Source organism: Dendrobates tinctorius, unplaced genomic scaffold (assembly GCF_039654945.1).
Source record: "Dendrobates tinctorius isolate UK_male_01 unplaced genomic scaffold, ASM3965494v1 ptg000119l, whole genome shotgun sequence".
Taxonomy (NCBI): Eukaryota; Metazoa; Chordata; class Amphibia; order Anura; family Dendrobatidae; genus Dendrobates; species Dendrobates tinctorius.
The window spans coordinates 1,853,292-2,141,649 of NW_027361787.1; the positions used below are offsets into that span (position 1 = coordinate 1,853,292).

Sequence of the window (288,358 nt, forward strand, 5' to 3'; positions counted from 1 at the left end):
GGGGAAAGGGTTTCCCCTGAAGCAGGGAGGAACTGGTTATCCAACACTCGAGTGACTGTCTGACCTGAGAGGACAACCGGCACCGATGATCGAGCGAGAATGGGTTCTTGTCCCAGGATGACAAGAGGGCGTGCTGCAGGGGGCGAAGATGGAACTGGGTGAACGATATTGCTTCCATCATTTTTCCTAGAATCCTCATCCCGAAACGGATGGTATGAGGGACTGGTTGGCGAAATGTCCGGACTCCCTGCCGGAGAGCTAGGGCCTTGTCCTGATTGAGAATTACCAACCCTCGAAAGGTGTCGAAGATCATCCTAAAAGGAAATCCTCTGAGCTGGAACAAGAGATGATTTCTTCACGTTGACCAACCACCCTAAGCGGGAAAGAGTAACTAGCGTGATGTTGACACTTTCCTTGCATGCCCAAATAGAAGGGCCCTTGACCAAGAGGTCATCTAAGTAAGGCAAGACGACTATGCCCTGGGAGTGCAGGATGGTCATGACGACTGCCATGACCTTTGTGAACACTCTGGGAGCGGTGGCTAGCCCGAAGGGAAGTGCTGCGAACTGAAAATGTAGACTGTTGATGGCGAAGCGTAGAAATCTTTGATGCGGAGGAAAAATGGGGATATGTAGGTAAGCATCTTGGATATCGATAGAGGCCAAGTATTCTCCCTGCCCCATGGCCGATATGACTGAACGGAGTGCCTCCATTTGGAAATGTCTGACCCTGATGAATTTGATCAGGAGCTTCAGGTCCAAAACAGACAGTCCCGTCCCTCTCGGGGACCGTGAATAGGTTGGAATAGAAGTCATGAGCCTTTTCGTGTTCTGGCACGGGAATAATGACTCCATTGCGGTAGAGCGATTCGATGGCTCCTAGCAAAGCCCTTGCCTGGGTATCCACCTTGGGAAGATAGGAAAGAAAAAACCGTCTTGGGGGGGTACCTGACAAACTCTATCTTGTACCCTGAGGACACCAGCTCTCTTACCCATGTGTCGTGTGCGATGGTGAGCCAGACATGGCGAAACCAGAGTAGGTAGCTCAGTGGATAGCACTGCAGCCTTGCAGCGCTGGATTCCTGGGTTCGAATCCCACCAAGGACAACATCTGCAAGGAGTTTGTATGTTCTCCTCGTGTTTGTGTGGGTTTCCTCCGGATACTCCGGTTTCCTCCCACATTCCAAAGACATACTGATAGGGAATCTAGAATTGTGGGCTTCATCGGCGACAGTGATGATAATGTGTGCAAACTGTAAAGCGCTGCGGAATATGTTAGCGCTATATAAAAAAAATAAAGAGAAGATCTTTGGGACCTGGATCCCCTCGACCTGGGCTGGTGAGTATGCATTTTCCCCAAGGGGTTGGCTCTATATGAGACCTGTCGATCTCTATCCTGGTTGGGGCAACCTGAAGCGGCGGAATTGGCCGCTGTAGTCCACCCAGATCAGACGCTCAGAGATGAGCTGATCTAACTTCTCTCCGAAAAGGCTGCACTGATAAGGTAGAGAAGTCAAGGACTTCTTGGAGGCTGAATCGGCCCGCCATGTCCTTAATCATAGAGCTCTCCTAATGGAAATTGTGCTTGCGTCAGCAAGTGCCGCGCAATTGGCCGCATCCAAAGATGCATTGATTAAGTAGTCCCCAGCCATAGCGATCTGACTCGCGATCTCTGATAGTTCTGCAGGTAGGGCCCTATCCTGCAAGGCTTTGTATAATGATTCTGACTAAGAAATCATGGCCTTGGCCACCCACGTTGCCGCGAACGAGGGAGAGAGTGAGTGCTGACCCTGATGCCTCAAATACTGAGTGAGCCAAGCTCTCTATGAGACGATCTGTGGGATCCTTCATAGAAGAACCACTAGGTACGGATAACAGGGTTTTAGAGGCCAAGCGTGACATGGGTGAGTCCACCGTTGTGGATTCCGTCCATCTTTTACAGAGGTCCGGGGCAAACGGATACCTCGCTTCGAGCGCCTTCTGGCCCGAGAAGCGTCTGTCCGGCCGTTCCCTGTGTCGTTGCACTATGTCCTCGAATTCTGGGTGAGTGCAAAATACTCTATGCGGCTGCTTAACTCGCTTAAATGACACCTTATGGCCAGAAGCCAAGGTGCAATCATCCTCAATCCCCAAAGTCTGGTTGACGGCTTCAATGAGGCTGTCCACTGTTTCTCAACACCCCGGAGTATCTAGGTCAAGGGGCTCGTCTGAGCATTGCTCGCTATCGACTACTGGTGAAGGAGAGCGAGAAGCAGAACTCACGGATGCCGAGGCACCGGATGAACCGGGAGACGCCGTGTGGGTTCGTTTCCCCCGCGTCTGCCTGGAGTGAGGGCGGCCCCTGCAGGCCGGATGCTCTTGTGAGGTAAAGGACCCCTCTAACACAGGCGAGCCACTGTCCCTGCCCCTATCTGGGGCACGAAGGGACTCGATTGCTCTCGTAAGCGACGCCATGGACTGCGACAGTGATAGGGCCCACTCGGGGGACTTGCACTGGGCTCAGTCGCAGGGTAAGGCTCCTGGGCGCGTTTGGAATCACAGGCTTCGCATAATCGCTTGCTCTGTGCCCGCGGAAATGCGGCCCGACAAGAGATGCATGCAGCGTATAGAAACGTGTGCGTCTTCGCTTTTTCAGACATGCTGTATCTACCCGGCATCAGCACTGCAGACCGCTGGGGGGGGCACTCCTCATTTTCCCGCAGCGTGGCCTCTCGGGTTGGGGGGCAGCACTTACCCCAGTCCTGTGCCCCCACGTGTCCTGGAAGTGCCGGGCATTGCTCCAGCTCAAAGAAGCGCGCGCCACAGCTGCGGGAGGGCCGTCAGAAGAAGAGGCATCCTTGGGACAGTCTTTCCAGTTTTGCGGCCTAGCGCTGGTCCGAAACCGGGGCCTCAATTTCTTCGGCGCCCGCCCAGGCCACAGGAGGCAGGCTGCCGGAAGTGACGCGAAGGAGGGACTTCTGCCTGCGGCCTAACGCCAACCGAAACCGCGGGCTAGATTTACATCGCCTGCCCGTGACGGGGGGTGGGCGGACCCGTCTCCCACGGAGTTCCAGGCCGAGGATACATGGCTGGACATCAGGACCCGCCACCGTGCGCGACGGGGGTGCTATCTTCGGATGCTGCCGCTCTGACCCCCGAGGAAAAGGCTAAGGGCTCCATCCCTGTGGACGCTGCTGCAGGAGCCCTCCCCGGCCATCCCCCTCCGTGACCATGCTTCAGCTTCCCAGCTCAGGTAGAGGGGAGGGGGGCCACATATAGGACAGTGCAGGCACCCTAGCTCCATCTTTCCCTCCAGGGATGAGGAGAGGGACCGTCCGCTGCCTTGCAGCACCGCAGTCTAGCATTGGTGGAGCAGTGGGAGCCGCACGGACTATGCTTGTGCCTCTGTACAGCCTAGGGTTTCAATACCTTAGGGAGGTCAGGGCTAAGTCCGGCATCATGTCCCACGTTGCGGGACAGGATACATGGAGGCGACACTCGCACGTGCTCGCCCGTTGATGGTTTGGGGAAATCGGACCCTTTCAATAGGATCCATTGCCCCTATCTCATCTTCATGGAAAAAATAAAAAAGTCTGGGAAAAAAGGACCAGATGTGTCCCACGTTGCGGGAGAGGATACGTGGAGGCGACACTCGCACGTGCTCGCCCGTTGTTGGTTTGGGGAGATCGGACCCTTTCAATAGGGTCCGTCGCCCCGGTCTCATCTTCATAGAAAAAGGGAAAAAGAAAAAAAAATAAGTCTGGAGAAAAAACAGGCATGTGCCTCCAACGGACACAAAACATGAACTGGTTTCTGCCCGCAATCAGGGTGAGGGTGTTTACGGCGGAGGAGGAGCTAACCTCTTTTTTTCACTCTTAGTGTCAGCCTCCAGGCGGCAGTAGCATACACCCACAGTACCTGTGTCCCCCAATGAGGCGAAGGAGAAAATCTTGTTTTTGAAAATTTTGTCCCCGCCAATCCTTTAGAATGTGAAGATGTCAGAAGACTCACCAAGTGACATTTTATTGCACTCATCCCAGTAACTGAAACAAGAAAGAACCCCCAGAGAAGATGTCGTGTATGTTCCTAGAGAGGAATGAGGCATGATCCCCGCTATTATTACCCACAATGCCCATCATTGCCAGCCTTATGCCTCCATGACGGCTTTACAATCTTCCACACAGAACCACGTTTTTTAACTGTTTTGACATTCAAGCATTTGGATTATTTAGTGACAGACACATTTGAGTAGAGCGGACTTAACAACTTCCGGGGGTAGGTGGGGGGAGGTCTCCAGAGACACAAGCTGGGCACAATATATTGGGCACTACAATGACTTTTTTTTGCAATTTTTGCTCTGAAACTTCCACTACGTGTTTCTGGAAATCATCCTTGTAGTGAAAATGGTCACTATATCCATAGATGAATTCCCAGAGGGGTGTCATTTCCAAAATGGGGTCACTTCAGGGGGGATTTGAGGGGGAAAATTTTTGTGAAAGAAAAGTAAATGTTTATATTTTCATTCCACATTCCATTCATTCCTGTGAAGCATCTGAAGGGTTAATAAACTTCTTGAATGTGGTTTTGAGCACCTTGAGAGGTGCAGTTTTTAGAATGGTGTCATTTTTGGGTATTTTCTGTAATTTTGACCCCCTAAACTCACTTCAAATGTGAGGTGGTTCCTAAAAAAAATGGTTTTGTAAATTTTTTTGCAAAAATGAGAAATCGCTGTTTAACTTTTAATCCTTATAACTTCCTAACAATAAAAAGTTGATATAGATGCTACTGTGCAGGCGCCGCCATCGCCGCTGACATTTTGCTGGATGTAATTTTTTTTCTAAGCCTCACAATAGCCACAATATTATAGGCATTATCACCAATAATATCAATGCTATTATATGCATTATGTAATAATGGGGGCAGGTCAGTGAGGGATCAGCGACCTGTCATAAGCCAATACAGATGAATATGTAATCAGAGCACCACATAAAGCCCCGCCCACAGCCCCACCCACAGCCCCGCCCCAGAGCACGAGAATCTCATTACCTGAAAGCTACAAATACAGATTAAACAACAGTAAACCAGAGTTGCCCTCATTTATGGTGGACCATTGGAGCTACTATGGATCCTGAGCAGAAGATTAGAGAAAATAATATTGCTCCCCATTTCAGGAGAGATTGTGCAGTAATCTGAATTCCTTAGGATCAAAAAAAAATGTAATTGGTTGTAAGTTCTATAGAAAAGGGCTTTCAATGCCCAAAGTCATTTGAACAGTTTTGGGTGTAGGAGAATGTTGTGGTCTAGAGGCAAAATGGGGATCATGGTAATGTGGCACCCCTGAGGGTTCAGTCGCCACAGAGGTACTGCACCTCCTCCTGAGGTGTGGTACCCCACCATCCAGGTAAGGTGAAGACACCTGACCACACTCCAACACCTACAACCCCACGCCACAAAGTAGTGTAGCAAAGCACCTTCGGCGGCTCCCTGCTTGGAGTGTAGCATAGCACCCCTTGATGGCTCCCTGCTTGGAACATGAAACGTGCTGGGACGTGGGTGGGGTTAGTTCACATAAAAGAGCGGAAAGAGTTGAGTCAGTCATTCAGTCAGTCTTTCATTCAGTCAGTGAGTGAGGATGTAGAAGGACAGAGTATGAGACACAGAAGATCCCTGGGAGAGGGATGGAAGAAGGAAGTGCTGCAGCAGGCCACAGTGATCTGGGTCTGCTGGCACAGGAAAGAGACAGAGAAAGGAAGCTTGATTCTCCATTGGGAAGAAGGATTAGCACGGAACGTGAGGAGAATAAGACCAGGGTTAGAGGAGAACCCTTTTCAAGTTCTAAGCGCAAGGCCGGGGTCCGGTCCCCGAGGTTGTACGGATACTAATGGTCCTGCAGCAGACACCGGAGGAATAGAAGTAGTGACCACTTTATTCCCACTCAAGACTTGGGGGCACAACAGCAACATATTAGTGAGCCGGGACTTAGTAGCAAGGAGTCCCCGAAGCAGGCTACAGCTGTCTGCCGTAAAAAAATAAAAATAAAAACAAATCTGAACTGAGAAAGTAAGTTAATGTGTATGCACAATGTAAGTGCATATTAACACATGACCATTAACCATAGAAAACAAAAAGCAAAAAACACAAATATCCTGAACTAAAAAGTAAAAAATATACTGCCAATAATGCATAAAGGTAGTAATAATAATAAGGGTATTTAGTAAACATAATTTTGATCAAAATAATGTACAAGCCATCCCGCCACGTCACGGCAACCCTTGTGGGACAGTCCCTACTCTAGTATTTAAAACCTTTTCACTTGCCAAGTGACGTGAATGTTAACAAGGATCGAGCAGCTGAACCACTAGTAACAGCTTAGGCCAGACTGGATGGCTTTCCCAGCTCAGAAGCTGCCGTACAAGAAGAGTTCATAGGAACATCTGTCAGGAGGAACTCCAGTGTAATTCAGTACTGAGAGTACTTCACTCAAAGGCGCTATAAGAGGAGACGTTCAGGAAAGGCACATATGTTGGCGGAGTGTTGGAAAGGAGTACTTCATCTTGCCTGGAAGTTGGCTGAGCTCCTGGCCCGGAGGACACGGCACAGATGCGGGCACCTGTACCTGCAACAGACTGTGAGTAAAGCTTTGGAACTACATGCCCTGGTGTCCTTATTCCTGCGCCAACCTGCCCAGCACTGCTACATCTCTTGCGCCTGACACTACACCATCTAAGTGTCACTTCACCTACACTGCCCGGGGACTACAGCCCTGCCTGTGGAGGGCTATAACATCATTGCTGCACCACACCATCTGTCCCAGAGGATCTGTCTGCAGCGTCAGCTTACATCTCTATTGCCAAACACCACAGGTGGCATCACGAATCACTCATCATAAGCACACTGAACATTTCCCTTTACAATGGGCACCCAGGGCCACGGGCCAGGTCCCAGCTGCTGTGACATCTGCCATTGAAGCTTATCGGGCCCGGTACCCCACAGCCCTGGGAGGGCGTCCCAGTAACACGGCCGGACTACACCACCGATAAAGCAGCCACAGCCGGTGACTGAGAGGAATCTGTGACTTCTCTGCATTCAGTGGTTACTACTTACCTGGGTAGTCATATGTGGGAATCTCCTCTTTACACCACTCATCACCCCTCACATATGTCTCTGTAGTGTTAATATGGGTCAGATCTTCACCCTGAAACAAATATTGTAAAAGTCACAGACAGATGGAGAAGTCCCATCTATGATCAGCTCTAATCCTGCCATCTCCACCGTTCTCATTACACAAGTATAAAACATATAATACTGGTGGATAAAACAAGACTGAGCACAAGACCTTCACAGCCGTCTACACATCATAGGGGAGATCTCCTGACACCTTCTCTCCATCTACCTGATGATCCTGAGGAGCACTGGTATCTTCTTGTTTACAGTCCTCACAGACAAAAGGCAAATACAGTCAAAAGGTCAAACACCAAGTAAAAACAATTTTATTGGTATGTATAAAAATATGTATACACATATATACAGACAAACATGCATGGAAAAGGGCTGAAGGATGGAAAAAGGCTATATCAACCACATACAAAAGAGCCCAGGTAGGTGTGTCACAGGGGAGTAGCAATAAACAACAGGGTACTGTGAATACATCAATCACTCATAATGTTATGCCAACAGGTAATAAATACCGGGTACCCATGCAGGCAAATATGCCATATCAAGAACAGATTCACATGTTCATACAAGAGATGAATGCCACCAATATTAAGCAAAGTATAGAAATATACAGGTACCTTGTAGGCAAAAGGCAACCCTCCCGGACCAACCTACCAACCCCAACGCGCGTTTCGGTGTGCCTTCATCAGGGGGAATAAGGCTTAAGGTACTGGATCTGAATTTAAATACAATCCATACCGGAACCATCATCGCGGCCGCGCGGCCCCCCGGTGACGTCACGTCCGCCGGATCGCGCTCGCACGGGCAGCCGAGAGCCGGAAACACGTGGGGCCCCACGTGATCCGGAAGTCGGCGCACCACAGAGACACGAGCCGGCCGACACAACGAAAGCAGGGCGCACGTGCACCGTAATGAATAAGATAGGGCGCGCCATGGCATATGTGGGCAAGGAAATGGGCGGCTGGAAAGAATGATAGTCAAAGTATGTCACAAAGACAAAACCTAGCAGAGAATTATATACAATTTACATCACATAACAAATAATAAGAAAAAGAATTGGCTTTGTAGAAATGACATCATACAGTGGACCAATAGCATAAATCCATATAGTGAAAACCCATGCCTAGACGAACATAATTGCCATAGAATCGCAGATGAACATAACAATATATACAAAAGCGTTAACATTATACAGGTATATGTTTATATAGAGTATCAACAAAGAAAATGAAAATGCACATACAAATATAACAAAAGTGATCCCATATGGATGCATAAAGACAGATACGTCACAAATATAATGGCCATGTCATTAATTATAGCACACATATTATCCCATACATTGAGAGTATAAATACAACATGACAGATACAACATCAATCTGTCTCACCAAAAATACGGACCCCAAAAATTATTTATATATATACATGTGCATATACCTGCAAGAAAAAACATTCAAGATGACAAAAAACGACACCAACGCATATAATATATATGTATAACGACGATTGTGGAATAAATCCAAAGATGAATACGCGTCCATATCAGTAACCGGATACAGATAGCCGTCAACAATAACACAAAACACTAGAAAAAAAAAGGAAAACAAAAACATAATTAAAATCAGTTAAAAACAATGTATGCGGAAGCATAACCAAGCACAGTAGACCAATGGTTAGAGAAATGGCGAAAAGCTGAGATTCTCATTTAATCCCTATGGCTGAACTGTATTAAGGGTCCAAATCCATCTACACTCCAATTGACCTAAACGTTTGGACAAATCACCACCCCTGATATTAATCTCCAACACATCAATGCCGCAAACTCTCAAAAGAGAGCTGTTGCATTGATGGAATAACTTAAAGTGTTTGGGGATAGTTTTGAGGGTGGTTGTCTCATCATGCCCGTCGGCAGCTTGAATGCCCAAAACGTGTTCTCTAATCCGGACCTTAAGCTGTCTTGTCGTCATCCCCACGTAAGTTAAACCACAAGGACAAGTGGCGAAATACACCACATACCTTGTGGTACACGTGATACGTTTCCTAATACTATAGGTTTTTGTACCAGCCGAATTAGAGAAGTCATTGCACCTGTCCACATTAGGGCATGCCACACAGCGGCCACAAGGAGAACAACCACCCACAATTGAGCCAGCGCCCAAAAACGTCTGTGACTGTAAACCCACATGGTGGCTTTTAGTTAAGAGGTCACGTAAATTTCTAGCACGTCTAAACGTGATTAAAGGTCGTTTAGGTAGAAACTTATTAATTATAGGATCCACTTGTAGAATAGGCCATGCCTTAATTAGTGCTGACCTAACACGATCCGAATGAGGATGGAACGTAGTAATGAACCTACAATGATTCATATTATCAGGTTCCCTGACCCGTTTATTGTATAATAGAGAATTCCGTTTAGAGTGCTTGGCCCTATGATAGGCCTTCTTAACAATCCGCCTACTATGTTGAATCTTTTTTATTGAAGAAGTTAAAAGATTTTAACATACAACAAACAAGACATAAGGTACAAGATACAGTATTAGACATGGTTATACACCAATCCGTACCGGATTCGCCAACATTTTACCCATAACCTGTGAGGGTGTATTACAAGTATCAAAGAGATAGGGTAAGGAAACAGAAAGAAAAGGATAACTCACAGGGAGGGGAGGGGGGGACTGAGGGATGGGTTACGGATCTCCGAGCCGGTCTCTAAGAAACATTTTCAGTTAACCGAAGTAGTCCAGGCATCTCCCTGAACACCATCCAGGGCTGCCATGTTCGAATCAAGCGAGAATTATCTCCCTCCAATTCAGCCATCAACTCCTCCATACGAAAAATGTCTATAAACTCTGATAACCACTCTGCTATAGTTGGCTTTGTCGTTGTACGCCAGTAGCGCGGGATCACCATCCTTGCTGCAGTAATACAAAACCGGAGAAGGCTCTTCTTTTGTGTTGATATGGAACCCGGAAGAATTGATAAAATGGCAATTTGTGGGGAGGGAAGGACACATTTCCCAGAGATCTCCTGGTATGCCCGAAAAACCCCCTCCCAAAAGGGTCGTATAGCAGGGCATTGCCACCATATATGGTATAGCGTGCCTCTCTCCATTGCACATCGCCAGCATGTATCATCCAATGTCGGGAAGATGGACTTCAATCTAACGGGGGACAGATACCACCTAGTCAGTGTCTTGTAATTTTTCTCTTGAGCGCCCCCGGCCGGAGACATTTTATGTGTATAAAGAAAAGCTTTATCAAGGTCCTCCTTCGAGAACTTGCATCCCATCTCTTCCTCCCATGCGCGGATGTAACTTGGAACCCCTTCCGAATCCCCTGAGTGAAGTTCCTTATATAAAAAGGAAATCAAATGTGAGGGAGGGTCTTGCATTTGTAAGAGAGCTTCCAACCGCGTCATGGGAGGGCGAGAAGTACAGTCGGCCAAACGTCCCCGTATAAACGATCGCAACTGGTTATACTCCAACCAGGAGAGTGTCCTACCTGGGAACTTTTCCCGTAAGGCGTCCCATGTCAGAAATTTTCCGTCCATTAGTGTCTGTCCCAATCGTAAGTCAGAACTCCTGTGCCAACCCAAAAATTGGTCTCTGTGACACCCTGGGGGAAAGCCCGGATTACCAAATATCGGTGACAATGGGTTCAAATTACTGATCAGTTTCTGTTTATGTTTAACCCGATTCCAGACCCGTAGAACTTCTCGAGTCAAGAAACCTGTTGGTCCCTTATAGTCATTTGCAACCTGTTCAGTTCGTCTGATCCACGGGAGATGACGCAATGGGACGCCGAAAGATACCTGTTCCAATTGTACCCATTGTTTAGAATGATGACCGAACTGCCAGTCAAACAGACGTGCAAGTAGGGAAGCTCTGTGATAGAGTTCCAAGTCAGGGAGGCCCGCTCCACCTCTGGGTTTCGGGGCGGTTAGAATAGAATATTTAAGACGAGGTTTAGATGTCTGCCAGACAAAGTGTATTAACGCAGATCTAATGGTCTGAAAGAATGTCTTCGGCGGCACTATCGGGACCGCCTGGAATAGATATAAGAACCTTGGAAGAATGTCCATTTTAAATGAATTCATCCTACCAAACCATGAGATGGTCTTCCGTCCGTATTCCCTCAACCGTTTCAGAGTCGACTCCAACAAAGGCACATAATTTAACTTATATAAGTCGGTCGTGTCAGTAGGGATTTGAATGCCTAAATATTGAATGGCCCCAGTCTTCCACCGGAAGGGGAAATTTCCCATAAGTCTTATAAGTTCAGCCTGTCCTAGGGATATATTTAGGGCTTCAGTTTTCTGAAAGCTAATCTTGAAGTTACTGACCTCTCCGTATTTTTGAAACTCCTCCATCAATGATGGAAGGGTTATGTGTGGCTGGGATATGTACACTAAGAGGTCATCCGCATAAAGAGAGACTTTATACTGAATATCGTCCACCCATAGACCGTGTACACTAGGATTCTTCCTGATCGCCACTGCTAAGTGCTCCATAACTATCGCATAGAGAAGGGGCGACAAAGGGCATCCCTGCCTGGTCCCGTTCCCAATGGTCATAGAGCCCGACATTGCTCCATTTACCTTGACTCTGGCCGACGGGCCAGAGTATAGGGCTGCGACCCTATGCAGAAAGCGGTTCCCTAGGCCCAGCTGTCGCAGGGCCGAAAACATGAAGCCCCAGTGCACACGGTCAAAGGCTTTCTCCGCATCCATCGACAGTACAGCCAACGGTTTACATTTCGATTTAGCATAGGCAGTCAAGTTGAGAGTCTTACTTATGCCGTCCCTCGCCTCCCTTCCTCGCACAAACCCCACCTGATCTGAATGTATTACCGAGGGCAAGAGGGGAGCCAGACGATTAGCCAGTATTTTGGCGTATAATTTTACATCAACATTGATGAGAGATATTGGGCGATAATTTGTTACTAATTTAGGGTCCCTGCCCGGCTTTGGCAACACCGTAATAAAAGCCTGTAAAGACTGTGGGGCAAACGGGGACTCAGCTGTGATGGAGTTAAATACCCCCGTCATAATAGGGCTAAGTTGTTCCTGAAACATCTTATAGAAATGAGGGGAAAACCCATCCGGTCCCGGGCTTTTACCAGCCGGAGTGTTTTGGATGACTTCAACAATCTCCTCTGTCGTAAAGTCCGAATCCAACGTGATGGTTAAATCCGTGGACAGTGTGGGAAGAGCGGTGTCGTGAATATACGATTCTATGCTTGGTTGAGGATCCAAAGGTGACTGAGGGGAACAATCTCCACCAATATTATATAATGTATGATAGTAATGCCTCATTATGTCCAAAATTTCTGTCGGGTTCGACGTCGCTCGACCCCCCTTTTGCTGAAGAGAAGAGATATATGTAGTCTGGTTACGCGGATGTAAGAACCTGGCCAGTAGACGTCCGCATTTGTTAGCCTGACCGTATAATATACTTTTAAAGCGATTTCTGTGGTGTTGGTATTTCTCATTCAGTAGGGACTTCAGATCGTCTCTGTATTTGATCAAGTCAATCAGCGTTTCCGTGTCCTTGTCCGTTTTATGCTTCGTCTCTAACGTCAATATCTTTTCTGTCAAGTCTGTAATCTCTTTACTTTTTATTCGTTTCAAGCGAGATCCATGCTTAATGAGGACCCCTCTGAGAACACATTTAAGGGCCTCCCATTTAACAGGGATGGCAGTAGTGTCGTGTGCATGGTCTTGTAAGAAGTCCGCTATGGTAGACTTGATGTCGGCCGCACAAGTATTATCTTTTAAAAGATTATCGTTCAATCTCCATGTCCAATGCCGCTGCCCCGAGTCAGGATGGCTAATGTCCAGAAACACTGGAGCATGATCCGACCATAGAAAACTCATGATAGAAGGTCTCGGGTTCCAGGCCAATGCACAGTGGCTAAGGAGAAAGAAATCAATCCTCCCATAAGAGTTGTGCAGTGTGGAAAAGAACGTGTAGTCTCTTTCAGTGGGATAACAAAGTCTCCAGACATCAGTGAGTCGCAAATCCTGGAGATCCCTTTTCAGTGAGGATAGCTGGCGATATGAAAGATATGACCTCGCTGCCGTGGAGTCTAGAGTCGGGTTAAGAGTCATGTTAAAGTCACCTCCCAGTATGACCACCCCCTCGGCAAACTCAGCCACGATCTTCAGGAAAGATCTAGCAGCTCGTATTTGGTCCCGGCCGGGAGCGTACCAACCCGCTATAGTATATGTGGTTGAAAAAATTTAAATTTTCAAAAGCACGTATCTGCCCTCCGCATCAACCAATGTGTCCAATATGGTATGCTGGAGGGATTTATGGAGCGCTATGGAGACCCCGCGGGAGCGTGAATCCGGGTTAGCACTATGAAACCAGGTCGTGTAATGTCTGTCGTGAATATTAGGGATGTGTCCGACTTTAAAATGTGTCTCTTGTAGGATTACTATATTTACTCTTTTCTTATGCATGCCATATAAAATATGTGACCGCTTCTGCGGAGTATTAAAGCCTCTAGTATTCAAAGAGCCCAGTGTTATCTTTTGTACAGTGGTCTTACCCGACATTGTATCTGCAGCGTGAGGCCAAGGATGCAGGCTACGGCTAACAAGATGGATCGGCTCCGGAGTCCTACGCCCATTGTTGATGAGGGAAGGAGAGCTAGGGAAGGGAGTGGGTATTAACAAAGAAAGTAGACGAGAGGTTAGAAAAAGGAAAAAGAGAAAGGAGACAAAGAAATAGGATTTTTAACTATACGAGTGTAAGTAAGCACACTCCAGGAATACCTGTTGGAGGTAAAATATAACAGCTGCGTGCCTCGATGGCAACCCAGCGCCTCCGGGGGTTAAGTGTATAGCAAAAAGAGGAGTTGGAGACACCTACTCCCCCAGTTCCCGACCCTGCAATGATTTAACCATCGTATTCCCTTTATAACGGGAACTAAACAGATAGAGAATATACGTGTAACAGCTAATTATAGGCTAGTGAAACATGCCCCAATTCTCAACTATTTTCAATATCGACAGCACTGATAGTATTATAAATACTTCGCTTTTAAACAACAAACCAGTATAACCTACTAGACTGTAAGTTAACTCTCAAAACATAACACCGCAGAGCCACCTGCAATTTAGGACAAGGCATACTATCCAGCCTCGTCGTCTACAGGATGCATGTGCCCTGGACCGTTGGGCCGACCCCTGCGACGACGTTGCTGCTGAGGGATCTGGCCTCTTTGGAGACCTTGAAGTCCATAGTATGAAGGCAGGGGTGGCCAGTCAGGTATATCCACCTCCGTTAGATCCAAGGCACCTGAGAACGCCGGAACTCCGCCAGGATGACTCAAACAATGCACTCTACCTCCCTTCCGAACCCGAAGGCAGAATGGAAATCCCCAAGTATAGGGAAGGCCTCGTCGTTGTAGTTCGTCTAAGAGGGGGCGGAGAGCTCTGCGTCTCTGTAGTGTCCATCTGGACAAATCTGCGAAGAGCTGTATACGAGATCCCAAGTGGTTCATAGATTTTGCATTCCTGGCTGCTCCCATGATCGCATCTTTAAGTTGGTACTTGTGAACCCGGCATATCACATCTCTTGGTGGATCTTGCTCGCCGGGACGCGGGCCCAGGGACCTGTGGGCACGATCCAGTTCCAGTTGGGCATCCTGAGGCCTATCTAGTACCGAGTTAAAGATATCTCTAAAAGTGGTGTTCAACTCTTGGGGGGATATAGTCTCAGGCAATCCCCTTATTCTTATATTGTTTCTGCGTCCCCTATTCTCGGAATCGTCCAGCATTTCAGCTAGAGTTTGCAACTGTCTTGCTTGTGCGGCTGTGGCAGTTTCCTGAGCCTCCATTCTTTCGGTTAGGGAGGCTATAAGCTGGTCATGAGATTCCACTTTCTCACCACATTGCTGGATATCATCTCTTAATACGGAAAGTTCAGCCTTATAGGAGCATTCCAGACGAGCAATGTACTGCTCCATATCCTGCTTCGTCGGGATATCTTTTATCTTATTGTATAATAGGCTGAAATCAGCTCCCATGGGTGTCACGGAGCACCCTGTCGTGGAGGAGAATGATCTCCCGTGTTGCGGTGTCAGGAGTGCGTCTGGTCGGCGGGTTACATTATTTTGTATATCTGATGCTGCGGTGTCCATCATCATAGAGTCTGCAGGGACAGCTGTAGTGGCCATGTCGACGTCTGGGGGGACACTGCCGCCTCTCTGTGACACGGGGGGTTCTGCACTCATCCCCCCGGGGTTCTTATCTGATCCGCCGGCCTGTATCTGCGCGGGACCGTCCGCGTGGTGCCCCTGTGATTGACGGATCTCCTGGGCCCCAGAGGATTTATTAGGAGGAGATAGCCTCGCTGCCTGCTGGGCCCCCGTGGATGTGCCCCCTTTCCCTCCACGGGGTCCCCCTCCGGCTGCCGTCTCACCAGTTTTCTCTCCTCCCGCCTGCGCCTTACTTCCTGGTGGCGGCGGGGCCTGCTGCGCTCCGGTCTCCACACCTGTCATGGCGCCCGCGGCCTTCCTTCTTCCCGCTCCTACAAGGTAGCGGGAAATGCCTCCGGGAGTGCTGTCGGGTGCTGAGGGGCCCGCGGACGTATTCCCCCTGGTCCTCCTAGCCAACATCAGAAGGTGGGGTAAGTATTCTGGGCTCTGTTCGGGTCGGTCACCGGTGCTGGAGCGGGAGCTCTCTTACATGCGTCCTCACTCCTCGCTCGCCATGCCACGCCCCCTTGCTTTTACTTTTTACAACTGAAGAAGAGGAGGCGATAGAGCTGGAGGCTGAGTCAGCAATGTAAGACAAAACTTTTTCCTGATGCTCTGCCTTTAAAAGCGGTTTGCCAACTCCTAGAAAACTAAGCGTTCGAGGCCTTAGGCTGGTTTCACATTTGCGTTTTTTTCGCGGTAATTTAGCGCTAAATAGCGCATGCGTTTTTTTTCCCTATACTTTGCATGGGATGCGCTTATGTGCGCATACACATGCGTTTGTACGCGTTTTACCGCGCATGCGTTTTTTTTGCGGTATGCGCTCGGGCGCACAAAATGCAACTTGTTGCATTTTTTGTGCGTCCGATTTGCCTTAAAAAAACGCATGCGCGCGCAATGCGTTTTTTTACAGCAAGACACCCAATATAAGTCTATGGGTGCGCATATGTGCGCATTGGCATGCTTATGTATGCGTTTTTTTGCACATGCGTTTTTTTTGTTAACCATGGAATTTAGGGGTTTGGGTTAGAGTTAGGGTTAGTTAAGGGGGTTTAGGGTTATTGTTAGGGTCAGGGTTAGGGTTAGGGTCAGGGTTAGGGTTAAGTATGGTTTGGTTAAGGGTTAGGGTCAGGGTTAGGGTTAGGGTTAAGTATGGTTTGGTTAAGGGTTAGGGTTAGGGTCAGGGTTAGGGTTAAGTATGGTTTGGTTAAGGGTTAGGGTCAGGGTTAGGGTTAAGTATGGTTTGGTTAAGGGTTAGGGTCAGGGTTAGGGTTAAGTATGGTTTGGTTAAGGGTTAGGGTCAGGGTTAGGGTTAGGGTTAAGTATGGTTTGGTTAAGGGTTAGGGTCAGGGTTAGGGTTAGGGTTAGGGTCAGGGTTAGGGTTAAGTATGGTTTGGTTAAGGGTTAGGGTCAGGGTTAGGGTCAGGGTTAGGGTTAAGTATGGTTTGGTTAAGGGTTAGGGTCAGGGTTAGGGTCAGGGTTAGGGTTAAGTATGGTTTGGTTAAGGGTTAGGGTCAGGGTTAGGGTTAGGGTTAGGGTCAGGGTTAGTAAAGTCATGGTTTGGGTTAGTGTGAGGGGCCACCTAATGTTGGAAAAAAAAAGCAAACGCGGTAAAAACGCACTAAAAACGCATACAAACGCATAAAAACGCTGCTTTTTTTCATGCATGCTCATAAAAATGCTTGAAAAAAACGCAGCAGTTGTATGCTTTTGTATGCGTTTTTCAATGCGTTTTTTTGCGGGAAAAACGCGCTGCAAAAAAAAGCAAGTGTGAAACAGGCCTTATGTAGCCAGACGATGACGCAGGGTCAGCACCTCCCGCATTCGGTCCTATTTTGCTCTTGCCACTACCATCAGATCCACCACCAACACCATCATTACCAGCTGCCAACCCCCGCCCAATTCCACGGCCTCTTCCACCAGCCTTCCTCATTTTTGGTAGAAATGTAGACAAAATCCAACAAACTATATAGTAATGTAAAACAAGGTACAAGGTGTCTATAGGACAGGGGAGATTTAGAATTTCTGCACACACTTGTGGACAGTGGACACTTTTGGATTGTGTGAAGCCCACTGATATCTGAGCGCTATGTGACAGGCTCGATGGCACAGCTGCCTGTGACCAAAGTGACGAGAGGATAATGGAGATTTTGAATCTCTGCACACACTTTTGGACACTGGACACTTGTGGATTGTGTGAGGCCCACTGATATCTGAGCGCTATGTGACACGCTCGATGGCACAGCTGCCTGTGACCAAAGTGACGAGAGCATAATGGAGATTTTGAATCTCTGCGCACACTTTTGGACACTGGACACTTGTGGATTGTGTGAGGCCCACTGATATCTGAGCGCTATGTGACACGCTCGATGGCACAGCTGCCTGTGACCAAAGTGACGAGAGGATAATGGAGATTTTGAATCTCTGCGCACACTTTTGGACACTGGACACTTGTGGATTGTGTGAGGCCCACTGATATCTGAGCGCTATGTGACACGCTCGATGGCACAGCTGTGACCAAAGTGACGAGAGGATAATGGAGATTTTGAATCTCTGCGCACACTTTTGGACACTGGACACTTGTGGATTGTGAGGCCCACTGATATCTGAGCGCTATGTGACACGCTCGATGGCACAGCTGCCTGTGACCAAAGTGACGAGAGGATAATGGAGATTTTGAATCTCTGCGCACACTTTTGGACACTGGACACTTGTGGATTGTGTGAGGCCCACTGATATCTGAGCGCTATGTGACAGGCTCGATGGCACAGCTGTGACAAAAGTGACTAGAGGATAAGGGAGATTGGATTGCTTTTAAAAAAGCAGTTTGCGGAGCAGTGGGTAAACAGCAATGCCAGCGTGTCAGGAAGCCTTAAAAGGCAGCCCAACAACCAACTCCACTGATACACCACAATATAGCCTCCCCTTGCACTGCACACACAGTGACTTGTGTGTTGTGCAGGCCAAATCGCTAGCAGCAGAAGCAGTTTTTTTGTCTTCTTCCCTGCCTAACGCTCTCCCTACAGAATCAGCAGCAACCTCTCCCTATACTAAGATCGGCAGAAGTAAGATGGCGGTCGGCGTGCACGCCCTTTTATACCCCCTGTGACGCCCACCAAAGCAAGCCAATCACTTGCATGCCCTTCTGAAAGATGGTGGTGACCCGTGCCTAGGTCATCACGTTGCCCAGTGTCCGTGGATCCTGATTGGCTGAAAAAGAGCGCAAAACAAACTTTTGAAACGCGACTTTGGCGCGTAAGTCGCCGACCTCGTGGCCGACCTCATCCTAGGGTCGGGTTTCGTTTCATGAAACCCGACTTTGCCAAAGGTCGGCGACTTTTGAATTTTTTCGACCCGTTTCGCTCAACTCTAGTCAGGCCAGTAGATAACAGGCTCCAATTAAGACGCCAGACGTACATTACAATAGCCGTGGGATTTACAAAGGTGGGGGGAGGTCAGAAGTGGCATATCTTGCTTACTTCTGCCCAGGGGGTGGCAGCAGGTCGGTTGCTGCATTAAGGGCATACATCTCCTATTCGGTGTGCTGGGGGGGTTCTGTAACAATGACTCTACATTATAAACTTCTGTGAAGCACTTAGGGGTTCAAAGTTCTCACCACACATCTAGATAAGTTCCTTGGAGGGTCTAGTTTCCAAAATGGTGTCACTTGTGGGGGGGTTCCACTGTTTAGGCACATCAAGGGCTCTGCAAACATGACATGAGGTATCGGTGTACTGATGAGAAATTGCCCAACAAATTTTAGGATCCATTATATCCTGTTACCCATGTGAAAATGAAAAAATTGATGCTAAAAGAAAATGTCATGATCCCAGTGCAGGTTTTTGAGCTGCACACCAGGGGTTAATGTCTGGAGCTCTGTGCAGGTTTTGACCTGCACACTTGGGGTTAATGATTGTGGCCTCTTTCTGGTTCTGGGAGAGCTTCATAAACCCCTGGGTAGCTTCAATCCCTGCCAGTTATACTTTTGCCTTTGGCCGAGTGTACTGACACTGTGTGCCTGTTTGTTGCTATAGCTTGTTTATATGGTTCTGACCCGATTCTGTTTCCCGTTGTGAGTTTGCCTGTTGATGTTGATTTTGTACTGCGTTATTATCTGTGTATGACTCATTGCCTGTGACTTGACTACTCTCTGCTCGCCCCTCTTGTACCTTGCAACTATCTGTGTATGACTCATTGCCTGTGACCTGACTACTCTCTGCTCGCTCCTCTGGTACCTTGCAGCTATATCTGTGTGTGACTCATTGGCTACGTCCTGACTATTCTCACTGTCTATGCCCCTTGGTAACTTTGTCTCGCAGTTACTCTGCTAGGAATTGTCTTGCAGCTCCTAGCTCTGTGGAGTTTAGGCCACGCCCCTAGCAGTCACGTGCTTCAGGTCCTGCGGGTGTGAAGTACACATCTACTCGGTTGCTGCCCGCTCCACAGGTATCTTTGAGCACTGTTTGCTTTACTCAGGACACGCGCACTGGCTCAGTGAGCAAGTTCAGTGCGGTGTCTCTGACATTATAACTGGCCTACAATTTTTTTTTCTCTCCTCACTTCTGCAGCATGGACCCAATGTGTGCTTTATCTGAGCAGGTGAAAAGCTTGACTCAGTCACTGCAGAAGCTTAGTTTGGAACACCAAGCTCTGGCCCAGTCCCAACGGCGGGTTGAGGACTCAGTTCAGGGGGTACTTTCCGCAGGCTTCCAGCAGGTGGGGAATAGAGATGTCATTTTAGTCCCACCTGAATCCCCGGTTAAATTGCCAGATATATTTTCTGGTAACAAGGATGAGTTCAGGGCATTTAAGGAGGGCTGTAAGCTTTTTTTTTCTTTGAGACCCCGCTCCTCTGGGGATGAGAAACAGAGGGTGGGGATGGTGATGTCCATGCTTAGGGGGTCACCACAAGCCTGGGCATTCTCACTTTCCTCTTCTGCCCCTGAGAGAATGTCTGTGGATGCATTTTTTGAAGCCTTAGGGCTTATTTATGATGAGCCTGATAGAGTGCGGTTGGCTGAGGACAAAGTAATGAGTGTCTGTCAGGGGGAGCACTCGGCCGAATGGTTCTGTACTGAATTCAGACGTTGGGCAGCGGAGATTTCCTGGAGTGATGCCGCCCTTCGGGGGCTGTTCCACAGAGGCCTGTGTGAACGTCTGAAGGATGCTTTGGCACTCCATCCTCCGCCTGACTCCCTGGAGGATGCCATGGTCCAAGCGGTTCGCATGGATCGCAGGCTGCGGGCTAGAGGCATTATGCAATGGGAATCGCCCTTATTCTTCAGTGGAGATGAGACCCAGGCTCTTCCTATGGCTATGGAGGTGAGCACTGTCACCTGTGAGGGAAAGGAAAGAAGACGCCGCCGGGAAAAGCAGTTGTGCTTCTATTATGGGAAATCTGGACATTGGAAGAAGGACTGCCCCTCCTGTCCGTCATCCTCCAAGATGGCGGGAAACGACTAGGTCTGGGTAGTAATCGAGGAGGCTACCCAGACCTTCAGGTACAATTTTCCTCATGTGCAAAGATGGTGCTGCAGGTGGAACTGGAACTTGGTTATGGTCCTGTTCAGACTACTGCTTTTATTGACTGCGGATCGGCTGTGAACCTGATTGATACCAAGGTTATGACACTTAATAAGATAGGGACAGTCAGGCTTCATGATCCTGTTAAACTTGTGGCAATTGACTCATCTCCTCTTACCCAAGATGGTATCTGTTGCAGGTCTGATCTTTTTTCTCTAAAAGTGGGTTCCACTCATGTGGAGAAACTAAGTTGTCTGGTGCTAGATAACTTGCCTGCAGGACTGGTACTGGGGATGCCTTGGCTTCAACGCCATAATCCTACCATTGATTGGGTTACAGGGGAAATCACTCAATGGGGATGCAATAATAAATGTGGTAACCGGGGACATCTTGTTAACGCTGTTAAATCCGTGTCTGTGTCGTCTGTCGATCTGGAAGGTATTCCGGAGTACCTGAAAGATTTCGAAGACGTTTTTTCCGAAAGTGAGGCTGAGGCGCTGCCACCACATAGACCCTATGATTGTGCCATTGATTTAGTACCTGGAGCCAAGTTACCTAAGGCTCGATTGTTCAATTTGTCTGGGCCAGAGCGCCAAGCCATGAAGGAGTACATAGCTGAGAGTCTCCGCAAAGGGCATATCAGGCCTTCTGTGTCACCTGTGGCAGCAGGGTTCTTCTTTGTGAAGAAAAAAGATGGTGGTTTGCGGCCGTGCCTCGACTTTCGGGAACTGAACAAGATAACGGTTAGGAACTCTTACCCGCTTCCCCTCATCCCAGACTTATGTAATCAGTTAGCTGGGGCCCAATGGTTCTCCAAGTTAGATCTGCGGGGGGCCTACAATCTGATAAGGGTTCGGGAAGGGGACGAGTGGAAAACGGAATTCCTCACATCAGAAGGACTCTTTGAGAACCTGGTAATGCCATTTGGGTTAACTAATGCACCCGCTATTTTCCAAAATTTCATCAACGTTGTGTTTTCTGATCTGATAGGCCGTTTTGTTATTATTTATTTGGATGATATTTTGGTGTATTCCCCGGACAGTCAATCTCACTTGCAACATCTAAAGACAGTTCTCCAGAGACTCAGGGAGAACCAATTGTTCGCCAAATTGGAAAAATGTTCGTTTTTTGTACAGGAGCTGTCTTTTTTGGGGTTGATTGTGTCCTCTGAGGGGTTTCATATGGATCCTAAGAAGGTGCTGGCGATCGCTGACTGGGTTCAGCCTCGAGATCTCAGGGGGCTCCAGCGCTTCTTAGGATTTGCGAACTATTATCGGAGATTCATTAAAGGTTTCTCACAAGTGGTGAAACCACTCACAGATCTTACCCAGAAGGGAGCTGATGTAAAAAATTGGTCTGTACTCGCTAAGGAATCCTTCTCAGCGATTAAGAAATGTTTCATGTCTGCCCCGGTGTTGGTGCAACCTGACCCGTCCAAACCATTCATTGTGGAGGTGGATGCTTCTGAAGTGGGGGTGGGGGCTGTGCTGTCCCTGGGTCCGGCCACCCTTACCAATCTCAAACCCTGTGCCTTCTTCTCCAAGAAGTTCTCTTCAGCTGAGAAAAACTATGATGTAGGCAATAGAGAACTTCTTGCGGTCAAGCTGGCGTTTGAGGAATGGAGGCACTTTTTGGAAGGGGCAGCTCACCCTATCACGGTTGTCATGGATCACAAAAATTTGGCATACCTTGAATCTGCTAAGAGGCTTACTCCTAGACAGGCCCGTTGGTCACTTTTTTTTTCACGATTTCAGTTCTCAATTACTTTTTGACCGGGGTCCAAAAATGTTAAAGCGGATGCCCTGTCCAGAAGTTTTGATCCAGTGTCTCCCCCTGAGCCGCCGTCCTCCATTCTTCCCCCAGGGGTGGTAGTGGCGGGGGTCTCAACTGAGTTGGAACAAGAAATCCTAAGGGCTCAAGCCCTAGCTCCGGCAACCAGGCCAAGCGATAAACTGTTTGTTCCAGATTCATTGCGGCCTAGACTTCTGCAGGAGTTTCATGATTCTAGGCTGAGTGCTCATCCAGGTATCAAGTCTTCATTAAGGTCCGATGTCAAGGAATTTGTTTCTGCTTGTGACATATGTGCCCGTTCCAAAAGCTCGCATAACCGACCGGCTGGGGAACTCATACCTTTACCGGTTCCTGATAGGCCATGGACTCATCTTTCCATGGATTTTATTACCGGCCTTCCACCTTCCAGGGGCAATACCGTGATCTGGGTGGTGGTGGATAGGTTTCCTAAACAGGCCCATTTCATTCCCTTGGCAGCATTACCTTCAGCAGAAACGTTGTCAAGATTGTTTGTGCAGCATGTGGTCCGATTGCATGGGGTACCCCTGAATGTTGTGTCTGACAGAGGTGTGCAGTTTGTGGCCAAATTTTGGAGGGCGTTCTGTATGAAATTGGGCATCTCACTCTCCTTCTCGTCGGCATATCACCCGGAGAGTAATGGTCAGACAGAACGCACCAATCAATCCCTGGAACAAATTCTCAGGTGTCTGACCTCCGCCAGACAGGAGGATTGGTGTGATGCGTTACCGTTGGCTGAATTCGCTTTTAACAACCGGGTGAGTCAGTCCACCAACATGTCCCCATTCCTGATTAACTATGGCTTTAATCCGCATTTTGGGGAGTTTTCTCGGGTGGATTCCGGTTGCCCAGGAGCAGAGGGGTCCGTTCAATGGTTAAAAAACCTCTGGGCTGAAGTCCGGCGTAATATCTCTCGAGCCCAGGGGAGATACAAATATTTTGCGGACAAAAAGAGAGCCTCGGGAGACATGTTTCAGGTGGGAGAGAAGGTTTGGCTCTCCACGCGTAACATCAACTTAAAGGTACCATCAGTTAAGTTGGGACCAAAGTTCATTGGTCCGTACGAGATTATGGAGATAGTCAACCCTGTGGCATATAGGTTGCGTCTCCCCGCCTCCTTAAAAATATCTAATGTGTTCCATAAGTCTCTGTTGAAACCAGCAGGATCTGTCAAAGAGAACTATGAGACTGTTGTTCCTCCAGTGCTGGTGGAGGGTCAATTGGAGTATGAGGTCGGACATATTGTGGACTCTCGGCGGGTGCGCCGCTCTTTGCAGTACCTGGTCCACTGGAAGGGATATGGACCAGAAGAGCGCTCATGGGTCCCTGCTCGCTCGGTACATGCAGATCGCCTGGTTCAGGCGTTCCATGCCAAGTACCCGGGGAAGCCTGGGGGTCCAGAGGCCCCCCGTTGAGAGGGGGGTACTGTCATGATCCCAGTGCAGGTTTTTGAGCTGCACACCGGGGGGTTAATGTCTGGAGCTCTGTGCAGGTTTTGACCTGCACACTTGGGGTTAATGATTGTGGCCTCTTTCTGGTTCTGGGAGAGCTTCATAAACCCCTGGGTAGCTTCAATCCCTGCCAGTTATACTTTTGCCTTTGGCCGAGTGTACTGACCCCCGTGTGCCTGTTTGTTGCTATAGCTTGTTTATATGGTTCTGTCCCGATTCTGTTTCCCATTGTGAGTTTGCCTGTTGATTTTGTACTGCGTTATTATCTGTGTATGACTCATTGCCTGTGACTTGACTACTCTCTGCTCGCCCCTCTTGTACCTTGCAACTATCTGTGTATGACTCATTGCCTGTGACCTGACTACTCTCTGCTCGCCCCTCTGGTACCTTGCAGCTATATCTGTGTGTGACTCATTGGCTACGTCCTGACTATTCTCACTGTCTATGCCCCTTGGTAACTTTGTCTCGCAGTTACTCTGCTAGGAATTGTCTTGCATCTCCTAGCTCTGTGGAGTTTAGGCCACGCCCCTAGCAGTCACGTGCTTCAGGTCCTGCGGGTGTGAAGTGCACATCTACTCGGTTGCTGCCCGCTCCACAGGTATCTTTGAGCACTGTTCGCTTTACTCAGGACACGCGCACTGGCTCAGTGAGCAAGTTCAGTGCGGTGTCTCTGACAGAAAATTTTTGTGAAAAAAAAGTACTTTTTCATTTTTATGGATCAATTTGTGAAGCACCTGGGGGTTCAAAGTGCTCATATGCATCTAGATAAGTTCCTTGGGGGTCTAGTTTCCAAAATGGGGTCACTTGAGGGGGAGCTCCAATGTTTAGGTACACAGGGGCTCTCCAAACGCGACATGGCAACCGCTAAATATTCCAGCATATTTTCCATTCAAAAAGTCAAATAGCGCTCCTTCCCTTCCGAGCCCTGCCGTGCACCCAAACAGTGGTTTATGACCACATATGAGGTATCGGTTTACTCAGGAGAAATTGCTCAACAAATTTTGCGAACCATTTTATCCTGTTGCCCATGTGAAAATGAAAAAATTGATGCTAAAAGAACATTTTTGTTGGAAAAATTAAAGTGTCCATTTTTCCTTCCACGTTGCTTTAGTTCCTGTGAAGCACCTGAAGGGTTAATAATCTTCTTGAATGTAGTTTAGAGCACCTTGAGGGGTGCAGTTTTTAGAATGGTGTCACTTTTGGGTATTTTCTGCCATAGAAACCCCTCAAAGGGAAATCAGAGGGACAGGTGGTCGCTAAAAAAAAATGGTTTTGTAAATTTTGTTGTAAAGATGAGAAATCACTGTCAACTTTTCCATGATTCCAATTTCACATGGTTGAGCGCACTTGGGATCTGCCCCCAAGGCCCTGCCCATGCCCAATGTTTGGTCCGTAGACCGCGGCTAGGAGTTAGTCCCGCTTTTGTGCCCAGCAGTGATGGTGGATCTGCTGGGCTTCAGGGCGCTGGATGCTTAGGTTTCCTGTCTTTCAGATGGTTCTAGGGCAACAGTGACAACAAGCAAATACTCGAGCAGCCCTGGATAATCCATGCCGGCAGGATGATAAGATCCGGCGGAAGATGGAGCCTATGAGAAGAGAAGTGAATATAATGTAAGTGATGGGACGCCATCGGACATGATACTACTGTGCGGTCACTGTGGCCGGACGGCAGAGGAATATTATCACACAGAGGTCAGGGGTCATTGTCAGCCATCATACATGTGATAATCCCATCACTGACAGATGACATCTGCTCCACATGAGTGATTCTCACTGACATCACACAGCATGGGGCTGATTCTCACACTTACCTCGTCTCTTTTTCCCCTTTTTTCCTTTTTCTGATTTTTCTTCTTTATTACTCAGATTTGTTGCAGATATTCTTTCTGTCTGAGCTGGAAAATCTGATCAGAAAGTAAAAAACAAAACCTCAGTAACGCCATATCCTAATGGGATCTGCTTTGTCTCCTGTATATAATAGGATTGTTCTAGTCCTGTCTCCTATAGTCCTGATAATCTGGTATTATATCATAATAGGGCAGAATAAGTCCTATATAATGTACATAATCCCATCTGAGGGGCATTAGATGTGTCACTGATATAGAGCAGTAAGCGTCCTGTGTGCCGCCATGTGGTGCATCACTGATGAGCGATATTCTACTATAGGAGACAATGTCGCCTTATGATGATGTAGGTTATTGGATCCCACAACGCATCTCACAGAATCCATGAAAAAGCTCCTGTGCAAAATTAGTGAAATAGAGATGCAGTATGGGCCCATGGGCAACATAAATAACAAAGGAGACCTATTACAGAAAAACCATGTGGAGATATTGGAGCCTTGAAGTCAACATTCATATTGTTTTTGCTGTAGACATGGACATACCTGATAGTGGGGACGAGGATGGTAAGATGGTAATAGCGTCGTCGTCTCCATCAGATACGGGGACAGATCCTTTCTGCCTGTTAGGAAGAAAAAAACTCATAAATCACAAGTAAACACATTATAAAAGGGGTTGTCTATAAGAACACCAACTATAAGGCCTAATGGGAGATATGACTGCCATAGTAGGGAAGGTCTTCTGCTCAACGCTACCTTCTACTAAGAATGTGTGGCATGTAATACTACATCTCTCCTACAGTGTAGGCAGCACGAAAAATGCACGACCGGCGGCAGATATTGGCTGTTATCACCAATGGTTTCTGAAGCCAAATGCACAATGACCGCTAACCATGGGATGGTGGGTGCTGCATGTGATATTCTGGTATTTATGTCCTATATTTGGTGATGAGCTCCCAGTAATGACCCCATAATCTACTTACTTTTCTGAAACGTTTGTGTTGGATTTTGGTGCACACTCTGGAGGGGACTCGGGATCCTCCTCATCCTCTGAGTCCAGATGTTTCTTTATCTCAGAATGATCTACAAGACATAGGTAATGAAGTGTTATTAGAGGTTGTCAGTATAACGTAGTCACCATTTATACATGAAACATGGAAAACATAAAAACCATGTGGAGATATTTGAGCCTTGAAGTCAACATTCACATTGTTGGTGCTGTAGACATAGACATACCTGATAGATGGGACAAGGATGGCAAGAGAAAAGCAGAATCGTCACTATCAAATATGAGGACAGATTCTTTCTGCCTGTATGGAAGAAGAAAAACAAGTAAATCATAAGTAAACGCATTATAAAAGGGGTTGTCTCACTATAAGAACACCGACTATAAGGCCTAATAGGACATATGACTGCCATAGTGGGGAAGGTCTTCTGCTCAAAACTAACTTTTATAGAGCAGAGCAGAAAACAACTACCATGAATATCTGGCATATTATATGACATCTTTCCTATAGTGTTGGGGGGCAGCACTAAAAATGCATAACCATCCACAATTATGGGCTGTTATCACCAGAAGTTACTAATGCCAAATGCACAATGACCGCTAACCAAGGGATGGTGGATGCTGCATGTGATATTATGGTATTTATGGCCTATATTTGGTGATGAGCTCCCAGTAATGACCCCATAATCTACTTACTTTTCTGAAACGTTTGTGCTGGATTTTGGTGCACACTCTGGAGGGGACTCGGGATCCTCCTCATCCTCTGAGTCCAGATGTTTCTTTATCTCAGAATGATCTACAAGACATAGGTAATGAAGTGTTATTAGAGGTTGTCAGTATAACATAGTCACCATTTATACATGAAACATGGAAAACATAAAAACCATGTATGGATATTTGAGCCTTGAAGTCAACATTCACATTGTTGGTGCTGTAGACATGGACATACCTGATAGATGGGACAAGGATGGCAAGCGAAAAGCAGAATCATCACTATCAAATATGAGGACAGATTCTTTCTGCCTGTATGGAATAAGAAAAACAAGTAAATCACAAGTAAACGCATTATAAAAGGGGTTGTCTCACTATAAGAACACCGACTATAAGGCCTAATAGGACATATGACTGCCATAGTGGGGAAGGTCTTCTGCTCAAAACTAACTTTTATGGAGTGGAGCAGAAAACAAGTACCAAGAATATCTGGCATATTATACGACATCTCTCCTACAGTGTTGGGGGCAGCACTAAAAATGCATAACCATCCACAATTATGGGCTGTTATCAGAAGAAGTTACTAAGACCAAATGCACAATGACCGCTAATCATGGGATGGTGGATGCTGCATGTGATATTATGGTATTTATATCCTATATTTGGTGATGAGCTCCCAGTAATGACCCCATAAGCTACTTACTTTTCTGAGACATTTGTGCTAGATTTTGGTGCACACTCTGGAGGGGACTCGGGATCCTCCTCATCCTCTGAGTCCAGATGTTTCTTCATCTCAGAATGATCTAGAAGACATAGGTAATGAAGTGTTATTAGAGGTTGTCAGTATAACATGGTCACCATTTATACATGAAACATGGAAAACTTAAGAGACCTATTACAGAAAAACCATGTGGAAATATTGGAGCCTTGAAGTCAACATTCCCATTGTAGGTGCTGTAGACATGGACATACCTGACAGTTGGAACAAGAATGGCAAGAAATAAATAGCGTTGTCGCTATCAGATAAGGGAACAGATTCTTTCTGCCTGTTTGGAAGAAGAAAAACATGTAAATCACAAGTAAACGCATTATAAAAGGGGTTGTCTCACTATAAGAACACCGACAATAAGGCCTAATAGGACATATGACTGCCATAGCGGGGAAGGTCTTCTGCTCAAAACTAACTTTTATCGAGTAGAGTGGAAAACAACTACCATGAATATCTGGCATATAATAATACATCTCTCCTTCAGAGTGGGCAGTTCTAAAAATGCATGACTGGCCTCGATCATAGGCTGTTATCACCAGCAATTACTAAGGCCAAAAGCACATTGACTGCTAACCATGGGATGGTGGATGTTGCATTTGATATTATGATATTTATGTCCCATATTTGGTGTGCACATAATCAGCCTAGAGATCCCAGTAATAGCCCCATAATCTACTCACATTTCTGAGATATTTGTGCTGGATTCTAGGGTACAATCTGGAGAAGACTTGGGATTCTCATTAATCTTCATTCTGTTAGCGGTGGTAAGGAGCTACATGCGGAAGCAATAAGATATGAAATAATTGTATGTCTACCTTCATAGGTCTTTTTATACATATTTTTGATTTATTAATCACATACTTACTTTAAAAAGCCTTTCAGAAGATGATGTAAAATTTTTAAAGTCAAGGCTCTCATTGTCCTCACTTGTGGCCTTCTCATCCTCTGAGACCAGATGTTTCTTCATATCCCAAAGGTCTGCAAGACATAGGTAATGAAGTGTTATTAGAGATTGTCAGTATAATAGAGTCACCATTTATTAATGGGAACCAATTGTCACAAAATAAGGAAGACGAGACAAACAGACACTTAGTCTAGATGATGGCTCCTTCTACTTACTGGTAAATAAGCTGGTGTCCACAAGCTGAGGAACGTACACTAGCTTTTGACTTAGAAGGGAATCAAAGTCTAAGTCAACAAGAAATGGATGACCCCTGATCTCAAAAGCTCCTCCTGGATAAAGGAAAACAAAAGTGATTCGGACATTGTCAGAGACAGCTTCATATCTGAACAGTTTATCTTAATTAGAACTAATTACACAACTGAGCAGACATGTAGGAAATAGAATGAAAATCTTAGTAGGGAGAACTATAAATGATGAAGCTGATAGAGAAGTAATGATCCTCATGGACATGAGTGATACGTCATCGGTGTAACAAGGGAATATTGATATTATTGTATCTGTTACCTGTCCCAAGTCTATCCACAGGATTTGCTCTGAGCAGCTGACTGATGAGGTCCTGCAGAAGGCTATCCACAGGATTTATACTGAGCAGCTGAGTGATGAGGTCCTGCAGCTGAGTGATGGGGTCCTGATCATCGGATAGAGTAGCTTGATAAGTATCCCAAATTATATCTCCTGTTATATAGAAAGTTACAGAAAATAAATCCTCTGTATTGGACTATAAGGTAAAGCAAAGGAAATAACTAAAGCCATGTAACCAGGCAAAGCAATGATGGGATTATTCTACTTACCACCGACAATATTTTTATTCAGCCCAGTTTGGAAATCCCCATCAAATGGTGTATAGCCATGGACAAATTCATATAATATGATGCCCATTGACCACCAGTCAATAGGTCTTCCGTAGCCTTTCTTCAGGATGACCTCAGGGGCTGTGTACCACGGGGTGCCGCACACCTGGAAACCAACAGAAGATAGAGATGAGAATCGATGAAACGATTATTATGACAAGTTCTTGACATAATAACAGAATTAGAGAAGATAAAATATCAGTGGAAAAGCTGTCTAAAAATGAAGAATGTGGGGAAGAGAAAATAGAGTTATGAGATTTGTACAGAACAAGCTAAGTTCCTGTGTGTAATGCTGACCTCCTCATCCTGGAACTCTCTGGAGATGTCCTCTGCTGATTGCTTGTAGATGTTGGTGTGTGGTATCATGACACCAACTTTTGAAAGTCCAAAGTCGCTAATTTTAATATGTCCAGCAGATGTTATCAGGAAGCTGTGAAAGAGAAGATGATTTTAGCTTTATTGTCCGTGAGATGATAAGGGATAACTTCCCCCCTTTGTTATACTACAGGTATGCACTTACTTCTCCGGCTTCAGGTCTCTGTGCACCACACCGTAACTATGCAGGTATTCCACACCAAGGACCGCTTCTGCAAAGTACAAGCGGGCCAACAAGACAGGGAAATGACCCATCATGTTTAGAAGGGTCCGACAGTCTCCACCTATAGAAGAAAGGAAATATGACCGGTGAGGGGTTTATACAGCAGAACACCATGATCTATAAAGAGAAGTGAGCAGAAACATTGGGGCAGGAGAATATAAGCACAGAATGTACAGAATATTAGTCTGAGGTCATGATGAAATTGTTGTCCAAGTAACTAATGACATAAAGTGATGTCACATCTCGTCTACAGCTGGAGATATTGACGTGCTCAGTGCGGACCGACAGGGAGATCCCACACATCAATGACTTTCCGGGCACCATGGTAAGAGATAACCTATAGTAAATGCTCTGTGGGGATGTAACCGTCCATGGGGATAAGTCTTAATGATGTGAGAGGTGATAAGATGTCAGCAGACATGGGCTGAATATAACACAAGGTGTGGGTCCTACCTCCTACATACTCCATGACCATACAAAGGTCAGATCTCGTAGGGAAAGAGCAGAGCATGGAGGCCACAAAGGGACAATCTGCGAATGTTAGGATGTCCCGCTCCAGAAAGGCCATGTCCACTCTAATAGGAGTTTTCAGGCTCCTCTTGGTCACTTTCTTCATGGCAAAGGTCTGTTGTGATTCTTTGTGGCGCACTAGGTAGACGGCCCTGAAGAGAAGGAGAATCCATGGTTTATAATAAAGCCTTATTAACAGTCTATATACACAAGTCATTCCATGATCTTTTATACTAATGTTTAATACCAGCTAGAAATCCACATCTAGAACCCATGAAATAACACTCCATAGATGATGGGAGGTCTGCACCACGCCACGTCTGCCCTCACCAGGTCACATTGTAGATGAGAGAATCTACCGAAATTCATCTTGGGCAGATTCCCTATAACCCACCAATAGATAGGATTCAGTAAAAATAAAAATTGGATAAAATTGAAAATGCTCCAATAGTCGTAAGAAGTTGGTTTCTGGCTTTCTCCACAGCCCGTGGCAGAATAAATGGAGGGGCAGGAAGAGGTTAAAATTTAATTAAACACATTAGACCCACTTGTCCTCGTCCCTGCCCATCCATCATTGCAGTGCTCCGTCCTCTGTGCCGGTCTTTGGCTGTTCTTCCTCCTGCTGCTGGGGCCGGTGATCAGACTCACATGGTTATGGTGGAGGGTGGGGGTGCAGATGTCATTACCGTCAGTATCGTGTCACCCCTCACGTGACCGTGTGCAACCAATTACTCTTATCAGCTCCATAATGGGGCCCCAAAAAACCTAAGATCGATGCGGAGGACAGGGAAACTGGTGTAGGCGGAAGCAGAAGAGCAGAGGAGGTCTAGGACCGGGGAGTGTCGTCTATTATATCATCCCTTTCCTTACAGACTGATTGGTTACAGAACAGTTCGCTCAGCTGTATATAACTGAGCTGAATAGTGACCTGGAGATGTGGACTCCAATCGTTTCCCTATGACAACACTGACTGGCAGAGCACAGAGGCCGAAGCATTGTCATAGGGAACCCTGAGAAATGGGGATTATGGGAATAGAAATCTCACCCAAAACCTCCTCTGCCGATCAGTTTAGATGTTTCATAGTCGCGCATACGCGGTTCTCCTGCCGGGATCAATGATTTCATCAAGTCCTAAAAAAGAATAAGAAATAATACTAAGATCTAGAAGCTGCAGGAAAACATCTCAGGATGAATCTGTCAGCAGCATAAACCTGGTGACAGATTCCATTTACTATAAATACTATTCTCTAACACCATAGAGTCATCTACGCTTAGAACAGAGCCGTCCCATGGTTATATGGGGATAATACTGGATGGGTCACTCACACCCCATGATCTGGTGATACACAGACACCCCCTATGGCTCTATAATACTTACACCGGCAGATTCTTGGATCTCCGGGATCCCACAGATTCCACTGTTGGGATTCGCCAGCGCTGATGGTACTAAAATAGTGATAAAGTGATGAAGAAATAAAATATATTAGTCGATATCAATCCTACATACATAATACTGCAACATAAGGGAGAAATAACAAGACGTCTGTAAACGGGAATAATACGGACGTATGGTGCATCCATAGATTAATGTAAGGTAAGTGGTGGCGGACCCCCAATCATCACATGAATGAGGACCCCCACCCTTGCTGCACACTCCTATATGTAACATGTGCTGACAGGTTCCATTACATGGAGTAGAGAGTGATCTGCCATTATTCCCTGTTGTGTAATATCTGTATATAATAGGGGAACATCCTACACCGTCATCCCACCACTCCTATATGTAATATGTGCTGACAGGTTCCATTACATGGAGTAGAGAGTGATCTGCCATTATTCCCTGTTGTGTAATATCTGTATATAATAGGGGAACATCCTACACCGTCATCCCACCACTCCTATATGTAATATGTGCTGACAGGTTCCATTACATGGAGTAGAGAGTGATCTGCCATTATTCCCTGTTGTGTAATATCTGTATATAATAGGGGAACATCCTACACCGTCATCCCACCACTCCTATATGTAACATGTGCTGACAGGTCCATTACATGGAGTAGGGAGTGATCTGCCATTATTCCCTCCTGTGTAATATCTGGATATAATAGGGGAACGTCCTACACCGTCATCCCACCACTCCTATATGTAATATGTGCTGACAGGTTCCATTACATGGAGTAGAGAGTGATCTGCCATTATTCCCTGCTGTGTAATATCTGTATATAATAGGGGAACGTCCTACACCGTCATCCCACCACTCCTATATGTAATATGTGCTGACAGGTTCCATTACATGGAGTAGGGAGTGATCTGTCATTATTCCCTGCTGTGTAATATCTGTATATAATAGGGGAACGTCCTACACCGTCATCCCACCACTCCTATATGTAATATGTGCTGACAGGTTCCATTACATGGAGTAGAGAGTGATCTGCCATTATTCCCTGCTGTGTAATATCTGTATATAATAGGGGAACATCCTACACCGTCATCCCACCACTCCTATATGTAACATGTGCTGACAGGTCCATTACATGGAGTAGAGAGTGATCTGCCATTATTCCCTGCTGTGTAATATCTGGATATAATAGGGGAACGTCCTACACCGTCATCCCACCACTCCTATATGTAACATGTGCTGACAGGTCCCATTACATGGAGTAGGGAGTGATCTGTCATTATTCCCTGCTGTGTAATATCTGTATATAATAGGGGAACATCCTACACCGTCATCCCACCACTCCTATATGTAACATGTGCTGACAGGTCCCATTCCATGGAGTAGAGAGTGATCTGCCATTATTCCCTGCTGTGTAATATCTGGATATAATAGGGGAACATCCTACACCGTCATCCCACCACTCCTATATGTAATATGTGCTGACAGGTTCCATTACATGGAGTAGAGAGTGATCTGCCATTATTCCCTGCTGTGTAATATCTGGATATAATAGGGGAACGTCCTACACCGTCATCCCACCACTCCTATATGTAATATGTGCTGACAGGTCCATTACATGGAGTAGAGAGTGATCTGCCATTATTCCCTGCTGTGTAATATCTGTATATAATAGGGGAACGTCCTACACCGTCATCCCACCACTCCTATATGTAACATGTGCTGACAGGTCCCATTACATGGAGTAGGGAGTGATCTGTCATTATTCCCTGCTGTGTAATATCTGTATATAATAGGGGAACATCCTACACCGTCATCCCACCACTCCTATATGTAACATGTGCTGACAGGTCCCATTCCATGGAGTAGAGAGTGATCTGCCATTATTCCCTGCTGTGTAATATCTGGATATAATAGGGGAACATCCTACACCATCATCCCACCACTCCTATATGTAATATGTGCTGACAGGTTCCATTACATGGAGTAGAGAGTGATCTGCCATTATTCCCTGCTGTGTAATATCTGGATATAATAGGGGAACGTCCTACACCGTCATCCCACCACTCCTATATGTAATATGTGCTGACAGGTCCATTACATGGAGTAGAGAGTGATCTGCCATTATTCCCTGCTGTGTAATATCTGGATATAATAGGGGGAACGTCCTACACCATCATCCCACCACTCCTATATGTAACATGTGCTGACAGGTCCCATTACATGGAGTAGAGAGTGATCTGCCATTATTCCCTGCTGTGTAATATCTGGATATAATAGGGGAACGTCCTACACCGTCATCCCACCACTCCTATATGTAATATGTGCTGACAGGTCCATTACATGGAGTAGAGAGTGATCTGCCATTATTCCCTGCTGTGTAATATCTGGATATAATAGGGGGAACGTCCTACACCATCATCCCACCACTCCTATATGTAACATGTGCTGACAGGTCCCATTACATGGAGTAGAGAGTGATCTGCCATTATTCCCTGCTGTGTAATATCTGGATATAATAGGGGAACGTCCTACACCGTCATCCCACCACTCCTATATGTAATATGTGCTGACAGGTTCCATTACATGGAGTAGAGAGTGATCTGCCATTATTCCCTGCTGTGTAATATCTGGATATAATAGGGGAACGTCCTACACCGTCATCCCACCACTCCTATATGTAATATGTGCTGACAGGTCCATTACATGGAGTAGAGAGTGATCTGCCATTATTCCCTGCTGTGTAATATCTGGATATAATAGGGGGAACGTCCTACACCATCATCCCACCACTCCTATATGTAACATGTGCTGACAGGTCCCATTACATGGAGTAGAGAGTGATCTACCATTATTCCCTGCTGTGTAATATCTGTATATAATAGGGGAACGTCCTACACCGTCATCCCACCACTCCTATATGTAACATGTGCTGACAGGTCCTATTCCATGGAGTAGAGAGTGATCTGCCATTATTCCCTGCTGTGTAATATCTGGATATAATAGGGGAACGTCCTACACCGTCATCCCACCACTCCTATATGTAATATGTGCTGACAGGTTCCATTACATGTAGTAGAGAGTGATCTGCCATTATTCCCTGCTGTGTAATATCTGGATATAATAGGGGAACGTCCTACACCGTCATCCCACCACTCCTATATGTAATATGTGCTGACAGGTCCATTACATGGAGTAGAGAGTGATCTGCCATTATTCCCTGCTGTGTAATATCTGGATATAATAGGGGGAACGTCCTACACCATCATCCCACCACTCCTATATGTAACATGTGCTGACAGGTCCCATTACATGGAGTAGAGAGTGATCTACCATTATTCCCTGCTGTGTAATATCTGTATATAATAGGGGAACATCCTACACCGTCATCCCACCACTCCTATATGTAATATGTGCTGACAGGTTCCATTACATGGAGTAGAGAGTGATCTGCCATTATTCCCTGTTGTGTAATATCTGTATATAATAGGGGAACATCCTACACCGTCATCCCACCACTCCTATATGTAATATGTGCTGACAGGTTCCATTACATGGAGTAGAGAGTGATCTGCCATTATTCCCTGTTGTGTAATATCTGTATATAATAGGGGAACATCCTACACCGTCATCCCACCACTCCTATATGTAATATGTGCTGACAGGTTCCATTACATGGAGTAGAGAGTGATCTGCCATTATTCCCTGTTGTGTAATATCTGTATATAATAGGGGAACATCCTACACCGTCATCCCACCACTCCTATATGTAACATGTGCTGACAGGTCCATTACATGGAGTAGGGAGTGATCTGCCATTATTCCCTCCTGTGTAATATCTGGATATAATAGGGGAACGTCCTACACCGTCATCCCACCACTCCTATATGTAATATGTGCTGACAGGTTCCATTACATGGAGTAGAGAGTGATCTGCCATTATTCCCTGCTGTGTAATATCTGTATATAATAGGGGAACGTCCTACACCGTCATCCCACCACTCCTATATGTAATATGTGCTGACAGGTTCCATTACATGGAGTAGGGAGTGATCTGTCATTATTCCCTGCTGTGTAATATCTGTATATAATAGGGGAACGTCCTACACCGTCATCCCACCACTCCTATATGTAATATGTGCTGACAGGTTCCATTACATGGAGTAGAGAGTGATCTGCCATTATTCCCTGCTGTGTAATATCTGGATATAATAGGGGAACGTCCTACACCGTCATCCCACCACTCCTATATGTAATATGTGCTGACAGGTTCCATTACATGGAGTAGAGAGTGATCTGCCATTATTCCCTGCTGTGTAATATCTGGATATAATAGGGGAACGTCCTACACCGTCATCCCACCACTCCTATATGTAATATGTGCTGACAGGTTCCATTACATGGAGTAGAGAGTGATCTGCCATTATTCCCTGCTGTGTAATATCTGTATATAATAGGGGAACGTCCTACACCGTCATCCCACCACTCCTATATGTAACATGTGCTGACAGGTCCCATTACATGGAGTAGGGAGTGATCTGTCATTATTCCCTGCTGTGTAATATCTGTATATAATAGGGGAACATCCTACACCGTCATCCCACCACTCCTATATGTAACATGTGCTGACAGGTCCCATTCCATGGAGTAGAGAGTGATCTGCCATTATTCCCTGCTGTGTAATATCTGGATATAATAGGGGAACGTCCTACACCGTCATCCCACCACTCCTATATGTAATATGTGCTGACAGGTTCCATTACATGGAGTAGAGAGTGATCTGCCATTATTCCCTGCTGTGTAATATCTGGATATAATAGGGGAACGTCCTACACCGTCATCCCACCACTCCTATATGTAATATGTGCTGACAGGTCCATTACATGGAGTAGAGAGTGATCTGCCATTATTCCCTGCTGTGTAATATCTGGATATAATAGGGGGAACGTCCTACACCATCATCCCACCACTCCTATATGTAACATGTGCTGACAGGTCCCATTACATGGAGTAGAGAGTGATCTGCCATTATTCCCTGCTGTGTAATATCTGGATATAATAGGGGAACGTCCTACACCGTCATCCCACCACTCCTATATGTAATATGTGCTGACAGGTCCATTACATGGAGTAGAGAGTGATCTGCCATTATTCCCTGCTGTGTAATATCTGGATATAATAGGGGGAACGTCCTACACCATCATCCCACCACTCCTATATGTAACATGTGCTGACAGGTCCCATTACATGGAGTAGAGAGTGATCTGCCATTATTCCCTGCTGTGTAATATCTGGATATAATAGGGGAACGTCCTACACCGTCATCCCACCACTCCTATATGTAACATGTGCTGACAGGTCCCATTACATGGAGTAGAGAGTGATCTACCATTATTCCCTGCTGTGTAATATCTGTATATAATAGGGGAACGTCCTACACCGTCATCCCACCACTCCTATATGTAACATGTGCTGACAGGTCCTATTCCATGGAGTAGAGAGTGATCTGCCATTATTCCCTGCTGTGTAATATCTGGATATAATAGGGGAACGTCCTACACCGTCATCCCACCACTCCTATATGTAATATGTGCTGACAGGTTCCATTACATGTAGTAGAGAGTGATCTGCCATTATTCCCTGCTGTGTAATATCTGGATATAATAGGGGAACGTCCTACACCGTCATCCCACCACTCCTATATGTAATATGTGCTGACAGGTCCATTACATGGAGTAGAGAGTGATCTGCCATTATTCCCTGCTGTGTAATATCTGGATATAATAGGGGGAACGTCCTACACCATCATCCCACCACTCCTATATGTAACATGTGCTGACAGGTCCCATTACATGGAGTAGAGAGTGATCTACCATTATTCCCTGCTGTGTAATATCTGTATATAATAGGGGAACGTCCTACACCGTCATCCCACCACTCCTATATATAACATGTGCTGACAGGTCCCATTCCATGGAGTAGAGAGTGATCTGCCATTATTCCCTGCTGTGTAATATCTGGAGATTCATTGTAGGAGGTTATGTGATCGGTTCACCTGTGATCAGATCGCTGCTCAGCTCCGGCTGACTCCTATTAGAGTCAGGGGTTTCCTGGGTCACAGTCGCCCCATATTCGTCGTCGCCTTCTGGTGTTTCCTGATAGATATAATACAGTTAATTAATATGTGGAAGATTTCACTAAATCACCAAATACATGAATCAGGAAGGAGTAAACCAACATTTACTGATGCACCAACTGTAACTCTACAAATCACGCGCCATCATGAGAACTTTTCTTAGAAACGTCTCTCACTTATGTGGATTATGTGACACCAGATCTTCTGATATCTGATTGGTGATCTGGAGAAGATCAGAAAACAAGGACGTGTGATAGAGAAGATGATGGCTCCTTACCGGGCGTTCCGGCGAGCAGGCCGGACCTTCTAATACACGCAGGACTTCTTCGGCCAGTTCCTTAACAAAAGCCAAATCTCCATATTGAGATCTATTTTCAGCCTATAAAGAAGAAAAGACACAAAAAGAAAAATTCAGAGATAAGAAAGGAAACAATGGAGGCGGCCATTGTATGTGTCCTCTGCTCCTCTCTGCAGATACAACGACTCCATATCTAGGGACTCGTTGTGTTTTATATGGAAGGAAAGAAGCTTCTCTCCCACCATTATTATCTATGACTATGGAGAAGATTTGTGCCGAGTGTCCGCCACTTACCTGCTGTAGTAATGTTCTGATGTTGTGACGTAAATCCGTCAGATACTCTGATGTTAGTTTATCTTCATTGTTTTTGGTCAGGCAGTCATTGACTAGCTCCACCACCAGCCGGTGAGTGAAGCAGAGGACGCCATCGGGTGGTAGAAGCTCAGTGTTAGGGAGATTGTTGGTAAGAGTCTCCAACAGAGCATCTACCTGAAAATCGCTCAGACATAATCCAGACATAGTGAAAAATTGCAAACGCTCTCAGTCACTATAGAACCATAAATGGCACCGGTGACCCTGTGAACATTCTATAAGTAGGGACTGAGCTGTGATGTCACAATGGCCAAGAATCACCTGTGATGTCATAATGGGCTAGCTTCACCAGTGATGTCATAATGGGCTAGCATCACCAGTGATGTCATAATGGGCTAGCATCACCAGTGATATCATAATGGGCTAGCATCACCAGTGATGTCATAATGGGCTAGCATCACCAGTGATGTCACAATGGGCTAGCATCACCAGTGATGTCACAATGGGCTAGCATCACCAGTGATGTCATAATGGGCTAGCATCGCCAGTGATGTCACAATGGGCTAGCATCACTCTGTCACTCTGATGGTCCGTATGGCATGTGACTGTTTTCTGGCTCTGTCTGGTTTTTTCCCGTGCTGAATACAAGTATTTGCTGTGCTTTTACATGCATTTTTTAATTCACTTGAATAAGTAAAATTTGCTGCAAAACTCCTGAAACACTTGACAAACCACTGATTTAAAAAAACGCTGAGATTTCAGAATCCTTGTTTTCTAGGTCAGTACTATAAAATGAGTCTACATATTAGTCCATAAGAAATTGACCAGGTCACACTCCGTACATTAGATTCCTAAACAAGAGCCCCGATCATGGAAAAAAGGAGAGTCTCTATACAGGAGCCTCTCACATCATTAGAAGATCATCAAAAGGGAATTGATTTCAGTTCTTCAATACAAAAAGTGAGAGTCACCTATTCTATAGAGTCATTACACACAGACATCTCCATCTGTGATACTCACACTGACAGACTCATGGATCTCCGGGGGCTACGATTTTCCATTATCAGGATTTGCCAGCACATTTGTTCCTAAAATCTGAATAAAAAAATCTGAATAAATATAATATATTAGATTGTACCAATCCTAAATATGTAATGCAATGATATCATTAGGAAATGACAAATCTCCATGTTACACTGGGCAACACATTTTTTCCAAAGTTTTGCTTCCTTGAAAATGTGACGTGATTATAATAAACCCATTAGAGCCCAGCAGAAATATAATTTCAGATCGTCTGCATCACTTTACTGAACTTGAAAGGATTCAAAGGCGGGCTACTAAAATGATAAATGGGGTTGGTTCACTACAATACCCAGAAAGGTTATCAAAATTAGGTCTATTTACTCTAGAAAAGAGAAGACTTAGGGGAGACCTAATATATATGTGCAAATATATCAGAGGGCAATACAGAGATCTCTCCAATGAACTGTTTGTACCAAGGACTGTGACAAGAACAAGGGGGCATTCTCTTCGTTTGGAGGAAAGACAATTTCTGCACCAGCATAGAAGAGGGTTCTTCACAGTAAGAGCAGTGAGGCTCTGGAATTCTCTTCCTGAGGAAGTGGTGATGGCCAACTCACTGAATGAATTTAAGAAAGGAATGGAGGCTTTTTTTGTGAGTAACAGTATAGAAGGTTACGAATAACAGAATATTATAGGTAGATGGTTGACCCAGCTTAGGGGAAGGAATTTTTTTCCCTATGGAGAAAATTGGCTTCTACTCTGTGAGTTTTTTGCCTTCCCCTGGATCAACAATGCAGAACAGCTGCACTAAAAATAGGCTGAACTAGATGGACATAAGGTCTTCCTTCAGCCTTCAAAACTATGTTACTATGTTACTTAGAAACGTTGTGAATAGAGTTGAGCGATACCGTCCGATACTTCAAAGTATCGTATCGGATGGTATCGGCCGATCTTTAAAAAAAGTATCGGTATCGCCGATTCCGATAACGGAAGTCCCATTCAAGTCTATGGGACTTCCGGTATCGGAATAAGAAAAACCCTTTCCTGCCCTTGTACAGCCTCTCTGGGGTCTGTACGGGCCTTTCGGGGGGCTGTGCCGGCCTGCCAGGGGGTCTGTGCAGGCTCCGGTGGTCTGTGCCGGCCTGCCGGTGGTCTGTGCAGGCTCCGGGGGGCTGTGCCGGCCTGCCGGGGGGCTGTGCCGGCCTGCCGGGGGGCTGTGCAGGCTCCGGGGGGCTGTGCCGGCCTGCCGGGGGGCTGTGCAGGCTCCGGGGGGCTGTGCCGGCCTGCTGGGGGGCTGTGCCGGCCTGCCGGTGGTCTGTGCAGGCTCCGGGGGTCTGTGCAGGCATCGTCCGATGGGACTACAAGTCCCATCGGGCGATGCCTGCTACCATGACAGTGATTGACACATTAGCCAATGATGGGACAGTAGTAGTCCCATCATCCGGCTAATGTGTTAAATGTAAAAAAAAAAAAAAAAAAAAAAAAATTACATGCTACATACATACAACATGCATACTACATACATGCTACATTCATACTACATACTACATACATGCTACATTCATACTACATAAATACTACATGCAACATACATACTACATATATACTACATGCATGCTACATACATACTGCATGCTACATACATACCACATATATACTACATACATACTACATGCATGCTACATGCTACATACATAACACATATATACTACATGCATGCTACATACATACTACATGCTACATACTACATATATACTACATGCATGCTACATACTACATGCTACATACATACTACATACATACTACATATATACTACATGCATGCTACATACATACTACATGCTACATACTACATGCATGCTACATACATACTACATGCTACATACTACATATATACTACATGCATGCTACATACATACTACATACATACTACATATATACTACATGCATGCTACATACTACATGCTACATACATACTACATATATACTACATTCATACTACATACTACATATATACTACATACATACTACATACATACTACATACATACTACATGCATGCTACATACATACTACATGCATGCTACATACATACCACATACATACTACATGCTACATACATACCACATATATACTACATACATACAATACATTCATACAATACATACATAGACATACAGTACATATAACATAGAGTAACATACTTACCAATACTTGTCACATTGTTCCCCGAAGCCATTGTCTATTCCGGGATAAATATTAACATAACAAACCACAAAAATACTCACCCACGATCCGAAGCAGTCCACGAGTGTGTCCCACGACGATCTTGGGTAGAGAACTGCAGCATCAGATGATGCTGCCGTTCTCTACGGGCTGCAGGAATCCAATGACGGAAGGTAGGTATCCTTCCGCACTGTATTCCTCCGCCACTTAAAAAAAAAAAAGTCCCTAGTCTCACTTTATGCCATTGCTGTGTGGGAAATTCCCACACAGCAATGGCATAAAGTGAGACTAGGGATTTTTTTTTTAAGTGGCGGAGGAATACAGTGCGGAAGGATACCTACCTTCCGTCATTGGATTCCTACAGCCCGTAGAGAACGGCAGCATCATCTGATGCTGCAGTTCTCTACCCAAGATCGTCGTGGGACACACTCGTGGACTGCTTCGGATCGTGGGTGAGTATTTTTGTGGTTTGTTATGTTAATATTTATCCCGGAATAGACAATGGCTTCGGGGAACAATGTGACAAGTATTGGTAAGTATGTTACTCTATGTTATATGTACTGTATGTCTATGTATGTATTGTATGAATGTATTGTATGTATGTAGTATATATGTGGTATGTATGTAGCATGTAGTATGTATGTGGTATGTATGTAGCATGCATGTAGCATGCATGTAGCATGCATGTAGCATGCATGTAGCATGCATGTAGTATGTATGTAGTATGTATGTAGTATGTATGTAGCATGTATGTAGCATGCAGTATGTATGTAGTATATATGTAGTATGTATGTAGTATATATGTAGTATGTAGTATGTATGTAGCATGCATGTAGTATATATGTAGTATGTATGTAGCATGCATGTAGTATATATGTAGCATGCAGCATGTATGTAGTATGTATGTAGTATATATGTAGTATGCATGTAGTATGTATGTAGTATGTATGTAGCATGCAGTATGTATGTAGCATGTATGTAGTATGTATGTAGCATGTATGTAGTATGAATGTAGCATGTATGTAGTATGCATGTTGTATGTATGTAGCATGTAATTTTTTTTTTTTTTTTTTTTTTACATTTAACACATTAGCCGGATGATGGGACTACTACTGTCCCATCATTGGCTAATGTGTCAATCACTGTCATGGTAGCAGGCATCGCCCGATGGGACTTGTAGTCCCATCGGACGATGCTTGCACAGACCCCCGGACATCAGCACAGCCCCCCGGCAGGCCGGCACAGCCCCCCGGCAGGCCGGTACAGACCCCCACAGGGTGCACAGACCACCGGCAGGCCGGCACAGCCCCCCGGCAGGCCGGTACAGACCCCGGGCAGTCCACACAGCCCCCCGGCAGGCCGGCACAGCCCCCCGGCAGGCCGGCAGAGACCCCCGGAAGGCCCGAAATGACGGCGCATCATGATGCGCACACACCGCGCATCATGATGACGTCAGGCCGTCAATCAACTGAACTTCCGATTCCGATGCCGAATTCCGATATTGAAAAAATATCGGAAGTCGGTATCGGAATTCCGATACAGCAAGTATCGGCCGATACCCGATACTTGCGGTATCGGAATGCTCAACACTAGTTGTGAAACATGAGATGACGTTTTACGGATTATGAAGCATTAGGTCATTTGTAGTCACCGTCTGGTGCGTCCCGTACTAGTGTCCGGCAATAGTCAGCCAGCATTGATGGAGTCCAGGACACTTAATAACGCTTTTTCATAGTAGCAATATCTTTGGGAAACCATTCGCCATGGTCATTACTAATGGCACCAAGATTTACAGGGAAGAATTCCAAATGTGAATGCAAGAAATGAATGTTCAATGACATGTTGCACTTCATCGCTTTGTAAGCTTCCAGAAGGTTGATGACAGTTTGATGTAATTTGGGGTTGGGTTGTTGCGAAAAAAATTCTGGGAATCATCCTTGAATGATTTCCAAGCAATTTTCTCATTCCCCGCCAGCAGCTCCTTGAATTGCTTGTCATTCATGATGTGTTAGATTTGTGGACCAACAAAAATGCCTTCCTTAATCTCAGCGTCGGTTATTCTTGGGAACATTTGAATATTGAATTATTGATTAGTATTGGTATTGGACGGTGAACATTACCATTGTGTAACAAGACAGCCTGGAGTCTTTACACTGATGAGTCAATTAGGAGACACCACTGTCTTAACTCATGCGAGCAATCCAAAGCTGCAAACAACCCACCAATGTCGGTGCAAAAGCTCAGGTTGTCAACCAGTTCTAAAAACTGTGTTATGACATCTTAGCGGCTTCGAAAGACAGAAACTTTTGTAGCGGGTGACAGCAAATGCCATCCTTGAAGTCTTGAAGCCAGTAACTGCATTTGGTTTTGGCAAACATAAGTTCTGGAACAAGTCATTAAGTTCTGGCTGTGATATAAGATGAGGCTCACCAGACATACATGGCTCAATGTCTGAATCAGCATTGTTCCCCATCGCTGACCCATGGACAGCAACATCTTCATTGGATGCCTCCACTAGGCTCCTTGTCTCTAGAGGCTTTGCTACTGGACGAGGGTCATCATGTGGCACTGGTCTCATAACTGAAGGCAGATTAGGATATTCCATGGACTTCTTGTTCTTTTGTAGGAAAACCTGGGACATTGGTTAGACAGATGTAACAGTCACGTGATCCTTCTGTTCCTGGCACTGACTTATGAGAACCTCTCATCCAACCTGTAAGATCAACAGATGTGAGGAGCCCAGGATTTGTCTTGATCAAGCTCATAGGCTTTCATGATGAGAGCTGTCATGGTGCATCTTTGAGGCTTCAACATGTAAGAGGAAATCCCCTGTGACGTCACATAACCTCACCGTATCATATGAATGATGCCGTCAGCAATGTTTCTAGTCTCACTGCACATCAGGCATGCGCACTAACCTGTTACCATGTTTATTGTGGGCTAATGAAAGGGCAGGAATACAGTCACCAAATACTGCTTTACATAGCAGCCAATAAGACCTATATTGCATAAATAAGAATGATTAAATATGAATTCTGAAGCGGAACCTGTATAAAGTGCTATGTGCAAGTTAAAGTGACAGTGTACCTATTTATCAATTCAATAAAAACATGAAAAAGGAACTAGATGAGAGATAAACCCGATAATGTCTAGATATAATAAGTAAATGTGAATTAATAGCTGCCCCTAAAAGTGCTAATCAGTAGTGACAGAGTTCCGTTTCAATCCTAATGCACTGAGTCTACAAGTGGAAAACATTTTTTATTATTATGATCAAATATAGTGACTAATAAGATCATAATGTGCGGGTAAAGGGAACGCTACCCCACAACAAGCAAATGTTTCATAGTTTATTCCCACATTTGAAAAGTAAGTCCAAGAAGAAAATTGTATTGCAAATACCAACTATAGATTGTCATCTCGGTAGCACAAGGTTGTGGATGGAGGATCCTATCCACCAAAAGGATCATTTTCTGATGCGATCATTGATATAATGATGCCATATATGATGTAATATATCACCAAGGGATTCAGGAATCATCAGGGGTTAGAAACAAATAACATTTAATGGAAATAAACACACAAATTAAAATCTAAATAAGAGACAACATATTTAGAAATATGGGACAAAACTCAAATGTTCATTTAAACCTGATAGTGTCATGGTATCAAGGACTAAATCAATATCGTCTTTGAAGACAATGGAGTCTACGAGACAAGGGTGAGAGGGTGATGAAGGCTAAATTTATGTATAGCCGAAACGCGTTGTATGTCTAACAATAAACTGGATATTCCTTGAAATATTCGGAGTAATTAATGAATCAGCTGGAAGCGCTCCTTGACAAACTGGAAATCCTTTTCTGCATGGTTTCAAGGACTGCAATCCACCTAAATTCCCTATGAAGCACTGTAATCCACCTACATTCTCTTTGATGAACTGTGATTCACTTACATTCCCTATGAAGGACTGTAATCCACCTACATTCCCTTTGAAGGACTGTAATCCACCTACATTCCCTATGAAGGACTGTAATCCACCTATATTCCATATGAAGGACTGTAATTCACCTACGTACCCTATGAAGGACTGTAGTCCACCTACATTACCTTTGATGGACTGTGATTCACTTACATTCCCTTTGAAGGACTGTAATCCACCTGCATTCCCTATGAAGGACTGTAATCCACCTATATTCTCTATGAAGGACTGTAATCCACCTATATTCCATATGAAGGACTGTAATCCACCTACGTACCCTATGAAGGACTGTAGTCCACCTACATTACCTTTGAATGACTGTATTCCACCTACATTCCTTTGGAAGGACTGTAACTCGCCTACATTGCATTCCCTTTGAAGGACTCTAATCCACCTACATTCCCTTTGAAGGACTGTAATCCACCTACATTCCCTCTGAAGGACTGTAATCCACCTACGTTCCCTTTGAAGGACTGTATTCCACCTACGTTCTGTTGGAAGGACTGTAATCCACCTGCAGTACATTCCCTTTAAAGGACTGTAATCCATGTACATTACCTTGGAAGGACTGTAATCTACCTACAGTACATTTCCTTTGAAGGACTGTAATCCATCTACATTCCCTTTGAAGGACTGCAATCCACCTACATTCTATTTGAAGGACTGAAATCCACCTACATTCCCTATGAAGGACTTTGAAGGACTGTAATCCATCCACAATCCTTTTGAAGAAACGTAATCCACCTACATTCCCTTTGAAGGACTGTAATCCACCTATATTCCCTTTGAAGGAATGTAAACCACCTATATTCCCTTTGAAGGTCTGTAATCCACCTACATTCCCTTTGATGGACTGTAAACCACCTATATTCCCTTTGAAGGTCTGTAATCCACCTACATTCCCTTTGAAGGACTGTAATCCACCTACATTCCTTTTGAAGGACTGTAATGCACCTATATTCCCTTTGAAGGACTGCAATCCACCTACATTCCCTTTGAAGGACTGAAATCCACCTACATTCCCTATGAAGGACTGTAAACCACCTATATTCCCTTTGAAGGACTGTAATCCACCTACATTCCCTTTGAAGGACTGTAATCCACCTATATTCCCTTTGAAGGACTGTAAACCACCTATATTCCCTTTGAAGGACTGTAATCCACCTACATTCCCTTTGAAGGACAGTAATCCACCTACATTCCCATTGAAGGACTGAAATCCATCTACATTCCCTATGAAGGACTGTAATCCACCTACGTTCCCTTTGAAGGACTGTAATCCACCTACATTCCCTTTGAAGGACAGTAATCCACCTATATTCCCTTTGAAGGACAGTAATCCACCTACATTCCCTTTGAAGGACTGAAATCCACCTACATTCCCTATGAAGGACTGTAATCCACCTACGTTCCCTATGAAGGACTGTAATCCACCTACATTCCCTATGAAGGACTTTGAAGGACTGTAATCCACCTACATTCCCTTTGTATGACTGTAATCCACCTACATTCCCTTTAAAGGACTGTAATCCACCTACGTTCTTTTTGAAGGACTATAATCCCCCTGCATTCCCTTTGAAGCAATGGGATGAAATTGAATGGGAGGAGACACAGATTAGATATTAGAAAAAACTTTTTGACAGTTAGAGTGATCAATGAGTGGAACAGACTGCCACGAGAGGTGGTGAGTTCTCTTTCAATAAAAGTCTTCAAACCGAGGCTGGACAGACATCTGTCTGGGATGATTTAGCGAATCCTGCTTTGAGCAGGGGGTTGGACCAGATGGCCCAGGAGATCGCTTCCAACTCTACGATTCTATGATTCTTTGATAGCCTGTAATCCACCTACATTCCCTATGATGGACTGTAATCCACCTATATTCCCTCTGAAGGACTGTAATCCACCTATATTCCCTTTGAAGGACTGAAATCCACCTACATTCCCTATGAAGGACTGTAATCCACCTACATTCCCTTTGAAGGACTGAAATCCACCTATATTCCCTTTGAAGGACTGAAATACACCTACATTCCCTATGAAGGACTTTGAAGGACTGTAATCCATCCACAATCCTTTTGAAGGACTGTAATCCACCTACATTCCCTTTGAAGGACTGTAATCCACCTACATTCCCTTTGTAAGACTGTAATCCACCTACATTCCCTTTAAAGGACTGTAATCCACCTACATTCCCTTTGAAGAAATGGGATGAAACTGAATGGGAGGAGACACAGATTAGATATAAAAAACTTTTTGACAGTTAGAGTGATCAATGAGTGGAACAGACTGCCACGAGAGGTGGTGAGTTCTCCTTCAATAGAAGTCTTCAAACAGAGGCTGGACAGACATCTGTCTGGGATGATTTAGCGAATCCTGCTTTGAGCAGGGGGTTGGACCAGATGGCTCAGGAAATCCCTTCCAACTCTACGATTCTATGAAAGACTGTAATCCACCTACTTTCCCTTTGAAGGACTGTAAGCCACCTACATTCCCTTTGAAGGACTGTAATCCCCCTACATTCCCTTTGAAGGTCTGTAATCCCCCTACATTTCCTTTGAAGGACTGTAATCCACCTACATTCCCTTTGCGCCAACTGGTGACTGATATCTCCACCCCTTATTCTGGTATAAACTCTGTCAATACCCTTGACCTTCATTGTACATTTATGGTACAATTTGAAGTGCATGAGGATTGTTTAGAGTACCTGTATCCTCGGCATTTTGCGTGGACATGATGTCCCTCACATGTTCTCGAGTCCTGACACGCAGTTCGTGAGATGTGAATCCAATATAGACCATCTTACATGATATACTACGTGCGTCGTGTGACACGTGATATAATCTTTTATCTGTAACCCCTTCTCATGTACAGCACTGTGGAATCAATGGTGCTATATAAATAATAATAATATTAATATTTTGTACTCTCTAAGGCCATCTGATGGTGTAAAGGATGAGGCGCGCAGTACGTTCTTACAGGCGTCGCAGTCACAGCAAGGGTTACCTCCACATTTTTTTCTCCCCGCCTTAAAAAGTTCATGGGATTTCGGCACACAATGGATATTAACTAGAAAATCTTTCAGGGTTTTATTTCTTCTAGCTGTCATCAGGGCTGCCATCAGGGCATTACTGCCCTGACTGGCGTATGGGGCCCGGTGGGCAGAGGGTGCCCACATCGGGCCCCGTCTCATCTGTTCACCGGGCCTTACCGGCAGGCTAAACCAGGCCCGCACGTCAATAGTTCACAGTCGCCAGCCAATTGGAGACTGCCAGCTGACGTCAGCCGCAGCGCGCATGGTGAGTGCCTGCTTCAGCTGCGTGGAGGGGGCTTTGCCGCAGGAGTGCGGGCAGGTAAGAAGGACTTTTTATTTTTTAATTGAAAGCGGCAATCTGGGGGGGCCCAGGGCAGACTGTGAGACACGGGGGCAGAATGTGAGACATGGGGGCAGAATGTGAGACACGGGGGCAGAATGCAAGACATGGGGGCAGAATGCAAGACATGGAAGCAGAATGGACATGGGGCAGAATGTGAGACATGGGGGCAGAATGCAAGACATGGGGCAGAATGTGAGACATGGGGGCAGAATGCAAGACATGGGGCAGAGTGTGAGACATGGGGCAGAATGCGAGATACAGGGGCAGAATGGACATGGGGCAGAATGTGAGACGCGGGACAGAATTCGAGACAAGAGGGCAGTATGTGAGACATGGGGGCAGAATGCAAGACATGGGGGCAGAATGGACACGGGGCAGATTGTGAGACATGGGGGCAGATTATGACAGTGAGACACAGGAGGGGGGCAGAATGGATACGGGGCAGAATGTGACATTGAGACAAAGGAGGGGCAGAATGGACATGGGGAAGAATGTGACAGTGAGACACAGGAGGGGGCAGAATGTGAGACATGGGGGCAGAATGTGAGACATGGGGGCAGAATGTGACAGTGAGACACAGGAGGGGGCAGAATGTGACAGTGAGACAAAGGAGGAGGCAGAATGGACGCGGGGGAAGAATGTGACTGTGAGACACAGGATGGGGCAGAATGGATACGGGGCAGAATGTGACAGTGAGACAAAGTAGGGGGCAGAATGTGAGGCACAGGGGCAGAATGTGACAGTAAGACACAGGAGGGGGCAGAATGTGACTGAGACACAGGAGGGGGCAGAATGGACATGGGGCAGAATGTGACAGTGAGACACAGGAGGGGGCAGAATATGAGGCACAGGGGCAGAATGTGACAGTAAGACACAGGAGGGGGTAGAATGTGACAGTGAGACACAGGAGGGGGCAGAATGGACAAGGGGGCAGAATGTGACAGTGAGACACAGGAGGGGGCAGAATGTGAGGCATGAGGCAGAATGTGACATTGAGACACAGGAATCCAGAAGAATCCAGGATATCTATAAGCAGAAAGATAGTGAGGAAACACTTAGCTAACCTAAATGAATTCAAGTCTCCAGGTCCAGATGAATTACACCCCAGAGTACTGAAGGGGATAGCAGAAGAAATTTTTGAACCCCTCTCCATAATCTTTGAAAATTCTTGGAGAACAGGAGAAGTGCCAGAAGACTGGAGAAGAGCAAATGTTGCTCCTATCTTCAAAAAGGGGAAGAAGGTGGACCCAGGCAACTATAGGCCGGTGAGTCTGACTTCTATACCAGGAAAGATCTTTGAACAAATTATTAAACATGTATGTCAGTACCTGGATAAGAATGTGGTGATTAAACAGAGTCAGCATGGGTTTGTAACTAATAAGTCATGTCAGACTAACTTAATTTCCTTCTATGACGGAATCACTGATTGGGTGGATCAAGGAAATGCTGTAGATATAGTATATCTTGACTTCAGCAAAGCATTTGACAAAGTCTCTCATACAATCCTTATTGAAAAAATGACTAAGTATGGAATGGACAAGGCAACTGTTAGGTGGATTCATAACTGGCTTAGTGATCGGACCCAAAGAGTGGTCGTAAATGGCTGCACATCCAGTTGGAAGAATGTCTCAAGTGGGGTACCACAGGGCTCTGTCCTGGGCCCTGTATTGTTCAACATCTTTATCAACCATTTAGATGAAGGAATTGAGGGTAAACTGATTAAATTTGCTGATGACACAAAGCTAGGAGGGATAGCTAACACTAGAGAAGAGAGAGGATTCAAAAAGATATAAACTGGAGAAGTGGGCAGCAACTAACAGAATGGTTTTTAACAGGGAGAAATGCAAAGTACTACATCTGGGCAATAAAAATGAAAAAAGCATATACAGAATGGGAGGAATAGCGCTAAGTGACAGCACATGTGAAAAAGACTTGGGTATACTAATAGATCACAGACTGAATATGAGTCAACAGTGTGATGCAGCAGCAAAAAAGGCAAATGCAATTCTAGGATGTATTAACAGAAGCATACAGTCTAGATCACGTGAAGTCATTATTTCCCTCTACTCCTCTTTGGTCAGACCTCATCTGGAATATTGTGTCCAGTTTTGGGCACCACATTTTAAAAAAAGACATCAACAAACTGGAGCAAGTTCAGAAAAGAGCGACCAGAATGGTGACCGGTCTGCAAACCCTGTCTTATGAGGAAAGGTTGCAGGATTTGGGAATGTTTAGTTTGCAAAAGAGAAGACTGAGAGGAGACTTAACAGCTGTCTATAAATATCTAAAGGGCTGTCACACTGTAGAAGGATCAACTTTATTCTCATTTGCACAAGGAAAGACTAGAAGCAATGGGATGAAACTGAATGGGAGGAGACGCAGATTAGATATTAGAAAAAACTTTTTAACAGTTAGAGTGATCAATGAGTGGAACAGGCTGCCACGAGAAGTGGTGAGTTCTCCTTCAATGGAAGTCTTCAAACAGAGGCTGGACAGACATCTGACTGGGATGATTTAGCGAATCCTGCTTTGAGCAGGGGGTTGGACCAGATGGCCCAGGAGGTCCCTTCCAACTCTCCGATTCTATGATTCTAGGAGGGGGCAGAATGTGAGACACAGAAAGGGGCAGGATGCGAGACACATGGCATGAAGGGAGACACATGGTGCAAGATCATGGGGCAGGATGGATACAATGTAGACAGATGGGACAGAATGGGGAGATCATATGGGGGTAGAATGGATACTCATGAGGGCAGGATGAGGGAAAATATCGCTGGAGCCAGGAATGAGACACACGGGGGACAGGATGGGGGATATTATTACCATAGGGCCTAATTAAGGGATATTATTACTGCAGTGATGTATTTTATTTTTTTGAGGACACTGTTTTAAATGGGGGAAGGTCCTGTTACTGTGCAGAGCGACACTATGTTGCCTTTTTTTTCTTGATCTGGTGTAGTGTAAAAGTTGGGAAAAAAATTAAGTAATATGTTCTGCAAGTGGAGCTCTAGATAACTGTGTTATTTCCTGCAGAGACAAGTCCTGGCTGGAAGACATGATGGCGGTCTGTGCTGGATGAAAGACTTAACCTAGAGACATCACTGGTGAGTCAGTGTGTTACCTGTACACTGACACTATACACTATATACAGAGTGCCTTTGTACAATGTCACCAGTGATCACTGTATTATCTGTGCATTGACACTATACACTATATACAGAGTTCCTGTGAACAATGTCACCAGTGATCACTGTATTACCTGTACACTGGCACTATATACAGAGGTCCTGTGCATAAGGTCACCGGTGATCACTGTATTACCTGTACACTGGCACTATATAAAAAGCTCCTGTGTGTAATGTTACTGGTGATCACTGTATTACCTGTACACAGACACTGCATACTAAGTACAGATCTCCTGTGCATAATGACACTTATGGTGATAGTATTTTTTTTTATTAATGATCAATATTGTAGTATTAAGTTAACATGTGGTGGTAATATGTGGTTTGGGCATGGTGCGGTGGTAGTTGTCCCTTGTATGTGCTATTATTCTGTCACTGTGGTGGTAATATGTGGTCTGGTCATGGTGTGGCTGTATTTGTTCCTTGTATGTGGTATTATAGGTCACTGTGTGATGGTAATATGTAGTCTGGACATGGTGTGGTGGTATTTGTCAGTTTGGATATGATATTATTGGTCATTTTAAAAACTGAAAAATAAATATACCAAAATTGTATTTGAATATTTTAACAAATATTTAATAGGTTAGAGTACAGTAGGGCCAGGCCAAAAGAGTCCACCTTGTTGTGGTGGTAAATTTAAAAAAATCTTTTAGCCAAAACAAGAGCTGCTGGCTGTGTGTGTGATCTGGAGATGGGAACTGTTAATGTGTGATTGGTGAGAAGTCGAGTTTTTCCAAGAGAGAGCAGTGGGACTGTGGACAGTTTGAGGGGTGGAGCCTGGGTGGAGTCTCAAGGGGGCCCCGAAAATTTTGCCTGTATGGGGCCCCGAAATTCCTAGTGGCAGCCCTGGCTGTCATTAATGGCGATTGAGAGAGATGTTTGGATAATGTGGCCTTAGTCCTGAGCACTGGCCAGTGTTTCTGAAAAATCCTGCTCCTAGCATCCCATTGATGATTGTACATGGATATATACCGTATCTACTTATCACCACATATCTTTTTGTGGGATGAGAGTAGATTATTCCTAGTGCTCTCCTTGGCTCTTACATAGCCTTTTTTGATTTTTCTATGATCCATGCTGCCTGCGGACTGGGCAGCATGAGTAAGAGGACTGGTTCCCTTTAAGAAGGGGTCTGGCAGCAGCATCGGGGTGTATTAGAAGGGGTAGAAATCTTAGGGCTTTATGTGGCAATTATAAGAAACTCAAAACTGTAAAGCTATTTTGTGAGCCTACATCAATGGCATTTTAGCATCATGGGTCATTATTATAAATATGACCAGATTGGTGAAAGGTTAGATGCAATTGTTGCACAACAAACCTTCCAAGAACACTCGACAGAAAGCTCTATGGTGGGTTTAATCACTCTTGCTGAAAAATCTTACAATTAGTGGATGCAAAACTTAAAGGTTATAGATTATTTTCTTGCTAAATGCAAAGTGAAGCAACTTTTTAAACTGTTTTTCATTAGAAATATTCTACCATTTTGCTTCTGTCTGTAAGCCCTTCATCTGGCTGACTGATCTGCAACAATTATAGTCCGTCAGAAATCCTACTCAGCACTGATGGCTTTCTCTGCTGTCAGCCTCCTTTCTCTCATTGGTAGAGAAAGCAGCATAGAAGGGGTTGTACATAGAGATGGCCGAATCCGAACGCTAAAGTTCGGGATCCATACCAGACATCTAGAGTGTGGGCATGGACCCCGAACAAGGACTTCTCAAGGAAGTCCATGTTACTGTTTGGGTCTGGGAGTGCAGCCAGTCAACAAGCTTTTTCTGTCTGAGCACTTCCAGCCCCATCACAGCACCATATGAAAAAAAGACAAGGGGTCCTCACTGTTTTCGATAACCGGCATTATGTTCTCGTTAGTGTAGGGATAGGACGCATCTGGAATGAGGGACAGATTGTAACTGCGCACTCTACAAACACAAAGCTGTGTGTACTCTGTAAGCCATATCTGTGCTAGTACTGTGCTATAAGTTGGTGTGTGTACTCTGTAAGCCATATCTGTGCTAGTACTGTGCTATAAGTTGCTGTGTGTACTCTGTAAGTCATATCTGTGTTAGTACTGTGCTAAAAGCTGCTGTGTGTACTCTGTAAGCCATATCTGTGCTAGTACTGTGCTATAAGTTGCTGTGTGTACTCTGCAAGTCATATCTGTGCTAGTACTGTGCTAAAAGCTGCTGTGTGTACTCTGTAAGCCATATCTGTGCTAATACTGTGCTAAAAGCCATTGTGTGTACTCTATAAGTCATATCTGTGCTAGTACTGTGCTATAAGACGCTGTGTTTTCTATTAGTCTGAGAAATACATATTGGCATCAGTTGTCTCTTTGCTATTAGTAGAAAAAAGTGGAATTGCAAATTTTTGCAATTTCACCACACATGGAATGGTGTCATTCAAAAGTATAACTCGTCCCCACCAAAAAAAAGCCATACTTATATGAATGCGGTACACTATTATCTTTTGAACAATTACAAGCTAAGTGCAATGTCCCGAGGTCACAATTCTTCCGATATTTGCAAATAAGATCAGCCTTTCAATCGCACATGAGACATGTCAGTATGAATAATGCTATTTCGTTTCTACCCTTGATAGGCATTCTCAAATCACAGGGTCCCCAGGGTCTCATCTCCTCTCTGTACACACACATGCTATCGGTGGGGACGGAATCTGCCGTATGCTTGGTTAGGGGGAAATGGGAAAGGCTCATCCCTGATACTCAGGGAGAGGAGTGGGAGGAAATTCTGGAGTCACCAACTAAGGAGTCTCCGTCAATTAACAATAGAATGATACAACTTTATATCATAAACCAATCATGTTTGAATCCGACTCGACTTTTTAAGATGGGCCGTTTCCAATCTTCGGAGTGTCTGAGATGCCATGCATCCGATGCAGATTTTGTGCACATGATTTGGCAATGTCCGATTATAGTACACTACTGGAAAGAGGTGACGTTATTATTAACCTCCCTGGCACAGATTCCTGTTCCCCTTGAGCCATTGGTTTGTCTGTTTGGGGTGTGGGATGATGAGACATGGGGACACTATACGGGGATTTTCTTACGGGAGACATTGTTCATGGCACGGAAGGTGTTGGCACTGCGGTGGATGGGGGGTTCGGATTCCTCCCTTAGGGCCTGGAAAGAATTGGTGAACTCGATTATCCCATATGAGCGTACGCTTTACCAAAACAGAGGGTGCCCGGGTAAATTTGAGAAGATATGGGAGAGGTGGAACTCCTCTCACCTCAGGTTGTAGGACGGAGATATCGCATGATAAAGAGCTAAACATATAGACATAGGCTGCAAATAGTTGTTTTGTAGTAGTAGTAATGTTTTAGAAGTAGGCAGGCTTTATTATTTGAATAATAATACAGACTAATGTAAGGCAATTGACAGTATGTTTTATTCAATGCACAGTTGGTGTACACACGCTGTTTGACATTGATCCTCTGTGATATGTATGTGTGTTACATGATATTGTCATTGCTGTCAGTTTGCATACTGTATACCCTGCCTTTGGTTCAATAAACGAATTTAAAAGAAAAAAAGCCATACTGATGGAAAAATAAAAAAGTTGTGGAACAAAGGCAAAATCGGAAAATTGTCCAGGGGTGACGGGGTTAAGATAAAACGAGGGAGGGTGGATTTAAATTATAGCCTGACTCCGGTTTTCTGCCTAATTTGATACCCAAAATGGCAATTTTAATATCAAGGAGTGTTTACTTTGTAATATACAACGCCTGGATAAAATCTTCATACCCTCAAAACATTTTTTACATTACACCCACAAACATAAATGTTTCTTTAATGGGATTTTCAGTGATAAATCAACACAGTAGCAAGTTTGTGACATGTAAAAGGAAATGATACATGGTTTTCTAAATATCATAAAATATATACAGTGGGGAAAAAAAGTATTTAGTCAGTCAGCAATAGTGCAAGTTCCACCACTTAAAAAGATGAGAGGCGTCTGTAATTTACATCATAGGTAGACCTCAACTATGGGAGACAAACTGAGAAAAAAAAAATCCAGAAAATCACATTGTTTTTTTTTTCATTTTATTTGCATATTATGGTGGAAAATAAGTATTTGGTCAGAAACAAGCAATCAAGATTTCTGGCTCACACAGACTTGTAACTTCTTCTTTAAGAGTCTCCTCTTTCCTCCACTCATTACCTGTAGTAATGGCACCTGTTTAAACTTGTTATCAGTATAAAAAGACACCTGTGCACATCCTCAAACAGTCTGACTCCAAACTCCACTATGGTGAAGACCAAAGAGCTGTCAAAGGACACCAGAAACAAAATTGTAGCCCTGCACCAGGCTGGGAAGACTGAATCTGCAATAGCCAACCAGCATGGAGTGAAGAAATCAACTGTGGGAGCAATAATTAGAAAATGGAAGACATACAAGACCACTGATAATCTCCCTCGATCTGGTGCTCCACGCAAAATCCCACCCCGTGGGGTCAGAATGATCACAAGAACGGTGAGCAAAAATCCCAGAACCACGCGGGGGGACCTAGTGAATGAACTGCAGAGAGCTGAGACCAATGTAACAAGGCCTACCATAAGTAACACACTACGCCACCATGGACTCAGATCCTGTAGTGCCAGACATGTCCCACTGCTTAAGCCTGTACATGTCCGGGCCCGTCTGAAGTTTGCTAGAGAGCATTTGGATGATCCAGAGGAGTTTTGGGAGAATGTCCTATGGTCTGATGAAACCAAACTGGAACTGTTTGGTAGAAACACAACTTGTCGTGTTTGGAGGAAAAAGAATACTGAGTTGCATCCATCAAACACCATACCTACTGTAAAGCATGGTGGTGGAAACATCATGCTTTGGGGCTGTTTCTCTGAAAAGGGGCCAGGACGACTGATCCGGGTACATGAAAGAATGAATTGGGCCATGTATCGTGAGATTTTGAGTGCAAACCTCCTTCCATCAGCAAGGGCATTGAAGATGAAACGTGGTTGGGTCTTTCAACATGACAATGATCCAAAGCACACCGCCAGGGCAACGGAGTGGCTTCGTAAGAAGCATTTCAAGGTCCTGGAGTGGCCTAGCCAGTCTCCAGATCTCAACCCTATAGAAAACCTTTGGAGGGAGTTGAAAGTCCGTGTTGCCAAGCGAAAAGCCAAAAACATCACTGCTCTAGAGTAGATCTGCATGGAAGAATGGGCCAACATACCAACAACAGTGTGTGGCAACCTTGTGAAGACTTACAGAAAACGTTTGACCTCTGTCATTGCCAACAAAGGATATATCACAAAGTATTGAGATGAAATTTCGTTTCTGACCAAATACTTATTTTCCACCATAATATGCAAATAAAATGAAAAAAAAACAGACAATGTGATTTTCTGGATTTTTTTTTCTCAGTTTGTCTCCCATAGTTGAGGTCTACCTATGATGTAAATTACAGACGCCTCTCATCTTTTTAAGTGGTGGAACTTGCACTATTGCTGACTGACTAAATACTTTTTTTCCCCACTGTAAATTGTAGCGTGCAATTGTGTTCAGCCCGAGTCAATACTTTTTAGGGCCACATTTCATTGTAATTACTGCTGCAGGTCTTTTGGGGTCGGTGTCTACACATGGCTTTGCTCATCTAGAGGTGACAGTTGTGCCTTTTCTTCTTTGCACACTTGCTTAGTGAGATTGCATGGAGATGCCTGAGAACAATTTTCATATCTTGTCATGGATGCTCACTGGGATTTGGGTCTGGACAGTGACTGGGCCAATGATGCTGAAATATTCTTTGATCTAAACCATCCATTGTAGCTTTGACAGGATGTTTAGGGTCATTGTCCTGTCGGAAGGTGAATCTATGCCCCAGTCTCAAGTCTTCTGCAGTCTGTAACAGGTTTTCCACCAGGATTGTCCTGTATTTAGCTCCATCCATCTTACCATCATCTCTGACCAGTTTCCCTGCCCCTGCTGAAGAAAAACCTCCCCAGTAGAGTTGAGTGAAATGGGTTGGTCAAATTCAAAAGTCGCCCACTTTCGACAAAGTCGGGTTTTGCCGAGCGAAACCCAACCATAGCGTGAGGTCGGCCATGCAGTCGCCGACCCAAACGCCAAAGTTGCGTTTCCCATAATGCTTTCAGGTGCCTTTTCTCTGCCAATGAGCAAGGACGCACACTGTGGGCAACGCGATGACATGGGCAGCGGCCACCACCATCTTAGAGAAGGGCATTGCAGTGATTAGCTTGCTTTGTGTGGCGTCACAGTGCCTATAAAAGCCCTGACCGCAGACCGCCATTAGACTTCTGCCGATCTTAGCATAGGGAGAGGTTGCTGCCGCTGTTTCTCAATAGGGAGAGTGTTAGGCAGGAAAGCAAACAGATAGGCAGGGAAGAAAAAACATTCTGTGCTTGTGCTGATAGCAATTGTCCTGTACAGTTAGTGTGCAGTGACAGGAGAGGATTTTTTTGTGTGCAGCAGTGCTGGTTATTAGGCTGCCTTATTAGGCTGGTTTCACATTTGCGTTTTTTAGCGCTGGAAAAAAACGCTAACCTGCGCATGCGCTTTTTCCCCTATATTTAACATGGGTGCGCATACCTGCGCGCTTGTAAGCGCATGTATGCGATTTTCATGCGCTGCGTTTTTTTGGGGTGTGCGATTGGATTTTCCAGACGCATCATGTTGCATTTTTTGGCCCTGCAAAAAAGCGCATGCGCACATATGCGCACGTTTTGCGCTAAAAATGGCCATTATAGCCTATGGATGCGCATATGTGCGCACTGGCATGCTCATGTAAGCGTTTTTTTTGCATATGCGTTTTTTTTTTTTAACCATGGAATTTAGGGGTTTGAGTTAGAGTTAGGGTTAGTTAAGGGGGTTTAGGGTTAGGGTTAGGGTCAGGGTTAGGGTTGGGTTTTGGGTCAGGGTTAGGGTTTAGTATGGTTTGGTTAAGGGTTAGGGTCAGGATTAGGGTTAAGTATGGTTTTGTTAAGGGTTAGGGTCAGGGTTAGGGTCAGGGTTAAGTATGGTTTTGTTAAGGATTAGGGTCAGGGTTAGGGTCAGGATTAGGGTTAAGTATGGTTTTGTTAAGGGTTAGGGTCAGGGTTAGGGTTAGGGTTAAGTATGGTTTTGTTAAGGATTAGGGTCAGGGTTAGGGTCAGGATTAGGGTTAAGTATGGTTTTGTTAGGGTCAGGGTTAGGGTCAGGGTTAGGGTCAGGGTTAGTTAGGGTTTAGGGTTTGGGTTAGGGTTAAGTATGATTTGGTTAAGGGTTAGGGTCAGGGTTAGGGTCAGGGTTAGGGTTAGGGTTAGTAAAGTCATGGTTTGGGTAGTGTGAGGGGCCACCTAAAAATGTTGGAAAAAAACGCAAACGCGGTAAAAACGCGCTAAAAACGCATACAAACGCATAAAAACGCTGCGTTTTTTTCATGCATGCTCATAAAAATGCTTGAAAAAAACGCAGCAGTTGTATGTTTATGTATGCGTTTTTTCAATGCTTTTTTTGCGGGAAAAACGCGCTGGAAAAAAAAGCAAGTGTGAAACTAGCCTTAGGCTACCTGATAGCTGCATTACTGTGTGCACAATGCTGTGCAGACTGCTTTTTACACAGCACTCCTACTTTTATTCTTTTTTTCTGCACAGTTACCGAGCATTTATTTTTTCCCACACCGTATAGAGGTGTACGCTCCTCACACACTACTGTGTACCGGCTGGTATCACGGACAAATACATGCTATGTGTGTGTGACTCTGGAAAAAAATAGACGGAGATTTACATTTTTCCATACATACACCGTATAGAGCTGTCTGCTTCTGATACAGTACCGTATATCTGCTGTTTGGATTACGGTCAAATCCATACTAAGACAGCATGTGTGTGTGATTCCAGAAATACATATACAGAGATTTACATTTTCCCTACACCATATTCAGCTGTACGTTTCTGATACAGTACCATATATTTGCTGCTTGGATTACGGTCAAATACATACTGGGAGAGTTATAGATATGCACATGGTTGAGAGGCTGTGCGAACAGAGGCAGGCTGTAATGCAGTTTGAAGGCAGACATGGAGTTGTCGGGTGTGCAAGCTGAAAGACCTCTGTAAAGTCCTTCAGTGTTTTGAGGAATGCACACGGCTGGTAAGCGCAGACGACGCCATCATAAGCATGAGCATCCCACTTATGTGTCTGCTCATGCAAACTTTGACACACATTAAGGATCAGGCATCTGCAGCGGAGGACAAAGAGGAGGAGGGAAGCCTTGATGACAGTCAGCCATTGTCTGCCCAGGGAACTGTCCTGGATGAGGTGGAGGAAGAGGAGGAGGAGAGGATTAGGGGAAGGATTATTTTGGGGAGGAGGATGCTTCTCGGGGGCAAGAGAAAATGTTGACTTGCCAAGGTCAGGTACAGGGTTTGTGCGTGACTGGAGGGATGTGGATTTGGCAGAAAGTGCTCCTCCACCCACCACTGGCAGTGTATCATTGACACCTGGAACATTGGCCCACATGTGTGATTATGTATTGCAGATCCTAAAAAGTGACCCCCGCATTGCCAAAATTATGAAGGATGACGACTACTGGTTGGACAGCATCCTCGATCCACGCTATAAAGGCAAATGACAGAACATCATGCCACAGGAGAACCTAGAGCTAATATTGGCGAACAAACAAGCAACTCTGGTAAACCGTTTGTTAGAGGCATTCCCAGCACACAGCAGCGGTGCAGGTTCTACCACGAGCCATACTGGGCCAAATGGAAGAGGTGTTCGTGGTCCACACAGCCGATCTGGCGTTGGAGACAGGGGTTTCATGACCATGTTGTGGACTGATTTCTCGAGGACCGCTCACACGACTGGTAATACTGAATCGATTGCAACAGACAGGAGACAGCAGTTGTCAACTATGGTTCAAAATTACCTCTCTTCCCCTATCGATGTTCTCCCTCACAGGTCATTCCCCTTTGACTACTGGGCCTTACAGGAGCTCGCTTGCCCTGCTGGTAGTGTGCTATCAGGTTACTTTAAAGCTTCAGCACCATGATTACATCATCTAGGTTAAAGAACATTGGGGGGGTTGAACTTATATAAGATAGCCCACACTCCAATCTACACTGATGACACCGCTAACCTGTGGCTCCACCAGAACTTCTTCTGATTTGACACCACCAAAAAAGTGGTATCTATTAGAACACCCATATGACGAAGAAAAATTTCATTACCAGCTGGACCGGCGCAGGGAGTAATAGGACCAACGGCGAAAAGGATAAAGAAAAGTGGAAAAAGGTAAAGATAACAACGGAAGGGATCAGTTTGAAGAAGAGGGCACCTACCTAGAAAACGAGGAGAACCAAAAAAACTTTTAAATGTGAAATTGAAAGAACATGATGATGACGAACTAAACACACCTGCAAGTGACAGGGAAAGGGGACGACACAGGCGGGAAAACCCCAAAACAGACACCAAGGTTCAAGGGCCAAAGGTCACACCAAGACCTATTCCCAGGGTGACCACCCAGGGGGGGGCGGGACCAAGGAGGTAGAAAAGAATTTAGTTGAATTAAGAAAAAACAAAAAATTATTTATTAAAACAAGTCAGAAATCTCATTTAGCCCTCCAGGATTTATCGTGCCTAATTTATAAATCCAAAAAAATTTCACGTTTATTCAAGGCTTGAACCCTGTTCAGAGTATCAATGGGAATATGGTCTATAGGGGTAACCTTCAATTCGACATGACCCCTATACATAGCACTAACATGCCTCGATTACCCATGTTTTCAAAAACTTATTTTAATGTTGTGTCATTAATCCTTTTGTGTAGGGGTTAGATAGTTCTACCTATATACTGTTTACCGCATATTACCGCATACAAGGTAGAGTACAAAACTTGACTGGCAATCTAGCCTGTACATGATGTTAAAAATTGTCCCTTTATCATTATGGGAAAAAAAGGTGGACGCTTTATGATTAATCTACAAACAGTTTTTTTTATTGCACCTATACAAACCCACAGACATTATCCTAGAGAAGGTATTAAATCCCTTTATAGCCGATTTCTTTTTCCTAAGTCTACTGGGGGCCAATATACTTTTTAAGGAAGGTGCTCTCTTGAATGTCGCCAATGGGGTCAGGGGTAAACATTTCTTGCATATGGGGTCATTTAGCAAGATCCCCCAATGTTTATGAATGATATCCTTAATCTCTTTATTTTGGATGAGAAGGTGGAGATAAAATTAACTGAAACCTCCAGAGTATTTTTATCTTATTTTCCCGAGACCAAACTGCAGAGTCGGCCGCCTATGCGATTTGTAAAAACTTCATCCAAGTGTACGGCTGCCCGCAACAAATACATTGGGATCAGGGAACGTGCTTCCTAGGAAGAGTCATGGAAGAACTGCATCATCTCTACGGTATCGATAAGTCTCGGACTACACCATATCACCCGCAGGGGAACGGATCCCGCGAACGATTTAATCGGACACTAATTCAAATTCTGCGTACCCTGGAAGCGACCGAAAGGCCCGCTGGCCTGAGTATGTCCCTGAACTGGTAACATAGTTATTAAGGTTGAAGGGAGACTTTAAGTCCATCTAGTTCATCCCATATCCTGTCCTAACTCGCCCTAACATGTTGATCCAGAGGAAGGCAAAACAAACCCATGTGGCAAACAGTAAGCTTCACATTGGGGAAAAAAATTCCTTCCCGACTCCACATACAGCAATCAGACTTGCTCCTTGGATCAACGCCATATTAAGGAAACTAGTGTATATACCCTGTAATATTATACTTTTCAAGAAAGGCATCCAGTCCCTTCTTAAATTTTAGTAGGGAATACAACATCATATGGCAGAGAGTTCCATAGTCTCACTGCTCTTACAGTAAAGAATCCGCGTCTATGAGTATGCTTAAACCTTCTTTCCTCCAGACGTAGAGGATGCCCCCTTGTCCCCGTCACAGGTCTAAGAGTAAAAAGATCATTAGAAAGCTCTTGGTATTGTCCCCGCATTTATTTATACATTGTAATAAGAGCATCCCGAAGCCTTCGATTTTCCAAACTAAATAACCCCAAGTGTAATAACCTGTCTTGGTATTGCAGACCCCCCAGTTCCCTAATAACCTTGGTCGCTCTTCTCTGCACCCGCTCCAGTTCAGCTATGTATTTCTTATACACCGGAGACCAGAACTGTACACAGTATTCTAAGTGTGGTCGCACTAGTGACTTATATAGAGGTAAAATTATGTTCTCCACATGAGCATCTATGCCTCCTTTAATACATCCCATTATTTTATTTGCCTTTGCAGCAGCTGCCTGACACTGGCCACTAAATGTGAGTTTGTCGTCCACCCATACACCCAGGTCTTTTTCAGTGACTGTTTTGCCCAGTGTTTTACAATTAAGCACATAATTATACATCTTGTTCGTTCTACCCGAGTGCATGACCTTACATTTATCCCCATTAAAGCTCATTTGCCATTTATCAGCCCAAGCTTCTAGTTTACGCCTGTAATATAAAATTGTCCTCCTCTGTATTGATTACCCTGCAGAGTTTAGTATCATCTGCAAATATTGAAATTCTACTCTCTATGCCCCCTACAAGGTCATTAATAAATGTTACCCCACTGCTAACCGTGACCCAGTCCGAGTGTGCTCCATTAATAACCACCCTTTGTTTCCTATCCCTGAGCCAGCTCTTAACCCACTTACACATATTTTCCCCTATCCCCATTGTTCTCATTTTATGTATCAACCTTTTGTGTGGCACCGTATCAAAAGCTTTTGAAAAGTCCATGTACACCACGTCCACTGCATTCCCTTGGTCCAGTCCGGAACTTACCTCTTCATAAAAGCTTATCAGATTAGTCTGACAGGAACGGTCCCTTGTAAACCCATGTTGCTATTGGGTCATGAGGTTATTCTTCTCCAGATACTCCAGTATAGTATCTCTTAGAAAACCCTCCAGGATTTTACCCACAGTCGAGGTTAAACTTACTGGCCTATAATTTCCAAGTTCAGTTTTTGTCCCCTTTTTGAATATTGGCACCACATTTGCTATACGCCAGTCCTGTGGTACAGACCCTGTTATTATGGAATCTTTAAAGATTAAAAATAGTGGTCTATCTATGACTGTGCTTAATTCCTGCAGTACTCGGGGGTGTATCCCAACCGGGCCCGGGGATTTGTCAATTTTAGTGATTTTTAGACGCCGCCGTACTTCCTGCTGGGTTAAGCAGGTGACATTTAATGGAGAATTTCTATCCCTGATCATGTTAACCGTCATGGGATTTTCTTGTGTAAATACTGTTGGAAAAAAGTCATTTAGCATATTGGCTTTTTCCTCATCCTCATCCACCATTTCACCCAGACTATTTTTAAGGGGGCCAACACTATCATTTTTTAGTTTCTTACTATTTATGTAGTTAAAGAATATTTTGGGATCATTTTTACTTTCTCTGGCAATGAGTCTCTCTGTCTCAATCTTTGCTGCCTTGATTTGCTTTACAGAATTTATTTAATCTTCTGTATTTATTTAATGCCTCATCACTACCTACTTGCTTTAATTCTTTAAATGCTTTATTTTTATCTCTTATTGCGCCCCTTACAGCTCTATTTAGCCATAGTGGTTTCCTCCTATTTCTATCATGTTTATTCCCATACGGTATATATTGTGCACAGGTCCTATTCAGGATACTAATAAACGTCTCCCATTTTCTTTGTGTATTTTTATGTCTTAGGACATCGTCCCAGTTAATTGCACCAAGATCATCATCTCTCATCCGTTGGAAATTTGCTTTCCTGAAGTTTAGTGTCCTTGTAACCCCTCTACTACACATCTTATTAAAGGATACATGAAAACTCATCTGGAATATTGTGTCCAGTTTTGGGCACCACATTTTAAAAAAGACATCAACAAACTGGAGCAAGTTCAGAAAAGAGCGACCAGAATGGTGACCGGTCTGCAAACCCTGTCTTATGAGGAAAGGTTGCAGGATTTGGATATGTTTAGTTTGCAAAAGAGAAGACTGAGAGGAGACTTAATAACTGTCTACAAATATCTAAAGGGCTGTCACATTGTAGAAGGATCAACTTTATTCTCATTTGCACAAGGAAAGACTAGAAGCAATGGGATGAAACTGAATGGGAGGAGACACAGATTAGATATTAGAAAAAACTTTTTGACAGTTAGAGTGATCGATGAGTGGAACAAGCTGCCACGAGAAGTGGCGAGTTCTCCTTCAATGGAAGTCTTCAAACAGAGGCTGGACCGGCATCTGACTGGGATGATTTAGCGAATCCTGCTTTGAGCAGGGGGTTGGACCAGATGGCCCAGGAGGTCCCTTCCAACTCTACGATTCTATGACTATTCCCCCAGTGACCCCCAACCCTTATATCTGATCTGCGGTCTGGCCTGTGGGGTAATATTAGGTCTAGCAGTGCCCCCCTCTTGTTGGGTCCTGAACCAGTTGTGAAAGGTAATTGTCTCTCAAAGTGGTCAGACACCTATTACCTTTGCTGGAACTGCAGGTTTCTGTTCCCCAATGTATTTCAGGGTAGTTGAAGTCCCCCATAATAATGACTTCTCCTTGAGTCGCAGCTTCATCTATTTGCTTTATGAGGATATTCTCTGTTGCTTCCATTATTTTTGGAGACTTATAACAAACCCCTATCAGTAATTTATTATTTTTCCCCCCTCCCCTTATCTCCACCCACAGAGACTACATTTTCATTAGATTCATATATATTATCACGCAGGATGGGTTTTAAGGATGATTTTACATATAAACACACGCCTCCCCCTCGCTTATTTGTTCGGTCATTTCTGAACAGACTATAGCCCTGTAAATTAACAGCCCAGTCATGGCTCTCGTCCAGTCATGTCTCAGATATCACCACCATGTCAGAATTATGTTCCAACAACATTAACTCCAATTCCTCCATGTTGTTGGTGAGGCTTCTGGCATTAGTATACATGCACTTTATGTATCTCTCTGTACCTCTATTCTTTCTTAATTAACTGTTCTAACCCCACCCCCCATGCCACCCCCACCCCAATTTCATTATTTGTGCCCAGGTCTCTATCTGCACTGTCTTCCCCTCCTATAAAAGGAATACCCTCCCCCATCCCTAGTTTAAACACTCCTCCAACCTTCTAGCCATTTTCTCCCCCAGCACAACTACACCCTCCCCATTGAGGTGCAGCCCGTCCCTAGCGTAGAACCTGTACCCAGTTCTGCAGGAACCCAAACCCCTCCTTCCTTTACCAACTCCTGAGCCACTTATTAACCTCCCTAATCTCCCGTTGCCTCTCTGGCGTGGCACGTGGTACAGGAAGTATTTCCGAAAATACCACCTTGGAGGTCCTTGCTTTAAGCTTACAGCCTAATTCCCTGAAATCATCTTTAAGGACCTTCCACCTACCTCTAACTTTGTCAATTGTGCCAATGTGCACCATGACCGCTGGATCCTCACCAGATGCTCTATAGATTTTACCCCCATATGCTGCCCCCCATAAGATGCTCTATAGATTTTACCCCCATATGCTGCCCCCATAAGATGCTCCATAGATTTTAACCCCATATGCTGCCCCTATAAGATGCTCCATAGATTTTACCCCCATATACTGCCCCCATAAGATGCTCCATAGATTTTACCCCCATATGCTGCCCCCATAAGATGCTCCATAGATTTTACCCCCATATGCTGCCCCCATAAGATGCTCCATAGATTTTACCCCCATATGCTGCCCCATAAGGTGCTCCATAGATTTTACCCCCATATGCTGCCCCCATAAGATGCTCCATAGATTTTACCCCCATATGCTGCCCCCATAAGATGCTCCATAGATTTTACCCCCATATGCTGCCCCCCATAAGATGCTCCATAGATTATGCCCCCATGTGCTGTCGCTGCTGCATTTAAAAATAAAAAAAAATGACATACTCACCTCTCTGTCGCTGGGGGCCAGGTGCTGGTGTCACTGCTGGCACCTGAGATATTCACCTGTCCAGGGTCCATCGCTGATTGCTGCTGTTTGGCACGTCATCTGTCAGTGACGTTCAGACTGCAGGGGGCGCGGCGCGCACTAACCACTTCACCGTGCCCTCTGCTGTCTGAACATCACTGACATGACGTGCCAGACAGCAACAACACAAACAAAAAAGCACAGAATGACAAATGTGCAAAAATACCTTGCAATAAGACATATAACAGTCAGCAAGTGCTGATAAAAGGTAATAACAAACACAGGGTATTTAGTCGATACTTTTTTTGCAAAAAAAAGGTATACCAAGCTGCCTCACCAACGTCAAGGTAACCCGTATTGAAGCAGTCCCTATCTAATGTATTTAATACCTGAACATATGAACAGTGTCTAAATGAGCAGGATTAAGACAGGCACTTTCTGGTATGGGCATGTGATGCAAGACAGCTCCTTATGTGCATGTCACACAAGAGAGGGGTGGGGTCTCTCAAATCATGCATAAGCACGAAAAAAACTGGATTAAAAACACACATGTGGTGTGAACATGGTCCAACAGACTTGTTCACATTGTGCATGTCACATGTGTGTTTTTATTTCAGACAGCAGCAAGCAGCGATGGAACGGGGACAGGTGAATATTGCTACACTTACCCATCCTGGCGCAGCCTCGTTCTCCCGCGGTCTCCCTTCCTGCCTTCAGCAGTCACATGGTACCACTCATTACACTCATAAATATGCTCATATTCATGAGTGTAATGAGCGGTACCACGTGACCGCTGAAGGAAGGAAGGGAGATCGCGGAGAAGCTGGGGGCTGCAGAGATCGTGCCAGGACAGGCAAGTATGACCTGACACCCCCGCCCCCCCTTCCCTCTGACCCCCTGTTGTATATGACTCGAATATAAGTCGAGAGGGGGACTTTGTTAGGAATCTGTGTCCTACCATACTTATGCAGAGATCCAGATCCTCACATTTGTCTCCAGAGGCTAAGTCCTTTCAGCCAGCTTCTGAGCATGCTCCTGGAATGAGCTCCCATTGGAGTTCAGGAGTCAGGTGCTCAGGTCCTGCTCCTGATTCCATTGGCTTAGCTCAGGGCTCTGGAGATTTCTGGCAGGTCCCGTACGCTATAAAAAGTGCGCATGGCCGCTATGCCATGCGCTAGTATTTTCATACTGCTGCTGTATGTATGGTGATAGATGCTTGGACTGGTGACTGACTTATTCTGAAACCCCTTCCCTCTGATATTACGATTGTGTGAGTGATTGGGCAGCTGCCAGTAGCAGCGCTAGCGCCAGCGCGCTCCAGCTATACGTTTTCAGCAGCTAGCGTCCTGCATCGCGCCAGCTAGATTGCGGTGTCTTCTCTGTGGCTCCATTCACACCGCGCTGCGATTGCAGTTTTCCGCGTCTGCAGTTGCGACGCCTCCTGTCTGATTTCACGGTAGGTCTAGAGGGAGTAGTCCTGCTGCCTAACGCTACTTCTGTGACTATTTTTACCGTGACAGTTTCGCTGTTATTCTGTGTCCCCGAACAGACGTAGCGTGTCACTTTATTCTTTTCCCTGCAGCTCTGTGAGCATAACAGAGCTCTCTTCTGTGCACTTAGGGTGCAGTTAACCCCGTGCACATTACCGCCATAGTGCTCTGCCTCTCTAGCAGCGGTTATATCACCTGCCGCACGGTGGACCCCGGGCGGCGAACACGTTTATTTATATTTTTTTAAGTGTGTACCGCCGCCGTAACATAATACTAGCGCCAGGGTCTAGATGCTGCCGTCCAGGCACTTATGGACGCGGTAGGGCGTATGTCCATGTCCGCCCTTGCGCCGACAGTTACCCGCCTCCCGTTGCCCGATAAATATGCTGGGGATGGAGTCCCTCCTCCATCAGCGGACCCGGGTGCATCTGTAGGAGATGGTCGCGAGCAGTTGATGTCGCTGGTTCGTTCGTCGGTGACTTCGTCTACGTGGCAAGCCTATGATGCCGTTAGACCGACTGTCTGGTTACTAGGACACTCCTACATATTTTGGGCAGCGCAGCGAGCTGAGTGCCGCCCTGGCGGGAGGCATCTAGGTTTCCGTGACGTGGCCTTCATGTGGAGAGGCATCAGGGGCTTGCAATGGCCGCAAGTTCTACTGGAAGTGGTATCGATTGCAAGAGGAGCCAGGGGTCCTATGATTTTGGATTCTGCACGCGGGGGGGGGGGAATGTTCTATGTTCATACAAGGTGGCAGAGCTTCTCACAATGATGCGGGCTGATATGGAACGTTTCCATGTTTTTTTTTTCAGGAATTGGTGCTAGTCTGGTCTGAGATTGTCCCGAGGGCGGTGTGGCAAGGAGCTAGGGATGGTATTGCCGTTGAGCGCACTAGGAGGACCATACACGCCTGTATTTCTAAGATGGTGCGTGAGAGGTTTGGTTGTTAGACACAGACAACTAGAAGGGGATAATGCTGCTTTATTGAGACCTGACGGGGTGCACTTGAACGATATCGGGCTCGATAGCTTATCCGGTCTCCAAGATGGCATAGAGCAGGCATTGCTACTGATGGGTGGGGGTCGGAGTCCTGTTTGAGAAACAGGATCCTCCGTGGCGGTGGAGAAGTAATGGCACATAAGTTACGGCTTGCTGGCTGACTTGCCTGCGAATATGGAGTAGGGCATTAGGCAGCGAGCGCGTTTTTAAGAAAGCTAAGTGCCTTTTCAAATGGTTGGTAAGAAAACATTTAATAAAGCTGTGACCGACCTTCCCCCATCACTTGGTCTCTGAGTTTTGATTTGTATGGTTAAGTGGAGCTGAGGAAATGCGCCAAGGGGTTGTTTAGCCCTATGTCAACACATTCATAGAGGAGGAGAGGTACTGTGCAGTATATACATATACAGGAGTGGTACTGTGCAGTGTATATATATACAGGATGAGTGGTACTGTGCAGTATATACATATACAGGAGTGGTACTGTGCAGTATATATATACAGGAGGAGTGGTACTGTGCAGTGTATATATACAGGAGGAGTGGTACTGTGCAGTATATACATATACAGGAGTGGTACTGTGCAGTGTATATATATATACACAGGATGAGTGGTACTGTGCAGTATATACATATATAGGAGTGGTACTGTGCAGTGTATTTATACAGGAGGAGTGGTAATGTGCAGTATATACATATACAGGAGTGGTACTGTGCAGTCTATATATACAGGAGGAGTGGTACTGTGCAGTATATACATATACAGGAGTGGTACTGTGCAGTGTATATATACAGGAGGAGTGGTACTGTGCAGAGTTTATATAAAGGAGGAGTGGTACTGTGCAGTATATACATATACAGGAGTGGTACTGTGCAGTATATATACAGGAAAGGAGGAGTTGTACTGTGCAGTGTATATATACAGGACAGAAGGAGTGGTACTGTGCAGTGTATATATACAGGAGGAGTGGTACTGTGCAGTGTGTATATACAGGAGGAGTGGTACTGTGCAGTGAATATATACAGGACTGGAGTGGTACTGTGCAGTGTATATATACAGGACAGGAGGAGTGGTACTGTGCAGCGTATATATACAGGACAGGAGTAGTGGTACTGTGCAGCGTATATATACAGGACAGGAGTAGTAGTACTGTGCAGTGTATATATACAGGAGTGGTACTGTGCAGTGTGTATATACAGGAGGAGTGGTACTGTGCAGTGTATATATACAGGAGTGGTATTGTGCAGTGTATAAATACAGGAGTGGTACTGTGCAGCGTATATATACAGGACAGGAGGAGTGGTACTGTGCAGTGTATATATACAGGAGGAGTGGTACTGTGCAGTGTATATATACAGGACAGGAGTGGTACTGTGCTGTGTATATATACAGGAAAGGAGGAGTGATGTTGTGCAGTGTATATATACAGGATTGGTATTGTGCAGCGTATATACACAGGACAGGAGTAGTGGTACTGTGCAGTGTATATATAGGAGTGGTACTGTGCGGTGCATATATACGGGACAGGAGGAGAGGTACTGTGCAGTGCATATATACAGGACAGGAGTGGTACTGTGCAGTGTATATATACAGGAGTGGTGCTGTGCAGTGTATAGATAAAGGAGGAGTGGTACTGTGCAGTGTACATATGCAGGACAGGAGTGTTACTGTGCAGTGCATATATGCAGGACAGGAGTGGTACTGTGCAGTGCATATATGCAGGACAGGAGTGGTACTGTGCAGTGCATATATACAGGCCAGGAGGAGTGGTGCTGTGCAGTGTATATATACAGGACAGGAGGCGTGGTACTGTGCAGTGTATATATACAGGACAGGAGGAGTGGTACTGTGCAGTGTATATATACAGGAGGAGTGGTACTGTGCAGTGTATATATACAGGACAGGAGTGGTACTGAGCAGTATATATACAGTAGGAGTGGTACTGTGCAGTGCATATATACAGGACAGGAGGAGTGGTACTGTGCAGTGTATATATACAGGAGGAGTGGTACTGTGCAGTGTGTATATGCAGGATAGGAGTGGTACTATGCAGTGTGTATATACAGGACACAAGTGGTACTGTGCAGTGTATATATACAGGACAGGAGGAGTGGTGCTGTGCAGTGTATATATACAGGACAGGAGGAGTGGTGCTGTGCAATGTATATATACAGGACAGGAGTGGTACTGTGCAGTGTATATACACAGGAGTGGTACTGTGCAGTATATATTTACAGGAGGAGTGGTACTGTGCAGTGTGTATATGCAGGACAGGAGTGGTACTGTGCAGTGTATATATACAGGAGTGGGACTTGCAGTGTATATAGACAGGAGTGGTACTGTGCAGTGTATATACATGCAGGACAGGAGTTGTACTGTGCAGTGCATATATGCAGGACAGGAGTGGTACTGTGCAGTGCATATATGCAGGACAGGAGTGGTATTGTGCAGTGCATATATGCAGGAGGAGGGGTACTGTGCAGTGCATATATGCAGGAGGAGGGGTACTGTGCAGTGTATATATAGGAGTGGTACTGTGCAGTGTATATATACAGGAAAGGAGGAGTGATATCGTGCAGTGTATATATACAGGATTGGTACTGTGCAGTGCATATATACAGGACTGGAGTGGTACTGTGGAGTGTATATATACAGGAGTGGTATTGTGCAGTGTATATATACAGGATTGGTACTGTGCAGCGTATATACACAGGACAGGAGTAGTGGTACTGTGCAGTGTATATATATAGGAGTGGTACTGTGCGGTGCATATATACGGGACAGGAGGAGAGGTACTGTGCAGTGCATATATACAGGACAGGAGTGGTACTGTGCAGTGTATATATACAGGAGTGACGCTGTGCAGTATATAGATAAAGGAGGAGTGGTACTGTGCAGTGTACATATGCAGGACAGGAGTGGTACTGTGCAGTGTACATATGCAGGACAGGAGTGGTACTGTGCAGTGTATATATACAGGACAGGAGTGGTACTGTGCAGTGTATATATACAGGACAGGAGTGGTACTGTGCAGTGCATACATACAGGACAGGAGTGGTACTGTGCAGTGCATATATACAGGACAGGAGTGGTACTGTGCAGTGTATATATACAGGACAGGAGGAGTGGTACTGTGCAGTGTATATATACAGGATAGGAGGAGTGGTACTGTGCAGTATATATACAGGAGTGGTACTGTGCAGTGTATATATACAGGAGGAGTGGTACTGTGCAGTTTATATATACAGGACAGGAGGAGTGGTACTGTGCAGTGTATATATACAGGAGTGGTACTGTGCAGTGTATATATACAGGAGGAGTGGTACTGTGGAGTGTATATATACAGGACAGGAGTGGTACTGTGCAGTGTATATATACAGGAGGAGTGGTACTGTGCAGTGCATATATATACAGGACAGGAGGAGTGTTACTGTGCAGTGTATATGTACAGGACAGGAGTGGTGCTGTGCAGTGTATATATACAGGACAGGAGGAGTGGTGCTGTGCAGTGTATATATACAGGACAGGAGGAGTGGTGCTGTGCAATGTATATATACAGGACAGGAGTGTTGCTGTGCAGTGCATATATACAGGACAGGAGTGGTACTGTGCAGTGCATATATACAGGACAGGAGGCGTGGTGCTGTGCAGTGTATATATACAGGACAGGAGTGGTACTTGTGATGTACAATGTCTGTGAGGTATGGGGTTTTGTCCACAAAATATGATGTTTTCTGTTGTAACTTTCCAGAAAGATCCGGCAGATATGACAATCCAGGCTGCTAGCTCTGCAGCTTCATCCCTCCTCCCTTCACACACACACAGAGCAGTGCCACCCCCCCTCCTCTACAGCCTGTGTTCGCACTAGGAATAGGAGACCCCCCTGCTGTTACAACCATTTGTTTCCTTCTCTCCTCTTCAGAGCGGGAAAAACTTCTTTGTTTGAAACGAATAAAACTATGAGAGACTATACCATAAGAACCAAATACCCTAGAGATATGAAAATCACATTTTTGTAATCCGGGCGGTCACAGCGTCGCTGCCGTGGTTCTGGCGAAGCGTAATCCTTTCAGAACCTGAGATATGTGTTCCAGCTAAACGGTGTATCAGAACTACTGCATATTTGGTCTTGAATTGTTGTACTCAACAAATCACAACCAATGATGCCCTATATGTGTCTGTGCGGGCTGCCCCCACGGAGTTATGATTAGTATAAGTTTTCTAGTGTAATTCTACATCCAAAAGAGAGAGGTGGGATTAACCCAGCATGCATCTCTCCGTGATGTCACATAGCAAGTCTTTAAAGCATTTCCTGGACAAAACCAGAGCAGAACAGCTCAAGTCGTCGTGCTAGAAAGACCCAGATGAGTGGAGAAGTGCAGCTCCGCCTCCACCCACCTTAGCCGCATGGTCTGCCTAACAACAATATGGAACCGTGAGTATAATCTCTTTGTTTTCTCCACTTTTATTTTATACCTGTACTGTACATATTTTATGTCTCAATTTTATAGCAACTTTTATCCGTAATCACTGTCCTCTTTCGGAAAATAAATGAAATAATTATTTAGATCTGTCTCTATGCTCTAAGACTCGAACTATACGCCTTTGATAGATAATGGCTACTAATTCAAGGGGTTTGCCACGGACCCTCTTAATTTAACACTGTGAATTAAGTAACCGTGACTGGTGGCAGCGCGTTGTGCACGGCTATTGCGGCTTGCTGGCAGTCTAGAAGGGTCTTATAGAGCTGAATAAGGGTCTGCGGCACCAGCATTCATAATTCCCTTACTGCAGAAGCCTAATTGCCGGTTCACAACAGGCAGCCCGTCCGGCGACCAATTATCCTAGGTGCAGTTCCCTGACTGACCTGAGGGTAAGGGGGGCGCCGGAGAGCTGCAAGTTCAAAAGTGGAACTGAGAAAGTGGGATATACATAAATCCCCGCAGTACTTGGAAGATTGATAGCAGTGGTGGGGCATCCAAATTAAACTCCCCCTGCGGCAAATTGTAGAGCGAGATTAGCTTGCTGGATATTTTTGGTCACATGGTGCCAGTGTTGGGATAACTAAGATAAGCCCCAATGCGCCTGTGATAGCCGTGTGCCGGCATTGTGTCACGCCCCTCCGTCCGCTGATACACCGGTGTCAGTGGTGGGATTGTGACAGTGGTGACACAGGGTCCGCTGTCCGTCGCGTTTTGGTGGCAGCGGGACCCCCGTTAGTGTCGCCCGTAAGTGGATGAACGGCGGTGGGCTGTTCGTCACATATTGGTGGCAGAGCGGTGGGATAATCCTAGAGCATTAGTGATTTGGTTTGAGCAATCATTCCTCTCACTAAAGACCTGCACGGTTCCTGCGGGAATCCTGCATCATAGGTTTTGGAGAACAGACTCAGTGGTTACTAGTCCTGAGACATTAGTGTGTACTTGCAAGTATTCCCTCCCTTTTTCTCCGTTTTTCTTTTCTGTCTTTTATTTGGCAACCATGGCTACGATGGGAGCAGAGTGGTATAAGCAGCATAACAAGGCATCTCTTATTGCCCTCTGCGGGGTGTGGCGGATCGACACCACGAACAAAAAACAAAGCCCAAATGATCGCGGCTCTGGTTCAACGGGAAAATGACCAGAGCCCAGCGAACGCAGAAGCGGGCTCAAGTAACAATGGGGCTGCAGCAGAGGCTCCACTCATGAGCGCTGGCCCCACATTCAACCATAACGGGGTGGACCCCTATCTGCAAATGGCCTTGGACGAACTCCCTGCCGAAGACAGTGAGGGTCGTCTGACACTGATCCGGCAATATCGGCAGGAGGCCCAGGCCGAGCGTCAAGCCCAGGCTGAGAGAGCCGAACGTGAGCGTCAATCCCAGGCTGAGAGAGCTGAGCGCCATGCAGAAGCTCAGAGGGCCCATGAGCTGGAGATGCTCCAGCGGGGGTGGAATGCCCCCACAGCCCGAACCAGTGAGCCCAGCAGCGTCCAGACTCCTAAACCCCGGACAGAGCATTTTCCCGTGATGGAAAAGGACGGGGACTTGGACACGTTTCTGCGAGCCTTTGAGAAAGCCTGCAGACAGTACCGACTGCCCGAAGACCAATGGGCCAGGTACTTGACCCCAGGGCTAAAAGGCAAAGCTCTGGAGGCGTTTGCTTCTCTTCCGCAAGCGCATGATGATGACTATCGCGCCATAAAAGAGGCGCTGATCGCCAAATATCGGCTGACACCTGAGGTATACCGAAAGAAGTTCCTACACCTCCAACGTGGCCCACATGATAGCTACAGTGATGTGGTGCAAGGACTCAGGACCCACTTTGACCAGTGGATCCATGGACTGTCCGTTGAAACCTTGGAGCAGCTACGGGACCTGATGATCAAAGACCAGTTCCTGCATCTCTGCCCAGCTGAGGTCCGACAGTTCATCCTGGACCGCGAACCAACGAACGCGGACAAAGCGGCGCAGATCGCCGACAACCACGAGGCCAACCGGAAGCCCGAGACGCGGAGGCCAGTCGCCACCAGCTGGAAAGGGGGTAAGCCAGCAACCAACCCCAATGCCCCAGCTAGCCGTCCCTCCGGAGGCCCTGTCCCTGTTGCCAACAACAGGCCGGCTACTGACAGTCGCCTGTGTCACCACTGCCAGCGGCCTGGTCACTTCTTTTACGCCTGTCCGAACAGGCCGAAGAACCCCCCAGCCAAGGCCCCCGGGCCCAACGCCTCTGTTCTTTTGGTGGGAGGTGTGGTTGGGAGGGCTGACGACAACGTTCAACTTGTTCAGGTGGGGGCCCGTCTTGCTACAGGCCTCAAGGACACCGGGGCTGAACGAACCCTCATCCGTCCTGGACTGGCGGCCCCTGAAGAGTTTGTTGAGGGGAAAACCCTGACTGTCACCGGGATTGGAGGCACCCGTTGTCCTTTGCCAGTGGCACGAGTTTATCTCGATTGGGGTGCTGGGAGCGGGTTGAGGGAGGTGGGAGTGTCTGAAAACCTGCCCACTGATGTTTTATTGGGGACTGACTTGGGGCGGATGGTTGCATACTACGTCAGGAGTGGTACTGTGCAGTGCATATATGCAGAACAGGAGTGGTGCTGTGCAGTGCATATATGCAGGACAGGAGTGGTACTGTGCAGTGTATATATACAGGACAGGAGTGGTACTGTGCAGTTGCGACGCCTCCTGTCTGATTTCACGGTAGGTCTAGAGGGAGTAGTCCTGCTGCCTAAGGCTACTTCTGTGACTATTTTTACCGTGACAGTTTCGCTGTTATTCTGTGTCCCCGAACAGACGTAGCGTGTCACTTTATTCTTTTCCCTGCAGCTCTGTGAGCATAACAGAGCTCTCTTCTGTGCACTTAGGGTGCAGTTAACCCCGTGCACATTACCGCCATAGTGCTCTGCCTCTCTAGCAGCGGTTATATCACCTGGCGCACGGTGGACCCCGGGCGGCGAACACGTTTATTTATATTTTTTTAAGCGTGTACCGCCGCCGTAACATAATACTAGCGCCAGGGTCTGGCTAGAGATGGCAGATCAGAAGCAGCTGTTACAGCTTGTGCGTCAGCTCGAGGCTCGTCTTGCTACCCTTGAGAGGTCTCTCGCAGCTGCGCAGGCCACAGATGCTGCCGTCCAGGCACTTACGGACGCGGTAGGGCGTATGTCCATGTCCACCCTTGCGCCGACAGTTACCCGCCTCCCGTTGCCCGATAAATATGCTGGGGATGGAGTCCCTCCTCCATCAGCGGACCCGGGTGCATCTGTAGGAGATGGTCGCGAGCATTTGATGTCGCTGGTTCGTTCGTCGGTGACTTCGTCTACGTGGCAAGCCTATGATGCCGTTAGACCGACTGTCTGGTTACTAGGACACTCCTACATATTTTGAGCAGCACAGCGAGCTGAGTGCCGCCCTGGGGGGAGGCATCTAGGTTTCCGTGACGTGGCCTTCATGTGGAGAGGCATCAGGGGCTTGCAATGGCCGCAAGTTCTACCGGAAGTGGTATCGATTGCAAGAGGAGCCAGGGGTCCTATAATTTTGGATTCTGCACGCGGGGGGAATGATCTATGATCGTACAGGTGGCAGAGCTTCTCACAATGATGCGGGCTGATATGGAACGTTTCCATGGTTTTTTTTTCAGGAATTGGTGCTAGTCTGGTCTGAGCTTGTCCCGAGGGCGGTGTGGCAAGGAGCTAGGGATGGTATTGCCGTTGAGCGCACTAGGAGGACCATACACGCCTGTATTTCTAAGATGGTGCGTGAGAGGTTTGGTTGTTAGACACAGACAACTGGAAGGGGATAATGCTGCTTTATTGAGACCTGACGGGGTGCACTTGAACAATATCGGGCTCGATATCTTATCCGGTCTCCAAGATGGCATAGAGCAGGCATTGCTACTGATGGGTGGGGGTCGGAGTCCTGTTTGAGAAACAGGATCCTCCGTGGCGGTGGAGAAGTAATGGCACATAAGTTACGGCTTGCTGGCTGACTTGCCTGCGAATATGGAGTAGGGCATTAGGCAGCGAGCGCGTTTTTAAGAAAGCTAAGTGCCTTTTCAAATGGTTGGTAAGAAAACATTTAATAAAGCTGTGACCGACCTTCACCCATCACTTGGTCTCTGAGTTTTGATTTGTATGGTTAAGTGGGGCTGAGGAAATGCGCCAAGGGGTTGTTTAGCCCTATGTCAACACAGTCATACAGGAGGAGAGGTACTGTGCAGTATATACATATACAGGAGTGGTACTGTGCAGTGTATATATATACAGGATGAGTGGTACTGTGCAGTATATACATATACAGGAGTGGTACTGTGCAGTGTATATATATATATACAGGATGAGTGGTACTGTGCAGTGTATATATACAGGAGGAGTGGTACTGTGCAGTATATACATATACAGGAGGAGTGGTACTGTGCAGTATATACATATACAGGAGTGGTACTGTACAGTGTATATATACAGGAGGAGTGATACTGTGCAGTATATACATATACAGGAGTGGTACTGTGCAGTGTATATATACAGGAGGAGTGGTACTGTGCAGTATATACATATACAGGAGTGGTAATGTGCAGTGTATATATATATATATACAGGATGAGTGGTACTGTGCAGTATATACATATATAGGAGTGGTACTGTGCAGTGTATATATACAGGAGGAGTGGTACTGTGCAGTATATACATATACAGGAGTGGTACTGTGCAGTGTATATATATACAGAATGAGTGGTACTGTGCAGTATATACATATATAGGAGTGGTACTGTGCAGTGTATATATACAGGAGGAGTGGTACTGTGCAGTACATACATATACAGGAGTGGTACTCTGCAGTGTGTATATATACAGGAGGAGTGGTACTGTGCAGTACATACATATACAGGAGTGGTACTGTGCAGTGTATATACACAGGAGGAGTGGTACTGTGCAGAGTATATATAAAGGAGGAGTGGTACTGTGCGGTATATACATATACAGGAGTGGTACTGTGCAGTGTATATATACAGGACAGGAGGAGTTGTACTGTGCAGTGTGTATATATACAGGAGGAGTGGTACTGTGCAGTGTGTATATACAGGAGGAGTGGTACTGTGCAGTGAATATATACAGGACTGGAGTGGTACTGTGCAGTGTATATATACAGGACAGGAGGAGTGGTACTATGAAGTGTATGTATATATATATAGATATATATATATACACAGGAGGAGTGGTACTGTGCAGTGTGTATATACAGGAGGAGTGGTACTGTGCAGTGTATATATACAGGACAGGAGTGGTACTGCGCAGTATATATATACAGGAGGAGTGGTACTGTGCAGTGTATATATACAGGAGTGGTACTGTGCAGTGTATATATACAGGAGGAGTGGTACTGTGCAGTGTATATATATACAGGAGGAGTGGTACTGTGCAGTGTGTATATACAGGAGGAGTGGTACTGTGCAGTGAATATATACAGGACTGGAGTGGTACTGTGCAGTGTATATATACAGGACAGGAGGAGTGGTACTGTGCAGCGTATATATACAGGACAGGAGGAGTGGTACTGTGCAATGTATATATACAGGAGTGGTACTGTGCAGAGTATATATATACAGGAGTGGTACTGTGCAGTGTATATATACAGGACAGGAGGAGTGGTACTGTGCAGTGTATATATATACAGGAGGAGTGGTACTGTGCAGTGTATATATATACAGGAGGAGTGGTACTGTGCAGTGTGTATATACAGGAGGAGTGGTACTGTGCAGTGAATATATACAGGACTGGAGTGGTACTGTGCAGCGTATATATACAGGACAGGAGGAGTGGTACTGTGCAGCGTATATATACAGGACAGGAGTAGTGGTACTGTGCAATGTATATATACAGGAGTGGTACTGTGCAGTGTATATATACAGGAGGAGCGGTAATGTGCAGTGTATATATACAGGAGTGGTACTGTGCAGTGTATATATACAGGAGGAGTGGTACTGTGCAGTGTATATATACAGGAGGAGTGGTAATGTGCAGTGCATATATATACAGGGCAGGAGGAGTGGTACTGTGCAGTGTGTATATGCAGGACAGGAGTGGTACTGTGCAGTGTATATATACAGGACAGGAGTGGTGCTGTGCAGTGTAAATATACAGGACAGGAGTGGTACTGTGCAGTGCATATATACAGGCCAGGAGGAGTGGTGCTGTGCAGTGTATATATACAGGACAGGAGGAGTGGTAATGTGCAGTGTATATATACAGGAGGAGTGGTACTGTGCAGTGCATATATACAGGACAGGAGGAGTGGTACTGTGCAGTGTATATATACAGGAGGAGTTGTACTGTGCAGTGTGTATATGCAGGATAGGAGTGGTACTATGCAGTGTGTATATACAGGACACGAGTGGTACTGTGCAGTGTATATATACAGGACAGGAGGAGTGGTGCTGTGCAGTGTATATATACAGGACAGGAGGAGTGGTGCTGTGCAGTGTATATATACAGGAGTGGGACTGTGCCGTGTATATAGACAGGAGTGGTACTGTGCAGTGTGTATATATACAGGACAGGAGTGGTACTGTGCAGTGCATATATGCAGGACAGGAGTGGAACTGTGCAGTGCATATATGCAGGACAGGAGTGGTACTGTGCAGTGCATATATACAGGACAGGAGTGGTACTGTGCAGTGTATATATACAGGACAGGAGTGGTACTGTGCAGTGCATATATGCAGGAGGAGGGGTACTGTGCAGTATATATAGGAGTGGTACTGTGCAGTGTATATATACAGGAAAGGAGGAGTGATGTCGTGCAGTGTATATATACAGGATTGGTACTGTGCAGTGTATATATACAGGACTGGAGTGGTACTGTGGAGTGTATATATACAGGAGTGGTACTGTGCAGTGTATATATAGGAGTGGTACTGTGCAGTGTATATATACAGGAAAGGAGGAGTGATGTCGTGCAGTGTATATATACAGGATTGGTACTGTGCAGTGCATATATACAGGACTGGAGTGGTACTGTGGAGTGTATATATACAGGAGTGGTACTGTGCAGTGTATATATACAGGATTGGTACTGTGCAGCGTATATACACAGGACAGGAGTAGTGGTACTGTGCAGTGTATATATATAGGAGTGGTACTGTGCGGTGCATATATACGGGACAGGAGGAGAGGTACTGTGCAGTGCATATATACAGGACAGGAGTGGTACTGTGCAGTGTATATATACAGGAGTGGCGCTGTGCAGTGTATAGATAAAGGAGGAGTGGTACTGTGCAGTGTACATATGCAGGACAGGAGTGGTACTGTGCAGTGTATATATACAGGACAGGAGTGGTATTGTGCAGTGCATATATACAGGACAGGAGTGGTGCTGTGCAGTGTATATATACAGGACAGGAGTGGTACTGTGCAGTGTATATATACAGGACAGGAGTGGTACTGTGGAGTGTATATATACAGGACAGGAGTGGTGCTGTGCAGTGTATATATACATCACAGGAGGAGTGGTGCTGTGCAGTGTATATATGCAGGACAGGAGTGGGACTGTGCAGTGTATATAGACAGGAGTGGTACTGTGCAGTGTATATATACAGGACATGAGTGGTACTGTGCAGTGCATATATGCAGGACAGGAGGAATGGTGCTGTGCAGTGTATATATACAGGACAGGAGTGGTACTGTGCAGTGTATATATACAGGACAGGAGTGGTACTGTGCAGTGTATATACAGGAGTGGTGCTGTGCAATGTATATATGCAGGAGTGGTACTGTGCAGTGTGCATATGCAGGACAGGAGTGGGACTGTGCAGTGTATATATACAGGAGTGGGACTGTGCAGTGTATATAGACAGGAGTGGTACTGTGCAGTGTATATATATACAGGGCATGAGTGGTACAGTGCATATATGCAGGACAGGAGGAGTGGTGCTGTGCAGTGTATATATACAGGACACGAGTGGTACTGTGCAGTGTATATATACAGGAGGATGGGGTACTGTGCAGTGTATATATAGGAGTGGTGCTGTGCAGTGTATATATACAGGAGGAGTGGTACTGTGCAGTGCATATATACAGGACAGGAGGAGTGGTACTGTGCAGTGTATATATACAGGAGGAGTGGTACTGTGCTGTGTATATGCAGGACAGGAGTGGTACTGTGCAGTGTGTATATACAGGACAGGAGTGGTGCTGTGCAGTGTATATATACAGGACAGGAGGAATGGTGCTGTGCAGTGTATATATACAGGACAGGAGGAGTGGTGCTGTGCAGTGTATATATACAGGACAGGAGTGGTACTGTGCAGTGTATATACAGGAGTGGTACTGCGCAGTGCATATATATACAGGACAGGAGGAGTGGTACTGTGCAGTGTGTATATGCAGGACAGGAGTGGTACTGTGCAGTGTATATATACAGGACAGGAGTGGTGCTGTGCAGTGTAAATATACAGGACAGGAGTGGTACTGTGCAGTGCATATATACAGGCCAGGAGGAGTGGTGCTGTGCAGTGTATATATACAGGACAGGAGGAGTGGTACTGTGCAGTGTATATATACAGGAGGAGTGGTACTGTGCAGTGCATATATACAGGACAGGAGGAGTGGTACTGTGCAGTGTATATATACAGGAGGAGTTGTACTGTGCAGTGTGTATATGCAGGATAGGAGTGGTACTATGCAGTGTGTATATACAGGACACGAGTGGTACTGTGCAGTGTATATATACAGGATAGGAGGAGTGGTGCTGTGCAGTGTATATATACAGGAGTGGGACTGTGCCGTGTATATAGACAGGAGTGGTACTGTGCAGTGCATATATACAGGACAGGAGTGGTACTGTGCAGTGCATATATGCAGGACAGGAGTGGTACTGTGCAGTGTATATATACACGACAGGAGTGGTACTGTGCAGTGTATATATACACGACAGGAGTGGTACTGTGCAGTGCATATATGCAGGAGGGGTACTGTGCAGTGTATATATAGGAGTGGTACTGTGCAGTGTATATATACAGGAAAGGAGGAGTGATGTTGTGCAGTATATATACAGGATTGGTACTGTGCAGTGTATATATACAGGAAAGGAGGAGTGATGTCGTGCAGTGTATATATACAGGATTGGTACTGTGCAGTGCATATATACAGGACTGGAGTGGTACTGTGGAGTGTATATATACAGGAGTGGTACTGTGCAGTGTATATATACAGGATTGGTACTGTGCAGCGTATATAAACAGGACAGGAGTAGTGGTACTGTGCAGTGTATATATATAGGAGTGGTACTGTGCGGTGCATATATACGGGACAGGAGGAGAGGTGCAGTGCATATATACAGGACAGGAGTGGTACTGTGCAGTGTATATATACAGGAGTGGCGCTGTGCAGTGTATAGATAAAGGAGGAGTGGTACTGTGCAGTGTACATATGCAGGACAGGAGTGGTACTGTGCAGTGCATATATACAGGACAGGAGGAGTGGTTCTGTTCAGTGTATATATACAGGACAGGAGTGGTGCTGTGCAGTGTATATATAGATCACAGGAGGAGTGGTGCTGTGCAGTGTATATATGCAGGACAGGAGTGGGACTGTGCAGTGTATATAGACAGGAGTGGTACTGTGCAGTGTATATATACAGGACATGAGTGGTACTGTGCAGTGCATATATGCAGGACAGGAGTGGTACTGTGCAGTGCATATATGCAGGACAGGAGGAGTGGTGCTGTTCAGTGTATATATACAGGACAGAAGTGGTACTGTGCAGTGTATATATACAGGACAGGAGTGGTACTGTGCAGTGTATATACAGGAGTGGTGCTGTGCAATGTATATATGCAGGAGTGGTACTGTGCAGTGTGTATATGCAGGACAGGAGTGGGACTGTGCAGTGAATATATACAGGAGTGGGACTGTGCAGTGTATATAGACAGGAGTGGTACTGTGCAGTGTATATATATACAGGGCATGAGTGGTACTGTGCAGTGCATATATGCAGGACAGGAGGAGTGGTGCTGTGCAGTGTATATATACAGGACACGAGTGGTACTGTGCAGTGTATACAGGAGGAGGGGTACTGTGCAGTGTATATATAGGAGTGGTGCTGTGCAGTGTATATATACAGGAGGAGTGGTACTGTGCAGTGTATATATACAGGACAGGAGTGGTACTGTGCAGTGTATATATACAGGAGTGGGACTGTGCAGTGTGTAAAGACAGGAGTGGTACTGTGCAGTGTATATATACAGGAGGAGTGGTACTGTGCAGTGCATATATACAGGACAGGAGGAGTGGTACTGTGCAGTGTATATATACAGGAGGAGTGGTACTGTGCTGTATGTATATGCAGGACAGGAGTGGTACTGTGCAGTGTGTATATACAGGACAGGAGTGGTGCTGTGCAGTGTATATATACAGGACAGGAGGAGTAGTGCTGTGCAGTGTATATATACAGGACAGGAGTGGTACTGTGCAGTGTATATATACAGGACAGGAGGAGTGGTGCTGTGCAGTGTATGTATACAGGACAGGAGGAGTGGTGCTGTGGAGTGTATATATACAGGAGTGGTACTGTGCAGTGTATATACAGGAGTGGTACTGTGCAGTGTATATATACAGGAGGAGTGGTACTGTGCAGTGCATATATATACAGGACAGGAGGAGTGGTACTGTGCAGTGTATATATACAGGACAGGAGTGGTGCTGTGCAGTGTAAATATACAGGACAGGAGTGGTACTGTGCAGTGCATATTTACAGGCCAGGAGGAGTGGTGCTGTGCAGTGTATATATACAGGACAGGAGGAGTGGTACTGTGCAGTGTATATATACAGGAGGAGTGGTACTGTGCAGTGCATATATACAGTACAGGAGGAGTGGTACTGTGCAGTGTATATATACAGGAGGAGTGGTACTGTGCAGTGTATATATACAGGAGGAGTGGTACTGTGGAGTGTATATATACAGGAGGAGTGGTACTGTGGAGTGTATATATACAGGACAGGAGTGGTGCTGTGCAGTGTATATATACATCACAGGAGGAGTGGTGCTGTGCAGTGTATATATACAGGACACGAGTGGTACTGTGCAGTGTATACAGGAGGAGGGGTACTGTGCAGTGTATATATAGGAGTGGTGCTGTGCAGTGTATATATACAGGAGGAGTGGTACTGTGCAGTGTATATATACAGGACAGGAGTGGTACTGTGCAGTGTATATATACAGGAGTGGGACTGTGCAGTGTGTAAAGACAGGAGTGGTACTGTGCAGTGTATATATACAGGAGGAGTGGTACTGTGCAGTGCATATATACAGGACAGGAGGAGTGGTACTGTGCAGTGTATATATACAGGAGTGGTACTGTGCAGTGTGTATATACAGGACAGGAGTGGTGCTGTGCAGTGTATATATACAGGACAGGAGGAGTAGTGCTGTGCAGTGTATATATACAGGACAGGAGTGGTACTGTGCAGTGTATATATACAGGACAGAAGGAGTGGTGCTGTGCAGTGTATGTATACAGGACAGGAGGAGTGGTGCTGTGGAGTGTATATATACAGGACAGGAGTGGTACTGTGCAGTGTATATACAGGAGTGGTACTGTGCAGTGTATATATACAGGAGGAGTGGTACTGTGCAGTGCATATAAATACAGGACAGGAGGAGTGGTACTGTGCAGTGCATATTTACAGGCCAGGAGGAGTGGTGCTGTGCAGTGTATATATACAGGACAGGAGGAGTGGTACTGTGCAGTGTATATATAGGAGTGGTACTGTGCAGTGCATATATACAGGACAGGAGTGGTACTGTGCAGTGTATATATACAGGAGGAGTGGTACTGTGCAGTGTATATATACAGGAGGAGTGGTACTGTGGAGTGTATATATACAGGACAGGAGTGTTGCTGTGCATTGTATATATACATCACAGGAGGAGTGGTGCTGTGCAGTGTATATATGCAGGACAGGAGTGGTACTGTGCAGTGCATATTTGCAGGCCAGGAGGAGTGGTGCTGTGCAGTGTATATATACAGGACAGGAGGAGTGGTACTGTGCAGTGTATATATACAGGAGGAGTGGTACTGTGCAGTGCATATATACAGGACAGGAGGAGTGGTACTGTGCAGTGTATATATACAGGAGGAGTGGTACTGTGCAGTGTATATATACAGGAGGAGTGGTACTGTGGAGTGTATATATACAGGACAGGAGTGGTGCTGTGCAGTGTATATATACATCACAGGAGGAGTGGTGCTGTGCAGTGTATATATGCAGGACAGGAGTGGTACTGTGCAGTGTATATATACAGGAGTGGGACTGTGCAGTGTATATAGACAGGAGTGGTACTGTGCAGTGTATATAGACAGGACATGAGTGGTACTGTGCAGTGCATATATGCAGGACAGGAGGAGTGGTGCTGTGCAGTGTATATATACAGGACAGGAGTGGTACTGTGCAGTGTATATACAGGAGTGGTGCTGTGCAATGTATATATGCAGGAGTGGTACTGTGCAGTGTGTATATGCAGGACAGGAGTGGGACTGTGCAGTGTATATATACAGGAGTGGGACTGTGCAGTGTATATAGACAGGAGTGGTACTGTGCAGTGTATATATACAGGGCATGAGTGGATAGTGCAGTGCATATATGCAGGACAGGAGGAGTGGTGCTGTGCAGTGTATATATACAGGACACGAGTGGTACTGTGCAGTGTATATATACAGGAGGGGTACTGTGCAGTGTATATACAGGAGGAGTGGTGCTGTGCAGTGTATATATACAGGAGGAGTGGTACTGTGCAGTGTATATATACAGGACAGGAGTGGTACTGTGCAGTGCATATATACAGGAGTGGGACTGTGCAGTGTGTATAGACAGGAGGAGTGGTACTGTGCAGTGCATATATACAGGACAGGAGGAGTGGTACTGTGCAGTGTATATATACAGGACAGGAGGAGTGGTGCTGTGGAGTGTATATATACAGGACAGGAGTGGTACTGTGCAGTGTATATATACAGGAAAAGTGGTACTGTGCTGTGTGTATATGCAGGACAGGAGTGGTACTGTGCAGTGTGTATATACAGGACAGGAGTGGTGCTGTGCAGTGTATATATACAGGACAGGAGGAGTGGTGCTGTGCAGTGTATATATACAGGACAGGAGGAGTGGTGCTGTGCAGTGTATATATACAGGACAGGAGGAGTGGTTCTGTGCAGTGTATATATACAGGACAGGAGGAGTGGTGCTGTGCAGTGTATATATACAGGACAGGAGGAGTGGTGCTGTGGAGTGTATATATACAGGACAGGAGTGGTACTGTGCAGTGTATATACAGGAGTGGTACTGTGCAGTGTATAAATACAGGAGGAGTGGTACTGTGCAGTGTGTATATGCAGGACAGGAGTGGTACTGTGCAGTGTATATATACAGGAGTGGAACTGTGCAGTGTATATAGACAGGAGTGGTACTGTGCAGTGTGTATATATACAGGACAGGAGTGGTACTGTGCAATGCATATATGCAGGACAGGAGTGGTACTGTGCAGTGTATATATTCAGGACAGGAGTGGTACTGTGCAGTGCATATATACAGGACAGGAGTGGTACTGTGCAGTGTATATATACAGGAGGAGTGGTACTGTGCAGTGTATATATACAGGAGGAGTGGTACTGTGCAGTGTATATATACAGGAGGAGTGGTACTGTGCAGTGTATATATACAGGAGGAGTGGTACTGTGGAGTGTATATATACAGGAGAGGAGTGGTGCTGTGCAGTGTATATATACATCACAGGAGGAGTGGTGCTGTGCAGTGTATATATGCAGGACAGGAGTGGTACTGTGCAGTGTATATATACAGGAGTGGGACTGTGCAGTGTATATAGACAAGAGTGGTACTGTGCAGTGTATATAGACAGGACATGAGTGGTAGTGTGCAGTGCATATATGCAGGACAGGAGGAGTGGTGCTGTGCAGTGTATATATACAGGACAGGAGTGGTACTGTGCAGTGTATATATACAGGACAGGAGTGGTACTGTGCAGTGTATATACAGGAGTGGTGCTGTGCAATGTATATATGCAGGAGTGGTACTGTGCAGTGTGTATATGCAGGACAGGAGTGGGACTGTGCAGTGTATATAGACAGGAGTGGTACTGTGCAGTGTATATATATACATGGCATGAGTGGTACTGTGCAGTGCATATATGCAGGACAGGAGGAGTGGTGCTGTGCAGTGTATATATACAAGACACGAGTGGTACTGTGCAGTGTATATATACAGGAGGAGGGGTACTGTGCAGTGTATATAGGAGGAGTGGTGCTGTGCAGTGTATATATACAGGAGGAGTGGTACTGTGCAGTGTATATATACAGGACAGGAGTGGTACTGTGCAGTGTATATATACAGGAGTGGGACTGTGCAGTGTGTATAGACAGGAGTGGTACTGTGCAGTGTATATATACAGGAGGAGTGGTACTGTGCAGTGCATATATACAGGACAGGAGGAGTGGTACTGTGCAGTGTATATATACAGGAGGAGTGGTACTGTGCTGTGTGTATATGCAGGACAGGAGTGGTACTGTGCAGTGTATATATACAGGAGTGGTACTGTGCAGTGCATATATACAGGACAGGAGGAGTGGTACTGTGCAGTGTATATATACAGGAGGAGTGGTACTGTGCTGTGTGTATATGCAGGACAGGAGTGGTACTGTGCAGTTTATATATACAGGAGGAGTGGTACTGTGCAGTGCATATATATAGGACAGGAGGAGTGGTGCTGTGCAGTTTATATATACAGGACAGGAGTGGTACTGTGCAGTGTATATATACAGGACAGGAGGAGTGGTGCTTCCCTGAGGAAGTTGTTTTTCTAGCTCCGAAACGCGCGTCGGGGATAGGACCGACCTTGCTGCTTCCCCCCGTACTTCAGGTATAGTAATGCAGTTTATTAGGTCATTAGTATGACGTGTATTATACATCAATTTTGCATGTGCGCATTTGCACTTTGTCAGGGTATACTTCTTATGAAGGATTGTAGCACTTGCTGTATGATTTGTCTTATTATACTTTATATAACCCCTTAACTCTTATTAGCTATACCATCTAGCTCTGCATTTTACTATCCTGGCGGGGTGTTTGCAGCTTCGTTGGCCCTTCATGACCATTGTGTTCATTTATATGCTGTTCCTTTTCCCTGTCCAAACACTGTGTGTCCATATCTATTAATGTTTTAAATTATCTTTAATAAATATCATAGTTTTATGGATTTTTTGACTGCTTCTTTGTTTGGTACTTTCTATATACAGGAGTGGTACTGTGCAGTGTATATATACAGGAGGAGTGGTACTGTGCAGTGTGTATATGCAGGACAGGAGTGGTACTGTGCATTGTATATATACAGGAGTGGAACTGTGCAGTGTATATAGACAGGAGTGGTACTGTGCAGTGTGTATATATACAGGACAGGAGTGGTACTGTGCAGTGCATATATTCAGGACAGGAGTGGTACTGTGCAGTGCATATATACAGGACAGGAGTGGTACTGTGCAGTGCATATATGCAGGAGGAGTGGTACTGTGCAGTGTATATATACAGGACAGGAGTGGTGCTGTGCAGGGTATATATACAGGACAGGAGGAGTGGTACTGTGCAGTGTATATATACAGGAAAGGAGTGGTACTGTGCAGTGTATATATACAGGACAGGAGTGGTACTGTGCAGTGCATATATGCAGGAGGAGGGTTACTGTGCAGTGTATATATAGGAGTGGTACTGTGCAGTGTATATATACAGGACAGGAGGAGTGGTGCTGTGCAGTGTATATATACAGGACAGGAGTGGTGCTGTGCAGTGCATATATACAGGACAGGAGTGGTACTGTGCAGTGCATATATACAGGACAGGAGGAGTGGTGCTGTGCAGTGTATATATACAGGACAGGAGTGGTACTGTGCAGTGTATATGTACAGGAGTGTTACTGTGCAGTGTGTATATGCAGGACAGGAGTGGTACTGTGCAGTGTATATATACAGGAGTGGGACTGTGCAGTGTATATAGACAGGAGTGGTGCTGTGTATATACATATACAGGAGTGGTACTGTGCAGTGTATATATACAGGAGTGGGACTGTGCAGTGTATATAGACAGGAGTGGTACTGTGCAGTGTATATATACAGGACAGGAGTGGTACTGTGCAGTGCATATATGCAGAACAGGAGTGGTACTGTGCAGTGTATATATACAGGACAGGAGTAGTACTGTGCAGTGCATATATGCAGGAGGAGGGGTACTGTGCAGTGTATATATAGGAGTGGTGCTGTGCAGGGTATATATACAGGAGGGGTACTGTGCAGTGTATATATACAGGAGGAGTGATACTGTGCAGTATATATACAGGAGGAGGGGTACTGTGCAGTGTATATATACAGGAGGAGGGGTACTGTGCAGTGTATATATAGGAGGAGTGGTACTGTGCAGTATATACATATACAGGAGTGGTACTGTGCAGTATATACATATACAGGAGTGGTACTGTGCAGTGTATATATACAGGAGGAGTGGTACTGTGCAGTATATACATATACAGGAGTGGTACTGTGCAGTGTATATATATACAGGATGAGTGGTACTGTGCAGTATCTGTATCCAACATTCTGCCCCAGCTCACAGCCTGCCCCCATGTCCAGCATTCTGCCTCAGTCTCCAGCATTCTGCCCCAGCTTCGAGCATTCTTCTGCCCCATGTCCAGAATTCTGCCCCAGCGTCCAGCATTCTTCTGCCCCATGTCCAGAATTCTGCCCCAGCGTCCAGCATTCTTCTGCCCCATGTCCAGAATTCTGCCCCAGCGTCCAGCATTCTTCTGCCCCATGTCCAGAATTCTGCCCCAGCGTCCAGCATTCTTCTGCCCCATGTCCAGCATTCTGCCCCGTCTCACAGTCTGCCCTCATATCCAGCATTCTGCCACCAGCGTCCAGCATTCTGTCCCCAGCGTCCAGCATTCTGCCCCCAGTGTCCAGCATTATGCCCCATGTCCAGCATTATGCCCCATGTCCAGCATTCTGCCCCAGGCTCCCTGGATAGCCGCTCTCAAAAAAAAAAAAAAAAAATTCTTACCTTGTTATCTGGCTGTGCTCCAGCGGCGAGGCTCCCTCCCTCTCCCAGTCCCACGTGGCACACTGACTGAATGAGGAAGTGGAGGAGCAGAGCAGTGTGTGACGTCAGGTGAGGGCGGAGCTGTGGCTGGACCATTGTGCAGGGGGGGATTTCGGCGCTGGCTGGACCATGGTGCGGGGGGGGGCCTGCCCGAGGGGCCCGGCAGGCGCTGAGTCTGAATTTAAAATATAGCTGCAGAAGCCTGTATAAAATGTAGGGGGGCCCCAGCGCGGATCGGGCTGCCAGCATGGTCGGGCCCCCCTACTCACCGGGCCCCATACACATGTAAGGCCTGTCATGCCCTGATGGCGGCCCTGGTTTCAGGATGCTTGACAGTTGGCATGAGACAAGACTGGTGGTAGCGCTCACCTGGTCTTCTCCGAATAAGCCGTTTTCCAGATGTCCCAAACAATCGAAAAGGGGATTCATCAGAGAAAATGACTTTACCCCAGTCCTCAGCAGTCCACTCCCTGTACCTCTTGCAGAATATCAGTCTGTCCATGATGTTTTTTCTGGAGAGAAGTGGCTTCTTTGCTGTCCTCCTTGAGACCAGGCCTTGCTCCAAGAGTCTCCGCCTCACAGCGTGTGCAGAAGCACTCACACCTGCCTGCTGCCATTCCTGAGCAAGCTCTGCACTGCTGGTAGTCCGATCCCACAGCTGAAGCACTTTTAAGAGACGGTCCTGGCGCTTGCTGGTCTTTCTTGGGCGCCCTGGAGCCTTTTTGGCAACAAGGGAACCTCTCTCCTTGAAGTTCTTGATGATGCGATAGATTGTTGACTGAGGTGCATTCTTTCTAGCTGCGATACTCTTCCCTGTTAGGCCATTTTTGTGCAGTGCAATGATGACTGCACGTGTTTCTTTAGAGATAACCATGGTTAACAGAAGAGAAACAATGATGCCAAGCACCAGCCTCCTTTTAAAGTGTCCAGTGGTGTCATTCTTACTTAATCATGACAGATTGATCTCCAGCCCTGTCCTCATCAACACCCACACCTGTGTTAATGGAGCAATCACTGAAACGATGTTAGCTGGTCCTTTTAAGGCAGGGCTGCAATGATGTTGAAATGTGTTTTGGGGGATAAAGTTAATTTTCTAGGCAAATATTGACTTTGCAAGTAATTGCTGTTAAGCTGATCACTCTTCATAACATTCTGGAGTATATGCAAATTGCCATTAGAAAAAATGAAGCAGTAGACTTTGTAAAAATTATTATTTGTGTCATTCTCAAAATTTTTAGCCATGGCTGTACAGACCAAAGTTTGGACACACCTTCTCATTCAAAGAGTTTGCTTTATTTTCATGACTATGAAAATTGTAGATTCACTCTGAAGGCATCAAAGCTATGAATTAACACATGTGGAATTATATAATTAACAAAAAAGTGTGAAACAACTGAAAATGTGTCTTATATTCTAGGTTCTTCAAAGTAGCCACCTTTTGCTTTGATTACTGCTTTGCACACTCTTGGCATTCTGTTGATGAGCTTCAAGAGGTAGTCACTGGAAATGGTCTTCCAACAGTCTTGAAGGAGTTCCCAGAGATGCTTAGCACTTGTTGGCCCTTTGGCCTTCACTCTGCGGTCCAGCTCACCCCAAACCATCTCGATTGGGTTCAGGTCTGGTGACTGTGGAGGCCAGGTCATCTGGCGTAGCACCCCATCACTCTCCTTCTTGGTCAAATAGCCCTTACACAGCCTGGAGGTGTGTTTGAGGTCATTGTCCTGTTGAAAAATAAATGATGGTCCAGCTAAACACAAACCGGATGGAATAGCATGCCGCTGCAAGATGCTGTGGTGGCCATGCTGGTTCAGTATGCCTTCAATTTTGAATAAATCCCCAACAGTGTCACCAGTAAAGCACCCCCACACCATCACACCTCCTCCTCCATGCTTCACGGTGGGAACCAGGTATGTAGAGTCCATCCGTTCACCTTTTCTGCGTCGCACAAAGACAAGGTGGTTGGAACCAAAGATCTCAAATTTGGACTCATCAGACCAAAGCACAGATTTCCACTGGTCTAATGTCCATTCCTTGAGTTCTTTAGCCCAAACAAGTCTCTTCTGCTTGTTGCCTGTCCTTAGCAGTGGTTTCCTAGCAGCTATTTTACCATGAAGGCCTGCTGCACAAAGTCTCCTCTTAGCAGTTGTTGTAGAGATGTGTCTGCTGCTAGAACTCTGTGTGGCATTGACCTGGTCTCTGATCTGAGCTGCTGTTAACCTGCGATTTCTGAGGCTGGTGACTCGGATGAACTTATCCTCCGCAGCAGAGGTGACTCTTGGTCTTCCTTTCCTGGAGCGGTCCTCATGTGAGCCAGTTTCTTTGTAGCCCTTGATGGTTTTTGCCACTGCACGTGGGGACACTTTCAAAGTTTTCCCAATTTTTCGGACTGACTGACCTTCATTTCTTAAAGTAATAATGGCCACTCGTTTTTCTTTACTCAGCTGCTTTTTTCTTGCCATAATACAAATTCTAATAGTCTATTCAGTAGGACTATCAGCTGTGTATCCACCAGACTTCTGCACAACTGATGGTCCCAACCCCATTTATAAGGCAAGAAATCCCACTTATTAAACCATAGTCATGAAAATAAAGAATACGCTTTGATTGAGGTGTGTCCAAACCTTTGGTCTGTAGTGTGTGTGTGTGTGTGTGTGTATATATATATATATATATACATATATATATATATACACACACACACACACACACACACTATGACTTATCTCGGCTAAGACAAAGCCTAGATCCTCAGGCTACATCCACATCATGGGCGTAGCCAGGATCAAACCTGGGGGGGGCAGAACCTCATACTGCACACCCCTACACTTGAAAATAAAGCCTGCACCTTAAGAAGATGTGGTGGTGAATGCAGTATATTTATTCCAACTATCAGTTGATGTTACTGAAGACGAGCAATGCCTGTCCTGGGCGTCCTTTTGGGCAGCTATGAGGTGGACCTGACTGGTGCTAAAAAAAAGGAGTGTTAGTCTGTGTGCTATCCGGCTTTCATTCTTTTTGGTACAGATATGATACGGATAGACAGATATATAAATAAAAGCAGATTAGAAATCTGCTCTGATATTGAAAACATTATCTATGAGCTCAAAAACCTTTCAGGTGATGCAGTTTTTAAAAAGCTGATCTGCTTTTGCAACTGAAAAACGTATCCTCAAAAAACGCAGCAAAAACGCTGTGTGTGAATGTAGCCTTAGATCAGGAATAGAACAGCCATTTATAGGACATTTCATAACTTTCCCAAATTCCTATGAAAAAATATTCAGCACATTCTGCATTGAACTACTGTACCCAATTTATTATATATTTTAGGAGTCGGAATCGGTCCATTTTATACCAACTCCGACTCCACCAAAATGAGCTCCGACTCCGACTCCACAGCCCTACATACTAAAGTTGTGTTTTATCTCCCGTCCACCACACTCCAGCTCCGGCTCCGCCCCCTAAGCACCATCCTCTGCTCCCCCCCCATGCTCAGCCTCTGCCCCCCCCCCCCATGCTCAGCCTCTGCTCCCCCCCCATGCTCAGCCTCTGCTCCCCCCCCATGCTCAGCCTCTGCTCCCCCCCCCCATGCTCAGCCTCTGCTCCCCCCCCCCCATGCTCAGCCTCTGCTCCCCCCCCCATGCTGAGCCTCTGCTCCCCCCCCCATGCTCAGCCTCTGCTCTCCCCCCATGCTCAGCCTCTGCTCTCCCCCCATGCTCAGCCTCTGCTCTCCCCCCATGCTCAGCCTCTGCTCTCCCCCTCCCCCCCATGCTCAGCCTCTGCTCCCCCCCATGCTCAGCCTCTGCTCCCCCCCATGCTCAGCCTCTGCTCCCCCCCATGCTCAGCCTCTGCTCCCTCTCCATGCTCAGCCTCTGCTCCCCCCCATGCTCAGCCTCTGCTCCCCCCATGCTCAGCCTCTGCTCCCCCCCCCATGCTCAGCCTCTGCTCTCCCCCCCCCCCATGCTCAGCCTCTGCTCTCCCCCTCCCCCCCCATGCTCAGCCTCTGCTCTCCCCCTCCCCCCCATGCTCAGCCTCTGCTCTCCCCCTCCCCCCCCATGCTCAGCCTCTGCTCTCCCCCTCCCCCCCCATGCTCAGCCTCTGCTCTCCCCCTCCCCCCCCATGCTCAGCCTCTGTTCCCCTCCATGCTCAGCCTCTGCTCCCCCCCATGCTCAGCCTCTGCTCCCCCCCCCCATGCTCAGCCTCTGCTCTCCCCCCCCCCCATGCTCAGCCTCTGTTCCCCTCCATGCTCAGCCTCTGCTCCCCCCCATGCTCAGCCTCTGCTCCCCCCCCCTGCTCAGCCTCTGCTCCCCCCCATGCTCAGCCTCTGCTCTCCCCCATGCTCAGCCTCTGCTCCCCCCATGCTCAGCCTCTGCTCCCCCCCATGCTCAGCCTCTGCTCCCCCCATGCTCAGCCTCTGCTCCCCCTCCATGCTCAGCCTCTGCTCCCCCTCCATGCTCAGCCTCTGCTCCCCCCCATGCTCAGCCTCTGCTCCCCCCCATGCTCAGCCTCTGCTCCCCCCCATGCTCAGCCTCTGCTCCCCCTCCATGCTCAGCCTCTGCTCCCCTCCATGCTCAGCCTCTGCTCCCCCTCCCATGCTCAGCCTCTGCTCCCCCCCATGCTCAGCCTCTGCTCCCCCCCCATGCTCAGCCTCTGCTCCCCCCCATGCTCAGCCTCTGCTCTCCCCCCCCCCCCCATGCTCAGCCTCTGTTCCCCCCCCCCCCCATGCTCAGCCTCTGTTCCCCTCCATGCTCAGCCTCTGTTCCCCTCCATGCTCAGCCTCTGCTCCCCCCCATGCTCAGCCTCTGCTCCCCCCCCCTGCTCAGCCTCTGCTCCCCCCCATGCTCAGCCTCTGCTCCCCCCCATGCTCAGCCTCTGCTCCCCCCCCATGCTCAGCCTCTGCTCCCCCCCCCATGCTCAGCCTCTGCTCCCCCCCCCATGCTCAGCCTCTGCTCCCCCCCCATGCTCAGCCTCTGCCCCCCCATGCTCAGCCTCTGCTCTCCCCCATGCTCAGCCTCTGCTCCCCCCATGCTCAGCCTCTGCTCCCCCCATGCTCAGCCTCTGCTCCCCCCCATGCTCAGCCTCTGCTCCCCCCATGCTCAGCCTCTGCTCCCCCTCCATGCTCAGCCTCTGCTCCCCCCCATGCTCAGCCTCTGCTCCCCCCCATGCTCAGCCTCTGCTCCCCCCCATGCTCAGCCTCTGCTCCCCCCCATGCTCAGCCTCTGCTCCCCTCCATGCTCAGCCTCTGCTCCCCCCCCATGCTCAGCCTCTGCTCCCCCCCCCATGCTCAGCCTCTGCTCCCCCCCCCATGCTCAGCCTCTGCTCTCCCCCATGCTCAGCCTCTGCTCCCCCCCCATGCTCAGCCTCTGCTCCCCCTCCATGCTCAGTCTCTGCTCCCCCCCCCATGCTCAGCCTCTGCTCCCCCCCCCATGCTCAGCCTCTGCTCCCCCCCATGCTCAGCCTCTGCTCCCCCCCCATGCTCAGCCTCTGCTCCCCCCCATGCTCAGCCTCTGCTCCCCCCCATGCTCAGCCTCTGCTCCCCCCCCATGCTCAGCCTCTGCTCCCCCCCATGCTCAGCCTCTGCTCCCCTCCATGCTCAGCCTCTGCTCCCCCCCCATGCTCAGCCTCTGCTCCCCCCCCATGCTCAGCCTCTGTTCCCCCCCCCATGCTCAGCCTCTGCTCCCCCCCATGCTCAGCCTCTGCTCCCCCCCCATGCTCAGCCTCTGCTCCCCCCCCATGCTCAGCCTCTGCTCCCCCCCCATGCTCAGCCTCTGCTCCCCCCCCCATGCTCAGCCTCTGCTCCCCCCCCATGCTCAGCCTCTGCTCCCCCCCCCATGCTCAGCCTCTGCTCCCCCCCCCATGCTCAGCCTCTGCTCCCCCCCCCATGCTCAGCCTCTGCTCCCCCCCCCATGCTCAGCCTCTGCTCCCCCCCCCCCCCCCATGCTCAGCCTCTGCTCCCCCCCCCCCCATGCTCAGCCTCTGCTCCCCCCCCCCCCATGCTCAGCCTCTGCTCCCCCCCCCCATGCTCAGCCTCTGCTCCTCCCCCCCATGCTCAACCTCTGCTCCCCCCACTCTCTCCCCCCACACACCGTCTCCCTTCTGTCCTCTGCGGGGTGTCGCCGCTCCCTCCTCCGGGCTTTGTGTTGTGCCGCGCTCTTCCCCGCTGACAGCTCCGCTCCTCTGCTGCGCTCTCCACAGCAAACATTACGACACCACCGTCGCCTCCTCCATGACTCAGTCCGGCCTCCCACGTCTCCTCACCACACGTCACTTCCCCGCCCGGCCGCCATTTTAGTTCCTGTGGTGGCGGAGCACAGGCGGAAGTGCCGCCATCTGTAGCAGCGGCTGCGGTCCTCCTCACCGTGTCTCCGCCGAGTCAGGAGGTTTTCGTGAGGGGGAGATCTCGGCGGCCTGATACCATAATGCCGTCCCCCCCGCTCCGTGTGGCCGTGGTGTGCTCCAGAACCGCAGCATGGAGGCGCACAATCTCCTCAGGTAATGGCGGAGCCCCTTCTTCTTCAGTCTGTGCGCGTAGTTCGGGGCCGTGTGAGGCCGGTGATGTCTCTAGGCCTCTGTCTGTGATGGAGGACCCTGGGAGCGGCCATACCTTCTTACACACACCTCCATGGTGGCCTTTTCCCCCTCAGATGTAGGAAAATTACACATTTGTAACTGAATGTGTTAGAAACTTTTTTTGGGGGGGAACTTGCGCCATATAGCAACTCTCCGGCCATTTTTTTTAAAATTCTTTTATATGACTGGGAAAGGATTAAAAGCATAACAGTAGTGGCCTTTTCAGTTACCGGGGCCGACTAGGCCTCACATGGGTTCTGGTCGGGTCGTCATCAGTCCAGTCTGGGCAGGTGGTGTGTGTATATATATATAATTTAGTTTTCACCCCCCCAGTCTCTTCGCTAGTTTTAAGCTTCAGGGGCCTGAAGGTCCTGGAAGCCCTTTTATTTCGAGTGATTTCTGGCCGAAGCAAACTTAGGTTTGTTTGTGTCTGGTGGAAACTGATTGCCTTCACTCTGTTTTTTTTTCTGTTTTTGGAGTAAAAAAAAAAAATATATATATTAGGTTCTTTTCACACCAGGACGTGTACACTGAATATATTCTATAGGGTATAACAGGCACCCGTCTGCCGAGAGAACGTCCTTCTCAAATCCATCTGACCACTGTACATCCAAAAAAACTTACCAGCTGATTCATCACTTTAAATTTTTTTTTTTTTTTTCAGCCAAAAAATGTCTCTTGATGTTTTTACAGCCTCTCTGTTAACTTTGTGAAAAGTTGAATAAAATGCCTTTATCTACGATCATCTGATGTCTTGTTACAAAGAAATTAGACATGGACAGAGTTTTGAATATTGGAATATTACAATTTTTTCTCATGTAGGGTGACCAGCCAATGTTACTGGGCACAGTGAGGCTACATGAAAGCTCCACATGTCCACTGTTAACTCCTGGTGGATTGTTTTATTAGTAATCTGTTCATTGTGGTATAAGTTGTATGCACAACTTTTTGTGTTTTTTGTGTTGTATTTGAATTCAAATGGAATTTGAATTCAGGGGGTCAGAGCCTGGCTGTCCATGGATAAAAGTGGTCCTTGTGGTGCAGGCTTAAGGGTGCACAAATGCCCAACAGAGCACCACACAGCCCCAAGAACTGCTCCCTCACCTCAGTCTGGTAATTAGCTTTCAAATGACATCCCAATGTCCCCTCTGGCTTTGCCAGAAGTCCCACCAGGGGCCCCAATGTCTGATTTGCACAGCAGATTTGTACTGAAGTCCCTGGTGGTGCAAACTCTTGTGTCACCAGGGAGCATGTCAGTGTCAGCAGTCAGGATGGCCTAGTGGTCTAAGGCACTGTGTCCAGGTTGCAGTCTCCCGTGGAGGTGTGGGTTCGAATCCCACTCCTGACAGCAGCAGTACTGGTCCCTGGAGGTGCAAGCTGTTGTGCACCAGGGAGCGTGTTAAGCGTCTGCAGTCACCACATGTGGAGGCGTGGGTTCAAATCCCACTCCTTGACAGCAGCAGTACTGGTCCCTGGAGGTGCAAGCTGTTGTGCACCAGGGAGCGTGTTCAGCGTCTGCAGTCACCACGTGGAGGCGTGGGTTCGAATCCCACTCCTGACAGCGACAGTTTTTTTTTTTTTTTTTTAAGAAAAGAAAATAAACCTAGTGGCAGCATGTGTAATAACAGTCTCCAGGTCTTATAGCCTAATGTATACACCATAAATATTTATATGTGTGTCTATACAGTTGGTGTATATATGTGTGAGTATATTTTTTAGCCTTAAAGTTTTGATTCTCCATCCTCATTTCTTTCTTTTCCAAATCAAAAAAACACTTGTGTGAGAGCAATCTGCATCCAAAAAAACTTAGGGATAGGGACAATTTAGTGAGTACGTCGGGCTCCCTTAAAAGGTCAATTCACCCAACGAACAAGGGTGCTGCTCAGGGTGGATTGATTTAAATCACGCCGATTTAAATCACGATTTAAATCAAAAGATTTTTTTCTATTTAAATCGGATCGATTTAAATCATGATTTTAATCATGATTTAAATCACTGATTTAAATCAAAAGGTTTTTTTTTAATATAAATCACGATTAAAATGAGAAGTGAGAGCAGTGTGCATGTGCGCCCATAGTTACACGGACGAAAGTAGGGGCAACGATCTAACGCCAGGGTGAGGGGGGGACCCCAAAGTAAGTAAAAATCTTTTTTGTTTTACTATATGGCAATAGGTAGGTGTTTAAAAGCAGCATGTCTTAATTGTATAAACTATTAATAGCCTCCACATTTTGTTCATACTGCCCCTTTAATTCCACACTTCTAGCTTGGTTTCAGTTTTGGTTTAGTTTCTTTTTCCCTGCATTCAGTTGACATGCCCAAACTTGTTGGATAGTCAGCAGTACTTGGCTCAGGCTGTAGTAACATCAGCAGTGCTTGGCTCAGGCTGTAGTAACAATCAAACTTCATAAGTGATCTGTGTGAGCCATGGCAGCAGGTCGTAAGAGAGACCTTATTTGGGTTCATTTTGTTGAGATGCCAGCAGCAGATCTTGGAAAGAAAGGTGCAAGAGCAAAGTGCAAATACTGTCAAAAGGATATCCAAGGACTTGTTTGCCGTTTGAAATCACATTATGAAAACTGCAATCAAATGATTTAAATCAAAAAAATCTGATTTAAATCAAAAAAATCTGATTTTTTTGATTTTTTTAAAAAATTCAAGATTTTTATCCACCCTGGTGCTGCTTGCTCGTCGGGTGAGATGGGCAGCACGATTATTATCATCTAACACGCTTTCCTAGGATAATCTGCCAACACAAATCTCTTCTTGAATGGACAATCGTTTCTTAAATGACAATTTATGCTGATAAAAAAACCCAAAAGCTCTAAATTAGGAAGGAGGCTGGAGGGGGGGGCGTCAGGGACTGGAGGGGGGAGACAGAGGCTGGAGGAGGAAGTGTGGTGGTGTAGACGGGGCTGCGGGAGGCTGTGTGGTGCTGTAGAGCGGGTTGCGGGAGGCTGTGTGGTGGTGTAGAGGCCTACAGGGCCACACAGCCCCCTGGTGTGACTTCCCGAGTGCCATGACAGCTGCCTGTATATACATGTTTACACATACATGTATGTACATGTGCCATGACCGCTCCTTAGACCATACATACATGGATTGTCACTTACCCAAACCGAGGATGAAGAGGCTTAGCTGCTCCACATGATGATGGTGGCCGGAGAGCTGTGTTCCTCCATAGCGATGTCGTCCATTAGGCAAACTTGGTGTCCTTGTCCCGCCAGTTCTTGAGCCAGTTTAGTGTCCACGATGCCTTGTTACCTATTGGGAAAAAAAAGGGAAAAGGAAATTATTGAATTTTGACATAGAATAAAAATTAAGTCCTATGAATTGTACTGGTACATTAACCCCTTTTTCTACGAGCGTATATTGCCAGCAGACACACAGAGAGCGGGCGACTGCCCCAAGTGTTACCTACTGAGAGACAGAGAAATAAAAAAACAATAATTAATAAGGGAAATATTGCATTCATAATTAGTGTTCACAGCAGAGTGACAACACAGCCCCCCTAACCCTCCCCTACCCCACAGGGAACGCCTGTACCCCGCCATGCCCCCCACAGCTGTGCCCATACACTGTCCTCACCTCCCCCTGCAGGGACCACCTGTCTCCCACGCAGTGCCCCCCACAGCTGACCCCAAACACTCTGCAGGGACCCCCTGTCTCCCACGCAGTGCCCCCCACAGCTGACCCCATACACTCTGCAGGGACCCCCTGTCTCCCCCGTAGTGCCCCCCACAGCTGACCCCATATACTCTGCAGGGACCCCCTGTCTACCCGCAGTGCCCCCCACAGCTGACCCCATACACTCTGCAGGGACCCCCTGTCTCCCCCCCACAGCCTCCGGGCTGCGAAGAAATCGCGACGGAGCCGCCGTCCCTGTACCGGAGCACAGCCCGCTGCCACCACCGCACCGCAGAGCGCCGCCCGCTGCCACCACCACAGAGCCCACCTGCCCCAGCACAGCTGCCCCTGCCCCAGCACAGCTGCCCCTGCCCCAGCGCAGCTGCCCCTGCCCCAGCGCTGCTGCTGCCCCTGCCTCAGCGCAGCTGCCTCTCCCCCAGCGCAGCTGCCTCTCCCCCAGCGCAGCTGCCCCAGCACAACCAACCTGCCCTAGCACAGAGCCGCCACCGCACGAGCCTGGACCACTGAATGACCCCTGTGACTACTTCACCTGTGCCAGATCCCTTCCCACGTAAGCTGAATTCGGACTGTAAGACGGACCCCCATTTGACACATTATTTTTTTTCCCCCTATTTTCCTACTGAAAATTGGGGTGTTCTTATGGTCCGTTGCATCTTTTTTTTTTTAAAGAAAAGAAAATAAACCTAGTGGCAGCATGTGTAATAACAGTCTCCAGGTCTTATAGCCTAATGTATACACCATAAATATTTATATGTGTGTCTATACAGTTGGTGTATATATGTGTGAGTATATTTTTTAGCCTTAAAGTTTTGATTCTCCATCCTCATTTCTTTCTTTTCCAAATCAAAAAAACACTCGTGTGAGAGCAATCTGCATCCAAAAAAACTTAGGGATAGGGACAATTTAGTGAGTACGTCGGGCTCCCTTAAAAGGTCAATTCACCCAACGAACAAGGGTGCTGCTTGCTCGTCGGGTGAGATGGGCAGCACGATTATTATCATCTAACACGCTTTCCTAGGATAATCTGCCAACACAAATCTCTTCTTGAATGGACAATCGTTTCTTAAATGACAATTTATGCTGATAAAAAAACCCAAAAGCTCTAAATTAGGAAGGAGGCTGGAGGGGGGGGCGTCAGGGACTGGAGGGGGGAGACAGAGGCTGGAGGAGGAAGTGTGGTGGTGTAGACGGGGCTGCGGGAGGCTGTGTGGTGCTGTAGAGCGGGTTGCGGGAGGCTGTGTGGTGGTGTAGAGGCCTACAGGGCCACACAGCCCCCTGGTGTGACTTCCCGAGTGCCATGACAGCTGACTGTATATACATGTTTACACATACATGTATGTACATGTGCCATGACCGCTCCTTAGACCATACATACATGGATTGTCACTTACCCAAACCGAGGATGAAGAGGCTTAGCTGCTCCACATGATGATGGTGGCCGGAGAGCTGTGTTCCTCCATAGCGATGTCGTCCATTAGGCAAACTTGGTGTCCTTGTCCCGCCAGTTCTTGAGCCAGTTTAGTGTCCACGATGCCTTGTTACCTATTGGAAAAAAAAGGGAAAAGGAAATTATTGAATTTTGACATAGAATAAAAATTAAGTCCTATGAATTGTACTGGTACATTAACCCCTTTTTCTACGAGCGTATATTGCCAGCAGACACACAGAGAGCGGGCGACTGCCCCAAGTGTTACCTACTGAGAGACAGAGAAATAAAAAAACAATAATTAATAAGGGAAATATTGCATTCATAATTAGTGTTCACAGCAGAGTGACAACACAGCCCCCCTAACCCTCCCCTACCCCACAGGGAACGCCTGTACCCCGCCATGCCCCCCACAGCTGTGCCCATACACTGTCCTCACCTCCCCCTGCAGGGACCACCTGTCTCCCACGCAGTGCCCCCCACAGCTGACCCCAAACACTCTGCAGGGACCCCCTGTCTCCCACGCAGTGCCCCCCACAGCTGACCCCATACACTCTGCAGGGACCCCCTGTCTCCCCCGTAGTGCCCCCCACAGCTGACCCCATACACTCTGCAGGGACCCCCTGTCTACCCGCAGTGCCCCCCACAGCTGACCCCATACACTCTGCAGGGACCCCCTGCCTCCCCCCACAGCTGACCCCATACAGGCATACAGTTACCGGCCGGCAGCTCCAAGGTTCAAATCTGGCGCTCAGGTGACGTCATTGTTGCTGCAGTTAGACCGAGAAAGCAGGGGGTGGGCTCGGAGCCACGTGACACAGAGCCCGGCCGCCCATCCCCCAGCCTCACTGTACTGCAAGCCAGGGAGAGACTGTTTGTGTGCTGCACGGCGCTGACTCCGCCCCCCGAGCCAGGGGATGAGTCACAGGCAGCTCGGCGTGTCACACGACTCCTCCCTCTTCCACCTTCTATGCAGGCCGGATCTTGGTTCCCATAGCACAGTGACCCTGCCCACCGGCCAGTCACTGCCGCCCCTCCCCCACCACTAAGCGATCTTACACAGCAGCACAGAGCCAGGGAGGAGATGGGAGATGACCCCGCACCACACAGCGGAGCACTATGAGCCCTGGGGGTGCAGCGCTGACCCCGCCCACGCCGCACCGCGCAGCGCTATAAGCCCTGGGGGCGCAGCGCTGACCCCACCCACCCCGCACCACACAGCGGAGCACTATGAGCCCTGGGGGCGCAGCGCTGACCCTGCCCACCCCGCACCACACAGCGCAGCACTATGAGCCCTCGGGGCAGTCTCCCGTAGAGGCGTGGGTTCGAATCCCACTCCTGACAGCAGCAGTACTGGTCCCTGGAGGTGCAAGCTGTTGTGCACCAGGGAGCGTGTTCAGCGTCTGCAGTCACCACGTGGAGGCGTGGGTTCGAATCCCACTCCACACAGCGCAGCACTATGAGCCCTCGGGGCGCAGCCAGGGGTGGGATTCAGCGGGTTCTCCCCGGTTCGGTGGAACCGGTTGTTAAAGCTATTGCTCTCATTTTTGGCACCATTAGCCGGCTCTCACTTTTGAAAATGAGATTTCAAATTTTGAGGTCTGCGGCAGATTCTTTCTGGCGTCCATGCTCCCGGAGGCCACTGCAACATGGCGGCGGCCAGCAAGGGAAGTGCGGGGGCCTCCGGGCTGCGAAGAAATCGCGGCGGAGCCGCCGTCCCTGTACCGGAGCACAGCCCGCTGCCACCACCGCACCGCAGAGCGCCGCCCGCTGCCACCACCACAGAGCCCACCTGCCCCAGCACAGCTGCCCCTGCCCCAGCGCAGCTGCTGCCCCTGCCCCAGCGCTGCTGCTGCCCCTGCCCCAGCGCTGCTGCTGCCCCTGCCTCAGCGCTGCTGCTGCCCCTGCCTCAGCGCTGCTGCTGCCCCTGCCTCAGCGCTGCTGCTGCCCCTGCCTCAGCGCTGCTGCTGCCCCTGCCTCAGCGCTGCTGCTGCCCCTGCCTCAGCGCTGCTGCTGCCCCTGCCTCAGCGCAGCTGCCTCTCCCCCAGCGCAGCTGCCCCAGCACAACCAACCTGCCCTAGCACAGAGCCGCCACCGCACGAGCCTGGACCACTGAATGACCCCTGTGACTACTTCACCTGTGCCAGATCCCTTCCCAGGTAAGCTGAATTCGGACTGTAAGACGGACCCCCATTTGACACATTATTTTTTTTCCCCCTATTTTCCTACTGAAAATTGGGGTGTTCTTATGGTCCGTTGCATCTTATAGTCCGAAAAATACGGTAATTTATCCTGAGATTACAGAGTCTGCAACTTTTCTATCTAGCCAGTTAGAAGTGACTCATTGTAACACTTAGGGTACCGTTACACCTAGCGATGCACCAGCGATCCCGACTAGCGATATGACGCGGTCAGGATCGCTGGTGCATCGCTAGGTGGTCGCTAGTGAGCTGCTACACAGGCAGATCTCACCAGCGACATTGCTGGGGACGGGGATCGCTACTTACCTGCCAGACGCGGCGATCCTGCGTCCTCCCGCCCTGGGCGCCACAGGAAGCCCAGCAGGAAGTGGCCGACGAGGAATGGACCAGGAGCTTCTCGCGCGATCAGTGATAACCAGCGGGGGAGCCGGTCGGAGGTAAGTATCACATGCAGGGATATCGCTAGCAATATCGCTGCAACGTCACAAAATCGGTGACTTTACAGCAATATAGAATCATAGAATCGTAGAGTTGGAAGGGACCTCCTGGGCCATCTGGTCCAACCCCCTGCTCAAAGCAGGATTCGCTAAATCATCCCAGTCAGATGTCTGTCCAGCCTCTGTTTGAAGACTTCCATTGAAGGAGAACTCACCACTTCTCGTGGCAGCCTGTTCCACTCATTGATCACTCTAACTGTCAAAAAGTTTTTTCTAATATCTAATCTGTGTCTCTTCTCATTCAGTTTCATCCCATTGCTTCTAGTCTTTCCTTGTGCAAATGAGAATAAAGTTGATCCTTCTACAATGTGACAGCCCTTTAGATATTTGTAGACAGCTATTAAGTCTCCTCTCAGTCTTCTCTTTTGCAAACTAAACATTCCCAAATCCTGCAACCTTTCCTCATAAGACAGGGTTTGCAGACCGGTCACCATTCTGGTCGCTCTTTTCTGAACTTGCTCCAGTTTGTTGATGTCTTTTTTAAAATGTGGTGCCCAAAACTGGACACAATATTCCAGATGAGGTCTGACCAAAGAGGAGTAGAGGGAAATAATGACTTCACGTGATCTAGACTGTATGCTTCTGTTAATACATCCTAGAATTGCATTTGCCTTTTTTGCTGCTGCATCACACTGTTGACTCATATTCAGTCTGTGATCTATTAGTATACCCAAGTCTTTTTCACATGTGCTGTCACTTAGCCCTATTCCTCCCATTCTATATATGCTTTTTTCATTTTTATTGCCCAGATGTAGTACTTTGCATTTCTCCCTGTTAAAAACCGTTCTGTTAGTTGCTGCCCACTTCTCCAGTTTATTTAAATCTTTTTGAATCCTCTCTCTCTCTTCTCTAGTATTAGCTATCCCTCCTAGCTTTGTGTCATCAGCAAATTTAATCAGTTTACCCTCAATTCCTTCATCTAAATCGTTGATAAAGATGTTGAACAATACAGGGCCCAGGACAGAGCCCTGTGGTACCCCACTTGAGACATTCTTCCAACTGGATGTGCAGCCATTTACGACCACTCTTTGGGTCCGATCACTAAGCCAGTTATGAATCCACCTAACAGTTGCCTTGTCCATTCCATACTTAGTCATTTTTTCAATAAGGATTGTATGAGAGACTTTGTCAAATGCTTTGCTGAAGTCAAGATATACTATATCTACAGCATTTCCTTGATCCACCCAATCAGTGATACCGTCATAGCAGGAAATTAAGTTAGTCTGACATGACTTATTAGTTAGAAACCCATGCTGACTCTGTTTAATCACTTCATTCTTATCCAGGTATTGACATACATGTTGTTTAATAATTTGTTCAAAGATCTTTCCTGGTATAGAAGTCAGACTCACCGGCCTATAGTTGCCTGGGTCCACCTTCTTCCCCTTTTTGAAGATAGGAACAACATTTGCTCTTCTCCAGTCTTCTGGCACTTCTCCTGTTCTCCAAGAATTTTCAAAGATTATGGAGAGGGGTTCAAAAATATTGCTAGCGATATCGCAGTGTGTAACGGGGTCTTTACAGACAATGGCGTTTACCATCTGTCTGCAGAACTAAAGTAATGAAAAAGAAGCTGGTAATTAGCTTTCAAATGACATCCCAATGTCCCCTCTGGCTTTACCAGAGGCCCCAATGTCTGATTTGGACAGCAGATTTGAAAAGACATTTTCAGTCTGGGGCAGTCTTGGGGGTTCTCAATCCCCTTAACTACTCTGCAGAAGGGGTCAGGCAAATCAAGCTTGGCAGGAACATCATCCAGGAGGCCACCTACATACAGCAACATCACTTGTCCCCCTGCTCCAAATGGAATTTGAATTCAGGGGGTCAGAGCCTGGCTGTCCATGGATAAAAGTGGTCCTTGTGGTGCAGGCTTGAGGGTGCACAAATGCCCAACAGAGCACCACACAGCCCCAAGAACTGCTCCCTCACCTCAGTCTGGTAATTAGCTTTCAAATGACATCCCAATGTCCCCTCTGGCTTTGCCAGAAGTCCCACCAGGGGCCCCAATGTCTGATTTGGACAGCAGATCTGTACTGAAGTCCCTGGTGGTGCAAACTCTTGTGTCACCAGGGAGCATGTCAATGTCAGCAGTCAGGATGGCCTAGTGGTCTAAGGCACTGTGTTCAGGTTGCAGTCTCCCGTGGAGGCGTGGGTTCGAATCCCACTCCTGACAGCAGCAGTACTGGTCCCTGGAGGTGCAAGCTGTTGTGCACCAGGGAGCGTGTTAAGCGTCTGCAGTCACCACATGTGGAGGCGTGGGTTCAAATCCCACTCCTTGACAGCAGCAGTACTGGTCCCTGGAGGTGCAAGCTGTTGTGCACCAGGGAGCGTGTTCAGCGTCTGCAGTCACCACGTGGAGGCGTGGGTTCGAATCCCACTCCTGACAGCGACAGTTTTTTTTTTTTTTTTTTTTTAAAGAAAAGAAAATAAACCTAGTGGCAGCATGTGTAATAACAGTCTCCCGTGGAGGCGTGGGTTCGAATCCCACTCCTGACAGCAGCAGTACTGGTCCCTGGAGGTGCAAGCTGTTGCGCACCAGGGAGCGTGTTAACCGTCTGCAGTCACCACATGTGGAGGCGTGGGTCCAAACCCCACTCCTTGACAGCAGCAGTACTGGTCCCTGGAGGTGCAAGCTGTTGTGCACCAGGGAGCGTGTTCAGCGTCTGCAGTCACCACGTGGAGGCGTGGGTTCGAATCCCACTCCTGACAGCGACAGTTTTTTTTTTTTGTTTTTTTTTAAAAGAAAAGAAAATAAACCTAGTGGCAGCATGTGTAATAACAGTCTCCAGGTCTTATAGCCTAATGTATACACCATAAATATTTATATGTGTGTCTATACAGTTGGTGTATATATGTGTGAGTATATTTTTTAGCCTTAAAGTTTTGATTCTCCATCCTCATTTCTTTCTTTTCCAAATCAAAAAAACACTTGTGTGAGAGCAATCTGCATCCAAAAAAACTTAGGGATAGGGACAATTTAGTGAGTACGTCGGGCTCCCTTAAAAGGTCAATTCACCCAACGAACAAGGGTGCTGCTCAGGGTGGATTGATTTAAATCACGCCGATTTAAATCATGATTTAAATCACGATTTAAATCAAAAGATTTTTTTCTATTTAAATCGGATCGATTTAAATCATGATTTAAATCACTGATTTAAATCAAAAGGTTTTTTTTTAATATAAATCACGATTAAAATGAGAAGTGAGAGCAGTGTGCATGTGCGCCCATAGTTACACGGACGAAAGTAGGGGCAACGATCTAACGCCAGGGTGAGGGGGGGACCCCAAAGTAAGTAGAAATCTTTTTTGTTTTACTATATGGCAATAGGTAGGTGTTTAAAAGCAGCATGTCTTAATTGTATAAACTATTAATAGCCTCCACATTTTGTTCATACTGCCCCTTTAATTCCACACTTCTAGCTTGGTTTCAGTTTTGGTTTAGTTTCTTTTTCCCTGCATTCAGTTGACATGCCCAAACTTGTTGGATAGTCAGCAGTACTTGGCTCAGGCTGTAGTAACTATGTAGGTGACTATACAGTTTTTTTTTTCTTGTATCGGAGGCAGCGGCAGCAGCAACATGTTGGGGCCACTCACTGTGCAGCAAAGCTGGGGCCACTCACTGTGCAACATAACTGGGGCCACCCACTGTGCAGCATTATCTGGGGCCACCCACTGTGCAGCATTATCTGGGGCCACTCACTGTGCAGCATTATCTGGGGCCACTCACTGTGCAGCATTATCTGGGGCCAGTCACTGTACAGCATTATCTGATGCCAGTCACTGTACAGCATTATCTGGGGCCAGTCACTGTACAGCATTATCTGGGGCCACTCACTGTGCAGCATTATCTGGGGCCACTCACTGTGCAGCATAACTGGGGCCACTCACTGTGCAGATAACTGGGGCCACTCACTGTGCAGCATTATCTGGGGCCACTCACTGTTCAGCATTATCTGGGGCCACTCACTGTGCAGCATTATCTGGGGCCACTCACTGTGCAGCATTATCTGGGGCCACTCACTGTGCAGCATTATCTGGGGCCACTCACTGTGCAGCATTATCTGGGGCCACTCACTGTGCAGCATTATCTGGGGCCAGTCACTGTGCAGCATTATCTGTGGCCACTCACTGTGTAGCAATATCTGGGGCCACTCGCTGTCCTCATTATCTGGGGCCACTCACTGTGCAGCATTATATGGGCCTCTCACTGTGCAGCATTATCTGGGTCCACTCACTGTGCAGCATTATCTGGGGCCACTCACTGTGTATCATTATCTGGGGCCACTCACTGTGCAGCATTATCTGGGGCCACTCACTGTGCAGCATTATCTGGGGCCACTCACTGTGCAGCATTATCTGGGGCCACTCACTGTGCAGCATTATCTGGGGCCACTCACTGTGCAGCATAACTGGGGCCACTCACTGTGTAGCATTATCTGGGGCCACTCACTGTGTAGCATTATCTGGGGCCACTCACTGTGTAGCATTATCTGGGGCCACTCACTGTTCAGCATTATCTGGGGCCACTCACTGTTCAGCATTATCTGGGGCCACTCACTGTGCAGCATTATCTGGGGCCACTCACTGTGCAGCATTATCTGGGGCCACTCACTGTGCAGCATTATCTGTGGCCACTCACTGTGTAGCAATATCTGGGGCCACTCGCTGTCCTCATTATCTGGGGCCACTCACTGTGCAGCATTATATGGGCCTCTCACTGTGCAGCATTATCTGGGGCCACTCACTGTGCAGCATTATCTGGGGCCACTCACTGTGTATCATTATCTGGGGCCACTCACTGTGCAGCATTATCTGGGGCCACTCACTGTGCAGCATTATCTGGGGCCACTCACTGTGCAGCATTATCTGGGGCCACTCACTACGCAGCATAACTGGGGCCACTCACTGTGCAGCATTATCTGGGGCCACTCACTGTGCAGCATTATCTGGGGCCACACACTGTGCAGCATTATCTGGGGCCACTCACTATGCAGCATAACTGGGGCCACTCACTGTGCAGCATTATCTGGGGCCACACACTGTGCAGCATTATCTGGGGCCACTCACTATGCAGCATAACTGGGGCCACTCACTGTGCAGCATTATCTGGGGCCACACACTGTGCAGCATTATCTGGGACCACTCACTGTGCAGCATTATCTGGGGCCACTCACTGTGCAGCATTATCTGGGGCCACTCACTGTGCAGCATTATCTGGGGCCACTCACTGTGCAGCATTATCTGGGGCCAGTCACTGTGCAGCATTATCTGGGGCCACTCACTGTGCAGCATTATCTGGGGCCACTCACTGTGCAGCATTATCTGGGGCCACACACTGTGCAGAATTATCTGAGGCCAGTCACTGTGCAGCATAATTGGGGCCAGTCACTGTGCAGCATAATTGGGGCCAGTCACTGTGCAGCATAATTGGGGCCAGTCACTGTGCAGCATTATCTGGGGCCACTCACTGTGCAGCATTATCTGGGGCCACTCACTGTGCAGCATAACTAGGGCCACTCACTGTGCAGCATTATCTGGGGCCACTCACTGTGCACCCTCGGCTTATACGCGAGTCAATAAGTTTTTTTGTGACAAAATTAGGGGGGTCGGCTTATACACGGGTCGGTGTATATAAGGTAGTACCACAGCCCCAAGGGGTAAATTGCAATGCTATATACAAAAAAAACAAAAAATAATCAAAACATAAAATAGAATGATAAAAATAATAATTAATTATGATGGAGCAACATTATGATTAAGACCCCGGCGGGGTGAAAACATCAACAACTGTAGTTGCTTCCTCACATTGTAAATTATCGCTCCCTTGTGAAAACCCCAATAAATCTTTTCTATTTATGCATGAACACCCGGCACTGCCGCTGGCATTCGGACCAGAGCTTGCGGCTGCATAGAAATACATACTGCACACTCTGGTCCGAGTGTCGGCGGCAGTGCCCGGTGTTCATGCGAGAGACTCGCACGAGAATCGTGAGTTTCTTGCATGTGTGTCCCCGGCCTTATCCTGGTCTAGGGCCTATATGGTCCATTACCCCAGCCCCTCACTTTAATTCTCACAGTGTGCAGGCTAATTCTAAATTTCACTGCATCTGTAGTTGCACAAAAACTCAACTAGCACCATTAACAAGCACGTCCACATCCTTGTCCCACCGCAGCGTTCAGTTGTCCACACCCCAGTCCATGGAACGCAAGTGTGGCGCCCCTGAGGCTGTTGCCACAGAGGTACTGCACCTTCTCCTAAGGTGTAGTGCCCCACCGCCTAGGTAAGTTGGGAACTCCTTTCCTCACTCCAACACCTGCATCCCACACACAGGATAGTTCAGCAGGACCACATTGCGGCTTCATGCTTAGAGGGTAGCAGAGCACCTTTCGTGGTTCCTGGCTTTATAACACGAGATGTGCTGGGAGGTGGGTGGAGTTGAGATACATAAAAGAGTGGGAAAGTGTAGGATTACAGGTCAGTCTGGCGGGAGGTCAGGCAAAAGAAGGACAGTCAGTCAGGAGAGTCTGAGGATGGGTCCAAGAGGGAAGGAAGAAGGAGTGCTGCAGCTGCCTTAGTGATCTGAGACAGCTGGCATGGGAAAGGAACAAGGAGAAAGATGTAGAACTGCAACCTAAGCTTCCATTAGAGAGAGAAAGAACAGTACGGAACGAAGGAGTAGAGAACAGAGAGGAGTTGTGGGTTGGAAGAGGAACCCTGCCTATAGGTTCTCAGCGCAAGGCCGGGGCCCGGTCTCCGAGGTTGTATGGATACTTATGTGTTATGAATGAGTCACCGGAGGAAAAAACAAAAATGCAAGCTATGTCCAGAAAACCGGAGAGGTTGGTAGCTAGCGGATTGCAGACCCCTGATCCTATTCACAACTAACAGTAGCCGTGGAGCGTTCCTACGGTGGTCCTAGACGCCTCTTCACAGCCGAAGAACTAAATAAGCCTAAAGAAAGAAAGGGGAAATCTAAACTGCCCCAGAGCAGACCCCAAAGCAATAGACAGCCCCCAACATGTATTGTCGGTGAAAACACAAACACAGACAGAAAGAAAGGCAGAGCAAACGATGGGGCCCAACTAACTAGATAGGAAAGGACAGAAAAGATGCTGGCTGCAATCCACAAAAACCCTACCAAAAAATGTCCCAACACGTCTGATAGGAAAAACGGCCCTGAAGTCACTAGACTTCAAAATCCCTATATCAGCACTCCGATATATTCTGAAGACAGAGCAAAAGAGATTTAACCGATCAGGGACAAAAATGGAAATTCAGCAAAGCCCCAGTCGGGGCTGCCTGAACACAAAACTAAGCAAATCAGACAAAATCTCATAGAACAATAACAGAGCAAAACTTAGCTTTAGAAGACAGACACACTGAACATGTGGCATGAACTGGCTCTCTCTACTGCGCATGTGTGCTGTACTCATGGTCAAGGAGTGCACGGTGACTCGCTCTCTGGCGGTCACTGGGCACACGGCACCTCGCTAAATGGCAGTACCACTTTTACAGTTGTGGCCAAAAGTATTGACACCCCTGCAATTCTGTCAAATACTCAGTTTCTTCCTGAAAATGATTGCAAACACAAATTCTTTGTTATTATCTTCATTTAATTTGTCTTAAATGAAAAAACACAAAAAGAATTGTCCTAAAGCCAAATTGGATATAATTCCACACCAAACATAAAAAAGAGGGTGGACAAAAGTATTGGCACTGTTCAAAAAATCATGTGATGCTTCTCTAATTTGTGTAATTAACAGCACCTGTAACTTACCTGTGGCACCTAACAGGTGTTGGCAATAACTAAATCACACTTGCAGCCAGTTGACATGGATTAAAGTTGGCTCAACCTCTGTCCTGTGTCCTTGTGTGTACCACATTGAGCATGGAGAAAAGAAAGAAGACCAAAGAACTGTCTGAGGACTTGAGAAACCAAATTGTGAGGAAGCATGAGCAATCTCAAGGCTACAAGTCCATCTCCAAAGACCTGAATGTTCCTGTGTCTACCGTGCGCAGTGTCATCAAGAAGTTTAAAGCCCATGGCACTGTGGCTAACCTCCCTAGATGTGGACGGAAAAGAAAAATAGACAAGAGATTTCAACCCAAGATTGTGCGGATGTTGGATAAAGAACCTCGACTAACATCCAAACAAGTTCAAGCTGCCCTGCAGTCCGAGGGTACAACAGTGTCAACCCGTACTATCCATCGGCGTCTGAATGAAAAGGGACTGTATGGTAGGAGACCCAGGAAGACCCCACTTCTTACCCCGAGACGAGTTTGCCAAAACTTACCTGAAAAAGCCTAAAACGTTTTGGAAGAATGTTCTCTGGTCAGATGAGACAAAAGTAGAGCTTTTTGGGCAAAGGCATCAACATAGAGTTTACAGGAGAAAAAAGAGGCATTCAAAGAAAAGAAGCTACCCAAGAAGAAAAAGCAGTCAAAAATCCATAAAACATAATTTTTATTAAATAATGTAAAATATTATATAAGGACATACAGTGTGTGGTGGGGGAAACAGAAATAAAGAGCATAATGGTCAACAACAGAGACCAGCCACACTGCAAGCATCGCTCCAAGAATAAACGTATTATAATAAACAAAATAGCAAAAGTCAGACAGGGAAAAGAATGGCACATATTGTTATGGCAAGGAGTGTATTAAAACATCACCATATAGCCAAAGGATGGTATCCTATTCCATGGCACACTACCCTGCCCGTGAAAGACTCATGACATCCATAACTGATGCTATGTAAAGCATCAGAAACAAGAGCAAAAGTAACTAGTTATACCTGGAAGCAGTGGTGGCAGTGGGGTCGGTCCAGTCCCCGACGCGCGTTTCGGAGCCAAAAGACTCCTTCCTCAGGGGGCGTTAGGGAAGGTACGGCCACCCAGGTTTAAATAGCGCGCGCCTAACCAGAGACCGTCTGTGCGCACAAGGGGCCCGCCCCGCGCCGACCGGATCCATGCCATGACGTCACCGGAAACACGCGGGCCCACGTGATCCAGCGCGTCAGGCAGAGAGCCAGGGCGGACGCGCGACGGACATCGCGCATGCGCACAGGCAGCGTCAGGCAGGAGCCGCCATGTGTAAAGAGGGCAAAGCGAATGGGCAGACAAAAATGTGTAAGGGAAGGGAAAAAGTAATTATGCATACATGGATACATCATGCCACCGATATGCTGCATAGTACCAGTGCATAAAGGGGTATATCAGCAAGGCCCATGGCATAGAAAATAAGATTAAAGCAATAGGTCACATGACAATAGAGACACGCACAGGATGCATACATATACACACAGAGAGATAATCAAAGGATGTAAAATCTCACCAGCATGGAACATATCATTAAAAAGCGCAGAATTGCCTAAATCGCTATGTGTATAGATGCAACCCAAAAAGTGCATGCGAAATAAAGTGACCTTATATTGCAAATGCTCATGGACAAATACCCCATGGATGTATGCACAAATATACACAATGCATAAACAGTCGCAATATAAGGTCACTTTATTTCGCATGCACTTTTTGGGTTGCATCTATACACATAGCGATTTAGGCAATTCTGCGCTTTTTAATGATATGTTCCATGCTGGTGAGATTTTACATCCTTTGATTATCTCTCTGTGTGTATATGTATGCATCCTGTGCGTGTCTCTATTGTCATGTGACCTATTGCTTTAATCTTATTTTCTATGCCATGGGCCTTGCTGATATACCCCTTTATGCACTGGTACTATGCAGCATATCGGTGGCATGATGTATCCATGTATGCATAATTACTTTTTCCCTTCCCTTACACAATTTTGTCTGCCCATTCGCTTTGCCCTCTTTACACATGGCGGCTCCTGCCTGACGCTGCCTGTGCGCATGCGCGATGTCCGTCGCGCGTCCGCCCTGGCTCTCTGCCTGACGCGCTGGATCACGTGGGCCCGCGTGTTTCCGGTGACGTCATGGCATGGATCCGGTCGGCGCGGGGCGGGCCCCTTGTGCGCACAGACGGTCTCTGGTTAGGCGCGCGCTATTTAAACCTGGGTGGCCGTACCTTCCCTAACGCCCCCTGAGGAAGGAGTCTTTTGGCTCCGAAACGCGCGTCGGGGACTGGACCGACCCCACTGCCACCACTGCTTCCAGGTATAACTAGTTACTTTTGCTCTTGTTTCTGATGCTTTACATAGCATCAGTTATGGATGTCATGAGTCTTTCACGGGCAGGGTAGTGTGCCATGGAATAGGATACCATCCTTTGGCTATATGGTGATGTTTTAATACACTCCTTGCCATAACAATATGTGCCATTCTTTTCCCTGTCTGACTTTTGCTATTTTGTTTATTATAATACGTTTATTCTTGGAGCGATGCTTGCAGTGTGGCTGGTCTCTGTTGTTGACCATTATGCTCTTTATTTCTGTTTCCCCCACCACACACTGTATGTCCTTATATAATATTTTACATTATTTAATAAAAATTATGTTTATGGATTTTTGACTGCTTTTTCTTCTTGGGTAGCTTCTATTGAATGTGCAGTGTCCTCTTTATTGGATTGTCCTTTTATGTGGATCATGATATATAATATATATTATTGATCACAATTTATGGCCGTTTAGTCTTACACTTTCCGGCATCCACAGTACTATGTCTTCTCCCTACTCATTCTATTATATTCTCGCTGTGTTATGCACAGGTATTTTGGTTGCGGACGCGATGGACTATCGGGCAAGAGACAAAGTCTGGCTCGATCAAGTGGATCAGGTGTTTGGTTCTGGGGGGAGCAGTACCCCACAGATGGTTGATTCAAGTTGGGATGCTAAACTTCTACATATGAAAACATTACTTCTCAAACGTTCCAGACTATGGTGGAACAGGTTATTCCTAGAGAAATATATAGCCAACCAAATGATTCCCAGAGGTTTGAGAGTTAAAGTCATCCCCACATTCCCTATCGAGGATGACACTTTCATCATGAAATGGGAAGAAGCATCTAATTTATGTTCTCAAACCTTCTTGCAACTTTTGGTGAATTTTTACTCTGGTAATATAGAGACGCTTGATAAATCCATTGATTTATGTCAAGAGGAGATCCGTAGGGGTTGTTCTCCTGATAAAATTCAATTGTTTGAAACTGATTTAGAGAAATCTATGGACATGGTGGTTAAAAAAATCCAGCAAAACCAATCGAACAAATTTAACAGGGACGTTAAAGACTATCAGATGAAAAAAGTCTATTTATGGAGAAATGGCAATAATTCCAAATTGCAACGCTCTGTCTCTAATACTTCAGTCACCTCTATAAGTGGGCAATCTGATGTGTCTCAAGCTTCGGCCTTATCCTATGATATTGGTGGGTCCCGCAAATTACGAGACCACTCGTTTCATCCTTACAAAAGACACTTTAGGAATCAACCTGAGCTATATCAGAAGGATAATAAGGTGATTAATCTGAGTCAACATGTCCTCACAAGGGTTGATCTGTCGTTATTGGAAAGGGGCTTTACTTTTTCACCTACATCTGATTTTGATACTTTCACAGCGGTGAAGGATCTCAACCTGTTTGCCAGGTCGCTGCTCTTCAAAAGATACTTCTTTAATAATGATCTCCAGTGTCTTTTTCCCACAGAAGAGGAGCAGGAGGCAATAAGAACTTTGGAGGTGCTGGCGGCTGAACATGATGGTGAGGGAGGTAAGATTCCCCCGTCCATCCGTCCCAGATCGGTCAAATTCCCTCCATTTACATCATGCCCTAGCATAGATCTTTTCGTGCGTGTGGTGACGGATGAGTTTAGGAAGATTCCTAAATATGGTCGGTGTGACAATCTGACCAAGGAAGAAAGGGTGAGGTTAAGGTATCTTAAAAATCTTCCTGATGTAGTGCTGAAGCCAGCTGACAAAGGTGGCAATGTGGTGATTTGGCCAATAATAATGTATGAGAGAGAGGCATTCCGGCAATTAAATAATCCGGTATGCTATAAAAAATTAACTTATAATCCTCTCTCAGCTTTTTCTGCCAAATTGGATCTGATCATTAACAGGGCCGTCATCAATGGCATTGTCACCAAAGAACTGGCTTCGGCACTTACTGTAAAAGAACCTACTATATCCACTCTATACCTCTTACCCAAAATCCATAAGGATATCAGATCACCACCTGGCAGACCTATTATATCTGGTCGTGGGAATTTCCTTGAGCACATCAATAAATGGATTGACCATCATCTTCAGCCGTTAGTATCCAATCTGCCCTCCTTCCTCAAGGACACTGGGGATCTTTTGCGGAAGGTCGATGGACTCTGCTTGGAGAGTGATTCTCTTCTTGCTTCGGTTGATGTTGAGTCCCTATATACTAACATCAAGCATATCGACGGCCTACGTGCCGTACGATTCTATTTATCCACCTCCACCATCTCTATGGGACTTAGGGACCTCATCCTGGAGCTTTTAGAGTTCACCCTCACACACAATTTTTTTGTGTTTAAGGGGTCCTTCTTCTTGCAGCTCCAGGGGACTGCCATGGGTGCGGCCTTTGCGCCGTCTTATGCCAACCTCTTCCTGGGGCTGTGGGAGAGGGATCTCTTTCTGTCTGATAAACAGGGGTTGATTGAGCGTGTCCCGTTTTGGGCACGCTACATCGACGATATCTTCTTTATCTTTCAGGGCAGCTCCATCGACCTTCTGCAATTGACGTCTAATTTGAATGACAACGATCTGAACATCAGATTGACATTGACGTGGGATCCCGTGTTAATTAATTTTTTGGATGTCTCTGTTAAAAAGGATTCACAAGGGATCATTCAAACTGATATTTATCGTAAGGAGACATCCACCAATTCTCTACTCCACGCCTCATCCTGTCACCCCCATCATCTTATTAAAGCTATCCCTGTGGGACAGTTCTTACGTCTCCGCCGCATCTGTTCCACTAATATCGATTTTGAAAATCGGGCTAATGAATTAAGAGCTCGATTCATAGCACGTGGTTACAGTAAACGGAGTATAAAAAAGGCCTATCAACGTGCCAGATGTTCAACTCGTAATGAGCTACTCTACAGGGACTTTAATAAATCTAAGGGTAGTGATGTTGTGAGATTTGTTACCTCTTTCCATCCCCAACATGGAATCATGCGGGATGTATTGAAAAGGGCCTGGCCCATTCTCAAGGTGGACCCCATTTTGAATAAGCTTCTCCCAGAGTATCCATCTATTTCCTATAGAAGGGCTAGGAATTTACGTGACCAATTGGTGGCTAGTCATTATGTTGACCATCCAGCTCACACTTTCTTGGATGATCATCCAATTAGACATGGCTGCTTCCCTTGTGGCAGGTGTATAGCCTGCCCCAACATTGAACGCAGTACTTCATTTACTAATTCAGATGGTACTAGGACGTTTTCCATAAAGCAACGTATATCATGTACCACTCGGTACGTGATATACTATGCTACATGTCCGTGTGGGCTCATTTATGTGGGCATGACCACGCGACAATTGAAGGTACGCACTAGGGAACATGTCTTGGGCATTTTGGCGGCTGCCAATTGCACCGACGATTCAAGCCTGAAGACGTTACCCAGGCATTTCCAGGAATTTCACCGTTGCAATTCCACACTCCTACGAATAAGGGGCATTGATGCCCTTAACATCAATATAAGGGGTGGTAAATTATCTAATAGGCTGGCTAGGTCCGAAACTAGATGGATCTGGACACTAGGCACCATCCATCCACGCGGTCTAAATGAAAACATTTCATATGCCCCATACTTGTAATTCATCCAACTTATTCCATTTCTGAGCTCTTTGGTCTTGTGTTTTTACTCACGTTTTTTATGTTTCATTTATTTTTCAGTGTTCTGAATGATATATTTCCTTTGGAACTAGGAAGGTTTTGAGGTCCCTGTGAACCATGGGAGTTGTCTGATGGATTCATTTATGATGAAGACTCTGGGATCTCTGATGTGTCTATACCCATATCACATGGGTTCAACTATTTAGTTTAACTCGATGGGCTGGGTTTTTATTCATCTTTTGCATATTTATCTTTCATGTGCATTATCTTCTATATGCTTTTGTGTGTATATTGTATGTAATTTTGTGTATATTTTGTGTGTATTATTATTTTCCGCATATATAATTTTTTCAAAAAATTTTTTTTCGTATTTTGCATTTTGTCATTTCTCTATTCATTGTTTGTATTATATTATATATATCCTATTTGCACATATATGGTTATTTGTCTTTCACGTGTGTTCAGCATATTCCTATATTGTGTGTCTCTCATATGCGTGCATTTTTTGCACACATCACATATGCGACTGTTTATGCATTGTGTATATTTGTGCATACATCCATGGGGTATTTGTCCATGAGCATTTGCAATATAAGGTCACTTTATTTCGCATGCACTTTTTGGGTTGCATCTATACACATAGCGATTTAGGCAATTCTGCGCTTTTTAATGATATGTTCCATGCTGGTGAGATTTTACATCCTTTGATTATCTCTCTGTGTGTATATGTATGCATCCTGTGCGTGTCTCTATTGTCATGTGACCTATTGCTTTAATCTTATTTTCTATGCCATGGGCCTTGCTGATATACCCCTTTATGCACTGGTACTATGCAGCATATCGGTGGCATGATGTATCCATGTATGCATAATTACTTTTTCCCTTCCCTTACACATTTTTGTCTGCCCATTCGCTTTGCCCTCTTTACACATGGCGGCTCCTGCCTGACGCTGCCTGTGCGCATGCGCGATGTCCGTCGCGCGTCCGCCCTGGCTCTCTGCCTGACGCGCTGGATCACGTGGGCCCGCGTGTTTCCGGTGACGTCATGGCATGGATCCGGTCGGCGCGGGGCGGGCCCCTTGTGCGCACAGACGGTCTCTGGTTAGGCGCGCGCTATTTAAACCTGGGTGGCCGTACCTTCCCTAACGCCCCCTGAGGAAGGAGTCTTTTGGCTCCGAAACGCGCGTCGGGGACTGGACCGACCCCACTGCCACCACTGCTTCCAGGTATAACTAGTTACTTTTGCTCTTGTTTCTGATGCTTTACATAGCATCAGTTATGGATGTCATGAGTCTTTCACGGGCAGGGTAGTGTGCCATGGAATAGGATACCATCCTTTGGCTATATGGTGATGTTTTAATACACTCCTTGCCATAACAATATGTGCCATTCTTTTCCCTGTCTGACTTTTGCTATTTTGTTTATTATAATACGTTTATTCTTGGAGCGATGCTTGCAGTGTGGCTGGTCTCTGTTGTTGACCATTATGCTCTTTATTTCTGTTTCCCCCACGTATGTCCTTATATAATATTTTACATTATTTAATAAAAATTATGTTTTATGGATTTTTGACTGCTTTTTCTTCTTGGGTAGCTTCTATTGAATGTGCAGTGTCCTCTTTATTGGATTGTCCTTTTATGTGGATCATGATATATAATATATATTATTGATCACAATTTATGGCCGTTTAGTCTTACACTTTCCGGCATCCACAGTACTATGTCTTCTCCCTACTCATTCAAAGAAAAGAACACGGTCCCTACAGTCAAACATGGCGAAGGTTCTCTGATGTTTTGGGGTTGCTTTGCTGCCTCTGGCACTGTACTGCTTGACCGTGTGCATGGCATTATGAAGTCTGAAGACTACCAACAAATTTTGCAGCATAATGTAGGGCCCAGTGTGAGAAAGCTGGGTCTCCCTCAGAGGTCATGGGTCTTCCAGCAGGACAATGACCCAAAACACACTTCAAAAAGCACTAGAAAATGGTTTGAGAAAGCACTGGAGACTTCTAAGGTGGCCAGCAATGAGTCCAGACCTGAATCCCATGGAACACCTGTGGAGAGATCTAAAAATGGCAGTTTGGAGAAGGCACCCTTCAAATATCAGGGACCTGGAGCAGTTTGCCAAAGAAGAATGGTCTAAAATTCCAGCAGAGCATTGTAAGAAACTCATTGATGATTACTGGAAGCGGTTGGTCGCAGTTATTTTCGCTAAAGGTTGTCTAACCAAGTATTAGGCTGAGGGTGCCAATACTTTTGTCTGGCCCATTTTTGGAGTTTTGTGTGAAATGATCAATGTTTTCCTTTTTGCTTCATTCTCTTTTGTGTTTTTTCATTTAGGACAAATTAAATGAAGATAATACCAAAGAATTTGTGATTGCAATCATTTTCAGGAAGAAACCGAGTATTATCTGACAGAATTGCAGGGGTGTCAATACTTTTGGCCACAACTGTATTGGCAGGAGCTGACGGGAAGTCCTTTGCGGTTCCTGTGCTCTAAGGACAGAGCACGCCGCTCAGCCTCCTCTGCGCTGCTTGTCCACACCAAAAATCTCTGCTGTCGTGCCCTTTCTCTTAAGCTGGCCCCCTGCCTCTAGGTCACAGGGTCTGTCTGCTGCAGTTCGCTGCAGCGTCGGCACTTCGAGTGCATTGTGCACTACCCCCCTTGCTGCTCACACGCTCACAGCTGGGGACTCACTCCTGCTTTGTGTTTTTTTCCCTCAGCTTCCGACCACGTTCCCTGTCTATACATGCCCCCTCTTCCTGGGTAATGGAGCCTGTCCATTCCCCTATTACTTCCCTCGGGAAACGCAGCCTTGACAGTTCCGAACCCGGCACAGCACAGGTACCCGCAGCACGGTCATCCTGACTGCGTACATATCTGGCCAATCAGTTCTTTAATGCAAAAATCATAGAAGGCATGTTCTTCCAATTTTCAAGAGAAAATTGTACATTACATCCAGAACACTTTCACTTTTAAGGACTTTGTGGCTCATATCAATCCACAAGATGACACTAGTCTCATACTTCAAAATTTCGGTGGTAAATCATTTCCCCACTGATAGGCTGGGTATGTTCTGACATATGTAACATCATTTGGGTGATAATAATTATTCATACCTATTTGCTTCACAATATATTCATCTTTTTCTTAAAGGCTTCGGAATCTAATGTAAAAGTGAAAGCAAGTTGGTGAAGTGTGTTTTAACTCAAATGTGAAACGAATTGTCATCTTTACTATTTCTCCATTCCGTGTGCGGCTAACCACCTCATTGATCTTATTGAGTTTCTTTGGCAAGAAAACAACAGCACCATCAATACCACGTGCTTTTCCTATTAATTCATCGTGCTGGTAAAGTAGAGGTGAGATTAGTGATCTAGATAACATCTGTGGACTGTAGTCAACATGACACTGTGCCAAGACCCACTGGGATCTAGCTACCAATTTGACAGTTTGTGCACAGCTGAACAGAGTTGTCAGAAAAACGATTTTGATTCAATAACATGTTGGATGGTTTGTCTAGTGGAAACACCCATATAGTATTATTATAATTATTTATTTATATAGCGCCATTAATTCCATGGTTCTGTACATGAGAAGAGGTTACATACAAAGTAATAGATATCGTTTACAGTAAACAAATTTACAATGACAGACTGGTACAGAGAGTAGAGGACCTTGTCCTTGTGGACTAACATTCTACAGGATAATGGGGATGAGACAGAAGGTCGAGGGTGCGGTGCCTCAGCTGGTGGAGAGGCAGCAGCTCATGTGGTGGTGTAGAAGTCACATCTATGACCACCACGCTCTCCAATTGACACCTCTTGAAATGCAGCCGAAATGTCAAAATCTCCGTTACAGAAAGTGCAGGGGCTCCTTTTTTACGTCATCATCCAACCAGTTCAGTATTAGTAGGTAATGGATTTTCAGATTGCGGCCCAGGAACAGCAGCCTTCAGTAGTTGCGAGTCCTGCTCTTCCGCGTGATCTTGCTCTGGCTCTTTCAGTCATGATTTAATCTAGAAGATTTTGCCTTTAAATTCAGAGACAGAGTACAACACCGCCCAAGCGTTAACCCTCTGCTCCTCAGACTTTCTATCTGCGCAATGAATGCCTCTAGGCAAAAGATGATGGTGGTAGTAGTTGGAGTATTTAAGACAGTCATGAAGCAGCCATAATGACTTGAAACAGAAGTATTTTTACCGAGATATCACACTGTTCAATATGTGGCCTGTATTTTTACCCCAAAATAGTGTAGAGGACTAGGGTATCTGACAGCAAATACAGTGGAATATTGGCCAGAATTGCCACAATTTGTATGCATATGATATGTATATACACACATAGAGTGCTTGCCGGCCTTGCACTAATATGTATAGAGCGACGTACACTCCCCTGTCCACATAACACTGCAACCTATATACTCCGGAATTAGTCCTTAGAAGGACTGTTGGTTTAGCTGGATGTGAGTATTTAGGATGGTAGACCCCACACTGACTAATAACTCCCCAAATCTGACCCTATCTCTGCAGCAGCTCTCCCTACACTATCTCAATCCAGAGTTGAATGCACCGATCAGGGTGGTGTCCGGTCTCTTATACCCTTGATGATGCTGTGTGGCCAGCCAATAACTGCACGACCATAACAAAGATGGCTGCGGCATTACAGTGCCTGGCAGACAATCCCTGCATGGTGATTGGGTCTCTAAAGACCGCCAAAAATGCTGGGTGGAGCATTTCCCGCCGAGTAGTCCCGGATATGCACTGTGCTCGCCGAGTACAGTGATACTCAGGCGAGTAACGAGGAATAGCAAGCACGTTCGCTCATCACTAATCAGAAAATACATAAATGTAATTTATGACAAACAAATGAATGTGATATTGAAAGGATACGTTATGATGTAGAATATCGATGAGGGCACTGTTTATTAAGTAGATATTATAATATATTGCGCAAAAAAAATAAAGGGAACACTTATACAACACGATGTAACTCAAAGTCAATCACTTCTGTAAGATAACCTGTCCAGTGATGATACAACACTGATTGTGAATCAGTTCCTCCTGCTGTTGTGCAAATGGAACAAACAACAGGTAGAAATGATCGGCAATTAGCATGACAACCCTATAAAGGAGGATTCTGCAGGGGGTGACAACAGACCATTTCTCTGATCTCATCCTTCTTGGCTGTTGTTTTGGTCACTTTTGCGTTTTGTCATTGCTGTCATCTCTAGAGCGTGTACAGTAGCATGAGGCAGTATCTACAACCCATAGAAGTTGCTCAGGTAGTGCAGCTCTTCCAGGATGGCACATCAGTGCGAGCTGTGGCGAGAACGGTAGCTGTGTTTGTCAGCAGTGTCCAGAGCATGGAGCAGATACCAGGAAGCAGGCCAGTACACCAGGAGACATGGAGGGGGCCATAGGAGGGCCACAATCCAGCAGCAGGACTGCTACCTCCTCCTTTGTGCAAGGAGGAATATGAGGAGCAGTGCCAGAGACCTGCAAAACGACCTCCAGCAGTCCACTAACATCCATGTGTCTGCTCAGACTGTCTGGCTTGGCTTTTATCCTAAGTCATGTAACAAGGCTCGTTAAAGGGTCGACATTGACTTTTAGGATTGCTACTTCCAATAGGTGGCACTAGAGTTCTGGTCCTCTTCCTCTCTGATGAGACAATTTGCATAATTAGCTCAGACTGTCAGAAACAGACTCCATAAAGATGGTTTGAGGGCCCAATGTCCACAAGTGGGTGTTGTGCTTACAGCCCAACACTGTGCACGGTGATTGGCATTTGCCAGAGAACACCAAGATTGGCAGATTCAACATTGGTGCCTTGTGCTCTTCATGAATGACAGCAGGTTCACCCTGAGCATGTTACAGACGTGAGTCTGGAGACACTGTGGAGAAAGTTCTGCTGCCTGCAACATCCTCCAGCATGACCGGTTTGGCAGTGGGTCAGTAATGATATGGGAAGGCATTATTTTGGAGGGCCACACATCCCTTTATGTGCTAGCCAGAGGTACTCTGACTGCCATTAAGTACCGGGATGAGACCCTCAGACCCATTGTGAGATCATGGGCCCGTGCAGTGGGTCCGGAGTTCCTTCTGCTGCATGACAATGCTAGGCCTCATGTGGCTGAAATGTCATCAGTTCCTGCATGATGAAGGCACTGATGCTATTGACTGACGTGCCCATTCCCCAGACCTGAATCCAATCAAGCATATCTGTGACTTTGTATCTCGTTCCATCCACCACGTTGCACCACAGACTGTCCAGGAGTTAACTGATACATTAATCCTGGTCAGGGATGAGATCCCTGAGGAGAACATTCGCCTCATCAGGAGAATGCCCAGGCATTGTAGGGAGGTCATACAGGCAGATGGAGGCCACACACATTCCTGAGCATCATTTCTTTTTCTAGAGGACTTTCCACTGAAGTTGGACCAGCCTGTAATTAGATTTTTCTCCTTGATTTTGAGCATCATTCCAAATCCAGCTCTCCGTGGGATACTGTAATTTACATTGATCATTATGTTTTATTGTTATCAACACATTCCACTATTATTATTATTATTATTTATTGTTATAGCGCCATTTATTCCATGGCGCTTTACATGTAAGGAGGGGTATACATAATAAAAGTACAATAATCTTAAACAATACAAGTCATAACTGGTACAGGAGGAGAGAGGACCCTGCCCGCGAGGGCTCACAATCTACAAGTATGTAATGAACTGCTCAGCCCACGCATCTAAAGATTTCTGGAAGATGTACCGTATTTTTCGCTTTATAAGACGCACCTGATTATAAGACGCACCCCCAAATGTGGTGAAGGAATAGAGAATTTTTTAATAAATGGGGTCCGTCTTATAATGCCAGTGTCCGTCTAACAAATCATATAGGGTATATGTCCCTCATAGCCCCCCCACCCTAAAATTAGCCCCCTTAATCTGGATATGGCCACCTTATATTGAATATAGCCCCCTTGTGCTGGCACACGGGCCCCCTGTGGCTGGCACACATCACCCTGTGGCTGGCACACTGGCCCCTGTGGCTGGCACACATCACCCTGTGGCTGGCACACTGGCCCCCTGTGGCTGGCACACTGGCCCCCCTGTGGCTGGCACACATCACCCTGTGGCTGGCACACTGGCCCCTGTGGCTGGCACACTGGCCCCTGTGGCTGGCACACATCACCCTGTGGCTGGCACACTGGCCCCCTGTGGCTGGCACACATCACCCTGTGGCTGGCACACTGGCCCCCCTGTGGCTGGCACACTGGCCCCCCTGTGGCTGGCACACTGGCCCCCCTGTGGCTGGCACACATCACCCTGTGGCTGGCACACTGGCCCCCCTGTGGCTGGCACACATCACCCTGTGTTAGATATCGCCTCCATGCTGCTGCTTTTAGTAAAATAAACTCTTTCCTTACCTTCTCAGCGCTGTCCCTCCTCGTGTCTCCCTCAGTGTGGTTGAGCTCCTCCTCCACTTCCTGGTTCTCAGAGCCGGTCATGTGATCAGCACAGCAGAGTGCTGATGACAGCAGCAGCAGAGACACCGGGAGATCAGCGCTGGAGGAGGTAAGGAAAGAGTTTTTTATTTTACTATGGGCAGCAGCATGGGGGCGATATCTAACACAGGGGATCATGTGCGATCAAAGGAGGGCGCAGGCAGCTATAATATGCACCGCTCCCCCAGCCAGTCACCGTGGTGCGGTTTCAGCACCATGGTGATGGACAGCGGCAGTGCATATTATATGAGCGGGAGCAGGAGATCAAAGGCTCCCTTCGGCAGCTTTTACCAGCTCACAGCACCGCTCCAAAGCTGCCCCCACCTCCCCTGGACCCTGCAGTACATATATATATATACACCCCCTCCCCCGTATATTCGGATTATAAGACGCACCCCCTACTTTCCCCCAAAATTTGGGGGAACAAAAGTGCGTCTTATAAAGCGAAAAATACGGTAATTTCTCAACCAATGTGGCCTGAAGACTCTGACTACACAGATTTGTTTCTAGTCTGTTACCATAGGGCTGCATCTGAGCTGTTCACACCAACAAGCAGAGATCAAGCTGTTTTATTTTACATGTCTCTATTTTTTTTAAACTTTCTCCCAAATCATACACAGATGCCCTTCCAGTATTACCAATTTATGGAAATCTGCCATGAAGAATAAGAGCAAGATTTCACCACTTCTTTAAGATGAGTATCTCAAGGAGTTTTTGAAGAAAAAATTGAACAAAAAAATTCAAAAACTTTAGTTTCAGCTCCAAAAAGTCAGGAAAAAAAATTAGGAAAAAATTAAAAACCAGACCTCAGACACTTCCTGCCTAGCCCCCACACACACTCTACTCTCTGCTTGATCCCCACACGCACTCTACTCTCTGCCTGACCCCCCACACACACTCTACTCTCTGCTTGATCCCCACACACACACATGCTAGGTTAGGATATGGGTTGAACTAAATGGACTTAAAGTCTTCCTTCAACCTTAATAGCTATGTTACTATGTTACTGACTAACCTGCAGGGGGTGAATTATGGGTACAATTTTAGATTTGGAATTAATAAAGTTTAGTTTTGTCAGCAAACATGAGGAATGACAAGAGACAACCCATTTAAGAAGATCCAATTTCCGTTAAAACTATTTCAACACTATGAACATAAAAAAGGCTTCTCCCCTATGTGACGTCTCTGATATTTATTAACAGTTGATTTCCAAGTAAAATATTTCCCACATTAAGAAAATGAAAAAGGCTTCTCCTCTGTGTGACTGCTCCGATGTCTAACAAGAAGAGCTTTCCGTTTAGAACATTTCCCACATTCTGAACATGAATATGGCTTCCCTCCTGTGTGAGCTCTCTGGTGGCTAACAAAATGTGATTTACATGCAAAACATTTTCCACATTCTGAACAAGAAAAAGGCTTCTCCCCTGTGTGAGTTCTTTGGTGTTTAACAAGATTCCCTTTATGGTTGAAACATTTCTCACATTCTGAGCAGGAAAAAGGCTTCTCCCCTGTGTGAGTTCTATGGTGATTAACCAAATCTGATTTCCGGTTAAAACGTTTCCCACATTCTGAACAGGAAAAAGGCTTCTTTGCTTTAGGAGCAGTTTGTTTTTTAATGAATCTTTTTTTACTTTGATTTTCCTTAGTAGTCAGTAATGAATCAGGAGATGGGACCTGTTTCATAGGCTTATATGACAGATCTTTGCTGTGAATGGATGATGATATATCTGGAGTAATGGCATTCACTTTAGTTGTATCTTGTAAGATCTCAAGATCATCAGATTTAAAATCTGAAGATGTCAGCTGTCCCTCTGCTTTCCTGGTACAGTCATCTGCTTAGATAAAAACAATTATTTTTTTAATAAAATATCCTTGAGTTTTATATTTTTGAACATTTCTATTTAAACTGTCTATAAAAATGGCAAGCTATGTAAAAAAAACTATAATTATTTACCAAGACAATGACAGTTCACAGTCTAACATAAAACCTTGAAGGATGAACGAGTAGTGTGTGGTGTTCAACTGTTTGGTTTCTTTATATTTGATATTTGGGAGGCAGAATGAACAATCAATGTTATGTAGGCGAAAATAATACCAATTCTCATCTCACAAAAAACAAGTCCCCACTCAGGTCCATCATCTGTCAGTGGAAAAACAGAGGTTCCCACACTATTAGTGGCTCAAAGGCTGTTGAAAAGCAACAGAGTTTCTATAAACCAATCCAGCAAAATCCGCTCTCATGTCGGAGTCTTGCAGTGTGCGCAAACAACATTTAGGATCTCTGTATTTTGCAATATTATAGGAAGAAGAACCCACTTAATTTGCGGTGTGTGTCTCCTGGAGCACAATCTGGGCACTATGTGCTGGGTAAGAAAATGGCAAATGTGTAATTTTCACTCTCCAACATCCACTGCGTGTTAATTTCCGGAAAGAGGCTGTGGAGTCAAAATATTCACTCCTCCTACACACGTGGTCAAAATTGTTGGAACCCCTCGTTTACTGACAGATAAACCCACAATGGTCACAGAAATAACTTGAAGCAAATGAAAGTCAGATATTGCTTTTCAACCATGCTTCCACAGTACTTTTAAAAAAATAAAACTTATGAATTTGGCCTGGACAGAAATTATGGTGCCTTTAACCCCTTACCTACAATTGACGTAATATTCCGTCCATGTGACCATGGACCTAATTACCATGGACGGAATATTACGTCATCGCGATCAGCGGCGCCCACGTGGTGAGCGCCGCTGATCGTGGCCGAGTGTCAGCTAATTATCATAGCTGACACCCGGCACAATGTGTCAGGGGCGGTCACGGACCGCCCCCGACACGTTAACCCCTTGCACACCGCGATCAAACGCGATCGCGGTGTACCGGGGGTTAAAGGGAAGCATCGGCAGGGAGGGGGCTCCCTCCGTGCTTCCCTGAGCCCCCCACGGCAGCGGAATGTGCAGCGCTGCTGCGGGGGGCTCCTTTCCTCCAGGCCCCCGAATCCAAGATGGCGACGGGGGCCTTCAGGGGCCTGAGGAAGCTGGCTTCCTCAGTGCCTGCAAAGCGCAGGCATGAGGAAGCCTTCAGCAGTGCCTGTGTCAGATCGCTGATCTGTCACAGTGATCTGTGATGTGACAGATCAGCGATCTGTCACAGGACAGTGATGTCCCACCTGGGACAAGGTAATAAAGTAAAAAAAAAGTGTTAAAAATAATTAAAAAAAAATCGCTAAATAAATTAGTAAAAAAAAAAAAAATATTCCCCAATAAATCCATTTATCCAAAATAAAAAAAACCAAAAACAATAAAAGTACACATATTTGGTATCGCCGCGTCCGTAATGACCTGCCCTATAAAACTGTCCCATTAGTTAACCCCTTTAGCGAACCCCTTAAAAAATAAAAAACGAAGCAAAAAATAATGATTTATTATCATACCACTGAACAAAAAGTGCAATAACGCGCGATCAAAAAGGCAGATATAAATATGCATGGTACCGCTGAAAACGTCATCTTGTCCCGCAAAAAACGAGCCACCATACAGCATCATCCACAAAAAAATAAAAAAGTTATAGCTCGCAGAATAAAGCGATACAAAAATAATTATTTTTTATATAAAATAGTTTTCATTGCAAAAAACCGACAAAACATAAAAAAACGACCTAAATGAGGTATCGCTGTAACCGTACCGACCCGGAGAATAAAAATGCGTTATCAATTTTACCGCACGCGGAACGGTGTAAACGCACCCCCCCAAAAGAAATTCATGAAACGCTGGTTTTTGTTCATTCTGCTCCCCAAAAATCGGAATAAAAAGCGATCAAAAAATGTCACGTGCCCGAAAATGGTACCAATAAAAACGTCAACTTGTCCCGCAAAAAATAAGACCTCACATGACTCGGTGGGTCAAAATACGGAAAAATTATAGCTCACAATATGTGGTGATGCAAAAACTATTTTTACAATAAAAAGCGTCTTTTAGCGTGTGACAGCCGCCAAACATAAAAACCGCCATAAATCGTAAATCAAACCCCCCGTTATCACCCCCTTAGTTAGGGAAAAATAATAAAACTAAAAGAAAATGTATTTATTTCCATTTTACCGCTAGGGTTAGGGCTAGGGTTAGGGCTAGGGTTAGGGCTAGGGCTCAGATTAGGGTTAGGGGTGTGTTGAGGTTCGGGTTGGAGTTATAATTGGGGGTTTCCACTGTTTGGGCACATCAGGTGCTCTCCAAAGGCAACATGGCGTCTGATCTCAATTCCAGCCAATTCTGCGTTGAAAAAGTCAAATGGTGCTCCTTCCCTTCCAAGCTCTGCCATGTGCACAAACAGTGTTTTACCCCCACATGTAGGGTATCAGCCTACTCAGGACAAATTACAAAACAACTTTTGGGGTCCAATTTCTCCTGTTACCCTTAGGAAAATAAAAAATTGGGGGCAAAAATATAATTTTGCGGAAAAAAATGTTTTTTTTATTTTCACGCCCAGGCGTTATAAACTTCTGTGAAGCACTTGGGGGTTCAAAGTGCTCTCCACACATCTAGATAAGCTCCGTGGGGGGTCTAGTTTCCAAAATGGGGTCACTTGTGGGGAGTTTCAATAGTTTAGGTACATCAGGGGCTCTCCAAACGCACATGACACCCGCATACCAATCCATCAAAGTCTGCATTCCAAAACGTCACTACTTCCCTTCCGAGCCCCGACGTGTGCCCATACAGTAGTTTTCTCCCACATATGAGGTATCAGCGTACTCAGGACAAATTGGACAACAACTTTTGGGGTCCAATTTCTCCTGTTACCCTTGGGAAAATAAAAAAAATGGGGACTAAAAGATGATGTTTGTTGAAAAAATACGATATTTTTATTTTCACGCCCGGTCGTTATAAACTTCTGTGAAGCACTGGGGGGTTCAAAGTGCTCACCACACATCTAGATAAGTTCATTAGGGGGTCTAGTTTCCAAAATGGGGTCACTTGTGGGGGGTTTCCACTGTTTAGGTACATCAGGGGCTCTCCAAACGCACATGACACCCGCAGACCAATCCATCAAAGTCTGCATTCCAAAATGTCACTACTTCCCTTCCGAGCCCCGACGTGTGCCCATACAGTAGTTTTCTCCCACATATGAGGTATCAGCGTACTCAGGACAAATTGGACAACAACTTTTGGGGTCCAATTTCTCCTGTTACCCTTGGGAAAATAAAAAAATGGGGACTAAAAGATCATGTTTGTGGAAAAAATACGATTTTTTTATTTTCACGCCCGGACGTTATAAACTTCAGTGAAGCACTGGGGGGTTCAAAGTGCTCACCACACATCTAGATAAGTTCCTTGGGGGGTCTAGTTTCCAAAATGGTGTCATTTGTGGGGGGTTTCTACTGTTTTGGTACATCAGGGGCTTTCCTAACGCGACATGGTGTCTGATCTCAATTCCAGCCAAAAACGTCAAATGGCGCTGCTTCCCTTCCGAGCTCTGCCATGCGCCCAAATAGTGGTTTATACCCACATGTGGGGTATCAGCGTACTCAGGATAAATTGCACAATAACTTTTAGGGTCCTGTTACTTTTGGAAAAATAAGAATTGAGGGTGAAAAGATCATTTTTGTGGAAAAAATATGATTTTTTAATTGTACTGCTGTACGTTATAAACTTCTGTGAAGCCCTTGGGGGTTCAAAGTTCTCACCACACATCTAGATAAGTTCCTTGGGGGGTCTAGATTCCAAAATGGTGTCATTTGTGGGGGATTTCCACTGTTTTGGTACATCAGGGGTTTTCCAATCGCGACATGGTGTCCGATCTCAATTCTAGCCAAAAACGTCAAATGGCGCTGCTTCCCTTCCAAGCTCTGCTATGCGCCCAAATAGTCATTTACACCCACATATGGGGTATCAGCGTACTCGGGACAAATTGCACAATAACTTTTAGGGTCCTGTTACCCTTGGAAAAATAAAAATTGGGGGTGAAAAGATCATTTTTGTGGAAAAAATATGATTTTTTAATTGTACCGCTGTACGTTATAAACTTCTGTGAAGCCCTTGTGGGTTCAAAGTTCTCACCACATATCTAGATAAGTTCCTTGGGGGGTCTAGTTTCCAAAATGGGGTCACTTGGGGGGTTTCCACTGTTTAGGTACATCAGGGGCTCTCCAAACGCGACATGGCGTCCGATCTGAATTCCAGCCAATTTTGCATTGAAAAAGTCAAACAGCGCTCCTTCCCTACTGAGGTCTGCCATGCGCCGAAACAGTGGTTCCCCCCCACATATCAGGTATCAGCGTACTCAGGACAAATTGCACAATAACTTTTGCAGTCCAATTTCTCCTGTTACCCTTGGTAAAATAAAGAAAATTGAACCTGAAGTATTTTTTTTGTGAAAAAAAGTTAAATGTTCATTTTTTTTTTAATATTCAAAAAATTCCTGTGATGCACCTAAAGGGTTAATAAACTTCTTGAATGTGGTTTTAAGCACCTTAAGGGGTGCAGTTTTTATAATGGTGTCACTTTTGGGTATTTTCTATCATATAGACCCCTCAAAGTGGCTTCAAATGTGAAGTGGTCCCTAAAAATAAAATGGTGTTGCAAAAATGAGAAATCGCTGGTCAATTTTTAACCCTTATAACTTCCTAACAAAAAAAAATTTGGGTTCCAAAATTGTGCTGATGTAAAGTAAACATGTGGGAAATGTTATGTATTAAGTTTTTTGTGTGCCGTATCGCTGTGATTTAAGGGCATAAAAATTCAAAGTTGGAAAATTGCGAAATTTTCAAAATTTTCGCCAAATTTCCGTTTTTTTCACAAATAAATGCAAGTTATTTGAATGCAATTTTACCACTACCATGAAGTACAATATGTCACGAGAAAACAATGTCAGAATCACCGGGATCCATGAAAGCGTTCCAGAGTTATGACCTCATAAAGGTACAGTGGTCAGAATTGTAAAAATTGGCCCGGGAGTTAACGTGCAAACCACCCTTGGTAGTGAAGGGGTTAACTTAACCGCTTTGTGACCACCAATAGTACATAAATGTCGGCGCTAGCAGGGCTTTGTGCAGCACTGACGTTTATCTACGGTCGGCGGTTTTGTGCTCATCAGGCCCCCATGTACCTTATAACGAGGGGATTCCAGCGCACAACGTATCCTGTGACCCTCGACCTCATTGAGACCTGGTTGGTTCAGGTCCTTATGACGTCAGCATCACACCAGGCAACGAGACAAATCACTAGGAAAGTTTGTTGTAGCAGCGAACTTTCCCGGGCAATCTGCATCATAAAAACACTGTTTCTCCTCAGATCTCCTGTCAGTGAGAGATTAGAGGAGAAACAGTGTTACAAGTGCTGCTGGCACCAGCTGTGTCAGTCAGCGATTGTGCTATAAAGTAAAAAAACAACTAAGGCAGGTTAGGGTTAGTGCTATAGTTAGGGTTAAAGTTAGGGTTACTGTTGGGCTAAAGTTAGGGTTTATTCTAAAGTTAGGGGTAGATGTTGTGAATTCTCTTACTTCTGGGTCAGGGCTCCCTCTGGTGGTTACTGGAGGTAGTGGAGCTGGCCGGATTGACAGAGGTCTGCCACCTGATGATGATGACGATTGGAGATCTGGGGTTACTGATTGGAGTATTTAAGTCAGCAGACTTCCTTCAATCCCTGGTGATGATTGCTTTCCTGTGCATTCTGAGGTCTGACGTCTCCTGCCCTGATCCTACAATGTTCAGCTAAGTTGTTCATATGCTAATCCTTTGCATCTGATCTGGTTTTGTCTCTTTCTGCTTTTTGTGAGGGTTCAGCTTGCTCCCTGCTGGGGGCTGTAAGAGACCACCGCTCCATATGTTACAGCTTGTGTCAGTTTGTTCAGTCCCCTGTTATATTAGTCTCTTTTGCTTTGCTTCCAGTTCATACCAGAATGCTGATATAGTGGGGGCGAGGTCGTGAGACCTCAGTGTTTTTTTGTACATCAGACATGTTGGATTTTTCAGGGTTTTGCGTGATTGCAGTGTCTTTCCTTTCCTATCCTATCTAGTCAGCTTGGGCCCCATCATTTGCTCAGTCTATTTTCTGCCTGTGTTTGTGTTTCATCTTGTCTCACCGACAATATATGTTTGGGGGCTATCTATTCCTTTGGGGTCTACTCCAGAGCAGTTTAGATTTCACGTTTCTTGCTTTAGGCTTAGCTAGCTCTCCGGCTGTGCCAAGGCATCAAGGGTATTGTAGGTACCCTCCACGGCTGCTGTTAGTTGTGTTGTTAGGACTAGCGGTCTGCAATCCGCTAAGTGACCAACCTTTCTGGTTTTCTGGTGGCCTAGCCTATTCCTGCCATCCTCCTCGGTGACCTGTTTATAACAGGTAGGCTAAAGAATTAGGCTTTTCTCAATTGTCTCCCCAATAATTAGGTCACGTCAGTCACGTCGTAGTTTTCTATTTACGGAAAAAAAATAAAAACGAATAAAATGGCCCGCCAGTATTATAGTGCAGAGGAGGCTTATGCACTTTTATGTTCTGACAGTGAAGAAAGTGCAGTGTCAGATGGCGATGAGGATGGCGAGGGCTTTATTAGCAGCCACAGTGATAGCTCAGAAATGAGCAGTGATTCTGGTCCATCCTCACACACAAGGACCAGTACAACAAGAAGGACAAATAGCGCTTCTGGAGAAATGTCTCCAACTCAGGGAACAATGCTCAGTACTAGCGTTGTCCCTAGTGCTCGCGAATTGGCGCACACCAATGTCCAAGGGGCTTTGCCTCTTGATGTAGCATTTCTCAGAAGGGAGGCTTCGGATTCGGCTACTCCATTCATCCCTAATTTTAATGCCACTCCTGGTATAAATGTGGAGGTGGAAAATTTTGGACCAATTAATTTTTTTAATTTGTTTATGACAGATAGCTTGCAAGAGCATATTGTCCTACAAATTTATATGCGTCCAAATTCATCAGCCAGAATCCACGATCCTATTATGCTAGGTCAAATTTATGGAACCAACTAATGTCCTAGAAATGAAAGCATTTTTAGGACTTATATTCGCTATGTGGCTTGTTAAAAAACGATCATTCAGTCCTATTTGTCCAACCGCCCTGTTCAAGCCACCCCTATGTTTTCTGCCATTCTTCCTAGGACCCGTTATGAAATGCTCATGAGATTTTGGCATTTTAACGTCAATAGTCAATGCCTGCCCAGAGATGTCCCAGAACATGACAGACTATTCAAAATCAGACCCATCATCGAAGACTTGACAGAAAAGTTCTTATAGCTCTACACCCCAACAGAAAACATTTCCATTGATGAGTCCCTTGTAAAATTCAAAGGAAGACTGCACCTCAAGCAATTTATTCCTTCTAAGAGGGCAAGGTTCGGAATAAAGCTCTATAAAATGTGCGAGAGTTCAACCGGATACACATCAGCTTTTCACATTTATGAGGGGAAAGATAGCCAACTAAACCCACCAGGATGCCCTACTTATCTGGGGACATCTGGAAAAATGGTTTTGATTACCAGGAAAAGATCACTGAAAATCTTGTTTTTGAAAATGTTGTCCCCGCCAATCCTTTAGAATCTGATGTCAGAAGACTCACTGAGCGACATTTTATTGCACTCATCTCAGTAACTGAAACAAGAAAGAACCCCCAGAGAAGATGTCGTGTATGTTCCAAGAGAGGAATGAGGCATGATACCCGCTATTATTACCCACAATGCCCATCATTGCCAGCCTTATGCCTCCATGACAGCTTTCAAAATAGTACACTATAGGAACAAAAAAGCACAAATAGGGTCTTATCTGGGTTAATAATAAATATAAAAGAAATCCACTCACCTATTGCAGGAGAGATCAGGCACGTACAATTAGTAGTCAGCTGCTTCACGTCCAAAGGTCAAACAAGTGACCGCTGATATATCAATTCTTATGGAACTAATTTATGGACTTCCATGCACTGCTTGACAAAATACAGGAGGTGGCTCTTTTACTTAAAAACGCCTGAAGGGGGTGACAGGTTCCTTTTAACAATTTCCGGGGTAGGTCTCCAGAGACACAAATTGGGCACAATATATTGGGCACTACAATGACATTTTTGCAATTTTTGCTCTGAAACTTCTTCTATGAGTTTCTGGAAATCATCCATGTAGTGAAAATGGTCACTATATCCATAGATGAATTCCCAGAGGGGTGTCATTTCCAAAAAGGGTCACTTCAGGGGAAATTCTGGTGTTCTGGAACTTAGCGGCTCTCCAAAGTACAACAACAGCAGAATCCCCCCCTGAAGTGACCCCATTTTGGAAATGACTCCCCTGTGGGAATTGGAAATGACACCCTTCTTCGAATTCATCTATGTTATGAATGGGTCACCGAGGAGGAAAGCGCAAAAGGCTATGCCACCAGAACACCAGAGAGGTTGGTCACTCAGCGGATTGCAGACCCCTGATCTTAACACAACTAGCAGTAGCCGTGGAGCGTTCCTACGATGCCCTAGACGCTTCGTCACAGCCGGAGGACTAACTAAGCCTAAAGACAGAAAGGTGAAATCTAAACTGCCCCAGAGCAGATCCCCAAAGGAATAGACAGCCCCCAAACATATATTGTCGGGGAGACAAGATGAGACACAGACAGAAAATAGACTGATCAAATGATGGGGCCCACACTGACTAGATAGGACAGGACAGAAAAGGCACTGTCTGCAATCACGCAAAAACCCTAAAAATTCCAACACAACTGAAGCACAAAAATACTGAGGTTAGCACAACCTCGCCCCCACTAAATCAGCACTCAGGTGTGAAATGGCGGCTAGCAACAGGCTAAGGCTAGTTTCACACTAGAGTTTATTCGACGCAGCGCACGGCGCCGCTAAGCCCCGCCCCCTGCCGACTCCCTGCCCGCCCCATCCGGTCATCACCGCCTACTATCGCACATGGATGCTTGCGATCTGCGCACCCTATCTTTAGCTTTTAACCCTTATAACTTCCTAAGGAAAAAAATTTTGTTTCCAAAATTGTGCTGATATATATATAGTTGATATAGATACTACTGTGCAGGCGCCGCCATCGCCAGTGACATTGTGCTGGATGTAATTTTTTTTCTAAGCCTCACAATGACCACAATATTATAGGCATTATCACCAATAAATTATCACCAATAATATCAATGCTATTATATGCATTATGTAATAATGGGGGCAGGTCAGTGAGGGATCAGCGACCTGTCATAAGCCAATACAGATGCATGCGAGTATTATTTCTTCTCTTAACCCCCCTTTTATAAAACAACTGAAAATATGTCTTATATTCTAGGTTCTTCAAAGTAGCCACCTTTTGCTTTGATTACTGCTTTGCACACTCTTGATGAGCTTCAAGAGGTAGTCACCGGAAATGGTTTTCACTTCACAGGTGTGGCCTGTCAGGTTTAATAAGTGGGATTTCTTGCCTTATAAATGGGGTTGGGACCATCAGTTGTGTTGTGCAGAAGTCTGGTGGATACACAGCTGATAGTCCTACTGAATAGACTGTTAGAATTTGTATTATGGTAAGAAAAAAGCAGTAAAGAAAAACGAGTGGCCATCATTCCTTTAAGAAATGAAGGTCAGTCAGTCTGAAAAATTGGGAAAACTTTGAAAGTGTCCCCAAGTGCATTGGCAAAAACCATCAAGCGCTACAAAGAAACTGGCTCACATGAGGACCGCCCCAGGAAAGGAAGACCAAGAGTCACCTCTGCTGCGGAGGATAAGTTCATCCGAGTCACCAGCCTCAGAAATCGCAGGTTAACAGCAGCTCAGATTAGAAACCAGGTCAATGCCACACAGAGTTCTAGCAGCAGACACATCTCTACAACTGTTAAGAGGAGACTTTGTGCAGCAGGCCTTCATGGTAAAATAGCTGCTAGGAAACCACTGCTAAGGACAGGCAACAAGCAGAAGAGACTTGTTTGGGCTAAGAACACAAGGAATGGACATTAGACCAGTGGAAATCTGTGCTTTGGTCTGATGAGTCCAAATTTGAGATCTTTGGTTCCAACCACCGTGTCTTTGTACGACGCAGAAAAGGTGAACGGATGGACTCTACATGCCTGGTTCCTACCGTGAAGCATGGAGATGGTGTGGGGGTGCTTTGCTGGTGACACTGTTGGGGATTTATTCAAAATTAAAGGCATACTGAACCAGCATGGCTACCACAGCATCTTGCAGCGGCATGCTATACCATCCGGTTTGTGTTTAGTTGGACCATCATTTATTTTTCAACAGGACAATGGCCTCAAACGCACCTCCAGGCTGTGTAAGGGCTATTTGACCAAGAAGGAGAGTGATGGGGTGCTACGCCAGATGACCTGGCCTCCACAGTCACCAGACCTGAACCCAATCGAGATGGTTTGGGGTGAGCTGGACCACAGAGTGAAGGCCAAAGGGCCAACAAGTGCTAAGCATCTCTGGGAACTCCTTCAAGACTGTTGGAAGACCATTTCTGGTGACTACCACTTGAAGGTCATCAAGAGAATGCCAAGAGTGTGCAAAGCAATAATCAAAGCAAAAAGTGTCTACTTTGAAGAATCTAGAATATGACATATTTTCTGTTGTTTCACACTTTAATTATATAATTCCACATGTGTTAATTCATTGTTTTGATGCCTTCAGAATGAATCTACAATTTTCATAGTCATGAAAATAAAGAAAACTCTTTGAATGAGGAGGTGTGTCCAAACTTTGGTCTGTACCGTATACATGTATACAGTGTATTACATATTTACAATTTATTAGTTTTTTGTGTTATAAAGTTGTATTCCAATAAATAGATATTATGTTCTATCTACATATCTTGATTATTGGATCATAGAAATGATTAAATGTCTGTTGTTCACATTGTACAACAATAAATTTTTCACTTAAATATAAGCAATATATGTGGGAGTTGGAGTCGGTGTAAGGGAAATTGAGGAGTCGGAGTCGCAGGTTTGGCTTACCGACTCAACAGCCCTGCTGTTGTGAGTTAATTTTCCCCTTCACCATTGAGGTCTGATGAACTCCCTCTTCTGTGAAGGAAGGTAGTGAGGCTGATTACCAAGCACCTGAGCAGGATGATGATGACTGGGTGGCTGGAATTGCTGACTGGATATAAGGCAGCCGACGTCCTTCTGCCTTGCTAGTGATTTCTCAGAGGGATTCTAGGAGACCAGTCTGATTCCTGCTCCTCAAAAGTTAAGTTTTCTGCTCTGCTTTTTGCATTTGTGTTTTGGTTTTGTTTTGCCTTGTTTTTCTGGAATTCTGCCATTCCCTGCTGGGGTGAGCTGAATTCCTTTTTGCTCTGTCTTCAGAAAATACCTGAGTACTGATATAGTCTTTTGAAGCCTAGCGTCTTCAGGGCTTTTTTCCCTATCAGTCTGTTGGCTCTTGTTTTGATAGGGTTTTGGTGGATTGCAGACAGCAGCTTTTCTATCCTGTCCTATTTAGTTAGCTTGGGCCCCATCATTTGCTCAGCCTATCTTTCTATCTGTGTGAATGTTTTTTCATCTTGCTTCACCGTCATTATATGTTGGGGGCTGCCTATTGCTTTGGGGTCTGCTCTGGGGCAGTTTAGATTTCCCTTTCTGTCTTTAGGTTATTTAGTTCTCCGGCTGTGATCGAGGGGTCTAGGGCACCGTAGGAACCCCCCACAGCTACTGCTAGTTGTTGTTGATAGGTTCAGGGGTCTGCAATCCGATAGCTGCCAACTTCTCTGGTTTTCTGGACTTAGCTAGTATTTCTGTTTTTGCCTCCTACGGTGACTCATTCATAACACCCTGCTATGAACATAAAAAAGGCTTCTCCCCTATGTGACGTCTCTGATATTTATTAACAGTTGATTTCCAAGTAAAATATTTCCCACATTAAGAAAATGAAAAAGGCTTCTACTCTGTGTGACTGCTCCGATGTCTAACAAGAAGAGCTTTCCGTTTAGAACATTTCCCACATTCTGAACATGAATATGGCTTCTCTCCTGTGTGAGCTCTCTGGTGGCTAACAAAATGTGATTTACGTGCAAAACATTTCCCACATTCTGAACATGAAAAAGGCTTTTCGCCTGTGTGAATTCTTTGGTGTTTAACAAGATTCCCTTTATGGTTAAAACATTTCCCACATTCTGAGCAGGAAAAAGGCTTCTCCCCTGTGTGAGTTCTATGGTGATTAACCAAATCTGATTTCTGGTTAAAACGTTTCCCACATTCTGTACATGAAAAAGGCTTCTCTCCTGTGTGGGTTCTTTGGTGATCATCAAGATTCCCTTTCTGGTTAAAACATTTCCCACATTCTGAACAGGAAAAAGGCTTCTCTCCTGTGTGAGTTCTATGGTGAGTAACAAGCAGTGATTTATGTGCAAAACATTTCGCACATTCTGAACAGGAAAATGACTTCTTTGCTTTAGGAGCAGTTTGTTTTTTATTGCCTCTTTTTTTACTTTGATTTTCCTTAGTAGTCAGTAATGAATCAGAAGATGGGACCTGTTTCATAGGATCAGATGACAGATCTTTGCTGTGAATGGATGATGATATATCTGGAGTAATAGCAATCACTTCAGTTGTAGCTTGTAGGATCTCAAGATCATCCGATTTAAAAGTTGAATATGTCAGCTGTCCCTCTGATCTCCTGGTACAGTCATCTGCTAAGATAAAAACAATTATTACTTATTAATAAAATATCCTTGAGTTTTATATTTTTGAACATTTCTACTTAGCTTGCCATTTTTATGGACAGTTTATGTAAAAACTTTAATTATTTACCAAGACAATGACAGTTCACAGTCTAATAGAAAACCTTGTTGGATGAGCCAGTAGTGTGCGGTGTTCAACTGTTTGTTCATTCTGCCTCCCAAATATCAAATAAAAAGAAACCAATCAATGTTATGTAGGCGAAAATAATACCAATTCTCATCTCACAAAAACAAGTCCCCACTCGGGTCCATCATCTGTCAGTGGAAAAACAGAGGTTCCCACACTATTAGTGGCCCAAAGGCTGTTGAAAAGCAACAAGGTTTCTATAAACCAATCCAGCAAAATCCGCTCTCACTTCGGAGTCTTGCAGTGTGCGCCAACAACATTTAGGATCCCTGTATTCAGCAATATTATAGTGAGAAGAACCCACTTAATTTTTGGTGTGTGTCTCCTGGAGCACAATCTGGGCACTATGTGCTGGGTAAGAAAATGGCAAATGTGTAATTTTCACTCTCCAACATCCACTGCGTGTTAATTTCCAGAAAGAGGCTGTGGAGTCAAAATATTCACTCCTCCTACACACGTGGTCAAAATTGTTGGAACCCCTCGTTTACTGACAGATAAACCCACAATGGTCACAGAAATAACTTGAAGCAAATGAAAGTCAGATATTGCTTTTCAACCATGCTTCCACAGTACTTTAAAAAAAATAAAACTCATGAATTAGGCCTGGACAGAAATTATGGTGCCTTTAACTTAACCGCTTTGTGACCACCAATAGTACATAAATGTCGGCGCTAGCAGGGCTTTGTGCAGCACTGACGTTTATCTACGGTCGGCGGTTTTGTGCTCATCAGGCCCCCATGTACCTTATAACGAGGGGATTCCAGCGCACAACGTATCCTGTGACCCTCGACCTCATTGAGACCTGGTTGGTTCAGGTCCTTATGATGTCAGCATCACACCAGGCAACGAGACAAATCACTAGGAAAGTTTGTTGTAGCAGCGAACTTTCCCGGGCAATCTGCATCATAAAAACACTGTTTCTCCTCAGATCTCCTGTCAGTGAGAGATTAGAGGAGAAACAGTGTTACAAGTGCTGCTGGCACCAGCTGTGTCAGTCAGCGATTGTGCTATAAAGTAAAAAAACAACTAAGGCAGGTTAGGGTTAGTGCTATAGTTAGGGTTAAAAATGACAAAAATCTTGGCACTCAATATGTGAAATATTCAGACACTTTTATTTTGTGCATCCATACAGAAAGGTTTAAACGTTTTCAGTCCAGCATAGGACCTTCATCAGAAAAATCTCGTTTACTGAAATAAATAAATCCTTCCAATGGTAGCCAAAAGAAGGACAAAGTAGAGAGCCTGGATGGCCAGTGGAAATGTTAAATGGCTGGCGTCTGGAAAGCGTATGTGGACTGAGCCGTCCAAAATTAGAACAGGCAGCTGTACAGCGTAGGGCTTCAGAAAAAGGACCTCTAGGGTCACTAAAATAAGGAGTGAAGACAGCACTGATAGCAGTGGTTATACAACCTCTAGAATTGAATTGCACTGGTGAAGCCCTGGTCCGTGGTCTGGCTGCCCTGTGTGTAAGACTGAAAACTTTTAAACCTTTCTGTCTGGATGCACAAAATAAAAGTGTCTGAATATTTCACATATTGAGTGCCAAGATTTTTGTCATTTTTGATTGATGGGTTGGATATCCGACTTGAGCACCAACAACCAAACTATTCCTGAGTGCCGTGCTCTCTTTATAGGATAGTTAGGGTTAAAGTTAGGGTTACTGTTGGGCTAAAGTTAGGGTTTATTCTAAAGTTAGGGGTAGGTATTGTGAATTCTCTTACTTCTGGGTCAGGGCTCCCTCTGGTGGTTACTGGAGGTAGTGGAGCTGGCCGGATTGACAGAGGTCTGCCACCTGATGATGATGACGATTGGAGATCTGGGGTTACTGATTAGAGTATTTAAGTCAGCAGACTTCCTTCAATCCCGGGTGATGATTGCTTTCCTGTGCATTCTGAGGTCTGATGTCTCCTGCCCTGATCCTGCAATGTTCAGCTAAGTTGTTCATGTGCTAATCCTTTGCATCTGATCTGGTTTTGTCTCTTTCTGCTTGTTGTGAGGGTTCAGCTTGCTCCCTGCTGGGGGCTGTAAGAGACCACCGCTCCATATGTTACAGCTTGTGTCAGTTTGTTCAATCCCCTGTTATATTAGTCTCTTTTGCTTTGCTTCCAGTTCATATCAGAAAGCTGATATAGTGGGGGCGAGGTCGTGAGACCTCAGTGTTTTTTTGTACATCAGACATGTTGGATTTTTCAGGGTTTTTTGCGTGATTGCAGACAGTGTCTTTCCTTTCCTAGCCTATCTAGCCAGCTTGGGCCCCATTATTTGCTCAGTCTATTTTCTGCCTGCGTTTGTGTTTTATCTTGTCTCACCGACGATATATGTTTGGGGGCTATCTATTCCTTTGGGGTCTACTCCAGGGCAGTTTAGATTTCACCTTTCTTGCTTTAGGCTTTGCTAGCTCTCCGGCTGTGCCAAGGCATCAAGGGTATCATAGGTACGCTCCACGGCTGCTGTTAGTTGTGTTGTTAGGACTAGGGATCTGCAATCCGCTAAGTGACCAACCTTTCTGGTTTTCTGGTGGCCTAGCCTATTCCTGCCATCCTCCTCGGTGACCTGTTCATAACAGGTAGGCTAAAGAATTAGGCTTTTCTCAATTGTCTCCCCAATAATTAGGTCACATCAGTCACGTCGTAGTTTTCTACTTACGGGAAAAAAAATAAAAACGAATAAAATGGCCCGTCAGTTTTATAGTGCAGAGGAGGCTTATGCACTTTTATGTTCTGACAGTGAAGAAAGTGCAGTGTCAGATGGCGATGAGGATGGCGAGGGCTTTATTAGCAGCCACAGTGATAGCTCAGAAATGAGCAGTGATTCTGGTCCATCCTCACACAAGGACCAGTACAACAAGAAGGACAAATAGCGCTTCTGGAGAAATGTCACCAACTCAGGGAACAATGCCCAGTACTAGCGTCCCTAGTGCTCGCGAATTGGCGCACACCAATGTCCAAGGGGCTTTGCCTCTTGATGTAGCATTTCTCAGAAGGGAGGCTTCGGATTCGGCTACTCCATTCATCCCTAATTTTAATGCCACTCCTGGTATAAATGTGGAGGTGGAAAATTTTGGACCAATTAATTTTTTTAATTTGTTTATGACAGATAGCTTGCAAGAGCATATTGTCCTACAAATTTATATGCGTCCAAATTCATCAGCCAGAATCCACGATCCTATTATGCTAGGTCAAATTTATGGCACCAACTAATATCCTAGAAATTAAAACATTTTTAGGACTTACATTCGCTATGGGGCTTGTTAAAAAACGATCATTCAGTCCTATTTGTCCAAACGCCCTGTTCAAGCCACCACTATGTTTTCTGCCATTCTTCCTAGGACCCGTTATGAAATGCTCATGAGATTTTGGCATTTTAACGTCAATAGTCAATGCCTGCCCAGAGATGTCCCAGAACATGACAGACTATTCAAAATCAGACCCATCATCGAATACTTGACAGAAAAGTTCTTATAGCTCTACACCCCAACAGAAAACATTTCCATTGATGAGTCCCTTGTAAAATTCAAAGGAAGACTGCACCTCACGCAATTTATTCCTTCTAAGAGGGCAAGGTTCGGAATAAAGCTCTATAAAATGTGCGAGAGTTCAACCGGATACACATCAGCATTTCACATTTATGAGGGGAAAGACAGCCAACTAAACCCACCAGGATGCCCTACTTATCTGGGGACATCTGGAAAAATGGTTTTGATTACCAGGAAAAGATCACTGAAAATCTTGTTTTTGAAAATGTTGTCCCTGCCAATCCTTTAGAATCTGATGTCAGAAGACTCACTGAGCGACATTTTATTGCACTCATCTCAGTAACTGAAACAAGAAAGAACACCCAGAGAAGATGTTGTGTATGTTCCAAGAGACGAATGAGGCATGATACTTGCTATTACCCACAATGCCCATCATTGCCAGCCTTATGCCTCCATGACAGCTTTCAATATAGTACACTATAGGAACAAAAAAGCACAAATAGGGTCTTATCTGGGTTAATAATAAATATAAAAGAAATCCACTCACCTATTGCAGGAGAGATCAGGCATGTATGATTAGTAGTCAGCTGCTGCACATCTAAAAGGTCAAACAAGTGACCGCTGATATATCAATTCTTATGGAACTAATTTATGGACTTCCATGCACTGCTTGACAAAATACAGGAGGTGGCTCTTTTACTTAAAAACGCCTGAGAGGGGTGACAGGTTCCTTTTAACATTTTCCGGGGGTAGGTCTCCAGAGACACAAATTGGGCACAATATATTGGGCACTACAGTGACATTTTTGCAATTTTTGCTCTGAAACTTCTTCTAAGAGTTTCTGGAAATCATCCATGTAGTGAAAATGGTCACTATATCCATAGATGAATTCCCAGAGGGGTGTCATTTCCAAAAAGGATCACTTCAGGGGAAATTCTGGTGTTCTGGCACTTAGAGGCTCTCCAAAGGGCAACAACAGCAGAATCCCCCCTGAAGTGACCCCATTTTGGAAATGACACCCCTCTGGGAATTGGAAATGACACCCTTCCTCGAATTTATCTATGTTATGAATGGGTCACCGAGGAGGAAAGCGCAAAAGGCTATGCCACCAGAACACCAGAAAGGTTGGTCACTCAGCGGATTGCAGACCCCTGATCTTAACAACACAACTAGCAGTAGCCGTGGAGCGTTCCTACGATGCCCTAGACGCCTCGTCACAGCCGGAGGACTAACTAAGCCTAAAGACAGAAAGGTGAAATCTAAACTGCCCCAGAGCAGATCCCCAAAGGAATAGACAGCCCCCAAACATATATTGTCGGGGAGACAAGATGAGACACAGACAGAAAATAGACTGATCAAATGATGGGGCCCACACTGACTAGATAGGATAGGACAGAAAAGGCACTGTCTGCAATCACGCAAAAACCCTACAAATTCCAACATGACTGAAGCACAAAAATACTGAGGTTAGCACAACCTCGCCCCCACTAAATCAGCACTCAGGTGTGAAATGGAGGCTAGCAACAGGCTAATACAGCAGGTGACTGAGCAAACAAACACAAGATACAAAAATACAGGGCAGGAGCCAGAAGCCCCAGGGGGAGCCAGCTGACTCCTGACAGCAAGGCAAAATCAGATGCAAAGGATTTAGCAAATGACACTTAGCTGGAAAATGCAGGATCAGGCAGGAGACAGATATCCTCACTATGCACAGACAGGAGTATCCCCGGCAGCCACTGAGAGAAGTCTGCTCGCTTATGTACTCCCAGTCTCTACCCCCACTTCTCCAATCATCCTCTGCAGCTGTTGGATTAACATCAAATTGACCAGCTCCACTACCAGCAGTATCCACCAGAGGGAGCCCTGCCTCAAAAGTAAGATTAAGAGAGTTCACAACACATCTATGTACACCCATAGTTTTACCTATGTTGACCATATACTTATCTACCTATTTTCCAATGTAAAATCTGGGCTTAAAACAACATTTTAGCGGTAAAAATGTACCATATTTTTCGGACTATAAGACGCACTTTTTCCCAAAAATTTTTTAGAGTCGGAATATACTTACAAATGCTGCGGCGCATCGCAGCAATGGAGCTGTGGGGACTCCGGCTTTGACAAAATGGTGGCGGAGGCCCCTCGCAGCACAGAGCACTGCCGCCCCAGCACAGAGCATTGCCGCCGCACCAGCACAGAGCGCTGCCGCCGCACCAGCCTTGACCACCGAACGTCTGTGACCACTCATGCACCTTTGCTGATCCCTCCCAGTAAGCTGAATTCAGACTCTCCAAACGCGACATGGCAACCGCTAATTATTCCAGCAAATTTTACATTCAAAAAGTCAAATGGTGCGCTTTCCCTTCTGAGCTCTGCCGTGCGCACACACAGTAGATTTCCCCCAAATATGGGGTATCAGCATGCTCAGGAGAAATTTCAAAACAAAACGTATCATCCATTTTCTCCTGTTACCCTTGCAAAAGTAAAAAAAAAATTAGGTCTACATGAAAATTTTTGTGAAAGAAAAGTAAATGTTTATTTTTTCCTTACACATTCCAATCATTCCTGTGAAGCACCTGAAGGGTTAAGAAACTTCTTGAATGTGATTTTGAGTACCTTTAGGGGTGCAGTTTTTACAATGGTGTCACTTTTGGGTATTTCCTGTCATACTGACCCCCCCAAACTCACTTCAAAGGTGAGGTGGTCCCTAAAAAAAATGGTTTTGTAAATTTTGTTGTAAAAATGAGAAATCGCTGTTTAGCTTTTAACCCTTATAACTTCCTAAGGAAAAAAAATTTGTTTCCAAAATTGTGCTGATATATATATATATATAGTTGATATAGATGCTACTGTGCAGGCGCCGCCATCGCCGGTGACATTTTGCTGGATGTAATTTTTTTTATAAGCCCAACAATAGCCACAATATTATAGGCATGTACATATTTTAATTGTCTCCCATTGTAAGATCTTTTTATATCTCTGTAAACAGTGCCTACTTTTTGGAGTAAATATAAAATTTATTAGTTCCGTCTCCTTGTTCTGTGACGAATTCACGTGCCTATAAGCTAATTACGCTACTATTTGGGTTGGCTTCGGAACCCCTGTATTAATTTTAAATATTAATATAGAGAATCAGAAGTTGGTGGCAGCGGTGTGTTTTGGCTAGGTGGGTAGAGCTGGTAGTGACTGAGCGGGTTTTATAGGCAGATTGTGTAGCTGCGGCCAAAGCATTTATAATTCCCTCACTGCAAGTGGACCTAATAGCCATTGCACAACAAGTAGCCCGTCCGGCGACTTCCTAGGTGCAGTTCTCTGACTGACCTGAAGGTAAGGGGGGGCGCCTGCGAGCTCCAAAGTGGAACTGGAAAGTGGGATATACATAAATCTCGGCAGTTCGTGACATATTGTGGCAGCAGTGGGATATCTACAATAAACCCCTGCGGTAAATTGTTGGGGCAAGACAAGCTTGCTGCTTTCATCACATTGTTGACAGCAGTGGGATAACTAAGATAAGCCCCCCTGCACATGTGATAGCCGTGTGCGGTCAAAGGTCACACCACTGTCCCCTCCAACCTCCCTTATCTCTGCCGAGGAATTTGGCACACACTTCAAAAATAAGATCTACCAAACAAGCCAAGTCTTCATCATTCAACCAACACAACCCCTTTGTATACCAGACCACTGCCCAAACCCCATAACCTCCCTCTCCAACATCGCTGAAGGGGAGCTTAATTGTCTCTTCTCCAAATCGCACCTCACAACCTGTGCACTCGACCACATCCCATCCCCTCCCCAACTTCAACACCACACTTATCTCATCCCTAACCCACCTCTTCAACCTATCACTAACGTCTGGTACCTTCCCTTCTGCTTTCATACATGCCACAATCACGCCTATCCTTTAAAAGCCAACCCTCGACCCAACCGCAATGTCCAGCTATCGTCCAATATCACTGCTCCCATTTGCTTCCAAACTCCAGGAGCAGCACGTCCACGCTGAACTTTCTTCCCATCTATCATCTAACTTGCTCTTTGACAATCTACAATCTTTATTTATGCCCCCATCACTCCACTGAGACAGCCCTGACCAAAATTACTAACAACCTAATTACAGCAAAATTAAATGGACAATACTCTCTACTCCTGCTTCTAGACCTGTCTTCTGCATTCGACACAGTTGACCACTGCCTCCTACTACATATCCTCTCCTCCTTTGGCATCAAAGACATCGCCCTATCCTGGATCTCCTCATACCTTTCCAACCGCACATTCAGCGTCTCCCACTCCCACACTACCTTCCTCATCCCACCCTCTCTCTCTGTTGGAGTCCCCCAAGCCTCTATTCTAGGACCCCTACTCTTCTTAATCTATACACTTGGCCTGGGGCAACTCAAAGTCCCACAGATTCCAGTACCACCTTTATGCCGATGACACTCAGATCTACCTCTCTGAGTGGGTACATTTTGGGTACAACATTTTGGCCCAGATGTCACCTCTCTGCTGTACAGAATCCCGGAGTGTCTATCAGCCATATCCTCCTCCATCTCCTCTCGCTTCCTCAAGCTCAATGTGGACAAATCTGAAGTCTTTCCTCCATCTCACAGATCTTCCTTACCTGACCTATCACGATTAATGACATCACGCTTTCCCCAGTAACAGAAGTCTGCTGCCTCGGAGTAACCTTTGACTCTGCCCTGTGCTTCAAACCTCACATCCAAGCTCTTTCTACCTCCTCTTGCCTCCAGCTCAAAAATATTTCAAGAACCCGTCCTTTCCTCAACCTACTAAAATACTTGTGCATGACCTCATCTCCCGCCTCGACTACGGCAGAATTCTTTTCTGTGGTCTCCCTGCTAACACCCTCGCACCTCTCCAGTCCATCCTTAACTCTGCTGCCCGACTAATTAATCTCTCTCCTCGCTACTCCTCCACTTCTCCCCTCTGCAAATCTCTTCACTGGCTCCCACTCCCTCAGCGTATCCAGTTCAAATTACTAATACTGACCTACAAGGCCATCTATAACCTGTCTCCCCCATATGCCTCTGAACTAATCTCCCGATACCTTCCCTCACGTAATCTCTGGTCCTCCCAAGACCTCCTCACCTCCACAATTATTCGCTCCTCACCCAACTGCCTCCAAGACTTCTCCCGAACTGCCCCAATTCTCTAGAATTCTTTGCCCCAACAAGTCCAAATATCAACCACATTTGGATCCTTCAGACGGAACCTGAAAACCCACCTCTTCAAGAAAGCCTACAGCCTGCAATGACCCCGCTACCTCCTTCTCTCTCACCACTACCGGGGATATCACCTCAACCAACACCGGAACTGCTACGACCCACCAACCTACTGTCTCCTTACCCACCATCCTGTAGCATGTAAGCCCTAAAGGGCAGGGTGCTCTCTCCCCTCTATCAATCTGTGATTGTTAGCTTGTTTACTGTGACATCTGCAATTTGTATGTAACCCCCTCTCATGTACAGCACCATGGAATCAATGGTGCTATATAAATAATAAAAAAAAATGTAATCAGAGCACCACATAAAGCCCCGCCCAGAGCATGAGAATCTCATTAACTGAAAACTACAAATACAGATTACACAACAGTAAACCAGAGTTGCATTCATTTATGGTGGCTCATTGGAGCTACTATGAATCCTGAGCAGAAGATTAGAGATAGTTTTGCTCCCCATTTCAGGAGAGATTGTGCAGTAATCTGAATTCCTTAGGATCAAAAACAATGTAATTGGTTGTAAGTTCTATAGAAAAGGGCTTTCAATGCCCAAAGTCATTTGAACAGTTTTGGGTGGAGGAGAATGTTGTGGTCTAGAGGCAAAATGGTGATCATGGTAATACGGCCGGACTACACCACCGATGAAGCAGCCAAAGCCAGTGACTGAGAGGAATCTGTGACTTCTCTGGATTCAGTGGTTACTACTCACCATTCATCACCCCTCACATATGTCTCTGTAGTATTAATATGGGTCAGATCTTCACCCTGAAACAAATATTGTAAAAGTCACCGACAGATGGAGAAGTCCCATCTATGATCAGCTCTAATCCTGCCATCTCCACCGTTCTCATCACACAAGTATAAAACATATAATACTGGTGGATAAAACAAGACTGAGCATAAGACCTTCACAGCCGTCTACACATCATAGGGGAGATCTCCTGACACCTTCTCTCCATCTACCTGATGATCCTGAGGAGCACTGGGATCTTCTTGGTTACAGTCCTGTGGAAGAAGAGGACGGGGACATCTCTCTGGTGTTGTCCTCTTACTAGATAGATCTGGAGGAAACACATACAGGGACTGAATTCATTCTCTACATACAGATAATTATAGGCCGTGTGTATTTAGTCCTGTCTATTACCTGGAGATGTGAGGGGCTGGGGAACCTCCATTATGACGTCCTTGTACAGATCTCTGTGTCCTGCTAAATACTCCCACTCCTCCATGGAGAAATAGACAGCGACATCCTGACACCTTATAGGAACCTGACACATACAATGATACCGTCATCCCCCGATCCCTTCATAGTGTTACTGTATAATGTCCCTGCATTCCCAGCAGTGTCACCTCTCCAGTCAGCAGCTCCATCATCTTGTAGGTGAGTTCTAGGATCTTCTGGTCATTGATGTCCACATGGATCAGGGGGAGAGGTGGAGGCCCCGTGATTGGGCTCAGGGGTCTTTCACATCCCTCAGACACAGGGTCCTGACAGCGATCACTAGAGGTCGTCTTCACCACTGTAATCCTGGTTATGGAGAGACACATTAATAAATCTCACTCCAGACATTTCCAGAGTCCTCACCTCTCCAGTTCTGTCCATCTGTTATTCCCATAGATAAGAATGATGTAATGTGACATCATCAGAATCTCTCACCTCTCCAGTGAGACGGAAGAGGATCTCTAGGGTGAGGTGTAGTATCCTCTCCGCCATCTTGTCTCTGTCCATATCCATCCTTGGTGGGTAAATCAGGAAAATTCTCTTTTGTAGAAGATCTTCACTGAGAGGATCCGATATTGTAGAGACCTGAATGAGAAGAAGATGATCCGATGTAACACCATAAGAATCCTGTGTAATAATACAATTACTGGAGATAATAAGGGAAACATATGAGGAGATTTATTATCTTACAGGGTTTAGTTTTCTTCCCTGACATCTACTAATAAAACCTATATATTTAGGCCACAGACAACAAGCAGTTTCCTCCTCGGAGTCGGCAGTTGAACACGTTCCTCATAGACTCATCTTCCATAACGCTAATTCTCGTCTCATTACCGACACTGGAATCGGCATTAGCAATACTGCAGGAGATATTCATTACACGCGACATGAGAAATAACTCCTTCATGATGAGGACAACATCTTCATCTTCTACTGCGGCTCTAGAAACAGATTTGGCCAGAGTCGGTCACTGACTCCATCCCCACCGGCCGTCTATATGAAGGTTTCCCGTCTTCCCCATACTGGAATCTTCTCTCACGTTAGATCTCCGCTCTGAGTCACACACAGAAGTTTGAGGCTTTTAGAAAAGATTTTTAGGTTCCACAATCACAACGGACAGAAATGATCTGATCCCAAAGTCTCCATGTACAGTGATTTATGGGGTTTATTTCTGGCCTTAGGCTTTCCTATATTACAAGAAAAACTCCAGAAAAAGCCGATATTAAAATGTTTCTACAGAAAATTGGCTCCAACAATTCTTGTAAAAATAAAAACATAAAAAAAGCAGAAGACACATTATATTTTAACAAGTGAAACTCTTTGGGCCCCATAACATAGATGTACACCGCAGGAACGGCACAGGAGCGTCTGCAACAAAACCCTGGCAGTTTAAAGGGAAGGTGCCATCAAAGCCGGATGTGGCGTTGGCGCGCGTTCCACTTGCCGGATGTGGCGTTGGCGTGCGTTCCACTTGCCGGATGTGGCATTGGCGCGCGTTCCACTTGCCGGATGTGGCATTGGCGTGCGTTCCACTTGCCGGAGATACAAGGCTGTGGACCGTGCGCCATCAAGCCAACTTGGTTTCATATTCTACTTCTATGCGGTTCAAGAAACCGGAAGTTATTTTGGCGTGTGTTCCACGTACCGGAAACACTAGGTTGTGGAGCGCACGCCTCTACCTCATTGGACACAATTAGTAGCCCGCCTTCATTTGAGTGTGGTGGATTTTTTCCTTGCGGCTCACGCGCCTTTATGGCACACTGGCGTGCGTTTCAACCACCAGAAGTACCATGGTATGTTCTCCCCCTGCCTTTCTCTGGGGTAACACGCGTCTGTAAGACGTCCTAGTGATTGGAGACATAATGGCATGCACACCATATGTTCAGTGTTAACACCTGTGGGAATTCCTAATGGGAAGTGGTAATTAATTTCTCCTCATCTATGTAAAGTTAACCCTTTTTGTCCTGCCGTTCCTCACAGCTTCAGACAAGGAGTGGAGGGATCCATTCCTCTCTAGCTCAGCACTATGGCACCTCACCTCCTATCACAAGCAGAAGTCCCCTGATGACTCAGCTTGGAAGAAACGCGTTGGGCCCTTCCATGGGGGAATGCAGGGCTTGTTTAGCACAGGGGGAGCTGTGGACGGTCGGGGGGGGGAGTCTTGGGGATAGACTACTGTTAGCCCTTTGGGGTCTTGTAGGGCATTTTCTTCCCCTTGTCCTGTATGGATCATCCTGGACCCAGGATCTCCTTTTCCTCCCGCACCGGCTTCATGAATTGCTTAGCTTGTGCCTTTCCTTCCTTATTGCTCTGGCATATTTCGGGTGGTAACTCTATAACTGTCATCCAGATTCCAGTCATTCCTGTTATATGCAGCCAGAATCTGTCAGTCGTTATTTGCGGGGTTCTGTGGGATTCTCCCAGATCCACAAGGTGAGATTCTGGGACTTGCTGATTGCAGTTCAGCCATTTCAAGTGGGAATCATTCCTCCTGATCGGGCTGTGCTCCTCACGCCCCTTTATTTGTGACTTCACCCAAACATTTATATTCATTCACTCTGGGGGACACAAAATTGTATTTATTCTACTATCTAACTAAAGGTTATGTTTTATCTCCCGTCCACCACACGCCAGCTCCAGCTCCGCCCCCGTCCACCACACGCCGACTCCGCCTCCGCTCCCATCCACCACACGCCAGCTCCGCCCCCGTCCACCACACGCCGGCTCCGCCTCCGCTCCCGTCCACCACATGCCAGCTCCGCCTCCGCTCCCGTCCACCACACGCCAGCTCCGCCTCCGTTCCCGTCCACCACACGCCGGCTCCGCCTCCGCTCCCGTCCACCACACGCCGGCTCCGCCTCCGCTCCCGTCCACCACACGCCGGCTCCGCCTTCGCTCCCGTCCACAACACGCCGGCTCCGCCTCCGCTCCCGTCCACCACGCGCCAGCTCCGGCTCTGCTCCCGTCCACCACGCGCCAGCTCCGGCTCTGCTCCCGTCCACCACGCGCCAGCACCACGCGCCAGCTCCGGCTCTGCTCCCGTCCACCACACGACAGCTCCGCCTCCGCTCCCGTCCACCATGCGCCAGCTCCGCCCCCGTACACCACGCGCCAGCTCCGGCTCTGCTCCCGTCCACCACGCGCCAGCTCCGCCCCCGTACACCACACGCCAGCTCCGGCTCTGCTCCCGTCCACCACACGCCAGCTCCGCCTCCGTCCACCACGCGCCAGCTCCGCCTCCGCTCCCGTCCACCACGCGCCAGCTCCGCCTCCGCTCCCGTCCACCACACGCCAGCTCCGCCTCCGCTCCCGTCCACCACACGCCGGCTCCGCCTCCGCTCCCGTCCACCACACGCCGGCTCTGCCTCCGCTCCCGTCCACCACGCGCCGGCTCCGGCTACGCTCCCGTCCACCACGCGCCGGCTCCGCTCCCGTCCACCACGCTCCGGCTCTGCTCCGGTCCACCACGCGCCAGCTCCGTCCCCGTCCACCACGCGCCAGCTCCGGCTCTGCTCCCGTCCACCACGCGCCAGCTCCGGCTCTGTTCCCGTCCACCACGCGCCAGCTCCGGCTCCGCCCCCGTCCACCACGTGCCAGCTCCGCCCCCGTCCACCACACTCCAGCTCCGGCTCTGCTCCCGTCCACCACGCGCCAGCTCCGGCTCTGCTCCCGTCCACCACGCGCCAGCTCCGCCCCCGTCCACCACACTCCAGCTCCGGCTCTGCTCCCGTCCACCACACGCCAGCTTTGGCTCCGCCCCCGTCCACCACACGCCAGCTCCGCCCCGTCCACCACGCGCCAGCTCCGCCCCGTCCACCACACTCCAGCTCTGCTCCCGTCCACCACGCGCCAGCTCTGCTCCCATCCACCACGCGCCAGCTCCGGCTCTGCTCCCGTCCACCACGCGCCAGCTCCGGCTCTGCTCCCGTCCACCACGCGCCAGCTCCGGCTCTGCTCCCGTCCACCACGCGCCAGCTCCGGCTCTGCTCCCGTCCACCACGCGCCAGCTCCGGCTCTGCTCCCGTCCACCACGCGCCAGCTCCGGCTCTGCTCCCGTCCACCACACGCCAGCTCCGGCTCCGCTCCCGTCCACCACGCGCCAGCTCCGCCTCCGCTTCCATCCACCACACGCCAGCTCCGGCTCTGCTCCCGTCCACCACGCGCCAGCTCCGCCCCCGTCCACCACGCGCCAGCTTTGGCTCCGCCCCCGTCCACCACGCGCCAGCTCCGCCCCCGTCCACCACGCGCCAGCTCCGCCCCGTCCACCACACTCCAGCTCTGCTCCCGTCCACCACGCGCCAGCTCTGCTCCCGTCCACCACGCGCCAGCTCCGGCTCCGCTCCCGTCCACCACACGCCAGCTCCGCCTCCGCTCCCGTCCACCACGCGCCAGCTCCGGCTCTGCTCCCGTCCACCACGCGCCAGCTCCGGCTCTGCTCCCGTCCACCACGCGCCAGCTCCGGCTCTGCTCCCGTCCACCACGCGCCAGCTCCGGCTCTGCTCCCGTCCACCATGCGCCAGCTCCGGCTCTGCTCCCGTCCACCACGCGCCAGCTCCGCCCCCGTCCACCACACTCCAGCTCCGGCTCTGCTCCCGTCCACCACGCGCCAGCTCCGGCTCTGCTCCCGTCCACCACGCGCCAGCTCTGCCCCCGTCCACCACACTCTAGCTCCGGCTCTGCTCCCGTCCACCACGTGCCAGCTCCGGCTCCGCCCCCGTCCACCACACGCCAGCTCCGCCCCCGTCCACCACGCGCCAGCTCCGCCCCGTCCACCACACTCCAGCTCTGCTCCCGTCCACCACACGCCAGCTCTGCTCCCATCCACCACGCGCCAGCTCCGGCTCCGCTCCCGTCCACCACGCGCCAGCTCCGCTCCCGTCCACCATGCGCCAGCTCCGGCTCTGCTCCCGTCCACCACACGCCAGCTCCGGCTCTGCTCCCGTCCACCACGCGCCAGCTCCGCCTCCGCTCCCGTCCACCACGCGCCAGCTCCGCCTCCGCTTCCGTCCACCACGCTCCGGCTCCGCTCCCGTCCACCACACGCCGGCTCCGGCTCTGCTCCCGTCCACCACGCGCCAGCTCCGGCTCTGCTCTCGTCCACCACGCGCCAGCTCCGGCTCTGCTCCCGTCCACCACGCGCCAGCTCCGGCTCTGCTCCCGTCCACCACGCGCCAGCTCCGGCTCTGCTCCCGTCCACCACACGCCAGCTCCGCCCCCGTACACCACACGCCAGCTCCGGCTCTGCTCCCGTCCACCACGCGCCAGCTCCGGCTCCGCCCCATCCACCACGCGCCAGCTCCGCCCCCGTCCACCATGCGCCAGCTCCACCCCGTCCACCACACTCCAGCTCCGCCTCCGCTCCCGTCCACCACACGCCAGCTCCGCCTCCGCTCCCGTCCACCACACGCCAGCTCCGCCTCCGCTCCCGTCCACCACACGCCAGCTCCGCCTCCGCTCCCGTCCACCACACGCCGGCTCTGCCTCCGCTCCTGTCCACCACGTGCCGGCTCCGGCTCCGCTCCCGTCCACCACGCGCCGGCTCCGCTCCCGTCCACCACGCGCCGGCTCCGCTCCCGTCCACCACGCGCCGGCTCCGGCTCCGCTCCCGTCCACCACGCGCCGGCTCCGGCTCCGCTCCCGTCCACCACGCGCCGGCTCCGGCTCCGCTCCCATCCACCACGCGCCGGCTCCGGCTCTGCTCCCGTCCACCACGCGCCAGCTCCGCCCCCGTCCACCACGCGCCAGCTCCGGCTCTGCTCCCGTCCACCACGCGCCAGCTCCGGCTCTGCTCCCGTCCACCACGCGCCAGCTCCGGCTCTGCTCCCGTCCACCACGCGCCAGCTCCACCCCCGTCCACCACACTCCAGCTCCGGCTCTGCTCCCGTCCACCACACGCCAGCTCCGGCTCTGCTCCTGTCCACCACGCGCCAGCTCCGCCCCCGTCCACCACACTCTAGCTCTGGCTCTGCTCCCATCCACCACGTGCCAGCTCCGGCTCCGCCCCGTCCACCACACGCCAGCTCCGCCCCCGTCCACCACGCGCCAGCTCCGCCCCGTCCACCACACTCCAGCTCTGCTCCCGTCCACCACATGCCAGCTCTGCTCCCATCCACCATGCGCCAGCTCCGGCTCCGCTCCCGTCCACCATGCGCCAGCTCCGGCTCTGCTCCCGTCCACCACACGCCAGCTCCGGCTCCGCTTCCGTCCACCACACGCCAGCTCCGCCTCCGCTTCCGTCCACCACGCGCCAGCTCCGCCTCCGCTTCCGTCCACCACACTCCGGCTCTTCTCCCGTCCACCACGCGCCGGCTCCGGCTCTGCTCCCGTCCACCACGCGCCAGCTCCGGCTCTGCTCCCGTCCACCACGCGCCAGCACCACGCGCCAGCTCCGGCTCTGCTCCCGTCCACCACACGACAGCTCCGCCTCCGCTCCCGTCCACCATGCGCCAGCTCCGCCCCCGTACACCACGCGCCAGCTCCGGCTCTGCTCCCGTCCACCACGCGCCAGCTCCGCCCCCGTACACCACACGCCAGCTCCGGCTCTGCTCCCGTCCACCACACGCCAGCTCCGCCTCCGTCCACCACGCGCCAGCTCCGCCTCCGCTCCCGTCCACCATGCGCCAGCTCCGCCTCCGCTCCCGTCCACCACACGCCAGCTCCGCCTCCGCTCCCGTCCACCACACGCCGGCTCCGCCTCCGCTCCCGTCCACCACACGCCGGCTCTGCCTCCGCTCCCGTCCACCACGCGCCGGCTCCGGCTCCGCTCCCGTCCACCACGCGCCGGCTCCGCTCCCGTCCACCACGCTCCGGCTCTGCTCCGGTCCACCACGCGCCAGCTCCGTCCCCGTCCACCACGCGCCAGCTCCGGCTCTGCTCCCGTCCACCACGCGCCAGCTCCGGCTCTGCTCCCGTCCACCACGCGCCAGCTCCGGCTCCGCCCCCGTCCACCACGTGCCAGCTCCGCCCCCGTCCACCACACTCCAGCTCCGGCTCTGCTCCCGTCCACCACGCGCCAGCTCCGGCTCTGCTCCCGTCCACCACGCGCCAGCTCCGCCCCCGTCCACCACACTCCAGCTCCGGCTCTGCTCCCGTCCACCACACGCCAGCTTTGGCTCCGCCCCCGTCCACCACACGCCAGCTCCGCCCCGTCCACCACGCGCCAGCTCCGCCCCGTCCACCACACTCCAGCTCTGCTCCCGTCCACCACGCGCCAGCTCTGCTCCCGTCCACCACGCGCCAGCTCCGGCTCTGCTCCCGTCCACCACGCGCCAGCTCCGGCTCTGCTCCCGTCCACCACGCGCCAGCTCCGGCTCTGCTCCCGTCCACCACGCGCCAGCTCCGGCTCTGCTCCCGTCCACCACGCGCCAGCTCCGGCTCTGCTCCCGTCCACCACGCGCCAGCTCCGGCTCTGCTCCCGTCCACCACGCGCCAGCTCCGGCTCTGCTCCCGTCCACCACGCGCCAGCTCCGGCTCTGCTCCCGTCCACCACGCGCCAGCTCCGGCTCCGCTCCCGTCCACCACGCGCCAGCTCCGGCTCCGCTCCCGTCCACCACGCGCCAGCTCCGCCTCCGCTTCCATCCACCACACGCCAGCTCCGGCTCTGCTCCCGTCCACCACGCGCCAGCTCCGCCCCCGTCCACCACGCGCCAGCTTTGGCTCCGCCCCCGTCCACCACGCGCCAGCTCCGCCCCCGTCCACCACGCGCCAGCTCCGCCCCGTCCACCACACTCCAGCTCTGCTCCCGTCCACCACGCGCCAGCTCTGCTCCCGTCCACCACGCGCCAGCTCCGGCTCCGCTCCCGTCCACCACACGCCAGCTCCGCCTCCGCTCCCGTCCACCACGCGCCAGCTCCGGCTCTGCTCCCGTCCATGCGCCAGCTCCGGCTCTGCTCCCGTCCACCACGCGCCAGCTCCGGCTCTGCTCCCGTCCACCATGCGCCAGCTCCGGCTCTGCTCCCGTCCACCACGCGCCAGCTCCGCCCCCGTCCACCACACTCCAGCTCCGGCTCTGCTCCCGTCCACCACGCGCCAGCTCCGGCTCTGCTCCCGTCCACCACGCGCCAGCTCCGCCCCCGTCCACCACACTCTAGCTCCGGCTCTGCTCCCGTCCACCACGTGCCAGCTCCGGCTCCGCCCCCGTCCACCACACGCCAGCTCCGCCCCCGTCCACCACGCGCCAGCTCCGCCCCGTCCACCACACTCCAGCTCTGCTCCCGTCCACCACACGCCAGCTCTGCTCCCATCCACCACGCGCCAGCTCCGGCTCCGCTCCCGTCCACCACGCGCCAGCTCCGCTCCCGTCCACCATGCGCCAGCTCCGGCTCTGCTCCCGTCCACCACACGCCAGCTCCGGCTCTGCTCCCGTCCACCACGCGCCAGCTCCGCCTCCGCTCCCGTCCACCACGCGCCAGCTCCGCCTCCGCTTCCGTCCACCACGCTCCGGCTCCGCTCCCGTCCACCACACGCCGGCTCCGGCTCTGCTCCCGTCCACCACGCGCCAGCTCCGGCTCTGCTCTCGTCCACCACGCGCCAGCTCCGGCTCTGCTCCCGTCCACCACGCGCCAGCTCCGGCTCTGCTCCCGTCCACCACGCGCCAGCTCCGGCTCTGCTCCCGTCCACCACACGCCAGCTCCGCCCCCGTACACCACACGCCAGCTCCGGCTCTGCTCCCGTCCACCACGCGCCAGCTCCGGCTCCGCCCCATCCACCACGCGCCAGCTCCGCCCCCGTCCACCATGCGCCAGCTCCACCCCATCCACCACACTCCAGCTCCGCCTCCGCTCCCGTCCACCACACGCCAGCTCCGCCTCCGCTCCCGTCCACCACACGCCAGCTCCGCCTCCGCTCCCGTCCACCACACGCCAGCTCCGCCTCCGCTCCCGTCCACCACACGCCGGCTCTGCCTCCGCTCCTGTCCACCACGTGCCGGCTCCGGCTCCGCTCCCGTCCACCACGCGCCGGCTCCGCTCCCGTCCACCACGCGCCGGCTCCGGCTCCGCTCCCGTCCACCACGCGCCGGCTCCGGCTCCGCTCCCGTCCACCACGCGCCGGCTCCGGCTCCGCTCCCATCCACCACGCGCCGGCTCCGGCTCTGCTCCCGTCCACCACGCGCCAGCTCCGGCTCTGCTCCCGTCCACCACGCGCCAGCTCCACCCCCGTCCACCACACTCCAGCTCCGGCTCTGCTCCCGTCCACCACACGCCAGCTCCGGCTCTGCTCCTGTCCACCACGCGCCAGCTCCGCCCCCGTCCACCACACTCTAGCTCTGGCTCTGCTCCCGTCCACCACGCGCCAGCTCCGCCTCCGCTCCCGTCCACCACGCGCCAGCTCCGCCTCCGCTTCCGTCCACCACGCTCCGGCTCCGCTCCCGTCCACCACACGCCGGCTCCGGCTCTGCTCCCGTCCACCACGCGCCAGCTCCGGCTCTGCTCTCGTCCACCACGCGCCAGCTCCGGCTCTGCTCCCGTCCACCACGCGCCAGCTCCGGCTCTGCTCCCGTCCACCACGCGCCAGCTCCGGCTCTGCTCCCGTCCACCACACGCCAGCTCCGCCCCCGTACACCACACGCCAGCTCCGGCTCTGCTCCCGTCCACCACGCGCCAGCTCCGGCTCCGCCCCATCCACCACGCGCCAGCTCCGCCCCCGTCCACCATGCGCCAGCTCCACCCCGTCCACCACACTCCAGCTCCGCCTCCGCTCCCGTCCACCACACGCCAGCTCCGCCTCCGCTCCCGTCCACCACACGCCAGCTCCGCCTCCGCTCCCGTCCACCACACGCCAGCTCCGCCTCCGCTCCCGTCCACCACACGCCGGCTCTGCCTCCGCTCCTGTCCACCACGTGCCGGCTCCGGCTCCGCTCCCGTCCACCACGCGCCGGCTCCGCTCCCGTCCACCACGCGCCGGCTCCGGCTCCGCTCCCGTCCACCACGCGCCGGCTCCGGCTCCGCTCCCGTCCACCACGCGCCGGCTCCGGCTCCGCTCCCATCCACCACGCGCCGGCTCCGGCTCTGCTCCCGTCCACCACGCGCCAGCTCCGCCCCCGTCCACCACGCGCCAGCTCCGGCTCTGCTCCCGTCCACCACGCGCCAGCTCCGGCTCTGCTCCCGTCCACCACGCGCCAGCTCCGGCTCTGCTCCCGTCCACCACGCGCCAGCTCCACCCCGTCCACCACACTCCAGCTCCGGCTCTGCTCCCGTCCACCACACGCCAGCTCCGGCTCTGCTCCTGTCCACCACGCGCCAGCTCCGCCCCCGTCCACCACACTCTAGCTCTGGCTCTGCTCCCATCCACCACGTGCCAGCTCCGGCTCCGCCCCGTCCACCACACGCCAGCTCCGCCCCCGTCCACCACGCGCCAGCTCCGCCCCGTCCACCACACTCCAGCTCTGCTCCCGTCCACCACATGCCAGCTCTGCTCCCATCCACCATGCGCCAGCTCCGGCTCCGCTCCCATCCACCATGCGCCAGCTCCGGCTCTGCTCCCGTCCACCACACGCCAGCTCCGGCTCCGCTCCCGTCCACCACACGCCAGCTCCGCCTCCGCTTCCGTCCACCACGCGCCAGCTCCGCCTCCGCTTCCGTCCACCACACGCCGGCTCCGGCTCTGCTCCCGTCCACCACGCGCCGGCTCCGGCTCTGCTCCCGTCCACCACGCGCCAGCTCCGGCTCTGCTCCCGTCCACCACGCGCCAGCTCCGGCTCTGCTCCCGTCCACCACGCGCCAGCTCCGGCTCTGCTCCCGTCCACCACGCGCCAGCTCCGGCTCTGCTCCCGTCCACCACGCGCCAGCTCCGGCTCTGCTCCCGTCCACCACGCGCCAGCTCCGGCTCTGCTCCCGTCCACCACGCGCCAGCTCCGGCTCTGCTCCCGTCCACGCGCCAGCTCCGCCCCCGTCCACCACACTCCAGCTCCGGCTCTGCTCCCGTCCACCACGCGCCAGCTCCGGCTCCGCCCCCGTCCACCACGCGCCAGCTCCGCCCCCGTCCACCACGCGCCAGCTCCGCCCCGTCCACCACACTCCAGCTCCGGCTCTGCTCCCGTCCACCACGCGCCAGCTCTGCTCCCGTCCACCACACGCCAGCTCCGGCTCCGCTCCCGTCCACCACGTGCCAGCTCCGGCTCCGCTCCCGTCCACCACGCGCCAGCTCCGCCTCTCCCCACCCCACATTGGCAGCCTCTGCCTGTTACCCCATGCCCAGCCTCTGCCCCCCCACACTCTCTCTCCACAGACCGTCTTCTTTCTGTCCTCTGCGGGGTGTCGGCTGCTCCCTCCTCCGCGCTCTTCCCCGCTGAAAGCTCCGCTCCTCTGCTGCGCGCTCTCCACACTGCTCTCCTATGGTGAATGCTGGACAGTGTGGGCGGGGCCACAGCTTCCTCCCGTCTGCTCTATGGAGGAGGAGGCACCGCCCCTTCTGGTCACATGGGCATGACGTCACTACAGGTCCTGTGTGCACAGAGCAGCCATATATGTGGTGGACACTCCTGGACCTTCTGCTTTCTGGGCCGGTTCCTCCTGTGAGTCCTATTAACCCTTTCGCTCCCTGTCTTCTCCTTTCTGACAGGACAATCTCTGAATTCGGACAGTGTGACGGGAATTTCAGCAATGTGGAAGGAAAAAATGACAATTTTCCTGTTTTCCTCACAGAAATGTGACTTTCCCCCCAATGTATCATTGTCCTAAAGGTGACAGGAGCGCTGAGGCCGCACAGTGCGCCGTGTCTCCTGAGTGCCGATACCCCACAGGCTCAGGAGGGAAGGGGCGCCATTGTGACTGGGATAGACGGCGGACGCCGTGTGACGTGTGAAGAGCGCTGACACCAGAACAGCAGAGACCCCACAAGTGGCCCCATGTTACCCCCTCCACCTCTAGGGGACAGGGAGGATTATTAACCCTCAGGGGAATCGCTTGTGTAACACACGACCGCTCCAAAGTTTGGGGTCACCCAGACAATTTTGTGTTTTCCATGAAAACTCCGACTTTTATTCATCTATTGAGTTGCCAAATTAATTTAACCACTTAAAGGGAGTCTGTCACCCCATTTTAGCACTATAAGCTGGGGCCGCCGCCATCAGGGGCTTATCTGCAGCATTCTGTAATGCATTCTGTAATGCTGTAGATAAGCCCCGATGTAACCCGAAAGATAAGGAAAACACGTTAGATTATACTCACCCCGGCGTACGGTGCCTCCCATCTTCATACGATGACGTCCTCCTCCTAACTTCTCCCTCGGCTCCTGTGCAGGCGTACTGATCTGACCTGTAGAGGGCAGAGTAAAGTACTGCAGTGCGAGGGGCCGGGAAGGGCACAGAGGTCCCGCGCCTGCGCACTGCAGTACTCTGCTCTGCCTTCTACAGGACCGATAAAGCACGCCTGCGCGGCAGCCGAGGGAGAAGTTAGGAGGAGGACGTCATCGTATGAAGATGGGAAGCCCTGGACCAGACTGCAACGCCCCCCGGTGAGTATAATCTCACGTGTTTTTCTTATCTTTCAGGTTACATCAGGGGCTTATCTGCAGCATTACAGAATGCATTACAGAATGCTGTAGATAAGCCCCTGATGGCGGTGGCCGCAGCTGATAGGGCTAAAATGGGGTGACAGACTCCCTTTAATGAACGGAGCTTTTTTCATTTTTCGCTCCCCTTATTTCCAGAGCCATAACTTTTTTATTTCTCCGTCAGTATGGCTGTATGCAGGATGAGTTGTGCTTTTGAACGACACCATTCGTTTTATCATGTCTTGTACTCAAAACCGGGAAAAAAAATTCTAAATGCGGTAAAATTGCAAAAAAAGTGCAAACCCTCACTTTTTTGTTTGGCTTTTTTGCTAAGTTCACTAAATGCTAAAACTGCCCTGCCATCATGATTCTCCAGCTCATTACGAGTTCATAGACTCCAAACATGTCTAGGTTCTCTTTTATCCAAGTGGTGGAAAAAAATTCCAAAATTTGCTAAAAAATAAGCACAATTTTTCGAGCCCCGTAGCGTCTCCATTTTTCGTGATCTTGTGCTTGGTGAGGGCTTATTTTTTGCGTGCCGAGCTGATGTTTTTAATGATACCATATTTGTGCAGATACATTCTTTTGATCACCCGTTATTGCATTTTAATGCAATGTCACGGCGACCAAAAAACCGTAATTCTGGCGTTTTGATTTTTTTTCTCGCTACGCCATTTAGCAGTCGGGTTAATCCTTTTTTTATTGATAGATCGGGCGATTCTGAATGCGGCGATACCAAATATCTGTAGGTTTGATTTTTTTTATTGTTTATTTTGATTGGGGCGAAAGGGGGGTGATTTGAATTTTTATGATTTTTATTTTCTTTAATTTTTAAACACTTTTTTTTTATTTTTGGCACGCTTCAATAGTCTCCACGGGAGAGTAGAAGCATGCCATACTTGATCGGCTCTGCTACATATGGGAGATGAGCAGATCGCTCATATGTAGCAGTAATACAGCATTGCTATGAGCGCCAACAACAGAGTGGCACTCATAGCAATCTGACTGCAACAACCATAGAGGTCTCTATGAGACCTCTGATTGTCATGGCAACGCGTCGCTGACCCCCGATCACGTGACGGGGGTTGGTGATACGCTCATTTCCGGCTGGACGCCGGAAATACTAGTTTAATGCCCGCTGTCAGTGTTTGACAGTGGGATTTAACTAGTTAATAGGCGCGGGCAGATCTTGATTCCGCCCGCGCCTATTGCCGGCACATGTCACCTGTTTATAACAGCTGACATGTCGAGGTTTTGAAGTGGGCTCACCGCCGGAGCCCACATCAAAGCAGAGGATACTGACCGCTGATGTACTATCCCGTCAGCGGTCTGTAAGGGGTTAAAATCTCGTCCAGACATTGACAAGGTTCGAAAAAAAGATTTTTATTTGAAATAATAATTTTCTCCTTCAAATTTTGCTTTTGTCAGAGAATGCTCCCTTTGCTGCAATTCCAGCATTGCAAACCTTTGGCATTCTAGCAGTTAATTTGCTGAGGTAATCTGGAGAAATTTCACCCCATGCTTCCAGAAGCCTCTCCCACAAGTTGGTTTGTCTTGATGGGCACTTTTTGCGTGCCATACGGTCAAGCTGCTCCCACAACAGCTCAATGGTGTTGAGATCTGGTGACTGCCCTGGCCATTCCATTACAGATAGAATACCAGCTGCCAGCTTCTTCCCTAAATAGTTCTTTCATAATTTGGGTCATTGTCCTGTTGTAGGATGAAATTGGCTCCATTCAAGCGCTGTCCACAGGGTATGGTGTTGTGAGTTCATTTTTCCCTTCACCAGTGATGTCTGATGAACTCCCTCTTCTGGCGAAGGAAGGTAGTGAGGCTGATTACCAAACAGCTGAGCAGGTAGATGATGACTGGGTCACAGGAACTGATGACTGGATATAAGGCAGCCGACGCCCTGCTGCCTTGCTGGTGATCTTCCTGCTGCATTCTTGGAGACCAGTCTGATTTCTGCTTCTCAAAGCTAAGTTTTGCTCTGCTTTTTGTACACTTTAGTTCTGGTTTTGTTTGCCTTGTTTTTTGGGAGTTCTGCCATCCCCGGCCAGGGGTGAGCTGAATTCCATTTTTGTCTCTGATCTGTTGATCTTTGGCTCTGTCTTAAGAATTTACCTGAGTGCTGATATAGTCTTTTTGAAGCCTAGCGACTTCAGGGCCTGTTTCTCCTATCAGTCTGTTGGTACATTTTTGGATAGGGTTTTTGCGGATTGCAGACAGCAGCTTTTCTGTCCTGTCTTATTTAGTTAGCTTGGGCCCCATCATTTGCTCAGCCTATCTTTCTATCTGTGTTAGTGTTTTTCATCTTGCTTCACAGTCATTATATGTTGGGGGCTGCCTATTGCTTTGGGGGCTGCTCTGGGGCAGTTTAGATTTCCCCTTTCTGTCTTTAGGCTAATTTAGTTCTCTGGCTGTGATCGAGGGGTCTAGGGCACCGTAGGAACCCCCCACGGCTACTGCTAGTTGTTGTGGATAGGTTCAGGGGGTCTGCAATCCGATAGCTTCCAACTTCTCTGGTTTTCTGGACTTAGCTATTATTTTTGTTTTTTCCTCCTTCGGTGACTCATCCATAACAGTATGGCATGGCGTTGCAAAATGGAGTGATAGCCTTCCTTATTCAAAATCCCTTTTACCTTGTACAAATCTCACACTTTACCATCACCAAAGCAACCCCTGACCATCACGTTACCTCCACCATGCTTGACAGATGGCGTCAGGCACTCTTTCATCATCTTTTCAGTTAATCTGCGTCTCACAAATGTTCTTCTGTGTGATCCAAACACCTCAAACTTGGATTCGTCTGTCCTTAACACTTTTTTCCAATCTTCCTCTGTCCAATGTCTGTGTTCTTTTGCCCATATTAATCTTTTCCTTTTATTAGCCAGTCTCAGATATGGCTTTTTCTTTTCCACTTTGCCCTGTAGGCCAGCATCCCGGAGTCGCCTCTTCACTGTAGGTGTTGATACTGGTGTTTTGTGTGTATTTAATGAAGCTGCCAGTTGAGGACCTGTGAGGCGTCGATTTCTCAAACTACAGACTCTAATGTACTTGTTACTCAGTTGTGCAGTGGGGCCTCCTACTTCACTTTCTACTCTGGTTAGAGCCTGTTTGTCGTCTCCTCTGAAGGGAGTAGTACACACCGTGGTAGGAATTCTTCAGTTTTCTGGCAATGTCTCACAAATAATTCATTTCTAAGAACAAGAATAGACTGTCAAGTTTCACACGAAAGTCCTTTTTTCTGGCCATTTTGAGAGTTTAATGGAACCAACAAATATAATGCTCCAGATTCTCAACTAGCTCAAAGGAAGGTCAGATTTATAGCTTCTCTAATCAGCCAAACTGTTTTCAGCTGTGCTAACATACTTGCACAATGGTAATCTAACCATCCATTAGCTTCTTACACAGTTATCAAAGTACCATGAGAACACTGTAGCGATGGTTGTTGGAAATGGGCCTCCTTACACCTATGAAGATATTGCATTACAAACCAGACATTTGCAGCTAGAATAGACACACGGTAGTGTACTTTAATATTGGCCCTATTTCCTGTTGGCAGGTATACCTTTTCTTTTAGGATTTGATAAAAACGGCCACCAGTGGAGAAGAAACCTCTTCTACTAATATTTTGCAGAACTCCCCTGGCAGCCCATCTGGTCCGGGTGCCTCGCTATTTTTCAGGGAGTTAATAGTGTCCACTATCTCTTCCTTTCTTATTGTAGAGTTGAATCTTTCTCACCTTCTGAGACTGTTGGGAGGGATAGTCTATCTAGGAATGTCTTCCCCTCTTCTCCATCTACTGGTTCTTGTTCATACAATGTGTTATAGTATTTATGCCAGATGTCATTTATGATTTTTGGGTCTGTTTGTGGTGAACCTTTGTGATCATTCAATCTACCTATAAATCTCATAGGTGTTCGGCTTTTTGCCAAGCGAGCCAATAATGAACCAGCCTTATTACCGTATCTAAAAAATTCAGATGTTTTTTGGTTCCCCCTTATTCTTTCTAGTCTGTCCAGCTAAAGGTCAAATTCTGCTTTAGCTTTAATCCATTTATGCCTATTTTCTAAATTGGGTCGGTTAAGTGCTTGGTGTATAGGCCGCTTAGCTCTTCACTTGCTGTGTTATAGGATAATGTAGTTTTAGTCCGTGTTTACCACAATGTCACACAGGTTGGGAAACACCGGCTTTTGTGCTGGGTATGTTCGGCTATATTTGGTGATTTAATCGATGATTAAATTGTTGAATATTGCAATTTCGGCGATCGTGAGCCGAACTTTAACCCCTTTCTGACATGAGACGTACTATCCCATCCATGGGACCCGGGCCCCTATGCCCATGGACGGGATAGTACGTCTACCGAGGTGAGCGGCGCTGATCGCGGCCGGGTGTCAGCTGATTATCGCAGCTGACACCCGGCACAATGTGTCAGGGGCGGTCACGGACCGCCCCCAACATGTTAACCCCTTGCACACCGCGATCAAACATGATCACGGTGTACCGGGGGTTAAAGGGAAGCATCGGCAGGGAGGGGGCTCCCTCCGTGCTTCCCTGAGCCCCCCACGGCAGCGCAATGTGCAGCGCTGCTGCGGGGGGCTCCTTTCCTGCAGGCCCCCGAATCAAAGATGGCGACGGGGGCCTTCGGGGGCCTGCAGGAAGCTGGCTTCCTCAGTGCCTGCAAAGCGCAGGCATGAGGAAGCCTTCTGCAGTGCCTGTGACAGATTGCTGATCTGTCACAGTGATCTGTGATGTGACAGATCAGCGATCTGTCACAGGACAGTGATGTCCCACCTGGGACTATTTAATAAAGTAAAAAAAAAAATAAAAAAAAATGTTAAAATAAATTAAAAAAAATCGCCAAATAAATTAGAAAAAAAAAAAAATATTCCCCCAAATAAATCCATTTTTTAGAAATAAAAAAAAAAAAACAATAAAAGTACACATATTAGGTATCGCCGCGTCCGTTACGACCCGCCCTATAAAACTATCCCATTAGTTAACCCCTTTAGCGAACCCCTTAAAAAATAAAAATAAAAAACGAAGCAAAAAATAATGATTTGTTATCATACCGCCAAACAAAAAGTGTAATAACGCGCGATCAAAAAGACGCATATAAATATCCATGGTACCGCTGAAAACGACATCTTGTCCCGCAAAAAACGAGCTGCCAAACAGCATCATCAGCAAAAAAATAAAAAAGTTATAGCTCGCAGAATAAAGCGATGCAAAAATAATTATTTTTTATATAAAATAGTTTTCATTGCATAAAACCAACAAAACATAAAAAAAACGACCTAAATAAGGTATCGCTGTAACCGTACTGACACGAAGAATAAAAACGCTTTATCAATTTTATCGCACGCGGAACGGTGTAAACGCACCCCCCCAAAAGAAATTCATGAAACGCTGGTTTTTGTTCATTCTGCGTCCCAAAAATCGGAATAAAAAGTGATCAAAAAATGTCACGTGCCCGAAAATGGTACCAATAAAAACGTCAACTCGTCCCGCAAAAAATAAGACCTCACATGACTCGGTGGGTCAAAATACGGAAAAATTATAGCTCTCAATATGTGGTGATGCAAAAACTATTTTTACAATAAAAAGCGTCTTTTAGCGTGTGACAGCTGCCAAACATAAAAACCGCCATAAATAGTAAATCAAACCCCCCGTTATCACCCCCTTAGTTAGGGAAAAATAAAATTAAAAAATGTATTTATTTCCATTTTCCCGTTAGGGTTAGGGCTAGGGTTAGTGCTAGGGTTAGGGCTCAGATTAGGGTTAGGGGTGTGTTGGGGTTAGGGTTGGAGTTATAATTGGGGGTTTCCACTGTTTGGGCACATCAGGGGCTCTCCAAATGCAACATGGCGTCTGATCTCAATTCCAGCCAATTCTGAGTTAAAAAAGTCAAATGGTGCTCCTTCCCTTCCAAGCTCTGCCATGCGCCCAGTGTTTTACCCCCACATGTATCAGCCTACTCAGGTCAAATTGCAAATCAATTTTTGGGGTCCAATTTCTCCTGTTACCCTTAGGAAAATAAAAAATTGGGGGCAAAAATATCATTTTTGTGGAAAAAAATGATTTTTTTATTTTCACGTCCGAGCGTTATAAACTTCTGTGAAGCACTTGGGGGTTCAAAGTGCTCACCACACATCTAGATAAGTTCCGTGGGGGGCCTAGTGTCCAAAATGGGGTCACTTGTGGGGAGTTTCAATAGTTTAGGTACATCAGGGGCTCTCCAAACGCACATGACACCCGCAGACCATTCCATCAAAGTCTGCATTCCAAAATGTCACTGCTTCCCTTCCGAGCCCCGACGTGTGTCCATACAGTAGTTTTCTCCCACATATGGGGTGTCAGCGTACTCATGACAAATTGGACAACAACTTTTGGGGTCCAATTTCTCCTGTTACCCTTGGGAAAATAAAAAAAATTGGGGACTAATTGATCATGCTTGTGGAAAAAATACGATTTTTTTATTTTCATGCCCGGGCATTATAAACTTCTGTGAAGCCTTTGGGGGTTCAAAGTGCTCACCTCACATCTAGATAAGTTCCTTAGGGGGTCTCGTTTCCAAAATGGGGTCATTTGTGGGGGTTTCCACTGTTTAGGTACATTAGGGGCTCTCCAAAGGCAACATGACACCCGCAGACCATTCCATCAAAGTCTGCATTCCAAAACGTCACTACTTCCCTTCCGAGCCCCGACGTGTGTCCATACAGTAGTTTTCTCCCACATATGGGGTGTCAGCGTACTCAGGACAAATTGGACAACATCTTTTGGGGTTCAATTTCTCCTGTTACCCTTGGGAAAATAAAAAAATTGGGGACTAATTGATCATGTTTGTGGAAAAAATACGATTTTTTTATTTTCATGCCCTGGCATTATAAACTTCTGTGAAGCCTTTGGGGGTTCAAAGTGCTCACCTCACATCTAGATAAGTTCCTTAGGGGGTCTAGTTTTCAAAATGGGGTCATTTGTGGGGGGTTTCCACTGTTTAGGTACATTAGGGGCTCTCCAAAGGCAACATGACACCCGCAGACCATTCCATCAAAGTCTGCATTCCAAAACGTCACTACTTCCCTTCCGAGCCCCGACGTGTGTCCATACAGTAGTTTTCTCCCACATATGGGGTATCAGCATACTCAGGACAAATAGGACAACAACTTTTGGGGTCCAATTTCTCCTGGTACCGTTGGGAAAATAAAAAAATGGTGACTAAAAGATCATGTTTGTGGAAAAAATACGAATTTTTTATTTTCACGCCCGGGCGTTATAAACTTCTGTGAAGCACTGGGGAGTTCAAAGTGCTCACCACACATCTAGATAAGTTCCTTGGGGGGTCTAGTTTACAAAATGGTGTCATTTGTGGGGGGTTTCCACTGTTTAGGTACATCAGGGGTTTTCCAATCGCGACATGGTGTCCGATCTCAATTCCAGCCAAAAACATCAAATGGCGCTGCTTCCCTTCCGAGCTCTGCCATGCGCCCAAATAGTGGTTTACCCCCACATGTGGGGTATCAGCGTACTCAGGACAAATTGCACAATAACTTTTAGGGTCCTGTTACCCTTGGAAAAATAAGAATTGAAGGTGAAAAGATCATTTTTGTGGAAAAAATATGATTTTTTAATTGTACGGCTGTATGTTATAAACTTCTGTGAAGCCCTTGGGGGTTCAAAGTTCTCACCACACATCTAGATAAGTTCCTTAGGGGGTCTAGTTTCCAAAATGGTTTCATTTGTGGGGGGTTTCCACTGTTTTGGTACATCAGGGGTTTTCCAATCGCGACATGATGTCCGATCTCAATTCCAGCCAAAAACGTCAAATGGCGCTGCTTCCCTTCCGAGCTCTGCCATGCGCCCAAATAGTGGTTTACCCCCACATGTGGGGTATCAGCGTACTCAGGACAAATTGCACAATAAATTTTAGGGTCCTGTTACCCTTGGGAAAATAAAAATTGGGGTGAAAAGATCATTTTTGTGGAAAAAATATGATTTTTTAATTGCACCGCTGTACGTTATAAACTTCTGTAAAGCCCTTGTGGGTTCAAAGTTCTCACCGCATATCAAGATAAGTTCCTTGGGGGTCTAGTTTCCAAAATGGGGTCACTTGTAGGAGGTTTCCACTGTTTAGGTACATCAGGGACTCTCCAAACGTGACATGGCGTCCGATCTGAATTCCAGCCAATTTTGCATTGAAAAAGTCAAACGGCACTCCTTCCATTCTGAGCTCTGCCATGCGCCGAAACAGTCGTTCCCCCCCACATATAAGGTTTCAGCGCACTCAGGACAAATTGCACAATAACTTTTACAGTCCAATTTCTCCTGTTACCCTTGGTAAAATAAAAAAAATTGAACCTGAAGTTTTTTTTTGTGAAAAAAAGTTAGATGTTCATTTTTTTTTAAATATTCAAAAAAATTCCTGTGACGCACTTAAAGGGTTAATAAACTTCTTGAATGTGGTTTTGAGCACCTTAAGGGGTGCAGTTTTTAGAATGGTGTCACTTTTGGGTATTTTCTATCATATAGACCCCTCAAAGTGGCTTCAAATGTGATGTGGTCCTAAAAATAAAATGGTGTTGTAAAAATGAGAAATCACTGGTCAACTTTTAACCCTTATAACTTCCTAACAAAAAAAAAATTTTGGTTCCAAAATTGTGCTGATGTAAAGTAAACATGTGGGAAATATTAGTTATCAAGTTTTTTGTGTGCCGTATCTCTGTGATTTAAGGGCATAAAAACTCAAAGTTGGAAAATTGCGAAGTTTTCAAAATTTTCGCCAAATTTCCATTTTTCTCACAAATAAACGCAAGTTATTTGAATGAAATTTTACCACTAACATGAAGTACAATATGTCACGAGAAAACAATGTCAGAATCACCGGGATCCATGGAAGCGTTCCAGAGTTATGACCTCATAAAGGGACAGTGGTCAGAATTGTAAAAATTGGCCCAGTCATGAACGTGCAAACCACCCTTGGGGGTGAAGGGGTTAATCTGTAAGACCTGTAGCCACCATCTTTTAGCCACATTTAAAAAGCCATCCTGTAAGATTCCAGCCGCTTGCAAACTTAAGAAAATAATCATTCTCCTTCTCGTAAGCTAATCGGCAGCGTCCAGTCGGATGAGTGTCTATGGTCCCTGCTTAGCACCTCCTCTGACCCCACAATTGCCATCCTCCTGCCTTTACTGACGTGGCTGACGCCTCCTATGTCATCCAGTCTGTTGCGCTGCGCAGCTCCTGTTCCCTCCTGTGCAGGTGCGAGAGCTGGACAGACAGTGGATGACACAGGAGACGTCAGCCATGTCAATCAAGGCAGGAGAGACGGTGAATCAGGCCCATAGTGAGCAACAAAAACCGCTGTGCACATGATGCTGAAAATTCAGCGCGGAAACACAGCGGTTTATTTTCCACAGCATGTCAATTCTTTGTGCGGATTCCGCAGCGGTTTTACACCTATTCCATTATAGAGAAAACCAAAAACAAAACACAAAACAAATATCCTGGAATAAAAAAGTAAAAAAATATATTGCAAAAATTGCATGAAGGTAGTAATAATAGTAATAATAAGGGTATTTAGTTAACATAATTTTGATCAAAATAATGTAGAAGCCATCCCGCCACGTCACGGCAACCCTTGTGGGACAGTCCTAACTCTTGTATTTAAAACCTTTCCACTTGTCAAGTGACGTAAATGTGAACAAGGACAGAGGGACTGAACCACCAGTAATAGTGTAGGCCAGACAGGATGGATTTTCCAACTCAGAAGCAGGGCGGTCACACCCTTATATGCACAGAATGCGCAATGAAACAAATGAGAAACTGGGTCTGAGCAGAAAAAGTAAATTAATGTGCATGCAAATTGTAATTGCATATGAACACATGACCTTTACACAGAGAAAACCAAAAGCAAAACACAAAACAAATATCCTGGAATAAAAAAGTAAAAAAATATATTGCAAAAATTGCATGAAGGTAGTAATAATAGTAATAATAAGGGTATTTAGTTAACATAATTTTGATCAAAATAATGTAGAAGCCATCCTGCCACGTCACGGCAACCCTTGTGGGACAGTCCTAACTCTTGTATTTAAAACCTTTCCACTTGTCAAGTGACGTAAATGTGAACAAGGACAGAGGGACTGAACCACCAGTAATAGTGTAGGCCAGACAGGATGGATTTTCCAACTCAGAAGCAGGGCGGTCACACCCTTATATGCACAGAATGCGCAATGAAACAAATGAGAAACTGGGTCTGAGCAGAAAAAGTAAATTAATGTGCATGCAAATTGTAATTGCATATGAACACATGACCTTTACACAGAGAAAACCAAAAGCAAAACACAAAACAAATATCCTGGAATAAAAAAGTAAAAAAATATATTGCAAAAATTGCATGAAGGTAGTAATAATAGTAATAATAAGGGTATTTAGTTAACATAATTTTGATCAAAATAATGTAGAAGCCATCCCGCCACGTCACGGCAACCCTTGTGGGACAGTCCTAACTCTTGTATTTAAAACCTTTACCTATTCCATTATAGGAATCTGCAGGTGTAAAAACGCAGAGCAAATCCGCACTAAATCCGCAGGAACCTGCAGGTAAAACACAGGTCGTCTTACCTGCGGATTCTGCAGAATCCATGCAGAAAAATCCACAATGGAATAAGCAACGTGTGCACATACCCTTAGTCTCTGTCCAGCTTGCAGGATAAACAAGACATAAAAGTTTAAAGGGGTTGTCCACTACATTAAATTAACCCCCAAAGTATCCCCCCAGGCCCCTAATGAATTTTGTAAATACCTCATGTTGCCTATACTGCCTGTGAGTGGCGTTATCGCTGGCCGCTCACAGGCAGCACGTAACCCAGCGCTGATGTCACAAGTGAGGCGTGACTCAGCGCTGGGTCCCCGCAGTGGCTGCTGGGTTGTGGGCGGGGTTACCCCCGGGGTCACACCCAGCATCCACCCAGCATCCACTGCGCGCTTTCTCAATGAATGGGCGCTTGGTGGATGCCGGGTGTGATGCGGGGGGATAATCGCTCCCACAGCCTGGCAGCCAGCGCGGAAGGAGGAAGATGGACCCCCGGCTGCTGCCAGCACTTGTCGGGACGTCAGCGGAAGCAAGAGCCGGCTGCAGCCAGGGGTCATGTGCTGCCTGTGAGCGGCCAGCGATAGCGACGCTCACAGGCAGTATAGGCAACATGAGGTATTTACAAAATTCATTAGGGGCGCCAGGGGGATACATTGGGGGGTTAATTTAAAGTAGTGGACAACCCCTTTAAGAACCTTCATTGCTTTATATATCTGTATGTATATATTCGACCAACAGATTAGACATATCAAATAGTAAATGACATGTGCCAAGACACTCATCAGTCCTCATGTTGTGTCCAGTGTGTCCCTGGTCCTCGGTGCTGCTCCTAGCCTCCTTGGCTGTCAGGCTCCTTCCAGACAGAAGCAGAAGAGTGCAGACAGTGAGCTCAGCTCACAGTCAGAGGCAGAGCAAGCCCCGCTGCGTCCAGGCTTTTGGGGCTGATGACTTCTCTGCAGCAGGGAGCTTTGAAGGAGAGCGCGCTCATCCTGGATTGGGTGGGTAACCTTCCTTCCCCCTCTCCTCCACAAACTGCAGAAGAGTGGTTACATGACTCACTCCCTGCACTCTGATACATGTGAAGTACAAACGCCAGCCCTGACAGTAGCTCCAGGTGGGCCCGCTCTCAAGCACAGTGTTACATCGCATCATCTTCTTCTCATTCAGGTCTCTACAATATCGGATCCTCTCAGTGAAGATCTTCTACAAAAGAAAATATTCTTGATTTACCCATCAAGGATGGGTATGGACAGAGACAAGATGGCGGAGAGAATGTTACACCTCACCCTAGAGATCCTCTTCCGTCTCACTGGAGAGGTGAGAGATTCTGATGACGTCACATTCTATCATTCTTATCTATGGGAATAACATATGGACAGAACTGGAGAGGTGAGGACTCTGGAAATGTCTGTAGTGAGATTTATTAATGTGTCTCTCCATAACCAGGATTACACAGTGGTGAAGAAGACCTCTAGTGATCGCTGTCAGGACCCTGTGTCTGAGGGATCTGGAAGACCCCTGAGCCCAATCACGGGGCCTCCACCTCACCCCCTAATCCGTGAGGATATCAATGACCAGAAGATCCTAGAACTCATCTACAAGATGTTTGAGCTGCTGACTGGAGAGGTGACACTGCTGGGAATGCCTGGACATTATACAGAAACACTATGAAGGGATCGGGGGATGACGGTATCATTGTATGTGTCAGGTTCCTATAAGGTGTCAGGAGGTCGCTGTCTATTTCTCCATGGAGGAGTGGGAGTATTTAGAAGGACACAGCGATCTGTACAAGAACGTCATAATGGAGGTTCCCCAGCGCCTCACATCTCCAGGTAATAGACAGGACTAAATACACACGGCCTATAATTATCTGTATGTAGAGAATGAATTCAGTCCCTGTATGTGTTTCCTCCAGATCTATCCAGTAAGAGGACAACACCAGAGAGATGTCCCCGTCCTCTTCTTCCACAGGACTGTAAACAAGAGGATCCCAGTGCTCCTCAGGATCATCAGGTAGATGGAGAGAAGGTGTCAGGAGATCTCCCCTATGATGTGTAGACGGCTGTGAAGGTCTTGTGCTCAGTCTTGTTTTATCCACCAGTGTTATATGTTTTATACCTGTGTAATGAGAACGGTGGAGATGGCAGGATTAGAGCTGATCATAGATGGGACTTCTCCATCTGTCGGTGACTTTTACAATATTTGTTTCAGGGTGAAGATCTGACCCATATTAATACTACAGAGACATATGTAAGAGATGATGAGCGGTGTAAAGAGGAGATTCCCACATATGACTACCCAGGTGAGTAGTAACCACTGAATGTAGAGAAGTCACAGATTCCTCTCAGTCACCGGCTGTGGTTGCTTTATCGGTGGTGTAGTCCGGCCGTATTACCATGATCACCATTTTGCCTCTAGTACCACAACATTCTCCTCCACCCAAAACTGTTCATTGATTTTGGACATTGAAATCCCTTTTCTATAGAACTTACAACCTGGTAGATCCACCTACCCCCTGGGATTAGGAGACGCTGACTGTTCCCTGCCCAGATCTGTAACTAAATCCAAATGACAGCGTACGTAGAATGTGCTGACAAGATAGAAAATCACTTGTAGAAAAATCTTATGCTGGGCCTGTAAGAGAAAGCGGAGGGTAATGATGCTGTTGGCTTCCTAGATCCCTGAGATCTTATCGGATGAATCTTCTCTCCCTTCTGTGCTGCTGAATGTCTCATGGTCCCTACAAGACCAGGTCCAGTCTTTCTGGCCAAACATCTTTTATGATCCACAACAGTAAATGTGCAGTGAGGCCAAGTGTGAATTTCTGTACAATAACAGCAGAGTTTCCCTTTATCCTGACTTTCCAATTTGTATTAAAACTACCGTATTTTTCGGACTATAAGACACACTTTTATCCTTCAAAAATGTGGAGGAAAATGGGGGTTGCGTCTTATAGTCCGGATGTACCGGCTCTGGCTTTGGTGTGGAGGTGAGGGAACTGCATCAGCGGAGCAGCGGGTCACAGGAGGCTGGAGCCGGTGACTGCGGCTAAATCTTGTTCCCGCTGCTAAAGAGAAATGAATATTCACTGCATTACACGCCCATGGGCTTGGAGGGCAATGAATATTCATTTCTCTTTAATAATAGTATCTTGAGATGATTAGCCCCTAACCCCGGTCCTGGTATGCATGGCCCCATCCTTATAATTGGCCCCCACCCCCGTCCCCATCCTGGTATGCATGGTCCCATCAGAAAACATTAAAAAACAAATCATTACACTTACTTACCCCGCGCTCCCTCGCAGCATCCTGCTCCGGTGCCAGCAACTGCTATATGCTTGTAAGCAGCGCATGGCAGGGACGTGCACGCAAAGGGCAGTGAGTATTCATTGCTCTTCAGTAGCGCGCAGTGTCAGCCACCGGCTTCCTGCTGCTACCGGCGGTCACGTGTGCCGCTACTTAAGAGAAATGAATATTCATGAATGCTCACTGTTCTCAGCGCTGCTTACAAGCAAATAGCAGATGCTGGCACCAGAGGTAAGCGTAATGGTTTGGTTTTTTTTTAATGTTTTGTGATGGGCCATGCACACCAGGATAGGAATGGGGGTGGGGGCTTCTTATAAGGATGGGGCCCTACATACCAGGACGAAATAAGTCACTGAATACCAGGACGAGATGGGGTCCATGCATACCAGGATAAGGTTGGGGCCATGCTTTCCAGGATAGGGATGATGGGGCCATGCATACCAGGATAGCGATGAGGTGCCATGCATACTAGGATGAGATGGGGCCCTGCATACCAGGATGAGATGGGGCCATACCTACTAGGACAAGATGGGGACCCTGCATACCAGGATTGGGATGGGACCATGCATACTAGAACGAGATGGGGACCCTGCATACAAGGATAGGGATGGGACCATGCATACTAGAACGAGATGGGGACCCTGCATACAAGGATAGGGATGGGACCATGCATACCAGGACAAGATGGGAGCTCTGCATACCATGATAGGGATGGGATCATGCATACCAGGACAAGATGGGGACCCTGCATACCAGGATTGGGATGAGGCCATGCATACCAGGATAGAGATGAGTGGGCCATGTGTATCAGAATGGGTATGAGGGGACCATATATACCAGGATAGGGGATATTAAGTACAGAATTGACCACATTTTTTGCTTCAATTTTTTTTCCTAATTTCATTCTCTAAAACCTAGGTGCGTCTTATGGTCCAAAAAATACAGTAATTTCAAGGAGGATTGTGATAATCTCCAGGACAAACATTCCACCTGTGCCATGATAGATCTCTAAGCTGTGTGTGGCTGATGGCTGTAATATACATTTATTCCCGCCTGCAGGAGATGTGTTGGCTCCAGCCCTGGTGTCATAGATTTACTAAACGTCATGAATTCCAATATGTTTTCCATCCTAAGGAATTCAGATAACTGCACAATCTCTCCTGAAATGGGGGCGCTAATACTTTCTCTACTCCTCCGGTCAGGACTCATAGTGGCTGCAATGGTCCACCATAAATGAGTGCAACTCGTTTAGTGTTCTCCCCTTGTACATACGTTGTTGGGGATGTAACATATTTTTTTATTCTGTGTCTTTTTTTTATAACCTGTTCATTCTGTATGATAGTTTGATTGTGGTGGGATCGGCCTTCCTGCCTAATGTGAGTCTGTAACTCCCTGATAGTCTTGAAAAAAATCTCTCCATTGCCTCTTCCAAATGCCTAAGATCTAAATTTAAAGGGATCCTGTCAGCCGGATTGTGCACAGTAACCTACAGACACTGTCAGGTCAGCGTCGTTATACTGATTACAGTGATACCTGGTGATGAAATCCGTCTTGTGGTTTATGTTTAATCTGTATTTGTAGTCTTCAGTTAATGAGATTCTCGTGCTCTGGGGCGGGGCTGTGGGCGGAGCTTTATATGATGGTCTGTTTACATATGCATCTGTATTGGCTTATGACAGGTCGCTGACCCCTCACTGACCTGCCCACATTATTACATAATGCATATAATAGTGTTGATATTATTGGTGATTATGCCTATAATATTGTGGCTATTGTGAGGCTTAGAAAAAAGAAATTACAAATGACACTGGCGGCGCCTGGCCAGTAGCATCTATCTCTTACTTATAGATGGTACTGCGCAGGCGCCACCATCGCCGGTGACATTTTTCTGGATGTAATTTTTTATGTAAAATAGGGGGCAGGTCACTGAAGGGTCAGTGTCATAAGCCAATACAGATGAATATATACGCAGAGCACCACATAAGGCCCCTCCCACAGCCCAACCCACAGCCACTCCCACAATCCCACCCCGAAGCACAAGAATCTCATTAACTGAAAACTACAAATACAGATTAAACAATAACCAGCCCGCAGCTGCCCAGAAAACCCAGAAATTCCGACACTTTGCCCGGCTCTTCCTACTTACCATGTGTGTTGTTTTATCTCTAATAAAAGACTTTATTCTGGCTGTGATTTATTTACCATATATCTATAGGATTAGTAATGGATAGGTGTCTTACTCTCCATTACTAAGCCGTGGGCTTGATGTCACCTGACAATACAACCCCACAAATATGAAGCCCACTTGCCATCACTACAGGGCAAGTGGGAAGAGCCGGGCAAAGCACCAGAATAGGCGCATTTAATAGATTTTCCTTTTCTGGGCAGCTGCAGGCTGCTATTTTTAGGCTGGGGGGTCAATATCTATGGCCCCTTACAAGCCTGAGAATACTAGCCCCCAGTTGTCAGCTTTAGCAATGCTGGTTGTCAAAAATGGAGGGGAACTCATGCCGTTTTTTTAAATTATTTAATTAATTAAAAAAACTGTTTGGACCCCTCTATTCTTGAAAACCAGCCTTGCCAAAGCTGACAGATGAGGGTTGCAGCCCCCAGTTGTGAGTTTTTCCGGACTGGTTATAGAAAATAAAAGGGAACGCACGCCGTTTTTTCATTCCTTTATTTAGTTATAGTGCAGGCGGCGGGTGAGGAATACTCCCATCATCTGCTCCTGCTGTCATTGTACTTAGCATCAGGTGTAGGTTGATGGGAGTAATAGTCATCATTCTTACTTTAATATAACTATCATTATTCTCCCCGCCAGCAGAGCAGGGGAGAATGATGTGAGCGTCTTCAGCACCCGCTGCCGGGGAACAGCGCTTACTGTAGCGCTTCTTCCCTGTCGGCCGTCCTTGTGGTACTGATGCTGCACTAGGGCGGCACACGGTTGTCACACATGTGCCACAAGTATTACACACATGGACATCTCCGGTACCGGAAATATCAGGACGTGTGAAACCGGCCTTATACACAGTTCTCTTTAAATGCCTAATATTTCTTCTTGAAACTCATCTGACAGAAAATATTGGAGCTTAGGATAGTATAGATTGTGAAGTCTCCGAGACCCATACTCTAGTTACACCAGAGAGGTTTCACCACTAGTTACTCATTTAGTACTGATGGAGACTGTGGAGTTTGATCATTTCAGTAGTTCCTAATCAGGCCCCATTATTAACCCCTTCCGGCCATCCGACGTACTATCCCGTCCACGGTACCCGGGCCCGTATGACCGGGGACGGGATAGTACGTCGGGCCCTTTAATGCGATACCGCGACTAAAGTCGCGGTGATCGCATTAAAATTCCGACGCCATCTCACCTTAGAAAAGATGGCGTCGGCATCCCGGGCTGCGATCCCGCCCCCCCGGCATCCAGAGCGCTGTGATTGGCTGTTCAATTCTGAACAGCCAATCGCAGCGTTTCTCATTGTTTCAGCCAATCAGCTTGGCTGAAACAATGATGTCCTAGGCGGGGATCGAGTACCGATGTACTCGATCCTAGAGCCGGTGCCTGGCAACGCCAGGCACCGGCAAAAAGCACCCGGATTGGCGCGATCGCCGATCTGATCGATCGCGCCAATCGCAGTGCACAGCGGCGCTATATCGCCGCTGTGCCCTGCCAGTACCGGCCAGGATCGGTGCTATATTAGCACCGATCATGCTGGAGCCTGATGCAGGCCCAGTAGGGCCTGCAGGAGTTGGCTGGCGCGATCGATTAGATCGGCGATCGCGCCAACCACAGGGCACAGCTGCGGTCACCATGTGACCGCTCTGTGCCCTGCTGGTGACCTGGGCATGACCTGCCTAGTAATCGGAGCTGTGAGCTCCGATTCTAGGCAGTTGCCATGGTCACCAGGCAGATCAGGGATTGGTGGGATCGATGTAATCATTCGATCCCACCAATGACAGGTCACAGCAGCGATGTGACCGCTCTGTGACCTGCCCCCTGACCTGCCTCTGACCTGTCTGCAGGGGTCCTCACTCTAGCTGAGGATTCCTGCAGAGAAGTCGGGCGCAGCAACAGCTCCTGTGCTGGGTATTGTGGTGCCACAGCTTGTAGCATCACAATCCCTGCAGAAGAAAGAAGAAGAAGAAGAAAGAAAACTACAATTGTAAGTGTTAATTGATCCCTGATCCCCTGCCCAATCTATCTTCACCCCCCCAATCTATCTTCATCCCCCCATCCCCCCTCCACCCCCCCTCTTACCCCCCTTTTACCCCCCTCCACCCCACTTTTGCGTCACCTCCGTGCGCAGCCGGCGAGCGTTGATCGGTGACGCAGTTCACCGATCAACACTCGCGCTCGCTTTTTTTTCCTTAGCCCCCTTTGCGCCACTTCCGTTCACACATTCCGCAGCCGCAAAAGTTGGATAAGTGACACACGTCACTTATCCAAGCTTGTGCCTGCCGTTTTTCATTTTTTTCACCCCCCTTTGTGCCACCTAACTACAACCCTAACTGTTGATCCCTGCCCAATCTATCTTCATCCACCCCAATCCCCCATCCCCCTTCCCCCTATTTTTACCCCCCTCCACCCCACTTTTGCGCCACCTCCGTGCGCAGCTGCCGAGCGTTGATTGGTGACGAGGTTCACCGATCAACACTTGAGCTCGTTTTTTTTTCCTTAGCCCCTTTTGCGCCACTTCCGTACACACATCCCGCAGCCGCAAAAGTTGGATAAGTGACACACGTCACTTATCCAAGCTTGTGCCTGCCGCTTTTCATTTTTTTCACCCCCCTTTGTGCCACCTAACTACAACCCTAACTGTTGATCCCTGCCCAATCTCTCTTCTTCCACCCCAATCCCCCCATCCCCCTTCCCCCTATTTTTACCCCCCTCCACCCCACTTTTGCGCCACCTCCGTGCGCAGCCGCCGAGCGTTGATTGGTGACGCAGTTCACCGATCAACACTTGAGCTCGCTTTTTTTTCCTTAGCCCCTCCGTACACACATCCCGCAGCTGCGAAACTTGGATAAGTGACACAGTTCACTTATCAGAGTTTGCCGTTTTCCTTTTTTTTTTTTTTTCCACCCCCCCCTTGCGCCACCCCGTGCGCACATCCAGCAGCCTAGTTTTGATAAGTGACACTTATCAGCTAGGCCTGCTGTTTTATACTTTTTTCCACAGCTTTTTCTTTACAGAAAGTTTACACCAATCACTCCCCCCCCCTCACGTACACATACAGTTTTCAATAAAGTGTACACCCAAGCACCATATTTACACAAAAATTTCATCAAATTCATCCCAACAGCGCTATTCATATGCTTTACTTGCCTCCGAAACTGATAGCGATTTGGATGACGATCCGACTTTTCTTTATTTTTCGGATTCTTCATCCTCTTCTTCTTCCTCTTCTCCCTCCTCATCTTCCTCCTCGGGTCCTGCGGAACCGCCACGCAGACGCTCCAGGACAGAAGATGAGGCAGCGCCCACCATGCCCGCAGCTGACCCAGTGCTCCCCGTATGGACCTCGCCCCCCGAAAATTACGAGCCACTGATTCCTGATTTTGTGGCAGAATCAGGAATCAAGTTTGACACCACCGGCCTCACAGAAATTGACTTTTTCAAAGTCTTTTTCTCTGAGGATTTTGTTAACCTCATGGTGGAGCAAACTAATTTGTACGCTCGTCAATTTTTGGAGCAAAACCCGCGTTCAACATTTTCAAACTGGTCTCCTGTAGACGCAGTTGAAATGACGCAGTTTTGGGGCCTGGTCCTCCATATGGGGATACTGAAGAAACCGGAAATTCGGCAATATTGGAGTGTTGATATTTTATACAACACTCCAGTGTTCCGAATGGTCATGGCCCGGACGCGTTTTGAGGCCATCCACAAGTTTCTGCATTATACTGATAATGCAGCGTGTCCCGCACAAGATGACCCCAACTTTGACCGTCTGTTCAAAGTTCGGCCGGTCATCGAACACTTCAACAAAAAGTTTGCTGAAGTGTACGTGCCCCAAAGGGACATCTGCGTGGATGAGTCCTTGGTTCACTTCAAGGGAAGGCTGCGATTCCGTCAATACCTGCCCAGTAAGAGGGCCAGGTACGGAATCAAACTCTATAAGTTGTGTGAGAGTACCTCAGGGTACACCCACAAGTTTAGAGTTTACGAAGGGAAGGACACCCGGATTGAACCCCCTGAGTGTCCTCCTTTCCTGGGAGTGAGTGGGAAAATTGTGTGGGATTTGGTGCACCCACTGCTGGATAAAGGTTATCACCTCTACACTGATAACTTTTATACCAGCATCCCACTCTACAAATCCCTCTCTGAGCGACGTACCGCAGCCTGCGGTACTGTCCGCAAAAATCAGAGAGGCCTCCTGAAGACGCTACTTGGGCAGATGCTCCGAAAAGGTGAGAGCAGAGCCCAATGTAGCGACCACCTGCTGGTGGTCAAGTACAAGGACAAGAGAGATGTCCATCTCTTGACCACCATACACGGTGATGGCAGTACCCTCTGCACTGTACGGGGTACCTCTACACAGGTCCTCAAACCGACATGTGTAGTGGGGTACAACAAAAAAATGGGGGGAGTTGATCTCTCCGATCAACTCCTCCAACCGTACAATGCATTGAGGAAGGCCAAGGTGTGGTACAAAAAGCTGGCCGTGCACATCGTCCAAATGGCAATGCTCAACGCATTCCTGCTGTCACAATGTGCATGCCCCAGCGATACGGCGTACCTTCATTTCCAGGAGGTAGTGGTTAAGGCCATGATGTTTGGCGCTCAGGAAGGAGCGGGCCCCAGTACTTCAGGAACTGAAGGTGCTCGTATTGTCCCAGGTCAGCATTTTCCGGGGGTGGTCCCGCCAACCCCAAGAAAAGGTAAGCCGCAAAAAAGGTGTCGAGTGTGTTACAAAGAAATGGAATACGCAGGGACACCACTTACCAGTGCGACACCTGCCCCGAAAAACCTGGCCTGTGCATGAAGGATTGCTTCAAATTGTACCACACCTCCATGCACTACTAATTTACATTAGATTAGTTGGGGGCACATCTAGATTTGTTCATTGGGGGTCTAGTATCCAAAATGATGTCATATGTGGGTTTTTTTCCTGTTTAGGCACATCAGGGACTCTGCAAATGGAACATGACGCCAGCAGACCATCAAAGTCTGCATTCCAAAACAACACTACTTCCCTTTCGAGCCCCAACGTGTGCCTAAACAGTTTTTTCCCACATGTGGGGTACCAGAGTACCCAGGACAAATTGGACAACGACTTTTGGGGTCCAATTTCTCCTGTTACTCTTGGGAAAATTAAAAATTGGGGACTAAATTATCATTTATGTGGGAACAAAACAGGATTTTATATTTTCACGCCTGGGCATTATAATCTTTAGTGAAACACTTAGGGGTTCAAAGTGCTCACCACACATCTAGATAAGTTCCTTAGGGGGTCTAGTTTCCAAAATGGGGTCACTTATTGGGGGTTTCTACTGTTTAGGAACATCAAGGGCTCTGCAAATGGAACATGACGCCCGCAGACCATTCAATCAAAGTCTGCTTTCCAAAACATCATTACTTCCCTTTCGAGCCCTGACGTGTGCCCAAACAGTAGTTTTCTCCCACATGTGGGGTATCAGGGTACTCAGGACAAATTGGACAACAACTTTTGGGGTCCAATTTCTCCTGTTACTCTTGGGAAAATTTAAAAATTGGGGACTAAATGATCATTTATGTGGGAACAAAACAGGATTTTATATTTTCACGCCTGGGCATTATAATCTTTAGTGAAACACTTGGGGGTTCAAAGTGCTCACCACACGTCTAGATAAGTTCCTTAGGGGGTCTAGTTTCCAAAATGGGGTCACTTATTGGGGGTTTCTACTGTTTAGGAACATCAAGGGCTCTGCAAATGGAACATGACGCCCGCAGACCATTCAATCAAAGTCTGCTTTCCAAAACGTCATTACTTCCATTTCGAGCCCTGACGTGTGCCCAAACAGTAGTTTTCTCCCACATGTGGGGTATCAGGGTACTCAGGACAAATTGAACAACAACTTTTGGGGTCCAATTTCTCCTGTTACTCTTGGGAAAATTAAAAATTGGGGACTAAATGATCATTTATGTGGGAACAAAACAGGATTTTATATTTTCACGCCCGGGTGTTATAAACTTCTGTGAAGCCCTTGGGGGTTCAAAGTGCTCACCACACATCTAGATAAGTTCCTTAGGGGGTCTAGTTTCCAAAATGGGGTCACTTGTGGGGGGTTTCCACTGTTTAGGCACATCAGACGCTCGTCAAACGTGACATGGCGTCCGATCTCAATTCCAGCCAATTTTAGGTTGAAAAAGTCAAACGGGGCTCCTTCCCTTCTGAGCCCTGCCATGTGCCTAAACAGTGGTTCCCCCACACATATTGGGTATCAGCGTACTCAGGACAAATTTGACAACAACCTTTGGGGTCCAATTTCTCCTGTTACCCTTGGGAAAACAAAATATTGGGGACTAAATGATCATGTTTGTGGAAAAAATATGATTTTTTATTTTCACGCCCGGGTGTTATAAACTTCTGTGAAGCCCTTGGGGGTTCAAAGTGCTCACCACACATCTAGATAAGTTCCTTAGGTGGTCTAGTTTCCAAAATGGGGTCACTTGTGGGGGGTTTCCACTGTTTAGGCACATCAGATGCTCGTCAAACGTGACATGGCGTCCGATCTCAATTCCAGCCAATTTTAGGTTGAAAAAGTCAAACGGGGCTCCTTCCCTTGTGAGCCCTGCCATGTGCCTAAACAGTGGTTCCCCCCCACATATTGGGTATCAGCATACTCAGGACAAATTTGACAAGAACCTTTGGGGTCCAATTTCTCCTGTTACCCTTGGGAAAACAAAATATTGGGGACTAAATGATCATGTTTGTGGAAAAAATATGATTTTTTATTTTCACTCCCGGGTGTTATAAACTTCTGTGAAGCCCTTGGGGGTTCAAAGTGGTCACCACACATCTAGATAAGTTCCTTAGGGGGTCTAGTTTCCAAAATGGGGTCACTTGTGGGGGGTTTCCACTGTTTAGGCACATCAGACGCTCGTCAAACGTGACATGGCGTCCGATCTCACTTCCAGCCAATTCTAGGTTGAAAAAGTCAAACGGGGCTCCTTCCCTTCTGAGCCCTGCCATGTGCCTAAACAGTGGTTCCCCCCCACATATTGGGTATCAGCGTACTCAGGACAAATTTGACAACAACCTTTGGGGTCCAATTTCTCCTGTTACCCTTGGGAAAACAAAATATTGGGGACTAAATGATCATGTTTGTGGAAAAAATATGATTTTTTATTTTCACGCCTGGGTGTTATAAACTTCTGTGAAGCCCTTGGGGGTTCAAAGTGGTCACCACACATCTAGATAAGTTCCTTAGGGGGTCTAGTTTCCAAAATGGGGTCACTTGTGGGGGGTTTCCACTGTTTAGGCACATCAGACACTCGTCAAACGCGACATGGCGTCCGATCTCAATTCCAGCCAATTTTAGGTTGAAAAAGTCAAACGGGGCTCCTTCCCTTCTGAGCCCTGCCATGTGCCCAAACAGTGGTTCCTCCCCACATATTGGGTATCAGCGTACTCAGGACAAATTTGACAACAACCTTTGGGGTCCAATTTCTCCTGTTACCCTTGGGAAAACAAAATATTGGGGACTAAATGATCATGTTTGTGGAAAAAATATGATTTTTTATTTTCACTCCCGGGTGTTATAAACTTCTGTGAAGCCCTTGGGGGTTCAAAGTGGTCACCACACATCTAGATAAGTTCCTTAGGGGGTCTAGTTTCCAAAATGGGGTCACTTGTGGGGGGTTTCCACTGTTTAGGCACATCAGACGCTCGTCAAACGTGACATGGCGTCCGATCTCAATTCCAGCCAATTTTAGGTTGAAAAAGTCAAACGGGGCTCCTTCCCTTCTGAGCCCTGCCATGTGCCTAAACAGTGGTTCCCCCCCACATATTGGGTATCAGCGTACTCAGGACAAATTTGACAACAACCTTTGGGGTCCAATTTCTCCTGTTACCCTTGGGAAAACAAAATATTGGGGACTAAATGATCATGTTTGTGGAAAAAATATGATTTTTTATCTTCACGCCTGGGTGTTATAAACTTCTGTGAAGCCCTTGGGGGTTCAAAGTGGTCACCACACATCTAGATAAGTTCATTAGGGGGTCTAGTTTCCAAAATGGGGTCACTTGTGGGGGGTTTCCACTGTTTAGGCACATCAGACACTCGTCAAACGCGACATGGCGTCCGATCTCAATTCCAGCCAATTTTAGGTTGAAAAAGTCAAACGGGGCTCCATCCCTTCTGAGCCCTGCCTTGTGCCCAAACAGTGGTTCCCCCCATATATTGGGTATCAGCGTACTCAGGACAAATTTGACAACAACTTTTGGGGTCCAATTTCTCCTGTTACCCTTGGGAAAACAAAATATTGGGGACTAAATGATCATGTTTGTGGAAAAAATATGATTTTTTATTTTCACGCCTGGGTGTTATAAACTTCTGTGAAGCCCTTGGGGGTTCAAAGTGGTCACCACACATCTAGATAAGTTCCTTAGGGGGTCTAGTTTCCAAAATGGGGTCACTTGTGGGGGGTTTCCACTGTTTAGGCACATCAGACACTCGTCAAACGCGACATGGCGTCCGATCTCAATTCCAGCCAATTTTAGGTTGAACAAGTCAAACGGGGCTCCTTCCCTTCTGAGCCCTGCCTTGTGCCCAAACAGTGGTTCCCCCCCATATATTGGGTATCAGCGTACTCAGGACAAATTTGACAACAACTTTTGGGGTCCAATTTCTCCTGTTACCCTTGGGAAAATAAAAAAATTGTTGCTAAAATATTATTTTTGTGACTAAAAAGTTAAATGTTCATTTTTTCCTTCCACGTTGCTTCTGCTCCTGTGAAGCACCTGAAGGGTTAATAATCTTCTTGAATGTAGTTTTGAGTAGCTTCAGGGGTGCAGTTTTTAGAATGGTGTCACTTTTGGGTATTTTCTGCCATATAGACCCCTCAAAGTGACTTCAAATGTGAGGTGGTCCCTAAAAAAAATGGTTTTGTAAGTTTTGTTGTAAAAATTAGAAATCGCTTGTCAAATTTTAACCCTTATAACTTCCTAACAAAAAAAAATGTTGTTTCCCAAATTGTGCTGGTGTAAAGTAGACATGTGGGAAATGTTATTTAGTAACTATTTTGTGTCACATATTTCTCTGTTTTAAGGGCATACAAATTCAAAGTTTGAAAATTGCAAAATTTTCAAAATTTTTGCCATATTTCTGTTTTTTTCATAAATAAACGCAAGTTATAGCGAAAATTTTTTACCACTAAAGTGAAGTACAATATGTCACGAGAAAACAATCTCAGAATCGCCTAGATCCGTTGAAGCGTTCCAGAGTTATAACCTCATAAAGGGACAGTGGTCAGAATTGTAAAAATTGGCCCGGTCATGAACGTGCAAACCACCCTTGGGGGTGAAGGGGTTAATATCTGACGTGTGTCAGTTTATGTGGTGATAAATTCTTCACAAAGGATAATAGAAAACAACTGGATCTTACAAATTATTTTCCAGCTTCGCACTATACCCTACATACGATTGTACACTACTGTCTGGGCACATGGCAGTGTTCAGAAGGGAAGGAGCGCCATTTAGCTATTTGAATGAAGATCTAGCTGGAATAGTTTGCAGACACAATGTATTGGGAGCACTGTTCATGGTCACCTGGCAGCTCAAAAGAAGTCCACCATGAACATGCTTGGCTCTATCTTCTCTGCTTTCCATATCCCAAGGATTGCCTTGCTCATCGCCCTTTAATACCATTACATGAATCTGGACTTACACTGGGACCCCTAGGCTTGGACCATGGTGTTACCTGCTATTCTGTGCTGTTAGATGGCAAGAAGAATAGTCAGATAGCTGGGTTAGAACCAGAAGGACAGAATACAGAATCAGAAGACACAAGAGTAGTCAGTAAACGGGCCACGGTCACAGCAGGAAACAAATACACAAGCCGCAAGCTGAGCACAGAGGACTCAACCAGAGGAGAACAGCGCTGTATCTGGCAGATTCCGGCCATGTGCTTTGCGCTTTAGTAAGGTGTGGTACTTTCCAATTGGCTGCAGTAGGGAGCAGATTACTCCAGCTGGACAGCAGGAACAGATCCCAGATGAGATTGGACACACCATATGCAGAAGCCCTAACTAGTGTTGAGCGATACCTTCCGATATCGGGAAATATAGGATCGGATTGGATCGTACCGATACCCCAAAAATATCGGGTATCGCCGATTCAGATACCGGAAACCCATGCAAGTCAATGGGGCACAAATATCGGAATGAAAATAAACCCTTTCTTTCCTTGCACATCCAGTTCGGGAGGGGGGAAGAGTGTGGGCGGAGGCTGTGCGTGTGTGTGTGTGTGCAGGCGGGGTCTGTGCGGGCCTGCCGGAGGTCTGTGCGGGCCTGCCGGGGGTCTGTGTGGGCTTGTAGGGGGTCTGTACGGGCCTGCCGGGGGTCTGTGCAGGCCTGCCGGGGGTCTGTACGGGCCGGCCGGGGGTCTGTGCGGGCCTGTAGGTTGTGTGTGTGGGCCTGTCGGTTGTGTGTGTGTGCAGGCATCGAACATAAGGATGAGTGACCTCATGGAGATCAACATCCAACACTGCGGAGACACCATCACATGTTTCTCAACGCAGTGATCTAGAGCAATGCCCCCATCCCTTATGGGAAATATGCAAAAGCATGTAAATCAACAGCCGCGGAGACACCATCACATGTTTCTCAACGCAAGCAATGACTAGCCAGGTCTTTCCCCGGGAAGGAACAACCACGGGAAGGGCAGTCTCCAATGAAGGAAACCACCTATGCCAAAACATGGTATCCATCCACAGACAGCTGTTTCGGGGTATTGCCCCTCATCAGTGTGGAGTAGGAAACTGGCTAGTAGGAGCAATGCCTAGTGAAAGGCTATGAACATAAGGATGAGTGACCTCATGGAGATCAACATCCAACACTGCGGAGACACCATCACATGTTTCTCAACGCAGTGATCTAGAGCAATGCCCCCATCCCTTATGGGAAATATGCAAAAGCATGTAAATCAACAGCCGCGGAGACACCATCACATGTTTCTCAACGCAAGCAATGACTAGCCAGGTCTTTCCCCGGGAAGGAACAACCACGGGAAGGGCAGTCTCCAATGAAGGAAACCACCTATGCCAAAACATGGTATCCATCCACAGACAGCTGTTTCGGGGTATTGCCCCTCATCAGTGTGGAGTAGGAAACTGGCTAGTAGGAGCAATGCCTAGTGAAAGGCTATGAACATAAGGATGAGTGACCTCATGGAGATCAACATCCAACACTGCGGAGACACCATCACATGTTTCTCAACGCAGTGATCTAGAGCAATGCCCCCATCCCTTATGGGAAATATGCAAAAGCATGTAAATCAACAGCCGCGGAGACACCATCACATGTTTCTCAACGCAAGCAATGACTAGCCAGGTCTTTCCCCGGGAAGGAACAACCACGGGAAGGGCAGTCTCCAATGAAGGAAACCACCTATGCCAAAACATGGTATCCATCCACAGACAGCTGTTTCGGGGTATTGCCCCTCATCAGTGTGGAGTAGGAAACTGGCTAGTAGGAGCAATGCCTAGTGAAAGGCTATGAACATAAGGATGAGTGACCTCATGGAGATCAACATCCAACACTGCTGAGACACCATCACATGTTTCTCAACGCAGTGATCTAGAGCAATGCCCCCATCCCTTATGGGAAATATGCAAAAGCATGTAAATCAACAGCCGCGGAGACACCATCACATGTTTCTCAACGCAAGCAATGACTAGCCAGGTCTTTCCCCGGGAAGGAACAACCACGGGAAGGGCAGTCTCCAATGAAGGAAACCACCTATGCCAAAACATGGTATCCATCCACAGACAGCTGTTTCGGGGTATTGCCCCTCATCAGTGTGGAGTAGGAAACTGGCTAGTAGGAGCAATGCCTAGTGAAAGGCTATGAACATAAGGATGAGTGACCTCATGGAGATCAACATCCAACACTGCGGAGACACCATCACATGTTTCTCAACGCAGTGATCTAGAGCAATGCCCCCATCCCTTATGGGAAATATGCAAAAGCATGTAAATCAACAGCCGCGGAGACACCATCACATGTTTCTCAACGCAAGCAATGACTAGCCAGGTCTTTCCCCGGGAAGGAACAACCACGGGAAGGGCAGTCTCCAATGAAGGAAACCACCTATGCCAAAACATGGTATCCATCCACAGACAGCTGTTTCGGGGTATTGCCCCTCATCAGTGTGGAGTAGGAAACTGGCTAGTAGGAGCAATGCCTAGTGAAAGGCTATGAACATAAGGATGAGTGACCTCATGGAGATCAACATCCAACACTGCGGAGACACCATCACATGTTTCTCAACGCAGTGATCTAGAGCAATGCCCCCATCCCTTATGGGAAATATGCAAAAGCATGTAAATCAACAGCCGCGGAGACACCATCACATGTTTCTCAACGCAAGCAATGACTAGCCAGGTCTTTCCCCGGGAAGGAACAACCACGGGAAGGGCAGTCTCCAATGAAGGAAACCACCTATGCCAAAACATGGTATCCATCCACAGACAGCTGTTTCGGGGTATTGCCCCTCATCAGTGTGGAGTAGGAAACTGGCTAGTAGGAGCAATGCCTAGTGAAAGGCTATGAACATAAGGATGAGTGACCTCATGGAGATCAACATCCAACACTGCGGAGACACCATCACATGTTTCTCAACGCAGTGATCTAGAGCAATGCCCCCATCCCTTATGGGAAATATGCAAAAGCATGTAAATCAACAGCCGCGGAGACACCATCACATGTTTCTCAACGCAAGCAATGACTAGCCAGGTCCAAGTCCCATCGGGTGATGCCTGCTACAATGATAGTGATTGACACATTAGCCAATGATGGGACAGTAGTAGTCCCATCATCCGGCTAATGTTGAATGTAAAAAAAAAAAAAAAGCATACATACTACATATATACTACATTCATACAACATGCTACATACATACAACATACATACTACATACAATACATTCATACAATACATTCACATAGACATACAGTACATACAGTTGTGGCCAAAAGTATTGACACCCCTGCAATTCTGTCAGATAATACTCAGTTTCTTCCTGAAAATGATTGCAAACACAAATTCTTTGATATTATTATCTTCATTTAATTTGTCTTAAATGAAAAAACACAAAAAGAATTGTCCTAAAGCCAAATTGGATATAATTCCACACCAAACATAAAAAAGAGGGTGGACAAAAGTATTGGCACTGTTCGAAAAATCATGTGATGCTTCTCTAATTTGTGTAATTAACAGCACCTGTAACTTACCTGTGGCACCTAACAGGTGTTGGCAATAACTAAATCACACTTGCAGCCAGTTGACATGGATTAAAGTTGACTCAACCTCTGTCCTGTGTCCTTGTGTGTACATTGAGCATGGAGAAAAGAAAGAAGACCAAAGAACTGTCTGAGGACTTGAGAAACCAAATTGTGAGGAAGCATGAGCAATCTCAAGGCTACAAGTCCATCTCCAAAGACCTGAGTGTTCCTGTGTCTACCGTGCGCAGTGAACTGTATAACAGTACATACTCACCATCACTTGTCACTTTGATCCCCGAAGCCAGTGTCATCTATAAAAAATATTAAATTAACAAACAACCAATATACTCCCTGGTCCGCAGAAATCCACGAGTGTCCCACGACGATCTCCCGTGGAGAGCAGCAGCATCAGCTGATGCGACTGCCCTCTAGGGGCTCCAGGAATACAATGACGGGAGGTAGGCATTCCTCCGCCACTGTAAAAAAAATAGTCTCACTTTTGGCATTGCTGTGTGAGAAAGTTCCCACGCAGCTTTTGCCATAAAGTGAGACTAGTGAACTATAGTAACCTCTCAGTGATGCACTGCAGGAGATCGTCGTGGGACACTAGTGGATTTCTGCGGATCACAGAGTATATTGGTTGTTTGTTATTTTAATATTTTTTACAGATGACACTGGCTTCGGGGATCAAAGTGACAAGTGATGGTGAGTATGTACTCTATGTTATATGTACTGTATGTCTATATGTATGTATTGTATGTTGTATGAATGAAGTATATATGTAGTAAGTATGTATTATGTAGTATGTATGTTGTATGAATGTAGTATGTATGGTTGTATGAATGTAGTATATATGTAGTATGTATGTTGTATGAATGTAGTATGTATGTATGTTGTATGAATGTTGTGTGTATATATGTAGTATGTATGAATGTAGTATATATGTAGTATGTTGTATGAATGTAGTATGTATGTTGTATGAATGTTGTGTATATATGTAGTATGTATGTATGTTGTATGAATGTAGTATATATGTAGTAAGTATGTATGTTGTATGAATGTAGTATATATAGTATGTATGAATGTAGTATGTATGCATGTTGTATGTATGTAGTATGTATAGTTTTTTTTTTTTTTACATTCAACACATTAGCCGGATGATGGGACTACTACTGTCTCATCATTGGCTAATGTGTCAATCACTGTCATTGTAGCAGGCATAGCCCGATGGGACTTGCAGTCCCATCGGATGATGCCTGCACACACACACAACCCCCGGCAGGCCCGCACAGACCCCCGGCAGGCCCGCACAAACCGCGCATCATGATGACATCATTTCAGCAGTCAATCACAGCCATGCCATTAGTTAACATGGCTAACACAACTGGCTCATGTATTATGGGAACTTCCGATTCCGGTATTCGATAGTGTAAAAATATCGGAACTCCGATAAAGCGAATATCAGCCGATACCCGATATTTGCAGTATCGGAATGCTCAACACTAGACCTAACATAACTAAATGACAGAAAACCAGAACAATCGAAATCCCCATAAAGTGATTCTATTTTATAAATTAATTCACTGAGGGTTATAATCCTTAGGAGGAGTGAATATTTTGACTCCACAGCCACTTTCTGCAAATTAACACGCAGTGGATGTTGGAGAGTGAAAATTACACATTTTCCATTTTATTACCCACCACATAGTGCCCAGATTGTGCTCCAGGAGACACACACCGCAAATTAAGTGGATTCTTCTCACTATAATATTACTAAATACAGGGATCCTAAATAGAGTTGAGCGACTTTTGGTTTTTTAGGGTCGCGTTTCGTTTCGTGAAACCCGACTTTTCCAAAAGTCGGGTCGAGCAAGATCGTCCGATGATAGGGAAAAGTCGGGGTCGTCCCGAAACACGAAACCCAATGTAAGTCAATGGGGAATAAAAGTCGGCAGTGAGAGGAGTACAGGAAACACACCAACAGTGCCCATTTGAATGCCAAAAGCATCAATTCTTCTTACTTAAGCTTGTCAACCTTAATTAACTTCATAATACAAGTTATGCACTGAAAAATGGGGGTTATTTGGCTACAGTTGTGGGGGGAGGGCTGGCTCCAGGTTTTCATGTGCCCTGGGAGAAAGAGCGCCCCTTTAACACATACCACAACTCATCATGCTCCGATACGGCAGAGAAATAGCGGTATATAGTACAATGAAAAATACTTCACTTTTTACATCTCATGACGAGGCCCATCTATTTCTCCATACAGAATCATTGGTCCCATATAATGTTTGAAACAGTATATGATGAGCTCCACATAATGCTACAGTATATGTTGGTCCCCATGGATGAAGCTCCACTGTCTTATGGGCCCAAATAATGCTCCAAACATAATGGGCCCCATTTCTAATGCTCTAGTGTATAATGGGCCCTGTAAATGCTGCTCCAGTGTCTGATGTCCACCTTTGGAATGTTCCAGTGTATGGTGGGCCCCATCTATCATTCTCCAGAGTATAGTGCTCCCCAAAAATTGCTGTCCCAACATTGAAAACAATCAAATAAGTCTCCTCGCTAGGGAATCCCTGTACTTGTCTGGACTCCTCGTCGTCCCCATCTTCCATCTCACTGCACAGTATTTCAACTTTGCAAGTGCTGTGATCCTGAGCAAGCAGGGGGGGCCCACTCGTTGGCGACGGCACTGGCACAGAGCCCCTGATAGTACGGTGGTGTGTCTGATGGCGGGTGGGCCGAACCTGCACTTTCATCTTCAGCTTCCTCTTTGTCACCGTGTAAGATGGAACTGTATATGGGAAGGGTAACCTGAGTTTCATCAGGGTCAGATTCAGGCCGTGTAGCGTGCGAGGGGAATGTAGTGGTCTGGGTCAATGTACCAGCAGATTCATCGAGCAGTGGCTGGGCATCAGTGCACTTGTGTCGCACCCAGGAGTACGGTCGCCACAGTGGCATTACCTTCTTCCTAGGGAGTGTGATGTCATGCTTGGGAGCAACGAACGATCTCTCTAGCAGGTTAACTGATTGGGCGGCGTTATTCCCACGAGTCATGACCCTCCAAACAGCGTTCATGAAGGCAAAGTGTTTGTTTTACGTGGGCAGTATGGTTGCAAAGCTGAACCTTAAAGGAATGTCCAGAAGGGCACCACCAGGAGTGGAGCCTACAGTTAAATTCGACTCCACCTGGGAAACCTCAACCATGCCAGCTACAGAACAGATGCACACATTGCAAGCTTAATTCCGTTAACGAACGAGACTCCGTCATGCCCCGCGGTCCAAGTCCGGCTTACTAGAGGGACACGTGAGGCTCTGGCACATGAGATTGGCCAATAACTGGTGTGTCATGCCCTTACATGTCCGTGGCTGCATGTGCGCTACACTGAAAAGGCCAGCGTTTGTCGCTTACAGGTGCAGATAACCCGCTGAACAACGTTAGTGATGGGGATCTGTGATTACAATTATTACCCGCGAACAATGATTTCCCAGTAAGTGCAGGTCAACTGCAGTTCCGGAATTAGGCCTAACCGTCATTCCTGAAAAAATGAAAAACTTACGTGTGCAAACCACAGGTGCTGTAGCTTGCTTAACAGCTCGCCAGCCGTTCTCACGCCCAGTATGGATTGCATGTGATTGCACAAAGGTGAGAAAGGGTACCATATCCCCGCATAACATGTATGGATAGCGTACACATTCAAAATATATGTCTATACATCAGGAGGCAGGCTCAGACGGTGTTAGGCCCAGTATGGATTGCACGTGATTGCACAAAGGTGAGAAAGGGTACCGTATCCCCAGATAACATGTATGGATAGCGTACACATTCAAAATATATGTCTATACATCAGGAGGCAGGCTCAGACGGTGTTAGGCCCAGTATGGATTGCACGTGATTGCACAAAGGTGAGAAAGGGTACCGTATCCCCAGATAACATGTATGGATAGCGTACACATTCAAAATATATGTCTATACATCAGGAGGTAGGCTCAGACGGTGTTAGGCCCAGTATGGATTGCACGTGATTGCACAAAGGTTAGAAAGGGTACCGTATCCCCGGATAACATGTATGGATAGCATACACATTAAAAAGATATGTCTATACATCAGGAGGCAGGCTCAGACGGTGTTAGGCCCAGTATGGATTGCACGTGATTGCACAAAGGTGAGAAAGGGTACCGTATCCCCAGATAACATGTATGGATAGCGTACACATTCAAAATATATGTCTATACATCAGGAGGCAGGCTCAGACGGTGTTAGGCCCAGTATGGATTGCACGTGATTGCACAAAGGTGAGAAAGGGTACCGTATCCCCAGATAACATGTATGGATAGCGTACACATTCAAAATATATGTCTATACATCAGGAGGCAGGCTCAGACGGTGTTAGGCCCAGTATGGATTGCACGTGATTGCACAAAGGTGAGAAAGGGTACCGTATCCCCAGATAACATGTATGGATAGCGTACACATTCAAAATATATGTCTATACATCAGGAGGCAGGCTCAGACGGTGTTAGGCCCAGTATGGATTGCACGTGATTGCACAAAGGTGAGAAAGGGTACCGTATCCCCAGATAACATATATGGATAGCGTACACATTCAAAATATATGTCTATACATCAGGAGGCAGGCTCAGACGGTGTTAGGCCCAGTATGGATTGCACGTGATTGCACAAAGGTTAGAAAGGGTACCGTATCCTCAGATAACATGTATGGATAGCGTACACATTCAAAATATATGTCTATACATCATGAGGCAGGCTCAGACGGTGTTAGGCCCAGTATGGATTGCACGTGATTGCACAAAGGTGAGAAAGGGTACCGTATCCCCAGATAACATGTATGGATAGCATACACATTCAAAATATATGTCTATACATCAGGAGGCAGGCTCAGACGGTGTTAGGCCCAGTATGGATTGCACTTGATTGCACAAAGGTGAGAAAGGGTACCGTATACCCAGATAACATGTATGGATAGCGTACACATTCAAAATATATGTCTATACATCATGAGGCAGGCTCAGACGGTGTTAGGCCCAGTATGGATTGCACGTGATTGCACAAAGGTGAGAAAGGGTACCGTATCCCCAGATAACATGTATGGATAGCGTACACATTCAAAATATATGTCTATACATCAGGAGGCAGGCTCAGATGGTGTTAGGCCCAGTATGGATTGCACGTGATTGCACAAAGGTTAGAAAGGGTACCGTATCCCCAGATAACATGTATGGATAGCGTACACATTCAAAATATATGTCTATACATCAGGAGGCAGGCTCAAACGGTGTCAGGCCCAGTATGGATTTGACGGCCCAGACTACACAGCGGAGGAGCAGGGAGAGGTAAAGATTGCAAATGCTGGGGCCCCGCCCAAGCAAGGGGGGCCCACTCGTGGGCGTCGGTACTGGCACTGGGCCCCTCATAGTACGGCGGTGTGTGACGGCGGGTGTGCACCACCACCGTCAGAGACACTTGATTGCACTATGAGGGACCCTGTGCCAGTGCCCGCGCCCAAGATTCGGCCTACCCACCTGTCCAGGGCAACGGCACTCGCACGGTGTCGTGCGCTAGGTGGTGACCCCGGCCATGGGGGGGGAGGCAGCACAGTTAGGGAGTTTTAGAAAGTGGCATATGTTGATGTTGGACATTCAGCTGATGCAAAAGGTGAAATAGGTCAAGACCCAGGAATAGGTGGACCAAAGCAAGCCATTTTTCTGTCACCCTATGTGTCATCAGGGGAAGGTGGGACAAAATCCTTGGAAACCCATGCGTGGTTCATTTTAATGAAGGTTAGATCATCCACATTTTGGGTTGACAGACGGGTCCTTTTTTCTGTCAGGATTGATCCAGCTGCACTGAAGACTCTTTCCGATAGCACACTTGCAGCTGGGCAAGCGAGCTCCTGTAAGGCATATTGTGCCAATTCAGGCCAGGTGTCCAGTTTAGCAGCCCAATAGTCAAAGGGGAATGACCTGTGTGGGAGAACATCGATATGGGAGGAAAAGTAGTTTGTAACCATAGTTGACAACTGCTGTCTCCTGTCACTTTCCATCGATGCAGTATTACCAGTTGTGTGAGCGGTACTTGAAAAATCAGTCCACAACATTGTCATGAAACCCCTGTCTCCAACGCCACTTCTGCTGTGTGCACCACGAACACCTCTGCCAAGCTGACCCCGGCCCGTACGGCTCGTGTGAGAACCATCACCGCTGCTGTGTGCTGGGAATGCCTCAAGCAACCGATTTACCAGAGTTGCTTGTTTATTAGCCAATATTATGTCAAGGTTCTCCTGTGGCATGATGTTTTGTAATTTGCCTTTATAGCGTGGATCCAGGATGCTGGCCAACCAGTAGTCGTCATCGTTCATCATTTTGGCAATGCGGGGGTCCCTTTTTAGGATCTGCAAGGCATAATCTGACATGTGGGCCAATGTTCCCGGTGTCAATGATGCACTGCGAGTGCTGGTTGGAGGAGCACTTTCTGGCAAATCCACATCCCTCCAGTCATGCACAAACCCTGTACCAGACCTTGCCACGCCAACATTTTCACTTGCCCCACGAGATGCATCCTCCTCCCCTAAGTAATCATCCCCATCATCCTCCTCCTCTTCTTCCTCCACCTCGTCCAGGAGAGGTCCCTGAGCAGACAATGGCTGAATGTCATCAAGGATTCCCTCCTCTTCCTCATCAACATTGGCTGCAGAAGCCTGCTCCTTAAGGTGCGTCAAAGTTTGCATGAGCAGACGCATAAGTGGGATGCTCATGCTTAGGATGGCGTCGTCTGCGCTTACCAGCCGTGTGCATTCCTCAAAACACTGAAGGACTTTACAGAGGTCTTTCAGCTTCGACCACTGCACACCTGTCAACTCCATGTCTGCTCTCAAAGTGCCTGGCCGTGTATCCTCCCACAAATGCATTATGGCCTGCCTCTGCTCGCACAGCCGCTCCACCATGTGCAGGGTGGAGTTCCACCTTGTTGCAATGTCGATAATGAGGCGGTGGTTGGGAAGGTGGAGCAATCGCTGCAGCTTCTGCATACGAACGGAGTGTACAGGCGACCGGCGGATGTGCGCGCACAGTCTTCGCACCTTCTGGAGCAGGGCTGTTAACTCCGGATAATTTTTGAGGAAGCACTGCACCACCAGGTTCAAGGTGTGAGCCAAGCAAGGTATGTGGCTGAGTTTTGAAACGGCTATGGCTGCCACAAAATTACGGCCGTTATCACTAACTACCTTGCCTGCCTCAAGATGTACACTGCCCAGCCATGACTCAGTTTGTCGCTGAAAGTACTCGGCCAGCACCTCGGCGGTGTGTCTGTCGCCCAAACACATCATCTGCAACAGCCTGCTGACGCTTTCCACTAGCTGTTCGATAGGGGGACACCTCGTGTGCAACAGTGGCAGCTGCAGATGGAGTGCTCGTACGACTGCGCTCTGGACGAGTTTTCGCTTCTGGAGGAGGAGGGTCGAACGCCTACAGCCAACTGTTTCCTATACCGTGGGCTAGGCAGCACTGTCCCACCACTGCTGTCCCCTGTGGACCCTGCATCCACCACATTAACCCAGTGCGCAGTGATGGACACGTAACGGCCCTGGCCATGCCGACTGGACCATGCATCAGTTGTGAGGTGCACCTTTCCGCTCACTGACTGCTTGAGTGCATGGACAATGCGGTCTTTCACATGATGGTGGAGGGCTGGGATGGCTTTGCGAGAGAAGAAGTGGCGACTGGGTAGGTCATAGCGTGGTACTGCATAGGCCATGAGTTCGCGGAAAGCTGCGCTTTCCACCAACCGAAAGGGCATCATCTCAAACGAGATTAGTTTGGCAATGTGGGCGTTCAAACCCAGTGTACGTGGATGAGAGACTGAGTACTTTCTTGACCTATTCATAGTGTCTGGGAGGGTGAGCTGGACTTGAGAGCTGCATATGGTGGAAGTAGCGGTGGACAGGGCGGACAGAGAGGGTTGATGATGGTGATGGAGTTGGTGTTCTTTCTGATGGCCTAGAATCAGTCTTTCGTTGATATAACAGTGGGATTCCCTGACTGCTGTGGCCTTGCAACGACACCTCAACATTTGCTGCTGTGCTAACCGGTGGGCTTACAGTGGGGGAAACAATGTAGCGTTGCTGACTACCTTCGTTGTGATCAGTTGCACATGTGGCACTTGAGGTTTGGTGTTGTGTCCACGCTTGCAAGTGCATGCTGGTTAAATGTCTAAGCATGCAACTGGTATTCAAATTTTTCAGATTTTTCCCTCGGCTAAAGGTCTTTGCGCACTTCTTACAGATAACCTTGGCCTGATCATGAGGATTTTGTTCAAAAAAGTGCCACACTGGACTCTTCCTACTTTGGCAGACATTTTGCGGCCTAGCACGCTGTGATCTTTTGACCCTCTGGACAAGCTGTCCAGCAACTCTTTTGATTTTTGGAACCTGTCTTTGGAGTGCTCCGGGCCTGCCAGATAACAGCTGTTGCGATGTCGATGTCTGCTGTGGATGCTCCTCATCTGAGCTATTGGAAGCAGCACCCTCTTCCCCCAATGGATGCCAATCTGGGTCAACAACTGGGTCATCTATCACCTCCTTTTCAATGTCATGTGCACCTTCCTCTGTGTCACCGTGTATGGTGGTATAGTGTGCGGGAAGGGGCACCTGAGTCTCATCAGTGTCAGAATCTGGCTCTGTACACTGCGAGGACAATGTAGTGCTCTGAGTGAATGTACCAGCAGAATCATCCATCAGCGGCTGTGCATCAGTGCACTCCATGTCAGATTCATCTTGGCCTGGGTAATTCACCATTTGACTTGATAATCCAGGCATGGTATGTGAAAACAGCTCCATCGAGTAATCAGTAGTATGGCCTGCGTCATCCTTCAATCTTGGTTGGGGTGAAGGACACAAGGAAAGGTGTGTTTCATGAACATGAGCCTCCAATGACGACTCAGTGCTTTTACTTTTTACAACTGAAGAAGAGGAGGCGATAGAGCTGGAGGCTGAGTCAGCAATGTAAGACAAAACTTTTTCCTGATGCTCTGGCTTTAAAAGCGGTTTGCCAACTCCTAGAAAACTAAGCCTTCGAAGCCTTATGGAGCCAGACGATGACGCAGGCTCAACACCTGCATTTGGTCCTATTTTGCTCTTGCCACTACCATCAGATCCACCACCAACACCATCATTACCAGCTGCCAACCCCCGCCCAATTCCACGGCCTCTTCCACCAGCCTTCCTCATTTTTGGTAAAAATGTAGACAAAATCCAACAAACTATATAGTAATGTAAAACAAGGTACAAGGTGTCTATAGGACAGGGGAGATTTTGAATTTCTGCTCACACTAGTGGGGACTGGACACTTTTGGATTGTGTGAGGCCCACTGAATATCTGAGCGCTATGTGACAGGCTCGATGGCACAGCTGTGACCAAAGTGACTAGAGGATAAGTGAGATTTTGAATTTCTGCAGACACTTGTGGACACTGGACACTTTTGGATTGTGTGAGGCCCACTGAATATCTGAGCGCTATGTGACAGGCTGGATGGCACAGCTGTGACCAAAGTGACTAGAAGATAAGTGAGATTTTGAATTTCTGCAGACACTTGTGGACACTGGACACTTTTGGATTGTGTGAGGCCCACTGAATATCTGAGCGCTATGTGACAGGCTCGATGGCACAGCTGTGACCAAAGTGACTAGAGGATAAGTGAGATTTTGAATTTCTGCAGACACTTGTGGACACTGGACACTTTTGGATTGTGTGAGGCCCACTGAATATCTGAGCGCTATGTCACAGGCTCGATGGCACAGCTGTGACCAAAGTGACTAGAGGATAAGTGAGATTTTGAATTTCTGCAGACACTTGTGGACACTGGACACTTTTGGATTGTGTGAGGCCCACTGAATATCTGAGCGCTATGTGACAGGCTCGATGGCACAGCTGTGACCAAAGTGACTAGAGGATAAGTGAGATTTTGAATTTCTGCAGACACTTGTGGACACTGGACACTTTTGGATTGTGTGAGGCCCACTGAATATCTGAGCGCTATGTGACAGGCTGGATGGCACAGCTGTGACCAAAGTGACTAGAGGATAAGTGAGATTTTGAATTTCTGCAGACACTTGTGGACACTGGACACTTTTGGATTGTGTGAGGCCCACTGAATATCTGAGCGCTATGTCACAGGCTCGATGGCACAGCTGTGACCAAAGTGACTAGAGGATAAGTGAGATTTTGAATTTCTGCAGACACTTGTGGACACTGGACACTTTTGGATTGTGTGAGGCCCACTGAATATCTGAGCGCTATGTGACAGGCTCGATGGCACAGCTGTGACCAAAGTGACTAGAGGATAAGTGAGATTTTGAATTTCTGCAGACACTTGTGGACACTGGATACTTTTGGATTGTGTGAGGCCCACTGAATATCTGAGCGCTATGTCACAGGCTCGATGGCACAGCTGTGACCAAAGTGACTAGAGGATAAGTGAGATTTTGAATTTCTGCAGACACTGGACACTTTTGGATTGTGTGAGGCCCACTGAATATCTGAGTGCTATGTCACAGGCAGAAATTGGCTAGTGTATCACAAACTACAAGGTGTATGTAGAATTGGGCAGAGTAGGAATCTCCCTAGAGTACAGGTCTGTAAGAACGGAACATGTCCTCGACTTATTCTCACAGAGTGACACAGATAGCTTCACTGTGGCTGTGATAACAGCCGTTACACGGTACTGTGTGAGGAGCGTACACCGCTGTATGGTGTGAAAAAATGCACGCTCAGTACCTCAGCAGGGCAAAAAAAAACAAATTGGGATTGCTTTTAAAAAAGCAGTTTGCAGCTCAGTACCTCAGCAGGACAAAAAAAAAATTGGGATTGCTTTTAAAAAAGCAGTTTGCAGAGCAGTGGGTAAACAGCAACGCCAGCTGTCAGGAAGCCTTAGAAGGCAGCCCAACAACCAACACCACTGATACACCACAATATAGCCTCCCCTTGCACTGCACACACAGTGACTGGTGTGTTGTACAGGCACAATCGCTAGCAGCAGAAGCAGTTTTTTTTTCTTCCCTGCCTAACACTCTCCCTACAGAATCAGCAGCAACCTCTCCCTATACTGAGATCGGCAGAAGTAAGATGGCGGTCGGCGTGCACGCCCTTTTATACCCCCTGTGACGCCCACCAAAGCAAGCCAATCACTTGCATGCCCTTCTGAAAGATGGTGGTGACCCGTGCCTATGTCATCACGTTGCCCACAGTGTCCGTGGATCCTGATTGGCTGAAAAAGAGCGCAAAACAAACTTTTGAAACGCGACTTTGGCGCTCAAGTCGCCGACCTCGTGGCCGACCTCATCCTAGGGTCGGGTTTCGTTTCATGAAACCCGACTTTGCCCAAAGTCGGCGACTTTTGAAATTTTTCGACCCGTTTCGCTCAACTCTAATCCTAAATGTTGTTTGCGCACATTGCAAGACTCCGAAGTGAAAGCGGATATAACTGGATTGGTTTATGGAAACCTTGTTGCTTTTCAACAGCCTTTGAGCCACTAATAGTGTTTACAGATGATGGACCTGAGTGGGGACTTGTTTTTTGTGAGATGAGAATTGGTATTATTTTCACCTACATAACATTGATTGGTTTCTTTTTATTTGATATTTGGGAGGCAGAATGAACAAACAGTTGAACACCACACACTGCTGGTTCATCCAACAAGGTTTTCTATTAGACTGTGAACTGTCATTGTCTAGGTAAATAATTAAAGTTTTTTACATAGGTTGCCATTTTTATGTACAGTTTAAGTAGAAATGTTCAAAAATATAAAACTTAATATTTTATTAAATTTTTTTTTTTTTTTTTATCTTCGCAGATGACTGTAGCAGGAGATCAGAGGGACAGCTGACATCTTCAATTTTTAAATCTGATGATCTTGAGATCCTACAAGATACAACTGAAGTGATAGCTATTACTCCAGATATATCATCATCCATTCACAGCAAAGATCTGTCATCTGATCCTATGAAACAGGTCCCATCTTCTGATTCATTACTGACTATTAAGGAAAATCAAAGTCACAAAAGAGGCATTAAAAAACAAACTGCTCCTAAAGCAAAGAAGTCATTTTCATGTTCAGAATGTGGGAAATGTTTTAACAAGAAATCAGATTATGTTAAGCACCAGAGAACTCACACAGTGGAGAAGCCTTTTCCTGTTCAGAATGTGGGAAATATTTTGCACAGAAATCAAATTTTGTTACCCACCAGAGAACTCACACAGGGGAGAAGCCTTTTTCCTGTTCAGAATGTGGGAAATCTTTTGCACAGAAATCACAATTGGTTACCCACAAGAGAACTCACACAGGGGAGAAGGCTTTTTCATGTTCAGAATGTGGGAAATGTTTTAACAATAAATCACATTGTGTTAAGCACCAGAGAACTCACACAGGGGAGAAACTATATTCATGTTCAGAATGTGGGAAATGTTTTGTACATAAATCACATTTTGTTATCCACCAAATAACTCACACAGGAGAGAAGCCTTTTTCATGTTCAGAATGTGGGAAATGCTTTAACAATAAATCAAATTTTGTTAAGCACCAGAGAACTCACACAGGGGAGAAGCCATTTTCATGTTCAGAATGTGGGAAACATTTTAACCAGAAAGCGCTTCTTCATCGCCATCAGAGCAGTCACACAGATGAGAAGCCTTTTTTATTTTCTTAATGTGGGAAATATTTTACTTGGAAATCAACTGTTAATAAACATCAGAGACATAACAAAGGGGAGAAGACTTTTTATGTTCATAATGTTGGAATAGTTTTAACCAAAATTAAATCTTCTTAAATGGGTTGTCTCTTGTCATTCCTCATGTTTGCTGACAAAAGGATAAATATAAACCTTATTAATTCCAAATGTAAAACTATACCCATAATTCACCCCCTGAAGGTTAGTCAGTAGGTGACTAATAGAAAAAAACATGTACCCTACATCTCAGTATATAGGGTGAGGTGATGTATACACACTCACTCTCCAAGCCTCTCATTTCTACGGGTTTCATCGTCCTCACCAAAGGCGTCATCAGGAGACTAATTAATATTGATCTATATTCAAGCGAGACTAGACAAAAAAAACTAAAATCATGTATCATGTTATCCGAAACAAAACTAGCCACATATATGCAGATCCCAGACTTCAAACTATATACTTCATACAGTTTTTACATCACGAGGGACACGGATCTATAATTCTATAGGAAACAATCTAGGGGTGACAGTGAGTGGTGTCAGGAAACAAAACAATGCATGTGAAAAGAGCCAAATGTGACACCACCAAGTGGCCAGTGAAAGTGCAACGGATAAGAAAAGAGAATAAAAAGTGATATGGTAAAGTTATAACGATAAAAGCAGCTTAAAAAACTGATGGATAATAAAATATATGGAAAAGTGTTTGTTGTGAAGTGTATACACTCATAGAAATGTTTTCTTTGAAATATAAATAAATCAGTATTAGGATGTGTAAAAAAAGAGAAATATGTTATTTTGAGAAAATGTAATGAACAATAAGTTAAGTGAATAATCGTGAATGAAATTGTTATTAAAAAATATAATTAAATCCCAGAACCTGACACTTCCCAGGATATATGGGCTTATATTGGAATCCCAATTAACCAACTGGAAAGTTAAAAATAAAGGATACAAAAAAACAAGCCCAAAACACCTCATAACCCACAATGTAAGGTCAGAAAAATACAGAAAAAATATAAGTTTATATTCACACTGCAATATCAGTCACATGTGATCTGTGTCTCCCAGAAGAAAAGTCATCATAGTGTCATTCCCAGTAATAACCGTATAGAGGAGTAAATGAATGTGGAGAGACCGTTCATTGTTAGAATAGTGGGTAGACACAGATGGTATCCAATGTTCCTGACTGTCCGGATGTAATGCTAAGTAGATATGATTTTACGGAACATTCTAGTATCTCCCATTGCTACTCTACTGATGAGAAAATCTACCTGTCAGCTGAAAACCCCCCTTACTCACTTACAGCTCTGTGTCTGCATTAGTAATAGGACACCAGACATTTCCTGTTGCAAGCAGCTGTCTCTCTCTTCCCCCCTCCCTGCACAGCCAGGAAAGGAAGTCTTTGTTTAAACCATACGGGGCAAGCTTATGAATGAGAGATATTAAAATAAGCCTAGCGCAGGCTCCGGTCGCAACAGAAAAATGAAACAGACATTTCTGTGATCTGCGCGGACCCGGCTTCGCTACGGTGGCTCTTGCGAAGTTCTAGCACTCTCATAAACGGAGATATGGATTACTCCCAAATGTTGTGTCCTAACTACTGCATGTTTGGTTTTGTTTTATTGTATTCGATAAATGGGGAAAAACGATGCCATCTGCGTGTTTATGTGAGCTTGCCTCATCGAGATATAGTTAGTATAAATTTTACAGTTAGATTGTAACTTAGAGAAAGGGGGGCCAAACGTCTCCAGCAACCCCTTCTGTGATGTCACACAGCAGACGCCATAAGGCATGCCAGTAAACAAACCAGTCAGTTAAGCTGGAGTTTTCATGCTGAAAGGACCCACCAGATGTTGGGAGATGTCTGGCTGGCTGCCTGCCCATCTCCCAGCCACATGATTTGCCTAAAGATAATTGAGCAACTGTAAGTTTTAATTTCTGCTTTTCATCCCTGTTATTTTATATTTGCAATGTACATATCTAATGTTTCAACTTTGTAACAACTTTTTATCTATGTAATCACTGCCCGCCTTTGGGGAATAAATCATAAAATTATCAGTCTGTCTTCATGCTCTAAGAAACGAACACGTGCCTTTAGATAATTATGCTACCGAATTGGGTTGGCTTCGAACCCCTCTATTAAGTCTATAACTTAAGCAGAGAAACCAGGGGCTGGTGGCGGCGTGGTGTGTTTGGTTGGTTGGGCTAGCTGGCAGTACGCAAGGGTCTTATATGCTGATTGGGTGACTGAGGCCAGAGCACTGATAATCCCCTTACTGCAGCAGTCTAATTGCCTGTGCACAACAAGCAGCCAGTCCGGCGACTAATTATCCTAGGTGTAGTTCCCTGACTGACCTGAGAATAAGGGGGGCGCCGGAGAGCTGCAAGTTCCAAAGTGGAACTGAGAAAGTGGGATATACATAAATCCCCGCAGTTCTTGGAAGGTTGTTAGCAGTGTTGGGGCATCCAAAATAACCCCCCTGCGATAAATTGTTAGGGCAAGACTAGCTTGCTGTATTTTTGTCACATGGTGCCAGTGGTGGGTTAACTAAGATAAGCCCCCACTGTGCCTGTGATAGCCATGTGTCGACAGTGCGTCGCATTCCCCCGTCCGTGACATATCGGTGTCAGCAGTGGGATCGTGACATATTGGTGGCAGCGGTGATATCGTGACACCGGATGTCTAGAGGATCTTCACCATAGGAGAGTAAAGTGCAGATAGGCTATCTTGTGACTGTTGTTTTATGAGGAAACCTTTTAAATAAAAGGGAAATGAAAAACAAATAAGACACATGGAAATCAGATAAATTTAAAAAAGAGTGTAGAGAACAAATTCTACCAAACCCCCTATAGGAAAGGGGAGATGCTGAGAACTTCATTTACACCATTGGGATATAAGGTAATTGCCAGATCCATTTAGTTTCTAATTGTGACCAGTAGTGATGGGCGAACCCCCCCCCCCCGATGATCGGGATCGCTGGGTTCGCCCGAGATTTTTTGTAAAGTTCAAGCTCGGGGCCGGAGATGACGCGAACTTGCGTCCAAACCCAGAGCTTGGACTTTACAGATATGGGGTGGGGGGGCTGTAAAAGCATAAAATTAATAATAAACATTATAATTATACTTACTAGTCCAGTGACGCGTCCTCCCGCCTTGTCTCCCGGCTGCATCTACTTCCGGGGCCGCTCATTAACTTCCGGCTTATTCACTCCACTGCTCGGAAATTTTCAGCCAGTGTCAGTGGCGTTCGTGTGGTGACGTCAGGGTTCACCCCAGTTAATGCGCGGCTCCAGAAGCAGATGCGGCCAGGAGACAGCAGGATTGGAGGATGCGACCCAGGACAGGTAAGTATAATATTTATTATTAATTTTATGCTATTACAGGCTTTGGACCCCAACTGTAACACAGGTATCCCATGGAAACCCATGTTCAGAACTTTGTGACCGAGCACTATGTGTTCGGTACGGGTCCAGAACTTTACAGTTTGGGTTCGCCCATCCCTAGTGACCAGATCTTTTTCCATACGCCACCCCTTTTGGTAACCAGGACCCTATTGATGCCAGAGACACGTAGTAAGCTGGAATCACAGTTATGTTTTGTCTTGAAATGTCTCGGCAAGGGTTTTATTTGAGTCATGTCTTCAATCTTTTTCGAATTGTTGATGCTCAAGACATGTTCACTTAGGCTGGGTCACACTGCGTTATGGCAATCCGTTTAACGTATTGCGTTACACCGAGGCATAACACAGTGTAACGCAATCTGTTAACGCTGCCATTAACCCCCATTATTGGGCGCATCGCCAACTCATGCCATAATCAGCATGCGCTAGCGATGTGCCATTATTCTGTGATGGACCCTCGGACACGTGCTGCAGCATCTGAGCTTCCGTCACCGTTAGCGCATATGAAGCATCTGCACTAGCGGTATAGCATAACGCGATCGCGTTATGCTATAGTGTTAACGCAGCCCATCAACGCTATGCGTTGAACGGACTGCTTTAGCGCAGTAAGAAGCTGACCTTATTCGGTCTCTAGGTTTTCTAAGGTGTCACAGGCACTGCCTAGGGAGCGCTATCAGGGGGCACATGAATGAGCGCGGGGAGTGCAGGCAGAAGGCATGCAGCACACAAGGACCTGAGGCTAGGGCAGCAAGCACAGGACCCAGCACTAAGCGATCACGTGACCAGGGGGCAGAGACACCACACGTGAGTGCAGGGAAAGAAACTGAGCATGCAGAGCACAGGACAAAGACAGTAAACCTGGTCAAAGAGAGCCGAGGGTCAAAAGCCAGATGAGCGCGCAGTACCTAGCGACAAGACAAAGAGTAAACGGAGACAAACCAAGGGGATCAGATAAACAGGAGAGACAGAGAAGTACAAAGCAGAATACAGAGGCAAAAGTCAGGGGACAAAGGCATACCTTTACGATGAGTCACCTGGGTCAGCGACCACAAACAAGGTATACAGAAGTATCACCGACACTAAATCCAGGAACTGCCAAGATTAAATAGCCGCCCCAAAACCAAAGAGAGGCAGACTAAAATTAACCCTGACCTGACCAGGATGGAGGCGGAACCATCCTGTCCAGAGTCATGACACGTGAGTCCTATATATTAGCTTGCAAGGACAAGTGGCAAAGTAAATGACAAACTGTGTCACATGTTCTGTGATGGATAATGTTGTACTTGACACTTCCATTTCTCAAGCTAAATGTCAATCTCACCTCCATATTTGGGCAAGCTATACATTAACGACAAGGAGAAAAAATCACCATTTATTACCCTTCGTGCCAAAGTAGTTAGGTGTCTTGGCTAAGTTACTTGTGACACATAAGAACCAGCTGTGTGCTGAATGTATTACAAAGATCCTAAAGAAGGAGCAGACCTCATTCATGGCTGACATGAGGTCTATAATTAGGGAAGACGCGCTAAGCACAGTTTCCAGTCCAGTTCCCCCTCAGACAGTACAGGTCATGTCCCATCATAAGAGAGAAAGGTGGGAAATGGAAGTATCATCAGAGAAAGATGAAGGTTCTTATGATCGGTACCAATATCTGGAGGGTGGAGAGGAAATGCCTCAGGTTCTCCCAGAGGAAAGGAATAAAGATTATTTTTCATCCGACGATACAGAACGAGTACAATGAAAACTGAGGAAGCACAAATGGCTCACTCAATACAGGATGAAATGTTTAGGGGCTGTGAACCCAGAGAAACAGAGTCTTTCCAGCTAACAAACACATAAGAGCCATGATAATGGAAGAGTGGGAAGATGAAAAAATAGCTAAAAAGAGACCCTCCTACTACTTACAACAATTTTAATACTTTAAAAAGGGGGGCTTATCATATCAGAGGTACAGTGAGGAGAAGTTATCTAGCCATATTACGGCCTATCACTCAGCCCGCCTTGCCGCCGAGGTTGGCACCCTAAGATTGCGATATGGCGGCCCCACTCACTGCCGGTTTACACTCAATGACCTAAATACACCCTACATATATAGTGGTACGGAAAGTATTCAGACCCCTTTACATTTTTCACTCTTTGTTTCATTGCAGCCATTTGGCAATTTCAAAAAATTTCATAATTTTCTCATTAATGTACACTCTGCACCTCATCTTGACTGAAATGTAGAAATTTTTATTAATGTATTAAAAAAGAAAAACTGAACTATCACATGGTCATAAGTATTCAGACCCTTTGCTCAGACACTCATATGTAAGTTTCATGCTGTCCATTTCCCTGTGATCCTCCTTGAGATGGTTCTACTCCTTCATTGGGATCCAGCTGTGTCTTTTTAACTTTGTTTTTATTGAAAAAAAATCTTTCCTACATATATCCATGCAGATAATGTTTGAGGCATATGTAATGAAACCTCATTAGAGATCGCATCGGTACACAGAACAATAGATCAAGACAAACCTGAAAAACCAGGGATGGGAAAAAAGGGAGAAGGAAGCGGGGGGCATGTCAAAAACAAGCATAATGTTTACCCATCAGACACCCAGCACATGTGTCTAATCTTAAGTTCAGGACCCACTGACACTAAAGTACACCCCAAACACCCCGAAGTGTCTCTCTGCAGCGGTTCACCCAGAGACATCAATGGACAGGTGTCTCCCCCAGTAGTAGTTGCTCCTGGTACCAGACTGTTGGCTGAAAACAGGTCTTAATATCGCTCTGGATGTGCTGTGGGAGCAGAGAGATGAAGCTTTCCCAAGTTTTGAAAAAGGCCTGCACCCTTCCCTCTTTATGTAAAGAGGCCTCAACCCAGTCCATTTGAAGCAAGAGCGACAGCTTCTCTAGAAAGATATTGAAAGGAGGGGCATGGTCGTGGATCCATGTCTGTAAAATGGCCTTAGTCCTGGCAGCCGCCACCAAATGCAGTAGTTTATGGGCCCCTGGAGAACAGGTGTAATTATCTGGTTTTAGGTATCCAAATATGGCCCATAAGGGTTCATCAGGAACAAAGTTTGTCAGATGTGTGGCAGTGTATTGCCGTACTCTTTCCCAAAATAGTCTAATGACCGGGCATGCCCACAAGCAATGAAACAGCTTGGCTTCTGGGGAATGGTATGTAAAACATTTAGAAGTTGTGTACAACCCCATTCTATGACCTTTTCGCAGAGTCAGGTAAGAGCCGTGACAGATTTTCAATCTCATTTCTAGGAAACGGGCTGAGGGGAGGAATTTGTAGGCTGGGTCTAGAGCTTTCAGAATAGTGTCACAGGACATGCTGGGGTCTTCAGTCTGCCATTTTGTTACTGGAAATTGGAATTGTGCATAATCCAGAGCTATATGGATGAATTTGTAATTAGTGGCTATTTGGACAGATGGAGAATTATATTTCGTGAGCCATCTAAGCACGGATGGTCTCCATTCATATTCAGAAAGATGTGCTAATACTTTTGTTCCATAGCTTTTACCTTGCAAGTATTGGAAGGGAGGGAATATGGCAGTGGGATATTTACATTTCAACTCCTCTATTGAGTAAATCCGTCGTTCCTCGGGGTGGACTAAGTGCTTAATAGATGTTATACCTTGGGAGTACCACTGGTAGAAGACAGGGTGAGAGTGCCCGTCCTGAAAGTGGGGGTTACCAATAAGTGGAAGAAGAAGAGACATCCAGGCAAAGAGCTGGAAATGTCAACGTAGTTTCCGCCATACCCTCCATGTGGACATTAAAAGTGGGTTAGCTCTCACGAGTGTAAGATATGATGTCTTTCATGCTCCCCTTCCCTCTGATTGTCTTCCAGTTCTAAATGTTTACAGACGTGTTTTATGATAATTGCCTGCGATACTGCTACATGTATAACTATGTATTACTGCTCATTGCTTATGGTATTGCCACTTGAATGTGTTACCATTGTATAGAAAACTGTATATATTGACTTGCATTCCTGTATTATAATGCTTACATATTATGTGTTCTTTGTATATGTACAGTCAGGGATAGGTAGTGTATCCTTCTTGGGATATTAGAGAAGGACACTCTTACTATATAGTTTCCCCTATAGACCAGGTAGTTGTAATTATGTTGCGGACCACTAGAGGGGGTATACTAGTGGGGCCTGATAGGAGGTTCTTAGAGGGTTATTTGTAGGAGGGGCTGCTGAGAGTTAAGGTTAGTGATGAAGAGTGGTTTAGTCAGATGGGGCCAGGGTGCCCAAGTGTCCACATGGGCTATAGGGCCGGACAGCTCGGCAGTCACATAAAATTAAGTCGTTATTGTCCACGTTACCCACGGCCACTGCATGCCTAAGCAGTGGGTCAGAATCGGAAAAGGAAGATGTGGCATTTTACCGCCTGGGCCAATGCTTTTAGGGCATAAGTTGGCTGGACTAAGGAGATGAAAGGAGTTGGAGCTTCGACAAGATCAGTACAGACAGGCCGGATGCTTCACTAGGGGCCACCAAACATAGTGATTGATGAATTCATGTCTGGGGTGAAACAGGCTGAAGGAAATGTCATTTTAGTGAGGTCAGGCCTGGAAGGAACTGGGAAGCAGTCTAGTACGGTCCAGTCTGGGCGTTTACTGCACAGAAGTGACAACAAGCAAAGGAAAGATCAGGAAGCAAGAAAATGTTATGATGTACCAACTGTGAATGTAACGTGCAAAATTCTAAGTAGAGAAAGTGTTAAAGTTGTCTCGGACTGTGTCTCCATTGATGGGGGTCACCTAGAAGAGAGACTGCTATGGCCTGGGAAGTGCCTGGGTGAACCTGAATCTGGAGATGCAGGTATGCCGAGAATAGTATTGTTTCATGTAGGGAAAGGACTGGACACAGCTGTCACCGGAATACAGGTCACGACTACAGTCCTGTCCCTCCCTTATACTTCAGTCAGCAATTCCGTATAAGGGAGATGTAGAAGGGTAGGGAGAGCCAGTGCCGGGGTAAGACCGCTCCAGGTCATATTGGGCATAATAAGACATTCCTCTCAGCCAGTCCACCACCACCCGGTACAGGGATGCTAAGGTATAGTGTCAAATGTCAGGGAAATTTATCCCCCCGTTTCCCCGCAATCATTGGAGTATTTTGAAGGCTATACGGGGCATTTTTCCCTCCCAGATGAATGAGCGATACAGATAGTTAATTGGGATAGTATGGAAGAGGTAGAGGAGACGTGGGAATTCCGTCATCTAAATTAAGTTGGCTCTGCCTAGATATGACAAGTTAAAATCTTTCCATTTCACTAAGGTAGATTCTAAGTTTTTAAGATATGTATCAATATTAGTTTTCTATAATTTAGCTGGGTGTTTTGTCACCTGTATTCCCAAGCATTTCAGTGAGCCATTAGTAAATTGACACGGGAACCTTAATGCCCGCAAAGGTTTGAAAGGTTTGAAATGCGAATATTTGCCACGCTGCTGCATCCCTGATTAAATCCTGTCTTAGCCTCACATAGGAGGCCATGTAGCAGCATCTGCAGTCAGTTCGCCAGGATCCTCACCAAGAGTTTATAGTCGTGGTTGAGGAGAGCTGCTCCATAAAGGCTGATGGCCCCATAAGATGCTCCATAGAATAATATGCCCCATATGCTGCTCCATAAAGGTTGATGGCCCCAATAGATGCTCCATAGAATATTATGCCCCATATGCTGCTCCATATGCTGCTCCATAAAGGTTGATGGCCCCATAAGATGCTCTATAGATATATATGCCCCATATAATGCTGCATAAATGTTGATGGCCCCATAAGATGCTCCATAGATATATATATGCACCATATGCTGCTGTGATTTAAAAAAAAATGACATACTCACCTCTCGCCGCTGTTGGCCAGGTGACGGTGTCATGAGCAGGTGCGGATACTGACACGCTATGGGGGCCAGGTGCCAGTGTCGCCGCTTGCTCAGGGCCCCGACACCTGTGATATTCACCTGTCCCTGTTTCACCTCCACGCGCCACTTAATCTTGCTGTACCACGTGACAGCTGAACACAGGAAGATCTGCGGCACCGGAAACCATCTGAGAAGCAGGGAAGTGCAGAGACCATGCCAGGAAGGGGTGAGTATGATCTGACAGCCGCCGACTCCTGTGCTCCCCCTCCAACGCCTACCCCCTGAGACAATGACTCGAGAATAAGCCGAGAGGAGCACTTTCAGCCTAAAAAATGGGTTGAAAATCTCAGCTTATACACGAGTATATACGGTAAAGAAATTTAACTCACGACCTGATTTGACATTTTCATGAAAAAAATCACTGATAATATAAATTCATTGGAAGACAATATAATCAAGACTAAAATGTCATGGTGTGTTTTGGGTAGGTCGTGAAGGAGTTAACTCTGAGAGCCTCTCTGTGGATCTGGGGAGGGTTTTTATAGCTTCAGGGGAGAGCCATCCCCTGTCACTTATACTCCTATGTGAGTGTGCCCGACCCTGCTTTGTCCGTGCGTCACTCATTGTCAATCATTGTCCGTCTGCCTGGTATTCCTACCCTGCTCTGTTATGGTTTATGTCTCTGGTTTGCTGACTCTGTACCTGCTTTGCCTGTGCTGTGTATGACCCTTGGCTTTGTCTGACCTCCCTCCTGAATATCCCTCCTGTACCTCGCTTGCCCGTACTGTGTATGACCTTCGTTTTGACTGACTCTGAGTTTTTGGATAATGTCCTGCCATCTCTGAAATCAGGATGCTAAGCCCCGCCCCCTTGCAGTCACATGACCATAGGTCCTGTGAATGCTTGCAAACTTCAGCATCCACAGGTCCTGTGCATCTGTACTTTCCAGCTGTACCTGACACCGGGCCCCCTACAGTGTGGGTGAGTCCCTGCTCAGCGGAGGCTGCATGCCGGCGCTGTCAGGATCCTGACATAAAAAATCTACGTTTTCCAGAGACACTATGAACTATAAAAACAACAAAGTATATAGTTGGAATAAATCTTCTTTTCATGGTTCCTCTAAAAAATCCATCTTGAGAAATAATGTGAACGCTTCCAAACCTGGTTATAAACACAATAATACGGTCTATTTTTCTTCATCTGAATACAATAGCTCGGATTAGGACACTGGCCATTCCTCACGTAGGAGGGCTGTGGATACACGTGACCCTCGTAATTTTTCCACTGTTGCAACAAAAAACGCAATTTGCGTAGGAGAGGAGGACGGAGACAGAGAAAACCGTCCATGGAGACGCTATCCTACGAGGCACAGGAAAACAACTTAGTAAAAGCCATTGATAGTTTTTCTTATGTCCTGATTCTGGCCCCTGTGGTTTTATCTCAAGCACAAATGGAAGTTTTATCAAAAGGACTGAATTCTGTACCGAGCAAAAAGTTCAACTTATTCCAGACCATCAAAGATGTTAATAAACTTACAAGGTTGTTAACCGTCAAAAGACACTTTTTCTCTGTGGATCGGCAATGTAATTGACCAACATTTGAACCCGCTTCATCACCTTTGACTACCGCATTATTTTCACTTGAGGAACAGAAAGCCATTTGTACATTATCATTTCTTCAGGATCCAAAATGCAATCCATGTTCTGTTCAAGACAATGACATTTTTGTTTCTACTCAGAATTTGACTTATTATAGTGGTTTGAAAAAACCACTATACTGTAATCCAAACGCTGCTAACTTCTTCTTATTATTATTATTATTTTCCAGTTGATTTCCGCAATTAATGCGGCTCGAACCGCTACACGCACAGACTCCGTTGAGGTGTCGTTTCGAAGCCAGCGTCCATGTGAGGTGTGCTAAGTATTTTTCGTGTTGATCGGATTTGTAGTTTTTGCGCAATTTGCGTTTGAAAATTTTTTTTCCTGTCATTGGAATGCACTGTCTCCAATGCTTTTCAATGGGAAATGGCAAAACGTGCCCTGAGGCGATTGAAATGGCAGTTAAGCTCATTGATATGCGCAGGCACACCCAGTTACTATGCCAACGATACCCCGAAACAGCTGTCTGTGGATGGATACTATGTTTTGGCATAGGTGGTTTCCTTCATTGGAGACTGCCCTTCCCGTGGTTGTTCCTTCCCGATGAAAGACCTGGCTAGTCATTGCTTGCATTGAGAAACGTGATGGTGTCTCCGCAGTGTTGGATGTTGATCTCCATGAGGTCACTCATCCTCATTTTTTCATTGATATGCGCAGGCAGACCCAGTTACTATGCCAACGCCTACGAACATCACATGACGCCCCCAGGACAGAGCTTCTGCCACATAATATCAGCTCTTAAAGCGAAACCCACAGCACAAATGCAAATCTAGCTTCATCACATGACACATGCCCCTGAGAGAGAATGTGCGCCAAAGTTGATTTAGAAGAAGCCCAGTGAGCCAAAATAGCTCTTAAAGGGCCAACGCGCCAATGTGATTGTTAAAGGGCCGGCGCACGGAAATGAGTCTTAAAGGGCCGACACATCAAATCGAAAGCTGAGTGACCCCAGGCTCCAAATCGGAGGCTGAGCCACCCCGGCCTCCAAATCGGAGGCTGATCGTCCCCGACCTCCAAATCGGAGGCTGATCCACCCCGGCCTCCAAATCGGAGGCAGATCCACCACGGCCTCCAAATCGGAGGCTGAGCCACCGCGGTCTCCAAATCGGAGGCTGAGCCACCCCGGCCTCCAAATCGGAGGCTGAGTCACTCCGGCCTCCAAATCGGAGGCTGATCGACCCCGGCCTCTAAAATGGAGGCTGAGCCACCCCTGCCTCCAAATAGGAGGCTGAGCCACTCCGGCCTCCAAATAGGAGGCTGAGCCACCCCGGCCTCCAGATCAAAGGCTGAGCCACCCCGGCCTCCAATTCGGAGGCTGAGCCACCCCGGCCTCCAAATCGGAGGCTGAGCCACCCCGGCCTCCAAATCGAAGGCTGAGCCACCCCGGCCTCCAAGTCGGAGGCTGAGCCACCCAGCCTCCAAATCGGAGGCTGAGCCACCCCGGCTTGCAAATCGGAGGCTGAGCCACCAGGGCCTCCAAATCGGAGGCTGAGCGACCCCAGCCTCCGAATCAGAGGCTGAGCGACCCCAGCCTTCAAATCGGAGGCTGATCGACCCTGGGGTCCAAATCGGAGGCTGAGCGACCCCGGCCTCCAAATCGGAGGCTCATCGACCCCGGCCTCCAAATCGGAGGCTTAACTATCCCGGCCTCCAAATCGGAGGCTTAACTACCCCGTCCTCCAAATTGGAGGCTCAACGACCCCGGCCTCCAAATCGGAGGCTCAATGACCCCGGCCTCTATATCGGAGGCTCATCGACCCCGGCCTCCAAATCGGAAGCTCATCGACCCCGGCCTCCAAATCGGAGGCTCTTTGACCTCGGCCTCCAAATCGGAAGCTCAACGACCCCGGCCTCCAAATCAGAAGCTCAACGACCCCGGCCTCCAAATAGGAGGCTGAGCGACCCCAGCCTCCAAATCTTACCCAGAGTGACCCCACCCACCAAATCGGAGCCAGAGAGGCCCTGCCCACCAAACTGGACCCTGAGGGGTCCCGCCCACCAAATCGTACCCTGTGGGGCCACGCCCACAAAATCGGACCCAGAGTGGCCCCGCCCACCAAATCGGACCCTGAGAGGCCCCGCCCACCAAATTGGACCGAGAGTGGTCCCGCCCACCAAATCGGACCCAGAGTGGTTCTGCCCACCAAATTGGACCCAGAGGAGCTCCGCCCACAAAATCAGACCCTAAGGTGCCCCACCCACAAAATCGGACCCTGAGGGGCCCCTGCCACAAAATCAGACCCTGAGGGGCCCCAACAAAATCGGACCCTGAGGGGCCTCAGCCACAAAATCAGACCCTGATGGGCCTCAGTCACAAAATCGGACCCTGATGGGCCCTGGCCACAAAATCGGACCCTGAGGGGCCCCAACCACAAAATCGGACCCTGAGGGGTCCCAACCACAAAATCGGACCCTGAGGGGCCCCTGACACAAAATCGGACCCTGAGGGGCCCCGGCCACAAAATTGGACCCTGAGGGGCCCAACCCACAAAATCGGACCCTGAGGGGCCCCGGCCAAAAAATCGGACCCTGAGGGGCCCCGCCCACCAAATCAGACCCTGAGGGGCCCCGCCGACCAAATTGAACCCTGAGGGGCCCCGCCCACCAAATCGGACCCTGAGGGGCCCCGCCCACCAAAACAGACCCAGAGTGACCCCACCCACCAAATCGGACCCAGAGTGGCCCCGCCCACCAAATCAGACCCTGAGGGGCCCCACCCACCAAATTGAACCCTGAGGGGCCCCGCCCACCAAATCGGACCCTGAGGAGCCCCACCCACCAAAACGGACCCAGAGTGGCCCCACCCACCAAATCGGGCCCAGAGTGGCCCCACCCACAAAATCTGACCCTGAGGGGCCTCAACCACAAAATCGGACCCTGATGAGCCCCGGCTACAAAATCGGGCCCTGAAGGGCCCAGCCCACAAAATCGGACCCTGAGGGGCCCCGGCCACAAAATCGGACCCTGAGGGGCCCAGGCCACAAAATCGGACCCTGAGGGGCCCCACCCACAAAATCGGACACTGAGGGGCCACACCCTCAAAATCGGACCCTGAGGGGCCACACCCTCAAAAGAGGAGCCTAAGGGATCCCGGCCAACAATTCAAGCCCTGAGGAGCCCAGTCCAAGGAATCAGATCCTGAGGGGCCCCACCCACCAAATCAGACCCTGAGGCCAAAGTGTCCCCTGAGAGGCACTCACAGTTAAAATGGATCCTGAGTTGAAAGTCTTGCAGGGGCAGCAGGCAAGTCTCTCTTAAAGGGGCAGCCCGGGCACCATTTCAAACCACTATCTGTACTTCCTTCAGGAAATACACATCTAGTTATAGTGGTTTGAAAAAACCACTATATTGTTATCCGAACGCTGCTAACTTATTCTTCATCTTCTTCTTATTCTTCTTATTTTCCAGTTGATTTCCGCAATTAATGCGGCCCGAACCGCTACACGCACAGACTCCGTTGAGGTGTCGTTTCGAAGCCAGCGTCCACGAGAGGTGTGCTAAGTATTTTTCGTGTCGATCGGATTTGTAGTTTTTGCGCAATTTGCGTTTGAAAATTTTTTTTCCCGTCATTGGAATGCACTGTCTCCAATGCATTTGAATGGGAAATGGCAAAACGTGCCCTGAGGCGATTGAAATGGCAGTTGAGCTCATTGATATGCACAGGCAGACCCAGTTACTATGCCAACGCCTACGAACGTCACATGACGCCCCAAGGACACAGCTTCTGCCACATAATATCAGCTCTTAAAGCGAAACCCACAGCACAAATGCAAATCTAGCTTCATCATATGACGCATGCCCCTGAGAGAGAATGTGCACCAAAGTGTATTTAGAAGCCCAGTGAGCCAAACTGGCTCTTAAAGGGCCGAAGCGCCAAAGTGATTCTTAAAGGGCCGGCGCACCGAAATGAGTCTTAAAGGGCCGACGCGCCAAATCGAAAGCTGAGTGACCCCAGGCTCCAAATCGGAGGCTGAGCCACCCCGGCCTCCAAATCGGAGGCTGAGCCACCCTGGCCTCCAAATCGGACCCAGAGTGGCCCCGCCCACCAAAAACGGACCCAGAGTGGCACAGCCCACCAAATCGGACACTGAGGGGCCCCGCCCACCAAATCAGACTCAGAGTGGCCCCTGCCCACCAAATCGGACCCTGAGCGGCCCCGCCCACCAAATCGGACCCTGAGGGGCCCCACCCACCAAATCGGACCCTGAGGGGCACTGCCCACTAAATCGGACCGAGAGGCCACGCCCACCAAATCGGACCCCGAGGAGCCCCGCCCACCAAATCAGACCCCGAGGGGCCCCGCTCACCAAATCAGACCCTGAGGGTCCCCGCCCACCAAATCGGACCCAGAGTGGCCCCACCCACCAAAATGGACCCAGGGGGCTCCACCCACAAAATCAGACCCTAAGGGGCCCCACCCACAAAATCGGACCCTGAGTGGACCCGGCCACAAAATCGGAACCTGAGGGGCCCCGGCCACAAAATCGGACCCTGAGGGGCCCCGGCCACAAAATCGGACCCTGAGGGGCCCCGGCCACAAAATCGGACCCTGAGGGGCCCCAACCACAAAATCGGACCCTGAGGGGCCCCGGCCACAAAATCGGACCCTGAGGGGCCCAAACCACAAAATCAGACCCTGAGGGGCCCCAACCACAAAATCGGACCCTGAGGGTCCCCGGCCACAAAATCGGACCCTGAGGGGCCCCGGCCTCAAAATCGGACCCTGAGAGACCCCGGCCACAAAATCGAACCCAGAGGGGCCCCACCCACAAAATTGGACCCTGAGGGGCCCCGCCCACCAAATCGGACCCTGAGGGGCCCCGCCCATCAAATCGGACCCTGAGGGGCCCCGCCCACCAAATCGGACCCTGAGGGGCCCCGCCCTCAAAATCGGACCCTGAGGGGCCCTGGCCACAAAATCGGACCCTGAGGGGACTCGGCCACAAAATCGGACCCTGAGGGGCCCCGGCCACAAAATCAGACCCTGAGGGGCCCCACCCACAAAATCAGTCCCTGAGGGGCCCCGGCCATAAAATCAGACCCTGAGGGGCCACGGCCACGAAATCGGTCCCTGAGGGGCCCCGGCCACAAAATCGTACCCTGAGGGGCCCCACCCACAAAATCAGACCATGAGGGGCCCCACCCACAAAATCGGACCCTGAGGGGCCCCACCCATAAAATCGGACCCTGAGGGGCCACACCCACAAAATCAGACCCTGAGGAATCCCAGCCACTAATTCAAATCCTGAGGAGCCCAGGCCACCGAATCGGATCCTGAGGCGCCCCACCCACCAAATCAGACCCCGAGGCCAAAGTGGCCCCTGAGAAGCACGCACAGTTAAAACGGATCCTGAGTTGAAAATCTTGCAGGGGCAGCAGGCAAGTCTCTCTTAAAGGGGCAGCCCAGGCACCATTTCAAACCACTATCTGTACTTCCTTCAGGAAATACACATCTAGTTATAGTGGTTTGAAAAAACCACTATATTGTAATCCGAACGCTGCTAACTTATTCTTCTTCTTATTATTATTATTATTAAGTTGATTTCCGCAATTAATACGGCCCGAACCGCTACACGCACAGACTCCGTTGAGGTGTCGTTTCGAAGCCAGCGTCCATGAGAGGTGTGCTAAGTATTTTTCGTGTCGATCGGATTTGTAGTTTTTGCGCAATTTGCGTTTGAAAATTTTTTTTCCCGTCATTGGAATGCACTGTCTCAATGCATTTGAATGGGAAATGGCAAAACATGCCCTGAGGCGATTGAAATGGCAGTTGAGCTCATTGATATGCGCAGGCAGACCCAGTTACTATGCCAACGCCTACGAACGTCACATGACCTCTCCAAGACAGAGCTTCTGACACATAATATCAGCTCTTAAAGCAAAACCCACACCACAAATGCAAATCTAGCTTCATCACATGACACTTGCCCCTGAGAGAGAATGTGTGCCAAAGTGGATTTAGAAGCCCAGTGAGCCACCCTGGCTCTTAAAGGGCCGACGCGCCAAAGTGATTCTTAAAGAGCCGGCGCACCAAAATGAGTCTTAAAGGGCCGGCGCGCTAAATCGAAAGCTGAGTGACCCAAGGCTCCAAATCGGAGGCTGATAGACCCTGGCCTACAAAAAGGAGGCTGAGCCACCCTGGCATCCAAATTGGACCCAGAGTGGCCCCTCCCACCAAATCAGACCCAGAGTGGCCCCACCCACCAAATTGGACCCTGAGGGGCCCCACCCACAAAATCGGACCCTGAGGGGCCCCGGCCACAAAATCGGACCCTGAGGGGCCCCGCCTACAAAATTGAACCCTGAGGGGCCCCAACCACAAAATCAGATCCTGAGGGGCCCCACCCACAAAATCGGATCCTGAGGGGCCCCACCCACAATATCAGACCCTGAGGGGGCCCACCCACAAAATCAGACCGTGAGGGCCCGGTCACAAAATTGGATCCTGAGGGGCCCCAACCACAAAATCGATCCATGAGGGGCCCCAACCACAAAATCGGACCCTGAGGGGCCCCAATCACAAAATTGGACCCTGAGGGGCCCCACCCACAAAATTGGACCCTGAGGGGCCCCGCCTACAAAATTGAACCCTGAGGGGCCCCAACCACAAAATCAGATCCTGAGGGGCCCCACCCACAAAATCGGATCCTGAGGGGCCCCACCCACAATATCGGACCCTGAGGGGGCCCACCCACAAAATCAGACCCTGAGGGCCCGGTCACAAAATTGGATCCTGAGGGGCCCCAACCACAAAATCGATCCATGAGGGGCCCCAACCACAAAATCGGACCCTGAGGGGCACCACCCACAAAATTGGACCCTGAGGGGCCCCACCCACAAAATTGGACCCTGAGGGGCCCCGGCCAAAAAATTGGACCCTGAGGGGCCCCACCCACAAAATTGGACCCTGAGGGGCCCCGGCCACAAAATCAGACCCTGAGGGACCCCGGCCACAAAATCGGACCCTGAGGGACCCCACCCACAAAATCGGACCCTGAGGGGATCCGGCCACAAAATCAGACCCTGAGGGGCCCCGGCCACAACATCGGACCCTGAGAGGCCCCACTCACAAAATCGGACCCTGAGGGGCCCCAACCACAATATCGGACCCTGAGGGGCCCCAACCACAAAATCGGACCCTGAGGGGCCCCGGCCACAAAATCGGACCCTGAGGGGCCCCGCCTACAAAATTGAACCCTGAGGGGACCCAACCACAAAATCAGATACTGAGGGGCCCCACCCACAAAATCGGATCCTGAGGGGCCCCACCCACAATATCGGACCCTGAGGGTCCCCACCCACAAAATCAGACCCTGAGGGCCCGGTCACAAAATTGGATCCTGAGGGGCTCCAACCACAAAATCGATCCCTGAGGGGCCCCAACCACAAAATCGGACCCTGAGGGGCCCCACACACAAAACTGGACCCTGAGGGGCCCCACCCACAAAATTGGACCCTGAGGGGCCCCGGCCAAAAAATTGGACCCTGAGGGGCCCCACCCACAAAATTGGACCCTGAGGGGCCCCGGCCACAAAATCAGACCCTGAGGGACCCCGGCCACAAAATCGGACCCTGAGGGGCCCCTCCCACAAAATCGGACCCTGAGGGGATCCGGCCACAAAATCAGACCCTGAGGGGCCCCGGCCACAACATCGGACCCTGAGGGGCCCCACTCACAAAATCGGACCCTGAGGGGCCCCAACCACAAAATCGGACCCTGAGGGGCCCCAACCACAAAATCGGACCCTGAGGGGCCCCGGCCACAAAATCGGACCCTGAGGGGCCCCGGCCACAAAATCGGACCCTCACGGGCTCCGGCCACAAAATCGGACCCTGAGGGGCCCCGGCCACAAAATCGGACCCTGAGGGGCCCCGCCTACAAAATTGAACCCTGAGGGGCCCCAACCACAAAATCGGATCCTGAGGGGCCCTACCCACAAAATCGGATCCTGAGGGGCCCCACCCACAATATCGGACCCTGACGGGCCCCACCCACAAAATCGGACCCTGAGGGCCCCGGTCACAAAATTGGATCCTGAGGGGACCCAACCACAAAATCGATCCCTGAGGGGCCCCAACCACAAAATCGGACCCTGAGGGGCCCCACCGACAAAATTGGACCCTGAGGGGCCCCACCCACAAAATTGGACCCTGAGGGGCCCCACCCACAGAGTTGGACCCTGAGGGGCCCCGGCCAAAAAATTGGACCCTGAGGGGCCCCACCCACAAAATTGGACCCTGAGGGGCCCCGGCCACAAAATCGGACCCTGAGGGACCCCGGCCACAAAATCGGACCCTGAGGGGCCCCACCCACAAAATCGGACCCTGAGGGGATCCGGCCACAAAATCAGACCCTGAGGGGCCCCGGCCACAACATCGGACCCTGAGGGGCCCCACTCACAAAATCGGACCCTGAGGGGCCCCAACCACAAAATCGGACCCTGAGGGGCCCCAACCACAAAATTGGACCCTGAGGGGCTCCAACCACAAAATCGGACCCTGAGGGGCCCCGGCCACAAAATCGGACCCTGAGGGGCCCCGGCCACAAAATCGGACCCTCACGGGCCCCGGCCACAAAATCGGACCCTGAGGGGCCCCGGCCACAAAATTGGACCCTGAGGGGCCCCACCCACAATATCGGATCCTGAGGGGCCCCACCCACAAAATCGGATCCTGAGGGGCCCCACCCACAATATCGGACCCTGAGGGGCCCCACCCACAAAATCAGACCCTGAGGGCCCCGGTCACAAAATTGGATCCTGAGGGGCCCCAACCACAAAATCGATCCCTGAGGAGCCCCAACCACAAAATCGTACCCTGAGGGGCCCCACCGACAAAATTGGACCCTGAGGGGCCCCACCCACAAAATTGGACCCTGAGGGGCCCCACCCACAAAATTGGACCCTGAGGGGCCCCTGCCAAAAAATTGAACCCTGAGGGGCCCCACCCACAAAATTGGACCCTGAGGGGCCCCGGCCACAAAATCGGACCCTGAGGGACCCCGGCCACAAAATCAGACCCTGAGGGGACCCACCCACAAAATCGGACCCTGAGGGGATCCGGCCACAAAATCAGACCCTGAGGGGCCCCGGCCACAACATCGGACCCTGAGGGGCCCCACTCACAAAATCGGACCCTGAGGGGCCCCAATCACAAAATCGGACACTGAGGGGCCCCAACCACAAAATCGGACCCTGAGGGGCCCCGACCACAAAATCGGACCCTCACGGGCCCCAGCCACAAAATCGGACCCTGAGGGGCCCCTGCCACAAAATCGGACCCTGAGGGGCCCCGCCTACAAAATTGAACCCTGAGGGGCCCCAACCACAAAATCAGATCCTGAAGGGCCCCACCCACAAAATCGGATCCTGAGGGGCCCCACCCACAATATCGGACCCTGAGGGGCCCCACCCACAAAATCAGACCCTGAGGGCCCCGGTCACAAAATCGGACCCTGAGGGGCCCCACCCACAAAATCGGACCCTGAGGGGATCCGGCCACAAAATCAGACCCTGAGGGGCCCCGGCCACAACATCGGACCCTGAGGGGCCCCACTCACAAAATCGGACCCTGAGGGGCCCCAACCACAAAATCGGACCCTGAGGGGCCCCAACCACAAAATTGGACCCTGAGGGGCTCCAACCACAAAATCGGACCCTGAGGGGCCCCGGCCACAAAATCGGACCCTGAGGGGCCCCGGCCACAAAATCGGACCCTCACGGGCCCCGGCCACAAAATCGGACCCTGAGGGGCCCCGGCCACAAAATTGGACCCTGAGGGGCCCCACCCTCAATATCGGATCCTGAGGGGCCCCACCCACAAAATCGGATCCTGAGGGGCCCCACCCACAATATCGGACCCTGAGGGGCCCCACCCACAAAATCAGACCCTGAGGGCCCCGGTCACAAAATTGGATCCTGAGGGGCCCCAACCACAAAATCGATCCCTGAGGAGCCCCAACCACAAAATCGTACCCTGAGGGGCCCCACCGACAAAATTGGACCCTGAGGGGCCCCACCCACAAAATTGGACCCTGAGGGGCCCCACCCACAAAATTGGACCCTGAGGGGCCCCTGCCAAAAAATTGAACCCTGAGGGGCCCCACCCACAAAATTGGACCCTGAGGGGCCCCGGCCACAAAATCGGACCCTGAGGGACCCCGGCCACAAAATCAGACCCTGAGGGGACCCACCCACAAAATCGGACCCTGAGGGGATCCGGACACAAAATCAGACCCTGAGGGGCCCCGGCCACAACATCGGACCCTGAGGGGCCCCACTCACAAAATCGGACCCTGAGGGGCCCCAATCACAAAATCGGACACTGAGGGGCCCCAACCACAAAATCGGACCCTGAGGGGCCCCGGCCACAAAATCGGACCCTCACGGGCCCCGGCCACAAAATCGGACCCTGAGGGGCCCCTGCCACAAAATCGGACCCTGAGGGGCCCCGCCTACAAAATTGAACCCTGAGGGGCCCCAACCACAAAATCAGATCCTGAAGGGCCCCACCCACAAAATCGGATCCTGAGGGGCCCCACCCACAATATCGGACCCTGAGGGGCCCCACCCACAAAATCAGACCCTGAGGGCCCCGGTCACAAAATTGGATCCTGAGGGGCCCCAACCACAAAATCAATCCCTGAGGGGCCCCAACCACAAAATTGGACCCTGAGGGGCCCCACCCACAAAATTGGACCCTGAGGGGCCCCACCCACAAAATTGGACCCTGAGGGGCCCCGGCCAAAAAATTGGACCCTGAGGGGCCCCACCCACAAAATTGGACCCTGAGGGGCCCCGGCCACAAAATCGGACCCTGAGGGGGCCCAACCACAAAATCGGATCCTGAGAGGCACCGGCCACAAAATCGGACCCTGAGGGGCCCCGGACACAAAATCGGACCCTGAGGGGCCCAACCCACAAAATCGGACCCTGAGGGGCCCAACCCACCAAATCGGACCCTGAGGGGCCCCGCCCACCAAATCGGACACTGAGGGGCCCCGCCCACCAATTCACACCCGGAGGGGCCCCGCCCACTAAATCAGATTCTGAAAGGCCCCAACCACAAAATCGGACCCTGAGGGGCCCCACCCACAAAATCGGACCCTGAGGGGCCCCGCTGACCAAATTGAACTCTGAGGGGCCCCACTCACCAAATCGGACCCTGAGTGGCCCCGCCCACCAAATCGGACCGAGTGGCCCCGTCCACCAAATCGGACCCTAAGGGGCCCCACCCACAAAATCGGACCCTGAGGGGCCCCGGCCACAAAATCAGACCCTGCGGGGCCCCGCCTACAAAATTGAACCCTGAGGGGCCCCAACCACAAAATCAGATCCTGAGGGGGCCCACCCACAAAATCGGATCCTGAGGGGCCCCACCCACAATATCGGACCCTGAGGGGCCCCACCAACAAAATCAGACCCTGAGGGCCCCGGTCACAAAATTGGATCCTGAGGGGCCCCAACCACAAAATCGATCCCTGAGGGGCCCCAACCACAAAATTGGACCCTGAGGGGCCCCACCCACAAAATTGGACCCTGAGGGGCCCCACCCACAAAATTGGACCCTGAGGGGCCCCACCCACAAAATTGGACACTGAGGGGCCCCGACCAAAAAATTGGACCCTGAGGGGCCCCACCCACAAAATTGGACCCTGAGGGGCCCCGGCCACAAAAGCGGACCCTGAGGGACCCCGGCCACAAAATCGGATCTTGAGGGGCCCCAACCACAAAATCAGACCCTGCGGGGCCCCGCCTACAAAATTGAACCCTGAGGGGCCCCAACCACAAAATCAGATCCTGAGGGGGCCCACCCACAAAATCGGATCCTGAGGGGCCCCACCCACAATATCGGACCCTGAGGGGCCCCACCCACAAAATCAGACCCTGAGGGCCCCGGTCACAAAATTGGATCCTGAGGGGCCCCAACCACAAAATCGATCCCTGAGGGGCCCCAACCACAAAATTGGACCCTGAGTGGCCCCACCCACAAAATTGGACCCTGAGGGGCCCCACCCACAAAATTGGACCCTGAGGGGCCCCACCCACAAAATTGGACCCTGAGGGGCCCCGTGCAAAAAATTGGACCCTGAGGGGCCCCACCCACAAAATTGGACCCTGAGGGGCCTCGGCCACAAAATCGGACCCTGAGGGACCCCGGCCACAAAATTGGATCTTGAGGGGCCCCAACCACAAAATCAGACCCTGAGAGGCTCCGGACACAAAATCGGACCCTGAGGGGGCCCAACCACAAAATCGGACCCTGAGAGGCACCGGCCACAAAATCGGACCCTGAGGGGCCCCGGACACAAAATCGGACCCTGAGGGGCCCAACCCACAAAATCGGACCCTGAGGGGCCCAACCCACCAAATCGGACCCTGAGGGGCCCCGCCCACCAAATCGGACACTGAGGGGCCCCGCCCACCAATTCAGACCCGGAGGGGCCCCACCCACTAAATCAGATTCTGAAAGGCCCCAACCACAAAATCGGACCCTGAGGGGCCCCACCCACAAAATCGGACCCTGAGGGGCCCCGCTGACCAAATTGAACTCTGAGGGGCCCCACTCACCAAATCGGACCCTGAGTGGCCCCGCCCACCAAATCGGACCCTGAGTGGCCCAGTCCACCAAATTGGACCCTAAGGGGCCCCACCCACAAAATCGGACCATGAGGGGCCCCGGCCACAAAATCAGACCCTGAGGGGCCCCGCCTACAAAATTGAACCCTGAGGGGCCCCAACCACAAAATCAGATCCTGAGGGGGCCCACCCACAAAATCGGATCCTGAGGGGCCCCACCCACAATATCGGACCCTGAGGGGCCCGGTCACAAAATTGGATCCTGAGGGGCCCCAACCACAAAATCGATCCCTGAGGGGCCCCAACCACAAAATCGGACCCTGAGGGGCCCCACCCACAAAATTGGACCCTGAGGGGCCCCACCCACAAAATTGGACCCTGAGGGGCCCCACCCACAAAATTGGACCCTGAGGCGCCCCGGCCAAAAAATTGGACCCTGAGGGGCCCCACCCACAAAATCGGACCCTGAGGGGCCCCGGCCACAAAATCGGACCCTGAGGGACCCCGGCCACAAAATCGGATCCTGAGGGGCCCCAACCACAAAATCGGACCCTGAGAGGCTCCGGACACAAAATCGGACCCTGAGGGGCCCCAACCACAAAATCGGACCCTGAGAGGCACCGGCCACAAAATCGGACCCTGAGGGGCCCCGGACACAAAATCGGACCCTGAGGGCCCAACCCACAAAATCGGACCCTGAGGGGCCCAACCCACCAAATCGGACCCTGAGGGGCCCCGCCCACCAAATCAGACACTGAGGGTCCCCGCCCACCAATTCAGACCCGGAGGGGCCCCACCCACTAAATCAGATTCTGAAAGGCCCCAACCACAAAATCGGACCCTGAGGGGCCCCGCTGACCAAATTGAACTCTGAGGGGCCCCACTCACCAAATCGGACCCTGAGTGGCCCCGCCCACCAAATCGGACCCTGAGTGGCCCCGTCCACCAAATCGGACCCTAAGGGGCCCCACCCACAAAATTGGACCCTGAGGTTCCCCGGCCACAAAATCGGACCCAGAGGGGCCCCACCCACAAAATCGGGCCCTGAGGGGTCCCACCCACAAAATCGGACCCTGAGGCCAAAGTGGCCCCTGAGAGGCACCCACAGTTAAAACGGATCCTGAGTTGAAAGTCTTGCAGGGGCAGCAGGCAAGTCTCTCTTAAAGGGGCAGCCCGGGCACCATTTCAAACCACTATCTGTACTTCCTTCAGGAAATACACATCTAGTATTATTATTACTATTCAGTTGATTTCCGCAATTAATGCGGCCTGAACTGCTACACGCACAGACTCCGTTGAGGCCTTGTTTCGAAGCCAGCGTCCACGAGTGGTGTGCTAAGTATTTTTCGCGTCGATCGGATTTGGAGTTTTTGCGCAATTTGCGTTTGAAAAAACATTTTCCTCAATGCATTTCAATGGGAAAATGTTGCCTTAGGGAAAACATGGGACAGTCGTGAGATGGCAGTTAAGCTCATTGATATGCGCAGGCTCACCCAGTTACTATGCCAACGCCTATGAACGTCACATGACCTCTCCAGGACAGAGTTTCTGGCAGATAATTTCAGCTCTTAAAGCGAAACCCACAGCATAAATGCAAATCTAGCTTCATCACATGACGCATGCCCCTGAGAGAGAATGTGCGCCAAAGTGGATTTAGAAGCCCAGTGCGCCAAACTGGCTCTTAAAGGACCGACGCGCCAAATTGAGTCTTAAAGGGCCGGTGCGCCAAACCGAAAGCTGAGTGACCCCAGGCTCCAAATCGGAGGCTGAGCCACCTTGCCCTCCAAATCGGACCCTGAGGGGCCCCGCCCACCAAATTGGACCCTGAGGGGCCCCGCCCACCAAATCGGACCCTGAGGGGCCCTGCCCACCAAATCGGACCCTGAGGGCCCCACCCACAAAATCAGACCCTGAGGGGCCCCAACCACAAATTCGGACCCTGAGGAGCCCCACCCACCAAATCGGACCCTAAGGGGCCCCAGCCACCAAATTGGACCCTGAGGGGCCCCGACCACAAAATCGGACCCTGAGGGGCCCCGGCCACAATATCGGACCCTGAGGGGCCCCGGCCACCAAATCGGCCCCTGAGGGGCCCCGGCCACCAAATCAGACCTTGAGGGGCCCCACCCACCAAATCGGACCCTGAGGTGCCCCGGCCACAAAATCGGACCCTGAGGGGCCCCGGCCACAAAATCAGTCCCTGAAGGCCCCACCCACCAAATCTGCCTCTGATGGGCCCTGGCCACCAAATCGGACCCTGAGGTGCCCCACTCACAAAATCGGACCCTGAGGGCCCCACCCACCAAATCAGCCTCTGAGGGGCCCCGGCCACCAAATCAGCCTCTGATGGGCCCCGGCCACCAAATCGGACCCTGAGGTGCCCCACCCACAAAATCGGACCCTGAGGCCAAAGTGGCCCCGGAGAGGCACCCACAGTTAAAACGGATCCTGAGTTGAAAGTCTTGCAGGGGCAGCAGGCATGTCTCTCTTAAAGGGGCAGCCCGGGCACCATTTCAAACCACTATCTGTACTTCCTTCAGGAAATACACATCTAGTATTATTATTACTATTCAGTTGATTTCCGCAATTAATGTGGCCCGAACCGTTACACTCACAGACTCCGTTGAGGTGTCGTTTCAAAGCCAGCGTTCACGAGAGGTGTGCTAAGTATTTTTCGTGTCGATCAGATTTATAGTTTTTGTGCAATTTGCGTTTGAAAAAACATTTTCCTGTCATTGGAATGCACTGTCTCAATGCATTTCAAATGGAAAATTTTGCCATAGGGAAAACATGGGGCAGTCATGAGGCGATTCAAATAGCAGTTAAGCTCATTGATATGTGCAGGCACACCCAGTTACTTTGCCAACGCCTACAAACTTTTCATGACCCCTCCAAGACAGAGTTTCTGGCAGATAATATCAGCTCTTAAAGCGAAACCCAGAGCACAAATGCAAATCTAGCTTCATCACATGACGCATGCCCCTGAGAGAGAATGTGCGCCAAAGTGGATTTAGAAGAAGGCCAGTGAGCCAAACTGGCTCTTAAACGGCCGACGCGCCTAAGTGATTCTTAAAAGGCCGGCGCACCAAAATGAGTCTTAAAGGGCCGGCGCGTCAAATCGAAAGCTGAGTGACCCCAGGCTCCTAATCGGAGGCTGATTGACCCTGGCCTACAAATCGGAGGCTGATCGACCCTGGCATACAAATCGGAGACTGAGCCACCCTGGCCTCCAAATCGGACCCTGAGGTGCCCCGCCCACCAAATCAGACCCAGAGTGGCCCCGCCCACTAAATCGGACCCTGAGGTGCCCCGCCCACCAAATCGGACCTTGAGGGGCCCTACCCACCAAATCAGACCCAGAGTGGCCCCGCCCACCAAACCAGACCCTGAGGGGCTCCGCCCACAAAATCGGACTCAGAGTGGCCCCGCCCACCAAATCAGACCCATAGTGGCCCCACCCACCAAATCAGACCCAGTGTGGCCCCGCCCACCAAATCGGACCCAGAGGGGCCCCGCCCACCAATTCAGACCCTGAGCGGCTCCATCCAGCAAATCGGACCCCGAGGGGCCCCGCCCACCAAATCGGACCCTGAGGGTCCCCAACCACAAAATCGGACCCTGAGGGGTCCAGGCCACAAAATCAGACCCTGAGGGACCTGGCCACAAAATCGGACCCTGAGGGGCCCCACCCACAAAATCGGAGCCTGAGGGGCCCCACCCACAAAATCGGAGCCTGAGGGGCCACACCCACAAAATCAGACCCTGATGGGCCACACCCACAAAATCGGACCCTGAGGGATCCCGGCCACCAATTCAAGCCCTGAGGAGCCCAGGCCACCGAATCGGATCCTGAGCGGCCCCACCCACCAAATCAGACCCTGAGGCCAAAGTGGCCCCTGAGAGGCACCCACATTAAAAAAGGATCCTGACTTGAAAGTCTTGCAGGGGCAGCATGCAAGTCTATCTTAAAGGGGCAGCCCGGGCACCATTTCAAACCACTATCTGTACTTCCTTCAGGAAATACACATCTAGTTATTTCTTGCTAAGTTGCCTGCTGTATCTACATTTATATACACTAACTATCATGAAATAGGGGTATTTTCTACGGGAGAGTCACCTTGTCAGTATCACGATTGTGACATGCTTTTTGTGTGTTTTTAAGTGTTTTTATTTTGCTGTGTTGTGTACAAGTTATCAATAGAGTTGAGCGATACCGTCCGATACTTCAAAGTATCGTATCGGATGGTATCGGCCGATCTTTAAAAAAAGTATCGGTATCGCCGATTCCGATACCGGAAGTCCCATTCAAGTCTATGGGACTTCCGGTATCGGAATAAGAAAAACCCTTTCCTGCCCTTGTACAGCCTCTCTGGGGTCTGTACGGGCCTTTCGGGGGGCTGTGCCGGCCTGCCAGGGGGTCTGTGCAGGCTCCGGTGGTCTGTGCCGGCCTGCCGGGGGGCTGTGCAGGCTCCGGTGGGCTGTGCCGGCCTGCCGGGGGGCTGTGCCGGCCTGCCGGGGGGCTGTGCAGGCTCCGGGGGGCTGTGCCGGCCTGCCGGGGGGCTGTGCAGGCTCCGGGGGGCTGTGCCGGCCTGCCGGTGGTCTGTGCAGGCTTCGGGGGTCTGTGCAGGCATCGTCCGATGGGACTACAAGTCCCATCGGGCGATGCCTGCTACCATGACAGTGATTGACACATTAGCCAATGATGGGACAGTAGTAGTCCCATCATCCGGCTAATGTGTTAAATGTAAAAAAAAAAAAAAAAAAAATTACATGCTACATACATACAACATGCATACTACATACATGCTACATTCATACTACATACTACATACATGCTACATTCATACTACATAAATACTACATGCAACATACATACTACATATATACTACATACATACTACATATATACTACATGCATGCTACATACATACTGCATGCTACATACATACTACATATATACTACATGCATGCTACATACATACTACATGCTACATACATACCACATATATACTACATGCATGCTACATACATACTACATGCTACATACATACCACATACATACATGCTACATACATACTACATATATACTACATGCATGCTACATACATACTACATATATACTACATGCATGCTACATACATACTGCATGCTACATGCATGCTACATACATACTACATACATACTACATACATACCACATATATACTACATACAATACATTCATACAATACATACATAGACATACAGTACATATAACATAGAGTAACATACTTACCAATACTTGTCACATTGTTCCCCGAAGCCATTGTCGTCTACGGAATAAATATTAACATAACAAACCACAAAAATACTCACCCACGATCCGAAGCAGTCCACGAGTGTGTCCCACGACGATCTTGGGTAGAGAACGGCAGCATCAGATGATGCTGCCGTTCTCTACGGGCCGCAGGAATCCAATGACGGAAGGTAGGTATCCTTCCGCACTGTATTCCTCCGCCACTTAAAAAAAAAAAGTCCCTAGTCTCACTTTATGCCATTGCTGCGTGGGAAATTCCCACGCAGCAATGGCATAAAGTGAGACTAGGGACTTTTTTTTTTTTAAGTGGCGGAGGAATACAGTGCGGAAGGATACCTACCTTCCGTCATTGGATTCCTGCGGCCCGTAGAGAACGGCAGCATCATCTGATGCTGCCGTTCTCTACCCAAGATCGTCGTGGGACACACTCGTGGACTGCTTCGGATCGTGGGTGAGTATTTTTGTGGTTTGTTATGTTAATATTTATTCCGTAGACGACAATGGCTTCGGGGAACAATGTGACAAGTATTGGTAAGTATGTTACTCTATGTTATATGTACTGTATGTCTATGTATGTATTGTATGAATGTATTGTATGTATGTAGTATATATGTGGTATGTATGTAGTATGTATGTAGTATGTATGTAGCATGCATGTAGCATGCAGTATGTATGTAGCATGCATGTAGTATATATGTAGTATGTATGTAGCATGCATGTAGTATATATGTAGTATGTATGTAGCATGTATGTATGTGGTATGTATGTAGCATGTAGTATGTATGTAGCATGCATGTAGTATATATGTAGTATGTATGTATGTATGTAGCATGTAGTATGTATGTAGCATGCATGTAGTATGTAGCATGCATGTAGTATATATGTAGTATGTATGTAGCATGCATGTAGTATATATGTGGTATGTATGTAGCATGTAGTATGTATGTAGCATGCATGTAGTATATATGTAGTATGTATGTATGTATGTAGCATGTAGTATGTATGTAGCATGCATGTAGTATGTATGTAGCATGCATGTAGTATGTATGTAGCATGCATGTAGTATGTATGTAGTATGTATGTGGTATGTAGCATGCATGTAGTATGTATGTAGCATGCATGTAGCATGTATGTAGTATGTATGTAGTATGTATGTAGTATGTAGCATGTATGTAGTATGTATGTGGTATGTATGTAGCATGTAGTATGTATGTAGCATGCATGTAGTATATATGTAGTATGTAGTATGTATGTGGTATGTATGTAGCATGCAGTATGTATGTAGCATGTATGTAGTATGTATGTAGTATATATGTAGTATGTATGTAGCATGTAGTATGTATGTAGCATGCATGTAGTATGTATGTAGTATGTATGTAGCATGTATGTAGTATGTATGTAGCATGTAGTATGTATGTAGCATGCATGTAGTATGTATGTAGTATTTTTTTTTTTTTTTTTAACATTTAACACATTAGCCGGATGATGGGACTACTACTGTCCCATCATTGGCTAATGTGTCAATCACTGTCATGGTAGCAGGCATCGCCCGATGGGACTTGTAGTCCCATCGGACGAGGCCTGCACAGACCCCCGAAGCCTGCACAGACCACCGGCAGGCCGGCACAGCCCCCCGGCAGGCCGGCACAGCCCCCCGGAGCCTGCACAGACCACCGGCAGGCCGGCACAGCCCCCCGGCAGGCCGGCACAGCCCCCCGGCAGGCCGGCACAGCCCCCCGGCAGGCCGGCACAGACCCCCACAGGGTGCACAGACCACCGGCAGGCCGGCACAGCCCCCCGGCAGGCCGGTACAGACCCCGGGCAGTCCACACAGCCCCCCGGCAGGCCGGCAGAGACCCCCGGAAGGCCCGAAATGACGGCGCATCATGATGCGCACACACCGCGCATCATGATGACGTCAGTCTGTCAATCAACTTTGAACTTCCGATTCCGATGCCGAATTCCGATATTGAAAAAATATCGGAAGTCGGTATCGGAATTCCGATACAGCAAGTATCGGCCGATACCCGATACTTGCGGTATCGGAATGCTCAACACTAGTTATCAATAAAATTTGTGTATATATTTATAGTGGTTTGAAAAAACCACTATATTGTAATCCGAACGCTGCTAACTTATTCTTCTTCTTCTTCTTATTATTATTATTATTAAGTTGATTTCCGCAATTAATACAGCCCGAACCGCTACACGTACAGACGCCGTTGAGGTGTTGTTTCGAAGCCAGCGTCCACGAGAGGTGTGCTAAGTATTTTTCGTGTCGATCGGATTTGTAGTTTTTGCGCAATTTGCGTTTGAATTTTTTTTTTCCCGTCATTGGAATGCACTGTCTCCAATGCTTTTCAATGGGTAATGGCAAAACATGCCCTGAGGCGATTGAAATGGCAGTTGAGCTCATTGATATGCGCAGGCAGACCCAGTTACTATGCCAACGCCTACGAACGTCACATGAGATCCCAAGGACAGAGCTTCTGCCACATAATATCAGCTCTTAAAGTGAAACCCACAGCACAAATGCAAATCTAGCTTCATCACATGACACATGCCCCTGAGATAGAATGTGCGACAAAGTGGATTTAGAAGCCCAGTGAGCCACCCTGGCTCTTAAAGGGCCGACGTGCCTCAGTGATTCTTAAAGGGCCAGCGCACCGAAATGAGTCTTAAAGGGCCGGCGCGCCAAATCGAAAGCTGAGTGACCCCGGCCTCCAAATCGGAGGCTGAACCACCCCGGCCTCCAAATCGGAGGCTGAACCACCCTGGCTTCCAAATCGGACCCAGTGTGGCCCCGCTCAAAAAATCAGACCCAGAGTAGCACAGCCCACCAAATCGGATCCTGAGGGGCCCCGCCCACCAAATCAGACTCCGAGTGGCCCCGCCCACCAAATCGGACCCTGAGGAGCCCCGCCCACCAAATCAAACCCTGAGAAGCCCCGCCCACCAAATCGGACCCAGAGGGACCTCGCCCACCAAATCGGACCCTGAAGGGCCCCGCCCATCAAATCGGACCCAGAGTGGCCCTGCCCACCAAATCGGACCCAGAGGGGCCCCGCCCACCAAATCGGACCCTGAGGGGCCCCACCCACCAAATCAGAACCTGAGGAGCCCCGCCCACCAAATCGTACCCAGATTGACCCCGCCCACCAAATCGGACCCCGAGGAGCCCCGCCCATCAAATCGGACCCAGATTGACCCCGCCCACCAAATCGGACCCTGAAGGGCCCCGCCCACCAAATCGGACCCAGGGGGCCCCGCCCACCAAATCGGACCATGAGGGGCCCCGCCCACCAAATCGGACCATGAGGGGCACCGCCCACTAAATCGGACCCAGAGAGGCCCCCGCCCACCAAAATGGACCCAGGGGGCTCCACCCACAAAATCAGACCCTAAGGGGCCCCACCCACAAAATCGGACCCTGAGTGGGCCCGGCCACAAAATCAGACCCTGAGGGGCCCCAACCACAAAATCGGACCCTTTGAGACCCCGGCCACAAAATCGAACCTAGAGGGGCCCCAGTCACAAAATAGGACCCTCAGGGGACCCAACCACAAAATCAGACCCTGAGGTGCCCCGGTCACAAAATCGGACCCTGAGGGGCCCCACCCACAAAATCAGACCCTGAGGGGCCCCACCCACAAAATCAGACCCTGAGGGGCCCCAGCCGCAAAATAAGACCCTGAGGGGCCCCACCCACAAAATCGGACCCTGAGAGACCCCGACCACAAAATCGAACCCAGAGGGGCCCCAGTCACAAAATCAGACCCTAAGGGGCCCAGGTTACGAAATCGGACCCTGAGGGGCCCCACCCACAAAATCAGACCCTGAGGGGCCCCGCCCACCAAATTAGACCCTGAGGGGCCCCACCCTCAAAATCAGACCCTGAGGGGCCCCAGCCACAAAATCAGACCCTGAGGGGCCCCAGCTACAAATCCAGACCCTGAGGGGACCCGGCCAAAAAATCGGACCTTGAGAGACCCCGGCCACAAAATCGGACCCTGAGGGGCCCCACCCACAAAATCAGACCCTGAGGGACCCCAGCCACAAAATCAGAACCTGAGGGGCCCCAACAACAAAATCAGAACCTGAGGGGCCCCACCCACAAAATCAGACCATTTGGGACCCCACCCACAAAATCGGACCCCGAGGGGCCCCGCCCACCAAATTAGACCCTGAGGGGCCCCACCCTCAAAATCGGTCGCTGAGGGGCCCCACCCACAAATCCAGACCCTGAGGGGACCCGGCCACAAAATCGGACCCTGAGAGACCCCGGCCACAAAATCGTACCCTGAGGGGCCCCACCCACAAAATCAAGACCATGAGGGCCCCCACCCACCAAATCGGACCCTGAGTGGCCCCACCCACAAAATCAGGCCCTGAGGGACCCCAGCCACAAAATCAGAACCTGAGGGGCCCCAACAACAAAATCAGAACCTGAGAGGCCCCACCCACAAAATCAGACCATTTGGGACCCCACCCACAAAATCGGACCCTGAGGGGCCCCAACCACAAAATCAGACCCTGAGAGGTCCCAACCACAAAATCGGACCTTGAGGGGCCCCGGACACAAAATCGGACCCTGTGGGGCCCCGGCCACAAAATCGGACCCTCAGGGGCCCAACCCACAAAATCGTACCCTGAGGGGCCCCACCCACAAAATCAAGACCATGAGGGCCCCCACCCACCAAATCGGACCCTGAGGGGCCCCACCCACAAAATCGGACCCTGAGGGGCCCCGGCCACAAAATCAGACCCTGAGGGGCCCCAACCACAAAATTAGACACTAAGAGGTCCCAACCACAAAATCGGACCCTGAGGGGCCCCGGACACAAAATCGGACCCTGTGGGGCCCCGGCCACAATATCGGACCCTCAGGGGCCCAACCCACAAAATCGGACCCTGAGGGGCCCAACCCACAAAAACGGACCCTGAGGGACCCCAACCACAAAATCGGACCCTGAGGGGCCCCACTCACAATATCGGACCCTGAGGGGCCCCACTCACAAAATCGGACCCTGAGGGGCCCCACTCACAAAATCGGACCCTGAGGGGCCCCACTCACAAAATCGGACCCTGAGGGGCCCCACCCAAAAAATCGGACCCTGAGGGGCCACACCCACAGTTAAAACGGATCCTGAGTTGAAAGTCTTGCAGGGGCAGCAGGCAAGTCTCTCTTAAAGGGGCAGCCGGGTACGATTTCAAACCACTATCTGTACTTCCTTCAGGAAATACACATCTAGTTATTATTAAGTTGATTTCCGCAATTAATGCGGCCCGAACCGCTACACGCACAGACGCCGTTGAGGTGTCGTTTCGAAGCCAGTGTCCATGAGAGGTGTGCTAAGTATTTTTCGTGTCGATCGGATTTGTAGTTTTTGCGCAATTTGCGTTTGAAAATTTTTTTTCCCGTCATTGGAATGCACTGTCTCCAATGCTTTTCAATAGGAAATGGCAAAACGTGCCCTGAGGCGATTGAAATGACAGTTGAGCTCATTGATATGCGCAGGCACACCCAGTTACTATGCCAACGCCTACGAACGTCACTTGAACCCCAGCACAGAGCCTATGCCACATAATATCAGCTCTTAAAGCGAAACCCACAGCACAAATGCAAATCTAGCTTCATCACATGACACATGCCCCTGAGAGAGAATGTGTGCGCCAAAGTGGATTTAAAAGAAGCCCAGTCAGCCAAACTAGCTCTTAAAGGGCCAACGCGCCAAAGTGATTGTTAAAGGGCCAGCGCACCCAAATGAGTCTTAAAGGGCCGACACACCAAATCGGAGACTGAGCCACCCCGGCCTCCAAATCAGAGGCTGAGCCACCCCGGCCTCCAAATCGGACAATGAGCCACCCCGGCCTCCAAATCGGAGCCTGATCCACCCCGGCCTTCAAATCGGAGCCTGATCCACACCGGCCTCCAAATCGGAGGCTGATCGACCCAGGCCTCCAAATCAGAGGCTGAGACACCCCGGCCTCCAAATCGGAGGCTGATCCACCCCAGTCTCCAAATAGGAGGCTGAGCCACCCTGGCCTCCAAATCGGAGGCTGAGCCACCCCGGCCTCCAAATCGGAGGCTGATCCACCCCGGCCTCCAAATCGGAGGCTGAGCCACCCCGGCCTCCAAATCGGAGGCTGATCCACCCCGGCCTCCAAATCGGAGGCTGAGCCACCCCGGCCTCCAAATCGGAGGCTGATCCACCCCGGCCTCCAAATCGGAGGCTGATCCACCCCGGCCTCCAAATCGGAGGCTGAGCCACCCCGGCCTCCAAATCGGAGGCTGAGCCACCCCGGCCTCCAAATCGGACAATGAGCCACCCCGGCCTCCAAATCGGAGGCTGAGCCACCCCGGCCTCCAAATCGGAGGCTGAGCCACCCTGGCCTCCAAATCGGAGGCTGAGCCACCCCGGCCTCCAAATAGGAGGCTGAGCCACCCCGGCCTCCAAATCGGAGGCTGATCCACCCCGGCCTCCAAATCGGAGGCTGAGCCACCCCGGCCTCCAAATCGGAGGCTGAGCCACCCCGGCCTCCAAATAGGAGGCTGAGCCACCCCGGCCTCCAAATCGGAGGCTGATCCACCCCGGCCTCCAAATCGGAGGCTGAGCCACCCCGGCCTCCAAATCGGAGGCTGAGCCACCCCGGCCTCCAAATCGGAGGCTGAGCCACCCCGGCCTCCAAATCGGACAATGAGCCACCCCGGCCTCCAAATCGGACAATGAGCCACCCCGGCCTCCAAATCCGAGGCTGAGCCACCCCGGCCTTCAAATCGGAGGCTGAGCCACCCCGGCCTCCAAATAGGAGGCTGATCGACCCCGGCCTCCAAATCGGACAATGAGCCACCCCGGCCTCCAAATAGGAGGCTGATCGACCCCGGCCTCCAAATAGGAGGCTGATCGACCCCGGCCTCCAAATAAGAGGCTGATCGACCCCGGCCTCCAAATCGGAGGCTGATCCACCCCGGCCTCCAAATAGGAAGCTGAGCCACCCCGGCCTCCAAATCGGAGGCTGATCCACCCCGGCCTCCAAATCGGAGGCTGAGCCACCCCGGCCTCCAAATCGGAGGCTGAGCCACCCCGGCCTCCAAATCAGAGGCTGATCCACCCCGGCCTCCAAATCGGAGGCTGAGCCACCCCGGCCTCCAAATCGGAGGCTGAGCCACCCCGGCCTCCAAATCGGAGGCTGAGCCACCCCGGCCTCCAAATCGGACAATGAGCCACCCCGGCCTCCAAATCGGACAATGAGCCACCCCGGCCTCCAAATCCGAGGCTGAGCCACCCCGGCCTCCAAATCGGAGGCTGAGCCACCCCGGCCTCCAAATAGGAGGCTGATCGACCCCGGCCTCCAAATCGGACAATGAGCCACCCCGGCCTCCAAATAGGAGGCTGATCGACCCCGGCCTCCAAATAGGAGGCTGATCGACCCCGGCCTCCAAATAAGAGGCTGATCGACCCCGGCCTCCAAATCGGAGGCTGATCCACCCCGGCCTCCAAATAGGAAGCTGAGCCACCCCGGCCTCCAAATCGGAGGCTGATCCACCCCGGCCTCCAAATCGGAGGCTGAGCCACCCCGGCCTCCAAATCGGAGGCTGATCCACCCCGGCCTCCAAATCGGAGGCTGAGCCACCCCAGCCTCCAAATCGGAGGCTGAGCCACCCCGGCCTCCAAATCGGAGGCTGATCCACCCCGGCCTCCAAATCGGAGGCTGAGCCACCCCGGCCTCCAAATCGGAGGCTGAGCCACCCCGGCCTCCAAATCGGAGGCTGAGCCACCCCGGCCTCCAAATCGGAGGCTGAGCCACCCCGGCCTCCAAATCGGAGGCAGAGCCACCCCGGCCTCCAAATCGGAGGCCGATCCACCCCGGCCTCCAAATCGGAGGCCGATCCACCCCGGCCTCCAAATCGGAGGCTGAGCCACCCCGGCCTCCAAATAGGAGGCGGAGCCACCCCGGCCTCCAAATCGGAGGCTGAGCCACCCCGGCCTCCAAATAGGAGGCTGAGCCACCCCGGCCTCCAAATCGGAGGCTGAGCCACCCCGGCCTCCAAATCGGAGGCTGAGCCACCCCGGCCTCCAAATCGGAGGCTGAGCCACCCCGGCCTCCAAATCGGAGGCTGAGCCACCCCGGTCTCCAAATCGGAGGCTCAGCCACCCCGGCCTCCAAATCGGAGGCTGAGCCACCCCGGCCTCCAAATCGGAGGCTGAGCCACCCCGGCCTCCAAATCGGAGGCTGAGCCACCCCAGCCTCCAAATCGGAGGCTGAGCCACCCCGGCCTCCAAATCGGAGGCTGAGCCACCCCGGCCTCCAAATCGGAGGCAGAGCCACCCCGGCCTCCAAATCGGAGGCCGATCCACCCCGGCCTCCAAATCGGAGGCCGATCCACCCCGGCCTCCAAATCTTACCCAGAGTGGCCCCGCCCACCAAATCGGACCCTGTGGGGCCCCGCCCACCAAATCGGACCCAGAGTGGTCCCGCCCACCAAATTGGACCCAGAGTGGTCCCGCCCACCAAATTGGACCCAGAGGGGCTCTGCCCACAAAATCAGACCCAGAGGGGCCCCTGCCACAAAATCAGACCCTGAGGGGCCGCGGCCACAAAATCGGACCCTGATGGGCCCCAGTCACAAAATTGGACCCTGATAGGCCCCGGCCACAAAATCCGACCCTGAGGGGCCCCAACCACAAAATCGGACCCTGAGGGGACCCAACCACAAAATCGGACCCTGAGAGGCCCCGCCCACCAAATTGGACCCAGAGTGGTCCCGCCCACCAAATTGGACCCAGAGGGGCCCCACCCACAAAATCGGACCCAGAGGGGCCCCTGCCACAAAATCGGACCCTGAGGGGCCGTGGCCACAAAATCAGACCCTGAGGGGCCGCGGCCACAAAATCGGACCCTGATGTGACCCAACCACAAAATCGGACCCTGAGGGGCCCCTGACACAAAATCGGACCCTGAGGGGCCCCCGGCCACAAAATCGGACCCTGAGGGACCCAACCCACAAAATCGGACCCTGAGGGGACCTGCCCACCAAATTGGACCCTGAGGGGCCCCGCCCACCAAATCGGACCCTGAGAGGTCCCACCCACAAAATCGGACCCTGACGGGCCCCGGCCACAAAATCGGACCCTGAGGGGCCCCACCTGCAAAATTGGACCCTGAGGGGTTCCGGCCACAAAAATCGGATCCTGATTGGCCCCGGCCACAAAATCGGACCCTGAGGGGCCCCAGCCACAAAATCGGACCTTGAGGGGCCCCACCCACCAAATCAGACCCTGAGGGGCCCCGGCCACCAAATCGGACCCTGAGGGGCCCCGGCCACCAAATCGGACCCTGAGTGGCCCCGGCCACAAAATCGGACCCTGAGAGGCCCCACCCAAAAAAATCGGACCCTGAGGGGCCCCACCCACAAAATCAGGCCCTGAGGGGCCCCACCCACAAAATCAGACCATGAGGCCAAAGTGGCCCCTGAGAGGCACCCACAGTTAAATCGTATCCTGAGTTGAAAGTCTTGCAGGGGCAGCAGGCAAGTCTCTCTTAAAGGGGCAGCCCGGGCACCATTTCAAACCACTATCTGTACTTCCTTCAGGAAATACACATCTAGTTATTAAGTTGATTTCCGCAATTAATGCGGCCCGAACCGCTACACGCACAGACTCCGTTGAGGTGTCGTTTCGAAGCCAGCGTCCTTGAGAGGTGTGCTAAGTATTTTTTGTGTCGATCGGATTTGTAGTTTTTGCGCAATTTGCGTTTGAAAATTTTTTTTCCCGTCATTGGAATGCACTGTCTCCAATGCTTTTCAATAGGAAGTGGCAAAACGTGCCCTGAGGCGATTGAAATGACAGTTGAGCTCATTGATATGCGCAGGCAAGCCCAGTCAGCCAAACTAGCTCTTAAAGGGCCAACGCGCCAAAGTGATTGTTAAAGGGCCAGCGCACCCAAATGAGTCTTAAAGGGCCGACACACCAAATCGGAGACTGAGCCACCCCGGCCTCCAAATCAGAGGCTGAGCCACCCTGGCCTCCAAATCGGAGGCTGAGCCACCCCGGCCTCCAAATCGGACGCTGAGCCACCCCGGCCTCCAAATCGGAGGCTGAGCCACCCCGGCCTCCAAATCGGAGGCTGATCCACCCCGGCCTCCAAATCGGAGGCTGATCCACCCCGGCCTCCAAATCGGAGCCTGATCCACCCCAGCCTCCAAATCGGAGCCTGATCCACCCCGGCCTCCAAATCGGAGCCTGATCCACCCCGGCCTCCAAATCAGAGCCTGATCCACCTCGGCCTCCAAATCGGAGGCTGATCGACCCAGACTTCCAAATCAGAGGCTGAGCCACCCCGGCCTCCAAATCGGAGGCTGAGCCACCCCGGCCTCCAAATCGGAGGCTGAGCCACCCCGGCCTCCAAATCGGAGGCTGAGCCACCCCGGCCTCCAAATCGGAGGCTGAGCCACCCCGGCCTCCAAATCGGAGGCTGAGCCACCCCGGCTTCCAAATCGGAGGCTGAGCCACCCCGGCCTCCAAATCGGAGGCTGAGCCACCCCGGCTTCCAAATCGGAGGCTGAGCCACCCCGGCCTCCAAATCGGAGGCTGAGCCACCCCGACCTCCAAATCGGAGGCTGAGCCACCCCGGCCTCCAAATCGGAGGCTGAGCCACCACGGCCTCCAAATCGGAGGCTGAGCCACCCTGGCCTCCAAATCGGAGGCTGAGCCACCCCGGCCACCAAATCGGAGGCTGAGCCACCCCGGCCTCCAAATCGGAGGCTGAGCCACCCCGGCCTCCAAATCGGAGGCTGAGCCACCCCGGCCTCCAAATCGGAGGCTGAGCCACCCTGGCCTCCAAATCGGAGGCTCATCGACCCCGGCCTCCAAATCGGAAGCTCATCGACCCCGGCCTCCAAATCGGAGGCTCTTTGACCTCGGCCTCCAAAAAGGAAGCTCAACGACCCCGGTCTCCAAATTGGAGGCTGAGCAACCCCAGCCTCCAAATCTTACCCAGAGTGGCCCCACCCACCAAATAAGACCCAGAGAGGCCCTGCCCACCAAATCGGACCCTGAGGGGCCCCGCCAACCAAATCGGACCCTGTGGGGCCCCGCCCACCAAATCGGACCCTGAGAGGCCCCGCCCACTAAATTGGACCCAGAGTGGTCCCGCCCACCAAATTGGACCCAGAGTGGTCCCGCCCACCAAATTGGACCCAGAGGGGCTCCGCCCACAAAATCAGACCCAGAGGGGCCCCTGCCACAAAATCAGACCCTGAGGGGCCGCGGCCACAAAATCAGATGATGGGCCCCAGTCACAAAATTGGACCCTGATAGGCCCCAACCACAAAATCGGACCCTGTGGGGACCCAACCACAAAATCGGACCCTGAGAGGCCCCGCCCACCAAATTGGACCCAGAGTGGTCCCGCCCACCAAATTGGACCCAGAGGGGCCCCACCCACAAAATCGGACCCAAAGGGGCCCCTGCCACAAAATCAGACCCTGAGGGTCCGCGGCCACAAAATCAGACCCTGAGGGGCCGCGGCCACAAAATCGGACCCTGAGGGGCCCCAACCACAAAATCGGACCCTGAGGGGCCCCTGACACAAAATCGGACCCTAAGGGGCCCCGGCCACAAAATCGGACCCTGAGGGGCCCTGCCCACCAAATTGGACCCTGAGGGGCCCCGCCCACCAAATTGGACCCTGAGGGGCCCCACCCACCAAATCGGACCCTGAGGGCCCCACCCACAAAATCGGACCCTGACGGGCCCCGGCCACAAAATCGGACCCTGAGGGGCCCCACCCACAAAATTGGACCCTGAGGGGTTCCGGCCACAAAAGTCGGATCCTGAGTGGCCCCGGCCAAAAATCGGACCCTGAAGGGCCCCAGCCACAAAATCGGACCTTGAGGGGCCCCACCCACCAAATCAGACCCTGAGGGGCCCCACCCACAAAATCGGACCCAGAGGGGCCCCTGCCACAAAATCAGACCCTGAGGGGCCGCGGCCACAAAATCAGACCCTGAGGGGCCGCGGCCACAAAATCGGACCCTGAGGGGCCCCAACCACAAAATCGGACCCTGAGGGGCCCCTGACACAAAATCGGACCCTGAGGGGCCCCGGCCACAAAATCTGACCCTGAGGGGCCCTGCCCACCAAATTGGACCCTGAGGGGCCCCGCCCACCAAATTGGACCCTGAGGGGCCCCACCCACCAAATCGGACCCTGAGGGCCCCACCCACAAAATCGGACCCTGACGGCCCCGGCCACAAAATCGGACCCTGAGGGGCCCCACCCACCAAATCGGACCCTGAGGGCCCCACCCACAAAATCGGACCCTGACGGGCCCCGGCCACAAAATCGGACCCTGAGGGGCCCCACCCACAAAATTGGACCCTGAGGGGTTCCGGCCACAAAAGTCGGATCCTGAGTGGCCCCGGCCACAAAATCGGACCCTGAAGGGCCCCAGCCACAAAATCGGACCTTGAGGGGCCCCACCCACCAAATCAGACCCTGAGGGGCCCCGGCCACCAAATCGGACCCAGAGGGGCCCCGGCCACCAAATCGGACCCTGAGTGGCCCCGGCCACAAAATCGGACCCTGAGAGGCCCCACCCACAAATTCGGACCCTGAGGGGCCCCACCCACAAAATCAGGCCCTGAGGGGCCCCACCCACAAAATCAGACCCTGAGGCCAAAGTGGCCCCTGAGAGGCACCCACAGTTAAATCGTATCCTGAGTTGAAAGTCTTGCAGGGGCAGCAGGCAAGTCTCTCTTAAAGGGGCAGCCCGGGCACCATTTCAAACCACTATCTGTACTTCCTTCAGGAAATACACATCTAGTATTATTATTACTATTCAGTTGATTTCCGCAATTAATGCAGCCTGAACCGCTACACGCACAGACTCCGTTGAGGTGTTGTTTTGAAGCCAGCGTCCACGAGTGGTGTGCTAAGTATTTTTCGTGTCGATCGGATTTGTAGTTTTTGCGCAATTTTGCGTTTGAAATTTTTTTTCCCGTCATTGGAATGCACTGTCTCAATGCATTTGAATGGGAAATGGCAAAACGTGCCCTGAGGCGATTGAAATGGCAGTTAAGCTCATTGATATGCGCAGGAACACCCAGTTACTATGCCAACGCCTACGAACGTCACATGACGCCCCCAGGACAGAGCTTCTGCCACATATCAGCTCTTAAAGCGAAACCCACAGCACAAATGCAAATCTAGCTTCATCACATGACGCATGCCCCTGAGAGAGAATGTGCGGCAAAGTGTGCCCCCGCCCACCAAATCGGACCCTGAGGGGCCCCACCCACCAAATCAGACCCTGAGGGGCCCCGCCCACCAAATCGGACACAGAGGGGCCCCGCTCACCAAATCGGACCATGAGGGGCCCCGCTCACCAAATTGAACTCTGAGGGGCCCCGCTCACCAAATCGGACCCTGAGGGGCCCCGCCCACCAAATCGGACCCTGAGGGGCCCCGCCCACCAAATCGGACCCTGAGGGGCCCCGCCCACCAAATCGGACCCTGAGGGGCCCCGCCCACCAAATCGGACCCTGAGGGGCCCCGCCCACCAAATCAGACCCTGAGTGGCCCCGCCCACCAAATCGGACTCTGAGGGGCCACTCCCACCAAATAGGACCCTGAGGGACCCCGCCCAGCAAATCAGACCCTGAGGGGCCCTGCCCACCAAATCGGACCCTGAGGGTCCCCACAAACCAAATCGGACCCTGATGGGCCCCGCCCACCAAATCGGACCCTGAGGGGCCCCGCTCACCAAATTGAACTCTGAGGGGCCCCGCTCACCAAATCGGACCCTGAGCGGCTCCACCCACCAAATCGGATTCTGAAAGGCCCCAACCACAAAATCGGACCCTGAGGTGCCCCGCTCACCAAATTGAACTCTGAGAGGCCCCGCTCACCAAATCGAACCCTGAGGGGCCCCGCTCACCAAATCGGAGCCTGAGGGGCCCTGCCCACCAAATCGGATTCTGAAAGGCCTCAACCACAAAATCGGACTCTGAGGGGCCCTGGACACAAAATCGGACCCTGAGGGGCCCCGGACACATAATCGGACCCTAAGGGGCTCCACCCACAAAATCGGACCCTGAGGGGCCCCAACCACAAAATCAGACCCTGGGGGGCCCCGCCCACCAAATCTGATCCTATGGGGCGATGCTGACCAAATCGGACCCCGAGGGGCCCCGCTCACCAAATTGAACTCTGAGGGGCCTCGCTCACCAAATCGGACCCTGAGGGGCCCAGCCCACCAAATCGGACCGTTAGGGGCCCCGCCCACCAAATCGGACCCTGAGTGTCCCCGCCCACCAAATCGGACCCTGAGGGGCCCCAGCCACCAAATCGGACCCTGAGGGGCTAAACCCACAAAATCGGACCCTGTGGGGCCCCGGCCACAAAATCGGACCCAGAGGGGCCCCATCCACCAAATCGGACCCTGAGGGGACGCACCCACAAAATCGAACCCTGAGGGGCCCTACCTACCAAATTGGACCCTGAGGGGCCCCGGCCACAAAATCGGACCATGAGGGTCCCCAATCACAAAATCGGACCCTTAGGGGCCCTGGTCACAAAGTCAGACCCTGAGGGGCTCCAACCACCAAATTGGACCCTCTGGGGCCCCGGCAACAAAATCGGACCCTGAGGGTCCCCACCCACCAAATCAGACCCTGAGGGGCCCCGGCCGCTAAATCGGACCCTGAGGGGCCCCACCCACCAAATCGGACCCTGAGGGGCCCTGGCCACTAAATCGGACCCTGAGGGGCCCCACCCACAAAATCGGACCCTGAGGCCAAAGTGGCGCCTGAGATGCACTCACAGTTAAAACGGATCCTGAGTTGAAAGTCTTGCAGGGGCAGCAGGCAAGTCTCTCTTAAAGGGGCAACCCGGGCACCATTTCAAACCACTATCTGTACTTCCTTCAGGAAATACACATCTAGTATTATTATTACTATTCAGTTGATTTCCGCAATTAATGCAGCCCGAACCGCTACACGCACAGACTCCGTTGAGGTGTCGTTTCGAAGCCAGCGTTCACGAGAGGTGTGCTAAGTACTTTTCGTGTCGATCAGATTTATAGTTTTTGTGCAATTTGCGCTTGAAAAAACATTTTCCTGTCATTGGAATGCACTGTCTCAATGCATTTCAAATGGAAAATTTTGCCATAGGGAAAACATGGGGCAGTCGTGAGGCGATTCAAATAGCAGTTAAGCTCATTGATATGCGCAGGCACATCCAGTTACTATGCCAACGCCTACAAACTTTTCATGACCCCTCCAAGGCAGAGTTTCTGGCAGATAATATCAGCTCTTAAAGCGAAACCCAGAGCACAAATGCAAATCTAGCTTCATCACATGACGCATGCCCCTGAGAGAGAATGTGCGGCAAAGAGAATTTAGAAGCCCAGTGCGCCAAACTGGCTCTTAAACGGCAGACGCGCCTAAGTGATTCTTAAAGGGCCGGCGCACCAAAATGAGTCTTAAAGGGCCGGCACGCCAAATCAAAGGCTGAGTGACCCCAGGCTCCAAATCGATTGACCCTGGCCTACAAATCGGAGGCTGATCGACCCTGGCCTACAAAACGGAGACTGAACCACCCTGGTCTCCAAATCGGACCCAGAGTGGCCCCGCCCACCAAATCAGACCCATAGTGACCTCGCCCACCAAATCAGACCTAGAGTGGCCCCGCCCACCAAATCGGACACAGAGTGGCCCCGCCCACCAAATCGGACCCTGAGGGGCCCTACCCACCAAATCAGACCCAGAGTGGTCCCGCCCACCAAACCAGACCCTGAGGGGCTCCACCCACAAAATCGGACTCAGAGCGGACCTGCCCACCAAATCAGACCCAGAGTGGCCCAACCCACAAAATCGGACCCTGAGTGGCCCCGGCCAGAAAATCAGACCCTGAGGGGCCCCGCCTACCAAATCAGACCCAGAGTGGCCCGACCCACAAAATCGGAACCTGAGGGGCCCCAACCACAAAATCGGACCCTGAGGGGCCTCGGCCACAAAATCAGACCCTGATGGGCCCCAACCACAAAATCGGACCCTGAGGGCTCCCAACCACAAAATCGGACCCTGAGGGGCCCAGCCCACAAAATCGGACCCTGAGTGGCCCCGGCCAGAAAATTAGACCCTGAGGGGCCCCGCCTACCAAATCAGACCCAGAGTGGCCCCACCCACAAAATCAGAACCTGAGGGGCCCCAACCACAAAATCGGACCCTGAGGAGCCCCGGCCACAAAATCGGGCCCTGAAGGGCCCCACCCACAAAATTGGACCCTGAGGGCCCCGGCCACAAAATTGGACCCTGAGGGGCCCCACCCACAAAATCAGACCCTGAGGGGCCCCGGCCACAAAATCGGACCCTGCGGGGCCCCGGCCACAAAATCGGACCCTGAGGGGCCCCACCCACAAAATCGGACCCTGAGAGGCCACACCCACAAAATCGGACCCTGAGGGGCCACACCCACAAAATAGGAGCCTGAGGGATCCCGGCCAACAATTCAAGCCCTGAGGAGCCCAGGCCAAGGAATCAGATCCTGAGGGGCCCCACCCACCAAATCACACCCTGAGGCCAAAGTGGCCCCTGAGAGGCACATACAGTTAAAATGGATCCTGAGTTTAAAGTCTTGCAGGGGCAGCAGGCAAGTCTCTCTTAAAGGGGCAGCCCGGGCACCATTTCAAACCACTATCTGTACTTCCTTCAGGAAATACACATCTAGTTATTATTATTAAGGTGATTTCCGCAATTAATGCGGCCCGAACCGCTACACGCACAGACTCCGTTGAGGTGTCGTTTCGAAGCCAGCGTCCATGAGAGGTGTGCTAAGTATTTTTCGTGTCGATCGGATTTGTAGTTTTTGCGCAATTTGCGGTTGAAATTTTTTTTTCCCGTCATTGGAATGCACTGTCTCCAATGCTTTTCAATAGGAAATGGCAAAACATGCCCTGAGGCGATTGAAATGGCAGTTGAGCTCATTGATATGCGCAGGCAGACCCAGTTACTATGCCAACGCCTACGAACTTCACTTGAACCCCAGCACAGTGCTTCTGCCACATAATATCAGCTCTTAAAGCGAAACCCACAGCACAAATGCAAATCTAGCTTCATCACATGACGCATGCCCCTGAGAGAGAATGTGTGCGCCAAAGTGGATTTAAAAGAAGCCCAGTGAGCCAAACTAGCTCTTAAAGAGCCAACGTGCCAAAGTGATTGTTAAAGGGCCAGCGCACTCAAATGAGTCTAAAGGGCCGACACACCAAATCGGAGACTGAGCCACCCCGGCCTCCAAATCGGAGGCTGAGCCACCCCGGCCTCCAAATCGGAGGCTGAGCCACCCCGGCCTCCAAATCGGAGGCTCATCGACCCCGGCCTCCAAATCGGAAGCTCATCGACCCCGGCCTCCAAATTGGAGGCTCTTTGACCTCGGCCTCCAAATCGGAAGCTCAACGACCCCCGCCTCCAAATTGGAGGCTGATCCACCCCGGCCTCCAAATCGGAGGCTGATCCACCCCGCCCTCCAAATCGGAGGCTGATCCACCCCGCCCTCCAAATCGGAGGCTGATCCACCCCGGCCTCCAAATCGGAGGCTGATCGACCCAGGCCTCCAAATCGGAGGCTGAGCCACCCCGGCCTCCAAATCGGAGGCTGAGCCACCCCGGCCTCCAAATCGGAGGCTGAGCCACCCCGGCCTCCAAATCGGAGGCTGAGCCACCCCGGCCTCCAAATCGGAGGCTGAGCCACCCCGGCCTCCAAATAGGAGGCTGAGCCACCCCGGCCTCCAAATCGGAGGCTGAGCCACCCCGGCCTCCAAATCGGAGGCTGAGCCACCCCGGCCTCCAAATCGGAGGCTGAGCCACCCCGGCCTCCAAATCGGAGGCTGAGCCACCCCGGCCTCCAAATCGGAGGCTGAGCCACCCCGGCCTCCAACTCGGAAGCTCATCGACCCCGGCCTCCAAATCGGAGGCTCTTTGACCTCGGCCTCCAAATCGGAAGCTCAACGACCCAGGCCTCCAAATTGGAGGCTGAGCGACCCCAGCCTCCAAATCTTACCCAGAGTGGCCCCACCCACCAAATCAGACCCAGAGAGGCCACACCCACAAAATATGAGCCTGAGAGATCCCGGCCAACAATTCAAGCCCTGAGGGGCCCCACCCTCAAAATCGGACCCTGAGGGGCCCAATCAACAAAATCGGACCCTGAGGGGCCCCAGCCACAAAATCGGACCCTGAGGGGCCCCACCCACAAAATCGGACCCTGAGAGGCCCCACCCGCAAAATCAGACCCTGAGGGGCCCCGGCCATAAAATCAGACCCTGAGGGGCCCCGGCCATAAAATCGGACCCTGAGGGGCCCCGGACACAAAATCATACCCTGAGGGGCCCCACCCACAAAATCAGACCATGAGGGGCCCCACCCACAAAATCGGACCCTGAGGGTCCCCACCCACAAAATCGGACCCTGAGGGGACCCACCCACAAAATCGGACCCTGAGGGGCAAACACCCACAAAATCCGACCCTGAGGGGCCACACCCACAAAATTGGACCCTGAGGAATCCCGGCAACTAATTCAAATCCTGAGGAGCCCAGGCCACCGAATCGGATCCTGAGGGGCCCCACCCACCAAATCAGACCCTGAGGCCAAAGTGGCCCCTGAGAGGCACCCACATTTAAAACGGATCCTGAGTTGAAAGTCTTGCAGGGGCAGCAGGCAAGTCTCTCTTAAAGGGGCAGACCGGGCACCATTTCAAACCACTATCTGTACTTCCTTCAGGAAATACACATCTAGTTCTTCTTATTATTATTATTAAGTTGATTTCCGCAATTAATACAGCCCGAACCGCTACACGCACAGACTCCGTTGAGGTGTCATTTCGAAGCCAGCGTCCATGAGAGGTGTGCTAAGTATTTTTCGTGTCGATCGGATTTGTAGTTTTTGCGCAATTTGCGTTTGAAATTTTTTTTTCCCGTCATTGGAATGCACTGTCTCCAATGCTTTTCAATGGGTAATGGCAAAACGTGCCCTGAGGCGATTGAAATGACAGTTGAGCTCATTGATATGCGCAGGCAGACCCACTTACTATGCCAACGCCTACGAACGTCACTTGAACCCCAGCACAGAGCCTATGCCACATAATATCAGCTCTTAAAGCGAAACTCACAGCACAAATGCAAATCTAGCTTCATCACATGACACATGCCCCTGAGAGAGAATGTGTGCGCCAAAGTGGATTTAAAAGAAGCCCAGTGAGCCAAACTAGCTCTTAAAGGGCCAACACGCCAAAGTGATTGTTAAAGGGCCAGCGCACCCAAATGAGTCTTAAAGGGCCGACACACCAAATCAGAGACTGAGCCACCCCGGCCTCCAAATCGGAGGCTGATCCACCCCGGCCTCCAAATCGGAGGCTGATCCACCCCGGCCTCCAAATCGGAGGCTGATCGACCCCGGCCTCCAAATCGGAGGCTGATCGACCCCGGCCTCCAAATCAGAGGCTGAGCCACCCCAGCCTCCAAATAGGAGGCTGAGCCACCCCGGCCTCCAAATCGGAGGCTGAGCCACCCCGGCCTCCAAATCGGAGGCTGAGCCACCCTGGCCTCCAAATCGGAGGCTGAGCCACCCCGGCCTCCAAATCGGAGACTGATCGACCCCGTTCTCCAAATCGGAGGCTGAGCCACCCCGGCCTCCAAATCGGAGGCTGAGCCACCCCGGCCTCCAAATCGGAGGCTGAGGCACCCCGGCCTCCAAATCGGAGGCTGAGCCACCCCGGCCTCCAAATCGGAGGCTGAGCCACCCCGGCCTCCAAATCAGAGGCTGAGCCACCCCGGCCTCCAAATCGGAGGCTGAGCCACCTCGGCCTCCAAATCGGAGGCTGAGCCACCCCGGCCTCCAAATCGGAGGCTCATTGACCCCGGCCTACAAATCGGAAGCTCATCGACCCCGGCCTCCAAATCGGAGGCTCTTTGACCTCGGCCTCCAAATCGGAAGCTCAACGACCCCGGCCTCCAAATTGGAGGCTGAGCGACCCCAGCCTCCAAATCTTACCCAGAGTGGCCCCACCCACCAAATCAGACCCAGAGAGGCCCTGCCCACCAAATCGGACCCTGAGGGGCCCCGCCCACCATATCGGACCCTGTGGGGCCACGCCCACCAAATCGGACCCTGAGAGGCCCCGCCCACCAAATTGGACCCAGAGTGGTCCCGCCCACCAAATTGGACCCAGAGGGGCTCCGCCCACAAAATCAGACCCAGAGGGGCCCCTGCCACAAAATCAGACCCTGAGGGGCCCCTGCCACAAAATCAGACCCTGAGGGGCCACGGCCACAAAATCGGACCCTGATGGGCCCCAGTCACAAAATTGGACCCTGATGGGCCTCGGCCACAAAATCGGACCCTGAGGGGCCCCAACCACAAAATCGGACCCTGAGAGGCCCCGCCCACCAAATTGGACCCAGAGTGGTCCCGCCCACCAAATTGGACCCAGAGGGGCCCCACCCACAAAATCGGACCCAGAGGGGCCCCTGCCACAAAATCGGACCCTGAGGGGCCGTGGCCACAAAATCAGACCCTGAGGGGCCGCGGCCACAAAATCGGACCCTGAGGGGCCCCAACCACAAAATCGGACCCTGAGGGGACCCAACCACAAAATCAGACCCTGAGGGGCCCCTGACACAAAATCAGACCCTGAGGGGCCAAACCCACAAAATCGGACCCTGAGGGGCCCAACCCACAAAATCGGACCCTGAGGGGCCCTGCCCACCAAATTGGACCCTGAGGGGCCCCGCCCACCAAATCGGACCCTGAGAGGCCCCACCCACAAAATCGGACCCTGACTGGCCCCGGCCACAAAATCAGGCCCTGAGGGGCCCCACCCACAAAATCAGACCCTGAGGCCAAAGTGGCCCCTGAGAGGCACCCACAGTTAAATCGTATCCTGAGTTGAAAGTCTTGCAGGGGCAGCAGGCAAGTCTCTCTTAAAGGGGCAGCCCGGGCACCATTTCAAACCACTATCTGTACTTCCTTCAGGAAATACACATCTAGTTATAGTGGTTTGAAAAAACCACTATATTGTAATCCGAACGCTGCTAACTTATTCTTCTTCTTATTATTATTAAGTTGATTTCCGCAATTAATGCGGCCCGAACCGCTACACGCACAGAGGCCATTGAGGTGTCGTTTCGAAGCCAGTGTCCATGAGAGGTGTGCTAAGTATTTTTCGTGTCGATCGGATTTGTAGTTTTTGCGCAATTTGCGTTTGAAAATTTTTTTTCCCGTCATTGGAATGCACTGTCTCCAATGCTTTTCAATAGGAAATGGCAAAACGTGCCCTGAGGCGATTGAAATGACAGTTGAGCTCATTGATATGCGCAGGCACACCCAGTTACTATGCCAACGCCTACGAACGTCACTTGAACCCCAGCACAGAGCCTATGCCACATAATATCAGCTCTTAAAGCGAAACCCACAGCACAAATGCAAATCTAGCTTCATCACATGACACATGCCCCTGAGAGAGAATGTGTGCGCCAAAGTGGATTTAAAAGAAGCCCAGTCAGCCAAACTAGCTCTTAAAGGGCCAACGCGCCAAAGTGATTGTTAAAGAGCCAGCGCACCCAAATGAGTCTTAAAGGGCCGACACACCAAATCGGAGACTGAGCCACCCCGGCCTCCAAATCAGAGGCTGAGCCACCCCGGCCTCCAAATCGGACAATGAGCCACCCCGGCCTCCAAATCGGAGCCTGATCCACCCCGGCCTTCAAATCGGAGCCTGATCCACACCGGCCTCCAAATCGGAGGCTGATCGACCCAGGCCTCCAAATCAGAGGCTGAGCCACCCCGGCCTCCAAATCGGAGGCTGATCCACCCCAGCCTCCAAATAGGAGGCTGAGCCACCCTGGCCTCCAAATCGGAGGCTGAGCCACCCCGGCCTCCAAATCGGAGGCTGATCGACCCCGGCCTCCAAATCGGAGGCTGAGCCACCCCGGCCTCCAAATCGGAGGCTGATCCACCCCGGCCTCCAAATCGGAGGCTGAGCCACCCCGGCCTCCAAATCGGAGGATGATCCACCCCGGCCTCCAAATCGGAGGCTGATCCACCCCAGCCTCCAAATCGGAGGCTGAGCCACCCCGGCCTCCAAATCGGAGGCTGAGCCACCCCGGCCTCCAAATCGGACAATGAGCCACCCCGGCCTCCAAATCGGAGGCTGAGCCACCCCGGCCTCCAAATCGGAGGCTGAGCCACCCCGGCCTCCAAATCGGAGGCTGAGCCACCCCGGCCTCCAAATAGGAGGCTGAGCCACCCCGGCCTCCAAATCGGAGGCTGATCCACCCCGGCCTCCAAATCGGAGGCTGAGCCACCCCGGCCTCCAAATCGGAGGCTGAGCCACCCCGGCCTCCAAATAGGAGGCTGAGCCACCCCGGCCTCCAAATCGGAGGCTGATCCACCCCGGCCTCCAAATCGGAGGCTGAGCCACCCCGGCCTCCAAATCGGAGGCTGAGCCACCCCGGCCTCCAAATCGGAGGCTGAGCCACCCCGGCCTCCAAATCGGACAATGAGCCACCCCGGCCTCCAAATCGGACAATGAGCCACCCCGGCCTCCAAATCCGAGGCTGAGCCACCCCGGCCTCCAAATCGGAGGCTGAGCCACCCCGGCCTCCAAATCGGAGGCTGAGCCACCCCAGCCTCCAAATCGGAGGCTGAGCCACCCCGGCCTCCAAATCGGAGGCTGAGCCACCCCGGCCTCCAAATCGGAGTCTCATCGACCCCGGCCTCCAAATCAGAGGCTTTTTGACCTCGGCCTCCAAATCGGAAACTCAACGACCACGGCTTCCAAATTGGAGGCTGAGCGACCCCAGCCTCCAAATCTTACCCAGAGTGGCCCCGCCCACCAAATCGGACCCTGTGGGGCCCCGCCCACCAAATCGGACCCAGAGTGGTCCCGCCCACCAAATTGGACCCAGAGTGGTGCCGCCCACCAAATTGGACCCAGAGGGGCTCCGCCCACAAAATCAGACCCAGAGGGGCCCCTGCCACAAAATCAGACCCTGAGGGGCCGCGGCCACAAAATCGGACCCTGATGGGCCCCAGTCACAAAATTGGACCCTGATAGGCCCCGGCCACAAAATCCGACCCTGAGGGGCCCCAACCACAAAATCGGACCCTGAGGGGACCCAACCACAAAATCGGACCCTGAGAGGCCCCGCCCACCAAATTGGACCCAGAGTGGTCCCGCCCACCAAATTGGACCCAGAGGGGCCCCACCCACAAAATCGGACCCAGAGGGGCCCCTGCCACAAAATCGGACCCTGAGGGGCCGTGGCCACAAAATCAGACCCTGAGGGGCCGCGGCCACAAAATCGGACCCTGATGTGACCCAACCACAAAATCGGACCCTGAGGGGCCCCTGACACAAAATCGGACCCTGAGGGGCCCCCGGCCACAAAATCGGACCCTGAGGGGCCCAACCCACAAAATCGGACCCTGAGGGGACCTGCCCACCAAATTGGACCCTGAGGGGCCCCGCCCACCAAATCGGACCCTGAGAGGTCCCACCCACAAAATCGGACCCTGACGGGCCCCGGCCACAAAATCGGACCCTGAGGGGCCCCACCTGCAAAATTGGACCCTGAGGGGTTCCGGCCACAAAAATCGGATCCTGATTGGCCCCGGCCACAAAATCGGACCCTGAGGGGCCCCAGCCACAAAATCGGACCTTGAGGGGCCCCACCCACCAAATCAGACCCTGAGGGGCCCCGGCCACCAAATCGGACCCTGAGGGGCCCCGGCCACCAAATCGGACCCTGAGTGGCCCCGGCCATAAAATCGGACCCTGAGAGGCCCCACCCAAAAAAATCGGACCCTGAGGGGCCCCACCCACAAAATCAGGCCCTGAGGGGCCCCACCCACAAAATCAGACCATGAGGCCAAAGTGGCCCCTGAGAGGCACCCACAGTTAAATCGTATCCTGAGTTGAAAGTCTTGCAGGGGCAGCAGGCAAGTCTCTCTTAAAGGGGCAGCCCGGGCACCATTTCAAACCACTATCTGTACTTCCTTCAGGAAATACACATCTAGTTATTAAGTTGATTTCCGCAATTAATGCGGCCCGAACCGCTACACGCACAGACTCCGTTGAGGTGTCGTTTCGAAGCCAGCGTCCTTGAGAGGTGTGCTAAGTATTTTTCGTGTCGATCGGATTTGTAGTTTTTGCGCAATTTGCGTTTGAAAATTTTTTTTCCCGTCATTGGAATGCACTGTCTCCAATGCTTTTCAATAGGAAGTGGCAAAACGTGCCCTGAGGCGATTGAAATGACAGTTGAGCTCATTGATATGCGCAGGCAGACCCAGTTACTATGCCAACGCCTACGAACTTCACTTGAACCCCAGCACAGAGCCTATGCCACATAATATCAGCTCTTAAAGCGAAACCCACAGCACAAATGCAAATCTAGCTTCATCACATGACACATGCCCCTGAGAGAGAATGTGTGCGCCAAAGTGGATTTAAAAGAAGCCCAGTCAGCCAAACTAGCTCTTAAAGGGCCAACGCGCCAAAGTGATTGTTAAAGGGCCAGCGCACCCAAATGAGTCTTAAAGGGCCGACACACCAAATCGGAGACTGAGCCACCCCGGCCTCCAAATCGGAGGCTGAGCCACCGCGGCCTCCAAATCGGAGGCTGAGCCACCCCGGCCTCCAAATCGGATGCTGAGCCACCCCGGCCTCCAAATCGGAGGCTGAGCCACCCCGGCCTCCAAATCGGAGGCTGATCCACCCCGGCCTCCAAATCGGAGGCTGATCCACCCCGGCCTCCAAATCGGAGCCTGATCCACCCCGGCCTCCAAATCGGAGCCTGATCCACCCCGGCCTCCAAATCGGAGCCTGATCCACCTCGGCCTCCAAATCGGAGGCTGATCGACCCAGACTTCCAAATCAGAGGCTGAGCCACCCCGGCCTCCAAATCGGAGGCTGAGCCACCCCGGCCTCCAAATCGGAGGCTGAGCCACCCCGGCCTCCAAATCGGAGGCTGAGCCACCCCGGCCTCCAAATCGGAGGCTGAGCCACCCCGGCCTCCAAATCGGAGGCTGAGCCACCCCGGCCTCCAAATCGGAGGCTGAGCCACCCCGGCCTCCAAATCGGAGGCTGAGCCACCCCGGCTTCCAAATCGGAGGCTGAGCCACCCCGGCCTCCAAATCGGAGGCTGAGCCACCCCGGCCTCCAAATCGGAGGCTGAGCCACCCCGGCCTCCAAATCGGAGGCTGAGCCACCACGGCCTCCAAATCGGAGGCTGAGCCACCCTGGCCTCCAAATCGGAGGCTGAGCCACCCCGGCCACCAAATCGGAGGCTGAGCCACCCCGGCCTCCAAATCGGAGGCTGAGCCACCCCGGCCTCCAAATCGGAGGCTGAGCCACCCCGGCCTCCAAATCGGAGGCTGAGCCACCCTGGCCTCCAAATCGGAGGCTCATCGACCCCGGCCTCCAAATCGGAAGCTCATCGACCCCGGCCTCCAAATCGGAGGCTCTTTGACCTCGGCCTCCAAAAAGGAAGCTCAACGACCCCGGTCTCCAAATTGGAGGCTGAGCAACCCCAGCCTCCAAATCTTACCCAGAGTGGCCCCACCCACCAAATAAGACCCAGAGAGGCCCTGCTCACCAAATCGGACCCTGAGGGGCCCCGCCAACCAAATCGGACCCTGTGGGGCCCCGCCCACCAAATCGGACCCTGAGAGGCCCCGCCCACTAAATTGGACCCAGAGTGGTCCCGCCCACCAAATTGGACCCAGAGTGGTCCCGCCCACCAAATTGGACCCAGAGGGGCTCCGCCCACAAAATCAGACCCAGAGGGGCCCCTGCCACAAAATCAGACCCTGAGGGGCCGCGGCCACAAAATCGGATGATGGGCCCCAGTCACAAAATTGGACCCTGACAGGCCCCGGCCACAAAATCGGACTCTGAGAGGCCCCAACCACAAAATCGGACCCTGTGGGGACCCAACCACAAAATCGGACCCTGAGAGGCCCCGCCCACCAAATTGGACCCAGAGTGGTCCCGCCCACCAAATTGGACCCAGAGGGGCCCCACCCACAAAATCGGACCCAAAGGGGCCCCTGCCACAAAATCAGACCCTGAGGGGCCGCGGCCACAAAATCAGACCCTGAGGGGCCGCGGCCACAAAATCGGACCCTGAGGGGCCCCAACCACAAAATCGGACCCTGAGGGGCCCCTGACACAAAATCGGACCCTGAGGGGCCCCGGCCACAAAATCGGACCCTGAGGGGACCTGCCCACCAAATTGGACCCTGAGGGGCCCCGCCCACCAAATTGGACCCTGAGGGGCCCCACCCACCAAATCAGACCCTGAGGGCCCCACCCACAAAATCGGACCCTGACGGGCCCCGGCCACAAAATCGGACCCTGAGGGGCCCCACCCACAAAATTGGACCCTGAGGGGTTCCGGCCACAAAAGTCGGATCCTGAATGGCCCCGGCCACAAAATCGGACCCTGAAGGGCCCCAGCCACAAAATCGGACCTTGAGGGGCCCCACCCACCAAATCAGACCCTGAGGGGCCCCACCCACAAAATCGGACCCAGAGGGGCCCCTGCCACAAAATCAGACCCTGAGGGGCCGCGGCCACAAAATCAGACCCTGAGGGGCCGCGGCCACAAAATCGGACCGTGAGGGGCCCCAACCACAAAATCGGACCCTGAGGGGCCCCTGACACAAAATCGGACCCTGAGGGGCCCCAGCCACAAAATCTGACCCTGAGGGGCCCTGCCCACCAAATTGGACCCTGAGCGGCCCCGCCCACCAAATTGGACCCTGAGGGGCCCCACCCACCAAATCGGACCCTGAGGGCCCCACCCACAAAATCGGACCCTGACGGGCCCCGGCCACAAAATCGGACCCTGAGGGGCCCCACCCACCAAATCGGACCCTGAGGGCCCCACCCACAAAATCGGACCCTGACGGGCCCCGGCCACAAAATCGGACCCTGAGGGGCCCCACCCACAAAATTGGACCCTGAGGGGTTCCGGCCACAAAAGTCGGATCCTGAGTGGCCCCGGCCACAAAATCGGACCCTGAAGGGCCCCAGCCACAAAATCGGACCTTGAGGGGCCCCACCCACCAAATCAGACCCTGAGGGGCCCCGGCCACCAAATCGGACCCAGAGGGGCCCCGGCCACCAAATCGGACCCTGAGTGGCCCCGGCCACAAAATCGGACCCTGAAGGGCCCCAGCCACAAAATCGGACCTTGAGGGGCCCCACCCACCAAATCAGACCCTGAGGGGCCCCGGCCACCAAATCGGACCCAGAGGGGCCCCGGCCACCAAATCGGACCCTGAGTGGCCCCGGCCACAAAATCGGACCCTGAGGGGCCCCACCCACAAATTCGGACCCTGAGGGGCCCCACCCACAAAATCAGGCCCTGAGGGGCCCCACCCACAAAATCAGACCCTGAGGCCAAAGTGGCCCCTGAGAGGCACCCACAGTTAAATCGTATCCTGAGTTGAAAGTCTTGCAGGGGCAGCAGGCAAGTCTCTCTTAAAGGGGCAGCCCGGGCACCATTTCAAACCACTATCTGTACTTCCTTCAGGAAATACACATCTAGTATTATTATTACTATTCAGTTGATTTCCGCAATTAATGCAGCCTGAACCGCTACACGCACAGACTCCGTTGAGGTGTTGTTTTGAAGCCAGCGTCCACGAGTGGTGTGCTAAGTATTTTTCGTGTCGATCGGATTTGTAGTTTTTGCGCAATTTTGCATTTGAAATTTTTTTTCCCGTCATTGGAATGCACTGTCTCAATGCATTTGAATGGGAAATGGCAAAACGTGCCCTGAGGCGATTGAAATGGCAGTTAAGCTCATTGATATGCGCAGGAACACCCAGTTGCTATGCCAACGCCTACGAACGTCACATGACGCCCCCAGGACAGAGCTTCTGCCACATATCAGCTCTTAAAGCGAAACCCACAGCACAAATGCAAATCTAGCTTCATCACATGACGCATGCCCCTGAGAGAGAATGTGCGGCAAAGTGTGCCCCCGCCCACCAAATCGGACCCTGAGGGGCCCCACCCACCAAATCAGACCCTGAGGGGCCCCGCCCACCAAATCGGACACAGAGGGGCCCCGCTCACCAAGTCGGACCATGAGGGGCCCCGCTCACCAAATTGAACTCTGAGGGGCCCCGCTCACCAAATCGGACCCTGAGGGGCCCCGCCCACCAAATCGGACCCTGAGGGGCCCCGCCCACCAAATCGGACCCTGAGGGGCCCCGCCCACCAAATCGGACCCTGAGGGGCCCCGCCCACCAAATCGGACTCTGAGAGATCCTGCCCACCAAATCGGACCCTGAGTGGCCCCGCCCACCAAATCAGACCCTGAGTGGCCCCGCCCACCAAATCGGACTCTGAGGGGCCACGCCCACCAAATAGGACCCTGAGGGACCCCACCCAGCAAATCAGACCCTGAGGGGCCCTGCCCACCAAATCGGACCCTGAGGGTCCCCACAAACCAAATCGGACCCTGATGGGCCCCGCCCACCAAATCAGACCCTGAGGGGCCCCGCTCACCAAATTGAACTCTGAGGGGCCCCGCTCACCAAATCGGACCCTGAGCGGCTCCACCCACCAAATCGGATTCTGAAAGGCCCCAACCACAAAATCGGACCCTGAGGTGCCCCGCTCACCAAATTGAACTCTGAGAGGCCCCGCTCACCAAATCGAACCCTGAGGGGCCCCGCTCACCAAATCGGAGCCTGAGGGGCCCTGCCCACCAAATCGGATTCTGAAAGGCCTCAACCACAAAATCGGACTCTGAGGGGCCCTGGACACAAAATCGGACCCTGAGGGGCCCCGGACACATAATCGGACCCTAAGGGGCTCCACCCACAAAATCGGACCCTGAGGGGCCCCAACCACAAAATCAGACCCTGGGGGGCCCCGCCCACCAAATCTGATCCTATGGGGCGATGCTGACCAAATCGGACCCCGAGGGGCCCCGCTCACCAAATTGAACTCTGAGGGGCCTCGCTCACCAAATCGGACCCTGAGGGGCCCAGCCCACCAAATCGGACAGTTAGGGGCCCCGCCCACCAAATTGGACCCTGAGTGTCCCCGCCCACCAAATCGGACCCTGAGGGGCCCCAGCCACCAAATCGGACCCTGAGGGGCTAAACCCACAAAATCAGACCCTGTGGGGCCCCGGCCACAAAATCGGACCCAGAGGGGCCCCATCCACCAAATCGGACCCTGAGGGGACGCACCCACAAAATCGAACCCTGAGGGGCCCTACCTACCAAATTGGACCCTGAAGGGCCCCGGCCACAAAATCGGACCATGAGGGTCCCCAATCACAAAATCGGACCCTTAGGGGCCCTGGTCACAAAGTCAGACCCTGAGGGGCTCCAACCACCAAATTGGACCCTCTGGGGCCCCGGCAACAAAATCGGACCCTGAGGGTCCCCACCCACCAAATCAGACCCTGAGGGGCCCCGGCCGCTAAATCGGACCCTGAGGGGCCCCATCCACCAAATCGGACCCTGAGGGGCCCTGGCCACTAAATCGGACCCTGAGGGGCCCCACCCACAAAATCGGACCCTGAGGCCAAAGTGGCGCCTGAGATGCACTCACAGTTAAAACGGATCCTGAGTTGAAAGTCTTGCAGGGGCAGCAGGCAAGTCTCTCTTAAAGGGGCAACCCGGGCACCATTTCAAACCACTATCTGTACTTCCTTCAGGAAATACACATCTAGTATTATTATTACTATTCAGTTGATTTCCGCAATTAATGCAGCCCGAACCGCTACACGCACAGACTCCGTTGAGGTGTCGTTTCGAAGCCAGCGTTCACGAGAGGTGTGCTAAGTACTTTTCGTGTCGATCAGATTTATAGTTTTTGTGCAATTTGCGCTTGAAAAAACATTTTCCTGTCATTGGAATGCACTGTCTCAATGCATTTCAAATGGAAAATTTTGCCATAGGGAAAACATGGGGCAGTCGTGAGGCGATTCAAATAGCAGTTAAGCTCATTGATATGCGCAGGCACATCCAGTTACTATGCCAACGCCTACAAACTTTTCATGACCCCTCCAAGGCAGAGTTTCTGGCAGATAATATCAGCTCTTAAAGCGAAACCCAGAGCACAAATGCAAATCTAGCTTCATGACGCATGCCCCTGAGAGAGAATGTGCAGCAAAGAGAATTTAGAAGCCCAGTGCGCCAAACTGGCTCTTAAACGGCAGACACGCCTAAGTGATTCTTAAAGGGCCGGCGCACCAAAATGAGTCTTAAAGGGCCGGCACGCCAAATCAAAGGCTGAGTGACCCCAGGCTCCAAATCGACTGACCCTGGCCTACAAATCGGAGGCTGATCGACCCTGGCTTACAAAACGGAGACTGAACCACCCTGGTCTCCAAATCGGACCCAGAGTGGCCCCGCCCACCAAATCAGACCCATAGTGACCTCGCCCACCAAATCAGACCTAGAGTGGCCCCGCCCACCAAATCGGACACAGAGTGGCCCCGCCCACCAAATCGGACCCTGAGGGGCCCTACCCACCAAATCAGACCCAGAGTGGTCCCGCCCACCAAACCAGACCCTGAGGGGCTCCACCCACAAAATCGGACTCAGAGCGGACCTGCCCACCAAATCAGACCCAGAGTGGCCCAACCCACAAAATCGGACCCTGAGTGGCCCCGGCCAGAAAATCAGACCCTGAGGGGCCCCGCCTACCAAATCAGACCCAGAGTGGCCCGACCCACAAAATCGGAACCTGAGGGGCCCCAACCACAAAATCGGACCCTGAGGGGCCTCGGCCACAAAATCAGACCCTGATGGGCCCCAACCACAAAATCGGACCCTGAGGGCTCCCAACCACAAAATCGGACCCTGAGTGGCCCCGGCCAGAAAATTAGACCCTGAGGGGCCCCGCCTACCAAATCAGACCCAGAGTGGCCCCACCCACAAAATCAGAACCTGAGGGGCCCCAACCACAAAATCGGACCCTGAGGAGCCCCGGCCACAAAATCGGGCCCTGAGGGGCCCCACCCACAAAATTGGACCCTGAGGGCCCCGGCCACAAAATTGGACCCTGAGGGGCCCCACCCACAAAATCAGACCCTGAGGGGCCCCGGCCACAAAATCGGACCCTGCGGGGCCCCGGCCACAAAATCGGACCCTGAGGGGCCCCACCCACAAAATCGGACCCTGAGAGGCCACACCCACAAAATCGGACCCTGAGGGGCCACACCCACAAAATAGGAGCCTGAGGGATCCCGGCCAACAATTCAAGCCCTGAGGAGCCCAGGCCAAGGAATCAGATCCTGAGGGGCCCCACCCACCAAATCACACCCTGAGGCCAAAGTGGCCCCTGAGAGGCACATACAGTTAAAATGGATCCTGAGTTTAAAGTCTTGCAGGGGCAGCAGGCAAGTCTCTCTTAAAGGGGCAGCCCGGGCACCATTTCAAACCACTATCTGTACTTCCTTCAGGAAATACACATCTAGTTATTATTATTCAGTTGATTTCCGCAATTAATGCGGCCCGAACCGCTACACGCACAGACTCCGTTGAGGTGTCGTTTCGAAGCCAGCGTCCATGAGAGGTGTGCTAAGTATTTTTCGTGTCGATCAGATTTGTAGTTTTTGCGCAATTTGCGTTTGAAAATTTTTTTTCCTGTCATTGGAATGCACTGTCTCCAATGCTTTTCAATGGGAAATGGCAAAACGTGCCCAGAGGCGATTGAAATGGCAGTTAAGCTCATTGATATGCGCAGGCACACCCAGTTACTATGCCAACGCCTACGAACGTCACATGACGCCCCGAGGACAGAGCTTCTGCCACATAATATCAGCTCTTAAAGCGAAACCCACAGCTCTAATGCAAATCTAGCTTCATCACATGACGCATGCCCCTGAGAGAGAATTTCCACCAGAGTTTATTTAGAAGAAGCCCAGTGAGCCAAACTAGCTCTTAAAGGGCCGACGCGCCAAAGTGATTGTTAAAGGGCCGGCGCACCGAAATCAGTCTTAAAGGGCCGACACGCCAAATCGAAAGCTGAGTGACCCCAGGCTCCAAATCGGAGGCTGAGCCACCCCGGCCTTCAAGTCGGAGGCTGATCAACCCCAGCCTCCAAATCGGAGGCTGATCGACCCCGGCCTCCAAATCGGAGGCTGATCGACCCCGGGTCATCCCGGCATCCAAATCGGAGACTGAGCCACCCCGGCCTCCAAATCGGAGACTGAGCCACCCCGTCCTCCAAATCGGAGACTGGGCCACCCCGGCCTCCAAATCGGAGGCTGATCGACCCCGGCTTCGAAATCGGAGGCTGATCGACCCCGGCCTCCAAATCGAAGGCTGATCGACCCTGGCCTCCAGATCGGAGGCTGAGCCACCCCGGCCTCCAAATCGGAGGCTGATCGACCCCGGCCTCCAAATCGGAGCATGAGGGATCCCAGCCAACAATTCAAGCCCTGAGGAGCCCAGGCCAAGGAATAAGATCCTGGGGCCCCACCCACCAAATCAGACCCTGAGGCCAAAGTGGCCCCTGAGAGGCACTCATAGTTAAAACGGATCCTGAGTTGAAAGTCTTGCAGGGGCAGCAGGCAAGTCTCTCTTAAAGGGGCAGCCGGGTACGATTTCAAACCACTATCTGTACTTCCTTCAGGAAATACACATCTAGTTACCCTTTACAATCAAGGGTTCCTTCTCTTGATGTTTTCCAATCATTGGTTGAAAAAGAACCGAAAGCACTGGATGCCGAAATTGACATAAATCATGTTAATAATTTGTCTATTAATCTAATGCTGTTGAGGAAATACAGTGCAACTCCAACATTGTGATACGTCAATCTGACAAAGGGGGTTGTAGTGTGGAAAAGCCACACGTGCCGGCATCATAAATTCTAAAGTCAGCAAATGGCTATTACCAGATCATGAGATTATTCCTGGTTTTCATGGTCTACCCAAGAGTCATAAAAATGTCTTTCCACCACCTTTACGTCCTATCATTTCTAGAATTGGATCTTTACATGAGAATTTGAGTTCTTGTGTCCAGAATTCCGGGGATTTCCAGGATACCTTGTCGGTCTTGCAGGTTTTTGAGCATTTTCATTGGCAAGAGGATTTTCAATTTTTTACATGTGACGTTGTTATCCTATATTCTTCTGTTCCCCACAATTTGGCTGTACGTGCGATTATTCACCATTTAGATTGTTACAGCAATGATTCTGATCGTCTTAAGTCATTTATCATTGATTCTCTTACATATTTGTTAAAACATAATTTTTTCCTGTTTAACAATGATTTTTTTTGTTGCAGGTCCTTGGTGCCCCAATGGGCTCAAAATTCTCCCCAACATTAGCCTTTCTCTATATGGCTTGGTGGGAGGAATTATATTTATTTTCTGATTCCAATCCTTTTTGTATAAATCTTGTTTTTTCTGGTAGGTATGTGGATGATTTACTGCTCATTCGGCGAGGTTCCCATCTGATTTGTCTTCCCTTCATAAGTGTCTGAATTCTAATATTTTGAATCTTTCTTTTACTGTCAGTAATATAAATACCCAAATCTGCCTCTTGGACATTTTTCTTATGGGCGATCCCACCCTCCATTGTATTCACACCACTATCCATAGGAAGGAGAATTCTGGTAATTCTCTGTCACTTTCTTCATCTTCTCATCCCCATCATACAACTAAGGCGATCCCTTACGGTGAATGTAACGGAGCGGAGCGTATATGCTGTGATCAGTGTTTGTTCTATAAGGAGAGTGAAATTATCAGTAAACGTCTACTTCACAGGGGTTATAGTAACCTGACCATCAAGCGTGCATTTAATAACGCTTCCAATAAACCCAGCGCATTAGAACCGACTAAAACATCATCCGTTATTCATTTTCATTCCGACTCTATTATCACCTTTTCTGCACCTTACAGCCCCAATATAATTGAATATCTATAATTAAGAAATATTTACCAATATCAGGACGACAAATTGCGGCATATTATCAGTACAGGCTGCGGTCCATGGCCAGACGGGGTTGCAGTTTAGCTAATGCTCTTTCCCCTACTCTTTTAAAGCCAATGTCTACTCCTAAATCTTGGTCGTCCATTTCTGGTTTCTATAAATGTGCTGGTAGTTAGTAGGTGCAATGTTTGCACGCATGCGATAGACAGAAAAAAGGTTTTTCAATCATCAGACGGCAAATCGTATGACATTACCTCATTTATCAATTGTGACCCCCAATCCATAATTTATTGTATTTCATGCACATTGTTTGGGATAAATTACATACGCGGAAGATAAAAACAAACGTATTGCCGAGCACTTGACCAATCTTCCCAATAAGAATGTGGCTTATTCGGGGGCTGCCAAGCACTTTGTTAATGTTCACAGAGGAGATGGTTCTAATTTTACCTTTTATGCGTTTGCGAAGGTTTATAATCCGACCAGAGGAGGCAATAAACACAAACTTCTGACTATACGTGAAGCCTATTGGATCTTAAAGCTTGACACTAAACACCCCAGAGGCATGAATTTGAGACACGATTTGTTTTATATTTATTAATTTTCCTGCCATATTATTTTACGTTTTCTTTTCATGGCTGTACAATTATCATGTTAATAATTTTTATATCATCAGTTTTTGTTTTTCACGTTATTTAAGACAGGAACAGTGTTGGGTCCATTGACTATTGTATTGTGTCTTTCCATTCCCAAGTTCATTGATTCACAACTGGTGCATAATTAATGCCATTATTCACATGATTTTGATTGCTTTTCTGTTGTATATAATGCTTATGTCAGTTTGTTTTTTTCATATCCTATGAGTAAGGGCTCTTGTAACGTGTTAAGTGTTTCCAATGTTTTTAAACCAGTTTCACATGCTGCAATAAAGGTTTTCTTTTATTTTTACATGGTTGGTGTGCCGAATCCTTTCCTCGTTTCTTGTTACGATGTACTGTATATAGTTTGAAGTCTGGGATCTGCCAATATGTGGCTAGTTTTCTGACTGTTTTGGATAAAATGATACATGATTTTAGCTTTTTTTGTCTAATATCGCTTGAATATAGATCAATATTAAAGAGTCTCCTGATGAGTCGCCTTTGGTGAGGACGATGAAACCCATAGAAATGAGAGGCTTGGAGAGTGTGTATACATCACCTCACCCTAAATACTGAACTGTGGGGTACATGTTATTTTCTATTAGTCACCTATTGACTAACCTTCAGGGGGGGAATTATAGGTATAGTTTTACATTTGGAATTAATAAAGTTTAGTTTTATCCTTTTGTCAGCAAACATGAGGATTGACACGAGACAACCCATTTAAGAAGATTCAATTTTGGCTAAAATTATTCCAACATTATGAACATAAAAAAGGCTTCTCCCCTATGTGATGTCTCTGATGTTTATTAACAGTTGATTTGCAAGTAAAATATTTCCCACATTAAGAAAATGAAAAAGCTTTTCATCTGATGGCGATCAAGAAGAACTTTCTGGTTACAATATTCCCACATTAAAAGGAAAAAAGTTTCTCCCCTGTGTGAGTTCTCTGGTGACTAATCAGATGCGCTTTCCGGGTAAAACATTTCCCACATTCTAAACATGAAAAAGGCTTCTCCCCTGTGTGAGTTCTTTGGCGGATAAGAAAATGTGATTTATTGTTAAAACATTTCCCACATTCTAAACATGAAAAAGGCTTCTCCCCTGTGTGAGTTCTCTGGTGACTAATCAGATTCACTTTCTGGTTAAAACATTTCCCACATTCTGAACAGGAAAAAGGCTTCTCCCCTGTGTGAATTCTCTGGTGACTAATCAGTTGCGCTTTCCGGGTAAAACATTTCCCACATTCTAAACAGGAAAAAAGCTTCTCCCCTGAGTGAATTCTCTGGTGTGTAACAAGACTCCATTTCTGATTAAAAGATTTCCCACATTCTGAACATGAAAAAGGCTTCTCCCCTGTGTGATTTCTATGGTGAGTAACAAGCAGTGATTTATGTGCATAACAATTCCCCCATTCTGAACAGGAAAATGACTTCTTTCCTTTAGGAGCAGTTTGTTTTTTAATGCCTCTTTTGTGACTTTCATTTTCCTTAGTAGTCGGTAATGAATCAGAAGATGGGACCTGTTTCATAGGATCAGATGACAGATCTTTGCTGTGAATGGCTGATGCTATATCTGGAGTAACAGCAATCACTTCAGTTGTATCCTGTAGGATCTCAAGATCATCAGATTGAGAAGCTGAAGATGTCAGCTGTCCCTCTGATGTCCTGGTACAGTCATCTGCAAAGATGAAAAAATTATTTTTTAATAAAATATCCTTGAGTTTTATATTTTTGAACATTTCTACTTAAACTGTCCATAAAAATGGCAAGCTATGTAAAAAACATTAATTATTTACCAAGACAATGACTGTTCACAGTCTAATAGAAAACCTTGCTGGATGAGCCAGTAGTGTGTGGTGTTCAACTGTTGGTTCATTCTGCCTCCCAAATATCGAATAAAAAGAAACCAATCAATGTCATGTAGGTGAAAATAATACCAATTCTCATCTCACAAAAACAAGTCCCCACTCAGGTCCATCATCTGTCAGTGGAAAAACAGAGGTTCCCACACTATTAGTGGCTCAAAGGCTGTTGAAAAGCAACAAGGTTTCTATAAACCAATCCAGCAAAATCCGCTCTCACTTCGGAGTCTTGCAGTGTGCGCAAACAACATTTAGGATCCCTGTATTTAGCAATATTATAGTGAGAAGAATCCACTTAATTTGCGGTGTGTCCTGGAGCACAATCTGGGCACTATGTGCTGGGTAAGAAAATGGCAAATGTGTAATTTTCACTCCAACATCCACTGCGTGTTAATTTCTGGAAAGAGACTGAGGAGTCAAATTATTCACTCCTCCTACACACATGGTCAAAATTGTTGGTACCCCTCGTTTAATGACAGAAAAACCCACAATGGTCACAGAAATAACTTGAATCTGACAAAAGTAATAATAAATCAAAAAATCTATGAAAATGAAGAAATGAATGTCAGACATTGCTTTTCAGCCATGCTTCCACAGAATGAAAAAAAAAATTAATCTCATGAAATAGGCCTGGACAGAAACTATGGTACCCTTAACTTAACCGCTTCATGACTGCCAGCGGTAGATAAACATCAGCGCTAGCAGGGCTTTGTGCTGCGCCGACATTTGTCTATGGTCGGCGGTTTCGAACTGATCGGGAACCCCACGTATCTTATAACCAGGGCCGGCGTTAGGGGCAGGCAGACCAGGCCGCTGCCTAGGGCCCCCGTTCCCCCAGGGGTCCCCAGCTAGCGGCACATCACATCGCCGCTTTGAGGCCCGTGAGGCAGGGGGGCCCACCAGCGCTGACCCACCGCCACATTGAAATATACCGGCGTCTGCCAGTACAGTTCAAAGCAATGATGGGGGAGAGAGCGGCAGCTGATGCTCACTCTCCCATCATTCCCTGCCTCTGACACTGCGGGTGCAGGCAGTGCAGAGGCAGCTGCTGAGACAGGAGCCAGGAGCAGCGCAGGCACGAGGAGAGGTGAGGATAGTGGGGTTTTTTTACTATAAAAGTGAATACTTGACTGTGAGGCCATTCTTGCGGGGAGATGTGGGCTGTGCTATATAAACTATGCGGGCTGTGCTATATACTATGAGGGCTGTGCTATATACTATGCGGGCGGTGCTATATACTATGCGGGCAGTGCTATGTACTTTTAGGACTGTGCTATATACTATGAGGGCTGTGCCATACACTATGTGGGCTGGGTTATATATGTGGGCTGGGTTATATACTATTGTGGGGTATATTATATTCTATGAGGGAGGCTGTGTTATATACTATGGGCGGTATATTTTATACTATGGGGGGCTGCATTATATACTATGGGGAGGAGGGCTGTATTATATTCTATGGGGGGCTACATTATATTCTATGGGGGCTGTATTAGATTTTATGAGGGAGGATTGCATCATACTCGTTGATGGGGCTACATTATATTCTATGGGGAGGTGGGCTGTATTATATTCTATGGGGGCTGTATTAGATTTTATGAGGGAGGATTGCATCATACTCGTTGATGGGGCTACATTATATTCTATGGGGAGGTGGGCTGTATTATATTCTATGGGGGGCTGTATTAGATTTTATGAGGGAGGATTGCATCATACTCGTTGATGGGGCTACATTATATTCTATGGGGAGGTGGGCTGTATTATATTCTATTCGGGGCTACATTATATTCTTTGGGGGACAGTATTATATTTATATTCTATGAGCGGTGATTGCATCATACTCTATGAGGGGGGCTGCATTATACTCTGTGGGGTGGCTGCAAGAAAAAACGAAAAAAAGTGTACTAGTCCAAAGAGTTTTTTCAAAATAATGCACATATTTTATTGTTTAAAATTTCATACAAAACATTATTATGCTAAAAAAAAGACACAGGGGAAAGAACATGAGGGAATGATGGATAAGAAATGTGCAAAATATGCAGCTGTTGATTTAAAGGACACACCACCCCCTTGGAAAAGCAACCATGAGAGCTATGCTGTATATATCACAAGGGGAGAAAATATCTCAGTGCTATGGATAGAGCCAAACAACATGGACAACAATAATTAATAGACAAAGACCACCCCACATCTATAAGTGATTGCTATTATGCTAATATAGTGTATGGGCATGTGAACAGTATTACCTGGATATCCAATCAGGCTCAGCTACCAAGGATGATACAGGGCATAATAATGTTTTGTATGAAATTTTAATAAAATATGTGCATTATTTTGAAAAGCGAAAAAAGTGGTTTGGTACCATGTTAGCCAGTAGAAAAAATATATAAAGTGCTCTCAGTGAGAGAAACAAAATAGGAATCTTGTGGGTATGATACCTTTGAATGACTAACAAATAGTAAATGATGTTACAAAGCAAGTTTTCGGGACTGCTTATGTCCCTTCATAAGGCTGATATAACAAAATATTTGAAGAAACCTTATTTATATACAGTTTAAAGCACATGCTGGTGTGATACATGGACATTTAAATAGACAATACAATCTCAATAAACAAATACTGAGCTTGAAGGGAGAATCCTTAATTAGGTAAGATTACATCAGAGGTGTGAAAATTCTGTGAGATCAAAGGGCTGTTTGGAGCAAGTAGCTCAGATATGGTAATAGGCTATAAAACCTTCTGACAAATTGAGTCCTGTGTATCAAAGATAGTAATGAATTTATGCTCCCACACTCTCCGATGTGTGTGTGATTTAAAATTGCTTTTTAAAATGACAACTTTCATATTGTTTATGTTGTGTCCTGGACCACAGAAATGTTTGGCCACAGGTAAATGTTTTTTTTGTCTGTAATTGTATGACGATGAGACCTCATCCTTGCTCTCAGTCTCTGTCCTGTTTCTCCAACATAGAGGCCACCCACAGGACATATATTGCATAGAATTAAATACACCACATTGGAAGAGGAACATGTGAATGTCCCTGGGATCTTATAGTCCTGCTGTGTGTTGGGAATTCGGATTTTGTCTTTGGTCTCTATGTGAATGCAGGTTTTGCATCTTCTCCCATTGCAAGGATATGTTCCTCTTGGTGAATCTGAGGGCATTGAACTTCGGATAATGATGTTTCTTAGATTGGGAGGTTGTCTGTAACATAGCAAGGGGAGGTCTTTGAATAGTGTTTTTAACCGGTCATCCTTGTGTAGGATATGGTGAAGTTTCTTAGCCATTTTTCTGAGTATTTCAAGTTGTGGGTTGTAGGTCACTACCAGTGGTACACGATGATTTTCCTCTTTTTTTCTGTATTGAAGTACTTGACTTCTAGGGATCCTTGTGGCCCTAACGATCTGATCATCAATGGAGGTGGAATGGTACAGTACTAAACTTTGGGGCAGGGCTGTGGAGTCGGAGCTCATTTTGGTGGAGTCGGAGTTGGAGTCGGTATAAAATGGACCGACTCCGACTCCTAAAATATATAATAAATTGGGTACAGTAGTTCAATGCAGAATGTGCTGAATATTTTTTCATAGGAATTTGGGAAAGTTATGAAATGCCCTATAAATGGCTGTTCTATTCCTGATCTAAGGCTACATTCACACACAGCATTGTTGCTGCGTTTTTTGAGAATACGTTTTTCAGCTGCAAAAGCAGATCAGATTTTTAAAAAAAACGCATCACCTGAAAGCTTTTTGAGCTCATAGATAATGTTTTCAATATCAAAAGCAGATTAGAAATCTGCTCTATCTATATATCCATTTATCCATATCTGTCTATCCATATCTTATCGGTACCAAAAAGAATGAAAGCCGGGTAGCACACAGACTGACACTTCCTGCCAGGCAAAGGAGGAGGAAAGAGCATCTCAAACATCATTAACAAGATATTTTGTAAGTGACAAAGTTACTGTAACAATGACAGCAGATGTGTCTAAAAGACAGCTCATCCAGCTTGTTGTGAAGGACGGTGTACCATTATCATTATTTGCACGACCAGCTTTTACAGCTCTTAATGGAGAAATGGCCACAAACTTGGTGTTTCTCTGGAAAGAGAAAGTATTAGAAAATTAGTGATTGAAGAAGCCCTTAAACAAAAGGAAGATCTTAAAAAGACTCTCAAAAGACGCTTCATGTTCCTTACACTGGACGCCTGCACACGTCACAGAGTGAACTATTTTGCCATCAATATTCGATAGGTTTGTGACAACAAAAATTGTTACCAACACGCTGGCAGTAAAAGATACTAGAGCTCATCACAGCAGCCAGTTTCTCCAGGCCTTAGTGGAAAAAGTTCTGCAAGATTACGAACTCAAAAAAGAACAGGTTCTTGCTATTGTAACGGACAATGCTTCAAACATAAGTACAATTACACTGATGAATGAGAGTAATGAACAGCAGCTAGAGGAACACTTAGGATTCAGTATGTTTGAGATGGAAGGCCACAGTGCTGTTCATGTAACTGAGGAACAAACAGATATTACTACAGAAGAACAGCAAAATTATACTGTAGAAATAGATGATCTTGTTGAAGCTGCTTCACACCTTTCCTATTCATCACATGCGCTGTGCTGTGCACACGCTGCAGCTGGCAATAAGAGACAGTCTGCAAGAGGGACATGCTGGAAATCTGATTGGAAAAGTGAGGAAATTGGTTATTGCCGCCAGAACCCCTAAAATTGATTCCATCTTGAAGAGACGTGCTGGAAAATGGCAATTGTTGATCAACTAAAACCGTTTCTTATAGATATGGTGAACCCTCAGGTAACCCTAAATGAAGGTCAATGGACACAGGTGGCTGAATTGAAGGAATTGCTTAATCACCCATTTACTGTGACTAAAAAATTACAAGCTGAGGATTTAACTCCTGGCATTTTCATGAGGGAGCGGAAGAAATTGCTATTTTGCTGTTTAATCGCAGATGGCATTTCTGCTTCAATGAAATGGAGAGAGACACAGCTATTGGAAAATACAATTTTTCTGGCAGCTGTTTATGTGGACCTAAGTCATCGTATATTGCTTGATGATCAACAGCTTACTAAAGGAAAAGAAGCTCTGACTGAGGTAGCAGTTAGGAAGAGTGGCCTACAGGAGGACTGCCAGGCGCAAGAGGACTCGGGTCCTGACAGTGCTACTGCTGCCATATCTTCATCCTCATCAGATGAGGAGTTTGACTTTGACAAGTATTTGTATGACATGGAGCAGGCAAAGCGTTGCCGCAGGAAAAAGATTTCACTCTGTCTCCTATAGCAGCAGATTGACCATATTTCAGCAAAATGTTTCACTTGCTCTCAAAGAAAAAGAAAAATTCAACCGTTCATCAAAACTGACTGTGCACGAGGCAATTCCTTTACACCCGGAAATTGTTAGAGATGTTGCCCATGTGGTTACGGCTTTGCCTCCAACCCAAGTTACTGTAGAGAGGTTGTTCTCTAGCCTTAAAATTATTAGGTCAGATTTGAGGTCATCTATGAAGGAGGATCTGATGGAGGCAATTCTTTTTCTTAGAACAAATTCATAGACTGCACAAATGTTATTTAGTATGTTTTTGTTGAAAACTGTTTTTTCCACTTATAGTTTACTACATAGTGTTATACACTCACTGGCCACTTTATTAGGTACACCATGCTAGTAACGGGTTGGACCCCCTTTTGCCTTCAGAACTGCCTCAATTCTTCGTGGCAGAGATTCAACAAGGTGCTGGAAGCATTCCTCAGAGATTTTGGATCATATTGACATGATGGCATCACACAGTTGGCGCAGATTTGTCGGCTGCACATCCCTGATGCGAATCTCCCGTTCCACCACATCCCAAAGATGCTCTATTGGATTGAGATCTGGTGACTGAGGAGGCCATTTGAGTACAGTGAACTCATTGTCATGTTCAAGAAACCAATCTGAGATGATTCGAGCTTTATGACATGGCGCATTATCCTGCTGAAAGTAGCCATCAGATGTTGGGTACATTGTGGTCATAAAGGGATGGACATGGTCAGCAACAATACTCAGGTAGGCTGTGGCGTTGCAACGATGCTCAATTGGTACCAAGGGGCCCAAAGAGTGCCAAGAAAAAATTCCCCACACCATGACACCACCACCACCAGCCTGAACCGTTGATACAAGGCAGGATGGATCCATGCTTTCATGTTGTTTACGCCAAATTCTGACCCTACCATCCGAATGTCGCAGCAGAAATCGAGACTCATCAGACCAGGCAACGTTTTTCCAATCTTCTACTGTCCAATTTCGATGAGCTTGTGCAAATTGTAGCCTCAGTTTCCTGTTCTTAGCTGAGAGGAGTGGTACCCGGTGTGGTCTTCTGCTGCTGTAGCCCATCTGCCTCAAAGTTCGACGCACTGTGCGTTCAGAGATGCTCTTCTGCCTACCTTGGTTGTAACGGGTGGCAATTTGAGTCACTGTTGCCTTTCTATCAGCTCGAACCAGTCTGCCCATTCTCCTCTGACCTCTGGCATCAACAAGGCATTTCCGGCCACAGAACTGCCGCTCACTGGATTTTTTTTCTTTTTCGGACCATTCTCTGTAAACCCTAGAGATGGTTGTGCGTGAAAATCCCAGTAGATCAGCAGTTTCTGAAATACTCAGACCAGCCCTTCTGGCACCAACAATCATGCCACGTTCAAAGGCACTCAAATCACCTTTCTTCCCCATACTGATGCTCAGTTTGAACTGCAGGAGATTGTCTTGACCATGTCTACATGCCTAAATGCACTGAGTTGCCGCCATGTGATTGGCTGATTAGAAATTAAGTCTTAACACACAGTTGGACAGGTGTACCTAATAAAGTGGCCAGTGAGTGTATATATATATATATATGTAATCGATATTACATAGTGTATTACATGTTTACAATTTATTACAATTTTTTGTGTTCTAAAGTTGTATTTCAATAAATATTATGTTCTATCTAAATATCTTGATTATTGTATCATAAAAATGATTTAATGTCTGATGTTCACATTGTACTAGAATACATTTTTCGCTTAAATATAAGCAATATATGTGGGAGTCGGAGTCGTGGAGTCGGAGTTGGAGTCGCTGTAAGGGAAATTGAGTAGTCGGAGTCGCAGGTTTGGCTTACCGACTCCACAGCCCTGCTTTGGGGTACATGTTTTTTCTATTAGTCACCTACTGACTAACCTTCAGGGGGTGAATTATGGGTATAGTTTTATATTTGGAATTAACCCTCAACTGGTGAGGTGGGGTTTTTGTCACGCAACTGGTGATGTGGGGTTTCCTATACCCCAGTGTTTAGAAATCTCTTATTTTTACAGAAAATGCAAGGATCACGTTTGTTTTAATCGTTTTCATTTTGGCGATTGATTACACATGAGTAGTGTTGAACTTTCCGATACCGCAAGTATCGGGTATCGGCCGATATTAGCTGTATCGGAATTCCGATACTGACTTCCAATACTTTTTTCATATCGGATACCGGAATCGGAAGTTCCCATAATGCTATCAGCCCGCTCACTTTGATTCAGCCAATGGGAATCCTCAGAAGTGTGGGCACATCCTGTTAGGCATGTAGGCATGTTAACTATTGGCATGGCTGTGATTGGCTGCTGAAATGATGTCATGATGCACTATAAAAGCCACCGCCGCCGCCATTTCTGGTCACTCTGCTGTGAATTCAGTTAGGGACAGGCTGCTGTTGAAGACTGTGAGGGACAGTTAGAAATAGCGATTCTCAAAACAATATTGTGCTTTACCCAGGCTACATAAACCACCACTGTAGCTTTCTTTTGCCTAGCAGCAGTGTTCACAGCTATCTGCAAGGGCTGTGTGAGTGCAGCTCACGCTGTGGAGTGGGTCCTTCAGCCACGTCTGGTTGTAGGCCACCCAGCGTGCCTCACTGCTGCCTCATACATATTTTTCTTTTTGAGCTGCTTATTTAAAAAATTCTATCTAGTGTGCTTCCATCCGTATCCATATACGTTGGTTGCAAACAATAGTAGTAGACAGCGGAGCCTTTCTGCAGCCTTTCAGTGCTAGTGCCCACTTAGCTGCACTCTTCACGGCTGTCTGAGAGGTCTCTGACTGTGTGTGAGTGCAGCTCACGCTGAGTAGTGTGTCCTGCAGCTACGTCTGGTTGTAGGCCGCTCACTGCCTCACACATATTTTTCTTTAATTGCAGCTCATTTTTTCTTCTCCTATTAGTGTGCATCCATCCATATCCATCTACATTGGTTGGTTGCAAACACTATATAGGAGTAGATAGAGGATCCTTTTTTCTGGCTTGTGCCCTTCAGCTGCAGCCAGATCAGTATTACCCAATTTTTCTGGAGCCTCATCTTTTGCATTGTAGGTTACCTGCCTGCATTGTAATAGCTCCAGAAAGTTGGTGATACTCTGACTTTCAAATCATTGGTCACATCCTTTTAGTTTTCCCCCCCCAAAAAAAAAAACAACAAAGTTCACCAAACACTACATTTGAAAGTTGTGTAGGCCACATTAGCTCCCATTAAAGTGTAGTCAACACACACACTTCATAAAATTAGTGTTTCTTATACCTGTAACCAGCTGTTCTGGATTAAACACACTAAGGCCCCCCTTTGTACTTTTCTGCCTATCTTTCTCAGTCTAGCAAGATGAAGAAGGCAGAGAGTAAGGCACGTGGCCGTGGAGTTTCATCAGGGAGAGGACTTGGGGATTCTACAGGGATAGGACGTGGGGATTCTGCAGGGAGAGGACGTGGGGATTCTGTGCCTGCTGTTGGCACCAGTGAGTCAGCATCCCCCAGTTTTAGCAGGCAACAGTCCTTTATGCGCAACTTTGTAGGACCTCACCGTACCCCACTGCTGCGGGAGGAACAAATTGAAGCCGTTGTCGGATGGATGGCAGCTAACGCATCGACTTCAATTACTTCCACATCCTCACAGGGCCAGAGCACCGAAGAGCAACCATCTGTCTCTTCACCACCTGCCAAAGTGCCCAGGCAGTCAGAGAGCCCTGGACAGGAGCCATCACAGTCGCTACTTCTGTTCTCAGAATCTGTTGGTTTGGAAAGAGGGGGCCAGCCAAGCAGCATTCCAGAATGTGAAGAAGAGGGAGTATGCAGTGATGCGCAACTTCTTTGTCCTTCTGAATCTGAAGAGGCGGGTGGGCCAGTGCCTATGTTCAGCACACCTCAGTACGCATCAGATGATGACGAGACTCAGTTACCACTTTCTGGTGCATACTGTGCTGGCGAGACAACCCAGGAGAAGCAGATGTTTGAAGAGGGGAGTGTAGATGATGAGGTCCTTGACCCATAATGGCATGAGGAACAGGAAGGTGGTGGGAGCAGCTCTGAGGAAGAGATTCCCCGAACGGCCAAAACCGGAGGGAGAGGGAGGGGGAAGACTTGGTTGCCTGTAGCCTCCACTTCGGCACCCGTTAGGAGCATTCCACTTTCAAAAGGCAAAACGGGCGCTCCCAAGACTTGCAGTGCGTGGTCCTTTTTTGACACAGTTGCAGATGACATTTGCTTTGTCAAACGCAAGCTGTGTCATCAGAGAGTCAAAAGAGGAAAAAATGTCAGCAACCTCAATACCACTAATATGTAGAAACAAGTGCGGACCAAGCACGAGGTGGAGTTACACAGACACACTGAAGACGTAGGCCAACGTACAGCACCACCTACCACCTCTTCAGCTCGTGTTGGGGCCTCTTCCTCCAGCTCACACACAGCTGGTTCGGCTTCCTCACAGGATCGCCAAGGAAGAACCTCTGGCACTGTTGTCCGGAGACCCTGTGACATTCCACCCACAGCACCAGGTTCCAAGTCATCCTCACACTCCCAGGCCACTCGGCAGCCATCGGTAGCACAGGCATGGGAGAAAAGGCGACCATACTCGGCAAACCATCCCCGAGCACAGGCTCTGAATGCTGGCATTGCCAAACTACTGGCCATTGAAATGCTGTCATTCAGGCTGGTGGAGACTGACACCTTCTGGGACTTCATGGCATTGGCAGTCCCACAATACACCGTGCCCATCCGCTTTTATTTCAGCAGGCGAGCCGTCCCTGCCCTGCAGAAACATGTGGAGGCAAACATAAAACATGCGCTACTAAACGCCGTCAGTAGCAAGGTCCACCTGACCACTGATGCGTGGACCAGTAACCATGGACAGGGACGATACCTTTCCCTCACTGCCCATTGGGTCAATGTTGTGGAGCCGGGTACAGATCTGGAGAGTGGCACTCTACATGTTCTGCCAACTCCACGGATTGCAGGAATCCAGTCTGTACATATTGACTCCTCCTCCTACTCAAGTTCCTCTGAAACAGCGCAGCAGGAGCCTGTTACGACCGATATGAGCACAGCCATGGCCAAACGTCAACAGGCCATACTCAAATTAATTTCTTTGGGGAATCGAAGCCACACAGTGCAGGAGCTCTGGAATGCCTTCAAGCAGGAGAGCGACGTGTGGTTTGTGCCAGCGAATCTCCAGCCGGGCTTGGTAGTGTGTGACAATGGCCGAAATCTGGTGGCAGCTCTTGGCCTAGGCAACCTCACTCACATCCCATGTCTGGCACATGTGCTCAACTTGGTCGTGCAGAGCTTTCTGAGCGACTATCCGGATCTTGATGCACTGCTGCACAAGGTCCACATAGAGTGCGCTCACTTGCGTCGTTCCAGCACGGCGAGATCACGCCTTGCTGCTCTGCAGCGCCGATTACGCCTTCCGGAACATCGCATCATATGTGACCTACCCACCAGGTGGAATTCAACGTTACATATGTTGGAGCGGTTGTGTGAGCAGCAGGCAGCAGTCATGGAGTACCAGCTGCATCAGGCACAAACAAGTCGCAATGTGCGCCGGTCACACTTCAGCACCACTGAGTGGGCCTCTATGAAGGACATCTGCCTCGTTTTGCGTGCCTTCGTTGATTCCACTTGGATGGCGAGTGCAGATGATGCACTAGTCAGCATGACTGTCCCCCTTATCTGCCTGCTTCAAAAAACACTGCAAGCACTAAGGGATGAGGTTTTGGAAGAGGTGGAGGATGAGGAGTCCCAAATGCCATCTGCTTCTGGACAGTCTGCGCTACGTGCTTCCTCACAAAGGCCTAGGCAGGGGACACTTTGTGAGGAGGATGAGGAGGAGTCGATGGAGGAGGAAGACATCTCTCCACAGGAGGGAGGTACACAAAGCTCTAGTCAGTATGTACAGCGAGGGTGGGGTGATGCAGAGCAGTCAGAGATCATGCCTCAAGCAGGGGACAGCGGTTCTTTGGCAGTTGGGAGTCTGCAGCACATGGTTGACTTCATGCTGCAGTGCCTGAGAAACGACGGCCGCATCGCCCACATTCTCTACACGGCTGATTATTGGGTGTACACCCTCCTAGATCCTCGCTACCGGGACAACTTGCAAACCCTCATACCAACATTGAACCGGGAGCGTAAACTGCGGGAGTACCAAGACACACTGGTGCAGTCCATCATGTTTTCCATTCCACCCGACAGCAGTGGTGCTAGTGCTTTACAAAGCACCTCTGTGCGTCGAGCCAGTGGAGGAAACTCGGCACAAAGAGGGAGCAGAGGCAGCGCCTCAGCACAAGGCAAGACCAGTATGGCCCAAATGTGCCAAAGTTTTGTGTGTCCGCCACAATTGTCTACACCATCACTGACGGCTCCAGTCAGCAGGAGGCAACGTTTCTGTCAGATGGTGACAGACTACATGTCTCGCCCTGTGACTGTACTCCCAGATGGCTCTTCCCCCTTCAAGTTTTGGATCTCTAAGCTGGATACATGGCCAGAGCTTAGCCAGTATGCATTGGAGGTGCTGGCTTGCCCTGCTGCCAGTGTATTATCGGAACGCGTCTTTAGTGCCATAGGTGGTGTACTAACAGACCGTCGCACGCGACTTTCTTCCGATAACGTCGACCGGCTTACTTTTCTGAAAATGAACAAGGCCTGGATCTCCCCAGAATTTGCCAGTCCTCTTCCCGACTAAATAATTGGTTGGCAACTGTATCCAGGTCTCCTGTTGTGTTCATGTTTCTACCACCTGAACTATAATCCCTGGGCTTCAACACAGCCAGTTGTCGCTCAGATGTGTCGTCTGCACAGAGAAAAACACTAGCTCCTGTGTTAGTGGGGTTCAGTAACGCCAGCTGCTCCCCTGCTGTGTGGACGGCAAAGTCTCCTGCTCCATCCACATTCAAACTACTACTGATTTTTAACCCTGCTCCACTTAGGCCTCTGGCTCCACTGTCTCTAGTATTTCCCCTGGCCTCCAACCCCGCCAGTGACAGCTCTTAAGTGGCGTCTGCATAATCCACACTTGTTCCAGTGTTACTTGGCCTCAGTCACGTCAGTTGATTCCCTGATGTGTGACCGGCAAGGTCTCCTGCTCTGTCCACATTCCCATTACTAGTAGTGTGAATGAGGACAGAGCAGGAGTCCTTGCCGGACACACATCAGGGGATCAACTGACGGGAATGAGCCCAAGTAACACAGGAACAAGTGTGGATTGTGCTGACGCCACTTCAGAGCTGTCACTGGCGGGGTTAGAGGCCAGGGGAAATACTAGAGACAGTGAAGCCGGAGGCCATAGTGGAGCACGGTTACAATCAGTAGTAGTGTACTACCTCTATAAAACGTGCTGCAATTAGCCTTAGCCTGGGCTCCAACAACGTCAGTTGGTGTTGAGAAGTGCCGTCTTCGCGGAGAAAAACACTCGCTACTGTGTCTGTGGGGTTCAGTAATGCCAGCTGTTCCCCTGCTGTGTAGACGGCAAAGTCTCCTGCTGCCTCCACATGCCAACACCATCAGGCCTCAGCCTGCTCCATGCCTCATCCTGGGCTCCAACAACGCCAGTTGGTGTTCAGAAGTGCCGTCTTCGCAGAGAAACACACACTAGCTCCTGTGTTAGTGGGGTTCAGTAATGCCAGCTGTTCCCCTGCTGTGTAGACGGCAATGTCTCCTGCTCCATCCACATGCAAACTACTACAGATCTGTAACTGTGCTCAACTTAGGCCTCTGGCTCCACTGTCACTAGTATTTCCCCTGGCCAACAACCCCGCCAGTTACAGCTCTGAAGTGGCATCTGCACAATCCACACTTGTTCCTGAGTTACTGTGGCTCAGTCCCGTCAGTTGATCCCCTGATGTGTGTCCGGCAAGGTCTCCTGCTCTGTCCACATTCCCATTACTAGTAGTGTGAATGAGGACTGAGCAGGAGAGCTTGCCAGACACACATCAGGGGATCAACAGACGGGACTGAGCCACAGTTACACAGGAACAAGTGTGGATTGTGCTGACGCCACTTCAGAGCTGTCACTGGCGGGGTTAGAGGCCAGGGGAAATACTAGAGACAGTGAAGCCGGAGGCCATAGTGGAGCACGGTTACAATCAGTAGTAGTGTACTACCTCTATAAAACGTGCTGCAATTAGCCTTAGCCTGGGCTCCAACAACGTCAGTTGGTGTTGAGAAGTGCCGTCTTCGCGGAGAAAAACACTCGCTACTGTGTCTGTGGGGTTCAGTAATGCCAGCTGTTCCCCTGCTGTGTAGACGGCAAAGTCTCCTGCTGCCTCCACATGCCAACACCATCAGGCCTCAGCCTGCTCCATGCCTCATCCTGGGCTCCAACAACGCCAGTTGGTGTTCAGAAGTGCCGTCTTCGCAGAGAAACACACACTAGCTCCTGTGTTAGTGGGGTTCAGTAATGCCAGCTGTTCCCCTGCTGTGTAGACGGCAATGTCTCCTGCTCCATCCACATGCAAACTACTACAGATCTGTAACTGTGCTCAACTTAGGCCTCTGGCTCCACTGTCACTAGTATTTCCCCTGGCCAACAACCCCGCCAGTTACAGCTCTGAAGTGGCATCTGCACAATCCACACTTGTTCCTGAGTTACTGTGGCTCAGTCCCGTCAGTTGATCCCCTGATGTGTGTCCGGCAAGGTCTCCTGCTCTGTCCACATTCCCATTACTAGTAGTGTGAATGAGGACTGAGCAGGAGAGCTTGCCAGACACACATCAGGGGATCAACAGACGGGACTGAGCCACAGTTACACAGGAACAAGTGTGGATTGTGCAGACGCCACTTCAGAGCTGTAACTGGCGGGGTTGTTGGCCAGGGGAAATACTAGAGACAGTGGAGCCGGAGGCCATAGTGGAGCACGGTGACAATCAGTAGTAGTCTACAACCTCTATAAAACCAGCTGCAAGTTGTCCTCCGCCTGCTGCATGCTTCATCCTGGGCTACAACACAGCCAGTTGTAGCCTGGAAGTGCCGTCCGCACAGATATAAACACTCGCTCCTGTGTTAGTGGGGTTCAGTAACGCCAGCTGTTCCCCTGCTGTGTGGATGGCAAAGTCTCCTGCTGCCTCCAAACTCACACAACGCTTTTTCTCCTCGCTCCAAGTAGGCCTCAGCCTGCTCGGAGCATTGATCCTGGGCTACAACACAGCCAGTTGTAGCCTGGAAGTGTCGTCCGCACAGATTGAAACACTCGCTCCTGTGTTAGTGGGGTTCAGTAACGCCAGCTGTTCCCCTGCTGTGTGGATGGCAAAGTCTCCTGCTGCCTCCAAACTCACACTACAACGCTTTTTCTCCTCGCTCCAAGTAGGCCTCAGCCTGCTCGGAGCATTGATCCTGGGCTACAACACAGCCAGTTGTAGCCTGGAAGTGCCGTCCGCACAGATTGAAACACTCGCTCCTGTGTTAGTGGGGTTCAGTAACGCCAGCTGTTCCCCTGCTGTGTTGATGGCAAAGTCTCCTGCTGCCTCCAAACTCACACTACAACGCTTTTTCTCCTCGCTCCAAGTAGGCCTCAGCCTGCTCTGAGCATTGATCCTGGGCTACAACACAGCCAGTTGTAGCCTGGAAGTGCCGTCCGCACAGATTGAAACACTCGCTCCTGTGTTAGTGGGGTTCAGTAACGCCAGCTGTTCCCCTGCTGTGTGGATGGCAAAGTCTCCTGCTGCCTCCAAACTCACACTACAACGCTTTTTCTCCTCGCTCCAAGTAGGTCTCAGCCTCCTCGGAGCATTGATCCTGGGCTACAACACAGCCAGTGGTAGCCTGGAAGTACCTTCCGCACAGATTGAAACACTCGCTCCTGTGTTAGTGGGGTTCAGTAACGCCAGCTGTTCCCCTGCTGTGTGGATGGCAAAGTCTCCTGCTGCCTCCAAACTCACACTACAATGCTTTTTTCCCTCGCTCCAAGTAGGCCTCAGCCTGCTCGGAGCATTGATCCTGGGCTACAGCACAGCCAGTTGTAGCCTGGAAGTGCCGTCCGCACAGATTGAAACACTCGCTCCTGTGTTAGTGGGGTTCAGTAACGCCAGCTGTTCCCCTGCTGTGTGGATGGCAAAGTCTCCTGCTGCCTCCAAACTCACACTACAACGCTTTTTCTCCTCGCTCCAAGTAGGCCTCAGCCTGCTCGGAGCATTGATCCTGGGCTACAACACAGCCAGTTGTAGCCTGGAAGTGTCGTCCGCACAGATTGAAACACTCGTTCCTGTCTGTGGGTTTCAGTAACGCCAGCTGTTCCCCTGCTGTGTGGACGGCAAAGTCTCCTGCTCCATCCACATTCAAACTAACTACTGATTTTTTAACCCTGCTCCACTTAGGCCTCTGGCTCCACTGTCTCTAGTATTTCCCCTGGCCTCCAACCCCGCCAGTGACAGCTCTGAAGTGACGTCTGCACAATCCACACTTGTTCCTGTGTTACTTGGCCTCAGTCACGTCAGTTGATCCCCTGATGTGTGTCCGGCAAGTTCTCCTGCTCTGTCCACATTCCCATTACTAGTAGT

General features: G+C 48.8%; 3 protein-coding genes, 1 long non-coding RNA gene, 1 other non-coding gene and 1 pseudogene across 6 annotated transcripts; 2 read left to right on the top strand and 4 right to left on the bottom strand.

The window, feature by feature from the left end:
* Positions 1-25,954: 25,954 nt before the first annotated feature.
* LOC141101522 (uncharacterized) lies at positions 25,955-27,086 on the bottom strand. Its single transcript, XR_012234993.1, has 3 exons — positions 26,967-27,086; positions 26,530-26,606; positions 25,955-26,047 (listed from the first exon to the last, which is right to left on the bottom strand). It is a non-coding gene; the product is annotated as an uncharacterized lncRNA (long non-coding RNA).
* A 180-nt stretch (positions 27,087-27,266) lies between these two features.
* Positions 27,267-98,569, bottom strand: LOC141101545 (microtubule-associated serine/threonine-protein kinase 3-like). The gene is made up of 17 exons (XM_073590669.1): positions 98,449-98,569; positions 40,558-40,632; positions 39,205-39,306; positions 38,847-38,946; positions 32,771-32,838; positions 32,438-32,523; positions 31,336-31,544; positions 30,805-30,943; positions 30,582-30,714; positions 30,225-30,390; positions 29,938-30,108; positions 29,589-29,702; positions 29,335-29,447; positions 29,150-29,241; positions 28,673-28,746; positions 27,939-28,012; positions 27,267-27,293 (listed from the first exon to the last, which is right to left on the bottom strand). The coding sequence occupies exons 6-17, from the start codon at positions 32,515-32,517 to the stop codon at positions 27,267-27,269; spliced, it is 1,392 nt and encodes a 463-aa protein (XP_073446770.1). The 5' UTR covers positions 32,518-32,523; positions 32,771-32,838; positions 38,847-38,946; positions 39,205-39,306; positions 40,558-40,632; positions 98,449-98,569.
* Positions 98,570-98,742: 173 nt separating this feature from the next.
* Positions 98,743-207,364, top strand: LOC141101510 (gastrula zinc finger protein XlCGF66.1-like). 2 transcript variants are annotated; one of them, XM_073590639.1, is made up of 7 exons: positions 98,743-98,854; positions 176,949-177,098; positions 177,228-177,407; positions 177,490-177,613; positions 177,697-177,794; positions 177,993-178,083; positions 206,386-207,364. In XM_073590639.1, the coding sequence occupies exons 2-7, from the start codon at positions 177,021-177,023 to the stop codon at positions 207,033-207,035; spliced, it is 1,221 nt and encodes a 406-aa protein (XP_073446740.1). In that variant the 5' UTR covers positions 98,743-98,854; positions 176,949-177,020; the 3' UTR covers positions 207,036-207,364. The 2 variants fall into 2 exon arrangements, with proteins under 2 accessions (XP_073446740.1, XP_073446739.1); XM_073590638.1 differs by lacking the exon at positions 98,743-98,854 and adding an exon at positions 176,579-176,779.
* On the top strand, positions 108,795-108,877 carry TRNAL-CAG (transfer RNA leucine (anticodon CAG)). Its single transcript has one exon. It is a non-coding gene; the product is annotated as a tRNA-Leu (tRNA).
* Positions 128,466-152,481, bottom strand: LOC141101546 (uncharacterized; annotated as a pseudogene).
* Positions 152,846-156,832, bottom strand: LOC141101509 (uncharacterized). The gene is made up of 3 exons (XM_073590637.1): positions 154,731-156,832; positions 153,128-153,277; positions 152,846-152,998 (listed from the first exon to the last, which is right to left on the bottom strand). The coding sequence occupies exon 1, from the start codon at positions 156,811-156,813 to the stop codon at positions 155,302-155,304; it is 1,512 nt and encodes a 503-aa protein (XP_073446738.1). The 5' UTR covers positions 156,814-156,832; the 3' UTR covers positions 152,846-152,998; positions 153,128-153,277; positions 154,731-155,301.
* Positions 207,365-288,358: the final 80,994 nt, after the last annotated feature.

What these genes read in the sequence shown, in the direction of transcription:
- LOC141101510 (XM_073590638.1), top strand. Translation starts at nt 176,726, where the DNA reads ATGACTTCTCTGCAGCAGGGAGCTTTGAAGGAGAGCGCGCTCATCCTG. An exon ending in GTGCTCCTCAGGATCATCAG is followed by an intron (nt 177,795 to 177,992) that starts GTAGATGGAGAG and finishes TATTTGTTTCAG; the next exon opens with GGTGAAGATCTGACCCATAT. An exon ending in TCCCACATATGACTACCCAG is followed by an intron (nt 178,084 to 206,385) that starts GTGAGTAGTAAC and finishes TTATCTTCGCAG; the next exon opens with ATGACTGTAGCAGGAGATCA.
- LOC141101509 (XM_073590637.1), bottom strand. Translation starts at nt 156,813, where the DNA reads ATGGAAGCGGAGGCGGAGCTGGCGCGTGGTGGACGGGAGCGGAGCCGG.
- LOC141101545 (XM_073590669.1), bottom strand. Translation starts at nt 32,517, where the DNA reads ATGAAATCATTGATCCCGGCAGGAGAACCGCGTATGCGCGACTATGAA. An exon ending in TGTGGATAGACTTGGGACAG is followed by an intron (nt 29,703 to 29,937) that starts GTAACAGATACA and finishes TCCTTTATCCAG; the next exon opens with GAGGAGCTTTTGAGATCAGG. An exon ending in CTTCTGAAAGGCTTTTTAAA is followed by an intron (nt 29,242 to 29,334) that starts GTAAGTATGTGA and finishes TTCCGCATGTAG; the next exon opens with CTCCTTACCACCGCTAACAG.